The 260,393-nt window shown below is 44.1% G+C and overlaps 3 protein-coding genes and 1 long non-coding RNA gene across 7 annotated transcripts; 2 read left to right on the top strand and 2 right to left on the bottom strand.

Annotated features, from left to right (window-relative positions):
* Positions 1-16,950: 16,950 nt before the first annotated feature.
* Positions 16,951-55,927, bottom strand: KLHL18 (Kelch like family member 18). The gene is made up of 10 exons (XM_084589775.1): positions 55,778-55,927; positions 55,302-55,434; positions 55,089-55,219; positions 54,882-55,022; positions 54,577-54,775; positions 52,795-53,092; positions 45,258-45,480; positions 32,408-32,512; positions 23,347-23,458; positions 16,951-17,708 (listed from the first exon to the last, which is right to left on the bottom strand). Exons 2-10 carry the CDS (start codon positions 55,410-55,412, stop codon positions 17,328-17,330), a joined length of 1,701 nt encoding a protein of 566 aa, XP_084445901.1. The 5' UTR covers positions 55,413-55,434; positions 55,778-55,927; the 3' UTR covers positions 16,951-17,327.
* Positions 55,928-56,190: 263 nt separating this feature from the next.
* Positions 56,191-166,530, top strand: SPoCk (secretory pathway calcium atpase). Of its 4 annotated transcripts, none has more exons than XM_084589771.1 (24): positions 56,191-56,457; positions 63,378-63,629; positions 64,593-64,682; positions 71,482-71,517; positions 72,770-72,831; positions 73,798-73,906; positions 74,740-74,892; positions 77,398-77,466; positions 97,638-97,780; positions 98,728-98,852; positions 104,948-105,045; positions 105,197-105,292; positions 111,428-111,517; positions 113,080-113,184; positions 121,980-122,133; positions 122,268-122,438; positions 135,264-135,412; positions 142,138-142,304; positions 145,793-145,861; positions 145,978-146,094; positions 152,507-152,654; positions 155,786-155,881; positions 161,171-161,312; positions 161,594-166,530. In XM_084589771.1, exons 1-24 carry the CDS (start codon positions 56,374-56,376, stop codon positions 161,716-161,718), a joined length of 2,850 nt encoding a protein of 949 aa, XP_084445897.1. In that variant the 5' UTR covers positions 56,191-56,373; the 3' UTR covers positions 161,719-166,530. The 4 variants fall into 4 exon arrangements, with proteins under 4 accessions (XP_084445897.1, XP_084445899.1, XP_084445898.1 ...); XM_084589772.1 differs by lacking the exon at positions 56,191-56,457 and adding an exon at positions 56,471-56,852; XM_084589774.1 differs by lacking the exon at positions 56,191-56,457 and adding an exon at positions 56,904-57,218.
* Positions 166,531-198,430: 31,900 nt separating this feature from the next.
* Positions 198,431-233,062, bottom strand: LOC146205083 (small nuclear ribonucleoprotein-associated protein B-like). Its single transcript, XM_084589769.1, has 5 exons — positions 232,909-233,062; positions 232,503-232,769; positions 229,733-229,838; positions 221,854-222,156; positions 198,431-198,577 (listed from the first exon to the last, which is right to left on the bottom strand). The coding sequence occupies exons 1-5, from the start codon at positions 232,909-232,911 to the stop codon at positions 198,540-198,542; spliced, it is 717 nt and encodes a 238-aa protein (XP_084445895.1). The 5' UTR covers positions 232,912-233,062; the 3' UTR covers positions 198,431-198,539.
* A 12,165-nt stretch (positions 233,063-245,227) lies between these two features.
* On the top strand, positions 245,228-251,709 carry LOC146205082 (uncharacterized). Its single transcript, XR_014703114.1, has 3 exons — positions 245,228-245,362; positions 246,787-246,912; positions 251,481-251,709. It is a non-coding gene; the product is annotated as an uncharacterized LOC146205082 (long non-coding RNA).
* Positions 251,710-260,393: the final 8,684 nt, after the last annotated feature.

The following is a 260,393-nucleotide window of genomic DNA, read 5'->3' as shown; positions in this document are numbered from 1 at the left end:
CTGCGGATGGGGAGCCGTTCGTGTGCAAAGCGATACATGAACGTTGCTCTGCTTGCATCCAAAACGTTTGCCAGTATCAGATTCCAGCTTGGACGCATATTAGACAGATCTGTTTGGATATACCTAGGGGGGAGCTTCGGCATCAAAAGCTTGGCTAGATCCTTTAACGGCACTGCCAGAATATCTATGTCGGCCTGGAGGCCTCTGAGTCGCTCCAAGCAGTTAGCTGCTTGTGCATATAAAAGGGCGAAGGAGAGCCAGAACGGGGAGCACATTGGGAAAACGTGCTTTGCGAAAAAAGACGAAGGCGGGTGCTCAGGAAGAACGAGCTCAAGCTTCGAGTCAGGGACATGTCTGAATTCAGGGCTGTCTGGGTCCATCTGACGTGTAGCACTGCGGTTACTATGCCCAGGTCGTGGAGGCCAAGGCCTCCCTTGTCCCGAGGCTGTTTCACCACAGGCCTCCCGATTTGATCTATCATTCCGTTCCACAGGAAACGGAAGAGGATTCTCTCAAGCTGCAGCTGGGGTACGTGCCGGCAGAGGTGTTATGCAGGCAACATACGTCAGGAACGAGAACAGAATTGACCGAACGACAGTAGCCCGCGCCGTGAGAGGGCACGCCAACGTCCCATATTCTCTCTCTCTCTCTCTTCTCAAGCTTCTCTTTAGCAATAGGCCAGTTGGTCTCTGATAACCCGTCGGAACGGAAGTGGAATCCTAGTATACGAATTTCATCCCTCACAGGAAGGCCATGAGAGGGGTTTGGACTGGACGGTGCTTGCCTGATATACAGGGTGGCACTCTTGGATTTATTCAGCCTAGCCCCACTAGCCCTGCAGTACCCTTCTATGACGCTCAGGACGGAGCACACAGATGCTTCGTTCGGAACGACGATAGTCAGGTCGTCTGCATAGGCAAACATGGGGACAGGCGGAGAGCCTGGCGGTAACGGGAACCTGCCTATCTGGGAGTCTTTTGCTAGTCTTTGGAGGAGAGGTTCGATTGCAAGCACATATAAAGCAGGTGATAGGGGACATCCCTGTCGAACTCCACGGCCTACATCGAAAGCCTGCGAAACCATACCTTAAATTGTTACCGCAGAGGTGGGCCTTGAGTACAAGACTCTCACCACCCTCTGAAAATCAGAGTGGAGGCCAGCCTCCTCTAACACTCTGAACAAGTAGGCGGAGGTTTAATACCTCAAGGGAGAGTGCATTGGCTGTTTGCAGCAGGAGCTCGCCATTGAAATCCTGGCAGCTGTCTAGCGGCTGGTTGTGTCCATTGAAGTCCCCTGTCACCAGCACTTCCTTGGAGCCCGCCCAGCGTCTCACCTCGGTCGCGACACATTGTATGACACTGGCATTGCCTTCGTGGTAGCTGCCTGTCACTGTCAGATAGACGACGCCCACAACAAGTGGCACACCCATGAGGACTCCGCTGATCCATAGATGCTCACTACACTCACAGGGTATTTCTTTCCATGATGTGCCTTGCCGACATAGGAAGCCGATTCCGCCACCTTTGCGGCCTTCTCCGCTGCGGTTGCGCCCTATCCAGTGCCAGTGAGGATGGATTGGTGGTGTCTCTAGATCGCGTAGGTGCGTCTCAGCAACCGCGAACAATGATGCATTCTCTGCATCTAGGTTCCTGTATAGCTCCTCCCGCTTGCGCTGCTGTCTCGCGCCGTGCATATTCAGGAACCCTACATTCACCTCAGTTTTCTTCCGACCATGTTGGCTGCGGCGGTGGAACCGAGGGTGCATTCCTTCGTACTGGCCTTTAGGGCGTTGTCCGGCCCGGATGTGTCGGTTATGGCTGGCTTTCTGTGGTGCTGCAACCGTGGCACCTCATGCGCTGCCTGCCCATCCTCCTTTGTCCGCACTGGGGCCACTGGTGAGCCAGGTGCTGTCGCGGGACATGAATGGCCCTTGACACGGGGCCACTTCTGCTGGTGCCGTCGGTGAGTCCGGCGTGTCCAGGGTTTCTCTTCACAGCCGGCAGGTGCCTCATCCCGGGATGCGAGTGATTGGCCTCCACTTTCATCACTGTTCACTCCCCGTCCTCGCAGACCGATGGTGCTGAGGGGGCTGTGCTGAATGTCGGCCTTCTTCACCACTCGGGTTGGGCAGTCATGACCAATCAGTATGTTGGCCGGGCCTTGGCCAATGCCTTCTGCCCAGACTACGGTCGCCATCTTGGAAGTAGTTCAGATTCTGCCACCAGGCTACGCCACTAATCCATGACTGAGGAACTGAGTACCCAGCCACCCAGCCCTCTCGACTTGCGCTGCCTGAATGCTTTTCTTGTGTTGCTGCGCGGACTGTCAAAGGTTTTTGCGGCTCCACAGCAGTGTCCAGGCAGAGAAGGGGAGGGATTTTGTCTCCGTCCTGCGCAGCATGGGCTGCCCCATTGAACTCCCCTCTTCACCCCACCGCACCACTACTTCGAACAATACGCGCCCCGACAATGGGACAAGAGCCTTCCCTGTCTTGCCTATACTTCGTCCCACAAGATGTTTGCAGCACAGCGAAAGGCAGAGGCACCCCAGCCGGTCCAACCAGGATCACGCGTACAATACTCAATTGTGCTCCTAAGCGCCTCTCGCCCCCCCCCCCCCCTCCCCCTCAAATGGGCGGGGGTGACAGTAGGAGCACAATTCTGTATTATAGTGCGCACAGGCGAGAGGCACTTAGGAGCACAATTGAAAGGGCTCCTCTGCCTTTCGCAGTGCTGCAGATATCTCGCGGCGAGGAGGAAAATAGCCTCGAACCGGAACGCGCTGCGCGGCTCCTCCTGTCTGGTATGTGGGGACGCGGGGGATAGCAGCGGGGGCGGCAGGGCATTCTACACGTTGCAGTCTTTTGCACACAGAGTGTCTTGAATAGCCGCAAAGTATCTAAGCCGATTAGCTGATGTGAGCGATGTGCTTTCTTTCCCTGTTCTTTCTTCTTTTGCCCCTTTCTGTCCTTCATTTCCCTAATCGTTTCATTTCCGCCGGCCGCAGTTTAGCTGCTAAGAGCTGCGGCAGTTAACGCAATATTTTTTTTTACTCAGTTGTTTGCATTAACAAAAAAATAACAACCAAAGGAGATGATTAACAGACGATAAAAGATTAACAGCGGTGGCATGCGCGTGTGTTGCTCTACGTTGTTCCACTTGCAACTCACTCAATTGGGCGAAGACGAGCAGCTTCTGAATTTCAAGCCCCAACCGAAAATGTTTCGCTTTGGCAGCCTTTCGTGCGAGTTCCGAACACTGTGTTTGTTGAGTAGGGACCGGAAAAACTGAATACCCGTGCAACAACGGCAGACTTTGGGCAACAAGCGGATGATATTCTTTGCGGCGAATATTTACGAGATGCCGTAAGAGGAACTATTTCGATTCAGTCACCTGAGGTTATTGCATGTATGAAAGAACCTGTCGCACTTGAAGACAACGAAATACTAATAAATTGGTTGTCAACTTATTTAGTGAAACAGCGTTAAAATAACTTTTTTGAAAACACGCATCTCGTAAGATTTTGCTGCCGATAATAAATGGGAATATGATCATAGGAATAGCAGCGATTGCTTGCAGTAAGCAAACCTTGCGACGAAAAATGGACTATATAATTGTTGACAAATGCAACTTTCGATGAGGTCATTATGGGACATAATTTAAGGTCCCTATTCCATCTCATTTGCCCATTTTATATTGCATTTTAATGTCAGCATTGCGGCAGCGTCAGACAAACGCAACTAACGCCCAGTCAGAGAAATTGCAGGATAGCAGCTTCCGCTGTTAAGACATCGCCACTCCCAGCACGTACCGGCAAACAGGTGGTTGAGTCATGTAGGCAATGCTGAAATCCGGTTGCCTGGTAGTAGACGCTTGAACACCCTGCCTGATTGTCACCCAAAAAAAGTAGCCAGGGTAGAGTAAATGGATCCGAAATGGATAATGGATACTTAAGAATAGAACCCCAGTGGAGGTGGGGGAACTTCCGCAGTAGCCGCTCAAGCAGTAAAGAGAATATGAATGATCGGTTGACCCAACAAATCTAGCGCGATTAGCATTGTTCCTAAACGTGACATGAAACGGCTACATTCGCTTTTTTCTTTCCTCAAATTGTTACGGTGAGCCGTCTCTAGAAATCATTTAAGAATAAAAAGTAGATCAAAAGCTGCCATCACTGCCAGTGGTGCGCCGCCGCCTCTCTGTGCCACATAAAAGTTACACACTAATTGTAATCAGGATAGTAGCCTTCAGCCGACCTGATTAGGAGCATAATGTTATGTCATTTCTAACCGAATGGCTCCGCTGCTACTGAAAACTTTTTTTTCTTTCAGCTAGGTACTTTCAGAAAGCAAAAATTTTCACGCGAAAACTCAAAAATGCCGATTTCCGCTACTTGTCGCCTGTTCCGCGGATGGGACCCCACATACCAGCATGGCGGCTGTTCACAACTCGGCCGCTAGATGGCGCCACATACACAAAATGGCAGCGCCCATGATAAAACGGTCTATAGTTTCCGCTGTAGAGCCACGAACCCGATTGCTCCTACCCGCCGAGCGTGAGGGGGTTGGACTGGACTGCAGTAGGCTAGCTTGACTGAATACAAAACAGGGTGTCAACATGATTGCACAGTGCAATCTTAGTACGAGTGAAAAGGAAAAGCGAATGGCATTATTTCTGCAGACTTCGTCAATGAACCTTAGTTGAATTCGGCGCCTGTCTTGTGTTCTTTTGATCCTCGTCTTTTGGGCTGTGCAATCGAGTGATCATTAGCGAGCTTTAGAATACGGCGACCCTATCTGTAAGTGGGACAGAGTAATAGCGGTGTGTGCGCACTATAATAGAGAATTGTGTTCCTACTGTCACCCCCGCTATTACCCTGCCCCCTAAGCGGTAGGGGTACCATATTATAAACCTCCCTATTGTTGATGCCATAGATATAGTAGGGATCGAAACACTCCTTGACTGGAGTGGAAGCTGTCAGCTCTTGCGGTCAACAGAAATTTGCTTCATCAAACGTGATTACAAATATGATAATGTAGCTATAATTATCTGAACTTCAGTCAACAGTCGCCCTTGTTTATTTTTTGTTCGTGCTTGTCCAATCTTGGAAACTAGAGCTGGTAAGTTACAATGTGCAAATAAGTGAATGATTGCCGTTTTTTTTTCCTTTTGAGATGAATCGATATTTCGAGATAGATGTGAAATCCACCAAGAGGCTATGTATCGCTCAGGAGGCCGGCATGTATTCATGTTCTCTTCGGCACTGAGGAGGCGCATTCACGCTAAACTATGTGGGAAATGGGGGAAGGGGAGAGGGGGTTGTAAAGGAAGGTTGCCAGAAAAAGGATCCTAACGGGGACAGTTTTGTAGGCGCTTATGGCGGCCACTTCCCCACTCCCAATTGGATGCCTCACAGTCTTCAATTTATTTATTCGCTCGCGTGTACGTTCGCGCGCGCGCGTGTGTGTGTGTGTGTGTGTGTGTGTGTGTGTGTGTGTGTGTGTGTGTGTGTGTGTGTGTGTGTGTGTGTGTGTGTGTGTGTGTGTGTGTGTGTGTGTGTGTGTGTGTGTGTGTGTGTGCGTGCGTGCGTGCGTGCGTGCGCGCAATTAAAGGAACACAGTATTTTCAGGCAATCAGAATAAAATTTTAACAATCAATCTCCTAGAAACATTTTTCTCCTGCAGAATTTCACTCGACACTGAAACCTGATGTGAAAAGTAGCATGCTATGGAAGACGCTGACCTGTCCTGCTGCAGCTTCCCGTGATGATGCATGCGCTTTCTGAACCAATATATTGGGTGGACTACTGTTCATTACTAGCTTCGAGCCAGACTTTATTGTACTCATTTCACAGGGCACACGTATGCAACAAGTATACACTTTAGTGTTGAGCTCGCCTTTCGGCTTCATGTGTTGGTAGTAAATAATTTCGTGATGTGGCACTTGTACATTCACACATTTGCAACATAATAATCAGAGCCCAATTTTTACTCCATGCAAGAGCGCCCATGCTTACCAAATGTTTTCCTGCAAATGCGAAACTATTAGACGCATCGATCAGATCGCGTTCTGTCAGATTTGGCATGTGCTATAATTTGTGAATTTTTCCATATCAATGCAGTACAGTGGTTTTGATTCATGTGGTCAAACGGAAGCACGTTCTTTGTATGCTTCGAAATTCTCACACGCTTCTATGTCACTTTTGCTAACATGATCCGACACCTTTCACAGCACAGGAAGTCGAGTTGCTTCAAAACAAGGTTCAAATATAAAGTCAACAAATTGGGCGTTGAGACGGCGGGTGAGTGGACGCCTGGGTGACACGGTACCTACCTTACTCGAGATAAGGGCCCCATTCTTTTGGAAACGCTCTGCCTGCCGACGGGCTTTTAGAGCGTTAGCTCTGTTGCTCATTTGCGCGAGTGGCGCGTTTTTATAAGAATCGTAAAGAGTGTCATCACCATAGCAACATCGCCGTCTTCGTTGTGCCCGGGCAAACTAGACCGAACGCTCCACGCCCCGGCCGCAGCGGCAAAGCGCGGTAGCGTGCGATGCTAGGCAGGTATAGCATTATAGCAAAAATGAACGCCGAACTAGACTCCCTGCCGAATGCATCAACGGTTTACTGTAGACGCCGTAATGCTTCGGACAATCCGCGGTATATCCCCCTTCAAGAAGCGGAATTAGCTAGGAGAGGACGGGACATCATGCATGTATAAAAAAATAAAATAAGCGCAAATAAAAGCATCAAACGGGAAACCAATTCAGTGTTTTCTCTCATAATATATATATATATATATATATATATATATATATATATATATATATATATATATATATATATATATATATATATATATATATATATATATATATATATATATATAGGGCCACTGATCAAGTCAAAGTATTTGAAGAAGATATAAACGAATGCTTTTTGTCTGGTTTCTCCATTGTGAACAACGAAGCTGTAGGGCTTCGAAAAGTTAGTACGTTTTCATGAAACTTTGACTGGTCAGTGACCCTGTATATTTTTTTATGCCACCACCTGATCAGACTGCATTTCGTCGAACTCTTGATTACAGTGGTTTCTCTCATTTGAGCTAAAGCTCGACATCGGTTCAGCAGCGTTGAGCCTCATCGTTTTTTTTTTTTTTTTAATTTTTAGTGAAGGGAATGACGGAAATGCAGTGGCAAAACCCGATTCAACATCACATTTTTGTATTGGAGACGCTTCACATGGCTGTTTCCTACTTGCCCATTCACCGAAAAAATCCCCGGCAGCTACTGCGGCACGTTACCTTTACTATCATCACCGGAACACAACATTCGGAAAAACAAAAAAAAAACATTACTGAAACGCTGATTATTTTCGGCCGCCCACTATATCATTTTTTCTCTTTCTCCTTTTCATTGGAGCCTGCACCAGTAGGAAGGTTGAAGAGGCATGCTTGTGCATGTTCAGGTTTTCAAGTTGTACTTGGCATACTGTCGAAACATTTTATCTGTACCAGTAAAGTGGCAGAGGGTACAAGTATTCGTGCAATTTCTCCCAGGTAGACGCTCTTTGAAATTATATTAATTTATGCAGTGTTATATAGTTCCGTGCCCTACTATTCATTTTATCGTAGACAGAGGAAGATATTTTTTCTTCTTGCCACTGAAAAAAAAAAAAGAGCCTAAATTCCACACCCACACAATATATGCTAACACCCCGAACATCTGAAGATAGATTTGTGGTGGAGCTAAGACGAGGAATAACCAGCTCCGACAGTGTTCGGGTTCGAACTGTTTTTTTTTTTTCGCTGCTTGCACTGACACTTTTAGTGCCAAATTCTTCTTTGTCCAGCGCCGTGCCGTTGTTTGTGACAAAAGCGCGGCGCGCTACAAGCAACTACGACCCTGCCAACCATTTTTTTTCCTCCCTCGGCTGCGGCGGCAAAGTCAAATTTATTCACACTTTTGTAACATTTTTTTTCCTGTCCTGCCTAAGATATGGAAAATAAACAAATAGCAATGCAGTTGGGCTGATACCAGTAAATAAACTACACTTTAGCAGCCGATGCATTGTTTATCATGCGTGCAGAGCGAAGCAGAATTTTAGTATTTCTTTTACCGTTTCTATCTTTGTTTTGAACTCATAAAATCTTCATATCATGCAATAAATTTGTGCGGCACGTAACCTCTTATCCTTATTTGATAATTTCCATAGCATCAAGTTTTATTTTTCCTTTGAGGGTTTGGATGATACCGACCCTCTAACGCGCAAGATTTCATTGCCTCACTTTCAATGTAAGACTGACTCGATAATTAGAATGCAGAGATTTCGCGTTGTCTGGATTTATCTCTAGCTGCTAGGTTGAAATTATGACAGCACTGTTCTTTGAATTGCTCATTCCGCTTAGTCGTTTCTGGGGAAGGAAAGAGGTCTCCTTTGGTCGTCGGTTTCCCCATGTTAGCGGTTATTCGCTTCTCATGCGAGGCAGCCCCATGAGCAGAAAGATGCCTGCTTTTGCCAAACACAAGCATATATCATGTGTGTTACTAAAAAAGCTAGAAACGATAACGAAAGCCACTACTTGTACTGGACAAGAAGCACATTTCGTTCGCCGGGGTACAGTGTTGATTGTAGCCGGGGCGCACCTCAGCTGCACGCGCGAGATCTTTAGCTGGCAACGTTTCGGCACACAAACAGTGTGACACACTTAATTCGAGGCGATAAATAAATCTCAAAGCAAGCTAGTGTACATTTGTGAAGGGACCATTTCCAGGTAGCGCTACTGCGCATGCGCGAAGCACCTGCACCTCAGTTCGACCCGACCACTTGACCCGACTCGCCAGTGTTTACCTCTCTCGCCCGATGGAAAGGAAAGGGCAGAGTGAAAACGTTGTAGAAGCACGATACCCTCTCGTAAATACCCCTCGATTCAGAGTGTTTGTGGCGCCATCCTCGTAATTTTTCTGAACTGCGACATTTTACTGCACATGAAATGTCATAGATAGCGCTACCTACTAAATTTATCATACGTGGCTCTGCTATTCCACTATTATTTGCTCTTTGTACACTTTGTAGTTGATAATTGTTACCGGTTTAATAAAGGAACGAAAACCCGAACCTTTAAGTTATATTCGCCAGAAACAAACAAGCCATGGAGCATTTCAATCATGCTTAAAATATTTCATGAAGCGCTCGCGCGCTTCAAGTGAACCATGAAAAAGTTAGCTGAAATCATCCTGACAGTGCACGTTCCTCGGGAGTCGTAGAACAAAACCGATGCTTATCCTCTGACAGCGAGGTGTAATGTGAAGTTTTTCCACGCGAAATTTCAGCACACATAAAAGCTTATTACTTGAACAGTTTAGCATTTACTTTTAGCCATTTTACAAAAAACGCTAAGTTTGATCACAAATGACTTTTACACTAAATGAAGCAGACAGATGATATTTTCAGGAAAAAGCGAACTATGTACGACCTCCAACTGCGAAAAAAATCTCCGCAGCAGAATGCATATCTTGAAAGTTATTGTTTGTATAATTACCGATTTTATACACTTTTCACAGGCGTGTGGCTCATAACTATGCGATACACAGTAATAAAAATGCTTAACTTTGTTCATTAACATCTAATCTCAAAACATCTCGAACGTTTTTTTTTTCTAGGTGGAAAAGATATTGCACAATTTTGCTTTTCCCGAGACAAGTAGAGCTGAAAAGCTGTTTCTTACCTTTGTGTTTTCCTTTACAGCTTAAACATCGTTGCAGCTATTTATAAATAAAATGCACCATTACAAAGGAGAGGAAATAAACTTTACAAATATATTAAAGTCATATTTATAAACTAAACGAGTGAGGCGCAGTAGGCGTATGAATATCACCAACAATGTCGTCTCTTCACCGCTGGAGTGGGACCGCCACCTTAAAGGGCAACTCCGGTGGTTTTTCATAATTTTGTGTTTTTAGTTGAATTACATTCCTCGGCATGTCCTGACTACAACACACAAAGCAGTTTTCGAAATTCCGATTAGAAGTATTTTTAAAAAAGAAAAACAGCAAACCGAAACCAAAACTGCTTTCGCGGCCAGAAACGACGTCCTAGGTGACGAAATGGTGACGTCACACTCAGTATTAGAAAAGCACTCGTATGTGCGTTGGATGGTGAAAATAAAGTATGAAAATCATGACACACTGCATAAAATGTCTTAGGTACTTCAATATAAGGCTCACAATTTCATAATCACTCGTGAAGTGAGACTCACTGTTGCCAGCAGAAATACTTTCAACTTAAGCCATGAAAACAGCATATTTTAAAGCCGTGTTGCGCGTGACCAGATCGTACGGCGCCCAAATTTTATAGAATGCGTCCAGACGGAGAGGAGAACCTATAGTAAAATTTTTACTAGAATATTAGAATGTCAAAAAATCTCCGGAGTTGCCCTTTAAAGGCCCACTGTCCACCCTCCGGTCGAAAATATTTTCTTCCCCGGTGACTGTGAGACTTCGCCCCTAGAACGCAAGGCCGCAAAATGTTTTTGAAAAGAGTAACTAATAACGCAGTTACAGCCACCGCAATCACCTGATTCTGTCATGCCTCTCTCCTTCCGTTCCCTCGCAAAGGTTTTTCACTCTCCTGCTCGAGGTCGTCTAGCCTCCGCAATAAAAATTCCCCTTCCCCCTCCGCGTTTGGCGGGAGGTGGGGCCTTTGCGAGGGAACGGAAGGAGAGAGGCATGACAGAATCGGGTGATTGCGGTGGCTGTAACTGCGTTATTAGTTAAATAGTTTTCAAAAACATTTTGCGGCCTTGCGTTCTAGGGGTGAAGTCTCACAGTCACCGGGGAAGAAAATATTTTCGACCGGAGGGTGGACAGTGCCTTTAAGTATGCTAGGTCGTCCTGTCGTAAGTGCGACCAATGATCCTTCTGTTGCCTTGAGCGTTTCCACCAGCCTTGGCTCGTATTGCTTTCGGGCATGGCTGGTGGAAACGCTCAAGGCAACAGAAGGATCATTGGTCGCACTTAGGACAGGACGACCTAGCATACTTAATCGAGGTCTCTGTGCAGAAAGATATAGTGTTAGCTATACTGCGTTTCATACATCAGGTGCAACGCAGCGAAAGCTACGCAAGTAGTCCGCAAGAAAAAAAAACAGGAGGCGTATCACTACGCGCTCGTTCTGTAGGCGAGTGGTTCCTGCCGAAACGGGCTCTATTCCGAGCATACACTTTTGCAATAACATGCTTCGCATGCTTAGACATCTTCAAAGAGCGGATCTTATAGAAAAAAATGCGCACCAAAGAGCCATTTTCTCAAAAAGAGATGCGCAGCGCGGAGGGCACAGCCAGCGCCATCTGGTGGCACAGCTGGCAAGGTTGCGGGGCAGCAAAACGCGGCACGAACAAAAACGACATAAAAAACATGCAAATTAGCCGAATCCGACCTTTTCTCCCTAAAAAAAGGTGATTTTTATGAAGTTGATGGCAAATGTAAAATGTATTAAGCTTGCAGACAAAGCAACTATTATTTTCTCTCGTCAAGAGCGGGCACTATTTTTTATCGCGGATGCGGAGAGCGCAAACAAGAGCTGTAGCGTTGGTAGTGTTGCACTTGATGTATGAAACGGAGTATAGTCCCTTTGCATTGGCACAGCCAGCGCCATCTAGTGGCACAGCTGGCAAGGTTGCGGGGCAGCGAAAACGCAACACGAACAAAAACGACATAAAAACATACAAGTTCACCGAATCCGATCCTTTCTCCCTAAATAAGGTGCTCTTTATGAAGTTGACGGCAAATGTGAGGTCTATTAAGCTTGCAGACAAAATAACTATTATTTGCTCTCGTCAAGAGCAGGCACTATTTTTCATCGCGGATGCGGAGAGCGCGAATAGTTGTAGCTTTGGCAGTGTTGCACTTGATGTATGAAACGGAGTATAAGTACCTGCAAAGGTCGGGTTGACAGAAAAAAAAGGGCCACATAATGGGCTTTTGCCGCACAAGGCGGACTTATTGCTGTCCGATGGCGGAACTGATCGATCACTGCCACATCAGAGCAACTATTTGCATGAGACCTATGGCCCCTTTCCCAAACATTTCACCCCAAAGAGCCGAGCACCAGGCCGAGGGAAAGCTTGTACCCATTGAAAAGCCGATGGGTACCCGGCGGCACCAGGGATCAAACCCGGTACCTCCCGAACATCCACGAGGCGGATGCTCTACCACAAGGCCACGCTTCGATCAAAAAAAAAAAAGAAAAAAAAAGGGCCACATAATGGGCTTTTGCCGCACAAGGCGGACTTATTGCTGTCCGACGGCGGAATTGATCACTGCCACATCAGAGCAACTATTTGAGACCTATGACCCCTTTCCCAAACATTTCACCCCAAAGAGCCAAGCACCAGGCCGTGGGAAAGCTTGTACCCATTGAAAAGCCGGTGGGTACCCGGCGGCACCAGGGATCGAACTCCCGTCTTAAAGTAGCAATAATCGTTTGCATAGTTGTGCCATATGTAACCATATTATATATTGGTATTGTTCCCCTTATTACGCTACAGTCAGAGTTACGGTACGCTTGTAGATTTTTGTTGCGCACAACATAGTTATGCCAATTAAATACAGGCAGTAATAATTGTGATGACCTGTATTGTATATTTTAACGAGGGTCGGGAAGTCGCATATGTTTCACGTAGCCACTGATCGTGAAAGAAATTAAAATAAAACTATACCTACTGCAGCCAACTGATTTACTTAAAAATTGGTTTCTTAAAATTAAATATCTCTTAAGAGGAGAATGGCGAAAGCCTACCCTTTCTATTCTATAATTTGCCTCCCATTGTTAGCCTCTTGTCGGCATTCGTTGCAGTGCTACATATAAATGGTTTACAGGAAAGAAAAGGCGCAGTATCTATCACACTTTCTCAGGCAAGTATGAATTTGGACAGTACACTATCGCTCCTGTCGCGTGGTGTTCCTTGGTGCACGTTGAAGTGTGGGATTGCCGATGGCAGGAACGCTAGACAAGATGGGACTTCTTTTATCGGCATTTGTTGCAGTGCTACATAATGATTATATTTGGCTTACAGGAAAAGAAAGGCGCAGTATCTGTCATCTTTATCTAATGGTATCTTCGGCTAACGGCACTCGTGGAGCACTGTTGTAGTTCCTGACAAACACCGCCAAAATCGCAACATTTCGCACCATGCGCCCGCGTCTCTTGTTAGCACTAGCTCTACACACCATTTGAAGGAACGTAGAATGGCCTCCGAGACAGATAATTAAGAGTCTCGGAGGCTATTTGGGTGTGAACAGAAAACTCCGATTGCCGTCAGCCGAAGCTACCATTAGTGTGCGTTTGGATGGTACACCATCGCTCCTGTTGCGTGGCTTTCCTTGGCGCGCGTTAAAGTGTGGCATTGCAGATGGTAGGGACGCATCCCACCTCGGCCAATCAGAACGCCGCAAAAGCGGTACACACTTTGTTCATGACAACATGAGCCATTAAAAGCTTTTGCCTTAAAATAGTAGGAAGCAAGGACCCATTCGATTTTATGCACCTTGATTGATGTCCAGGCGGAAAAAAGCAAGAGAAAGCTTATAAGACGCTTGCTCAAGCGCATTTTTTTTTTTTTTGGCATGGAAGCGCCTTTAACACCGCCTTCAATCTGCAAATTTTTATTTCTTGTTAATGTTGTGTTTTGGGGAAAGGAAGGTGCATCTGTCTCAGTTCTCGGTGGAAGCCTACACTGAAAATCAGCAGCATATGCAGTCGTAGGTACGTATATATGTCCTCAGGATTATAATTCATATCTCAGACTAGCCTTCAACTTGTCTAGCAAATGGAAGTGGGAAGCAAAATGGTACCTGAACACTGCCCACCCCCAACCCCCCCCCTCCAAAAAAAGATTGCAGCACAGTTTTCGTATGTTAAATTATCGAATCTATGTAACTCAGTTTGCGAGGCTATTTTTCTATTCTTTGCTTCCCGCTGATTTTCGCGTTAAAACCACGGCAACGCCGATGCCGAATTTTCTGTGACACGAGGCCTTTATGTATACCACCGGCGGGCCGGCGCATCTGCTCCAGGAGTCGACGCCACCACCACGTCGCGGCAACTGCCTATAAAGCCTCACCCAGGGGACGCCGCTTTTGCCACTACAAAACCTTCTAGAACACTGTAACTAGGTGCAGTTAATACAATGCTTTATTCAGTATTCACTATGGATGGCCCAGGCATGCATGCATAGCAGAAAGCAACACCTATACTAAGAACGCCTGCCGACCGTGACCTTAGGTCTCAGACTCTATTCTAAAACTACCACGTCTTTGTGTCGCATGTGCACAATCCAAGGGGATGACCTCGAAATATGGCACTGGCTGAAGCTATCACAGAACTGTGTGCTGTCACAAATGCCCCTGCATGTGCTGCGAGACGCACTACACCCTCGCTGTGGCACGTGCCAGCTGGACAGCTCTTTTGCCACATCCTCCGGAGGGATGGGGATTGTTCATGGTGGCTGACTGAATGCTCCCTGTGGCCAACATTTAGACATTCTTACCATTCCAAACAGAGTACTGGATGTACAGTCTTTGCCAAAAGTTTGAAGCCACATTGTGTGGCTTGTAATGCATTCTCAGTGTCCTAAATCTCCTGAAGGTAAGATGTTTTGTCCTAATGTTTCCAATGGGAATGACTTCTATAAATGCGAAAGAAGCGCACTACATGGCTTAGAAGCAGACACCCTGGGCTCTAAACATTTACCAAAGACTGCATATACTTGTTTTTTAGCAGACAACTGCGCATATGCACTGGCCACACGTATACTGGTGCGCACGAGCAGTAGGTATCTAGTAAACCAGTATGAGCGCTCGGTGCTTAGAAAAAGGTGGGCATCTGCAATAATAAATTGTTCCGGCAGAACTGTTACTATTGTGCGTGTGCAATTCGCCATTACGTTTTAATGCCTGTGATCATACGTATACGAGCTCACATTGACAGGTGCTGCCGCGCGCCGCAATGCTGTGACTTGATCTTGCCAGTCACATTAGACTAGATTTTCCGAACTGGTCTAGATGTGTAGCCTTATATAACACAAAATATAGAACCCATTGTTACAAGCGTGTGCTTGCTGTGCTCATTCCATTTCATTGTGTTTTCCCCTACTGGTCTAATTATTATTTAATTAGCAATAACAGACATGCCACACCCAAAAATGATGAGGCATGCCAAGCCTCTAATTAGTGATGTCATCTGAAGGCGAGGCGTGAGAAGATCCAGTGCACAGGACTGTGGGCCTTATAAAATAATGCACCACCTTTGCCATCTTGGTGCTTTCGACAGGTCTTGCTTCCTTTGACTGAGAGTTGTTGACACAGCTGTTCACAGAGTTCGCTAATTTGTTTCTTTGGAGCTACAATGGCATGGATCAGCCTCTTCGTCAAAACTGAAGCTGCAAGGCACTTTTTTTGTGGCTTAAAGTGTACTTTTTCTTTTGAGGCTTTTGCCACTTTCAAGCACATTTAAACAGACCCCATTTTTTCCCCAAAATTTGCATTCCACAGGCAAACACTTTGCAATTAATTTCTTTGCAAAGTGCGATGCTCTTTAGTGCTGAGCAAAGGAGATGTTTGGGCTAGTCGAAAGTTCGTAATGAAAAACAGTGCCAGTGCACACCAAGACACAAGAGGGAAGCACCACAAGTGCTGACTGCAAATGAGAGAGCATTACTGAGTCGACAAAGTGTAGGGAACAACATGCAGAGTGTGCGAAACACACTTCCAAGAAGGGGACAATGTTTATTTGTATAGACATGAATCAATGTTTCATACATTCTGCATGTTGCTCCCAACACTTTACGCAGGGTATTACTCTCTCTCAGTTTGGAAAAAGCAGCAGACTGGACGATTAAGAGAAGTGTTTCTTTTCCATGCTACGCCTCTACCTGCTAGTACATCCCGGCACAAAACGGATTCACACGCCTAACCCTAACACATTCTAAAGATAAATGACAGACACCACCTACTCTCCGAGAGCAATTATGTTCAAAATTTGGCGCTCGAGAACTAACATACCACCACAAGGCAACTTGTGCACTATCCTCATGAATGCACAAACACTCACAGAGAACAAAGGACAGGATAACTGGACAACAAGAAGGTGCCAAATAGTATATGTGTGCAGCTATTGCAGCATCAGTTGTGTTGCTGTATCGCTGCGCGGACAGCTTGGTGCATACTTCGACCACAGAGGCATCACAATGCCTAGGCACAAAGCGCACCATGACTGTGGATGGCAGCTGATGGAATGAAATCAGAAGCAGCTTCATTGTGTAACCTCTCAAAGGCAAAATTTGAGGGATTCTACTGCCTGTGTGAATACCGCTTTACATGCAACACCACTGCATGTGGAGGCACTACACTGTTACTGATTCTGAATCACACTGTGAAGAAATTTTTGGAGTAGTTCTGCACTTCCGACGCGCATACTACTAACACATTCGGTGGAAATGTTAAAGGCGTTGCCGCATGGTTCCCATTTTAAAAGGAAGCAGAAAACGATTGCCCAGTTTTTCACCAAACAAGGGTTCTGTGCTGCGAATGATTTTTAGCAGTTTTTTTAGGGCTATTCAATAATGCAATGTTCCGGGAACTCAGATTTTTTTTTCCCCACTCCTTTGAAGTCTGAATTAACAAGATGGTAACGTAACACAGCTCATCAACTCCACTCATAGGCTACATAATGCTTGAATGCAGGCTTGAAGTCATGTGAAAATTCAGATTTCCTGTTTATAAAACCATGGAATGTGAGAAACTAGCACTGTGCCTGAAAACAGACATGCCGAAATAGTGAGCAAAAAAGATCCACAGGTATTTTTGAGAAATGGCAACTACAGCATGTTTTCTTATCTAATACAAATAAAATTTATTCAACAATGTAAAAATAAGAAAAAAGACTGCATTTCAGAAAAAAAAAAAAAAAAGCTGGACAATGCACACAGTAAATTATGTTAGAAGGATTTTACAGACAACAGCACAGGCCTTACAGGGCTTGGGGGCTCAGTAAATGGCAAGTAGGTTGCATGCTGTTCCTTTTCATTTGGCACAGTGCCTCCACCATTTTACAACCATTAAGACAATTTTGCCATTGACATCAATGGTGAGCCAAAAAATTTCAGATCTTCGAATAAGTGTTTGCATCAAGGCATGGTCAAGCTGCTCAAAGAAAGAAACAACTATGATCACATAGAGCTTTTATCTGTTTAAAGTGCTCCACCACATTAGCACCTTTTTTTGAACCACCGCAGCCTGGCTAACAGGTTATGCCAGCAGTCAGTTGCCACCTTATAAAGGTGGCAGAACTCCCACTCCAACACCACCCTCATGGGCACACATCGAAGCTATGGGTGTCCATTGGTTGGCCTCAGGGTCATAGACTTCAACTGTGCTCAGGTTGGACACACCATCATAACCACCAACAGCAAAAAGCCGGCCACAGTTGGCAACAAGTGAAACTCGACTTCGGGTAACATTCATTGGTGCTACAAACTGCCACTGCTGAGTCACTGGATCAAAAGCTTCTGTAGTCTGCAGGAATGTTGCCCCATCATAGCCTCCGCAAACATAAATCTTCCCTTGTAGCACTGCAACTCCAAGGCGGCACCGATGCGTCAGCATTGAGGGCATGGGACTCCACTGGCCAGTCTGCACATCGTAACGTTCCACCTGGGCAGGCACACGATTAATTAATCATTCAAGCTTCAAAAAATAAAAAGAAACATGAGCCAAGGCCACTCCACATTAAAGAGCAGCCTCAAGTTTTGTGCCACCTCCATGCACTTTCACGGTATCTTCCAATCCTTTGTGTCAAATTTCAAAACTAGGTGGCGCTTTCTTTGAATGCAAATGAAATTTGTACTTGCCTGTTTTGTGCCCCCAACTAAGGCACTATTCGCGTTGCAGTTACCAAAAGGAATCATTTTGAGCATGTTTTTTGTCAATCCACATATAATGAGCGGAGCTGTCACTTCCAGTTGACAATTTCAGCCAATCAATGCACGCATCATAAGTTCTGTGGCAGTATTAATGATGTTACAACTTTAACTTGGTGTTGTGTTGGGTTTTATGGTGCAAAAGCAACTAAGGCCATCATATGCCAATCACAAGGTGTATTGTGTTTATTTTGTGAATAATGACTAAAAGACATTACAGCTTGTTTAGGAGCACTGCATACTTCAAGAAGCTGAAAACACAGGAGATATTGACAAGTATATCCTTCCGTAAGAGCATAGGCATGCGCAGGATTCTGCATTAGGGGGAGCGAAGTTTCACTGTAACGCTCCCCTCCCTTTAAGGCCCCTACAGCCAAAACACAGCGCGAAAATGAGGAATGGTTATAAAAAATTTATATTGATGCAATGGAATAGCAGCACACACAAAATATTCTGCGCTTAAGAAACAAATCAAGTGGCGCCATGAATGCAGAATTGAAAATTACTCAACGACGTCGACGCGCTTCTCGCAACACAACAAAAGGTGGCTTGAAACGCAGTAGCATGAGTCCTCGGCTGCCAGTACAGTAAAAAAAGAAAAGAAAACATGGCCATAATCCTCTACTTTTCAAACAATGGCACAGCCTCAAAGAGTGCCTGTGGGGGAAACTTGGTGTCTCCCCCTCTGCGCACGCCTATGCCTAGGAGCAAGGTGGTATGGAATGGGATTTGTTTGCTGTAGAACTGTGTACAGTATTTTTTCTTAGTTTCTCAATTTTTGTACATGAGAATAAGACGTAGTTTATAGTGATCTCATCTTCTTTCCTAAGAATGAAGTTGTGCGTCAGATGGGTATGTCCGATACGAAGGCGACATAAGGTTACTTTAAGGAAGCAGTCCTGATGGCTACATCATTTCCATTCCTCCCAAATTACTGGTTTTAAAATGGGCAGTTCATTATTCACTTTTTCATCACCATAATTTATTTTCACCTCAAATACCCCTGGGCAGGGCATTACATAAGGGGGAGCAAAAAACACAAACAGTAGGAACATTTGATATATGACAGAGAAGTCAAACGCAGATGTTGGAAAGACATTGCATAATGCAACAGTGAATAATTATAGATACACTGTGGCCATCACACTATATCAGGAGCAAAACGAGAACACTGTATTGCATATAAGGGCTTGACAACTTGCGAAAATGTTACAACCGCAATGTCAAAAGTGATGGGCACTATACACTGTAAGTCGAACTAAGGGCGAAGATAACATAGGAGCAGTTTTTTTAATTTAATCAAATCGCATTCAGATGCAATTTCCTCAGGCAGGCCATTCAACAGTTTAATGGCGGATGACAACGAGGATTTATGAAAAGCATTTGTGGAGCCATGTCAATGCTGTAGGCTTAGACTGTTCTAAAGAAAGCGCGATGTTCTATAGGAAGGGAGTACTAGAAGCGTGCAGTCAAGTGAGGAAATTGTAGTACAACTTGTGAAAAAGGCAGAGTTGGGCAATTGTACGATGAAAATACAGCGGCGGTATGTCAAGCAATAATTTAATGCCAGTAACATGGGTCCTCTGGTCATAAAATGATGTAATAGATCGGGCTGCATGACTTTAAACTTTCATTACTTTCACGGATGCTCTCATTCCGCTTGCATTTTCCCCATGAATTCCATGTCATTGTCTTTGCTACAGTCTGTAATCATGGAAATTGAATGACGTCGTCAAGTGGCATAGACATGATGAAAGCATGACTGGCAGAGGTATATTTTTTAACTGAAGGGTTACAGTGATTACAGTTTAAGGTGATCCACTTCTGCGGGGCACCAATGCACATGCAGTGTCTGCCTTGAGCGAGTTGCAAGCTTCACGGCGGCGCGCATGCCTGCAGCGTCGGCAGCAACCAGCGCGCGCACTGACGGCCGCACCCACTTAATTGGATTGCACAAGCGAGTGCACATGCACATGGGCAGCGCGTGCAAGCTGATCAATAGGAAGTTCGTGCTATGATAATAATGACTAACTTCCTATTATCGACACAAATGAAACATCGAGGGCGGCGAAGTTCGTGATTTGTAAAGCTGATTTTTTGCAAGTTGACTAATTTTTCGGACTGTTTGGTCGTTCGGACCATTGCCTGGGTCTGACCAAGTCCGAAAAAACAGTCGCTGACCGCATTACAATGCTATTTTTCCAGTAACTTGAAATTAAGTGATGTTGTGGTGATGGATTTTTGAAATTGATCTGTAAAATCGAACCGGAAATCAGTTTGGTGACTAAGTATTTTAGGCGATATACTGTCGGGGCCTGGACTGCTACAGACCTTAAGGCTGTCATATTAGTTTCGCTACGCCTTTAGATCTCATTGAGACCGGCTGCACATCAGGGAAATTGAAACAGATTGGAAAGGAATGTCGGAAGTGGGTTCATGAGTGTATACAGACGCAAATTATGAGTTCATGACTTCAACGCACTGGTTATATTGTACATGAGTGCCATCAGGATTGGTCAATATCATGTGTGGTAAAGATTGTTTTGAGGTTAATAAGGTCCAAACTTTTTGCAGTAAGAATAGCTACAAGGTTCTAGTGAAAAAACTTTCGCTTGGAGCGTTTGTGGGAAGGCACACAATCATGCATACAACATCACCGGCCCTCTGGCATGCCGCCTCGGCCTTTCCCCTCCTGGTTACGCCACAGCAGTGGCAGAGGAGAAGCGCGAGCCCTCTTGCTTAGGATTATGTGGGCAGCCTCCCTTCCCCCTTCCCTCTCATCTACGACAGACACCTCTGCAGCCGAGAGATGACGCCGTGACGCCAGAGCGCGCAGATGCTGCTACGAGGTGGTAGAAGAATATTGGGAGTTCGCAATAAACAGCTTGGCCCGCTAGCTGTGCCTCAGTACATCGTTCTTCCCTGCTACGGCTGTGGTCTGAGCAGGTGGCGTGGCTCTCCGCTCTGAGAGCAGAGGTGCAGCCTCGTAGAGAACCCTACATGCTTCAACAGGCCCATGTATTTACGCAGTACTTTGAAGTAGAAAGACCAATTCTGGAGAGTATTTGCTTATTTAGCTTCCCAAAAATTACGCCTTTTTTCTTCCGGTTAGTTTTCTCAATGAACTAAAGAACCAAGGCTTGCTGGCATCCTTTCGAATGCACACGAGGGGGACATACCTACCGATGAGAGACAGCAATTTGTGTTTGAATAAGGACCAATTTTGTTCAACTGTTCTATAACTAACTAGGGGACTAAAATGCTGAAAAAAGATGTCTAGTTCAGCATTTATCTTGTTAAGATTAGTTTTGCTGTAGTCTCTGATGTACTTGGTTTGAGACTGATGACTCTGTAACGTAATGGAAAGGTAGAATAAGAGAACATTAAGGCCACTTAGGCCTTTTATGCTTTACCCAGATTTAATTGACTCGGGATTAGAGACGAGGACCTAATCCAGAATGTTAGAACCACGGGTTGTCACAGTGACCATCTGAACTGAATGTCAAGACAAGGTCGAGGAAGTTTTTTGATAGGGTGGATTTGGCAATGAAATTTTCCCAGTCAAAACCGGGGAGATTCAAGTCGCCACATGATAAGTAATTCGCATGAAGGAAGCGGTAATGCAAGATTGATATGACCGAGTGAAGTTCATCAGTAAAAGAATTATCGCAGTCAGGTGCACGGTAGCAAAAAAAAAAAGATAAGCATATTAGTGTGTTTGCCGAAGTGAAATATGGAGGCAAAGAATTTTGTGATGGCAGGTAATCGCTATGTGCTGAAACATGAATTTGAGTTTCATAAATACTAAGATGCCTCCTCCTCTCCATCCTATGCAGTCATGGCTATGAATGGCATAATTGACAATATTGCTGAGAAGTTCGTGGTCTTCAATATCTAGGCTCAGCCATGATTGTTGTTATCGCAGTTAGTCGTTATCTTCAAGAAACATTTCCAGCGCTTCCCTTTTGCACATGTAACTGCAGATGATTGAGAGCATAACAGACATTACATTAGCAGTTGGTGCTTTGGACGAGCCATGGTTGGGTAGAGGTGGATGGGAAACCAAAAGAACATGTGCGCACTTTGGTGGCTATGACAGTGTTCAACGACTGAATCGGACTCAGCTTTGTAAATGAACTGTTTATTATCCAAGTGGAGCTTATCATATCGGATCTTAAACTTGAATTCATACTGAGGTGTGTGTAAGTAAAGCTTTCTCCTGCCTAGACGCACTCGTGCAGAGAAGCCTTCTTGAATAGAAAAAGGTGTGTCTTTCAGTTTGGTGCAGCTGCAAGGATTTTGGATTTACCTTTGAATTGTAGAAATTTTAATATAACAGGCCGATTCTTGGATGTCTAAAAGCAGCGCAACCTGTGTGCTCTTCCAATGTTGTTGCCATTTCAGTCTCGGTTTTCTTTGTATGAAGTTGATGGCATCCATTTGAAGTACCTTTATCAGTTTTAGCATTTTGGGCAGCTGCAGTACATGCATGAACTCTCTCATTGCTGCTGATCCCTACGTAGCTTGGTGTCCGGCAGAACTTGATTTCATTGTTAGTAAGTTATATTGAATTTTATGACGTCAAAAGCGACCATGGCTACGATGTGCAATAAACTAGGTTAGAATGTGATGTTACGAGCGGAACTGTCGGACACCTACTGTTGAAATTCCACTTTACAGAAATTTCATGGGTTCGTTTGTGGCTTTTAACCCTTGAGGTTGCTCTTCGGTGGCGTGACAAATAGCGCAAGAACACCTGCAGCTCATACACGTTTTACTATATTCTCTCTTGACAAAGTTTAGACTTTGGGATTATAGTTAGAACTTTAGGATTATACGATGGCTTTGCGCAGTCCCCTGAAAGTTGTATAATCGAGGTTCTACAGCATTTCTTTATTACACTTTTGGATTTTTATTCGATGGACATCACTGACATTTTGATCACCGAGTCTTTCCAGCATTTCGTTTTTTGTGAGAAGAAAGTCTTGTTCCGAAATAATGCCTCTGACTGTGTTCAGTGATCGGAGGGCACTGATGGTGACTGAAATGTTTCCAAATTCCAAAAGTCACCATGTCTGGAAGCTTTGAATACTGAGCATTGTGCAAAATGCTTATCTGCCTAGACTCAGTATGCATTAGAGAAGTAAGAATTCCTATATATGCAATTAATCAAATGCCATCTGTTGTGCATTTTCTCATGCCATGCAGCATGGGAAGTCTTGCTGCGATGCCTACACTACATGGGCAGTAACTCCTTTTATCAGGAGACTGCCTTTTAGGGCTCTGTGTTAAGATGGAAACTTTAAAGGCATAAAAATGATTAAAACAAAGCATGCAGTAGTAGAAGGTTTTAAGCAAGGTCAAACACTCACTGATCCAAATATTGAAAGCCCATCATGGCCACCTAGTGCATAAATGTGTCCATCAAAAGCAACAACTCCAGCTGCACTGCGATGCTTGGACATACTTGTTACCATGGTCCACCTGTCAAACATCAATAATCATAATTACACATCAGACACTTTCATAAAAATAAAATCCACAAAGAACATTTTGATAACAAATACTCACTATACGACAAAAAATAAGCCAGCCATAAACTTATGCCATGAAAAATGCAAACTTATTAGCTTCAAAGTTAGCTGATGCCAGTAACAGTGGCAGAAATTAACTGTCAAAAACCTAACACCTACAGGAACAAATAAACTTTCAGAAAAACTGCTTTCCACTACCCTGCACAAGTACAGTCTTTGTCAAAAGTGTAGAGCCCAGGGGGTATGCTTCTGAGTCACTTCGTTCGGCTTGTAATGCATCGCCAGTGTTCCAAATTTTTTGGTAGTAAGAAGATTTTTTGTCCTACCCTCTACAATGGGAAAGACCTCCACTAGTGCTAAATCAGCGCCACTACACTGCTGAGAAGCGGACCCCCCGGGCTCTACACTCTACAATAGCCTCGACTTCAAAGCTGAAACATCTAGCAACAGCACTTCAGTTGTATGGCAACTCGATCAATTGCGGTTTGCCCAAACCAGTTCGGTAATAAATGTGCTGCTACGAAGGAACGCACGGCACCGGGTTCCTCGTCCTCACTATCGGAGGACTCCAGAAATTCCTTAAAAAAGACTTTGATGATGTTATCATCCATGACCTCACGAGGCACGAAAATAGATGCACCGTGAGAACTTATAGCTTGCGGCGCACGAGAATTGGCGAGCAGACGACAAGGCTCGATTGAAAAATGCCACACCAATGATATGTGGCGCAGCTGACACGCTGCACCTGAACCATAAAACTGGAACTGCACCTTGCCAGCACCTGACTGGCACCAACGGAACTTTTTCCGAATTTGTGCCGAGAACCAGTTCTGAATCAAACGAATCTAATACACTTGCAGACACTTGCATCGAGGACTTTCAAGTCCTCAATGGGAATGTCTCTGCTTTTGAATGTTTTCCACAGTCTCCTAATGCTTTCTTTTCAGCGCCCTCTTCAATCAGGGAACAAAAAAAAAAATTGCACGAAGCCAAGTTGGGGTTGTAAGGAAGATGGCAAACCACAGGGGTGTTGATCTGGGCCAGGAAGTCAGTAACAATGAAGGACATGTGGCTGGGGGCATTGTCATGGTGGAGCTTGACCGTGTTTTTGGTGTCAGCACGATTGGTGTTTCAAAGCACCTTTAGGTAAAAGGCTGAGTTAATGGTTTCTCCCTGCGGTACAAACTCAAAATGGACGATTCCTCGGGTGTCAAAGAAGACAATGAGAATCGTTTTGATGCGAGGCTTACTCATGTGCACCTTCTTGGGGAGGGGGGATGATTTTGTGTGTTTGTGTGCCACTCGCTGCTGCTCTGCCTTTTTGATTCTGGGTTGTACTCGAACATTCAGGATTGGTCTCAGGTTACGACAGAGTTCAGAAGGTCCGGCTCATTTTCAATCAAATTCAACAATCAACAATTCTTGAGAGCGCAATACTTGAAGTTCTTTCTGATTATCCATCAAAACTTTCGGCACAAGCTTCATGCAGACCTTAATCATATTTGCAGATCCTTGGTCACTATCCTATGTACCGCAAATGTGGACATGTGTAGGGTGTCAGCAGTTTGCTGGATGCTCAATCGATAGTCAGAACACAAAACTTTGCGCACACGATCCATGTTTTCTTCGGTTCTGGCCGTTGTTGGCTGTCCAGAACAAGGTTCGTCGGAGACCTACTCCTGGCCCTCGTTGAACACCTTAAGCCAGCTCCCAACTGTGACCTTGAAATGCATCCTTAAAGGCTTCGCACCTGGAATGTTTCGGTTGCATTCTTTCCGACCTTCACGTAAAACTTGATAGTGTATCGCTGTTCAAGCGAACGCTCCATCGCGCCTTGTTATCCGCTTACACTGCTCGGAGTAAACTGGCAACTAGCCGTGTTGGCAGAGCAGAACCCTCGTCACATTTCCAGACCGCATTTATTGCGCTGCCATGAATAGTCGCGTCATAACAAAATTATGTGCATTACTGTCATAACGGGCCCTGTATATCAATAAAACACACCACATTTGTGCCGCAAATTTCTGGTGCTGTCTAGCAGTGCCACACTTCTTCAATAGCACAAGTACATGACTGCTTCTCATCGAAGCCTGTAGTATCTTTACCACAAATAAAAGAAAGCAGAACTACCCGTGAGGAAAATGGGAGACCACTTGCTGTGCCATCGGATCAAGTTTACCCAGCACAAGAAATCTGGAGATGGTTAGTTATGAAATATTGAGGCAATGCACTAAAAAACTTGCATTTAATTTGTTGGTCGTTACATAATGAAAGTGCTTTATTAGAAAGGATGGCTTGTTGGCCTCAAAGTTCAGGTCAGGGAATGCACAAAACCCATCACCGAACAGAGCACGTCGCCACTGGTCAGCAAATTTAGAGCACTCCCAAAGACAGGGCACAATAGCTACTGTGGTTGCTGTATTGTAGCTAGGCAGGGCAACTGGTTTATATGGGAGGTACTGTAAAAATCTGCATATAATAAGAGTTTTTTTTTCGAATTTTATTATGTAAGATTTCCACCTCGTATTTATGTGGATACAAACACATTTTCACCTACATTCGCAGCTCCAACCTCATTATTAATCAGCGTCAGGCTTCCAGCAGTGGCATTGGCTGACTGTTTCGACAGTTTCGGTTTTACCATGCTGACTGCGCGATCGTCGTGACCACGGTGCCCGCGACGCACACACGACCAGGAAGAGGTCGATCACCCCCTCGCACGGTGTAGGTATAGCGAAAGGATCACTCAACACGTTGCATGGGTTTCTCACGGCCTCTCTAGCAATGTGGCCACGCCTGAGCTTGAAGCGGCCTACTCGCTTTAGAACAACTGGAGGACCACGTAGCTTCCGCGATTGCCTGGGCGAATGTGAGCAGCTGTTCTCCTCACGGTGCGTGAAATTTTCCGTTTAAGCATATCGCACGATGCGAGAAGGGGAGTGAGCAGCACCAGCACATGAAGATTCATTGCAATATTCGAGGCTTGTGGCAGGACAGCGTCAGACGTGAAAGCACGGAGTGCATACACCTTGCGGGGCAACCACAAAATGTTGTGCAAATAAATATTTTGGTGATCTTTCCTCGCTCGCATCATACGCGGACGACTTTCTTTCCGTTTTCGTATTACATGCGGGCTTTTTTACGGTAATCGCACAACAGTTCTTCTTCTTTTTTTTTTTTTTTTTTTTGCGTAGTAGTAGTAGCAATTCAATGTAGGCATGTCACCACACAAGTACATATCAATGAATCCTGTTTCATGCACAAATCCAAGTTAGGTTGATACCACCTTTTCTTTGACATCAGACATTCAGACTCTCATTTTGTTGCCTTCTTTGCATGATGAAAGTGCGCACGCAGTTTCAGAACAAAGCTTACTTAACAATCCAAACATGTAACAGACAGCCTCCGGGATGCCTTGAGCATCGCATGACTTGTATTTGTGAAAATGGGCTGTGGCGGTCATACCTGGATTTCTGTTTTAGCTTTTTCTATCCTATAAGAGCTTTATTTTCAGTACAAGTGGTGTTTTCATGATCAGGAGCAATTAGTCTATTGGTACAAGCCAATTTCATTTTTCTCTTCAGTTTCCTTTCAAGATGAACTTCAAGGGACCAAAAAGTATGATCACCTTATTACAAGTTAACCCTAAAAAAAGTGCCCTTGAATAGATATCTGAACATGCTAGATGAACATATTACGTGAAAACTGTTTAAAACAGCCTTACAGAGAGAGGATAATTGCAACAAAGCACTATAGTCAGCGTCTGATTTTTCCTAGGGACACTGAAAATGTTCGAAAAATCAAATTTTACAAGAAAAGATCACTTTACATAAACGTATAATTGCCACTATGGTGGAGGAAGGGGTCAGTAACCCAGTCTAATGCCTGGCAGTCCCACCATCAGCACCTTGTGGGCGAAAGCGCATGCTGGCTCAGACGAAGTCGAGACGTGAAAGCAAACTTCCCACTGCGAGCTGAGCCTCCGCGTTTTGAGGAGGATGCTTCACCGCATATGAAGCATCCGTGAAACTTGGCGGGGCCATATGTGCAGCTATTGCTTCGCACTGAGTTAAGGGCCCCATTTTTCTAGCTTAAAATTTGCTTTATATGATCACATTTTCAACCCCCCTTAAACCTGAATTAATCCTGGATTAATGAAGTTCCACAATACATGTTATATGAAGGCTTAGCTATTGGCAGTGGTGTCACGGTGAATGCAAATAAATTCCGAAAAATCAGCAACCAGTCACGATGCATCTGAAATTTCGGGAACTCATATACATTAGTTGTATGGAGCATGTTGTGGTGCTGCGAAAATGCGAAAAAGTCTGAATAATCAAGCATGTTAAAAAAACCAGGTGTCTAAATTTCGGCCGTCGACTGTATGCACAAAACGAGCTAAAGGCTGAGAGCATGAAACCTCAAATTATTCTACTTGAAGATGGCATCTGTCTAGTTTTCTTCTTTCATTTCATTTGTTTCATTCTAATCCACAGTGGCTGCTATTTGTAGGCATTTTTTTGTGGTCGATCCTGCTCCGCCGCTTCGAAAGCACTTGGTAGGGTAGCCATACATCTTTCTCTTATCACACACCTCCTCAGCGAAACTGTTACCCATTCTAAAACAGGAGAGCATGCGCCTGGCCATAAAGTGTCTTGCGACATTGTGTGGACATGGTGTCGCGAGAGGCAACGCGCCGGCATGTGACGTACGCATGCTACCGTGATCTGACCATGTCAGGTCTCCACCAGTGCAGGCACAATGTTGCCTCGCTACTTCTGCACTGCAAATAGAGCTTCTCCACTCCCCCCCCCCCCTTTTTTTGTAGAGGCAATTATATATATATATATATATATAATATACAGGGTGTTTTATCTAAGATTATACCTATATTTTAAAAATAAGAAAATTAAGTTTTAGTGTCGATTATTCTTTTAGCTGTTGTATTAAGAGTAGAGAAAAATCAGGAGCCTTAAAGGGTACTAATTAGCTTAATAATTAACTAAGATTACCTAATTAACTTTTTATTTATACCAGCTAGGAGCTGCTTTCAAATTGCAACAGTGAGCTACCGGTGCGAGAATGCCAACTAGTATTTTAAATGACAAGAAATGTGCATTTCTTAAGGACTGCACAGCTGGCAATTCTGGCCACTTTCGAAGCATGAAAACGAAACCTAGCAGTCGAGGCGCGCACTTATGCACGCCCATGGGTGACGCAGCCGTGACGTCACCGAGAGAAACCAGCCGCCTGGAGGCGGCCGCTGCCGCCCGCGAAAAACGCGCCTGGAGCTGCGTCATGGTCTGGTAGGATCTTGAGATACCACCAACGCATTGCGGGCGAAGCTTGTCATGGTGCGGGCGTAGTGCTGATGGCATGGGCAAATCAGCCCTCCCTCTTGACTACAAGCTTTGCCTTCCAGAGGGTGAAATAAAAATAAAAGCAGTACATGCACAGATATCGCACCACTTGATGTTTCGAATTTTCTTTTTTTACTCGGTAACGAGTTGCACTTTTGACCTTTCAATTCTGCTCTTTCGCGCATGTTTTTGGATGCGTCTTCTGTTGTCGCCACAACATCAATTGCAGAATGGCTTCGGCAGTGCAGTGCAACTTTTCGACCGCTGAAAAGGTAGACATTGTTATTGCCTGCATCACTGCAAATGAAAACAGCAAGTTGGCAGCACAGAAGTACAAGGCCAAGCATCCAGATTCTTGTGTGCCTGCGCAACCAGCTTTCAAGACCATCTTCAACCGATTCCGTACGACTGGATCTGTGCAGCCTCAAAGAAGGAAGCGGAAAGCACCAGCAGCCAAATCACATGAGACGGCTGTGATGTCGTACATCGCTGCGAAGCCAGAAGCCAGCGTGCGAGAAATTGCCCAAGCGACCGGTGCCAGTATTTCCACTGTTTGGCAGCTGCTGTCAGCGCACAAATACCATCCTTATCATATGTGTCTGCATCAGGAATTGATGGCGAATGACTACCAAAAAAGGCTGGACTTTTGCAACTGGTGTCTAACCCAATGTGATCAGAACCCTCACTTCTTTCAGAATATCTTGTGGACTGACAAGGCCCAATTCAGCCGGAACGGGGTGATCAATGTGCATAATGCCCACTACTGGTCCCAGACGAACCCACATTGGGTGTGCCGACATCACCATCAGGTTCGGTGGTCGGCAAATGTATGGTGCGGTATTTTCCGAGGTCGCATTGTTGGGCCTTATTTTATTGATGGGAATCTTACTGGCAAGGGTTATGTTGCTGAGATTTTAAATAACTGTGTCTCTACTTTTGTTTGCGAGTTGCCACTAAATGCTCTTAGGTCAATGTGGTTTCAGCATGATGGAGCACCTCCACATTCGGCGACACAGGCTGTGCAGTTTCTGAACAGCTCTTTCCCCGAACAGTGGATTAGGCACGGCGGACCAATTGCGTGGCCACCGCGTTCACCAGACTTGACCCCACTCAATTTTTTTTTGTGGGGTTACTTAAAGAGCAGGGTGTATGAAACCGAACCGGCGAGCCTTGACGACCTAAAACAAAGGATCAAAACGTCACTAGAAAATGTTCCTCAAGCAATGATCATGCGAGCGGTGAATTCCGTGAAAGATCGCTTGATGACATGTATTGCAGTGCAAGGAAGTCAGTTGGAACACATACTCTGAGGAATGATATGCACTGTTTCTGAGTGACTGTTTCTGTGTGGTCGGCCTTGAGATACATAACTTAGCAATAAACGTTCTTTCAAAACCTCTCTGCGTTTACTGTTCCGATACTTATATTCATTTGTCATCTAAACTGAGTGGCATATTAAGAGGAAATTTGTGCGCAGTGATCAAAAGGCTCCACTCTAACTCTTGTCAAATACAAACAGCAACTAATTTCACCGCGAAGAAAAAATAACCACAGTATCCTAGAACTCGAAGGAAAAGTCTTGTTCTTGAATGTGTTTCCAGAAAGAATTGAGATCCTGTCCGAAATATTGGGCACTAGAGCTGGAACAAACTTCTCAGTGAGCTACAAACAGCAGTTCATGCAACGCAAACCAAAAGGAAGTAAAGACTCTATGCCAACAAGTAAAATACCCCGACGGCAGCCTTCGATTAAGCACAGTCAGACAGCCGATGAATCGCGGCTGTGACAGGATGACGCAGCGCCAGACGAGTATTTCACGAGCAGCAGCAGCCGCCTTCAGACGGCTTGATTCGCCTGGCGAAGTCACGACTGCATCACTCGTGGGCACGTACAATTCCGCGCTTCGTCTGCTAGGTTTCGTTTTCGTGCGTCAAAAGTGGCCAGAATTGCCAGTGCTGCAGTCCTTAAGAAATGCACGTTTCTTGTCGTTTGGCATTCTCACACCGGTAGCTCACTATTGCAATTTGAAAGTAGCTTCTAGCTGGTATAAAGAAAAAGTTAATTAGTTATTCTTAGTTAATTATTAAGCTAATTAGTACGCTTTAGTGCTCCAGATTTTTCTCTACTCTTAATACAACAGCTAAAAAAAGAATCGACAATAAATCTTAATTTTCCTATTTTTAAAAAATAGGTAAAATCTTAAATGAAACACCCTGCATATATATTTTTTCCCTAGACAATGCCACGTAGACGCCCCGCGAGTGCTGGCGCAGAGTCGCCATGGTTCACTGCCGCTGCGAAAGTTAATATCAAGGAAACTGCACAACACAGTGTTCAGTTTTTTTTTTTGTTTTTTTTTTTACATCAAGTCCTACGCGGAACCAAGCAACCAAATGGTCTCACACTGTTGTCACATATTTGTTGCGGGCCTTTTCCCCAAATATTTCTCCCCAGATGCGCTGAGAACCAAGCCGGGAGAAACCATGTACCCAGTAACCATTGGAAAACTCTTGGCACCCGGCTACACTGGAGATTAAATACCCCCCTCCCCCGAATACAAGGCAGATGTTCAACCACAAGTCCACCACTACAAGCGAAACAAGTGAAACAGTTAGTCATGGAATTAGTTTTTTTTTTTTTACACTAAATTCTATAGAAAACCAAATGACCTAACAATGTTCCCCTTATCCAAGAATTCATATTAACGGGAGTCTACTTGTATGGTTTTACATGTCTCTTTTAAGCAAGAGACATGTATATCTTCTCTGTAATATCATGAAGCAAGCATTCCACATTTTTGTGTACAAATGATGATATGGTGTGCGCTTCATTACTGTCCCTCTCATGTGTTTAAAGGCAATACCAACCTTTGATTTATGCATCAATGCATGCTGTACTTCCTTCCTGAACCACACATCGATGTCAGTAGACTCACTGAAATAAGATTCCAATATAGTAGCACTTTGACGACATGTTACATATGTTGTCAATCTTGGTATGGCATGTCCTAATGTTCTCAGTCTAAACGCATTGTGTACAAGTCACAGGAATTTGGATGTTCTGGTTTGGTTTCGTTTATGAGGTTTAATGCCTGCAAAGCGACTCAGGTTATGAGGGACGACATAATGGAAGGGCCCAGATGATTTTGACCACCTGGGATTCTTCAACCAGCCCTGACCCTGGATGTTCTGAACACACCCCTACAAGGACAAGGTGCTGCACTCTCCACTCGTGCAGTAGGTACAGTGAGCGTCGAGTAGCAGAGTACAGCTGGAATGCTGCCGAGGCCATGATTGCCAGTCGCACAATATGTACTGTGAGCAATGAATGGTGGCAAGGGGCCAAAAATAACCTGTCAGCCCTCAACAGGTTTGCTTAATTCATTTTGTCGTTTTTTTGAGAACACGAATTCAGGTGATATTAATATTTCTTGCGACCCCATGAGATTCGTATCATTAAAATTCTACTGTATATCACTCCACTACCTGTGGCCTTGATCACTGAAAGCTTCCAATTAAAAAACAATAAAAATTACATACTCATTTTTTTCAGGATTGTAGCACTCCACTGTGTTCAATGAGGATACACCATCGTAACCACCACAGACGTAAAGCTTGTCATGGAGCACAGCTGCACCAACAGCACTGCATCAGAAGAAAAATGATAATTTATACATTTGCATAATGAAGTGCAAACAGAATAATTTTCTGCCCATTACTTGACATTAGCAAAGCTACCTCCATGTATTCATTACAAAACTTTTGCTGCAGTAGTAACGAATTTGTTTGGAAAGCATCGTGAAGATCATTGTAACAGGTTCTTTCACGTGAAACGTTAAATAGAGAGACCTTTGGTCTATGAAGCTGTTAAAGGAGTATAGACACACAATTTTTGTGTTCGAGTTTCACCCTTTATATTACTAGAGTCCTTACATGCTCTTTCTGGTCACAAAACTCCGGCCAAGTTTTCATATAGGGTCAGCACTGGCCACTAGAGGCGCAGCTGCGCACTGACGGGCATGGAGCTGCCATCGGTGCTACTGGCCGCAGTCATAATTTGAGCTGTATTTGTGTCTAAACGTTCAAAATTTTTCGCAATTGCCGTATTGGGTGACGTTAGGACATGCTTTCTAATTGCAGGAGAGACAAGGAAAATGCCAATGATATACAAATGACTCACCACAGCAGACGTTAGGCATGAAACTAACTGCAGAGCATAAAACCCGCTGAAAACAAAATTTATACTGTAGTAGAGCACACTTGGAGCTCATCAGATGAAGCACAATGCTGCTTACTTGTCTCCTACCTACAATCTATTTTCTCCGACCTATAGCGCGCGAGCGAAAATGCAACCATAATATGTACTCAACACCTGGTGCATTTTCGCTACGCTAAAGGCACAGTAACAGATTTTTATTAGTCGATATTGTTTGGCAGACCATCAGTAAATGCATTTTCTGTGCTTTCTTTGTCCGTGTCGCCCTGCAGTGATGGTTCGCGGTGTGCCGATGTCAGTGTACTGCATCATCGGTGGCAATGTGTCGAGATCGGAACAGTCAGGTGGCGGTCGTCTGGCACGCCGGCATGGTGCCCTACTGACCGCGCCAATCAATAGCCGCCGCAGCCGCATTCTCTTGAGCCCACACTGGGCTGCATGCAGCATGTGACTGCTACGGCTCCCGAGGCGTTGATTTTAATATCTGCTTCAAGCCTTTTTCTTCCGCTTGTTTTGTGAATATCTCATCAATTCACGAAACTAATGCTTCAGGATAATGACATACTGTTCAGCACTTCCCGAGTGCATGTGGCATTTTCCCAGAAATACGTCCATGGCGACAACTGTACCTAGGAGATGTGGTAGTTTACTGGCTGGAACTGCACTGTGTTGCTATCTGCATTCACTAAAACTTCTAATTCACTCACAATCGTCGAAATCCCATTCCTGAATACTACGGACATTATTTGTCTACTCGTGGAGGAAGGGGACCAGCGCAGGCCATTTGTGTCTGAAAACATTAAATGTTTTTCACAAACACGTTTGTATTTCAAGGCGGAAGTGAAGCCACCTGTTTCTTGCCTCGCTAATGCCCGCTTCGTTTTTCTCGGTAACTCAGTGTCACTAGGGCATTGAACCAGCGAGACTTTTCTCTCTCATGCCTCTCTACGGTGCCGGCACGGCATGCCAACACGTAAAAAGTACTCGACAGGGTCCCAAGGACACAAATTAGATTATCTGAAAGTGCAGTAAATATCGAATTGGTCGTCAAATGAGCAGCTAATGGACTTTCTTCACAGTCGCGACTGCGTCTAACTCCTTGAACGATGCCTTTCTGTGAACAGTGAAGCCCCGACACAGCAGCCATGAGCAGTATATGAAGCTCTCCCATAGCGTAACGGAGAAGTTTCGTGACCAGCAAGCATTAATGAACTACGAGATTACTGTACACGGACCACGACGTGATATTCACCTACGACCGCTGAAGAATATGTAATTGAATTTCTTTTCTAGCTTGTTTTGGTTTCGATTTCCTCAGCCAAGCAATGGCTATGACATCCAAATCAAGTCTAGGTCCCTTAAGGGATGAAAAAAAACGCCTATATAATCATTATTCTGTCGTTTGAATTCACTACAACACTAAAGCCAGGCTGCCTCAAGGACAAGCATCACAACAAGTGAAGAGTCGGCGATTATATTGCTCTTTGATCATACTGTGCGTGACCTAGACTTGATTGTGATGTCACAGCCATCTCTGGGCTGCTGAAACCGAAACTAAAACTGGTGAGAAAAGAAAATTTAATTATAAATTACTTCGCAGTTGTAGACAAAAACCATGCGGTGATCCATATACAGGATTCTCTTGCGCATCATTACTAAGAAACATACGATCAAAGACTGCTTGCTTGCAAATTGGGTGAAAAGCCTACCTCTCTCAGTTTTAAATAAATACCTTATGGGGTGACATACTGCTTGCCGAGAGTGATGCTTACAAGCTCAAATGTAGCATGCCACGTTATGTAACAAATAATGAATTACTAATGCATTTTTCAAATAGCTGTGATATGGCTAAGGGTAAGACTTTTCAGCTTGAAATTGACAACTGATAAAAGTGAGCTAAATTCAGTTTATGAAATTAGATTTTAACTGACATACGACTGCAGTCCCAGCATGCAAAGCAGAGGCAGGTGGCTTTCAAGTTACACTCAGTCGAAGCCGCTCAACTGTTCCAATTCAAATTTTTCCCTACCGTGGGCAAAATGACCGTTTTCTGTAGGTTTCAGTAGATTTTGTTTTCTGTAAATTTTATGCAATAACGAAAAGAAACCTAAATAGATTCATTATGTAGATATACAACTTTGAATGTGAAGTTTTGAGTTGTAATACACAATTTTATTTCCCGAAAACAAGATTTTAGAAAAAAATTGAACAAAACTTGAAGAAATACACTTGTAAATGAAACGACAAAAATTTTAAAATTTTTTCGAGATACACAGAATGCAGAACATTCTATTGGCCACTCCCTGTAAAAAAATGAAAGTGCAGTATTGAATAGCGTTCTTGATACATAACGAGCAATTGATGAGGGCTGCTGCAGAGCGCCATGCTGAAAAGGATGCCCGGTTCCCTTCTTTGGCAGAACGCCACTCTCTGTTGTGCGGGAGGCAAGATATCGCGCCCAAATGATGCTGACACCCTGGGAATGAGATAAATGACACTAACAGCACAAACAAAACATCCAGAGCAGTCCCCGACGCATGCAAAACAGGCCAACAAAGTGCTGGTTTCCATCGTAGGGGTCAGAACTGAATTCTGACGATAAGGTAGCATCTTTAGAGTCACTGCTGCTTGAGTCATCAATACAATCGGTCGTAGACAGTGCGGAATCATCAGATTTGTAATGTTTTGAAGCGCGCGTCGTCGACGCGGATGCTGCCATTCTCGTATGCAACTTCAACACTGCCGTGTGTTCGAAGCGCATTCAAAAATAGCCACCTCACAGGAAGAATGTAAACAGCAATAAAATCGAAGCTTCAGTTATACAACTACACGCTAGATGGTGTTGCATGTCCGTGAGCGACGTGGAAAGATTCAAAATTTGCGCGCGAAGTCATCGTTAGCGGGCCTGAAAGCAGCTGCCGGGGGTCCAGGGTGGTTTCCATCGTCATTGTGGTTGGAACTGAAATCTGACAATGATTGGCAGCATCTTCAGAGTCGCTGCTGCTTGGGTCATCAATACAATCGGTTGTAGACAGTGCGGAGTCGTCAGATCTGCAAAGTTTTGAAGTGCGCGCTGTCAACGAGGATACTGCCATTGTCGCATGCAACTCCGATGCTGCCGTGTGTTCAGAGCGCGTTCAAAAATAGCCACCTCGCGGGAAGAACGTAAACAGCAACAAAATCAAAGCTTCAGTTATCTGACTACCTGCTAGATGGCGTAGCGTGTCCGTGAGCGATGCGGAAGGGTTCAAAATGGATGGCTCAATGGCCGTGGTAGGGAAAAAGTTAAGGCACGGCTCCACTTGCTAGCTTACACACCCCTAATGACAGGAAAGCACCACCTCCTCACCATGTGCTCCTAAGCTAGAGGGGGCGGTGTGGACATTGGCTGGGATGTGGCATGCACAGTAGTGTACCACTTTTTCATGACACTGATGGGTGGTGGGCATATCTGCAGTACACCCAGTATACCTGCAGCGGGCAACCGGCTGTGCCATGCTTGCCTCAACTACTTCGCAAATCACAGCAGAACACCATGCGAATGAAGTTATGACGTACCAAAACATGATGCTGAAGCTATGCAAGACGTCTAGAAGGAATGAATGAAACCAGTGAACAGAATCTACAAACTAAGAATATTTTCCCTTATTTTTTTCAGTTAAACTGTACAGCTGGCGTGGCTTATGTTTGTGTTCAATTGAGCCAACGAAATATAGTATAATAACTAGTACCAATTAGAGAAATGCATTGCCGCAAAGTAGAAAAATTTGGCATTTGTGTGTGTTGGCAGTTCAATTTGGCCCGATATTATATGCAACACAAGACAAATTTACGATATAATAATAAAAATAACACTTAGGCCCTTGAGGTTTTTTTTGTTGTTGTTGCTCTGTTGGAAAAAATTTAAACTATTTCTTTTAAATAATGTAATTTGCACAGCGTGCACCTCTTGCTGGAGTTATCTTCACCGACAAAAAAAGCATTAATTTAAGGAGTTACACTGCACAATGTAAGAGGCCATATATTAACCCTTTGAGGGTTTCTGCTGTAAATGTAGGCTGGCAAGGTCTTTGCTATACTGGTATGGTTTATATAGTCCGTTTGAAATTTTGCACCCTAATGACCATACATGCTCACTGGGAGATGCTGCACCTTCTGGCTTACAAGAAGCCTTTTGAAATCTACTGAGCTGCCTTGCTAAGATAAACAGATGTGATTCCTACCTGCAGCCTGTTGTGTCCTATCTGGTCTGTAGCAAAGCTGTTTGGATGATCCCAATGAAGGTGTTAAACTTGATTTCTATCTTTATGGGGGGCTTCAGTGTGCAGGATAAACAAAACTGATTCCTAGCTGCAGCTTGTTACAGTAACCCTCTTGCATGGTTTAGCCCCCCACCACTCCTTCCCCTGGACCCCATGATCCCAAAAGAGGCTGCGAAACTTGATTTTTAATCTTTATGACACTCCCTATGCAGGGGCCACAGAAGTTGATTTCCATCTTTATTGGGGCTGCTGTTAGCTTATCATCAAGCTTCAGGACTGGAGTTTCCTGAGTTTGGAGTGTGGAGCAACTTTGACTCCAAAATACAGTTCCTAATATTTTTCTACTTTTCCTTGGCTTTACTCTTTTTGAACTGTCAAAATTCACGTTAAAGTAATTCGACCATCTGTGAAAGTTTAAAAAAAAAATTCGACCTGAAAGGGTTAAGAAAAATCTGCAGCCAGTCATGCCTGTGAACTTCGCAGGCCCAGCCTGGGCCTGTTCTAGAAATACCAGGCCGGCCTCAGGCAGGTAGGTGACGGAAGAGGCCAGCCACTGGCCTGGGGCAATAATTCCAACCCTGTGGAGTGCTCCAATTGCCATCAGCATCATTCAAAAGCAAAAACACACTACACAAAATTTGAACACCCTAAACAGCATACTGCACTTACTACTTACCATGTATATTTTGATTCTGGGACCAGTTATATTAGCAACTCCTACACAGCACTGCTGGGCTAATTTTATTTTAGTCCTGATTCTCTCCTTTTTAAGTGAACCATAACCATTGTTTGCAAAAAGGAGGTACAAATTTTGTGTCATATTGTTTTCCGCAACTCGAAAGACAAGAACGGGCAGTAATAGAACTTTGCCTCCTGTAACCAATGGAGAGACCTGTGCACGCTTATGGCCTTGGGATCTCCAGGCATACAATCAAGCCCGGATAATCGAATCCACATATTCTGTATTATTGGATTTTCAGAACACATTGAATATCCCTTGAAAATCTTTTGTAAAAGTATAAAAGAAATTGTGTTGTATACTGAACTGCTGTTGGTTGTTCAATATATCAGCTATGCTTCATGAACTTGGAAAAGTGCTGCTTATCCTAAAGCAGCTCTTCAATCACAGTTCTTGCATAGAGCGTTGTCAGGCGCCTGTCTCTAGACACTGGCTAGCAGCGCTAATGCTGTTAAATTATGTGAACGTGGGATACGTTTGAGAGTTGCCTTCAGTCTCTTGTACTCATTTTTATGCACTACATTGCAATTATAAGTGAAACCAATCTAACTAACCAAACTAACCAAAGCAGAGATTCCGCAAGCTGCTTTTGTGAGGTTCTGTGAGCTCCCGCTAGCACCCCCCCCCCCCCCCCCCCCCCCCCTTTCTTGCTAAGCACAATGCCTAGTTTGATGAAACCCATAATTCACTTCTCTTGTCCTGACTCCTTCCTCAGTTTTCTGCTTTCGGCGTGGGCACTGTGCGCAACATAGACCTTGGCATCGTGGCAAGATGCTGGATGGTGTGGGCTAGTTTCTATTTTGACAGGAGTGGTAGCCAGAAAACTTGGCAGTGTGTCAAGTTGCTCTGCCATTATATGCATATCTGGAAGACCGACAAAAAGATGCTAAGGAGGCACAGCACACAAGGCAACGCATGTTGGGGTTTGTGAAGTGTGTGCATCTCACCAAGTGCTTTTCTGAGCATTCTGATCATGGTGTCGAGGCAAAGTTCTGCTGCTGGCAAGCCCATTTGTCCCAAAAAAACCAGTACCTGCCAAAGTGAAAAAATGTGCCATAGCCGCGCTACTGCCAGAGCAAAGAGTGACAGACAAATCTCAGCAGCCCAGCCAGTTGAGCCATAGGCACTAAAGGAGTGTGTGAATGAGATGGAACTTTGGCCTTGTGACTGTAGTTTTCTGTGTTCTTGTTTTGTATTTAGATGTCCGAGAATAAGCGAGAAGTGGGCATTTGATAAAAATTTGTTTGCCAACAGCAAGAAAACAAAAATGCTTACAGTAAGTGCAAATAAATGACAGAAAATATAAGGATTAGGGGTGGAAGGGGGTTACATGGCGCATATTGATGGCTCTTTTCTGAGGCAAAAAAATTTGAGAACTCCTGAACTAATGCAAAGTGGTGGCTCTCGCGTGGTGTGCTTTCTTGCCGAAGGCATGGTAGAAACTAACCATAACTTAATTTTTGATGTGCGAGTAGTTGTAACAGAATTAAATATTTTGTGGCAGAAGTGGCCAGTTCCAAAGCACTGTCCTCATCGGCTGTTGTGTGAGGGAGGTTAGACGTAACTATGCTAAGAAGCCCCTCACTAGTGTGGGCAATTTCTAGCTTCGTTACAGCTTCAAGGTTACAATGAAGGTTATCATACTTCATTTTTTTTTAATATTTATCAAGCTATTTTGCAATCCCCTTCGGGTTCGATGCATCGAAGTTCGACTATAACAGGACATTAATTTGGACCATGCTGCCATCACTGAATGTGACTGCTGTGTCCGAAATGGTGACTTGGAGATTTACATTCTAATAAAGGCATTTTCTGATGCTTGGTTTCAAATAGCATCTTAAAATGACCATTTTTTATTTAGAACATACTGCAGTAAATACAGACTAAGCAAGAGGGCAATAATTAAAAGTATTTTGGGTTTAAGATCTAGCTCAGCTATATGCTGGAAAGTAAATGAGGGTAGCGCTAGTGAGCACTCTCGAGGATAGGTTATACGCGACATAAATACCAATGAAAGTAGAAGATTCAGCAGCCATTACCATAGTTCAGTTGGCAAAAGCACTGAACGCGAAATTCGGAGGTTGTGGTTTTAGATCCCATCAGCTGCATGTGCTTGATTTGCATCTATATTCTCTAACCAGTTATCCCTATGATACATTATTTCACATTAATCAATGTTAATAAAAAACAATAATTTTCTATGGTTTCCTTGGTGTTATTGGTTGTTGGCTCGCTTCATATGCATCTACCTCATAATAAGCCCCTCATTTCCATACAATAAAATGAAGAGTTGAGCTAATTGGTGCAACATTTTTCAAAACACACAGCGCAACAAATAAAAGACAAGCGAGTAGACGGGAACAACGCTGATTATCAACTGCTTGATTTATTGATGGAACACGTATATGTATAATAATGCTCATACAATCAAGTGCACATGTTTGCAGATAAAAACAACAATTCACTTCAATCAGTTTCGTCAAGATATGAGATTTCGCGGGGATGAATAATAACCGATGCGGTGCTTACACACGTGTCAAAATCCTTGTGAATCAGAAAGGTGTCTTTTCATTCTCTTGTTAATGTTTCTCTGTGTGTACAATACTGTGGTTTCTTTGAACAGGGAAGTGCAAGGAGAGTGCAAAGGGGACTTTTGGCTACACTCTTTGTGGTGTAGTGCCAGGTTCGATGACGGGGCTTTGTCTAGGGAGTTTTCATATTCTTGTAGCCTTATATTGAGACACCTTCCCGACTGACCGATGTAATTTTTGCCGCATGTAAAAGGTACTCTGCATACACTGCTCCCTCTGTACACGGAAGAAAAGCTACACCATGTTTTACCTGGCATCCCCCAACGGCTTGCACGTCGTTTCTTTTCATTTATTTTTCGGTCTACCTTTGCGCAAATGATGCCAAGTTTTATGGGCACAGAAAACATAACCTGTACTCCATACCTATGTCCAACTTGCCATAGGCGGTGCAAAATTCCATGAATATACGGTACGACGGCAATATTTTTCTTTTTATGGGGTGTCTCAGGATCCTGTCGTATTCTAGATGCCTTTACTTTTTTCGGGATCTTGTTGCACACAAGCAAGATTACTTCATCGAGGAAGCCTGCTGACCTCAATCTGTCTACCTGATCTTTGAAGCTATTCATGATGGCATGGTCGCAGGACTTGAGAATTGCTTACCCTATGCATGATTGAGTAACGGCTTCTTCGATTTTGGTGCAAACGCCCAGCAGACGTGATTTTGCCCTAAATTCAACCTTAAATCAAGAAAGGGAAGAGTATCACAAGACAGGTTTTCGAGTGTGAAGTTCAGGCCATTACTGCAGTTTTGAAAAACTTTTAAAATGTCTTCGACGCACTCTGAAAGGTCATGCATTTCTACAAAAAGAAGGTAATCGTCCATGATTACCTCACGTATTTGGCAAAATTCGGTGTAAAAGTTTTTGCAGAAGGGTCTAGGCATGCTGACAATAAAGGATGCTTTTCGTTTGTCAGATTTCACCGTTCTTGTTGATTATCTATTGTGTTATAACCCAGGCGCCTGTAAAGCCTGCAGTATAGACGTTCAAGACCTCTGTTTTTCACTTCCACATGAGCATCTCATGGTTTGTGTTAAAAAATGTATATAGATGACAATGATGAGCAAAATTTCATTCGCAATGTAGGCATATCTGTGGCATCTTTTCTGGAACTGTTGTCATTATATACCTGCAATCCACTTTTTTTCAGTTTGAGGGCCAACTGTATTTACAAAACAGGCATGAGCATTGGGTCGAGTGTGGCACCCCAATTTTAAGTGAAATTTATCTAAGTTATGTTGACAAAGCCATCATTAATAATGTTGTCCCTTTGTAAAAAAAAAACGTGTTGAGATACGTGGACGATTACCTTCATTTTGTAGAAATGCATGCCTTTCAAAGAGCATCTAAGACCTTTTAAATGTTTTTCAAGACTGCGGTAATGGCCTGAACTTCACATTCGAAACTCCGTCTTGTGATACTCTTCCCTTTTTTGATTAAAGGTTGAATTTAGGGCAAAATCACATCTGCTGGGCCATTTGCAACCAAATTGAAGAAGCCTTTACTCAATTTTCAATCTGGCCATTTCAAATTAGTCAAGTGTGGTATAGCAATGTCATGCATAGGGTGAGCAATTCTCATGTCCTGCGACCACGCCATCATGAATAGCTTCAAAGATCAGGTAGACAGATTGAGGCCAGCTGGCTTCCCCGATGACATAATCTTGCTTGTGTGCAACAAGGTCCCGAAAAAAGTAAAGGCATCTAGAATACGACAGGATCCTGAGACATCCCGTAAAAAGAAAAATATTGCTGTCATACCGTATGTTTAAACAACACCGAGTGTTCGTTTGAAGGAGTACAGACACCAATTTTTGAAGCGTCAGAAGGAATACGGCTGCTTTCCTGGTTATATAGAGATGCTCCCAAAGTAATCCCAACCTCTCATTTTGCCACGAACAAATTTTAATTTGATTTTAAACACTAGCCAGGCAAAGACTCCGTTTTTCAAAACCCATCGACAGTGATATCTCTTGACTAAAACGTGTACATAGGTAAGCAGCATGATGACATCAAACAACTGTGACGTGGAGTCAGCAGAGCAAAGACCAGTGACAATACAGGACACCTCACCGTGTCTGCCCTGTCTGTATCGACTGGGCACCCCAGGGAAAGTTCTGTGTTTCTGCTCTCTTGACTCGAATGCTTTTCACACTGTCTTCGTTGCTGTATATTACAATTACTTCACTTGGCGTCGATTTCGCAGTCGGCGTGTTTTTCAAGGGCAATGCTTGGGTATGTACTTTGTGCGCGCGCACGGACACACAGCTCGGACTCCGAAAAGGGGAAGCACAATTTATTTACTAGTTTCACTGACATTGCACTTGTGCAACTTGAACCTAGTGTAAATTAAGGCTGCCTGCTGTACTCGGGTACCAAGAGGATTCCTGCACAAGGGCGCAGCTTTCGGCAACGGCGCTACCCGCTGGCGCGATGGAGACGTGAACTGTGCTACTGCTCCCCGCCTGCCCTAGACGTCACTGGGCCTAGCTGGTTTCACATCGAAGCAGCAGCGGACGGCACTTCGGAATGGGTTAACACTGTAATAAACGTTGGACTTTCGGGCCGCTTTAATGGGAAGCCTATCGCATAAAAGATGCATTCTTGATTCGCAAGACGTTTTCAGCAGCGGAGCTAGCACACGCCAGGCGAGTCACACCGGACAGCAGCAGCAAAGTGAATGTGGGAAAAAAAGCTTGTTTGTATCGCTGTAATCACTCTACCAGTACCTCAGTATTGGTCAAACAATCCTCCCAATTTATTCGTTATTCATGGTCCTTTGTACGGAGTTGTTATGCACATGAATAAACAGTGATCCGCGAGAGATTACCGATAGCGGCGGCCACGGCCACGGCTCTGCATGCCCAGATCGCATTGACAGCGCCAGATGGTGCCACAGGCTTGGACGGCGCCACTCAGGCCTGCCACGTCGGAACCAATCAGCGTGTGAGCATGGGCAGCATGGGAGTCACGCTAGTCACGGTGGCTGACGTCTGATAGGGCCAATGCTTTTTTTTTTCATGCTAAACCTTTTTTTTTCTTCGAACTCCAGCTTGGAGCTCACAGCGCCGGCAAACTGGGCTGAGAGAGAAGCATCTTCATAGTAATCAGTAGCTTTGTTCAGCATGTCTAACCAGCGGATATTTCCTGCACGCAAACCGCCAAGCTTTCGTGGCTGCTGTTGGTTACTTCTTTTCAACTTGAGATGCTGGCGAGCGGGTTTAAATCAAAGTGCTCAACAATGTCAATAACATCCGCGCCTTCGGGCGAAAAATAAATGTCGTAGAACTAATTATGCTACGCTGAAACATTGCTCAACGATGACATTTTCTTGCACGTGCAATCGCAAGCAGACGAAAAACGCTACCTGCATGCGTCATTAGATTGTGTGTGTACGTGTCGCCAGTCTTGCCATCAGGAGGCACTCGTGCGACGCGCGCTCGCATCTTTGACGTCATCGCGCGCTCCATGCTCTGAGAGCTCGAAACCGAAACTGGTCATGATAAATGCCCTGATAATTAATCAATTGAAGCGTGTTGGGGCTTTTTCGGTCGCAGGCGCTCTGTTTTGGACCATGGTGGATAGATAGTTTAAAGCGAAAATCCCAAAACAGAAAATGTACGTGTCTATACTCCTTTAAGTGGCTTTACCACTAGGCTTAGCAGCATCCGGAAGAAGCCTCCTTTACGGAGGCCTTGGAGCCTTGAGGGAAAGCCGGCAGCGCGTATTAAAAAAAAAAAAAAAAGTTGTCTACAAAAGAGGCGGCGTGGTCCGTTCAGAAAGTAAAGGAGAGTAAAAGTGCAGCAAGAACTAGGGAAGGGGATGAAACGGGTGAACATTCACTGCAGAAGCATGAGGCAGCGGAGGCAAAAAGTGGAGGTGCAGTGAGTGTGGTCTTACAGCCCTTGACTGCCACACACATTTACCATTTATTGCCTTTTAAAAGACAGAAACAGCAAAAAGTAACAACATGTTCATGCAAGGCTTTGGTTTTCACATGAAATCAAACTTGGTTGCATTCATAGCCACGTTATCCTCATGCTTAAGAGGTAGTTTCACAAGATGTAAAAAATTTTTATAACAAAATAATTGCACAGAGATGATAAAAGTGAGATGGAAGGTATTTCAGAGTATTTTTTTTTTTATTAAGGCACAAGAGGTGTTCAGTAAGTGCCTATTTAACTACCAGACAGCATCTTCAGGACCATATCATTACCAACTGATATACTAAAGATCCTGATATAGTAAATATTTTTGCTGGTCCCAGTGACTTTACTATAAAGGGGCTATGTACAAGGCTAAATGCCCCCACTTCACAAGTGTCCCAAGTTTTGTTTCACTGTCCAAATGAGCATACTTAGCTATCAAAACAACATATAAAACACCAGTTGGAACACTTACAATTCCACAAATATTGCGAAAAGCTGTATAACCATTGCAAGCATTCTAAGTGTCGAAATTTTTTTTTTTTTTTTTCCTGCTCAGGCTCAAAGCGTTATTTATTATACCAGGGTGTAAATGTACCCCAATTTCAGATGCAATAACCATTCCCTGCACATACAGGTGATATATTGTACTTACCTTCGCTTGCAATTCATTGATGCCACTCTGCTCCAAATGCGGCTTTCAGGGCTGAACACTTCAACTGTCCGCAGGCGCTCTATGCCATTGTAGCCACCAATGGCATAAAGATTTCCTCTCAGTACAGCAACACCTACTCGACTCCTTGTCATTGACATCGCCTCAGCAACCTGCCAATGTCCAAGCTTGGGATCATAAACCTCCACCGTACTCTGAGAATCCCCTGAAATAAGTACAAAATCATCGGTAAATTGTATGCCAAATTTAAAAGCTATTGCATTTCTACCATTTTATCCCACGATAGAGGTCAATAAAAATAAAGCAGAGCATGTCACTACACTACAAACCAATCACCAACCATTGTGCTCGCACTTCGTGATACATACACAGTCAAACAAGAAAAAAAACTGGTCAAAATTTAAGCTCAGCCTAAGGGTATGATGCTTTCCATCTGTGGCTCCCCTTGCAAATTGTTGTTTACATACATGCATTCTGTTACTCAAGTCCAGCCTCTAATATATCACACATACTCATAAATATAGTAAGTTACCACATTATGTGCAAGACCACTCATCGGATATAAAGCCGTACTTTTACCATGCCACTGAATGTGCCTGTATGGCCTTAAAGGGACAGAACACTGGAATTTAGGTCTCAATTTTTTTTCAGCGCAATGGAAAGATTGATTTCTAAAATGTTCGATTCCATATCGGTTTTGGCAGAAACGCTGTAGAAAATATTTACCGAGAATTTTTCGATCAGTGCATGCGCCCGTTTTTATGTAGTCCGATGCTAGAAACCATGAGCAGCGACCGCGTTGACGACTGGTGGTCAACAAAAAAGACTTCCGAAAACAAATATAAATTTCCCTCGCCAAGCATTAATTCGACATTTTTTGCTGAGAATGACGTCCTTTTCAGTTTCAGACTCAAGGCTGCCAGGGCACAATAACGCACGCCTCATCGACGAAAGTTTTACTGGGTACTATATCATCGCTTCATTCACAAAATTTCGAACACTGTGGCGCCACCTAGTGGCAAAACCTCAAAGCATACCTCTCGCGGCGCAAAAGTCAACGTTACTAGAACAAACTCAGTTTCACAGCTCCCCATACCGCCCAGCGGAGGACAGTGTCCCAAGTGGCGGTCGCGAGAACTAGCAGCGCTGCAGTCAACTCTTGCGCCTTGCCGGCCGCGTCGTCTGCTACACGCGGCGCGAAAGCATGGAGCGGCTAGCACACACGCACTCCCGTATATAGCAATGTAAAAAAAAATATTCCTTTGTCATCTAAAACAAAGTCAGATGTGAAGAGTTATTTAATGAGTTCACTAAAAGAGGAATCAGTGAGAATAGGCGTGTGCACTGCGAAAGGAGACGACTGAACAAGCGCATTAAAAAAACTTATATTACGACTAATCAAGTCGCACCCTTGAGAGATTCCCCTCCCCCTTTAGGCACACACAGAAAATAAAAACGACATAATTTTACTGCTTGTAGGGGAAGTTAATGTAATTTCAAACTAGCTATAGCACAAGTTTGCAGTTTTAAAACACTGCATTCAAGGTATCTACGTCACCGGAAAGGGCATTAGAAATGAATTGTATGAACCTAATTGTTATTTATTAGCACAAGAAAAAATGAGAAAAATGCAATATTGTCCAAATGCCACCTATGCTAAATGCTAATGAAATGCAGCAAACAACCAGAACTTGACTTCATCAACATAGAAAAACATTGCAAGGTTACACACAATTAAGAGGAGCTTTTGGGAAATACTTGAGTAGGCAGCATAATCCTTTGTGTGCGTGTGTCTAGTGGGAAATGAGCATTAACGTTCCGAAATTCCTCTGACCATCCTTTTTTTTAGCATGTGATTTTGTATTGCTTCAACGGCAAAAACCATATTTGCAGCCAATTCACTTCAATGCATGCATTAAGGAGCTCCTATGCTTGGTTGGTAGCACATCTTGAGCTCATTCAGAAGCTGATAAGCTTTTGTGCTTGCCCACCTCACAAAAATGCAGTTACGAAGCCGTTCGACATATATCTCAGTCCAGGCAAGAGCTTGACGTACCAGCCATTGCAAGTCTGGAAGGCCTAGCTTGTAGATGCCGATCTAGATCATCTTCTGAGCTTTTTAGATGCTTATCTTTTAACGAGAAACAGACTGAAAAACCGTGAAGAAGCGATAAGCTATACTACCGTCCCTCCTAACTCTCTAATTACCCCAACAGCGGCCGAGAGTCATCCCTTCAATCAAATAATTAAAGGCTTAATTTATTCATTATCTTTTTCTTGTCAGCTGCCGCAGCTCGCTGCGTCTTCTTCGCCGCATGCTCAGTTATTTTGAAGATGTTTTAATTTTTGTGATCATCCGGTTTGTCAAATTGCTCAGCAGTTATAATATGTCTCCTCTCTTCACATTAGCTCCGAGTTGGAAGCCCCGTGCTCAATTTTGCTTCATTGACATGCTTCAGAAGAGAATCAGCGCTCAATTCACATGATATGAGAACTTTATGCACAACATATCATTGCCGTGACAATTAACCGCTCAATGACAAAGGTCTGCTCAACAAGCAAAATCTCTCGCCTTAATGGCTCGTCTATTTCTTCGTCGCAAAAATACTCAAATTTCCTTCGAATTGCTGGTACTCCGACGAACTCAAAATGATCCAAATCAAAATCCGTTTGTGCAGCTCAGCTGTCCGATTTGCGCCACATACCCTGATAGGCTCTTAGAATCTTGCATGTTCTCTACTGGCATTGCTGTCGAAACACACGGGGCAGCGCGATTATTAGGGTGCTCTATCTTCGGTATATATAATGCCATTTGCGTTCGAAATATGCGCCAGCAAGAAAATAAAGAGCCTTGCTACACGAACTATCACGAGAGTACTTGAATATAGTTCCTTTTCTAAATGCAGATCAGAAATTGTTCACTTCGAAGTAAGTTATATCTCTTATGTGCAGAGGTTGTGCCCACATTTTAATCTCGAGGAAGTCTATTAGTGACACGAACAAATGACGGACTTCCAATTTGTTTCAATAGGCTTCGTTGCCCACGATGCAAAGCATGCAGACCAGCATGAAGAGGCCTTATGTTAATGGACGCAATGGAGAAAGCGAAGAATTATGACAAGAACTCCTAGAAGAAAAATAGGTGTGTATTTGTGAAAATCAGCTATATTTTTCTGAGATGTAGTCATGTGGGGTACTGCACCGAAAGTACTAGGGTTTCTCCGCTTGATAGCGCCTCAGTTGTTTCGATGTGATTTTCAATGGCAAATTAAAATTGTAAAGCCTCTTTTTTTTGATATTGTAGTGCTCGATCTGTACTATATGAGGCAAGGTCTTTTCATCTCCACCATAATCTGATGACATATTTTGGCCAGTGTTCTGTCCCTTTAAGGTAGAATGTCTGACACGAGATCAAAGGGTGCAGAGCTTGATTCCTCACCCTCCCATTTCACAGAAGCATCCCGAGTTGGCAACTTCTGCCAACTTGGTCATGACATGTGGTCTCATCATGTTACACAACCCGCAAAAAAAAATCAGTGCCCGACCGTGCCACCTTCCAACTATCGCCTGCCAGAGGAATGCTCGTGATTTTTCGTTCACAGCTCCATTGCCAGCTTTTCTGCAAAATGGGGCCTTTAACGCTACTGCATTAGTGCATCAAACTCGAAAAGGATCACAAAATATTATTGATGTGTTTCACTTAAAATTTCTGCAATTTTAAATATAGAATGTTTTGGAAGTTTTTCAGCAACGAGTTCATTTTGCTCAGTGGCGAAGACAAGGCAGCTGGCACAAAGAATTACTTGTTCGTGGCCTTGCTGTTACTGGGCTAGCAAAGCTATGCACCCATGTCTGCTGACGATGGTGTAAACTTGAGCTGAGCCTGGTGCATCAAAATGTATCAAAATGGTGTGGGCATGCCCTTGGGAAAAAAGAATGTTATCACTGAGAAGCTCTGCCAGTGGAGGACTTAGATTGGAAAAATGTTCATGAAAGAGGGAAGTCCTTCACAGCCACTACTACCACGTCCAGTCGTGCTTCGAAAGTGTTGACCAGGTGGCAAATAAAATAGGTGAGCTGGCAGAAATCTAATTCACACTTCATGGATATGAGCTGAGGCTCTGCTCTACATTAAGAGCAATTAAAGCAGAAAGTCATTTGAGGTGTACAGAAAATGTAGAACAGGAAGCCACAGTGTCATTGACGTAGCACAGACAAGCAGTTCATTATCAAGTCCTGAAAGAGAGAGACCACGAATCAGTAATGGTCGGAGCATTACAAAGGCTAAGCTGCATGATTTAAAACGAATAGACTACAAGATGTAACAAATGCAGTCTTTTCGCAGTCTATGTCATCCATAACAATTTATCAAAAAGACATTAAATGAAGAAATTAACATGGCAGATGTTCTGTGACATGAATGATATTCTGGGATAACAACATAAAACTTAATAGAAGAAATAAATTAGCAAGAAAGAGAACACTGGCATGCATACTAATGTTCATTCTCCTTGAGATTTGTACATAAAAAATTCTAAAGCAAACCTATTTTTATCTGCAAGTGTTAATGTTTGAAACAACAACCCTTAGTGACAAGAACATGGTCACAACCCTAATGAACCCGCCTTCACATCTTCAGGCAGTCACTGCACCCTACCTCAATGCTGCACCCAGTGTGGTCCACATCCTCTCTCCACTATTCTAGTGATGCCACACGAGAGCCATGGCACGACTTTACACAGGAAGGCTTCACTACATGACAGCAATATGGCACAGAAATTGAGCACAAGAGATTGAAGGCCACCCTCCAAAACACCTTGCATCACCTCATCATGTGAATTCCCAGCATTAGAACTGCCAACAGGTGCCCAAGAAAGGTACACCACTGACCCATCTCCGCACGTGAAAAATTGGTTTGGTTTATAGGGTTTAATGCCCCAAAGCGACTCAAGCTATAAGAGATGGCGTAGTGGAGGTCTCCTGAAATTTCGACCACCTGGGGTTCTTTAACGTGCACTGACATAGCACAGCATCACCGTGCTTTTCGCCTTCATCGAAAAGCGGCCAGTGCAGCCGAGATTTGATCCCGCATCCTTGGGCACAGCAGTCCAGCGCCCTTACCGACCACCATGGCGGGCCATGTGAAAAGTGATCGAAGAAGAGTGCCATCAGAAAAAGTACACCTGCAAGGACACAGTGTGCTGCTCAATACAGGAAATGGCTGACCAAACCGAAGTCCAATATACTGCAGAACTTTCCTATACTTCTGCATAATTTTTAAGGGGGCAACACGTGTGTGTGCTCTACTCAAATTCAATATATCCAGGTCCAACTGTATTCCAACTGTATAAATTAAATAAATAGTTTTCACACTACTTAATCATGCACACCAGCTTCAATATATATTTCCCAAAAAGCAAGAGTCGCCTTGCCAGCTAAATTTTGTGCAGATCAATATGATGGGGCTTCTAAGTACTCATGCTTAACTCTTTCAAGTCCATCCCCTAGGCCATAGTGCAAAAATGCGGTACAGTTTTGTACAAGCAGTAACATCTACCGCCATCTGACATAAGTTTCAGTTTTGGCCTGGCTTGCTTTTTCTCTCAGCAGGCAGCGATGCATTAGAGATTTTGAATCAAAGCACGGTGGCAGTTGAGCTAGTGCAATGGCAAGAGATGCATGTCGAGGCACAAAGAGAAACTGCTTAGCGGCTTCGGCTTGGAATTTTTTTAGTGTACCGGTAGCGAAGAGAGGACTTTGGAAGCTCCGGCTTCAGCTTGGAGAGTGGTACAGGTTCACAAAGACCTGAACTGTTTACTACTGGCCAAAGGTGAGCAAATTTTCAGTTTCCACTCGCTCTGGAGGAGATGCGCATGATAGCTAGATGTCCGCACTATTTTATTTCTATTCGATAGGGTTTCTACAAACTGCAGTAAAGATAGCCTATCGTCAGTGCAAAAGCTTGTAGAGTTTTTGCTAAGACAGGAACCTGCTGTGCACCCGGGCAAAGGTGTGGCTGTGGCACCCAGAAATTGATTAGCGAAATTTATGACCGCCCTTGACTTTTTTCTTGTGGCAAATGATACAAGATATTGGTGAAAACATAAATAAATATGCCTAAACAAAGGTATTAGCTTCTCAATCTTGATGATGCCAAGCAAGCTCACACTCTTCCACCGCCCCTGCAGAAAACCCGCCCTACTAGCTGCAAAAGATTTTGAAATGAAAACTCCGCAAACTGTGCTAGGAATGGAAAAAAAATCTAGGTTAAAACTACTGTTTCTTGTAAGTGCAAAGTAAATTTGTCTCAATACTTCCCGAAACTGTTTCCATGAGTGGCATAAACACCAGGTGCAGAAAAAAAATAGTAAACAAGCCTGCCAAATATTTTTTTGCCTCAAAAAGAGGAAATGACCACATTTTGCTCAGTAATTTCTTATTATGGTTTTTGAGTGCCACAGTCAAGCGGTTGCAACTTTGTTTTTGCTTGATTTGAGACTTTTTTTTACTACTTAAATTCAGATGTAGAATTTTTTTTTTTTTTTCTGTGAAAGCCCATTTATTTAGCCACATTTCAATATGTGCTGTAAAAAAAAAGGTAGTGCATATATTTTCGAACACCTACCAGAATTGTGCTTGTTTACGACCCCACAACAGTTTTAACATAAAAAAAAAAGCCTGTAGAGGCAATCCAAGATAGGAAAAAAGGCAACTTATAGCACATTTTGTATATTCTGGAATTATATTTATCGCAGTTTTTTACTCACATTAAGTGTTTGCAAAGTTCTAAATATTCTTTTAGAAAATTTTTAGATTCAAGATTAAAAAAAAGATGTTTGTACACTGTTAAAGGGCCCCTGAAATGCTATTTGGAGTAAAATTCTAATGCAAGCAATTCATACAGGTGGTCTTTGCGAGTATTCGATTCAGATGTGAAAGCTTTCCGTGGAGCCGATAATTTTCAAACAATTTTTAATAAGAGGTTCTGGCGACTGCTCGCCGCCGATTTGGGCAACACATCGCCGCGTGCAAGCCGCGCCTGTTCATTGCACGATCCCAAGTTAGGCGAGCGGGACGGGGCGTGATCGGGCGCCGTTGCGACTTTTTCTTTTTTTGCTCTGCCCCGGCGTCGATAGAGTTGAGGGGAGAGAGGAGAGCATTATTTTTGATTGCCCATATCTTCGGCGTTAATGAAGCTAGCTTAAAAATGTTTGCTTTGCAGAGAGGATTGATTGGATACCTAATTCTAGTGTGCATATTTTAATTCTAGTTAATAGCTTTTCATGGGCCCTTTAAGGCATTTAAATTTTTGTTTGTAAAAGCCTATTTATTAAACTGCATTTTGGTATATGATATATTAAGACAGTGTGAAAACTTCATTTATTTAAAATTATTTCTTATGCCCATCAGAGCTGGCCATTTTTTCCGCAGTCCCAAAAGGGTTAAAAAATCGGATCTATCAGGGAGATAGATGCTTTGTCTCCTGTATATTTTTGCTGCACTTTCAGGAGTGCCTGACCTGCTTTGGTGAGACCGCCGACAGCGTATATGTGGCCTGCCACATCAGGGCAGCAGCGTGGCCGGGTGCGGAATCCCTGAAGCAGTGGCCGGCGCTCTGGCATGAGCAGGTAGTCACGTGCCTCATCTAGGAGGTCACGACAGCGATGGCAGCCACGCACCAGGGGCTCTGCAGCAACTCGATCAGTCAGAAACTGAGGGCTCAGTAATGGAAGCCGCACATGCGCAAGAATATCTGGCAGCAGGGGACCCCGGCCTTCACGATCATGAAGCACCCATGACATCACTGCTTCAAACACCTGAAACAGGGCACAAAGAGTCTGCATGTTTTCATGGCTCCATGCACTCGGTGCAGTGGACAAGCTGCACTACAGAATCAGCAACGCAACTAACTGCTGCGCTACGACTGGTTGCAAACATAGGCAGCCAGTCATAGCAAGACCTGCTGCCTAAACCATACCTGCAGTCGGTACTTGACAGGCTTCAGTAACAAGAAACCTAAACTCCACATAGAAGTTCACTAAGGTTGAAAAGAAAATACTGCCACAAACATTGCATGATGGATGAAATTCACATTTTCTCTGATAGTTCCATGTGACGACTGCCCTAAGCACAGTGTAAACAAGTACTGTTAATGCATGCACCCAAATGGTTGCAGATTCAATGAGATGACTCCATAGACAATTTCTTCCTCGGCACAGATACATCAACACCTCTGGACAATGCTGAAAAGCCACATCAGGTGGTAATTATGGTTGCCTTTTGAGATTCACAAACAAACAAGGTGGAAGACACGCAATGTAGTTGCATGATGAAATCAATTCAAATAAGTGGGGGCACGTTACAAGATGCAAAGAAATAAGACAGCTCTGACTATCAATCGCACCTCAATTGGAGAGGCCACCGAAAATACAGTTATGGCCAATGACACGATTGACAAAAGCACAGCAAGACACAGCAAAATGAAAGCCCAAAATACATCTCTACAGAAGAATTCTGCACACACTCTGCCTCATTTTCTGCACAGACACAAAAATTCATCATGCAAGACGACGGCAGGCATCACAATGCTGCATCAAGGAAGCACTTGTAGCCGTCAAACTGAAAAATGCAAAGCACTTAGGGCTGTACTTATAACAAGAAAATTAAATGTGTTTAATTTTTTTTTGTTTCTAGACTCACTTGTTTACCCGTTTATTTTTTTCCTCTTCATAATGTGGTGTCCCATCTGCATGCTGTACCATACTCTCCCGCCAAAATATTTTTTTCCGATTAAGTAGTTCTCAGGTAACTGGGCATTAATTGGGTTGTTGCCACGTCATGCGACAGAGAACCACCCGAGGTCGGGAACTGAATGGCCTTGACGATAAGAACATCACCTGGCATGCATTGGCCTCAACATTTTCAACACAGACGGTAGACCTACCCATTGAAAATGCAGTGGATCTACCAAGTTTCTTTGAACCATAACAGTGAAGTTCAAAATACACGAGCTGTGCGCTACCTTAATAAGCAAAGCAGTGAAAACTTTATGCAACTACATGACCAGCCGCTATGTCGAAAAGCACCACTGCATGGCAGCCTGTGTGATAGCTTCATGTAACAAGAGCAAGGAAGAACAAGGAAAGTCAGCAAGTGCATCTTGATGTGTACTTTTCATTTTTCACTCAATTCATTGGCTCACATGGCTTTATTACGTTTCACATTGATGCGTCACAACCGCCTAACACTTTGCTTAGAGCAAAGCCTTTCGGTCCCCTCTAAACAAATTCATTAATTGTACCTGCTCTTCTGACACAACGTAGAGTTGGTTCCACCCAATGATTTCAACAGCATCTTCCAGGGGTAAGGCAAGAAACTCAAATGATTGACAAACGTCCAGGAAATGCATTTGGATAAATTTGTTGGTGGCCTCCACCAAGGCAGGGCAACCAAGGGTGTCCGCAAATGAACGTATGCCCAAGACATTGTTAGGATGCAGCCTGCACAAGGACAGAGAAGGAACAAAACGAGGTTACTAACAGGGTTGCAAGAACGCCGCATATACGTGTCCGCGGCTAAAACTACGACCCCGTCGCTGATGTTTACCTTTTAACCAGAAACTCGGAACAGGCCTCCCTGACCTTCATCAGCTGCAGAAATGACGAACCTACAAGCAATGACTGCACGTTTGCCGCTGTGATGTTTACTTTGCCGCTGTACGCGAAATTGATGAGAGCTTCCAGCGCCCTGAAATACATGACTTGCGTTAGAGAAATATAAACTCTGACACAAGGAAGCAATAAGTAGACTTACGAGGCCTCAATGCCGTGAATGGTGATCTCCGTTTGTTTGCTCTCCACCATATCATGTGTGAACATAGCGTAAAAGTAAGGAATTGTAGACGCGAGAACAATCCGATGTGCTGTGAAGATTTCGCCGTCAACCTGAGCGCATCAAAAAAAGATTATCCTTAAAACATATAGGTACAAATCATAAAACTCAACAATTAATATAAAGGCACTTTACCTTCAGAGTTATGTCGCACAGCTTCCCTTGCCTTCGAATTTCTTCAATGAGCCCAAAGCTTGAAGCTGGTAAGTCACTTTGAGAGAACATGTAACATTCATCCGCCGCCATATTCGCGAATTAAGTCGCGCATCTGCGGGCGTAGAAAGTTTGAGAAGTCTTGTACATAGCTGCGAATGATCTGCGACCAACGTAACTCCGTAGACAGCTGCCAGCAATCATTTTGTGTTTCACCGTGTCATGTGTCATTCTGCTGCACCAACTATATGCGTAAGTCGAACTACATATTGGCCTTGCATGCATGTAAAACAGCTCTCAAATGGTGAATCGAGCGGCAGGCCGCGAAACCAGCAAAGGAACAGGTCCGACGTTCGATTGGTTTGATCATGCAATTCGAGACATGCAATCTTTTCCGGCAACAGTTCTGAATTCAGACCATCCAAACCGAAAGATTGGCGCCATGCAGAAATACGCACACTTTTGCAATCCGCTGCTGCCGCAAACTAGAAAAAAAAAATAATAATAACGAAAAGGTGGAATAAAAACACCGGTAAGAAGACAGTGCGTTCTAGAAAATAACTGCAAGCATTTCTCAGTGCCTGTTATGAAAGTAAGAAAAAAAAAAAAAAAAAACAGAGAGCGAGAGAGAGATGAGAGAGACTTTGCAGTCTGGTCTTTCTACCACGGTACAGGGGTACAGACACTTGTGACCGTGTTTTGCTGTCTGGCGCGTGAAAATGTGCGTCAGTCTGAACGAAATGTGCACTTTTTTTTTTTTTTTTTTTTCGGGAGGGTAACCTAGCGACCAAACGCGCGCGACAGCAAATCGCTCTGCGTAGTTCTGCTTTCTGTTTGCGGCTTTTATACCACAAGTCGAAGCCGTGGTCAGAGCCCTGTGTCAATGCACAGCAGTGCCATCTCGGCGCTACTGGGTTTGAACGCTATGCCGAAACCGTGTGCAGTGCGTCTCGGCCTCTCGGTGAAGCGCATTGGCTCCTGTCAACACTTTCGATTCACGCACACCGTATATTTGTAGCAAAAAAAAAAATAATAAAACCGCTGCAAATCCAGTATGAAGACAACGTACGAAAAGCTGCCTACCGAAGTTCATCACCAGGGATCGCCAACGAGGCAAAACACTCAGAACAGCCACTCGGTGAGCTGATAAAATGCCGTTTTATTATACTTGCACTTCTTTCCGTTTCCTCTGTTTCTTTTTATGTTTGTGTTTCGTAGCCCTGTCGTGCTTGTCCGGCTGTGCTACGTCATGTCCTCTGCAGAATGCCTAATTGGTTGCTACCTCGCTGCACGGTGGCACGGTGGCTGAATAAAAACGGCCGGTGTGTTCTGTCGTCTCTGCTGCGCGGTGTCTCGACGGCACTACTTCCAGTAGAAAGAACGCACTCTCAGGCGTTTATGCAGTACGGTGCCCTTAAATAGTGGCGAATGATGAGAGATGAAACATTTTCGGCGTGTCCTCAGTTGGACACTATAGTGGCATCTGCGAACTGAAAGCTACTTGGTGTGAACCGTGCAGCCAGCCCGGCACAGGTAAAAGAAGACCACTTCAGTGCTCGTGCGCGCACGTGCCAGCGATGTATGCACTTGTTAGCCGGTGCTGTGAGCTGCGAGCTCTTTGCTTTGCTTTTTTCTCTGCCGAAGACAACGCTGCATAGAAAGAAGACTATGAAATGCGCAGGCACTATTGATCCCTAGATATATCCATACATAGTTCTCGAACATCTTGCCTGAAATTCAGCTGTTAACTTTTTAAGTGGTCCGAATTTCTTTTCTTCCTATCTGGATGTTAGCATGAGCGAATCATTGGCAGAGATTTCTTTTCGCAAGCGAAAAATCGTGCCGCGCGGGCGTGCTGCTAGCCTTCGTTTGCTCCAAGGAACCACATTGATCCGCAAGGTAAGCTGGTGTAAATATAGACACCGGCTTGCGGCAACGAGCTTGATAGAGGAAAGCGTAGTCGATGAGCCAGTTAGTGACAAAAGCGCTATCGATTCAGTCTGGGAGGCGTGCAGCGATCGTTCGGTTTTACTCGCGTACGTTCGCGGCCTCATTCCCACACTGCCATGTTCTGGCAGTCACCGTTCTTGACTATCTTGACCCACTCACTGGCTTGCATCATCCGTTCACCGGCAGTGACTCGAAGTGTGTAGTCGTTTACCTCAAGCTGGCATGCCCATGCAGAAAAGCAGCAACGAAGTCATTTTCAAACTTGGGTGTTTCCCTGTGTAATAGTCAGTCAGTTATCTTTATAGTTACTCAATTATCTTTGGGTGTTTCCCTGTGTAATAGTTGCTCAGTTACCTTTCATTAACTGTGCAACCTTGAGCAGCTTTATTTTTGTCTAAACATTATGGGCTGCATAGGGCTTAACACTTGCCTGTGATTGTGGTTGGAAACTAATGGAAGAGGGTTTTGCTGCTTTTCTGGTTCATTCTTTAGCTTGACTGCTACAGATTTGAGAACTTGTAATAGCTTATACATTTGGCCATTGTGACAATACCACACTGCTTGTTGCATGTGTCGTCTTGTCACATACTGTTGGCACGACAGTGTAAATAGTTTGCATCTCATGTGAAAGCTGTCATAATAGTGAACGATGCATATCTCTTTGGCAGTGCAGGCCAATGCAGGTTTTTATAAGCAGATTATAGAAATGCACATATTCTCACAGTGCTTCTAGTTCTTCACCATGGTGGCTACTGTGACATTGATGCAACCTTTGTATACTGTTTAATTTTACCAAGTTTACAAGGAAACCTGTGACATGAATTTGCTGTGGCCATATGCTGCATATGTAACCATAGCTTTTAGTAAGAAGGGCATTTCATTGCAGTTGCCTTGAATATATTAGGAGCTGCAGAGGAACACATTGGAATAGTAGCTTCATGTGCAGTTGTATAGGCAACCTGACCTGAAGTTTGCTATGTCGATTGCAGTGCCGTAGCACACAGCCTAGTGAGAGGAACAAGCAGGTGTTGCGGCACCCACAGTGCTTTCCCTCACCACCTGTCTACGCTTGTAGGCATGAGCTAACATGCTCTATTGGAGCTACACATGGTGTGCTTCGGGTACTGGGGCCATGTCAGTAAATGAGGGGCAGGAATGTTAACCAAATGGGCGTTAGTAGTGTTATAGTCTCGCATATTTAATGACTCAAGTGGTTGACAGTGCCAGTTCTTAGGCACACAATATGGCAATTTCTCTGCCATCTGTAGACTACAGGTTGCCTATATTCTTGTTATTTTTTGAAATGAGGGCAAGCTGTACTCAATACAAGCCATAGTTTGTAGGCCTGTTTGGGATCACAATGCACTTGAACATGTGGCAATAGTTATGAATGTGCTTGAATTAAAAAAAAAAGAAATGGCTGTTCATGTGCCAGGGTAGAAATGTGTATTTGTTTTAGGCTACTTTTTTTTTTGTGCCAGGGTTTTTCCCCAGTTTTTATAAAAAAGCAAGTGAAGTGCCCAGCCATACGGGGGTGGCTTTTGGTGTTTTTGTGGTAATGATTGGTTTCACTGCTTTGAAAAATCAAGTAGCCACCTCTTCATTTTTGGAAAGGTTGTAGCTTGGAATTTCGCTAAAGTATGTGCCTAAGCAATCCTCTGTTTAACATTTTTTTTTTTTGTAACATTGAGCCTAAAATAACCTGGTCTTTATGCAAGCATTACCAGGCACTTGCATTGTGCCAGCTTACATACTTAAAAAGATCACAGTATTAGGTGGTTAATTTCTGGGCACTAGTGGCATTTCAGTGAACCTAAAACATAGAAACGGCAGTGTTGAACATGAAGAAAATTTAAACTTGAGTTCACCTTTCTAAGGAAATAATTTGTTTTTGCAATCAGCATGTGTTATAATTTGTGTAGCATTTCAAAGACACTTTCTGTCATGCAAATTAGAAGCTGTGTTCATGATAGCAGCTCTGCCATACATTTCTCTCATTATCATTGTGCCTGCAGAGTGAAACTGCTCATTAATTTTGAGTTGTGTTGAGCTCATTCGTGAAATACCTGCCTCTGTTGCCCAGTTGTTACGGCGCCCTGATAATAAACACAAGGTTGCATTTTCAACCCCATCCATGGCCGCTGCATTTTGATGAAGGCAAAATGTAAAAATGGTCAATAAACAACCATAAGGGCTGTAAATCTAATCTGAAGTCTGCCACTTTTTCTGCCTCGTGGTCCACATTTGGCACATGAGAAACAGTTACATGCGTTGAACATGTAATCACATATGGAAATGTGCTGCTCATTCTGCTCATTAACATGTTTTTGTGAATTGCTGTGATGACTTCATCTCAGTTGTTACATTCCAGTTGTTCTTTAATGCAATATTTTATTTTCATCGTTTTACAAACGTCTATTGCTCTGTTAAAATTATTTTTCGTATAATGTGCTTTTTAATATTTTATTTGTAATAGTGTAAGAATTTTGGTGTGGTACAGAATTTTTATAACTGCACTTTTTTGTGCATTTTGATGCATTAGTGTCAAAGCCCCCATTTTGCAGAAAACCTGGCGTTGCTGGTGTTGTGAGTGAAAACATTGGCTGTGGTTTAGCTCTGGTTAAACCTGGTAAAGTAGCGAGAGCTAGATACCCATGGCTATGCTTAGGTTTCACTTGAAAGTGAGACACACGGTTTACGTAACGGCTTGAACTTTATTGTTAAAACCAATGAAGACTCTCCGGTGGTCAGTATAGTGAGACTTCGTTTCTCTTTTGTCCATAGCATGATTTAAATCAGCAGAGTTTTGCTGAATAATTAAGTCTAAACTGCTTCCCATTGTGTGGTGGTAGTCAATTGTAGTTTGCTCAACTACAGTTGAAATTGTTCTTGGGTGGCTTGAAGAAACGTCGGGTCGTCGATCGGGTTGGGTCGGGTGCCACAGGGAGAACATTTGACCACTAAAGTGCGATGAGGCGAAAGCGTCTGTTGCGCGGTGGTCTTAAGCCCTCCGCTACGGCACTCTTGTTTTCTATTTTCACTCCCACCTTCCTCCTTTTCCTTACGACTTGGTTAAGGTGTCCGCAGAGAATTGTGACTGATACTGCACCTTTTCTTTACTGTAAACCAGTTTGAAATGCTGCTGATACCTGCTGCACTGAATCTGCTTCTATATGCTGTGTGGTGTGACGCCTGAATCGAACGCCCGGCTGGGTGAACTTCGCCTGGTGACGTCATCACTAGTCGGGACATCATGACCGGATGTGACGTCATTATGATGCCACTTCTGGTTATTAGACATGACCGGATGTGACGTCATGATGTCACAGCCTATGACATGGCTATGTGATGATGCCATAGCCAATCATTGTCATTACTTATGACTATTTAATCATGACTAATTAGTTGTAGTTAGTAACTAGTTAGTCATTAGTTAGTAATGCGGCGCCGCCAGCTGTGCTGTTATCATCCCCACGCTAGAGAAGGAGAATTAAGATGTACTGCTCACGATCCCGGGCGTGGCACAGTTGGTAAAGTGCTTAATTAAGATGTACTGCTCACGATCCCGGGCGTGGCACAGTTGGTGAAGTGCTTGGCTGGGGATCCGAGGGATGGAAGTTCGATTCCTGCTGGAGTCTGGCCCTGCATTGCCGCCAGCTGTGGTGGTTGCTAGGCAACGGCTCAAGGTCAGTGCGACCACGGCCATGGTGCGACCACGATGAAAGTGCAATCACGGCGAAGTGGCTGGCGTAGTGTAGCTGGTTGGTTTGGTTTACGCAGTTTAACTTCCCAAAGCGACTGTGCAAGATAAGAAAGGCACAATAAGGGTTTGATGATTAAGCAAGTAGCAAGGTGCATACACTGGTGCAGACAAAAGTAAACGGAGCACGCTGTTGCCTTCTGAGAGCTTTCACGCGTTGCCGCAATGAAACTTGCAGCTGTGGTATGTGTTGAGATACCAATAGGACAGATTTATTCCAGGCAAACACTACACGAGCATTAGACATGTGTCAGCTGCAGCGAGCGTCGCGGGAGCACGCAGCAGCACAGTCAAGCTAGCCAGCCTAGGCGCTGCACGTGGCTAGCTACTGCCTACATCATCTCCCCTGACAGAAAAGCAATCTTGGGAGGAATGATGCAACGGCCATATATGGTGGGCTGGGGGGAGGCGTCATTGCAGGTTTGTTTGTGAATTTCTCAGAGACTTGTCTGTGTCACCATACAGAGATGTCTCTTATACGATGTCTTCGTTGTCTCCCTTTTCTTCCTCCTGGCATTTGTTCTGGTAGTGTGCCTCGGTCTCCAGGTGTTTTAGCTTGCACTCGAGGTTCTTGAAGAGGACAATGCTGCAATACTTGCAGGACATGTCCAGGCCTTCTCTCGATGGCGGCCGCGGAGGGGTGACAACTGACGCTGTGGCCCTCGTTGATGCTTCGCTAACATCTGTTTAGCTAAGGGTTTTCACCTTCTTGCGGTGCCTGGCACTTTGAAGGTGGTGGTCCATGTAGGGCACGGGGCCAGTGAATTGCATGCAGCATTCATTCCAGGAAAGCCATTTCAAAGACATATTTGTGATTGCACTGATGAATGTTAGCATCTGCAAGTCTTTGATGGTGTGCTTGCTGAGTAAGGGAGTGTGGACATCTTTCAGCACATAGACATGTTGGAACTTTCACGTCCACGGTAGGCGAGCTGAAGACGAGCTAGGCCTTTAGCTGCAAGATGTCTCCCATCAGGACCGTAGAGCTGTCGAGGAGCACATGACAACGAAGGCTGATGTCGGAGCTTGCTAAAAGTCGTAGTTGGTAGGACAGAGTCGGCGGCGCCTGTGTCGATCTTGAATTTGACAGGTTGACCTTGCATGAGGATCGTTGTCTCCCATGTCGACTTATCGAAGGATGAGACAGTTCCGAGAAATGCACCTTCGCTGTTAGGTCCTGATGCTTCAGTAGTGTCCACCCGGCGTGACATGCAGACAGACGCGTAGTGGCCCTTCTCGTGGCAGCCCTTGCATACCTTTGACTGCGCTGGGCATAGCGAACGCGGGTGTTGGCCTTTTGTACACCAGTGACACAAAGTCGAAACTTCGTATGTGGCGGATGTGGCCTTGATTCAAAGTGCTCTTGACCGTCGTTGACATGAGTAGCACATGTGGGATGCCTGACGTGCTGTCTGCCTAAAGCAATTTTGTTGACAGTCAGCGTTTTGGGGTGAAGCTCCGCTTGTTGCTGATGTACGCTTTCGACCTGCCTCAAGTTGTAGTCCCGCTGACAATTTCTGATCTTAAATGTAGAATCTGACAGCCTTCCTGGTTAGCTCAGTTGGTAGAGCAACTGCCCGAGTAGCCCCAGGTTCGAACCTCGGAGCAAGACAGACTTTAACTCCGAAGTTTCTGAGAAAGCTGTATAGCTTTCCTTTGTCGCAGTATGGCTGCACTTAGCTGAATATCAGCGATTTATTGCATCCTTATTAATGCTTAGTTTTGTTAGCAAGTGACTCAAACTTCTTTTCACCAGTGTAAAACTTCTGCCATGAACATGGGTTGTTTGTTCTCTTAGCTGAACGAAACAGCTTTTTTTTTTTTCTTAAACATTTCACCGTGATGTTGCACCATGCTAATTACTGGTTTGTTGGTTTGGGGGGGTGTAACATCCCAAAAGTGACTCAAGCATGAGCATTTGGCTAATCTAGCAGCTATGAAAAAATTTTTTCAGAACTTTTTCTTAACATAGGGCATGGATTCTTTGAAGATGTTTCTTTTGGTTTACTGGCTTGCATTGTATACACTAAAAGAAAATTGTTAAACAATTTTGGATTTTCATAATTAAAGCATTCCACTGTTGTATTTTCAGTGCCCATTGAGAGATATTGTAAATTTAGTGTAACTTCTGAAAATGACACATGGGCAATGAGGGATGCTTTAGTAGTGGGCTGTGAATGAATTAGACCGCCTGGAATTCTTTAATGGGCGCATTCATCGCATAGCGCACGGGCATTATTCGTGGCTTTGTGCTGATGCCAACTACTACTGCTATGCTAAGGGCTGATAATAAACAAGGTTGTGCCCAGAGCCATATGTGACTCTAAAAATTGTGCTGCCACATGTAGGAGGCTGGTGGAGGCAGTGCCTCCGACTCTGACAACGACTCGGAGGCATTGTCATTGGCCCAGGGGGCGGCTGAGGGCATGCGTACTGAGGAGGCCTGCCAGCTGCCCTTCGAAGTGGTGGCTGAGCGGCTGGGCACAGACTTGCGTCGGGGCCTGTCCTGGAATGAAGCCCACCGCCGCCTCCTCACTGTTGGGGCCAATGAGTTTGAGGTGCGCCAGGAAGAGCCACTGTGTAAGAAGTACCTCGACCAGGTGAGTGCACTTTCTTGGTGGCTTGGATGGTTGCTGAGTTCAGAGGTAGCAACTTTGGTGGCTGCCATGTCGAGCTTATCTAATGTTGCAGGACATGAGTGTGCTTTGAAAAAACAGCCTACAAGCAGTGGCAATTGATGACTTTGCCATTGATTAGAGTAGCGTACGTACAGTGGATGTTGGGTTTTATTTGGTTTATGGTGTTCACCGTCCTAAATCGAGGGACTCTGTAATGGAAGGTTCTGGATTATTGCAACCACCTGGAGTTCTTTAACATGCAGTTATGGTGTACAGTTGTGGGCTTTTTTTTTCTACCTCCTTGTTATCACAAGAAGGGTGTTTGTTAGTGTTAGTGTTAGTCCACCTTTGGGGTTCATCAAAGCAGATTTTGCATTGGTGAAATGTTTGTATCTAACAACCTTAGGTTGAAGGGTAATCTGCCAGTCTGAACCCCCTAAATATTTCGGTCTGTGTAGTCTCTACGTAGACTATCATTGGAGAGGTTGGTGGGGTTGCAGTGTGGCGTGCAAATTTATTCTTTTTTAATTTTGTATGTGGATCTCATGGCTCTCTCATGTAGGTAGCTTTTTGTGCTAGTTACTGAATTCCTTAGTAATCAGTTTATTTTATACAAGTTTATTTTGAGCAACTTACACAAGCAGCGTATTAGATTTTTCTTTATATTTAACAATACTTATTTGTTGGACATACTTTATGCATCCTGTCCTTAGACGTGAGTTCATACTAGATGGCCTCGTGGGAATTTCCAAATTGAACCAATTTGCATGCACTAAATAAATTTGTTAAATTCGCCTAAGGTGTTGGAGGAATCTGCTATATAACTACTTCATCTATTACTATATAGCTCTAGTATACTATAGCTGTTTGTATAGGTTAATATGTTTGTATATATTTTTCGTCATGGTGCTGGTGATGAGTGTAGCTTTCTTTTTCTCTCTGCAGTTCAAGAACCCACTCATTGTTCTCCTTTTGGCATCTGCTGTTGTCAGTGTCTGCATGCAACAATTTGATGATGCATTCAGCATTACTGCTGTAAGTGAAATTCCTCTATGGTATGGTCATTTGGGAATTAACAACCAAAATTTTCTGTTTAATAGCTGGCTTTTTAATTTATAATGATAATATTTGTGCATGAGCTGCTTTGGTCTGTTTTGATGATCATTTAGACATTGTTAGTAACAATGCCAGCAGGATAGTGCAATCTAAGCGAGATTTGATGTGAGAGGTGACTTTTTTAGCAAGGAAAAGTAATCTGGAGTTTCTTTGCATGCTGGGTATTGGAACATTTCTGTAGATTCCTAGCAAATTTATTGTCATGCCATCATATTCTTTTCAAAATAGTGTCTTTGGTAGGGTGATGTAGGGGCAAACTCTGTGCTAGAAATACAAAAGCAAATAACCTTTCAGAAAGGCTGCGTATCAGCACGTCAGTGCTTCAGAAAGATTTTGAGAACGGTCGCTAAGGAGCGTTTGCAGTGTCAGATACATTGACATTATTATTTTTTTCCCCTCATCACAGATACGAGAACTATGTGACCTGTGCTCTTTGCTTGACTTACAGTGTCTCTTAGAGGAAAGCCATAGCAGCTGCTGCATATTAAGCACACAACTGTTGTCCTTTTATTTCTTTCTAGTCTCAAAAACTGTGTGTACAGCTGGCGCACATGTCTTGCTGTCATCACAATAGGGGTGTCTTTTTCTTTTGTTACTTATACTGGTAACATCAGTTGTTTTTTTGTTTCAACATATTAATTTTTTATAGGGGTGACTCTTGCTGTCAAGAAGTTAAGCAGTTGATGGAAAACTCGCTCTTGCAGAGACAATGCATCATGGACATTTATTGCAGTCTTAATATTTGTACTATTTTTATGGTTTCCTTACTTTGTAGTTTTGTGACTCTCTTTGTAGTTGAAGGCAGATGGTATTACTCAGCATTTCAGCACTTGAAATATTAAGTTGAATATAATTTTGTTCTTCCGTGCGTATGCTGCATGCTTTGTAATAGCTTGGGCTTGCCTCTCATGCTTCACGTGCACATACACATGTTCACGTACATGTGCATGTCTGCACTAATGTGTGCAGTGCATTCACAATGTGAGCCTTCTTCAAAAATTAAGAATTGCACAAAGAAGAAGCCTATGACAGATATGTTTTGGCTTGAAGTAACAAGCAATGCTTCAGGTTATTGCTTAGCTGGAACTCGTCAGCCGTTTCCAGCACCATGTGTATCTGTCTTCTGGCTGAAGGCAGCACAGATTAATCTTGCAGATGTCACAGCTAGCTTTTGGCCTTTTGAAAGCTGAAATCGCTTTTTGGCCTGTTTTGTAATTTCCTTCACTTCAGTTAGCTGGTGAACTGAACGAAACTGACATGACTAATTATACTTCATATCATTTACTTCAGCTTTGTATGACACCACGGAAGCTCTTGTGTGAGCAGTGAAAGTGAAATAATACCTGATACGTATTTCATTATGTGCAGCTCCAACCAGCTTGTTAATGCATATCTGTTTATTGCATTTGTCTAGCACATTATAAAACACGTTAAATGCTCACAATTCAAGTGTTAACCAAAGTAATTGTGTAAGTCAAATTTGGATTTAGGCCTACTCTTTTATTGTCAAAAATCCCATGTACTTCAGCACCTTTTTTTGTCTAATGAGAAGGCTTCAACTTTCATCTTTTTAATCTCTAACTTTTCACTTTTGTTATGAGAGTTCAGCTTTTTAATGCTTTATGTGTATATTTGCGGGGTTAATTTGTAGGCTGTGTGCCAGGGACCTCAGACTCAATTTGCTATGTGGCTCGCATTGACTTATCTTGTCTACCACAGGTTATTATGTGGAAAGGAGAGGGGTAGGGGAGGAAATAGGAAAAATCTGTGGAGCCCTCATGTCATGCACTATTTAAATCTAGTTACCTGAGTCATAGCAGGAGTCAAATAGGGACCTTTAGCTAGGGACAGTGCTGTAGTAAGAGTCTATTGCCCCTTGATTTCCATGCAAGGTAATGCGTAATGACTTATTGGCTAATATAAAGCATGCATAGCAGTGAACAGGTGCATTTGAAATGTAAAAGGAACTGAGGTGCTACTGGCATGAAACTTTCGAAACAAAATCTTAGAGCCAGTGGGTAGCACGTTTGAAATTTCTGGTGCATAAATGAAAATGCAAATGGGGCACTTCAGCTGCGGCCCTTCCTGCGGGGAAGACGTGACCATCCTTTATGAGGTGGGAATTATTGCTGTTCCCACATCACATGCACTGTCATTTCTTATACCTGAGGTTCTTTATGATTTGAAAGTCAATGTTTTTTTAATGCATTTGAAGTCAAAATTAGTGTGCACTTTCTGCTGATATGCTGTTTATTTACGCCTATAATTTTTTGTTTTTTTATGGATGCACACATATACAGAGGCGGACAAAATTATTATTGAGAACACTTTAGTGTTTTGAAGTATTAGGTGCATTTTTCAAAGAAAATGTGTATCATTTTTCGATTGATATGAGAGTGCGGTAGCAGTATGTGCTAGCATGTGTATAAATTGTAATCTTTGCTGGGTAAAGCATGAGAAGCACCTGATCAATGAAGCATGCTCTATATTATTATAGCTGGCACAGTATGTGCTTGTTGGTGCATGCATTCTGAATTTGGTCAAAATGGCAGTTTGAAGGGCTCTTTTCATTGCGCTGGAGTGACAGCTTTGGAACCCATTTTCTTGATTAGGCTTTGAAAAACTGCAATGCACGCTTGCACTGTGCAGTAAAACATCATCATCTTCATGTTCCAGCTGCAACACAGTCTCTCACTGTGCAGTGCACATTGTCGTCTTCATGAACTTCAATCTACGTAAAAGGTTAAAAAAAAAAAAGGAAAAAAGCCAAAGAAGTAAACACAAAAACTGAAATGAAAAAAAAAGACAAAAATAATACTTATTAAAAAAAGTTAAGAAAACTGATCAGGAGTCAAACAAGTAAAAGTGAACTTGTGCACATGGAAAAGCAATGAAACACAGAATGAGCTCATAAGGGAACTAGGCCTGAAACTCTCAATGCTTCCACATTTTTGCACGTAACAAAACATAACAAATGTTTAGCTCCTTCAGCCGACAGGTGTACAAACTAAACAACCTTAGCATTGCAAAATTCGAATTGACACTTTTTTTTTTATGAAAGCTTGCTTTTCCTGGTTGTGTTGCATGCAGATGTTGTGATAGCAGTTTTGATTTTTTTATTTTGGTGGTTTGTGTGTGTGCTTTTGACCTCGCGTCCTGGCAGCAAGCATGAAAGGTCTGGTTATGTACTGCACTCACCTTCCTTTTCACCTGCATTGCCCTGATTATGGGTGCTGCAGCTGCCTTGGCTTGTGCATATGTGCCATGGCTGTGGTTTTAGCTTTAGGGCATGTGAGGGGACCACTCCTCCCAAAATACACATGTGAGGTGCTTTGGAGTGAAGATGCATCATTTTAACAGTATTTTTGTGCATGTGAACTGCATGGTAGCAGCCACATTTGCTAGTCCACTTACTCCAAAGGGGCCAAAAATATCTATTCATAGTTATTTTTTTGGGCAACTGAATTTGTGACCATAATCAGTCATTTTTATTCATAATACTTTGAGTTTTTGCTACTTCGGGAGACATTAGTTCAGTGCATCTGCAACTGAGCATTCATCGACCTTTCATTTGGTTGATGATTTATTCACAAGGAGAGAAGATAAAAAAGAAATGCAATTAATAGTTACTAGGACTGGCAAAAATTTTACTAGATTAGGGTCTTTACTATGTCAGTTGTTGGCGATGACATGGTCCTGACGATGCTGTTTGGTAATTAAATGGCTACTTACTAAACACACCTTGTTGCTTTATGAAAAAAAATTCTGAGACACCTTCCATATCTTCTTTATCCTCTCTTCATGCATTTTTTTCAGTTATAAGATTTTTGTTTACATCTTGTGGAAGTACCTCTTAAGCATGAGGGCAACGTGGCTACGAATAGAACAGAGTTGGATTTGATGTGAAAACCAACACCTTGCATGAACGCAGTGTAATCTTTCGCTGTTTCTGTCTTTTAAAAGGCAATAGATGAGAAATGCACATGGCAGTCAAGAGCTGCAAAACTGCACGTGCCACGCCTCCAGTGTTCTTGCAACCACTGCCTCGTGCTTTGTGTTGCACAGTTCTGCGAATGTTTAGCATTTCTTCCCTTTCCTATTTCTCGCTGCACTACTAGGTAGCACCCTTGCGGTGATGTCATTTTGTGGGAAGTTGTCATCGCGGCCAGACAACTTTGCTATATATAACCGACTTTTACCAAAAATTTCTTTACTATAAGGGGCGAAAAATGTAAAGTATTCTACGGAAGGCGAACTGGGACTTCAGTTTTACTTTAATATATCTGAGTTTTCTATGCGGGGTTCTGCTGTATTCTGGTTCAACCGGATTAGTTTGTGAATTATGATGTCAGGAATCCTCGTATTCCAGCACATAGCATTTTCCATGGAATAGATGTAATGATGTTTATGGACTACTTTCATAGTATTTCATTAGCTTCTTTCTCCCTTTTTAAGAAAGAATTGAATTTACACCTCAAGTAATTTTTTGACATCAGATTCTGTTTAAAATGCCTAGACCCTGTCCATAAATATTGGTCTACGTTTATCATTTTGTACTTATAGAATGTCTTCAATAGCCAGCCTTTATGTGGGCCTGCCTTAGAAAATGAAAGAACTGCACTATCATGTACATACACCCTTAAAATCTGTGCTGAGCCAAAACATCTCTGGTATTCCATTGTTGCGAAATGTCCATCCAGAATACTCCTCAACCCTTGGCCATTGCTTTTGCACTTCAAAGAAAAATGTCATGACTTGGACATAATGAGTCAGATGCCAAGTATTGCCTGAGGACAGGAATCACTCCTGCCATTGTATTTTCACCTTGCACTAGCACAATTTCAGAAAACACACACACCACATGAGCACACATTTAAAGAATACCTGGCTGTAATGGGAAAATATAAAAATAACACTGCATTCTATACAGATGGCTCCAAAACTGAAGACTATTTTGGAAGTGCGATGGTACAGAGAAAACAATACGACTGCCTCAGTGGGCATCAGCTTTTGCTGCTGATTGTTACACTGTTTGTGTTGCTGTGGAGAAAATAATGGATGAAAGCATCCAAAATAGCATGATTTATATTTAATTATTTACAAAATACTGCAGTCACTAAGGAGGATGGGCTTGAAATCACGAAAAAAGCAGCACTTCAAAAATCGACACAATATAGGGCTATACTTGTTTAGACCTCATTGGCAATGGCTTAGTTTTAGGGGTTATTGGTGCTACATTGGTAGTGAACTGGGATGGTGGTGCCGAGTTTGTTCGGTTGATGCCGGCGTTACGATGAGCGCGTTAAAAGTATGAGGAGGGATCGAGACCAGGTTTGTTGTGCAATAAAAGAGAAATAAATCCAAACCTAAGCTTTATTCTTCAATGTTCAAATTGTTCAGTTTTATTAATTTGCATTAAATTGCTTGGGAAAATTATTTAAGCATCCTCACTGTATTAAACTCTTGAAATACTGTTGAACCACTTGTTGGAAGCTTAATAAACTTCACTTCACTTCACTTTATTACCTTAAAGACCCCACATTGGGGGTAATACATAAGGGGTGGGAGTACAAACATTGATTGAATATGATTGCCTACATGATATTTATGAAGTGCATATTTAAACTGTTTACAAAACTTGATGGGCAGGTGATGGCATCAACGTCGTGGGGAAGGCCATTCCAGTCTTTTGCAGTGCAAAGAAAGAATGATGAAGAAAAAGTGACGGTGCGGGCGCGCTGGCATGAAACTACTAGTGGATGGCCGGTGCGATGAGATATGCGAGCTGGCGGTGTGATGTAGGGTGGTTGGCCGAGGGAGCTGTAAAAAAACTTATGGAACAGATTAAGAGAAGCAATGCGACGACGATGAGTAAGAGTTGATAAACCTGATTGCCGTTTAAGTGACGATACACTGATGTCATACACAACATAGTAAGGGCCACAACACAAAAATTTACTATAAAATTCTGCTGGATCTCTAGTCATGTTAGGATTAAGGACAATGAGAGAGGAGATGCATGCACTGCATAGACAAGAACCATGGAAATAAAATATGAACATGTCACACAGGGATTGCAGAACAATAGAGTACAGCAAACTAAGAGCTAAGTGGAAGGCTGCTTGGGAAAATGAAACTGCAAATTTTAATTCTGTAAAGCCCATGTTAAAAGAATGGAAATCATGTCTATATTGAGAGCACTTGTTCGAAATGAGGTGCAGAGAGCAAGCTATTGGGCCAGTTGGTGCATTTGAAATTGTAACGAAATGGGAGTGCCAGCAAATACAAAAAGCGCATGTCTTTGTATTTGCTGGTACTCTCATTTTGTTTGTTTCTTCGAAGCAATTTCATATTGTCTACTTATAGAACACACACATCTTGTGCACAATTTCCTACTAAAAAAGAAAGGCAAACTTGTGTGTGAAATATGTGGTGATGAGCTCATAGTAAATTCGCATGCACAAAACTTGGAAGTATACTGTGAAAAACATTTTACAATCAGTACATACCATTTCATCCACTTTCAGGCGAACATGCACTTGTTGATTTTTCATGTTTTTACATTTCTCAAGAAAGCCAATTTTTTTAAAGTCCAACTATAGGCATCAAAGCGTCTAACCTTGTGTTTGGCGCATGATAGCCATAGTTGCTTATGTGTCATAAAACCTCATATAATTGACTTTCTTTTTTTTTCTCACTCTAATTTTTCTTCTCACAGGCTATAATCATTGTGGTGACAGTTGCCTTTGTCCAGGTTAGTACTTTGCCTTATAAATTATTTTTGGTGCTTAACTTGGTTTTCTGTTTCATTGATTTATAGCCATGGTTATAGCATTTATGAAAAGCTGCAGGCCTCTTCGCATGAATTAGCATGTTTGATGCTGCTTACAAGTATTGATTGTAGATCGTAATGCTCTTGAATCTTCACCAAAACTGGCTTCACTTCAGATCTGTATTCCCATCGAACCTATCAGCTGATTTGGCAGAAATCATACAACTGCAGGCAGGAAGCATACTTCGTGCAGTATGATTTCTGTGAGAATCGTACTGCCTGCTGACTTTGTTGGTATCATCTAGTATTAGGTAATGTTGTACTGGCAATCATGATGTCAGTAAATAAAAAAAATTCATACACAACCCAGTGTAAAAGAGGCATCCAAAAACAAGACTGAATAGTTTAGACTGGCACTTACTTTTCAGTTTCATGTGACATGGTCATGACAGTGAGTGGTTCAACTGAAAGAGCTGTAGGAGCAAGTGTCTTCCATCTAATTCCAGGGCATTCATAACACTGAACTCTTGCTGGCTTCGAAAACAAAAGTTCGAAACCTCTTTTTGTAACAAAAATGTCTCTAGCTGTTTGACAAGTGGGAACTGCTTTTGTATGCTATTGTATCTTCCAAATCATTGTGCTTGCATTTTTAATGAACAGGTGACAAAAGTCATAAAATGTGTGAGCAGTTAAAGGTAGCATCTGTTGTCAATTGTGACTGCAAATTCAATTGCGGTTGTTCTTTTTTTACTTTTTATTCTTGTCGTGCTTATGAAAGAGAAGTCATGGTATAGGTTTTATGTCGCATGAAAGGTTTAGTAATCAGTTTAATTTACTGTGGTATCATGTCCTTGTTTTTTTTTGTTTTTTTTTTTTCATATGGGCTAGCTTAGTTATGTTTCAGGAATGGCAAAACATACATGTTATGGTTGGTGACACATAACAATCTATGTGGCCCTTAACAGTGTAAAGTAAGGTTAAATAATCTGAGTTCACTTCTTCTCTGTAATTATTTTCTGAGGTGTCCCCCTGGAAAATATTCAGTATAGGCATGAAATAGTGAGAGATGCTTTGTATGTGTACATACTTGTAGTATCTGTGTAGACTGCAGCACTTAAAACAATTTTAGACAGTAGGAGTCGCTGAGAGTTCATTTCTTTTAGGAAACAAATGAAGGAAGTGGTTAGAAATAACTGCATCTTCCATGTTTTTTTTTTTTTTACTCCCAATGCAGGAATATCGTTCAGAAAAGTCACTTGAAGAGTTGAATAAATTAGTGCCCCCATCCTGCCACTGGTGAGTAGAATTTATGCTTTGTGTCATGTAATGTGATGCCAATTTTCGCTCGAGTCCGGCCATGGTCGTGTTTAGTTGGGATGCTCGGTGTATTGCAAAATGAAGTAAAACCAGCATCTGTTGTCAGTTGGCAGCAGGCACTGGCGAGCAGTGGCGATGTTTACCTACCCTTCAAGTAATTCTTTCAGTATTTCTTCAGTATCAGGACGGATTAATTTCAACACTTCCACATAGGAGCAGTTTGCACACAAAAATGCATTGTAGACAATTTGAACACACTGCAGGGGCATGGCAGGACCAGAAGACAGCGTGAATCACTTTTAATAGTGCTATAATCGATAACCTGCAAAAGGCAGAAGAGTAGGTTTTTAGGCCATATGCCTATTCTTGTTCCTCTGTGTCCACTGAAGACTGTTCCCTTTGGGGCTGCTTTAAATGTGAGTCTGATGAGATCACATGGTGGCTAGGTGGCATTTCAGGCTTGATGTCTGGAGGAAATGGACGGTCGAAAGGACAAGGCACTAAAGATGACGATGCTGCCAGAAGGCACATGTCAATTTCTGATTCATTTACAAGAGTCATTGTTGTGGCAGAACTGGTTAAAAAACATGGGCAAGGCAGAGGAGTAGCTTGTTAGACCACATGCTTGAAACAAAAACGGCACAAATGGGGTAAGGACATGTTTCAAACAAGACTACGAACCAACTAGCCCAAACCAAAGTACTTCTAGACTACATGCCTATGCTGGTTTCGTCATGCTGACATTTCACTGTGTCAGTAAATGTTGTGCGTTCTTAATATATAGTAGTACTTTGAACAAAAGGAAAAAGTACTGTAAAACATTTTCGCATAGCAGTATCAAATATGTAGATAGGGTGGTCAGTCTTTTTTTTTTTTTCCAAGGTACTTGCAGTTCTTCTGCCATCTTCCTTTGCGCATACTTTTTTTTTTGTCTTTTTTCCCCAGTTTAAGAGGTGGCCAAGCAGAAACATTTCTTGCAAAGAATCTCGTACCTGGGGATATTGTCATTCTGAATGTTGGAGATCGTGTGCCAGCTGACATCAGATTATTCAGTGTAAGTATTATAAATAGATCATTCACTAGGCTTTCCCACGCTACATACTGCCTAATAGTGTGTTTAATTTCACAACTATTTAGCTTCTTCTACAGCAAGTAATCATATGTATGTACTGTAAACTGCTGCAGAGTCAGAGTCCTGATCAGCATTTTGCAGTATTGTAGCAGAACTTTGGTGAATAGCTGACACAGATTTGGAAGTTCTGCCAGATTGTGCTATGAGCTGCAATAAATTAGCCAGATGTTATGATGCTTGGGTATTTGCTTCATGCACTTATTGAGAGGCCCTGCCAAGGTGGCGCAGTGGTTACGGCACTCAACTACTGTTCCCAAGGGTGCGGGATCAAATCCCGACCTCAGCGGCCGCTTTTCGGAAAGATGGAGGCGAAAAGCAAGGCGCCCATCTGCTGTACGATGTCAGTGCACGTTAAAGAACCCCAGGTGGTCGAAATTTCCGGAGTCCTCCACTATGGCATCTCTCATAGCCTAAGTCGCTTTGGGACATTAAACCCCACAGACCAGACCAGACTTATTGAGAGGATTTTGATGTGTTCCGATGAAAATTGGGAAGTTTTTCTATGCTTTTTGTAACTATAAAAAAAAAATGTACTCCACAGTAACCTCATTGATTGGAGTGCTTGTGTACCCGGTCTCTTTTATCAAGGCAGTGTCTTTGGGATCATGCATGCTTCCAAATGATTGCTCAGAAATTTTGCGATCATTGATTGACAGCATGCTATGCTGAGCTTTTGATGTATGTCTGAGCTTTTGTGACATTTGCAACAGTGCCAAACAACCTGGTGAAGTGTTTTGCTTTAACATACCATGCAGGCTGTCGACCTTATGATTGATGAGAGCAGTTTCACTGGTGAAACTGAGCCAGCAGCTAAGATGACTGCACCACTGGAGAAAGCAGGCAATGGCATTGCCTCCAAGCGCAACCTTGCCTTTATGGGCACCCTTGTTCGCTATGGTAATGGCAGGGTCAGTATGAGTTTCAACCTTCGGTTGCGTTCATTTCATGCAAGTTTTGAGCCATTTCGCTCAAGCTCACCAATTTATATATTGAAGAAATATGAGCATTTGTGTACGCGGTTGAGGGATGTAATCTTATAATGGTAGAACAACCATCTTTTGGCAAGAGCTAAGTCATTTAATACTGTTGTGCTTTTCAGTATGTCCAAAATTTCTCACGTTTTGCTACAGTATGTTTGGCATTGATTAAAATTTTTACTGTTTTATACTTATCATCATGTTTATATATGTGAGAATCTGCATGTTTATTGGTCAGTCCATTTACAATTCAGCCTGGTAACTCTGGGGCTTTTTCAGCATTCACATATTCAATGAAACCTTTACTTTTACGCCCTAATCCACCCTACTGAAATGGGGAACTGTGTGGAAATTCCTTCCTGTGCAAATAGATTTTAAAATATTCCAGTGCTGTTCCCTCAGATCAGATGATTACTGTGGGAAACTCTGCATTTGCCACGTCACAAACATAATACCCACGTTTTTTCCCACTCCGCATGTGAACAGCAAAGTTGGAGGCTTGTACAGTGAAATCTCATTGATATGATCCTACTTGATACATTTGTCGGCATATGATTTTTTTCGTTCCCAGCTGATGCTCTATGGATGCAATGCGTTTTTGTATGATTAATATGATCATATTTTTATTGTGTGGGCTTGAACAATATGATCACAAAAATATATGAAAAATCCTGCGCTGTTTCGAATTTTCCTCCAAGAGGCAGCAAGTAAAAGTGCTAGCGGAAGGATGAGGGGGATAGTAGCCGAAGTAGCGGTGTTACAATAACACTGCGGCCTATGTTTCAGTACTATTTGCTTCCGCAGTGACCCCTCCCCTTTTTTCTCCCACTTTTGTTGTTGAGGATTTACATTTTTGTATTTCAAATTTTTATGCCAGTCCCTTGCCATCAGTCTACAGCAGGGGTTCTCAAACGTTTTTGCTTGGAGGAACCCCAAAAGCCTTCAATAAGTTGCAGGACCCCCCCCCCCCCCCCCCCCCCCTGCCTTCACTTACGAGCAATGTTGTCGAGTGCATTTTTGCAAAGAGAGAGTTGCAAAGGTTAAATGTTTATTGCACAGATTAATACAAATACTAATGTGATGGGTGGTACTGCTTCCCTTTTAAGAGCAAGTCAAAGCGTGGCTCAGTAGCACTCAGAGCCAGTCTCATATCAGCTGCCGGGTCAAGACGGCTCCTGTGCTTGTTCTTCAGATAGGCGAGGGCTGAAAATGCCTGTTCACATGCATATGTAGTTGCAAAGGGAAGCGAAATGTCCGCTGCCCTTTCAAAGAGGCATGGAAACAGTGAAGCAGTCCCCATCCAAAATGTCACCAAGCCTTCACCATTAAATTTCTCTTTGAGAGCAGTGCTTGCCCTGAGCTCTGAGGATTCTCGCGGAACACAAGAAGACAGCCCGCGGAACCCACTTTGAGAACCCCTGGTTTACAGTGCTCACTTGCCTTGGCAGCCTGCCAAGATGCTGTGCTGTGATTTTCATAAAGTTAGCAGAGTGCTAAGTTTTAGATGCTCTTCGTGGCTTTGTCGTGGTTTCGGAGCTAAGTAATTAAAGTCTGACTCGCTTCTGCGAATTTCACAAAAGCTTGCTTCTCAGCATTGAGAAACAAATAGTCCAGCTTAAAATGACAGGTTATTCAAAGCACAGCAATACTAGAAGTAAGTTCTGTGCAAAAGGTTTCATTCGTGATCTTTTGAGGCCTGTTTTGGATAATACGATTTTCGCATATATATGTTATAATTTTCAATTCTCGTGAGAGTTATACCCCATACACATTACCCCATCTTAGGCTGTTTTGCATTTTATGAACTGCATCATCATTTCTGGTTGCTATTTCAGCCAATGAATGCACGTGCAAGTGTTTTCATAATAATGCATGTAGAACCATCATTTCTGGTCATGAGCAGAGTTTTGCCTTCAATTTGCTGGTTTTAAAGCAAGAGCGTAAAAGCGAAGTGTATTTTTCTGCTAGTTGAATTATATATATATATATGTCTGCAGGCAGTCTTGTCACTTGGCGTTGTGACATCACATAATAAGCCCTACAATCAATGCCCTGTTATCTCACATACAATACAATAAAATACAATACTATACAATACAATACAATAATAAATTTATTTCTAGGTTCAATTGGAGGGTTTCCCGGATAAAAGTTGCGAAGGCAGCTTTTATCCGGGAAACCCTCCAACTACCGCCTGCATTCATGCATGCATGCTCATGGTTTTTTACTCAGAATCGCAGCATCATATTTTCTGCAGAATACTATTGCAGTAAAATTAAAAGGACGGGCATAGTATATTGGCAGAATAATGCAAGGAGAAAATTTACTAGTGAAAGTTCTTCCTGTTTATTGCTTGCAAGTGTTTTTATCACCTTGGGTTAGAATGAAACTTCTAAGTGTGCTGTGTAATAATTGAATTTCAACTTCCTTCAATAGGGTATTGTGATAAACACTGGAGAAAAATCGGAGTTTGGAGACATCTTCAAAATGATGCAGGCTGAAGAGGTGAGATGGAACTTTATTTAGCTGACTGCAAAATTCTTCTGTTTTTCTTCAGGTAACAAGTGCATAACCCCGCCTACATTTTTTTCCTCTCCCTTCTTCTGTACCATGTTTTCCAGCTAACTTAAGCCAAGAGCTAAGCAATTAATAGAAAAGGTAGGCAAGGGAAATCACTTCCATATAGCTGCCATCGGTCTTACGCACTGCTGGCATTTTCTTTGTTTTTCATTTAATTTCTTAATTTTATTAATAGCTAAATATTGACTTTAGACAATAAATAGGATTTGCAAAGTTAGAGACCTTCAGAAACCATCACTCTCCAAAGGTGCTCGACTATTGTGCCGAAGCTCCCAGGTTCGAACCCGACCGCTGGCGGCTGCATTTCGATAAAGGTGAAACGGAGAGGTTTCTGTGTGCTGTGCTATGTCAGTGCACATTAAAAATCTCCAGGGGGTCAAAATTGCTTCGTAGCCCTCTACTATGGCTCCTATTTCTCGCTTTCCACTTTCACTCCTCCTCCCTCCCTTCCCTTATGGCACATTTCAGGTGTCCACAGAACAAGTGGGATACATACTGCACCTTTCCTTTACTGTGAACCAATTCTGCATTCTGAATTCTGTATTCTATTTTTGTATCTAAATCTGTCGGCATTGCACTCTTTACTATGTACAGTCGAACCCGGATATATCGAACTCGAAGGGGATCGCGAAATAGTTCGATATATCGATAATTCGATATACAGAAATCGGCTTGTGACGGCACTTACGATGCGAAAAAACGATACCATATTTGTCGCGTAATCAACCCACTCGCATAATGAACCCACCCTCCACTTTTGCAACCGAGAATTTGAAAAAAAAAAAAAAAAATGCGTTAAGGCTAGTTCGCTCACATGCAAGCGACGAGCGGCAGCGACAGAGCGAAAATTTTCAAACTTGTTGGAACTGCGTCCCTCTCGCCGCTCGAGCCACCGCGGCAGCTCAAAACAAGGTTTCTGTGTCGCCGCGGCAGAAATCGCGAGCGTTTTCGCTTGCATGTCGATGGCGCGCGTCAGTCTGTTTCGGTCGTCTCATCCACAGCTTTGCCAAGATGCTGCGCAGCGATAACGTCAGGGCGCGTTTATCTTTTTATAGCTCATCTGGTGGCGGGGAGCGAACTTGGCAGAGTGCCCGTGATGGCTTGATTGCACAAGCCTGGTTCGATTTATCACGCCGCGCTGGGGACGGGCGTCATGATCGCAGCAGCTGACCGCGTGCTTCCGTTGATTCATACATGCAAAAATAAATGGCTCCCGCAAAAAAAAAAAAAAGCCTGCCGTTTCTTAACTTCCGCAGCCGCCATATCTTACGCTACGCTGCGCGTACAGCCAGCCAACGATAAAAAAAAAATGACTCTCTCTCTCAAAAAAAAAAAAAAAAGGAGAGAGCTGGCGCAGGCGCCATAGCCAGGTCCGGCGCCGTGCTGCCGCACGTAGAGGGTTCGCAACACACGCTGCACACGCTGCAGAAAGCGTCCGACGTCTGTCTGAAAACGGGCTTGGCGCATGCGTTGCGCGTGCTGAAGGAGAGAGCTCGGCAAAAGAAGGGGCACACCCTTGCACATGGCTTGCAAACGTCATGTGTTGGCGCGCGGGAAACGATAACTGCAGATGCGCGCGTCTTTGGGGAATGGGTGCGGCGCTGCCCAGACCAGCTGTCGCCGAACTGTCCCCTCTCATTCCTTCCGCGCGTGGCTTGAAAACGGCACGCGGGGAACGGCCAAGGGTGATGCGATCGTCTTAGGGGAAGGCAAACGACCGAAGAAATTGAGTTCGATATATGACGCGGCTTTCCTATACTTTTACATGGGATTTTCAAGGGGATATTTTGTGAGTTCGATATAACCAAAATTCAATATATCCGGGTTCGATATAACCGGGTTCGACTGTATTTCGTTATTTATTTTCAGTGTTGTTTCATAAATTTTCTTACAATATTATTCTTTATGTTGCCTATCGAAATCTATTACCATGGGAGGTCCCACCTGCGGTCTTGTACCATAGCACCTCTCGCTGTATATTCTTGTACGTTGGGTTTTTATTCGAAAATAAACTTTCAACTTCAACTTCAGTGAATATTATTATGTGCGGTAAAGAAAGTCTCTTGCATATTTTTTTTTTCCTGAGTTCCAAAGAAATCCCGCTAAACTCAAAGAAAATATGTTACTTGCGTATTCGTGGGCCATGATCAACCTGATTTGAGCAAACAAAATCAGCTGCATCCGTGACTCGATGGCCCCGTTGCAGTGGCAGGTCTGTGTGATGCCGATGGTTGCAGTGAACTTGCCACACTTGCTGCAACTTGCACCGTTTCACGCGCCAACTGGCTGACGCGGGCAAAGAAACCGTCGCAGGCATATCGGCCTGGCGCTGCAACAGGGCTGTAGAGCCACGGCAGCAGCTGATTTCGTTTGCTCAAGCCACAATTGAGGGCAGCACAACAGTGGCACATTAGTTCACTAACCGTGATCTTTTTTTGTATTTCATGGGCTTTCTTTTGAGATCAGAAAAAAGATGCATGGTAGGTTTTTCTTATTTTGAATAATGAAATGGGAGTTTCTGAAGGTACTCTCAGACTTTGCAAACCTCATTTATTGTCTAAAGTCAGCATTTAGTAATTTAAGAAAATTAACTAATTAAATAATTGCAAAAAATTGCCTGCGGTGCGCATGATGGCTTTCAGCTGTGTGCAACTGGTTTCCCTCACCTGCCTGAAGTACAGTCGAACCCGGATATATCGAACTCGAAGGGGATCGCAAAAAAGTTCGATATATCGATAATTCGATATACAGAAATTAGCTTGTGACGGCACTTACGATGCGAAAAAAACAATGCCGTATTTGCCGCGTAATCAACCCACTCGCATAATGAACCCTCTCTCCACTTTTGCGCCCGAGAATTTGAAAAAAAAAAAATATGCTTTAAGGCCAGCTCGCTCACATGCAAGCGATTGAGCAATCTCAGCGACGAGCGGCAGCGACAGAGCGAAAAATTTCCAACTTGTTGGAACTGCGTCCCGCTCGCCGCTCGAGCCATCGCCGGCAGCTCAAAACAAGGTTTCTGTGTCGCTGCGGCAGAAAATCGCGAGCGTTTTCGCTTGCATGCCGATTCGGTCATCGCATCCACAGCTCATTTCTTGGCAGCGTGCCAAGATGTTGCGCAGCGATAACGTCAGGGCGCGTTTATCTTTTTATAGCTCCTCCGGTGGTGGGGAGTGAACTTGGCAGAGTGCCCGTGATGGCTTGATTACACAAGTCCGGTTCAATTTATCACGCTGCGCTTGGGGCGGGCGTCATGATAGCAGCTGACGGCGGGCTTCCCTTAATTCAAACATGCTAAGATAAACGGCTCCCGCCAAGAAAAAAAAAAAAGCCTGCCGCTTCTTAACGTCAACAGCCGCCATATCTTACGCTACGTCGCGCGTACAGCACAACGATAAGAAAGAATGACTCTCGCAAAAAAGAAAAAAAAACAGCTGCCGCTTCTTAACGTCTGCAGGCGCCATAGCCACGTCAGCCGCCGCGCGCAGAGGGTTCGCAACATACGCTGGAGAAAGCGTCCCACGTCTGTCTGAAAACGGGCTGAGCCGGCTTGGCACATGCGTAGCGCGTGCTGAAGGAGAGAGCTGGGCAAAAGAATGGGCACACCCACGCACATGGCTTGCAAACGTCATGTGTTGGCGCGCGGGACACTATAACTGCAGATGCGCGCGCCTTTGGCGAATGGGCGCGGCGTTGTCCAAAACTGTGCCTTCTCATTCCTTCCGCGCGTGGCTTGAAAACGTCACGCGGCAAACGGCCAAGAGTGATGCGATCGTCTTTGGAGAAAGCGCACTTTCCAGTGCGGAGTTCGATATATCGAACGACCGGCGAAATTGAGTTCGATATATGATGCGGCTTTCCTATACTTTTACATGGGATTTTCAAGGGGATATTCCGTGAGTTCAATATAACCAAAATTCGATATATCCGGGTTCGATATAACCAGGTTCGACTGTATTTAATGATTTGGGTTTTGGCTAAAGTTAGCTGCGATGTATGGTATATTTTGAGTTGCTTTTTCTTCATGCGCTTTGGAAGTACACTTCGGATGTACAGTGAAACCCGGATATATCGCACTCGAAGGGGATCGCGAAATAGTTCAATATATCGATACACAGAAATTCGATATACAGAAATCGGCTTGGGACAGCACTTACGATGCCAAAAAACGATACTGTATTTGTCGCGTAATCAACTCACTCGCATAGTGAACCCACCCTCCACTTTTGCACTCGAGAATTTGGAAACAAAAGCGTTAAGGCCAGCTCGCTAACATGCAAGCGATTACGATCTCAGCAATGTGCGGCAGTGACGGGGCAAAAAATTTCCAACTTGTTGGAACTGCGTCCCTCTGCTGTACGAGCCACTGCGGCAGCTCAAAACAAGGTTTCTGTGTCGCCGCGGCAGAAATCGCCAGCGTTATCATGTGCATGTCGTACTTCGTTTCGGTCGTCTCATCCACACCTCATTTCTTGGCAGCGTGCCAAGATGCTGCGCAACGATAACGTCACGGCGTATTTATCTTTTGATAGCTCCTGCTGCGGCGGGGAGCGAACTTGGCAGACTGCCCGTGATGGCTTGATTGCACAAGCCTGGTTCGATTTATCACCCCGCGCTTGGGGCAGGCGTAGTCTACTGCCACAAAATCATTGGAAAGCGTGGTAAAGCAGCCGCAAATGTTGTTTGAAGCGAAGAATGCTAAAAGCCGGTGTCATGATCGCAGCTGACCGCATGCTTTCGTTGATTCATAAATGCAAGGATAAACAACTCCCGCAAAAAAAAAAAAGAAATAATAATAATAATAAAAAAAATTACCGCTTCATAACACATCTTACGCTACGCCGCGCATACAGAACAACGATAAGAGCAAACGACTCTCGCAAAAAAAAAAAAAGAGAGAGATCTGCTGCTTAACTTCCGCATGCGCCATAGCCACATCAGCCGCCGCGGGCAGAGGGTTCGCAACACACGCTGGAGAAAGCATCACGGGCTGAGCTGGCTTAGCGCATGCGTAGCGCGTGCTGCTGCGAACGAAGGCCGGGAAAGAGGATGGAGAGAGATAGTTAGGCAAAAGAATGGGCACACCTTTGCGCTTCGCACTATCAAGCTTTTCCCCTCTCGTTCCCACCGGTTCTCTCTGGTTCATTCACGCACATGGCTTGCAAACGTCACGTGCTGGCGCGCGGGAAACGATAATCGCTGATGCGCGCGGAATGGGCGCGATGCTGCCCTAGCCGAACTGTCCCCTCTCATTCCTTCCGCGCCTGGCTTGAAAACGTTACGCGGCAAACGGCCGATGGTGATGCGATCGTCTTTGTGGAAGGCACACTTTCTAGTGCGTGGTGCGGAGTTCGATATATCGAACGACCGGTGAAATCGAGCTCGATATATGACGCGGCTTTCCTATACTTTTACATGGGATTTTCAAGGGGATATTCCAAGAGTTCGATATAACCAAAATTCGATATATCCGGGTTCGATATATCCGGGTTCAACTGTATTATTATTGTCCCACTTTTTAATTGAAGGCCTTTGATTCAGTACTTTGTTGACCTATAAGGCCAAATGAATGCTGCTGCATGGAGAACCGTAGTGGCTATTAGGTTGATATCCAGTCAGATTAACTGGGGATTGCAGAGCTACATTAAAAAGCCATAGGCCAGGGTCAGGACATTTTAAACAATCAAGCCGGCGCTCCGATCAGGTATCGCAGATTGTCTCTGCAGAATACTACAGCGATGAGTGCACCGGAAAGCAGCAGAAATACATATAGAAGCTCTCTCATGCTCCCTTTTGAAAAGCCAGCCTCCTCGTTCTCTATGCTGGCCTGTTGAGCCCTGGGAGGATGTACCAGACAGGATGGCGTCCATTGGTCTGTCACTCTGACTGACTGGCGAAGCGCTTTTGCATTGTCTGCTTGGCTCACATGCTTTTTTGCCGCACCTTTGGTTTTTCTCATGTGCATGCAACTATACAAAAAAGAAGGATTTTGTTGTTCCTTTTCCTAGCCCATGTACGCTTCAGAGTGTTCTGTGTGCTCTGCTGCTCCTACATTCGCTTAATCATGAACACAGTAAAGACTTAATACAGTAAAGACTTAATACAGTAAAGACTTAAACACGCAGATGTACAAATACAGAGACACGTGTGCACTGCTTGCTTTTCTAAAAAATACCGGAGAGAGCCCCTTGTCCGTGCAGCTGCCTGTTGAGCTCGGGCAGTGTGATCAGCCACCGAAAGCTTTTTCTTTCTGGACTTTCGAACAAAAGGTCACTTGGGAGTCTCCCTCACCCTGCCGCTGCATGTCAGAAGTACCTGGGTAGTAACAGCCAAGAAAAAAAGAAAAACCCTATCAAAGCAGGGCTATAACATCAGCATCTGATGTACTCCGCAAGACTGCATACCTCCCGCTAAAATCAGAGGAGGAGGGCGAATTTTGCTTGCCTCCAAAGGCTTTTGAGCAGTAGAAAAATGCACTCTTGAACACATTTTCGTATTTGTGTGGTGAAGAATAGCAAAAACTGTAACTGGTAAAAGCAACTGACATTGCAGAAACCAAATTACAACATTGTTACACATGACAGACACAGGATGCTGTTGCATGAAATTTTGTTGCAGGAGTCATTTAATAAGTCCAGGATCTGCTTGCATGTGAGTGCAGGAGTGCGACTAATGAGTCTGCATTCAAAGTTAGTTTTTAGAGTCAGTTAAATAAGTTCTTTATGTAGTGAACCTCCATGTTGCGAATTTCTCAATATTATGAAGTTTTTCAGTTCCCAACGCTGCCCCAATTGAAGTTCTTGTATTTGAAAACTCCCTGTAAGGAACATGTTGCAACGGTTGGCCTTGATATAATGAACTTGTGGCGTGGGTTATATCCTAGCTAGTGCTGAATTACTGGAAATTTGGCAAAACCCCACAAGTTTCATGACGATAAAACAAGAACTGACATAGGAACATCATCTATGAGCATAACAAGCGACCACAGTTAATACATCATGCCATGTTTCAGCATCGACGGCGTATCTACATGGAAAATGCAGCAGTCTCCACTGCTTTTGCTTTTGGAGCATGGCAGTGATAGCACTGCAGTAGTTTGTGCTGAAAATTGGCGAAAAATAAGAGGACAATAAAAAAAAGGATCGGGACAAGCAGTATGCGCCCATTGTCGCCATGTGGTTGCTCGCGAGCTCTCTCATCTGTAGTGGGAACAGCAGAGAGTGCCGGCGACTTGATGCAAAAGAGTTAGTTTACTGGGGCAAGGGTGGTGAACAAGTGGGAATATGCGTGAAGACGCAGGCTTCCCCTCAACTGGCAGCAGTGCGACCACGTGCGCTTTCCGCCACCTCCCTTTCTCCGTGCATCCCATAGACTCCTCGTGTGAACCGCAACAGAGGTGGCGGCTGATGCTTCAGTCACTCCTTGCCCTGAGTGCGATTGCAAAGCATTTGACCATTTCTATAACTTCAAATAATTCTGATTTACTTTAAACACTTCAAGGGGATTTTCCTTACATTCAAATTTTAATCTGGTTTCTATTCTGCATTGTCCTTGTGAGTTTTCACACAAAAAATGCATGTAACGAAAACCTGGATATAATGAAAAATCGCAGACATTTTATAATTTCGTTTTAGCCAGGTTTAACTGTCACTATGCAATGGTAGAAACTGAATTTTTCAGCGTCTGCAATATGACTGGTACTCACTCATTTTATTCCAGCTCTTCAAGCAGACTGGCTTAAGTGTTGCAATCAATTGTAACTATATATTTGAGTTTTTTTTGTGGCTGTGTGCACACCAAAGCCACAGGGATTGTCACAGTTGTTGAGTGCCCTTTTTAAAAAAATCTCGGGAATCGAAGTGGTGCTCCATCCTCTTCCCCCTGCTCCAAAACACAAAATTGCACTAAAAATGCCCCAGAAGGAGCTGCCTCAACGTTTTGCAGCCAAATTTGCTGAAACACTGGTTATTGCCACTCAGTGGACCATTGTATTGGCTACATAAAATGCAGTCTGATCCAATTGGGTTAAGTGACTATGAGAAGCATAGCAGGCCAGTAGCGAGTGGTGAATTGAGCATCCGTGCTATCGATAGTCACAATAGTGTGACATAGTTGAAATGGTGGCAGTGCCTCAATGGCAAAGGTATAATCCATCTTGCTCTGGTCCTAATACAGATACAATTTTCATAAGCTAGAAGCGCATAGAGGATGATAAATATTTGTTCTGAAGCAAATTTAATGGGCCGCAAGATATTGGAGGGAATCAATTGTGATAAAATGTTTTGTGCACATAACATAGCACCTCCACCCTACCTTCTGAATCACCAGTGGTGTGAGCAGCAGGCGAAGCACATACCACAAGCTACCGTGAGCTGCTGGGTACCATATTTACTCGAACCTAACGCGAGGGGCGACTTTCCATACTGCCGAGTGGGAAAAAAATAAAACCGCTAATATAACGCGAGATAAGCGCTTGAAAAAGTATTTTTAATAGACATTATCTCCATCAAAAACGCTCATTTGTCGTCGTCGGAGGAGGCAGAGTTCTCGGAAACCCGGTCATCCGTTTCACTCTCGTCCTTCCAGGGTGTGCATTTTTCTGTTAACCCGACCTTTCCAGGTCATTAGTTTGTTCGAAACTTTAAGCCCTCGAAGGAGCACAGCAGGGTTAGTAGAGCCTCTTCCAAACGCACACCCCTGGAAGCCTTTGCGGCCAGGCCTACCCTTAAAAATCACCTTTCGTGGCATCTGCCACCCACATAAGGTAGATTAGTAATGTCTAGCCATCGAGCTGCCGCAGAATTTTTGATTCCTTCTGTTATCACAATAGCCTTTCTGAGGCGAGCGTCGTACCGTGCACAGCGTGTTGCCATCATGCGAAATGCGATAACAAGACAAGTAACCATGCTAATCCACTGCGAAAGATGCATCAAGCGTGTGATCAAGGGGACAACGTGATTCTGAGCCAGTGAAAAAAAGTGCAACGTTTTCACTTTGGATGGATTGGAATTTGGCTGATTTGGCTTCCCTGGTGCCCATGTTGCCAACATAACATCATAAAACTGCGGAAACTGAAACCGAGTTATAGTGTTCTAGAATTGAGAAGTGTGCCGTCTGCCGCCGGCGAGCTGGTCGTTTCAGCGATGACAGGAGAGAGGGCACTGTGTGTAAGAAAAGCGCATGAGCACTAAGCAGACAACTGGGTGAACTGCCTCCGTCACCGCTAGTTCTTTGGACCCTGAAGGCGCACAACAATAAATTGTCGCTTTAGCTCCCACATGCTTGTCTAAATGTATTAAACTGATTCTGTGCATGAATAAAGGAACTAGCTCCCATAATAGCGGCCGTCATTGGGAAATTTATGTATGAGCGGCGAGACATACACATCCAAGGTCTCTCTTCTCCCACAGAAATGGCTTGGGGAGAATCAGGTGTTGAAAAAAACTGTGCCATCATAATTTCAATCTGCCAGGAATCCAAGAACTTACCATGACTTTGCGGGATTGTGTTTAAAATTGCTTTTCTGGTGTCGGGTCAGATACAGATTGCCGATGAACTGACAAGCAACATTAAGAAATTTCCTGAACGTATTCGGTACTTTATTTCTCAAACGTTAACGAATGTCTAACGTATATTTATGATCACATAGATTTTTATTATCGGATGCGCCGGTGTATGCGAGCTAGACTGTGGTCCCCCATCGACGCTCGCGTGGACTGAAAAACCAATGGAGGGTGTTTTAGGCTAGGCCAGCATACTTTAATGGTTTGCGCCACATGTAAATAGAGATATGTGAAGATTGCTTGAAGACAGAAATTATGTCAGGGGCTGTTGAATACTTATTTGAATGCGGGTGGATACATATGAACAGTCAGTTGTATAAAAAAACACGAAACAGATTAGCGAGAGCTCATACAAATGCACGAAACCACACTACGGACGACTTCAAAAACCAGTAGGGTAAACAATTGACTTAAGTGAATATAAATAAATAGCTCAAGAATATGGTATCAACATGATATGCTACAGAATTATATGAAAATGTCACTGAACTACAAGCACGTGAATGAATTAAGGTGCTAAATTTTAAAGCACACAAGACGCGGACAAAGTCTATAAATACAACCATTAAACACGATTATTTGGACCTCCTTACCTTTAGGTGCTTTATTTGCTCTGCTTTAGAGGTCTGCTTTTGGTTTAGTGACTTCACATAAAAATGTAATCACATCTGGACGTAGAACTTCACTATGCGAAGCGTCATTTCGCTATCATGGTTAGGACATCCAGGCTCGGGAACCTCTGCGCTTTGAAAAAACATTGCAGAATCACGGATGCTGCTTGCATTAATCAGAATTCTTGAACAAAAAAAAAAAAAAAAGAAAAGATGACTCTTCCAGCGTGCTTACGAGCTTTGCAAGCTCCACAGACTGATAAAAGATCTCCGTGGTCCAAGTTTGAGATGAATTCATTTTCTTATTTTTGTGCGCACATGATTTGCTCGAAATGAAATACGCAGAACAAGTACTGTATTTTGATTTGTGCATGAACTTTCAAGCCACATAAGGTCTATTCACATTTGCGACTAGATGAGGTCGCGGGCTACCAATCGCGCGACCAGAGGAGAGGAGCTCGCAACTACCGATGTTCACACTTGCGACTGTCGCCTTCTCGTTCTGTTCTGGTTCCGAACGAGTTGGGAGTTGGAGAGCTGCTGGGCGATGACAGCGAACGTCGGTAGCAGCTGCTTGCCAGACACTTGAGCTTTTTCAGGCGAGCCCGTGCGCATGCCGCGCTCTCGTGTTTCCAGGAGAACGCTGACGACGAATGGACGGTGTCAATCACCATGGTGGCAATATAAAATGTTGTGTCTACGTGAAAAACCCATTTCTCAAAAGTTTATGGTACTTACCAGATAGTCCAAATATCTTTCCAATCTCCTCCTAGACCATATCCTTCTCCCTTCCTTTGAATTCCGGGTGCCGTTTGTTGAAGAGGTAGGGGTATTCTTTAATTGCATTGAGAAGGTGCTCGATCGAGTACTCCGGAACCTCGCTGATTGGTGAAATGGTTTGCGACTGGTAGTCGCGCGACTGGAAATTCGAGCAGTGCCCGATCGGCCTGTGGCAGTCGCTTTTTGACCGATGTAACGATTTGCCACTGTTGCTTTTCGACCAAAACAGTCGCGCGACTGCTGTTAGTCGCAAGTGTGAACGGGCCTGTATACTGCAATATAAGTTGCGACCTAGAACTGTGCCTATAGTGATGTACTTATGATCATCTGGAGGAAGGGCATTCAATGTAGCTTCGACATCCTCGAACCTTTGCTTGTGAACCAGCGGTAAAGCTCATTTGTCAGAAAGGGCGCGCAGTGAGCAAAAAAAAAAAAAAGACGAAAAAGGGAGAGTTCAGTAGAGGAGGGCACAGGAGCCAAAGGAGACGAACTGGAAGTGTGACTGCACTATCTGCAGACACGTGGTATCCTGCTTGACCAACCATCAACAGCATATCATAGTACGACAGAGAAGCAGTGCGATGCAACGAAATTAACGCAGGACACGAGCTGCAGAAGCAGACGCCCCGAGCCTTTCCGAGTACTCCTGCGATTGACAGCACCACCTACGGTTTTCATCGCTGCGGCAACCACCTCGCTCCCATTGCCGCACGCTGAAGACAGCGCACTTCTCAATTTTAGAACGCTATAACCGAGTGGTGGCGGATTCAATATGGCTGCACCTCGGCAGTGCTTTAGCTGACCGAATCCCAGTATTCAATTATAATGTGAGGGTAGACTTTGAGAGCCAAAAATTATGAAAAAAAACACTTGTTATATTAGAGTAAATACAGCAACTTGTCTGGCTGCAAAGAACTACTGTTGTTCTGCTCCTGCTGTGGAAACAAGCAGGTTCTTCACTATCGAGTCCCTTTGTCAATAACGAAGCCTGCGTCAGACAAAGGCATACGTGAAGCATTATGGGGATGTCGAAGCTGGTGCTGTATTCTAACCAAAAGGTGCTAATGGGAAAAGGCCATTGGGATGCTAGGGCGGAGATCTAGCTGAATGAAAGTGACAATTCGTCTGGTCACCTCTTAATTGCCTGAGCTGGGAGGAAGGAAAATAGGAGAACACTGCAGGAACCAAGTGAAAGCTGTGCAGAGCCAACGGTGGGATGCCCGAATCCCACAAAGTGGATGCAAACATATAAAGGAAGAGATTTTTCTGGTAATTTTTCATGATTTTAAAGCCATGTCCCCCTTAAAGGGCACCAGGTAAAGCTGGTAACATTAATCTAAACTACATGCTTTTTTTTAATACCGCTGTCAAAAATCCTGAATATGTGACATTAAGAAAGAAAGATGATTTGGTTTGGTTTGTGGGGCTTAACGTCCCAAAGCGACTCGGGCTATGAGAGACGCCGTAGTGGAGGACTCCGGAAATTTCGAGTATGTATTTAGGTGAGCTCAAACCACTTAGGTTGATCGTTTTTCAAACATCTTGAGGCAATGTGCATTTTGTGTAGCAGTTGAAATACAGTAGACTCCATTAAGACATACTCTAAAGGCAAATACTTGGACAAAGTGAACATTGTGAGACCGTTGTGATGGTTTTCCCCAAGACTTGGTGTAAAAAAAAAAAAAAAGTTTTATGTGTGCTTTGGTCATGACAAACTTTTGCTGCGACGGCGAACCGTGGCAATCCTGTGTAGCAGCGCGCACATCGTGTCCGTTGGGCAGAAAAGAAGAAATATGTGTGTGTGTTCAGATAACGATAATGGAGCACCATGACCATTTCTGTTTGCAGTGAAATTTTTATATTTGGTGAGCAAATGCCTCGACACAAAAGAACAAACCTTAGTTTTTCAAGATACGGCATAATTTTCTCGGAAAAAAATCATATACCACTAGAGGTTGAAAACGGCGTTTTTGCCATTTCAAGAAGTTGAAAGTTTGGAGACTTGCTGCTTCCATACTAAAATCTTGTCTTACTTTTTACTCACTAAATCTATGCAACTTTTACTTTTACAAAAATTAATAGAAACTTGTTTTGTTGTTGCAGTTGATTTAGTAAAAAATTTTAAACTTTGCTTTAGGAGCGACACGCTGCAAAAAAAAGTTCATTTTCAACCTTGCATACTGGCATGATGGCTTAGGTTGTTTGCTCCAAAACTTTTTCTATACGTATGTATAGTATGTACCAGTATGTACGTCGGTTGCAGCGTCTTCATCGAAATGGGCGAGTATTGGGGGTCTGTGTAGGCGGCTTCTAAGCTCCTGGAAGGCTTGTTCTTGATCGTCTCCCCACAGGAAGGGTATGTCTTCTCTGGTTAGTGCTGTCAGTGGTTCAGCTATCTTAGAAAAATCTTGGATGAAGCATCGGTATTATGAACAAAGACCTAGAAATCGTCGAAGTGCCTTTTTGTCGGTGGGGCATGGAAAATTTGACACTGCGGTAGTCTTCTCGGGATCAGGGAGAACGTCCTGTGCACTGACATGGCCAAGAAAGCGTAGTTCCTTGAAAGCAAAGTGGCATTTCTCAGGCTTGATCGTTAGTTGCGCGCCTTTGAGTGCTTGAAGCACGATGCGCAACCGGTCCAAGTGTTGCTTGAAAGTAGGCGAGAAAATAACATCATCACCTAAGTACACCGAGCACGACTGCCACTTCAGACCTGATAAAACCGTGTCCATCATACGTTGGAACGTGGCTGGTGCGGAGTAAATACCAAACGAAAGCACCTTAAACTCGTATAGGCCGTCGGGCGTCACAAATGCAGTCTTCTCTCGGTCTCTCTGATCCACCTCGATTTGCCAGTATCCACTTTTGAGGTTTAATGAGGAGAAGTACCTGGCGTCGCGTAGTCGGTCGAGGGCATCATCAATCCTGGGCAGCGGATAGACGTCCTTTTTGGTCACATTATTTAACTTTCGGTAATCGACACAGAATCTCAAGGTGCCATCTTTCTTTTTGACAAGGACCACTGGCGATGCCCATGGGCTCGTCGAAGCCTGGATCACGTCGTCCGCAAGCATTTCATCCACTTGCGTTTTAATGGCGTCACGTTCCTTATGAGAAACCCGGTACGGGCGCTGGCATACCGGTAACGTGGTCTCATCGGTGATGATGCGGTGCTTGGCGACAGGAGTACGACCGACCTTAGAGCCTGTGGCGAAGCAGTCTGCGAAATCGTTCAGAAGAGCAGAGAGAAGATTGCTCTGATCGGGCCTCAAGTCGGGGCTAATTTTAACGGTTTGCAGAGCATGACAAGATGCGGCCTCTTTTTTAGGGTTCGCTCTGGCGGTGCATAAATAAAGCAAGGCAGTATAATCGTGAAGGACGGCAACAGCCGTGTCCTTGGCGAGATGCTGCATCTCCTTAGCAAAATTTGTCAGGAGGACAGTAGCACAACTGTTCTGGAGTTGTACGAGTCCTCGAGCAACGGCTAATTCCTTCTCGAGTAGTAGCGGAAGGTGCCCATCCGTGATGTCCTCGTAATCGTGGAACAAGTCATGGTTTACAAGAACCAGCACACTAGAACGTGCTGGAACTCTCACGTCATCGTCGACTATACGCAAAACGTTCATACCCGGATCTCCGTTTTCAATGCGCGCCGCGGCTCGTTTTATCGAAAATGAAACTCGCTTCTTTCAGGTCAGTGACAGCGCCGTTGGTCTTGCAGGAAGTCTAGATCAAAGATCAAGTCTTTCGAACACTCGGGAAGCACGATAAATTCTCCGACATACACAAAACCACGGATGCCGACCCGCGCTGTGCACTTGCCTGCAGGTTCAATCAAGTGACTTCCCGCCGTGCGAATTTTCGGGCCAGTCTAATGTGTCAAAACTTTCTTCAATTCTTGGGCGAGACCACGGCTCATTACTGAATAATCGGCACCAGTGTCAAGTAACGCGGTGACATCCACTCCGTCAATCATTACATACAAATCGCAGGTAGTATGCCGGATGCTGTCGCTACCTGACACAAGCGAAATCTCGTCGGGTCGGCCTGACGATGACGGAGGATCTCCACATTACCCGACATCAGCGACCCTGCCTCCGAAGGCCGCTGGTATTAGTTTTCCCGGCTAGGGCTGGGAGAGCGGCGTCGGGAAGAGTCGGGACTTGTTGAACGGTAGCTTGTCGGGGACGTAGACCGATGCTCTTGGTAACCGGACGTGACGGGATACTGTCGCGCTGCAAGGTCGCTTGCAATCTCAGTAGGCCGTTCGGCATTCCAAGGGTAGAGGTCCTCCGAGGCGAAACCCTGCATGTTGACGCGGCGGTACGGGCACGCCCGGTAAAGGTGACTGGCTTCACCGCAATGATAGCACAGGGGCCGACGGTCCCGGGGCTGCCATACTTGACTTTTACGGGGTCGCTGGTAGATTGGCGGAGGGGAGTAGCGAGGCTCCATGCGGCTCCATGCGAGGACCCTGCGGCTCCATTGCTGGAGCTGTGACGTTGATACTATGGTCTGGCGGGGGAGCCTTACTTAGGATGGACACGTGTGGGTCTCGCGTCGAATGTCTGGTGGGGAACACGCTGCTGGGCAACGTCAGCAACTTGCTCCGCTGCCATACGCACCTCGTCCCGGACGACTTCAGCCAGTGAAGGAAAAGATGTTGTGTTGCAAGGCATCCGGGGCGCTTGCAGTTCCTCCTGCATGACAGAATGGATGAGATTGCGTAATGCGTCCATGTCACTGCCGACATGCGCAGGGGGTGCGTTAGACCCAATGATGCTCACGTCACTGTTGTACTGACGGGCTCGGTGTTGCAGCGTTGTCTCCATGGTCTCTGCCTCGCTGAAAAACTCCGCCACAGTGCGCGGTGGACTACGCACCAGTCCCGCAAAAAGTTCTTGTTTAACGCCCCGCATCAGGTGACGCAGCTTCTTATCTTCTGGCATTTGTGGGTCTGCACGCTTGAAAAGGCATGTCATGTCCTCAAAGAACATACGCACGCTCTCGTTCTGGCGCTGACTACGCGAGTGTAGCGCAGCTTCTGCTCGCTCCCGGCGGTCGGCACTAGGAAAAGTGGCTTTCAAATCACGACAGAAGGCTGCCCAGGATGGGAAGGAAGCCTCATGGTTTTCAAACGATGTCCGTGCAGACTCTTCAAGAGTGAAGTACACGTTGTGGAGCTTACGCTCATCAGTCCACCCGTTGTAACGAGCGACTCACTCGTAGGTCTCAAGCCAGTCCTCGGCGTCCTCGAACACGTCTCCATGAAAAGAGGGGGGTGTTCGCGGCTGATGACACAGGATGTGGGTGGGAAGCCTGCTCTCAGATGTCATTGCAGCAAGTTCTACAGCCATCTGAGGGTGCGTTGTCCTGGTAGCGGCCGGAAGGGGTCCGAATTCAGGGGGCTCTCCACGTAGGCGGCGGCCGAGGCGTTGATGTATGGGGGTAAGCTTCGTAGTGACAGGTTGATTATGCAGGACTGGATCGATACCCAGCACCTCCACCAGTTTTGTAACGTAACATTACTTAGAAGGCGCTCTGGCACTCTAGCACCGAAGAACACCAGCAACCAGTCAGGTCAGCACGAAAGCAGAGCACCGTTTCGCTTCGTCGTCTTTTCTGAATCGCCCGTTCAAATCTTCGTCGTCTATGAATGGCATGTGTCAATATTATACAGGTTACATTCTTAATTTCAAACAAAATTTAGAGCTCTAGATTGTTAGGTGTGTTCTCCACACAGCATAAAAATTGTCAGAAATTTGAAAACAGCAAAAAAAAAAGGGGCAAATTCGATTCCAGTTTAAAAAAAAAAAAATACCATCCTAGATTTTTATTAAAATCCCTCTTAAGAATCCTCAGTACCTTACGGACTAAAAAAGTATTGCATTATATTCTTTAAAGTTATAAAAGTAAATATAAAACCTAGCGCTTTTCCTGAAAATTGTCACATTCAGCCCTACATTCTGGCATGACACAATAAAGTGTTGCCACTGAAGCTTCTTGTATATATTATCCAGGCCTTGTTCGTTATTTCTGGAAAAGAATTTAAGCTCTAGAGTTGTACCTTCTTTTTCCGTACTATATTTAAATCTGCCAAAATTCAAGAATATCAAAAATTGGGCAACTTTGATTCGAATTTAAAGATCTACCCTGACTTCAATATTTATCGAAATCAAACAGAAACAATTCTAAGTACATTATTAATATCAGATGCTAAAGAGTATTGCATTCTGTATACTAAAAATATAAAAATAAATAAATAACTGAATGCAATTTTTTATTCTATGGAAGTGATTAGGGCTTCCCCTTAATGAGTAGGCATCAACTTTAGAAATACTATCTTATGCAGTATCCAAAGCTATCGCAAGGCCTATAAAGCCACTTTCTGCATGTTTACAGGGTTGGTAATAGCTTAATATGGAATAAATTTGCTATTTTTGGCAATTTCATGGAAGACGCAAGTGACAGTTAAAAATTTTTTATATCCTGTATATTTTTTTTTATCGAGAGGTGCAATGGTGCATTTAATGGTAATGAAAAAATCAACAATACCCTAATTTTGAAGGCCATTTTTTGAATGTGTAAAAGAGTACAATCATGAGCAAAGTGCTTTACAGCATCATAGTTTTGGTGGAATTTTATATTTATTTATGGGAGCAGCGTGAATGAGCTGAGATCACAAGTATTCTTGTTGATAGAGCTATCTAGCTCTTAGAAAACACGAGCAACAAGGAGTGAACCCACCCTCCACCTAAACTGCAGGTCACGCTTTGCAGGTTAGGTGAACGGTGGGTTCACTCCGTGCTGGCTCGCCTATTTTTTTTTTTTTTCTGATATATAAATAGCTCTGTCAACAAGAATACTCATCATATCTACTCATTCGTGCTGCTTCCATAAATCAATGTTTATTTCTAGCAAAACTGTCATGCTGCCAAGCTTTTTCTTTATGATTGTACTTAGGGGCATATTACAAGAATCGTCTTTAAAATGTAGTATTGCTCATTTTTGTCATACCTAAGAAATGAAGTGGTGTTATTAAGAACTTTATTGAATAGCACGGTACACCGCGATAAAAGAGATTACGGGATAGAGAAAAAGTTGAAATATTGCTTGCATTTTTCTGTGAAATTGCAAAAAGCAAATTTATTCCATTTTAAGCTTGTATCAGCACTGTCAACAAGTAGAAAACAAGTAGAAGTAAAAAGCACTGAGATGGCTTTGGATATTGCATGAGATAAAATGTAACTAAATTCAGTAAATACTAAGTCAAAAGTTTGACGCCGACTCCTTAAGGGAAAGCCCTGATCACTATAGAATAAAAAATTGCATTCAGATTTATACCTATTTTTATATTTTTTATATTAGTTTACATAAGGCAATATTTTTCAGTACCTGATATTTATAAAGTACTTAGGATTGTCTTTAGTTGAAGAGGGAATAGATTTTTCAACTCTAATCAAGTCTGCTCATTTTTTGATATTCTTGAATTTTAGCCGAATTAAAAATAATATGGAGAAAGAACGGACAACTCCAGAGCTTACAGATTTTCCAGAAATAAAGAGTGAGGCTTGGATAATATATACAAAAAGTTTCAGTGGCACCACTTTCTGGTGTCGTGCCAGAATGTAGGGCTGAATATAGACAATTTTCAGGACAAGAGCTAGGTTCTATATTTATTTTTATAACTTTTATACAATATAATGCAACACTTTTTTAGTCCGTAATATTTCTTAGGTACTGAGGATTTTTGAGTGGGATTTTAATAAAAATCGCAGATTACCTTTTTTTTTTTTTTTTTTAACTGGAATCTAAGCTGCCCCTTTTTTGCTGTTTCCAAATTTCGGTCGATTTTTATGCTGTGTGGGCGACACACCTAACAATTTAGAGCTCCAAATTTTGTTTGAAATTAAGAACCTAAACAGCATAATAAGTAAAAAAATGTTTGGTGCAAACAACTTAAGTCATCATGCCAGTATGTAAGCTTGAAAATGAACTTTTTTGTAGCGCGTTACTCCTGAAGCAAAGTTTACGATTTTTTTTCTAATAATTTTCATAAAAGTAAAAGTTGCACAGATTTAGCGAATAAAAAGTAATAGATGACAAGATATTGGTGCGGAAGCGGCAAGTCTCCAAACTTGCAATGTTTTGAGATGGCAAAAACGGCATTTTCTACCTCAAATGGTATACAATTATTATTTTTTTTTTTTTCAGAAAACAACATTGTATCTTGCAAAACTAAGGTTTGCTCCTTTGTATCGAGACATTTGCCCATCAAATATAACAATTTTGTTGCAAAAAGGGACCTCGATTACCATTCTTATCTGAACGCACCTATATATAGAAAATGCTTAACAAGAAAGTGCACTCCCACAAGATGGCTTCCACACATCTTCAAGAGTAACTACGGACAAGCTATCTTGCGGGAGCGTGCATTCTTGGGATGATGCCTTGGCAGAAAAGGCAGGGTACTGTTAATGTTTGACGTAGTCAAGTCTCAGCATCACATGTGTGCCGCAAGCTGCACATTGCTGCCCACAGGCTAAAATAAAAGGCACGTATGCACAAAGTACTTTGGAACTGAAACACTCCATGGCTGCATTCTCAACAGATGTGGTGTTTAATAAGTTTTATCGTAGCATAGAGGCACTTTCCATATGCCAGTTGCTTTGCATCTCTCTCACACCTTGCGCCATCTACAGCTAGATGCAAAGCCACTCGGGTGTATGCGGAGCGGGCGGTGTGGTGTTGGAAGGAGTCAAATCCCTTCTAGCGGTATGCATGCTGGTGCTAATGCGTCGCCTCTACCCCACATCCTCTGCAGGCCGTGGCACGCTGGCTTATCAAGTGCACGTTTTTTTAGAGGCCGTTTAGCCTTGACCCCCTCCGAGAAACACTGGTTTATAAGTAACACATTTTTAGATACCGCTAGCTTGCTTATGTATCTTTTTTAGGGTCACTGGTAAGACGAGCAAGTTTCAAGCTGCTCCTAAAGGGAGTCTACTGTAATGCAGATTTTTCATTTTTTATTTATTTACTTATTTTTTACTTGAATAAAATATGTTATGTTCTTATCTAATGCAGATGTTCTACCAGGAAGTTTAACTGATTTGTGGTCATGCACTTTGTTTTCCATCTACAGGCGCCAAAAACACCGCTGCAAAGGAGCATGGACAGCTTGGGGAAGCAGCTGTCACTGTATTCATTTGGCATCATTGGCCTTATAATGCTCCTTGGCTGGATACAGGGGAGGCCCCTGCTTGAAATGTTCAACATTGGTGTCAGGTTTGTGCCTACAAATACACTGTTCCTACTTTTGTGTGGTTTGCTTTCTCCAGTCTTGAGGTTAATATCTGTGCGCATGAAAAGTGCTGAGCACTAGTGGTGTTTATGCTAGCCTTTTTGGTTGCAGTTTATTCTAGGTATGTACACACCACAGAGGGTCACTAACATTTGTATAAAATGTTTGGTTGCTGTTTTGTGCCTTCTGTTTTTTGAACATAGATGCCCATTTTTATTATAGCTTCACTGATGAATGGTTTTATAACCTAAATAGGGTTGGGCTTTAGCACTTAACACCGAGCTAGCAACATTTGGGAGAGACTTGAAGCTGACTTCTCAGCATGGAACAGAGAAAGCTGCAAAACCCTGCAATTAAATTTAGGTTTATTTGCTCAAAACTGATATGATTGCACATAGTACGTGGTTGTCCTGGTCATTGGTCCAAAGCTTTGGAAATACCAAAGAAGGCTATACATTAGGTGGCTGATAGAAAAGTAGGTGGTTAGGATTGTTAGGAAAAGGATGTATGCAAGCATCATAGTAGCTGATTCATGACAGCCCTGTGGAGCATCTCCAAATTACTAAGGTGAACTTGCGAGTTATGTTTGAGATTCTGCAAGCGGACCGACTTGCGGAGTCAAGGCGGCTATCTGTGCTCGCCCATGTGTCTCTACTATGAAGTCAAAAGGAGCGAGAATTCAGGGTCATGAATTTTGCTCTTGTTCAGATAGCAACCTTCCATGAGAAAGTTGTAATAATAGCCTTCAGTGATTCCAAACAGGCTCTGAGGGCTCAGGAAGATGCCCTCATTTGCATAATTAAAGGTGAAGCGGCCTATTCAATGGCTGGCTCAATGCTGTGCTATAATATATGCATGCACACAAGGCGGATTGTTGATGCTCATAGAGTGTGGTTTAGTAATCTTCACCGGTCTCTCCTTTTATTTTAAGCTTGGCTGTGGCAGCTATCCCTGAAGGCCTGCCTATAGTTGTCACAGTCACCCTTGCCCTTGGAGTGATGCGCATGGCCAAGCGCAAAGCCATCATAAAGAAACTGCCCACTGTGGAAACTCTAGGTGAATGGTCATTCTTTCATGCTATGTTAAATTTGTCAGATCTCTCTCAAGATATTCCTGAGGTTCTATAGTGTGTTTGTGCTCCCAAACACTGTTTCTTGAGGCCCCGCAGGGGGCACCTGTTAAAGCAGGTGTTTGTGTGTTTTGTGCGACACCACGGACCCCGAGCACCCACGCTTAGCCGTGCGTGGCATCGTCGTGTCTGGGGAAAAGGGGATCCTGGTGGTTGAGCCGATGCCGAGTGTTTGGACCTTTAAGGCCCCTCGGCGGAGGCAACACACCACTTTGGCCCACGCTTCCCATAGACGGCACCTCCGGGCTGACCCACCCGGGGGAAATCGGCAGTCGCCTTTTCCTGTTCTCCCCTCCATCTTTCACTTTCCTATTTTCTTTCTTAGAACTGTCCTGTCCTCTCTTACCTTCTTCATTTCTTCCTACTTCCAGGCGGCGAGGGTTAACCTTGTGTGGCTAGCTACCCTGAGTTACGCCATATTGGGTTATAGTTACGGTGTACAGCTGGCGTGGGCAGGAATTGACAATTTCTGTCCCGTCCCCTCGTTGGGCTCCATGGTGGGTGGCTGGCACTGCAGCCGAACAATACAATTTTTTATGGCATCTAAACTCCTTAACCCCGATCGTCCTCCTTCTAAAAGGGGGCGCACCGAGACCACCATGTTCTTCTCAAAGAACATAAACAACTTTCCTCGTTTCCACGTGGTCCACAGTGACCACGAGGAAATCACTGCACGACTTGTGTCCCCATTTGTTGTGTCCCGAACGTTGACTGAGGCCATTGGCCAGGGCTATAAGATGAAGAAACTTGGAAACAGTGACCTGTTACTAGAATTAATGTACAATCATCAGTATCAGAAGCTAAGTGCAGTCGAATCATTTGGAGAAATACCGGTACAGATTAGCCCGCACCGATCACTAAACACTGCCCGAGGAGTCATCTCTGATGATGACCTTAGGTACGTGAGTGAACAAGAACTTCTTGAAGGCCTGAAGGAACAAAATGTCACAGATGTTTACCGGATAAAGATCAGACGAGATAACAAAGAGATAGAAACAAAGCACATTGTACTCACCTTTGCTGCAAGCACTCTCCCAGAATCTGTCGAAGTAGGCTACACAAAGATAAAACTGAGGCCCTACATCCCTAACCCACGCCGTTGCTTCAAATGTCAGAAATATGGCCATGGCTCTCAGAGTTGCCGTGGCCAACTCACATGTGCAAAGTGTGCCTCGCACGAACACCCTACAGACAACTGCGAAGAACAGCTGCTTCTCTGCTCAAACTGTGAAGGTAACCACCCAGCTTATTCACGCTCATGCCCATACTGGAAAAAAGAAAAAGAAATAATTACACTGAAAGTCACCGAAAACATATCTTACGGAGAGGCACGAAAGCGGCTTTCTCTTCCTCAAAAGCCACACTACTCCGTTGTGACGCAGCAGGGCGCGGCATCACAGCGGTCGTCGGCACCTGCCCAGGAAGCACACAGTTCTTCCAGGGCAGCGCCACCTGCGCCCTCGGTGGAGTCAGCTAGCGCTACTCCACCACCACCCGCAAAGCTGGCTGCACGGACCCCCAGGTCAGCCGGCCCAAAGGCCTCGACCCATGAGTCGAGGCCTAAAACTGACAATCCTGTGCTTTCTGCACAGTCGTCCACCGCATCTGAAGATGCGATGGACACAACTTCTTCACCCCAGCTGCCTAGGCGGCAAAGCTCACTGGAGCGAAAAAGAAAGGGAAAAGTCCCAATAACAGGTCCCAAGGACCTACAAACCTAAATTTAAACTTGTCCCTTAAATAACTTTTAATTATGGCGCTCCTCATTTATTGGAACTGCCGAGGACTCTTTAAAAATTTAGATGATATATATGAAATTCTTGCGGACTATCAACCAAACATACTTTGTCTGCAAGAAACCCATTTAAAACCAGCAGACTCAAATTTCCTTAAGCAATATAATGTATTCAGGAACGACAGGCAAGGCAGCTCTCACTCCTCTGGTGGCGTTGCCATTGTAACACAAAAATCAATCCCCTCTCGAAACATCTCACTCAACACAGACTTAGAGGCAGTGACAATCAGAAGCTTAGTTTATGGCAAAATAACAACCGTATGTTCCCTGTATATTGCTCCAACTTATAAGCTAAGTAGCGAAAGTTTTGAAAAATTGATTGATCAACTTCCGGAACCTTGGTTGCTGGTCGGAGACTTTAATGCTCACCACCCATTATGGGGATGTACAAGAACGGACTCCCGAGGCGTTCTAATCGAAAAATTCTTATTGTCCTCGGGATCATGCTTACTAAACACGAAACAGCCAACTTACTACAATATAGCTTATAACTCTTACACATCCATAGATCTAGCCATTGGCTCCTCGATGTTCCTGGCAGCTACAGAGTGGACTGTCATTAACAATCTATACGGAAGTGACCATTTTCCGATCTTAATAAAATATACTGGGAACGGAAATGAAAATGTGTCGAATCCCAGAAAATTCAAAGAATATGCAGCCAACTGGAAGATGTTCAGGGAACACTCATCATTGGCCAGTTCATCAGTTACTGACTTAGGCGTTGATGAAACTCAACGCTTAATCACGCTGCACATCATAGAGGCAGCAGAGAAATACATTCCACAGACGTCAAGTAAGCCACGAAATAAACGAAGACCCTGGTGGAATGGAGAATGTAAGACTGCTCGTGAAACTCAAAACAGGGCATGGTCGAAACTACGCCGATACCCCACAGCCGAAAACCTAATAGCCTTTAAGCGTGCAAAGGCAAATGGCAGGCGTATTCGACGCATCTCCAAGCGAGAAAGCTGGTCATCATTCCTTTCTTCAGTGAACTCCTATTCTGACGCACACAAAGTTCACAACAGGATAAGAGCACTTAAAGGATATAGCACAGTCCCAACGCCCCTTGTTAGCACCAGTGGTGACTCTCTTGAACATCAAGCAGACACACTAGGGCAACACTTTGAATACATATTCAGCTCAGCACACTATACAGATTCCTTTTTGCGGCACAAGGCAAGAGAGGAGAGGAAGCACATACATGATAAAAGGCCATCCTCAGGAGGATACAATAGCCCATTCACCATGCAGGAGCTGAAGATTGCACTAGACAAATGTGGTAACACAGCACCAGGTCCTGACAGGATCACATATGGAATGCTCAGGCATCTGCATGTGAACACTGTTGAAACCCTACTCTACCTGTATAATAAAGTATGGGCCACAGGACGCTTTCCTAAAACATGGAAGGAAGCGATCATCATCCCAATATTAAAACCCGGAAAAGAACCCACACTTGCTGCTAGTTATCGGCCTATCGCACTAACCAGCTGTCTATGCAAGCTTTTTGAGAAAATGGTAAATCATTGCCTTGTCCATTTCCTTGAATACAATGGTCTTCTTTATCAAAACCAAGCTGGTTTTAGAGCTGGGCGATCAACAGCTGATCAGCTCATTGCCTTTGAGTCTTATGCAAGGGATGCTTTTGTACATAAACAACATTGTTTATCTGTCTTTTTCGATCTTGAAAAAGCATATGATACCACTTGGCGCTATGGTATCATCCGCGACCTCTTCTCTCTTGGCATCACAGGAAACATGTTGAGCACAATTCGAAGTTACTTGTCTGAACGGACCTTCAAAGTTCGTGTTGGCAATGCATATTCAAAGCAGTACATTCAAGAAAATGGTGTCCCTCAAGGTGGTGTTCTCAGTTGCACACTTTTTGTAGTCAAAATGAACTCTTTAAAAAGCGTGCTGCCAAAAACTATTTCTTGTTCTGTATATGTTGATGACGTCCAGATAAGCTTCAAATCTTGCAACTTGGCCATCTGTGAACGACAAATTCAGCTAGGTGTAAACAAATTGTCCAGGTGGGCTGATGACAATGGGTTTAAATTTAACTCTGGAAAGAGTGTTTGTGTACTTTTCTCTAAGCAGCGTGGCATCAGGCCTGACCCCAACATTACACTGAATGGCCAGAGCCTTGCCTTTAAAAAAGAACATAAATTTCTTGGCGTAGTTGTTGACGAAAAACTTTCCTTCATTCCCCACATAAAACAGTTGCGACTGAAGTGTCTCAAAGCGATGAATTTGCTAAAAATTCTCTCTCACCGGTCATGGGGCACAGACCGCGACTGCCTTCTGAACCTTCTGAATAGTGTAGTTCTATCACGCATTGACTATTGCTCGATGGTTTATGGGTCAGCATCATCCTCTGCGCTAAAATTGCTCGATCCCGTGCACCACCTCGGCCTTCGCCTCGCTACGGGCGCTTTCCGAACTAGCCCAATTGCTAGCCTCTGTGTCGAGGCAAACTGATGGTCACTGCAACGAAGGAGACAATGTACTTCTCTAACTTATGCTATGAAGGTACTATGCCAACTGGACCATCCATGTCGTCGGCTCCTGCTTGACAAAACTGGCACAGCACTTTTCTCAAAAAAACCATCTCTAACACCACCATATCCAATCAGAGTTGCCACGCACATTGAATATCTGAATGTTTCGGTTACCAGTCTTCATACAACTTCCATAAAAGACCTAATTGCTCCTTGGGAAATGCACGGTGTTAATTGCGACCTGTCGTTTCTTGAAGTGGGCAAACATGCATCCCCTATTGCCATACAGCAGCACTTCATGTCACTTCAGGAGAAGTACACTTGTGATGAATATTACACTGATGCTTCGAAGTCTGCTCAAGTCTCCTGTGCAGCACATGGACCACAGTTTTCACAGTCAAAAACCCTGAACAGACATACTAGTATATTTACCGCTGAACGCCATGGTATCCTTTTAGCTGTGAGACACATTATAGAAAAAATACAGACGTCGATCATCTACACAGACTCCCTCAGTGTTTTAAAGTCCCTATCCTTTTGGAAATGGCAAAATAAGAACCCAGTACTGAACTGTCTTTATAACACCCTTATGTTTGCCCATGAACAAGAAATTAAAATTACACTGTGTTGGGTGCCAGGCCACCGCTGTATACCTGGTAATGAGGCAGCTGATAGGCTAGCTGCTTCAGCTGCCCTTCGAAATGACACAGACATTGATAAGATAACTTATCATGACCTCAAACCACACATAAAAAACATGATTCGACAACAATGGCAAGAGGAATGGGACGCAGCATCAGAAAATAAACTACACACAATAAAGGCAAAAATAGGCAGGTACACCACAGAAAAACCAGACAGATTTAAAGAAGTAGCCCTGTGCAGGCTGAGAATTGGCCACACATACATAACCCATACATATCTTTTAACCAACTCTCCTGCACCACACTGCTCGAGATGTGGTGATCGACTCACTGTCATTCATGTTTTAATCATATGTGCACAACTGGAACCAGAAAGAAGACGTCATTTTCCCTCCTTGTTCACTCATCAAATACCTGCACACCCATAGATTTTTATTGGTGACAACCCAATGTTTCCTTTAAAACAGGTGCTTAAATTTTTATCACAAGTAGGCTTTTTACATGAAATTTCTTATCGACGTGGGTCTCAGCCCACTCCTCCTTGAGAGGACGGATGAGATCCTTTAAAACATCTACTTATACATTGCACATCCATTATATATCGCAAATGAATTTTAGGACGGGGTTAGCGCCCGTCCTGTGTGTCTCGCTGTGTCCTTGTCTTTTTAGCGCTATGCACCAATCGTACCAAACAGTGTTGTAAATCGTAACTAGAAAAGAGTCAGCTCGATCTGGCTTGTGTTAGCAGCTTGGAAAGGGCGAGGAGCATGGTCGTCGCCACCTTTTGGAATTCTGCCAGTGAGACGGCTGTACAATTCTAGAACACTATAACGACTGTAAATATTGTAATCGCAGGCGTCGCTATCATTACCGTTTCACGATAAAGTTCACGTATGAACATTACATAAAACGAAAAAAACAAATGCACATAAGATGCATCATTGTATAGAATGCACTATTGAAATTTTTGGTTAAAAAATGCGTCTTATACACCGGAAAATATGATAAGTAGTGTCTGCATGAAGTGACATGGAATGAACTTGGTAACAGTGTGCTGTTGGTTTCCTTTTTGCCAGGTTGCGTCAATGTAGTATGCTCTGACAAGACAGGAACTCTTACAAAGAATGAGATGACAGTCTGCAGCATCATGACTTCTGAGCTTTACCATGCTGAGGTAATGTGCGCACATCCTCTGTATACCTCTTAGTGAGTAGATGCCAATTTTTACGCATGTTTTAGTGTGGCGGCATTAGTAGTCTCTTTATTTTATTATTTTTTTCTTTTATTTATGAGCTGTGATGATATTAAGTTTTTCTTTATAACAGGTGACTGGTGTCGGCTACAACGCTGATGGTCATGTTATTGTCACGGAGCCTGGAGAAAGAGAAGTCCAGATGGAATCAATGAGGCTGCTACTTGAGGTTATGCTTCCTCTGTTTTCTATGCTTGTTTCCCTCTTATGGAAAATGAGGAGGTGTTGTTTCCTTTTTGGTGACCTCGAAGGCACTTGCTGAATCGGTTCAATGCCTGTGGTGCTTGGTTGCTGTGCACAGGGCTGCATGTCTGGATCAAGGTTATAGCTGCTGCATGTAACTGTAGGCAGTAATCTAAAAAGACTGTGGTGCATGCTGAAGAGTCGGTATGAGTTGGAACTATATTATGGGCATAGAGGGGTGTCGGGATGACTTCAAGCTTGGTCTTGTATTTACAAGGGTGCAACAGCTGTGCCAGTTGCACCATTTTGATACAGCTGCATATTTCTGCACCAAGCGGCACCATAAGTCTGAAATTTGTTAAATTTGCCCCAGGTTGTGTCAAAATGCCCTGGCTAGCTGCAATAGTTTGCTATACTCAGGAACTACTTTCTGCAATATGGTCAATCACAACCTTCACTGGCCTTTTAGTCTTATTTTGAGATGTCGTCACACCGTTATAACTCCTGCTCACATTTTTCTCTTGCCTCCACGTGCTTTCTCTGCTCTTTATGTACTACTCTGAACCGTTGTGATTTGAGGATGCTTCACCACACTGGTCACAGTCTCTGCGGTGAAGCATCCCCATAAAGCATAGGAGCCGTTTTTAATGAGGCACCCCTGTTCTGTGCTGCACTACGAAAGGGGCCTGGTGGTACTTGTGATTTTGGAGCAATACTTCAACAATGTGTTTTAAGCGCTGCATGCTTTTAATGGATGTATCTCTAGTTTTCTTATGCGGCTCTTGGAAGTTTTCGGTATTTTATTCGGCCATTCATGTACAGCAAGGTTGTATGTATGTATGCTGTATCGTCGATAGACTGAGTTTCGTGCTGTCAAATAGTGTAGGAGGGGCATTAGTTATGGCATTTGTGTTTCTGCTGATATAACTTGAGGTGGGTGCATGTGAAATTTATTTCGTGTGTCATCAGGTCGGGAAACATACAGCAGCCTTAGATTTTCAATTCCATAACGCTGGTGTGGAGCCCAAGACTGCCAAAATTAACATTTACGGATGCTGGAATGTTGAAATGCTACAAAGTCTGCTCTGTGCATGAAATATATAACCTAATATCCTGAGTCATTGCCCACCTCCCCTTAACCAAAATATAGAGTCAAAACCGCAGACTCATTGCCAGCCCCTAAGCGTAAATCACGGGCCGAAGACGCACTCGCTCGTCAGTTTTCTTTGTATACGCCTTGCTTGCTTATCTGCTTTCGGCATTTGCCCTTTTGCCTTTTGGTCGCTGCTTTTATTGTCTTTTTCTGTGTTTGCTTTTAAATCAACATTTTGTTTTGTTTGTGTACTGTGCTCGCTTTTGGGCACAGGCTGATTGCAGTTATGGCTTCGAGCTCTTCTGGAGCTGCCCTCACATGACACAAGCTGTGGATTTCACAGACAGTAAAACATTGTTTTATGAGTCTTGCGAACGACTTAACATCCCGTGATTAAGATTGTCAAACTGCGCTAGATGCAAAAAAAAATAAAAGAAATGCATATTCTCTAATTTTTTTCCTTTTTATTCAGTCCTTGAAGGTTGAAAAATTAACCTCCTCGGTTTTGGCCCACATTCTTTTTTAATGTGGTAGCATGCATTGCAGTACAAAATGCATATTTACAAAAATAGGTACATTCCAGATTCCTAAAGGAAGTATATTAAGCGCCGGTGATAGGTTGCCCTTGCTTGATTTCAATGGATCACATTCATACAGTTCGGTATTCACATCTCTTCATCTTTTGTGCTGAAAGTAAGGTTTCCTCTTTGTTTAACAGCTCCAAAATTTAAATTCACACTGCAACATGCATTTATTATTTTTTTTTTTATCTTGTGAGCTGCTCCAAATATAGATTTTAGTGCTCCAAAACTAAGATTTTGCTGCTCCAAAAATGCTACAAATCCTATTTCAGCGGTTGCACCCCTGTATTTATTTATGCTCTGTTTAAACATGCAATCAGTTTTATATTCCTTATACAGTAGATTCCCTTTAATATGAACTTGAAGGAGTCGGCAAGTTTGCAAGTTCGTTTGTCTTATCAGGAGTTCGTTTTAACAGAAGTATCCTTAAAAATGATGTGTGAGACCCCACCAGGGTGGCGCAGTGGTTACGGCGCTCGCCTAGTGTTCCTAAGGATGCAGGATTGAATCCCGACCTCTGCGGCAGCTTTTCGATGGAGGCGAAAAGCACGGTGCCTGTGTGCTGTGCGATGTCAGTGCACGCTCAAGAACCCCAGGTGGTTGAAATTTCCGGAGTACTCCACTACAGCATCTCTCATAGCCTGAGTATGAGTAGCTTTGGGACGTTAAACCCCACAAAAACAAAACAAATGATGTGTAAGCAGGCTAGGGATGTCCAGGCATATGTTACTTGAAAACAGTCTATAAATAGTCTTCCAGAGAGAGAGACAGATTGCAAATAGAGCGTTATATAAACTGTGCATGAAGTGAGCTGAATATTGAGGCAATGAAACCAGCTCATTTTGTCCTACTTGAGAATAGCATTGGGCTCGATCCATTTTTTTGTTTTGTTCTTTTTTTTTTTCATTGTCTCATCTTTCTCACTGTATGGCACAATGGCTGCTATTTTCATGATTTTTTTTTTACCCGATGTTTCCATACTTCACAGACAATGCACCTAGTGCTGATACGTAGCTGTCTTTTTACTGTAACATGGTGTGTTTGACACTGTGTCAGTTGAAAATGTGGCTCCAGAGTTTTCAAGCCTCAAGTCAATGAGAAGGCAAACTTTAAACATATGTGCCAGCACCTGGTACAACACACACACGCGATCGCAAAATCTGTCCATGTCAGATGTCTGCCAGCAAAGGTGTGATAGGGGCCTGCCCTTTCTATACTGCTAGAGAGCTTTCCGCCAAGAAATCACAGTCCCACAAGGCAGGTTCCCGTGGTTCTCCGGGGTGGTTCATGGAAGCCATCTTGTAGGGGCCCGTTTTCTTGCTCAGAAGTTTGTTGCATAATTGGGTTGTTGTTTTTTTTTGGTAGTGCCCACGCATACTCTCTATGAGTATCATTCTGCAGGGTTGCCATGGTTTGCGATCGCTGTGTAAGTTCATCTTAACCTAAGTGCAGTCGTGAGCAAAAGTAGTGCACAAAAGTAGTGCGCAACACGTAGCCGGTGTTGGTACTCAGGGCAACTGCATTATAACGCCATCTAACTACAGCGACAGTGTCACATGCATGTTGATAAAAGGGGGCACTGCCACAATTGTCTCCCAGATATCTATTGCTAGAAGACGTAATGCAGTTTTCCTAAGCTCTGCCACCAGCTGCATGTTATACAGTCGAACCCGGATATATCGAACTCGAAGGGGATCGCGAAATAGCTCGATATATCGATAATTTGATATACAAAAATCGGCTGGTGACGGCACTTACGATGCCAAAAAACGATACCGTATTTGTCGCGTAATCAACCCACTCGCATAATGAACCCACCCTCCACTTTTGCACAGAGAATTTGAAAAAAAAAAAAAAAGCGTGAAGGCCAGCTCGCTCACATGCAAGCGATTGAGTGATCTCAGCGACGAGCGGCAGGGACAGAGCGAAAAATTTCAAACTTGTTGGAACTGCGTCCCTCTGCCGTAGGAGCCACTGTGGCAGCTCAAAACAAGGTTTCTGTGTCGCTGCGGCAGAAATCACCAGCGTTACCGCTTGCATGTCGATGGCGCGCGTCACTCCGTTTCGGTGGTCTCATCCACAGCTCATTTCTTGGCAGCGTGCCAAGATGCTGCGCAGCGATAACGTACGTCGGGGCGCGTTATCTTTTGATAGCTCCTGCGGTGGCGGAGAGCGAACTGTGATGGCTTGATTGCACGTACAAGCCTGGTTCGATTTATCACGCCGCGCTTGGGGCGGGCGTCATGATCGCAGCAGCTGACCGCGTGCTTTTGTTGATTCATACATGCAAGGATAAACGTCTCCCGCAAAAAAAAAAAGGAAAGAAAAAAAAAAACTGCCGCTTTTTAACGTCCAAACAGCACAACGATAAGAAAGGATGACTCGCAAAAAAAAAAAAAAAAGAGAGAGAGAGAGCTGCCGCTTTTTAACGTCCGCAGGCACCATAACCACCTCAGCCGCCGCGCGCAGAGGGTTCGCAACACACGCTGGAGAAAGCGTCGACGCCTGTTTTTAAACGGGCTGAGCTGGCTTGGCGCATGCGTAGCGCGTGCTGAAAGAGAGAGATAGCTTGGCTGGGCACACCCACGCACATGGCTTGCAAACGTGATATGTTGGCGCGCGGAAAACGATAACTGCAGATGCGCGCGCCTTTGGAGAATTGGCGCTGCGCTGCCCAGACCAGCCGTCACCGAACTGTCCCCTCTCATTCCTTCCGCACGTGGCTTGAAAACGGCACGCGGCAAACGGCCAAGGGTGATGCGATCGTCTTTGGGCAAGGCACACTTTCCAGTGTGTGGTGCGGAGTTCGATATATCGAACGACAAGTGAAATTGAGTTCGATATATGATGCGGCTTTCCTATACTCTTACATGGGATTTTCAAGGGGATATTCCGCGAGTTCGATATAACCAAAATTCAATATATATGGGTTCGATATAACCGGGTTCGACTGTGTACCACTTTTGCTCATGATTGTACTTGGAAAACAGTTTATCTTAAGCGAATTTTTTTTTTTTCTTTTTTGGGAAAGCAACCAGTGAACTCACATTGCTCATCTTATCCATAAATTCATCTTAATAAAGTTTAAAGCTTATCTTAGCAGGAGTGTACTATATTATATTACTTTGCACTCTTAAAAGGCGTATTTGTTAATGCATATAAAGCCTAAATTGAAATGGGCAGGTTCATAAAGCTGTACTCATGAGGAGTAACCAACCACATTAAACAATTTGCACATAGTCAGTTTCAATTCTGTTAACCATGCTCATGAACAGATTTCACTCGAGCAGGAACTTCTGTTTGAATATATTGTTTAGATTACACTACCGAAATGATTGACTAGCTGCAAAGCCAACTATTTCAGCCCTACTGTGCTGAGTGTCCGACCAAGCATCTGGCAAACTGCGCTATAATGCAACCTTGAAGAATGCTAGCAGTAGAGCTTGCGTCCTAAAGTTTTCAAAACTGTCAGCATCACGGTAATGCTGTCTAATGAACGCGTGTGTTATAATAGTCTGCATTTGAAATGAAACCTAGTGATGATTTTTACCAGTTTCGTCAAATGCTTTAATTTCCTCCGCTACTTTTTTCGCTGTGCACCACAGTGGGATCTGTCGGTCATGTGCATAGTTTTTGCAAATGATACATAGCACGTGGCATAATGCATCTAGTATTTGTAAGTAAGGGTAATGGCAGTGCTTAACAAAGCAATCTTCAAAACAAAACACAAAAATGAATGTAGTAGTATTGTTATTTCGTTCCTAGAGAGTTTTAGTGGTGTGTAGTATGCATTCATAAGCAATAGCATTAATGTTTAGGACAATGGCATCACGCTTTTCTTTTTTCCCACACTATGTATGGATTAATAGCTCATCTAACGTTTGAGATCACATTGATTTCCTAAAGACCTGTGATGCTATATGACATGAATAATGGTACAGAAGATCAAAGGCCACCCTCAAGCACATCTCTGTTCACCTCGTCGCGTGGTTTTGAAGGCCTCACATCTCACCCACCTCGCACACGAAGTGATCGAAGAGTGCCGATAGGAGAGCCATCACTTCCAGAGGCACGGCGCGCCGTCTGATATATCAAATAATCTGATGAACTTTTTGGATATACACAAACACAAGGGCCTTATTTTTTCATGGCACTCATTCTGACTGCTTGGTATAACTGCTCTATAGGTGTACTGCTTTTCCTTCAGCAGGAAAAGTTCTGTATCTTAACATAGGTCTGCAGTAATCTGTTGACTACTTTAGTTTGTGTTATACTTTTGAGTCTTGGCTTCCACAGAACAGAAAAAGCCTCATGGAACAGTAGGCAGGAAGATGTGTGGAAACATTTGACACCTTTAATGTTTGTGCTATTTGGGAGCTAGCGTTAATTTATATTTTGCTCTTCTGGGGATTGATAGTTATTGTGACTTTGTTTGCTTTCATTGCAGTGTGGCTCAATTTGTAATAATGCTGACATCCTGGGAAGTGAGCTACGAGGGCAGCCAACAGAAGGGGCCTTGCTGGCTGCTGCCCATAAGGTATGAAAAAACTGAAAGGCGCTTGTCTGTTTTTTTTTTACACATCTTTAGTTTTCTGATAATGTACAGTTTTGTTTATCTTAAATTTTTCTAGTAACGGCCATTTTGGGCATGTGCCTCCTCCTAAAGTGCAGCATGGGCCTCAGTCTAAGGCCTAAGGCCGGCCCGAGCCCGGCCCAGACCCGTGGATTCAAGCATGAGCCTGGCCTGGGCTCACGCCAGGACCGTTCTCATAATGCATGAGGTTAATTGCTCATTCTGAGCAAGTAGACTCCTATTATACAAGTGAAGAACTGGCAGGCAAAGGAGCTCGAATCGCAGAAGCACTGGAAGAAATTAGGATTTTTTTTTTTTTTTTTTTTTCCCTCAAAAGTTGGAATAATGAGGCGTGTTTGCAGGGTTGGCTTTTTGAACAGTAATCTCCTAGATGTGCAAAGATAACATAGAGGAACTTGGAAGTTCTTAAGGCGAAACGAAAAAAGGTAGCATCACGCGTAATAAACTTCTTCACATTCCCTCAAGATTTTTAATCAGTCACATTTAACAGCCTGCAGTGTATAAATTTAAGTGTCCTCACAGCCATAGAATGTCATTTTTTTAATGGACATGATTTCACAGGTTGAATCCATAGCCAAACTCATTGTCTTTCAATAGAGGTGACAAGCAAAAGGGCTAGCATACGTCTCAGTGCAACTCGGGCTATGAGGGATATTGTAGTGGATGATGCTGGAAATTTTCGGTCACAAAGGTACGGGCGGTACTTAATAGTCGATCGCCTTAACCACTGAGTGGGAAGTAAATAAATATATGAATAAACAGTAACTTTTTTTTTCATCCTTATTTTTTTTTTTTCAGCTTTATTTCATCTGTGTTGCTGCTATAAAGCCTCGAGTGTTCTTCACTGTACCATATTAAAACAGCGCGTAAAGACGGAGATGGAATGAGCACATGTTGCATTCGTGTTGTTGTGCTTGTTCAGTCTGTCTTTTTGCGCTGTTTTAATACGGATAGCAAGAACCAACTTGCCCAGCTTTCTATTCTTCACTGTACATTAGTGAATCAAAAGCTGTACATTGCCCTTCCATGTAGGGTCCCAAGGCCGACCTGGGCCTGCAACTTTAAGGCCGAGCATGGCCTGGAACCGCTGCTTCGGGCCCAGCTATAACCAGCTTACTTTTCTACTAGGGCTTTCGGTCTGGTTTAAGCCTGTGCAGTGCTCCACTTCCTACTTTTTATAGAGTTATGCATTAAAAACAGGATTACATAATCCTTAACTGCAGCATTATGCTATTGAAATGCACCTATATATTTGTGATGCAAAAGCTTCTGCCAGAACTGAATACTATGGTTATTAGAAACTCTAGCACCATGGCTTAGTGGTTACAGTGCTTGACTGCTGAACCTAAGGATGGAGGATCAAATCCCAGCCGCGTTTGCCGCATATTGATGGAGGTGAAAAGCAAGGCGCCCTTGTTTTGTGTGATGTCGGTGCATGTTAAAGATTATTTGAATCTCTTTGCAGATGGTGCTTTGTACAATTATTTTTTTTCCTCTCTCTACAGATGGGAATTTATGACGTGCGTAACCATTATGTGCGGCTGCAAGAGATTCCCTTCAGTTCTGAACACAAGATGATGGCAGTTAAGGTTATTCCCAAGTTTGGTGGGGTAAGGTGGCCTTTGTTCTTATGCTATTGGTTGCCATTTAGGCTTAGTTGCCTGCAAATTTAGGCAAGCCTGAAACACTGGGTGTTCAGTGGCTCTTGAAAGGTCGTGAAAACAACTTTGATTGCTTGCAGTACAGTCAAACCTGGATATAACGAACATGCATATAACGAATTATTGAATATATCGAACTCTTCCCAAATAATTTTGTCAAACACAAGTATTTTTAACTTTCCATAGCGAACGCGGTTCGGCATAAAATGGATATTACGAACTTCGCGATGCCAAGCACTACCTCACTTTAATAGAAGGAGGCAGGCTTCGTTGCACTACATGTGTATTGTGCGGCGCAGCAAACGTTCAGGACTACCTCGCAGGCGCTGACAGCGCCGCAGTTGCCACGACGGCATTGGGAGTTGACAGCCAAAGAAATCCATGGCCTTTGAGATCACCCCCGTGCGCCTGTTTGTGCGCGCGGAGGTGATCTCGGAGGCCATAAGAAATCGTTCGCATCTCATAATCGCTGACAGCGCCGCTTCAGCAGCAGCGGCAGCGGCGCGATCGAATGTTGCTTTTGCCTTTTTGGTTTTTGCGTCTTTTGCATTTTTTGGTTGTAGTGTTAGCACCGGCATCGCAGCGTGGCCAGTGTGGCTGTCATAGCGTTCGGCGGAGGCTGTGTCGGTCGTCGTGTCGAGTATGGTGCGCGGGTGTGCGTAGTGCTGTGATGGTGGTGAACATGAAAAAAAGAGCATCACTGGCGTTAAAGACCAAGCTCAAGATAAAATCAGGGCCTTCAAGGCAGTTTACAAGAGGAGACTGATTGACACTCTTCTCGTGAAGCTTCTTATGAAGCAGGACTTAAAGATCGACTTGTTGGGAGCATTAAAGCGATATGGGACAGCGTGAAAGGCGAAACGATTGCCAACTGCTTTCGGCATGCAGGTTTTGTTCCAGCAGAGGCCCGATGAAGCAGAAGCAGAGCTCCGCGAGCTCGATGAGGCCTGGAACGATGCTTCGCGTTTTGTTGGTGACATGCCCGCAACAATGACTGTAGAGGACTTTATAGGCGACGACGACATTGCGGCGACCACGGCTGTACTGATGGACGCCGAAATCGATATGAAAGTTTCTGAACATCCCGCAGACGAAGCTCACGCTGACCCTGGAGACGATGAGAACATTCCGACTTCACAAGGGAGCGCTTGCTGCATTGGATTTACTGCGCCGCCACTGCAGTGCTATTGAGAGCAGTGGGTTCGCCCTTGTTGAGTGTTTGCAAACTGTGTAACAGGGCGTGATACGGAACGCGATCAACACAAAAAAGCAAGCCGCGATAATGCAGTTCTGTGCGCGTAAATAAATGGACGTGACCCAAGTAGGCACCCTCCGAGTTACTGTGATTGAATTTTACTGCTCTTGCATGTATTTTCTACGAAATTTTATATTACGAATTATGGATAGAGCGAACTATTTTACGATTTTTTAACTGTTCATTATAACAAGGTTTCACTGTACTTCCTTCTAGTCGGGAAAATTGACCACTAAGGTTTCTGTCAGACAGGCCTAGAGAACCAGTGACATTGACATAGAATCAGCCAGGTGGGGCCACAGCATGTTTTGAATTTTCAAAGCCGTCACAGTCCAGCTCCACCATGTGCGGCGGGTGACAGAGTGGGGTACAGAGTAGGGGTAACTATTGTGTGGTCACCTGGGTGATTGCCATTAGGCTGTGTCACACTAGGAGGCGTAAAGAGTGATCTGTGTCTATCATCTGGTAATTCGCCCTCTCCCACTGCTGGGTGCAGCCAAATGTTGCCTCCTCCTGTGCTTTGATTGTAGCATAAGATATCGCTTTGAAAACCCTAAATTTGGCTGCAGTTGCTCTGTTGTACACTTCATGCATCATAGGAGCCTTATGCTGTGTATTCTTGATTAACTGTGCCTTATTTTCAGTAAAATAGGCTTGCAGTATATGGTGTTTGCTGATATAATTTATTGCTCAGGCAGTATTGTAGTGGCAAATCTACTTACTGCTTGCCAAGTACTGGAGCAATGAGTTGCTTAGATCTGTCTTTTAGTTCATCATCAATTTTTACAGATTTTAAATTGGATAATCAGGACAACCTACAGGGGAGTGATCATTTCCCTGTCACAATCAGCTTAACACCTTCACCAGCCATCACACTTAACAAACCATGATGGTGGAAGCTTCACCTAGCTAACTGGCCATTACTTCAATCAAAAGCTAACCTTGAAAACATTTATTCAGATCACCTCACCGTAGATGAGCTGAACGAAAAGATTACAACTTGCATCATAGCTGCGGCATACTTAGCTATCCCACAGTCCTCAGGAGCTGTGCAAAAAAATCACAAGATCTGGTATTCGCGAGAATGTAAAGAAGCAAAAAGAAAAAACAAAGCATGGGGAATTTTTCGCAGGCACCCCACGGATGAAAATCTCAAAATCTCACAAATTTTAAGCAGGCAAGAGCCAAAGCACGATATGTCCGCCGCAATGTCGAAACGTCTTCCTGGCAAAAATATATGTCTTCCATATTCAATCACATCTAAAAAAATGTGGGAGCAAGTTTGTAAACTTGACGGAACCTTCTCTCCTTTCACAATTCCATTTCTTACCGATCCCAGCAAGCAGACGAGCATAGAAGAACAGGCAGACATTTTAGGCGAACACTTTTCTTCAGTATCAAGTTCATTACACTACACAAAATGCTTCTTAAAACACAAAACTTCAGCTGAAAAACAAAGACTTCCAACAAGTGGGAGTGGAAATGAACCTTATAACTCTTTGCTCACAGTACAAGAAATAAATGCCGTTTTAGCTGCTGGTAAAAAGACGGTGCCTGGCCCGGACGAAATACACTATGAAATGCTAGCACATCTGTCCACACCCGCGATAGGAGCCCTTGTGAATTTTTTCAATAAGATATGGGTATCTGGAAAGATCCCAGAGGCATGGAAGAAAGCATTTATTGTGTCTTTCTTGAAGCCAGGAAAGCCACCCACTGCCCCCAGTAGTTATAGACCTATAGCCCTTACAAGTTGCCTTGCAAAATCATTTGAAAATGTTTTAACACGTTCACTGCGTCGTGGCCCACCGGTGGGTCACGCAACGAAGTTCAGCCGTGCTGGCGCAAACAACTAGACGTTTCTTGCAGTGCGGCGACGATATGTTTCCATAAATGCATGAAAATGAGTTTCCACTATCATATCACAGATGGCGGTAGAGATATAAAGAGCGCCTGTATTTATTGAGATTGGCGCTTTGCAATGCGTCTGATGATAAAGCGATAACCACTAGAATTAGAGCGATGTCGTATTCGAGCCCTCCTGTGCTAATCAGCCTCCCGACTAGCAACGATGCTCTCAGCTTGTTTTCTCTTTTTTTGACTGATGACATTTGGGACTTGATGGTTCATGAGACAAACAGGTATGGGAAGCATTACATAGACTCGAACGTCCTACAAGAGAAATCACGCATAAAGAAATGGACTGAGACAAACGTGCAAGAAATGAAAGTGTTTGTTGGTGCACTCATCTGCATGGGTCTAGTAAGGCTTCCTAATCTGCAGCACTATTGGGCAAGAAGTGATCTGTACGGCGTAAACTTCATTCGCCGGAACCTGTCCCGCGATCGGTTTCTGCTCCTACTAATGTTCTGGCATTTCGCGGATAACGAGGAACCGAGCGCACAGCAGGATCGTCTCTATCGTATTCGACCCTTAATGGATAAGATGAATCGCAATTTCTGCTCAGTGTTGGAGCCAGGCAAAGAGATTGTCATTGTCGAAACGATGATTCCGTGGCGTGGGCGCCTCGCCTTCAGGCAATACATCCCAGGTAAAGCCCACAAGTATGGAGTCAAGCTATACAAGGCCTGCACGAAGGAAGGCTATACATTGAAAGTGCAAATATATGCCGGAAAATTTGACGCCATAGCGGGCATGGGGCATGCCGAAGAAGTAGTAGTAAATTTGATGGCTGGCTTCACCGGCTGTGGTCGCACACTTTTCGTAGACAACTTCTACGCGAGCATGCCGCTTGCGTCACGCCTGTTGAAGGATGATACATTTTTATGTGGCACTCTCCGGTCGAACCGAAAGGGGCTTCCGAAAGAAGTTACAGAAGCTAGAGTAAAAAAAGGGGAAGTCGTTGGTCTTGAATCCCACAACGGCGTAAAGGTGCTGAAGTGGTTGGATAAACGACCCGTTCTCATGATGACAACGGTTGCTGAGCATGACGCCAGCCTTGTTGATACCGGAAAAAAACGAGAAAGGGTGAGCCGATCATGAAACTGCGCACAGTCCTAGACTACAACGCGGCGAAAAAGGGCGTCGACTACAGTGACCAAATGACGTCCTACTACTCCTGCCTACGGAAAGGGCTCAAGTGGTATAGGAAAGCTGCGGTGGAGCTTATCGTTGGAACTGCAGTTGTGAACGCATGGGTTGTCCGTTCAATGGTGGACGGTAAAACATCGCCAATCATCGAATTCCGCGAGGACTTGGCACGTGCACTTTTCGCCACAGCTGAGATTGAGACCGAAAGGACACGCGGAACAAAGCGCGCCCATACGCTAAAACAGGCCGATGGACCTGCACGGTCTGTCCGAAGGAGATGTACTGGATGCTACGCATCGCTGAGAGCTCGCAGAAGCCCAGAGCAGGCAAGGGTAATGGCGAAGAAAGTTGTTACATTCTGCGCAAATTGCGAGGGAAGGCGATTTATGTGTTTGCCATGTTTCAATCTTCTGCACGAGTAGAACTCCTGAACATAGACTGCGTTTTAGACATCGTGAGCTGGTGGCACGTAAGACGTTTAGATGCAAAGGCTGTGACTTGAACTGTTTTTTTTTTTCTTCGGAAAATTATTCCGGAAATATTTCAATAAAATGTCGAGTTTGAGGTCTAATTCTTGTGTCTTGGTGCTTAGTGAATGCTGAAACGCAGGGTCACGTGGCATTGCCCACAAAGAGGAGTTGATCGGTGCGTAGTAAACGTAGTAGGCAACGGCTTCAAAACGCAAACTCTTTATTGTGGAAACTCGTGCATGCCCAGTAAAAGAAAGAAGAATCGAGGGCGCGAGAGCAACGACCGCCTCTGGCACTTGTTCGGACCAGAACGACCGAAACTCTTGGCCGCGATCTAATTATATAAAGCAGAAATTTTGTCGACAGAAAGGGCGCCGTTTTTCAAAGACATCCTTGAGAACTTGCTTCAGTCACGTTCATTGGGGATGAAGCGAGCAGAGCCGCGGTAATAAATGACTCGATAAATTCTCCAGGTGCCATATGCTACAAGGATCATGATCCATTTGGTTCTTTACATCAGGTCATTTTTGTTCGATGACGTAGCCGTGCTATTCAAACGTTCGTGGGAAGCGACCTGACTATTGGCTCATTGGCGACCGGACCTCGCTATTGGACGCACCTTGCAGCCAATATTGAACCACAGCGCGCAACGAATGGCGAAGGCTATCGTCAATGCAGGTATCTGCTGCTTTTCATTTCTGTGATTGGTCGATCGTCTGTCAGGCTTAATTGCGTCACGCGAAACAGACTGGAAAAGGGGCAATAGATTCTTCTAAAATGGCAATAGACTTCCTTTCGAATCCTACATGTCGTGTGCACCTATGCTCAACTTTTTCAAGGAACTTTATGCAGGAGTACGGGGTGCCACAAGGCTGTATATTAAGTACAACTCTCTTTGTGGTAAAAATGAATTCATTAAACAAAATAATCCCGAAACCTGTAATGTATTCACTATATGTCGACGACCTACAGATAGCATACACATCCTCCAATGTATCAACATGTGAAAGACAAGTGCAGCTAACTATAAACAAGCTGGCTACATGGGCAGATCAAAATGGATTTCAGTTTTCACCACAAAAAACAGTAGCAGTTCTATTCTCTCTGCGACGAGGGTTACAAACCAACCCTAACCTGCGCCTAAATGAAACAATACTGCCAATAAAAAACGAGCACAAATTTTTTGGTGTAACTTTTGACAAGAAATTCACTTTTCTACCACATATCAACAACCTCAAAAAGAAAGCTTCCCGATCCCTGAACATACTGAAAGTGCTATCACACAAACGCTGGGGCACTGACAGAACATGTCTTATGCGTGTCTAACACTCAGTAGTACGCTCTTCCCTGGACTATGGATGTGTTGTGTATGGGTCAGCAAGACCCTCTTACTTAAAACGTCTAGATCCTGTGCAAAACCTTGGCCTGCGGCTTACAACTGGCGCATACAGAACATCCCCCGTAAATAGCCTCCATGTAGAAACAAATGAACCACCCCTTGCAGACAGAAGAACAATGCTTACGTGTGCTTGCATGCTAAAAATAAGGTCCATCCCAAAACACCTTTGCCACTCTGTAGTCACAAAGTGCCCATCTAGAACACTTTTTAACAATAAACCGTTAACGATAAGACCCCTAATTCTCCGTTATGAACAGATATGCCAGGAACTAAACATATATGATACACTTCCAAACGTTGTGCATAGTCTCGAACAAATTGCCCCTTGGTACAGCTTCCCTTCTGTATGCGACCTCTCGCTAACGCAGTTTCGTAAAAAGCAGACACCACCTGATCATATAATACAAGAGTTTCTAGCCTTGAAGGAAAAGTACAAAAACCACACTGTATTTTATACAGACAGTTCTAAAACAACTTTTTACGTTGGTAGTGGTGTAGTGGTGTAGTGGAAGAAAAACTTGAAAAAACAGTTAGGCTACCTCTGTGTGCAACAGTTTTTACTGCCGAATGTTATGCCATCTCCTTAGCTGCGGAAAAGATAGTAAAGTGCAACATCGTAAAAAGCATAATCTACATGGACTCGCTTAGTGTGATCACAGCACTAAACGCCAGAAATGCAACACAACCCTTATTAGGAAATATAATACATTGCATAAAAACAGTTGAAACACGAGGACACAAAATTAAATTCTGCTGGGTGCCAAGTCACGTAGGTATAAATGGAAATGAAAGAGCTGATGCGTGTGCTGCAGCCGCCCAGAATGCAAAAATAGAACAAGTAAATGTACCTCATAGAGATGTCATAAAATATATACAAAGAAAATTAAAAGAGAAATGGCAGGATTCATGGGGCAAAGAAATCAACAATAAGCTACACGTACTGAAGCCCGTGGTAGAGAAATGGAAAACATGTAGCCACCAAGAGCGTTTCATTGAAGTGGTTCTATGTCGTCTTCGTAGCGGTCACACACACATTACACATATATTTTTACTAACGAAACACGATCAGCCTACTTGTGAAGAATGTGGAGACGTGCTCACAATCAACCATATCCTAATCAGTTGTACAAGACTTGAAGATCTACGACAGAAGCACTTCCCACAACTTTACTATGAACATATACCATTCCTCCCAAGCTTACTTTTAGGCGAAAGGTCACTCATTGACATTTCCTGCATATTTTCGTTCCTAAAAGAAACAAAGTATTTAAATAAGTTATAGAACCAGTAATAACTTCTTAAAGCCCTTAACAAAGTTCAGATTTTAAACCTTGCTTTTGGCGCGTGATGGCCTTAGTTGCCTATGTACCATAAAACACAACACAACATGCAGTATTGTAGCTTGATTTTCTATATTTTATTGTTCATAATTAGTACCACATCATCTCGCATAGTGAACACTTTAAAGGGACACTAAAGAGAAAAATGAAGCTGGATTGTATCAACAGATACAGTCCAACTTCAATTTAGAGAGTTTGCTAGCCCCAAAAAGGCCCTTTACACAACAGGCATCTGTAGTCAGGTACACCATAGGACAAAGGTGCCACCTGCGCCCGTTGGACTAGAGCTCTTCAAGATTCTAGTTGGATAGGGCCTTCACCCGTGCTTTTGGTGGGGGAAGGGAGAGAGAGGGATATATCTGACATGCCCACATCATATGGAAGTTATCGCAGACTTTCCCGCAGTGTGGATACCGCCTGTCAAATTGAGGATCAAGTGTCTGGCAGTTAGAGGACATGATGAGGTACAGGCCTGCGATCTCCTCAGTATTCGTTAGTCAGCCTTGCTCAGCCCTGTTTGCGGGAGCCAGGAGCAAGCGTTGACATTAGCAGCAGACGTTAAGAATATTGTGGTTGAATATTGTGCAGAAGTGGTTGCTTAATATTCTCTTGAGCCAGAAGAGCTGGGGTGAGACTTGCGGTGGGTAAGCGCTCAGGCGGCCATGTCAGCGGCCTCATTACCTTTCGGACCCTGGTGGCCAGGATCCCAGGTGATGTGTTTGAGGCTGAGTCGGCATCAGCGACTGCTTGTATTAGGAGATGGTAGGCCAAGGGTGATACCTCAATTGCGAGAACTCATACAGGTGTAACGCAGATTTGTAATGACTACCCTAGAGTTGGGATCTGCAGTGGAAAGAACAATGGCTGCCTTCTCTGCGTGCGCGGAATGGAGAGCCTGTTATTAGGAGCCCGTCATCGGGGTTCACTAGTGAACTATGGCAGCTGTATAAAATCTCTGGGACGACAGTCTTGCTATATCTGTGAAGCAAACCCTCTTGATTTTCACCGTGTTGTTGCTTCAGCGGTGGAGTGCGCGCCTGTCTTCTGCCTTCATAGAATTCGGTGTTCATATTCCTCGAAAGTGGAGGTACCCAAAGTCTGTGTTTCCACAGCTCAGGGATCGGGAGCTGCTTCTTCTGCATGCACTCCTGTTGAATTCATTTAAAGGGTAGACTGTAGGTAGACTTCTGCTATTATTTTTGAGTGACTGCTTACATGTTGTATTGCAGGAGCAAGAGCAGTACTTTGTGAAGGGGGCACTGGAAAAAATTCTGGCCCATTGCACCCACTACAGCGGCCATGGGATGCCATTGCCTATTACAACTGAACGCACTGCTCAGTACATCAAGGAGGCTCAGTTCATGGGCCGGAAGGGACTTAGAGGCAAGTGTAGTGTTTTAACAAGTTTAGTAAACTGTTCGTGGTAGTGGGGCAATCAGTCTAAGCTGCTTTTGTTGCGAGACTGGCTTGAGGTCATTGTGAACATCCGTATGTACTCTCCCGGTTTGCTCTTGCAGTTCTTTCATTGGCAAGTGGCACAAACTTGAACCAACTGAAGTTTCTTGGTCTGGTGGGCATCCTGGATCCCCCCAGACCTGGAGTGCGTGACTCTATCGAGACTCTTCACAGCAGTGGTGTCAATGTCAAGATGCTGACTGGAGACTCCGAGGAAACGGCATGTACTGTAGGTGTGTGATAATCTATATTAGCAAAAAATTACATTTCTACTTTTTAAGACAAACATCAGTAGGTTTAAAAAAATTTCCTCAGGCTCATATTTACTACTTTCTGGCATTTCACGAGCAACAACATCATTGGCAGTCACTATTTCTGCCATTTAAAGCACACATATATCTGTTCTTCCAATAACGTCTGCAGAATCATGGCTACATTATGCCATGTGCTACACCCAGTCATGCAGCCAAGTTTTGGTTTCAGTGTTTGAAATTCATTTTACTCTATATTTTGAAAAGTTTGCTGCAACAAAAGGACTGAATTTTAAATATTATGATATCAGCTGAAAATCTTCAGAAAACCCATAGAGTTTCTGTTAATGATTGTGCACCTTCCTGTCTTGGTTTTGTTTCCATGCTATAATCATTAGTGACTTTCCTCCCCTTCCATACCATCTTTTCTTTCTTAGTTTCAATTTCATGACCTCTTTTCATATTAGACTGCAAGTTCTCATAGGCAGAGTGCAAATTTGTCAAATAAGACAGTGCTTCGACAAGTGCTTTCCCCAAAAACCAACTTAAACGAAAAATGGAAAAGAAATTGTGGAATGAAAAGGCAGTGCTAAAAGCGCTATCACATCTACTTTTAAAGTGAAGTATGAACATCGTCCTAATTCAAACAGTTAGACCGTATTACATTAAAACCTCATTAATACATTTTTTAAGAAATGCCGGAAATAAATGTGTTATCCGGAAGGACATATGATCAGAACTGCCCAATCTTAAAAAAATAACTGCTGGATGAGGTACAAAGGCATTTAGAATTGAGACTTTCACTGCATAAAAGTGTAGATTAGCATTTATAGACATCAAATATGGACAGCTTCTTTTTTTTTTAATCTTTGTGGAATTCAGTCCGTATTTTTGTTGACCTAAGCACGGAAGAGATTCAGTAACAAATCTGGTTCGTAGAAGGAATGACAAGCCGGGATCGCTTCCTTGGTTCTCTTACACCAGGGATGTGTGGAGAAGCCATCGCATGGCTTACAGTCGCCACGCTTTTGCTCATGCGGCTCCCCCAGACCCTACCCGCTCGTATGCAAGCAAATAGTTTAGTTATCAAATGGTTCTTCCCTATTCCCATCAGGCACCACAAAAGAAGCCACTGCTTATCTCCTCATGAAGCCATGTTTTCGCAGGAACTGTTGGCTCATTGGCTTTCTTTGATGCTCCATCCCTTTGCATCTAGACCACTGCAGGAAAGCAACTGTGGTAGGGGAGCGCCGCTGATTAGTTTTTCACGTTGCGAGCGCTCGTTAGCACTTGTCCGGCTGATCGCAAAGCGTGTTATATGACCACAATATGTCAAAATTCCTCGAGCGTAGTAACCGGGAAATCGTGTTACCAGGGAACATACTAACCGGAAGATAAATAGCGAAACTCTATAAGAGATGTTTTAATTTTGAATGTATGAAATGGGAACTCGTATGAACTGGGAACGTATCAACTAGGTTCTATCATACAGCCTTGCTATACCATGCTTGACAGAGCTTTTACTCTTGTTACTAGGTTCAAGTCATGCTTAAACCCCCCATCATTTTTTTTCTCTCATTTTTTCTCAGAGTGTTGCTTCTCTTGCTGCCCTTACAAAGCAGCAAGAGTGGTGACAGCTGAAAAGAGAAATACATAAGTAGGCATTGAGAGGTGTGCTGATGCTTGTGTCACAACACTGAGGAGCTAGGTAATCAATTGAGAGAAGCTATCAACTGAAATGTTTGTTTGTACTATTGAATTAGTCAAGCCTGCTTTTGCACGGCTGACCTTCATGTCATCTTTTTCATCTGATAGGCGGCAGGTCATGTCAAAATGGCTAAGTTCTAGTTCTGGTGGGCTTATCTCTGAGTTGGTATTTGTTTTTGCCTTGGCTTTTATGGCTCGAAAATGTTACAAACAGTATGTGAATCGAGATAAGCCAGTCACTATTCTGAGAAAACATTTGAAAGTGTTGTGGGACCAAGCTTACAGCACCTTATAGTGAACATTGCACCAAGTGGTCAGAGTTAACTTTCATTTACTATGCTGATGTGTAATGGAATCGTGCAATTTGGGACCAAGGCTAGGAGTGCACATTTTTACACTATTTATGGTGGTGGGGGCATGGGCTACATGCTGTTTGGGCTTTACCCCAAACTCACCTATGTCATTTTTTTTTTTTTTTTCACACCACTGTCGATCAAATGAGACAGGCTGTAGTACACCTTTCAAAACTTCCAAACTTCCAAGTGAGGTTGACCATCTAGAAGCAGCTGCCAATACTGTTATTTTTCCCGGCCATCTAGATAAGCTATTATTTATTCGTTATTATTTGAGAAGTACTGCCAGTCCTTACAGATGGCATCAGATAAGAGTGGGGCATACATAGTAAATAAGCAAAAGACATGGCAAAAATAAAAAAAGCATAGCAAGATGTGCATCATTCAAGGAAACAGATATTGTCAGCCCATTTGGACAGACTGTAAAAAATGATTTCCATGTGCATGCACTGTTCCTTCAGCAGGGATAAGAAAAATAAAACTTGCTATGTTGCCTAAGGCAAGGATTGGATGGGATGAGAGTTGCCAAGACACTAAAGGAATTTTATTCAATCACATGCGTACACGAGGAAACTTCACATGACCATCGGTGTCAGAGCATTGGCTTACGTGTAAACACAACACTGAGGGGTGCACTCCCAAAACATCACATGACAGTGCAGCGTGCACATCACACTCTTTCTGTGTTGTGTACGTGTGCTTTACAGAATGGAAGTGAGGCAGCCTGGCACTTGACACACAAAAAATAGCAAACTCGACGTTTATTAGATGAGTAGGTCTACATGCTGGTCAGACATGATACCAAAGAGGACGAGGTTAGGTATTACAGCTGCTTTTATAGTGCTGAGTAGGTGGTGCAGTAGGCAACCGCAGTTGCCCAATGGTTATACAACCGAACCTCAGTGTAACGAACATGGATATAGCGAATTGTCGGATTAAACAAAGTAATATCGTAGTTTGATTGGTGTATGCTTTATTTCTATGGGAGTTCTCTTTGTATAACAAAACAAAGAATTCAAAATTTGATGCTTGATTGGTTATAACAAAGCAGTTTTTTGCATTCAAATGGCAAAAAAAGTGTATAAAGGAGCCGAAAAAACTTCAAGAAGCATGCTTTTCAATCGTTTGAATTTGCCCTCCGCAGAAATATGTTTAACCGCCCACGCATTCGCATGCCATGCCATCTAGGGGCGGCAACGACAATGGGCACCAACGGCCACCAGGCGTGTAACTGGCACTTGATCAAACCATTGCTTCGTCGCGCACATGCGCTGCACTCCCGTGAGTCTATTGACTCTATTATGATAAATGGCAGCGTAGAAGCGCAAAGCAGTTTCGCTTACGACGAAAATTAAGACACTTAGGATGGGGCACGTTCCGCATAATTCGTTGTTGTACCCAGTGTGTAGACAATCTTCAACACGAGCAAAAATTGAAGTGCCTGCTGAAGACATCTACTCCAGAGGCGTTGGGAAGAATGATTGGAAGTCTGTTAGCCTTCTCACCACGTCAGCTGGCACTTCCCAATGTTACGTTTTAAGACTACATTACTCCTAGCGTCAACTTGGTTGTGGCGCCGTGGCACCTGAACTGACCGACCAAGAAATCATAGATCAGCTGATTCCCTCAGTTGATTTAAGTGATGAAGTGACAGAGAACTAGAAAGAGAAGAGTGAGCTCTAAACAGTGCAGAGGTCGCCAATATGGCCAGTATAGTGTTATTTTTAAATAAGTCTGTGTGTGGAGGCAGCACCCCTGCTTGAGTTTTCATTTTTGCTCTCTGACAGAACGATAGACAGGATTTTATGTTTATAACAAGCTTTTAATGAAAAAATTGTGCGTTTTCATACCTTTGTGTTGTTCATGTTAGTGCACATTTTGTTTCGTTTTATGAGAAGACTTGTTTGCAAGAATTTGCGCATGTACAGTCGTACCTCGTTAATATGGACACTTTGGTTCCCAGCAAAACTGCCCATAAAGTGAGCCATCCATAATAACCAAGTCATGAAGAAAAACGAGAATTCTTTTTGTAATTAATGTCTACTTCTGCCTATAGAAGAGTGTACTGAATTCAAAATTTGACAGAAAGCTGAGTGCTCGTTATCATTATCAATCGTGGTCCTCAAAAAATTGCTGAAAAAAGCGTGCAAAAATGAAGGACTGTTGAAGAGGGACCATTCAAGCCAGAAGTATCAGATATAAATGTCAGCATGGAAAAGAAATGCTGCATCATATTGTCAGGATATTAAAATGTGTATGTCTAAACTGCATGCCAGGTCATTCAGAAACCCGCTCCCCCTCCATTCAGCCATTTATTTCCCACTTTGAGGTATTGGGAATATACTTATGCGCCTTTTATATACAGATTTCCCGCTTTGTTCATGCGTTCAGCTCTATTCTTTTGCGCTTAACCCTGCCATGCCTAAAGCCGGACTGAAGTTGAGTTCGATGCTTTTTTTGCCATTTACTCTTTCTTTAAGGTTATGCTGTAAGCAAGGCAGTCAAGTTACTAGGTGCGGCAGGCAGTTGTGCAGAAGGCCATTGAGCAGCCCCTTCCTGGCTTCGCTGGTATGGGTTCCAATGGACCAAACGCTACAAGCTGAAGAACGATGGCTAGCCTACTGTGAAAAGCTCAGGCCTTCTCAAGGCCGCGTTGCAAACTCAAAGCGAAGCCAAATGCGGACTGCTAGGGTTTGGAAAGTGGCTCAAAATGTGGCAGTTCGGCAGCGCGGCAGTGGCGAAAACCATGGGTCCCAAAGGGAAACGCGTCCAAGACGAGACGCGTGGTCCCAGTTACGTGCTTGTCGCCTTTCTGTTGTCGCTCTAGCTTGTGAGTGTGTGTATAACTCCTACCGACAAGTGTACACGGCTTCACGGAATAGACATGGCATTGTGGTTCTTTCTGTCCTTTTTTGTCGGTCTCTGTGCTGACGTTCAGCAGAGTTTATTGCAAGCAGCTTTTCCTTATGCAGCCTCTCGTCGTAGTGCTTCTGCTCCACGCAGAAGTCTCCCAGTTTCCTCCTTTCAATGCCTTTCTCACATAGCTGACCCTCAGTTGCTCTGCGTTTCCCCGCCGCTGTTGCACATTTCCCCATTCAAGAAAGACTATACGCCTGCTTGGCTCTTCCCAACTACACAGGACCCGTTCAGGTATCCGGCCATATTGGGTGTTGCGCAAGTTCACTGGTGGCGCGCCCTTTTTTAACTTGCATTCGAATATTTCTGCTTTTTCCAAAGCGTTCATATTAACACGACAAAAATACATGGGCTCTTATTGGGTTCGTGCATTCCTACCCTATCCATTGTCCCTACAGTGAGTTTCCATATTAACGAGGCATAAATACAATAAAAAAGTTTGGTCCCCAGGAGAACTGTCCATAATTCAGGTTGTTCATAATAACTATGGTCGTATTAATGATACATTACTGTACTTTTGAAAACGAATATAAGACATAACAAATTTTCGTGCTCGTATTACTCGCTATAACATGGTTCGACTGTGTAGGAATAAGCTAGATACAGCCGAACATGACGCCTTTTCTTTCTTTTTGTGGTGAGAACAACAGTCTCTGCACTTACTCGAAAGGGTACCTCTTCGTAGGCAAGTGCGTTCGTTGCAGATAGCATCACAGTTCTGGGAACGTGGTTGGTTGGGTTACCCTTTTTTTTAACACTGACTTTGATGACTGAATAAAGCGTTCTGTTAGACCATTCATACTGGGGTACTACGGAACTCAGGTCAGATGTCTTATTCCGAGCGAGATGCTTAAGGTATGCCTAAAGTCGCTGCTAGTGAACTGAGGGCCTTTGTCTGTGACAAGTGTTTCAGGCACACTGAAATGAGCAAACATTTCTCTCAAACACTGAATTATTTTCACTGACTTAGTTTAGTTCATTGCAAAGACTTAATTCTGGCTACTTCAAATGAGCATCAACTGCTACCAAAAACATTTTGTTGTGCATCGGCCTTGCGAAATCCAAGTGAAGTCTCCTTCAAGGCACTGTTGTCCACGACCACGGGGGCTGCAGTGCCGCACTAGGAGTCGAATGTTGCTCCTGACAAGCTTGACACCTTTTGAAACATTTGTCAAGATCAGCATCGATCGTTGCCCACCACATATGACACCTCAAAATTTCTTTACTGGGGTGCTCTTCATGGATCTCTTCTACTATGAGAGTCTGCTGCCACTTAGGAATGATGACACACATGCCATACAGCTAACAGCCTTGGTGAATTCTTAGTTCCGTCTTTCTGTTGAAATAGGGTTTCCATAGTGCATCTGGCACAGATGAGGACCTACCGTTTCTGGTCCTTTCTACAACTTCGCTTCGGGTTGTATCCTGACATGTTGCATGTGCAATATCGGCATTTGTTATGGGCAGCAGTTCTAGTATTTTCTGACTGTTCTTGTTGCTTCTCAGTTGGCAGTCTTGAAAGACAGTCTCCCTCTCCTTTGCACCAGACTTTCTGAATAGCAGCGCAGCATCTAGTGATAAGCGGACAATGCAACTACCCAGGGCTGTAGGCGAGCTGCTGTGATTGATGGAATCTCTTTCTTAGGTCCGAATATTGTTTGCAGTGGCTTGTGGTCTGTTACAAGCGTAAAGCTTCACCCATAAATGTACTGGTGAAACTTTTTTACTCCAAATATAATATCAAAACCTTGTTTTTCAAGTTGGCTAAAGTTCTTCTGAGCCTCTGACAATGTTAGGGAAGCATGTGTCACAGGCTGTTCAGTTCCATCTAGAAAAACGTGAGAAAGAACAGTACCTACCCCGGTAGAGCTGCAACGGCTTTTCCTGGTGGTAGTGCACCAGGATCAGCAAAGTTGTCATGATAGACTTTCCTTGCTTCAGCAGCTCATACAAGGGGCATGCAAGTGTAGACAGTCTTTGCATAAACTTTCCATGTTAGTTGACCATATCCAAGAAGGACTGCAGCTGCTACTCGTTTTTTGGCTCTGGTGCCTCCATCAGTGCAAAAGATTTTTCTGGTGAAGTTGGGATGCTCTCAGCAGATATAACCAAGATAACGAAGCGTTTCTTTGGAGAACAAACATTTTTCACTTCATACTCGCACACCACGCCCCAGCAGACACTTCAGAACAGCCTCAAGGTTTTCGAAGTGTTCGTCCTTTGTCTTACCAGTGATAAGAATATCATCCAGGCAATGGCTCGCTTCTCTTAAGCTCTTGAGCATTGTATCCGTAATGCGGTGAAAAATGCCGGGTGCCGAAGACACTTCAAAAGCCAAATGGTTGATGGTGTATTGACTATTGACTACTGGTACCACCGGTGTTGCTGTTCCATTCGTAGTCGCAAGCATTATGGCATGTTGCTCGAGCTTTGGCAGTTCTGCTTCGACGGTTGAATGGCAAAAGAAACACTTCTTTGAGCGCGTGCCTTTTCATAGGAATAGTTACGCACGGTCACCGGAAATGGCTCCAAGTTCATCCTTAAAAAGGGCTTTATATTAATGCAACTGCGCCTTCAAACAGGCTTGGTTATTGCCTTGAGGGCAGTATTCAATTGACAATTTGTTTGTCACAAAGATGCTGCCCCAGTTTAGATGAATGGTTCGAAGCTAGTCACGAGTGAACAGTGGGTTCCCACGTTCTTCTACGACGTACTGTGGCAGCATCTTTACTTGATCATCATGTCTGACCTCGATGTCAACCACTCCTTTTGGCATGATGAGAGCTTCTGAATTTGTAGATAGTTTTAACAAAGTTGGCATAAGCTTGCTGCTGTGTCCATATAAAATGGATCAGGAGAGCAAGCTGCCGGGCTAGTTGGTGGTTCATAATGTGAAAGAGTCTGCACAAAAATACCGACGAAAGACAAAAAGAAAAAGAAAAGAAGTGACTGTCTTATGTGTCCTTTTTTTTTGTCTTTTGTCGGTATTTTTGCACTTCTTCGCATTATTAAAGAGATATTGAAGTGATTTTTGAAAATTTAGAGAAAACGCTGAAAATTTGCTTGAGGTTCTAGCTCACAACACAAAGGGACATAACACAAACGCTTGTGTCCCTTCTTTGTTGTGCGCTATACAACCTCAAGCTGATTACCTAATAGCATGAACCCTGACCCTTATATGCTCAAAATAAATTTTCGGTATGCTGATTATATTGAACAATGATTTTATTTCATATTGAACAAAGGTTTTATTTTATGCGCTCGGAGAGCACACACCAAGGTGCACACACCAAGGTGCCCCCGCTGCCCTGGAAGACGTAAAGCGAAGAGCGTGACGTCAACTCCGTTGTCCGACCACCAGCCTTTCGCAGTCATTTAAAGCGCGATCTCGCACAGCTGGTTGTTATTCAACCTAATTCTCGTCATGGCTTGGGTTCATCCACCAGTGATGATAAACACATCTGTCGAAGAAAACTTTCACCCACCAAAACAAATCAGTGCTTATGGCTATGAGCTATCTGCGTCAAGCAACGATGGGAAATTCGAGGCAGCGAGTATGAGCGCCGGTCAGGCAGTCGGGGCCAGCAGTATGGTAGAATTTCTCGTGAAGTCGCGCATGAAATGGAATGGAAGATCACATTTAAAGAGAGACACATGAAATAGGCATCGCTATAGCTGTCCGATGCCACTTTTATATAACCTTCAAGTACAGACTGACAGCGCAGCAACAGCGTACTGGCTCTGTCCCGTCTTTGCAATATCGTTTGTGTAGCGTGTTGTTAATGGAACATACGTCAAAATGGGTTCGGCCTCAGCTGCATCACGAAGGTAGGTAAGTTGCAGGGCTCACAGCACTGGATGTTGCGAGCTTACCACAGCAAGCCTTTGAGCGCTACGGGCAACGCCACCCTGGCTGTGTGCTACTTCGTAGTCGTCATTAGGCCTGTTTTGTTTTTCATCGAAGTCACAGCAGACGGCGCTTTGGAATTGGCTCTCACAATAGTGGTGTATGCAGGCTGGAGGCATGCTTTGCAGTGTATTCGCCGCAAGAGCGACCTAGAGGTGGCGCCACCGTCACTCCGGTAGTGTGGATCGGCAGCCGACGGCGCTCACAGAAACGCACGCTGCGTAGGTCTGCTTCCGAGTTTATAGCGGGTTTGATGGCGATGAAAACGTGTCTTCTGCAGTATTTCTGCTATATTGCAGAAAAAAATCCAAGGATTTCGCTAATACAGCAGAAGAAGAGCGGATTTTAGGAAAAAACAAAGCACGCAACCACCAGTCTTCTAGATTTACTTTGCATGTTTCTTGCACTGTACCGCGCTCACGCGCCTAATGCTTGGGCCTGCCTAATGACAGCTTTTTCTTATCGACTTTCAAACAGTTTGCACGTGTCTCCTGCGAGTGAGACCGGCGAATTTAGTGTCAAGCTCACGCAGATACAAGGTTCGTGCTCTGACCTGCAGTAATTTAGATTGAATCGAGAAAGCCTGGTTCATTATATCGTACTTGACTCGAGGATTAAGCAGGTTAAATGTAGCATTGGCAGCGCACTGCATGGCGAGTTGCTTTAGACTGATTGCACATCAACTCTGGCCCAGACAACCACGCACAAGTATTCCCCAAATATGAGATCGCGCCGACACTATACAGGAAACCTCACTGCACAGGAAAGCTGATTGTTCACGTGTACAGCGCTGAGGGGATTGAATTTGCAGAGATGCTTTTTGCGGCCACTGTCATAGAATGTGATAGCGTATTAATGCATGCGCAACTAACTGTAAATGATTTCCTGAAACCGAGGAAAGTATAAGGGATTTCTGATGTGTGTGATATTAATATATAATGGTAAATTAGTAGTGTAATTATTTTGTTTTGCAAATATGTGAATAAATTTCACCCTGTGAGAGAACTTTTACACACAATTGACAGAATTTACAATAATCAGCGATTAATTTTTAGTAACGTTGTGCAAGCTACGAATTACTCTCTGCGAAGACATCGTTATAAACCGCGCATGGGCACTGTCATGTTCTGGGAAGCATTTTACAGGCTGAAAATTTCTTTATCACTAATTATTTAGCAGTGACTAAATCTTATGCGAAGTAAAATATTAGGGTTGCTTCAAAAACAGATGCCGGATATAAAACTATTCCGAAAGAAATGGAGGTCATTCTTATCATGCGACTATAAAAATGTATTTATTCCCGAACTAAACACTGATATTTAAGCCCGCATGAAGCTGTTTTACTCCCCCTGTCAGAAATGACGAGTTTTGTCGGAAGACAGCACTTGGACGAAAAGGGATTATAATGATTATAATAGGCTACCAGTAAAGTACATTGATCTAGTTGTATTATGTAATATTTAGGGTAACAATTAGGTGCAGGGAATAGTTTCCTAAACATTCGAGCATTTCTCTAAAGCAAAATGTGCTCACTAAAACTTTTACGGATGCACAGAAGCCTTCAACAACAAAAGAAAAGATGCATATTGGCCCGGGTTTAATGCATGAAAGCGGCATCAGCTATGACGGATGATTGTAGAGGCTGGTTTTGGTGTGGTTTTTTTTTTTTTTTCATTATTAACACCACAGTTACCACGTGGGATTGTATATTGTGCAGTCAAATCCCACAGCAGAGGCACGCCTTTCGAAACGGTTGTAATTGAATCCCCCGTTCTCGAAATCAGCAGTCGAGCGTCCTTACCATTGAGACACCGCGACAGAGGTTTAAAAGCAAAAAAAAAAAAAGATATATACTCACACAACTCTATCGTACACACAGACGGCATAGTAGGCATAGAGTGGTCTGTTCAAACTGCATTCTGCTCAGTCTGCGGTGGCATATGTTTTAGTAGCTGCGGTATTCCAAACAGAAACGGGAATATGTGATTTCTGAGCGTTTGCATTAACTTTTATTGACGGCAACAACCTGTTTTGCTTTGACATGGCGGTAACGACAGAACCACTTCGTTTGAGACATTGCATGTCAAAGGATCTCAAGCGCCGAAGACCGCGATGGATGATGTCCTTATCCAAGCATGACATGCTCGATACGGACAAGTATATTTTTTTTATATGAAGCGTGGAGTTATAGACTGTTCATATTTATTTTGCAAGAGGCATATAGGTAAGCAAAAGCTCACAGGAACTGCGAAACAAACAAACACTCCTGTACACGCCGCATGTGCACGCGTAAATCACTGCGGGCTGGCACGCGACGCGAAAACGCATCCACACTGAGTAGGGTTCGCCGCTGAGCCGCAAGGTGGCGACTCTGCTCGATCTCGAGGCCAATAGGTGCAAAAGTCCTTTAGCTTGTAGAATAGTATGCAGCATCACCTACAGAGTGCATACAAATTGCTGCCTAGTTAATTCGAGACTTTTAAATAGTGATGTTTCACTTGCCAGATTTCCATATATCAAAAACTCGTCGTGGAGAGGTTTAATGTTAAGGGGTGATAAATAGCGGCTTAGTTGTTTATGGTGGGACGTCAAAACTTTCTACAGTCATTCGTTATTTTGAAATATCGTAATAAAAAAATTGCAGTTATAAGGCAATGGTCAAACTTATGCATGAAAATGATATACCTTGGCAGTAGACACCTGTGCAGACAAGCAAAATCTCAAATGAAATTATTGCACTAGCGTCAAAGCTGCGTTATTTGAAGAAATCAGTTTTCTTCTGCCGCGTGCAACACACACAACCGATTAAAAGCTCTCTATGCCTTCCACTTTGCACAACACTTCATCGGGTACGTCATTGCACCGAAGGATGAAAGTGCGGACTTTTGTTCATGCGCTATATAACAGAGTTCGGTAGGACCCAATCTTCAGTGTGCAGTAAAGTTTTAAAATTTTGTCTCGGTCTTTCAACATGATTGCGACGGTCAATGGTGCAATGCCAAGCTGTCTGCAGAGGCCGATTTGTGTTTTCCGTGTGTCGATTTCTTGCAGTATAGCCACGTTTTTCTGCAGTGAAAACTGCTTTAGCTTCTTGACGCCATCGCTGGCTGCATTTATCATCGGATCTCGCGAAATTCACAACATGATCATTCACAACAAAAATTTCTGCCCGCACATGCGAATGGCACGGCCAACTGACCGACGAGCGACACACAGCACAGAGAGAAAATGGCAGGCAGCTAGGCCTGCTGGCTATTACACATTAAACCACACCTTTGTGGTGGGGCTAGGAGTTGGCACTAGATATGGTGATGATGGTAGCTATGGCCCACAGCATACAGACGGAAGTGGCGGTTTCTGTTTCACGCGAGAGTTGTGGCACTGTTAATTCGAGTAATTTTATTAATGTTAACTTTGGTTGTTTGTAATACTGACGTTTCTTGATTATAGAAGAGTTATGAAATTAGAGAAGTTAAGCATATTATTCTGAAATATGCACTGTATTGAAATTTGTAATTCTGAAATATTTTTAGATTGAAGATATTGGAAACCAGTTAGGAGTAAAAAAATTTATTAATTTGAAAAAAATTGTTAATGCAATGTTTGTAGTAACGAGATTCGACTGTATGACACCACTACTTGGAGGCGTACAAGATTGCTTTAATGAGTGTTTACATTGTCCGTGTCCTTGTATTGCTGCTACAAAAGGATATTCTGCTCCAAAGCTGCTTCTAAAGACTTATTCTTATGCTCCAGGAACTGCTCTAAGACTTGTTTTAGCCCTCCCACCCCTGCATATACTGATAGTTGTCCTTTTGTTGTAGAGATTACTACACATTTTTTGAGCAGAACAATGTATTTTCTTTTTTTTTTTTTAATTTCAATGTTTGTGATGAGTGTCGTGTCGTTATGACCCTTATGCAGCGGCTCGTCTTGGTCTCCATGCTGTGGGCAATGTTGTGCTGTCTGGTGATCAACTGGATGCAATGACTGACAGTGAACTTCAGAGAATTATTGGTTCTGTGTCAGTTTTCTACAGGACAGGACCAGGTCATAAACTTCGCATTGTTAAGGTATGTTGCCCTGCTGTCAACATTTATGGACCGTTTTATCATGCGCGCTGCGCTGCTATTTTGTGTAGGTGACGCCATCTAGCGGCTGAGTTGTAAACAATCGCCATGCTGGTGTGTGCGGTTGCATCCACGGAATAGGAAACAAGTTGCACACATCAGTATTTTGGAGGTTTCGTATTCAAATTTTGGTGTTCTGAAAATACCTGATTGACGGAAAAAAGCTTTTTCAGCAGTGGTTAAGCCATTCAGTCAGAAATGACTGGAACTTCTGCACCTGATCGGGTCGGCCGAGGACTACAAGCCCTATTACAACCTTCGTGTAACTTTTCGGTACAGCATTCAAGCATGGGATATTTGCCGATCAGATTTCAGCATTGGCTGGCTGTGTGACTCAGCCACTGGTTTGACTGTATGTGCGAGGAGTGACGATGACTCTCATTGACGGCAGGACCTGCTATCCCAGAATATCTGTTACAGGCCGCTAGCTGCGTTCATCTGATGCTGCCGTCATGCTGATGTCCAGTCAGATGAAACAAAAAATGGACAATTGATCCTTATGGAATGATATCCCATAATGTCTCAGAATGACCTCAGCGAAAGTTGTCTTATAAACAGTTATTTTATAACCCTTTTATTATTGCAAATTTCGCTTATTTTAAGGAATGGCTGATGGACCAAATAAGCATTTGTTATCGGCAGCAAAAGCTTGCATGTTTTCAGAAAAACAAAAAAATATTCCAATACACTATAGTGCAGCAAAAGACGAGGACACAAGAGACGAGAGACGAACACCACGAGCGCTAACTTCCAACAAATGTTATTCTCCTGAAGCATCATATTTACACGCCAGAAAAACAGGAATCACATGTGCCAACAGTATCAATTCCTTAGAAAGACGAGCTCTTTATCTGAGAGGAGAATGCAATTCTCGAATGCAAGTCAAAAACCTGTAAGCCTTTCTTTGATAAAAGTGTGGTAATAGGAAAAAGCAGAGAAAGGGTAACGCGCGAAATCATTGAAGCTGAAAAGATAAATAGTTCAGGATGCGCGTGTGTAAGCACACCTTCCATTCTCCTCTCAGATAAAGAGCTTGTCTTTCTAAGGAATTGATACTGTTGGCACATGTGATTCCTGTTTTTCTGGCGTGTAAATATGATGCTTCAGGAGAATAAAATTTGTTGGAAGTTAACGCTCGTGGTGTTCGTCTCTCGTCTCATGTGTCCTCGTCTTTTGCTGCGCTATAGTGTATTGGAATCATGTACCAACAAGCCCAAAAAACCACACTACTGAAAAAAATATTCTAGTGCTGTTTCGCTAAAGAATAAGTTGACAACCAATTTATCAGGCATAGTTGTCTTCAAGTGACACATGCATGTTCATAAGTATCAGGTTATTGCACTGAAATAATTCTTATTGGCCAGACGGCATCTCATAAATTTTTGTTGCAAATAATGTCATCTGCTTGTAGCCCAACGACTGCTTGTTGCATGGGTATTCAGTTCTTCATGTCCCTTCTCTGTCAACAAAGTGTTCAGAACTTGCACGAAAGGCTGCCAAGGTGAAACACTTTCGATTGGAGCTTGAAATTCAGAGACCGCTTGATTTCGCCTGATTGAAACAGTTGCAACTGGAAAAGCTTACAGCGACAAGCATCCATGCACCGCTGTTAATATTTTTATCTTCTATTAATCGTCTCTCCTCAGTTGCTATTAAAAAAAGTAAAGAGGAAGGTTTTGATAGCCGCAAAACTTGCTGGCACCAGAGCTGCGGCCAGTGGAAATGAAGTGAACGGGGAGGAGATAGAGAAGAGAAGGGAAGGGAAGAAGAGGGGAGAGAGGGAAGGGGAGTAGTGTATGTAAACAAGCGTAAAAAATATACAAAACTGTAAAGATGGAGCTGCCTGCTATTGTTGTATCAGATTAGATGCCTTTGGGCTATTCAAGACGCTTTCTGTGCAAAAGACTGCGTAGTGCGTGTGTTTTCTGCATAGCATGCCCTGGCATCCCTGTTGCTACCACACTTCTCCACATACCAGAGACGAGGAGTGGCACCACGCACTCAGTTCAAGACTATTTTCCTCTTCGCCGCGAAAACGGTCTATATGGCTGGCCTCAAGGTAGTGTGACAGCTCAGGGTGCACTGATGTTCATGGGTATCTCGCTAGCAGTGTGCTACATAAGCTTAGCACTTCTTTCCTGAATCCACAGCTCCTGTGCAAAAGGGTTCGAGATGATCTTTTAGGTGCTTACAAAGTGCATACATTATTTAGAGTAAAGGGTATTGAACATTCGTTGCTGCATGCGAATCCTCAAAAGGGAGTGAGTAATTGATAAATAATCTTGCATTTCTTATTTTCATAGCTTGTAGAGGCACCTCCTGACAGTTTATTCAATGAATCCTGCTTTGTCATATGATAATTCACTTTCTTATTAAAATAAGGACAAAGTGTCAGATTTGTCTGTGGCCATGTGCAGGCTGCTCTTCTAGCAAGTGGGATTCATCAAAGCGAAGTGAGGACTGCTTACTTTAAGATTTTCACTCACTGTACATAGTGCTAAACCTAATGTGTGTGATGCATAACTGTGTTGGTGTGCTTTATTTTGTACTTCACAAAGTTTTAGTGATAAAATTGAATTGTTGAAAAAAATTAGTTGGTGATATTAAGCTGAATGTCACCAATTACATCCGCCATGGAAATGTAATATTAGAACAAGCAAGGAATTCAAGTGCATATGTGGTGTTTCGACAAATGCTTGAAAATTTCTATCTCAGCTGTGGCAGATGTATTTGCTGTAAAAATTATTTTAGTTACACAGCCTAAACTAAAACTTACTAATAATTTTTAATTAACTCAATTTGGTGATTAGTGCCAATAGGGTGTTAAAAGCCGGAGAGCTGGGGCAGATGGTGAAAACATTTTAATAGAGGTGTGCAAATATTGAAATATAATAATACAAATATGGGAAAAAATTGCCTTCAAATATCAAATATTTGATCAGTGAAGAAAGAATGGAAAATTTAAATATAAAAAAACACTGTTCATCTTCTTTATTTCAGGATTCACGTGGTATATTTGCAAATAAAATATGAGTATAATGTCACAGAAGTGTATACCCTACTGAAGAATCCAATATAAATGTTATTAAGGATTGTACACATCAATTTTTTGTACAGGAAAGGACCTCAATAAAACCGGTGGGAGCTGTCATTATCACTGCTGAATGCAGCAAGCTCTCGTTAATTCGGCCTTCAAGGAACCAAAAAATATGTCCAATTTAACTTAAAACGGATTATCAAATGGGCCTGAAAAAAAAACTGCGGAAAATCGTTTGCATCACAGTAATTTTATCTGATGAACACTTTTACAGTGGATGTCTACATTTCAGATGAAACCAAATTAAGAATGTTTTTATGCCCTCTTCACAAATGGGTTGGTCCCTCTTTACGAAATGACCCCATCGCATTTTGAGGATTCTTCAAGCATTGCATTGAAGCACGCATTGTGGGGAAACTGCAGTGAAATAGAGGATCTTCGAATATTTGAAATTTCGGATATCAGTTTTTTGAACGCGAATGTGAATTGAATAATGAGCATATTCGATTTGTATTTCGAATATTTGCACACTCTTACTGTTTAGTGTTCAAGAAGAGAGTTTGGGAGTCTGAAGACCCCGCTACATGGTCGGTATCCTTAGTACGGGACACTGTACGACAATGCCATCTCGCACCCGCTTTACTAGAGCTCTTTGGGCCTCCATGTGGAGCATTTGAGGATGGCAGTCTCCCGTGCCTCTCAGCTAGGGGAAGGTGGTAATTCTGAGCACATGCCCACACCACGTGATATATCAATAAAATTTTGGTTGGGGCTAGTTGGTTCATGATCTTTCTAAGGTAACTGATGAGTGCAAACACTAGACGATCCACAGAGAAGAGACAAGGACAGGACAGGAGCTTCACTAACTGCTTTTATTCCTTTTGGCAACAGCGCATGCATAGACTTAGGCCACCCTTCTGCAATTAAACCAGAAAAAGACATGTTATCCAGCCCATGTAACCATGTCGCAAGAACAAGAACTTTTACTAGAAATGGAAATGTGTCGCTAATACAGTCTTCAGCTTTTTCCTTGATATGGTAGGCTTCAAGCGCCAACTGCATGTGTTCATATTTGTTGACGTCTTATCAAATAGCGGTGCACATTTACAAGCAGGAATGTGTGACACGAGATGAACACCATTTTCATCTTTGTTCATAACGTTTAGCGCATTCTTCCTGTGTTGCTCGTTAACACAGTGGCCTGTCTGCCCGACTTAATTCTTCCCACAGGAAAGTGGGATAGCATACTCCGCTCCGATGGTGCGTGGGACATAGGTAGTCCCATGCCTGATTTGCAGCCACGTCTTCCATCACCGCACGTGCAAGAGCACAGCTTAGATAGCTAGTTCAGGGCAGAAAACACTAGAGGGATAGAACACCTGTTTGCTACTTCCTTGAGATGAAGTGAAACCTTATGAAGATAAGGCACCACAACTGGCCTGAATGTTTCACGTTTGGCTGCCAACCTTTGACTTGGCGTTCTGGTTTTTCACTTTTGAATCTGCGCTTCGCCAACAGCTGTCAGGAGAGAGAAAGGGAAACCTGCTGCAAAAAACCGGCGCACCTGATTGTCAAAACTTGCGTGCATTTTATGCAAACGTGACTTGTGCACACACAACTATACTATAAGAACGACTTCTCGCCCGCTACACTGTCAAGATCAAGACAAGCCGGGCCAAGCCGACTTATTTCCTAGTTGCCATCAAGTACCATTCTCTTGCATTCTTGATGCAAAAGTACCATTTGCAACTTCATATGGTGGATGCGGAATGCGTTCTCCACTTCTTGCATGTACTGTTCCTGACGTCCGAGCCCCCGACCATGCATGGCGAGAAGTGATTCTGAGTGCAAAGAGGATGTCTCAGAAGCGCTGCCACCAAAAATTGGCGAACATTTTGGTAGTGCGTTGAATATGAAATCTTTGAAGGATTTGAGTACAGAGAAAGTGTTTTCTTATTACTATTTTATTTTTAAATAATTTGCCGCCGTGTAAGACTTGTTCTCACAAACATGGAGCATTTCACAATGGCCACGTGTTTATATATAGTCAAGTGCCATTGCCCCAACTTGGTATATTCTGGTGGGTCTTATACAAGGGTGCGTCTTATATACCAATGTTTTTGTTAAAAGCCTCAAAAGTCTTGCACACTGCAAAGTACGATAGGTTGCAAGAAATTTCCTAATGTATTGATGCACCCCACCACGGTGGTGCAATGGTTAGGGTGCTCGACTGCTGAATCCAAGGATGTGGGATCGAATCCTGGCCACGGTGGCCGCTTTTCGATGGAGATGAAAAGCAAGGCTCCTGTGTACTATGCAGTGTCAATGCACGTTGAAGAGCCCAAGGTCGTCGAAATTCCCGAGCCTGCCATCGTGGCATCTCTTGCAGCCTGAGTAACTTTGGGATGTTAAACCCTACAAACTAAACCAAACCTAATCTATTGATGCAAGCATTTTAGACTCCTTAGTTCAGAAGTATTGGTATTTAGACTAATGCTCTATTAATAAATGTTTGATCGTTGGTTGGGATTGCCATTAAGTTTAATTGCAGGAAAATCACAATAATGCAAATGCACTGGGACCGCAAAGTTACTTAAATTGACCAAAAATAGTAAGGGTACCCTGCAGAAAGATGTGGACACATGCTACCTCAGATGCTCAGTTATTCTGTCACAGGTATGGAGCAAGAGTTGCGCTGCAGGAAATGCACCGATACTTTAGGGTTTGAAGGTACTAGCCAGTTCTGCTAGACTTCCATGATTCTGCTGTTTTTTTTTTCTCACTTCTTTGAGGTCTCCAATTTTATTGCATTCAGTTTCATTGCACTATGCGTTTCACCATAATGCTTGACTGCGTAGACTACGCAGGGAAGCATTTTCAGAACACAATGGCCCTGTTTTGTGAAGGGGGCTTTCCCAGCACATATGTGCAAAAGGAAGCACTTGACAGAGCTTAAAAAATGTTCTTTTTTCAGTTTAATCTCAAATGCAGACAACCATCATGCAGATCTTCATCAAGTAAAGTTACTGAAATGCAAACGTTTTTCAGCAGTTTTTTTTTTTTTTTTTTTTTTTCCCTAGGCTTCAACAGTTTGAGCTTTCGGTTAATTCGGACATGTTTTCTGGTCTTTTCAAAGGTGAAATAAACGATAGTTTACTGTATTAAGCAGTGATATGATGACTCAACTTGGTGTCATGCAGGTCCTTCCAGTACAGCAAACTGGTATGCAGGATTCGATATAAAATTTTTTCTGAACTTTTCAGTATGGCATACACTTTGTGCAGTTCTAGTTTAACTTCATTTGTTAATACCATGTGAATTCTGAAATGAACATGATGAATAGTGTTTGCCATTTCTAATTTTTCCTTTTTTTTTGTTTCCCCCCACTGATTAGGTATTCTATATTTGAATGCATTTTTTTCTCATATTTGTATTTGATTTGTGTTTATAAAATTTTGTACTTGCACACCCTTAGTGGCATTGTTTCTTACTATACCTTATTCCAGGAGTGAGTAGTTGATAGTCTGCTATTGCATTCAGCGAGATTGCAGCTCTAAAGCTATGATTGTCATCTGTCTGTGCCCTTTGATTATACATGTACTTGCTCTGTGGTTTTTCTTGATTGCTGTAGGCTCTTCAGCGAAACCACTACATTGTGGGCATGACAGGTGATGGTGTGAATGATGGAGTTGCTTTGAAGAAAGCTGACATTGGCATTGCTATGGGCAAAATTGGCACAGACGTCTGCAAGGAGGCAGCTGACATGATTCTTGTTGATGACGACTTCTTCACTATCATGTAAGTAGCATGCAAGAAAGCATACATTCTTTGTTTAGTGTTAGCCTCTAGTTGTCCGTACTAAACATTTACAGTAATATTGAAGTTTATTTATGCCTCATAATTTGTCATACAGTTATTTTTAAACACTGCTTGGCCCACTTTTTGAAATTTAATTTTGTGTGGATTTCGGGCTACACTAGCCAGCACATGACATCACCTCCCCAAGCCCAAGGGCATGGGAAGTGGGGTTTGAAGTATATACACAAACCCTCCCCCTTTTTTATAATGCTGCCTGCTAAGGGGCTAATTGCACCAGAAAAGTAAGGATGGCTTGGCACAAAAAACTTTGGTCTGGAGACACATTGCTGAAGTGGTGAGGCTACTGTAACAATGGCGAGGCTGCTATTGCCTCTTGTTTAATGCAGGGTTGGGACAGCTGTTGCAGTTGTGCCATTTTGATACAAATACAATTTTCTGTGCCATAGTGCACCAAAAGCATTTAATTGACCGAAATTGTGCCACCTTGCGCCAAATAGACCAGGAAAATGCAATATCGACTTTTTTTACTCTCCATGTCACGGTTTTCATGGGTGTCAAAACGACCAACATTAATGGTTTGCGACAGGGATTGCTATATTATTCACACCACACTTTTTGTATGTGTTAATCAGTACGATTATTCGGAAATTACGGGTTTTTTTGTGCATGTGAACTCGCGGCCAGTCATCGCGAAATTCAAACGGCATTCGCTGGTTGCAGCATTTCACAACGGTCACATCTTTCATAAAATCAACATGTGTAGTAATGCTGGTTAGGCCAGAAAGTGATACTCTGACAGCATCGAGAGCTGGTGCGTCGGCACCACAAAATGAGGTGTGAACGGGGGCCATTTGCTGGATTATTTCGATCACTATACAATGAAAGACACAGCATCTGCAGAACATGTCTTGGGAACATTGCAGAATCAGCAAAGCACGTACGCATGTGCTCCTGTGGTCCCTTCGTGGGTACCGCTTTAATCCCACACAGGTTTTGTAAAATCTTGTCATTTCGACTTCTGGTAATTTGGACTAAGAGTGGGACTTAGTCGCACGTAAGTCTGGTGTTGAATGCTCATTATTACGGACATGGATGTGCTCTCACTGATAAATTCGAACAGGGTGGTGGAGAAAGAGGGGAGGGGTAGGAATTGCACAGCTAGCAATCACAGATATGGTCCTCTCAAATCTGCATTTCATGGAACAGTTCTACACAAGCCCTCGTGCATGTTATGGCAGGTACGACGACGATTGGAGTCCTCCACTTTCAAAGTACAGTTCAGTGGCATAGTTTCAGTTTCCTTAACCTCCTACAAACCTGTGTTGTGGTGAGGCGCATATATCGGCCGGTTGCGCTACTTTGAACGTTGCTTGGCACGTCGCTAGTCTCTTATTTTTATTTAGGGATGATGTCAAGTGTTCTAACGCTTATGCACATTTCCCTCACTTGCATCCATGTGCTTCTTCTACTACACTGAAACGGCACACTGGTCACGCGCCGTTCTGAGTTGTGGAGTATCCTAAAAACACGACGGGGCCATTTGTAAGCAGGCACCACTTCTACTGCGTTGCAGTGCAAAGAAAGCAGTGGGGGACTTCACGATTTTATGAAGATTTGACCACATGCTTCAAGTTGCTTCAAAATGCTGATATTGCTACTAGAAAATGATTATATTTCTGCTCCCCAGCTGCTTCAAAACACACATTTTCTGCTTCATAGCTGCTCCGAAATGCACATTTTGCTGCTTAAGAGCTGCTTCAAAATCTCTTTTCTTCATTCCACCCCAGTTAAAGCTATGCCCTCATTAATGGCTCCCAGGATCATCACTTCCCCTTGACACCCACTGCATATACTCTGTGTAGATGTCTCTTGTGGACCTGTAGCCTATATTGTTCAGGGTTGGTTATCGTTCTAGCCCAGTTGAACGAAGTCGTCGGGAATGAGAGATGACTTCGCTATATCTGTAATTTCGTTATATGTCATATATCTGGGCTTTGTAACCAACTGATAATCCAAACCAATAAGTCGCCAACCGAAAATTTTGATCTGTGCTTGTTTATTCGGACATATTTGCAGCACTGGCACTTGCTCTATAGAAGTAACGTACATGATCATTTTTAAGGTAGCGCAAAAAACGAGGACCAAGGAGTAAAAGGACACAACACGAGCGCTTTTTCGCAACTAAACTTTTTCATTCAACTCGCCCAACTTTCAACCTTACAAACGTACATGAAGCACCTGAAAGGGACTCGAAAATGTGATCAAGTAAAGAAAAGTTTTACCTAGAAAGGGGCCTAATATGCAGGGCTAATATTCTCCGTATGTTCATTCGCAGTGCGACGTAATAGGAGTGGTGCCGCTTCACAGACGGCCTCGTCGCGTATTGAGAATGCTTCACCGCATGGATTGCGAGCACTAAAGGTGGAGCATCCTCAAAACACGGTGGTTCAGCGAACTCGCGGCGCCAGGTTTTGCTTCCACGTCTGTTCTTCGTCTGAGCCCACGCATTCGCTCTCCACATGTCGACAGCAATACAACCATCGAACGCTGGACGCCACTCATTGTCTTTGTAAACACTGTGCGGCAAGACACAAGCATCAGAATGGGCACAAAACTGCTGACCTCCTTCCTCCACAATGTGTCAATTGGAAGTTCATGTAAAGTGATCTTTTTATATAAAGCTGTATTTTTTGGACGTTCTTGCAATCCTCAGCGAGTCCCGAAAATTCAGTGGTCCACTATGAGCAAATTGATTTATCGTCGCTGGAAGAAGTGGTCCAGTGTTCCCTGAGCATGTTTCATGAGCGTGGGCTTCAGGATTGCTGCCTCCATGTCGTCCAGATGCGAAGTCAAGTTTAGCTTCAAATTCCCGAGGAACATCTGTAGAGCATCAGCCACTGCGTCAGCAGCTTGCGAGACTCAACATAGCCAAGTTGAGGATCAACAGGAACGGAGAGCCAAGCTATGTAGTGAAGCAACCTTTTGCTTCGCGGGAGGGCAGACGACGCCGCACATGCAACCGTCAGCCGGGTTTTGCCCTTACTTTTGCACAGAAATTTGCCTGAAAGGTATAAAAACGTTCCAATTGGTAGATTGTTTTGGGGTCTTCGTTATTACTGCCATTTCGCTATAAGTGGCTTTGCTATAACAGGGCTAGTCTGTAATTGTTGATGAGCAGAGTCTCTGCATGTGTAATTACTGTCTTTAAATTTCCAAATGGGCATGCTTCTAATGTGTCTTTTTTTTTTTTCTCTTATGTCTCCAAGCAGTGCAGTGAGTAATTTTTTTTCCTTAAAGCAAATTAAAAAATGAATTTGCTGATTGTTCAGTGCTCTTTCATGCTGTGTTTATGCATGATATAAATTGTAGAGCCCAAGGTTTAGTTTTAAGGTCTATTGGCTCTTGGAGATAAAACCTGAAACCTTTAATTCTTGACAGGTACAATACAATTTTTCATGTTTTTACAGGGCTGCCATTGAAGAAGGCAAAGGGATATTTTACAACATCAGGAATTTCGTTACATTCCAGCTGAGCACGTATGTTTTAATTTGTTATAGAGTTTGCATTTCTAATAAAACTGCCATTAATGGCTCTTCTGAATTTCAGGTTTTTATTCTTTCAACTGCTTTTGATTTTTCCTCTCTGTAAACAGGAGTATTGCAGCACTATCTTTGATTGCGTTGTCTACACTGATGAAGATCCCCAATCCTCTCAATGCAATGCAGATCCTCTGGATAAACATCATTATGGATGGCCCACCTGCACAAAGGTTGTATTCACTTAGCACTATTTTCAGTTCCAGTTTAATGGTGTAAAACCTAATAAATACTATTTCTCACATGTCCAAAATGGTTGCCAGACAGTTAATTTACTTTGTAAATATTTTTTGTTTCTAAATTATGATTTCGGCATTTAAAAAGTGCTCCGAATTTTTGGGTAAACCCTTGTTTCAGGACTTTTCTTGTAGCAGTACATGTTACCTTGTTCGTCATTGAAGCGAGTTATTGCTTAGCAGTGAGTATAGTCTCTAGCTACTTGGTAATTTCTCATGGTTATTATCTATTTCAGGAGATCTTGGCAGAGTTCGCACTTGCTCAGCAGCGGTTAGCACGTCTGACTGCAGTTTTAATGAAGAAAAAAAGGGGGGGGGTTACTGTCTTTGGTAAGCTGTCATATAGAATGATAGCTTTGTCCTACTTTTCTTTTTTCTCATTGAAGATTAGAGTTTTATGTAGCTAATGGCTGGATAATAAGAGCAACATTGTACTTTTCAACATCATTTAACTTTTTTTATTAATAATTTTTGATGAAGCAAGGAGAGAGAGAGAGAAACATTTATTGATTGACCCTGGCCAAAGGGTTGTCGCCTCATGCAGATGAGTTGGGGCCTATATTGCCCGACACGTGGATATTATGGGCAAACGGCTGTGGCCATGAGTAATTGGCGGGAGTTCAGCAGGTAGAGCGGCCCAGCTTTCCTAGGAAGAGGTTATGCGAGTTGGTAGGGTTGAATGTAAGTAAGGTAAACCTGATTTTTTCTCGGATTTCTGGCAAAACTCTGCCCACTGAACTGTTCTGCCCCGTAGCGATCAAGGTTTGAGCATTTTTTAATTACGCTAACAAGCTGTACCAAAAGTAAATCGAAATTTGTGCTTCTAATAGCCTATACAAAGCCTCCTCCTATAGTTACAAATACATAGCAAAGCTTCTACAAAGTGCTTGTTTTTGTTATAAAATGTGGAGCTCATCGATGACACTTGCTAAATGCTCTTGTGAAAAAAGTAGAGCAGAAGCTAATCAAGTGGTACTTCATGAAAAAAAAATAAGGAAGAAAGAAAGACTTGAAGGCAGTCTTTATGAGAAATATACTACTTGAACCATTTTTAAATGTGCGGAAAGTGCTTCAAAGCAGAAAACTTCCAATGCCAAGCTTCAATCTCCTCGCACACCTCAAGCTACAGCACACTAAAGTGACCAGGCAAGAGATGTTTTGTTGATGTTACCAAAGAGCAGAGCCTCACTTGTAAGAACTTGTGAAGAGTTATGCGGGCTAATCTCCACTAAATATCACTGCACTTAGATATGAAGCGTCTTGGATAAAGACGAAGACTAATTGACGTTATAGAAATTGGGAGCCATACTGGATCCATTCCAAAAGCGGCTGCAGAGTCAGTCGTTTGATGACTATCGACCTCTCTTGATTTCTGTGACAAATGACAGGCTCTCTTTGCGAGGAGTATAACAGTACTTGCTGAAGCGAACCCTGTTATACAGGTATTGAAGCCATGGACTATCTGCACGGCACAACTGTTCACTATCCCAGGCTAGCAATTGCCACGTTGACATTGTTGCACCAAGCTAATAGTAGCTCTGATGCTGAATGTTCTCTCAGCTGAGATACCTCCAAAGACCAGACAGGTGTCGTATAGAAGCAGAAATGCTACACATGCTGATGATTATGTATGGTAACAGGGAAGTGTACTTAGTCTATCAGCTGGTGTGAATAAGATATTTAATGTTGTAAAAATGATCCAGGCCCTTCACTGTCAAGTAATTATTTATTACCACAAAAACATAGAATTTTGGTATATTTTCTTGAGAACTTCAATTTTTCCCCGATTATTTGCTTAAAACATAGCAGTTATTGTTGCCCTTTGATTTACAAAATGCATAGATTATTACAGCTTGTAAATTTGACCCGAAATAAACTTGAATTTAGAAATGTTTCCCCAAAAAAACCAGATTTCTCTCCTATTGTCAAATTGAAAAATAGGGCCCAATTTTTACCCCTCGCATTCGAAAAAAAGTATAAAACACAAGAATGAACAAAACCCTAACTGTGAGTAATGTGACCGTGTGGCATGTGGGCAGGTCCAGAGTAAACAGCCACTTTCGACATGCTGAACGCTTGCACCCCTTCTTCCCCTGTGGCCATTTGGGGACTCCTATGCACCGTTTGTCTGGCCATTGGGCGCTGCGCATGCCTCTCGGCCACTTCCTGCTGACCGCCGGCCATCGGGGCAACTGCGGCGATGCGCTCAGAATGATGAAGAAATTGCCAGAAATGCCTCTATACACGTCTGCGATTTCATGCAGTTCAGTCAACTTTTTAAGTATTGGCTGCAGACCCCAAGTGTGATATGCAAAGGTGCAGAGAAGCTCCCCAATAAGTTGTTTTCTGTACGGTGTATCTCACATGGTTCTTTCTACCATGTTCCAAAGAAGGCTCGACATTGCTCTTGCACACTGCTATTGTGCTGCTCTTAATTGTGCTATGGATGAGCAAAGTTGGCTGCAGCGTGGCAGACCATGGGGAAGTGAAAGGCTATTCTGCCTGTAGTAGCAGGTGTTTGGGCCTCCGCTTCTTGTCGCATGAGGTTGCAGATGTGTGTTGCTTGCCAAGAGTTGCAGAAGTGAGGAAGCATGCAACACTGCAGAAAGAAAAGAAGAAAAAAAAACTGCTTTTTGATTTCACTCCAGGGAAAGAACGCATGTGGCCTGTCAGGTGGCTTTCATTTTTTTTCTTTCTTAGTCCTCCTTTGAAATGCGGGAAAAAAATAACATGTGAGATGTGTCATATAGAAAGTAGTTATTTAGAGGTTGCTGAAGGTGCTTCACAAGTTTGCTTGGAGTCTGCAGCCAACACTTAAAAAGTTGAGTAATTGAACAATTTTTCCATTCATGTCTGAAGTGCCTATCATTTTTAAAAGCTTGGTTAAAGTTATGTGGGGCAACCTGTATATATGTATACCAGGTGTTTTTTAACTGCTTACAGATCATTATTTTAAACCTTTGAGAGCGACGGCTGTGCAGTCTGTGCAGGTGGATTTGACGCATAATTCTGATCTCTCAACGGCAGGGTCCTGGAACTTCTTCCTCACTAGTTGTATATGTCTGCAAGTTAAACGATGTTTCCGATGCTGAAGTGTGTCTAAACGCAACCTAAATGTAACACGCACCCACTGAAGGTGGTAAATAGTTGCCAAACTAATTAAGAATTTAAATAGTTAAATTTGATGTTGCCTTTGATGTTAAACAGCATTTGATGTTGCCTCGCAGTTGGTACATTGCTGATTTTACTTTTACAGCTACTTATATGCAAAAACATTACACAACGCAACCTAAAAGGGAACACACCTCATTCAAATATGTTTGCAATTTAATATCTTGTTGTCGATTGTTAAAAAGAGTACAGAAAAAAATGCTAAGTAGGTTCGAGCCACAGTTTTGGCGTTCGAAAACGAAGCGTTAAACCATTGCGCCACAGAAGCGATAGAAAATGAATGCTTTAATTGCGCTTCTTCGTTTTAAGAATATTCCTGCTATTTGTCGCAAGTGAAGCTGCTTAGAGGACCGTACCATTGAGAAAACGGAATTACGCGAATTTAACGGCAAGGCAGACATTACGTACATGATAGAGCTCAGTGACTGAATGATTGATTAACTGAACGTAACTAATCAACTTTTGTACTTTTGAGATTAAGAGACGACAGACGTTATGCTAAGGGAACAGGGTAAGCAAAAAAAGATCTAAAAAAAAAAATTCAATTTTTAGTTTTTTTCTAAATATGAAAGTACATTTTTTTCTGCATCAATTGATGTACCACACTTCATTCTGTGCGATTTATATCAACCTGAAAAGGCTATCTGAAAGCAAAGCGGTCAGCGTCACACCCCCTTTACAAGCGGTGTTTTTTCTGCGCTTTTATTAAATACTAAAACACGAAATGTTTGTGCATAAAGGCAGTCTTCCTCCACCTGTCTTGGAGGCCCTAAAGACTATCTATCGGCAGCTTGCACAGCCAGAGCCTCTATTGAAGTGCCTGCACGGATGAACCCAGAACCCAAACGAGTCCTTCAACAACGTCGTATGGGAGCGTGCTCCAAAAAATGACTTTGTGGGCCTACAAACATTGAAGATTGCTACATTAGATGCTGTTCTGACCTTCAATGATGGTGCCATCACAAAAACTAAGGTTCTTGAGGCATGCGAACTAAGTCCGGGCAGCAACACTGTCCGCTGGCTGAAGCAAGTCAATCGGCATTGAGTTTATTTCGCTAGTTGAGCTATGCAGCAAGTGACAAATCGAGCACGAGAAGCTAAACGGCAGGAAAAGAAGCGCCTAGCTGACCTAGATGATGACTATGCAGCTGGTGCCTACTGAATAAATTGGTCGAAATGAGTTGGCTAAGTCGAAATCTTGGGATTAAAGGTTTTGTTTACTTTAAACTCAGTTTTCTCAAAACGAGATTTTTTGTTACGTCGGTACCATTATTTTCAAAATGCAATAGGTACCAAGCTGATTTTTTCTGTGTGTACAGTACATATGTGGCAATTTACTGTACCAAAATTATCAGCGTGCGAATAACATTATTTATTTTTAAATAAAAATATGTACAAAATTTGGGCAAATTAATGTGTAGAAATTAAAAAATTACTAATAATTTCATTTCTCATATACTAAAATAATTTTGATACAGCGGCTAGAAGATGAAATTCTGAACAACATGAAGTAAATATCTTGCCGGTGCATTTTTCATCTCGGATAGTTGGCTTCCCGCAGTTCATGTTTTTAAAATGACATTACTTGCATTTAAAATACAGCAGATATGGAAGCCGTTTGTCTATTTTATGCCATATAAGCAGTTACATGGTTTCTGCGACATTACTATGCCTAGCAACTCCATTTCAAAAATGTTAATTGCAAGAAGCCAAATTTACGACCTAAAAAAATGCATATTTTCGACGTTAAGTATTTTGAAAAATATTACCAATAAAGAAAATTTATAAACAGGACTCATCCCCTATGTGAAAGTTCATAATATAATGTTGGCCCTTGAAATCAAAAGTGAAAACGTTCACTAGTTAATTTTAGTTAATCGTTTTATCACAGAGGTCTGTGAGGCTTCACCCCCAGAACGCAAGGGCCGAAAAAATGCTTTTGTAAAGAGTAGCTAATAGCGCAGTTACAGCCACCGCAGTCACCCGATTCTGTCGTGTTTCTCTCCTCCCGTTCCCTAGCAAAGGTTTTTCACTCTCCTGCTTAGTCGCCTAGCCTCCGCTAGCCAAATTCCCCTTCCTCCTCCGCGTTTGGTGGGAGGTGGAGCATGGCACTCTGCGTGAGCAAAAACGAAACGGGCAAGGGAGTGTGCGCCACTGCATTCATTGCATTCAGTCCGGCCGTGGCAAGGGAAAAGCGCGCAGTGAGCGGCGCACACGATTAGTCATGTACGCCCATCCTTCACCCGTCAGTCAGCGAGACAGACCAAATGGATGTCGTCGCTACTTTGACGTAAGCCTAGCGGCTCGTAGAGAACAGGGAAGCTGGTTTCCCGAAGGGGAGAATAAGAGAGCTTTGATTTCTATTTTTGCTGCTTTACGACACGCATATCACTGTAGCATTTTGCACAGACTATCTCCGGTACCTGATCGAAGCATTCGGCTCCTTTGCTTAAAAAGTTATACCCTGGACAGTGGCCCTTTAATAACAACTAACCAACTGCTGTTACTAAAAAAGGTAACAGTTATATTTTATTTTGCATTTATTGAAAGATTTGTTTTTTAAGCAAAACCAAAAGCAATGACAGTCGTGCCACAAAAGTTTGGCACCAAACACCAGAACTATTTCAACAGTCTTCGAGTTTTGCCTTGTAGCAGCGGCACAACTCCTTCGAGTTTAATCGCGATTGAAAATCTCAAAGGCTATCGACTCAATCACCTTTGAAAATGACCATGTGACAGGGGTATTAGCTTCACGAAATGTTTGGATAGACTAAGTGTGGTATTTTTGTGTTGTTGAAAATTCTGAATGAGCACTAGAAGAGTTTCCTGTGGAGATGTTATGAAAGTGGCATTTCCATGGACAACTTAAAAATTGATTTGCACATTTGTTAGTGAGGTTATTGCTGCCACAGATATTGGCATATAGCTTAGTGCCCACTGGCATTGCCTGTTTTATTAATGGAAATACCAATGTGCAGACTTTCTTTACTGCATTATCAAAGAAAAGGGTTGTTTTAAAACTATGCACTTGTAATTGCAGTTTACAGTATGCACTTGTAATTGCAGTTTACAGTTGTAATTTCTTGTGGTAAGCAATAAGTTCAGTTGCTAAAGAGACGTAAAAATTTGTTTTGTTCGAGAATGAAGACATTATGTTGATGCTTTTTCTTTCTCTTAGCCTGGGTGTTGAGCCTGTGGACCATGATGTGTTGAAGCAGCCTCCACGTAACACGAAGCAGCCCATGATCACAAAAGACCTAATATTCAACGTGGTTATGTCCTCACTGATCATCATTCTGGGGACTTTGTTTATTTTTAAGAAAGAGGTGATTTTTCTGTGCATTTTACGTTTTTATCTGCTGCATATGCATACAACATTAATACAAATTGTGGCCGCGGTGGCCACTTTTTGGTGGTCGAACCCCGGGTGGTCGAAATTTCCAGAGCCTGCCCCTACGGCATTTTTTTTTAGTTGCTTTGGGACGTAAAACCCAGTAAACCAGACCATTAATACAAATCCAGTTGAGCAGAATTCCTGGATGTTACAAATATTTTAAAAGCCTTTTATTGCTTTTCAGTGCATCCTCAGTGTTTACGTAATAAGATGGTTAAGATAAAATTTTGCAGCTGCTGCAAACTGTGTTGCAGCATAGCTCAGAATCACTGTGTGATGCTCTGAAAGAAAAAAAAAAAAAAGGCAAGAGCATAGTGGCAAAATTGAGGCTTATGTCCAAGGTGAACAGCAGGTCATTAGCATGGCATAGATGTTAGAGTTTGGTGTTGTGCATGCATAATCTTCAACAGAAAAAAAGGCACAGGAGGATGTACTTGTCTGTGAGATTAGGATGAAACAGTCATTAGATTGAATATTTAATAGAAAAAATTAAAATAGTATTGCCTAGCTTGCAGCACCTAAGGCACAGCAGGCTTTTGGCCTGAAACGGTTTTAATATGAATAACACTGAATTATCTGCTGATGTGACAGAAGAAGGGCGTAGTGCAGACTTCTCAAGTAGTCGGTCAGTGGCACTGCATTCACACCACCACCCATGTGTTGCTTGTGGCAGATGGAAAGGCATGCAGATGTGCAGTGTGTCTGCTGTTGGTATTGACGGCAGCCTTTGCTGGCCACCGGTGCAGTGCACGTTAGGAGGCAGATGGCAAAAAAACTAATGAAAACCATCTCACTGCACGTACTAAAGAGTGGGGAGAGAAAAAGAGAATGAAACAAACTTATTTCCTAGCTGTGTTTCATGATGTCTGCTATGCCACTTATGCCATTCCTTTTGGTTGTGAGTAGCAGTGAGAAGCACAGTTCTTTGTGCAAGACACTTTGATAAGATATTGGAGCACATCTGGCTTGACCACACATACTTTTTGGTAATGCTTCTAATAACATAAGCTCTCATGGTCCCTTGAAGTTTGTCTTAAAAGGACAGAGGTGCCAAATTTTCTTTTACTGCATTTATGCTTTCAATTATGCATAAGACATTAGTAAACATGTATCACCATTTGAAATCTGCTGATGCTTTCGAATTTACAACTGCATTTTTTTCGTCACATTTCTTCTGTTTGTTTGCCGAACAAAGGTTTCAATGTCAGGTATATGTGACACATACAAAAGCTGCAATACATTGACTTCTTTGTAGTTTTAATTCAAGCAAACTTTTATGCTAAGGTGCTGCAGAAGCCAGAATGGGAGCCACTGGTGAAAGAGTTAGTATGCCCCAGTTTTTGTGGGCCTCACAGTGCTCTTGCCTTAGCTTATGACATCGGAGCCTTTGTTTGTCAAGCTGAAACCCAAACTGAAATTGCGTGGCAGAAGTGCAGTTAAAAACATTTTACTGAGTGTAGGTGAACTTCATGCGGCGATGCATGTTTATTGATATCTTGCGCAGAATTCTAAAGCATAAATGCAGAAAGAAAAATGTGATGTTTTTTGCCTTTAAGGAGTGTACCTCTTTTTTTTTTTTTTTTACTTGCAAGAATTGTTAGGCTTTGTTCACACAGCCATTTTTTATTCTTTCATGTCATTATCATGGAGGAAGCTGAGTAGCAGTAACATAACAGCATTGCTAAACTCAAACAGCCATAGGTGGTGGCCGCACCTGTTGCTTCCATGTTCAGGCTAGCTTGTCATCGATTATGCCTGTTCGAGAATTTATATGTGCAGGCTGAACTGTGGTACAGAGGGAAACTACAGTGAAATCTCATTGATATGATTCCGCTTAATAGGTTTTTCCTAATAATACAACTCTTTCTTTGTTCCTGGCCAACGCCCTGTAGAGGCAATGCATTTTCATGTGGCTATTACAATTATATTTTCACATGAGTCTAGCTAATAAGATTGCAAAAATATGAAAAAAGTTTGTGTGGTTTTGAATTTTTCTTTAAGAGGCAGCAAGACTAGGATAATAACGGCAGCAGCAACGGTAATCTTCATAGTCCTTGTTTTAGTATTGTTTGCTCGTGTAAGAGAATTTTTTCCTTTTTCAAATTTAGCAGTGGGTTTCTCATTTCATGCCCTCGCTGTTGCAGCACCGACCTTGGCTTCACATGTTTCTCTTCTGATGAGCTCTCCTGCAGCATTGACGCTCTTGGCGAAATTGGCAGAGCGCTAAAGTTTAGGTGCACTTCATGGCTATGCTGCCATTTCGAAGCTACGCGATGAAACTGTGACTCGTTTCTAGGAGTTTCAGAAAACCTTGTTTCTGAACATTGAGAAGCAAAAAAGTCCAGTACCAGATGGCTAGTGAAAAGCACAGTAATAAAAGTCAGTTCTGGACCAGGTGTGTTTCTTTTGCAATCTTTTGGGGCCTGTTTTCGATAATACAATTTTCAGATATATTTTTATCTTCGTTTCCCATGAGAATCCTATCAACAAGATTCCACTGTATTCTGAATTGCGCTAAATTTGAAGAAACCTTTCAGTTGTGTGAATTGTTAGCGAACAGTACTCCAAGGCTCTTGTCACCATGTCAGTATAGAGAGACAAAGCTGGAGTAAGCATTGTTAGTGACCAGTTTTCATTGAATGACTTGCAGAGAAGCAGAAGAAAAATATGGCTGTGTGAACGGAGACTTAAATCTAAACCTCTTTTAATGAGCGGTCTTAGCGAGAATCTCGAACATACACACATACACAGATTTGCAGCCATATTCATATTCATGCCTGATGCTTGTTTTCCTGCGCCCGCCAAGGTGGCTCAGCAGCTAGGGAATTCTGTTATTGATGAAGGACTCTAAAGTTAGTCACTTTAGTGCGTATAAATTGAGATTGGTTAAAGTGCTGAAATGCTTGTTCATGCAGTTGTGTTTAGGGGACCCAAATTAATGTAGAGCTAACTGCTGTGTCATGCCTTATACTATAGCCTATGGGGTTGTTATGGTATTTTTAATGAATCTATGTAGTATTATAGTTATTGTTCGTAATGAGTGCTTCACTGCTCTTTCTTTAGATGAGTGACCAAATTGTGACACCAAGGGATACTACTATGACATTTACGTGCTTTGTCTTTTTTGACATGTTCAATGCTTTGAGCTGCAGGTCACAGGTAAGTTTTTTCTGGGACGGCATTTCCTAAAGCAGTATCTACTGTGTATTGACCTTGAGTAATAATAGGACCTTACTGTAATCATTCAAAATATTTCAGCGTGATATAGTTTTATTCAGTTCAGTGGATTGATATGTGGAAATGTATGATTTCCGTTGTGCTTTCCAACTCCCAATTGCTGGCTTGCCTTCTTGAAAGCTTTTCATAAAAGAGTGCAGCAACACCTTTTAACAAAGTGAAGGGGTGCACTTGATGAATGGTTGTTTTATAGGAAGGCATCAATGAACTGAAAAAAGGAACTAGAATTCTTCTTTCACCACCTTCGAGGCTCTGCTCTCCTCTGATAATTCTTATTGAAGTTGCAATCTTTGTCAAACTTTTACGTTGTACTTCATTTGCTTTCTTGTGTGCTCATTTTTTTTTTTTTTTAATCGCTCACTGAAAGTGTGAGTTGCTGTGAGAAGTACGGTCAGTCACTGAAGAGCCAAATTTTCAAAGATGCTAATATGGCAGGAAAATTTGCTACTGGCAAGCCAGGGATGGTTTTGCATATGAGTGGCTTTTTGTATCTGGTCGCATGGCTTGCACCAGCTTCTACTGTGCTGCATGCTTTTCATAAGCTATTACATATTGCATTTGTTTTCTTTTTTCACCATTCCACTTGCCAATGCCATTTATAGGTTGACCCTAGCAAATCTATCAAAATGAGGGTCACTGCAGGGTGGGGAACTGTGAATTTTGATTTAAACAAATATTGAGCAGTGAGGCTTTATCTGATCCAAGTATGCTGTGCATGCACAGCTCCTCCCAGTATCAGCGACAAGCTGGTCCTCATCATTTTGCAAGATGACTGCCACTTCATGTCACTGGCTGCCATGACAGGCTGAAAATGAAAAGCAAATGCAGGTCAAATGGTGCTGAGAGAGAATTTCAATATGCGTAACTAGTCGAAAAACCAGGATTTAAGTGCCAGTCATCTGTTTGGACCTTTTTTTGGAAAAGTTGCACACGTGAAAGAGGAGCAAGGAATTGTTGGGAAAATGTGGCAGCAAAGTTTTCAGAAAGTGGTCACTTGACTGCAGTTAATTTGAAAAGCCAGAGGAAAGTGACTGCCACACCTGTTAGTCTTAGAGGAGGCAAGGCTAAGAACGGCTAAAAGTAATCAGTCTCCATTGCAACAGTGCCAGTAAGATGGTCTTACCTTGCTGGAGGAAGCTCTAGGGAAATTTGTCGCACACCTCTTCTACAGTCCATATCTTCCAATAGTTGCATAGAATAGGAATTTTAGCTTTCTGATAATGGCACTTCACTGCTTCCTTAGCACACAATGTTGCCAGTATGTTCTATTCGGATAGGCCATTGCCTGGAATGCCGTGAAGAGTTATTCAAAAAGTTTCACAAAGTGGTATAAAAATATCTGCTACTAGTGATGAGTGTCTCAAATTCTTAGTTGTGTTCGTGGCTGTTCGCAGCACTCAACTGCAGAAGTGCCACAAAAAGGCTGCTGAAAGTCGCATTTGCCCTTGGGCAAATCAGTTTTATGCATTCACTGCTGCATGTACTATCATGCTTCCTATGAGTTGCGGCAGGCCCAAAGTGACCCAATTGTGAGTTCAGCTCTATAAGAAAGGACATGCGATACACTGGTCATTCAACTTGTAAAAATATATCTTTATTCACTCTTTCCATTGCTGTAGATATTCTGAGCACCGTCGTGGTAGCTAGGCATCTAAAACTGAGCTCCTACCGCATTGCGTGTGCTGCAGCTCATATTGAATGCAAAAATACATACAGGCATATTTGGCTGAGATTTTGACGTTAGGCCTGTTCAGTACCTAATGCTTGCTCTTGATCTAGTGATCATAAATAAAAAGACTAGCGCAAATAACACAGACACAGACATAGGAAAAGACAGGCGCTAGTCTTTTTATTTATGATGACACACCAACTAGCCCAGATTTCTGCTTTGACTGATCTAGTGATTTTTGTTCTAAATGTGTCCCAAGTCACATTTTCTCTAACCCTGAAAGGTGCATACATCCAGTTCACAAAGGGACCTACTGTAAAATTCCGAGCAAGGATTCTCCCCTCTCACACGTCAGAACTAGTGGAAAAGTGGAGGGCGGCACTATCCTCAGGGTTCATGCGAGTCCTTAAAAACCTTGAAAACCCTTGAATTTGGATGCAGTGTTTTCAAGGGCCTTGAGAGTCCTGGAAATTTCGTGGGGCCCTTGAAAACCCTCGGATTTTGGTGTGGTGGGGTAGATGGTCATGAAAAAACGCTAGTGTCCTTTAAATTTTCTGTTTTCACAAGTCATCTTGTTGCAGATGACTTTACCGGGAGACCACCATGAGGCAACGCGTGTGTTGCATGGGTGTGGGTTAGTGTGGGCGTGATTCGAAGCAGACGAAGTCCCATGTCTTTGCTCGGCGCCACGCATGACTACCATAGCCCGGTAACCTACTCCAAGAGCAAGGTTTAGGTGTGAAGTGAAAGGAGACAGTGCGAATGTAGTTCAGGTGTGGCACCCGGTGCGCCATAAGCGTGGGGAGCCTACACAGTAGCGACGCAAGTGGTTCACCGGCACACAGCAACCACGTGTAGATTGATCGCTCTGCAAGAGCAGCCTAGGCTTTACCTAAAGCGATTCCATAAAATTTTCTTCCCACTGTAAAAAAAAAAGCAAAATGATACAGGCTTCAGCGTTGCCAACAGCTGTGCTGCCACACAGGAAAGTTTCCTCCATGCGTGCAGCAGAGGTCGAGCACTGCTTGGCCGTAGATGGGGGCTGGACACCTTGCTCTCTAGTCTGTGCATGCTTTTTCACAATTCTTCGGCACGTAAGGGAGACTTTGTTCTTGTTACTGGACAGACGCTATTCCCCCGCATATTTGTTGCCCACCGATGGATCGAGAATGTTGCAGTCACGTTGCAGTTACAGTTGTGGTATGCTGGGCTGTGTCGTTGGTCAGGCATCAATAAGTATGTGGAGGTAGCAGTGAAGAAAGAAGTGAATCTTCCAAAACGCACGCCATTTCAAAACATATTAACATGCTGTCGAGAGCCACTTGTGCCAACAAAGCTCAACTTTGCATTAAATTTAGCCATGGTCTTGCAGCATTTTCTTCTGTTATACCAAACAGACAAGTCATTGGTATTCTTTTTGGCGGAAGACCTTATCTGTGCAGTTAGCTCTTGCTGAAATTCGTCAAGGCCTCAGTTTTGTGTTCATCTACAGGGATAATAAGCATTTTGAAGATGGCTGTAGAGCATTCAAGAAACCACACTTCACTCGAGAAGGTTGACATTGGCCACAGAGCGATAAAGGTTCTGAAAAGCTGCAAGTTGAGCTCGACAGAGGTGTTCACATTTAAGATTGAATGCAAGCAGTTCCTCTTGGCAGTAACGAAAAAAATGCTAGACAAAAGTTTTGGAAGCATTGATTACTACAAAGAGGCTAACAGAAATGCCAAGGGACACTGCACTTTCAGAATATATACAGATATTCTGCAGGATCACAAGCACAAGCTAATACTTTTCAACAGAACTTCACATGCTGTGAACAATTTTTATTACAATTGAACATAACCGTGCTACAGGGAGCTCTGGAGAGTTCATAAACTATTGTTTATTCTCAGTCATGGGCAGACAAGCGGAGCCAGGGTTCAGTGTGAACCGGCAAGTTGTTGTGGAAAATCTGAAAGGTGTTTCTTACATATTGTGAGCCCTCCACGGATCTTCTTTCATTTGTACATACCATGATCTTCTTCCTCTTGTACATACCATCATCATTGTCCAGCGGTGCCGGCTCCGGCACGCGCTTGGGTTTTCTCCATCAGATTAAACTCTGGCATGGCATACGTTGCCTTGCCTTCACGACCTTGCCGTCTGGACCTGGCCTTCTTTCACAATATCCCAACTGATTGTGTGTGATGCTGTGGAAAGAGCAGGTGACGTAACTAGCATGAACATCTCGGAAGAGTTGAGAATGTCCGTGGCTTCTTCAAGACAGCATTACCGTGCTTTTCTGGAAGCTAGAAAGAAGCAGAAAGACGAAAATGCAAAGCAGCAGAATAAAAAGCGATGTCTCAGAGAAGCCGTCGAAGATTTGAGGAAAAAAAGATTGGAAGCGGCTCTTGCAGAGTTGAATGCTTCTGCGAACACCAATGCCGAGAAGGCAGAAGCTACCAATTAAATAATATGGATTGTCAAGTCAAACAGTTTGAGGAAGACTGCTAAAGAAAAGGCAAAGGAGATTGTGAACGTCAGTGCTGAACTTGAAAAAAAAAAAAAAAGCCGAGCTTTCATGAAATGTTGAACTAATGTAGAGGAAATCAGCTTCCTCGGTCTTGTGAAAAGTCTCTTGTGCAATAAATGTTAGATACTTGAGATGTAAGAAACATTTCTTTAAAGAAATTATTTGTTTTTAAGTCCTTGAAAAAAATAGTCTTGGGTCCTTGAAAGTCCTTGAAAATCCTTGAATTTTGTGGCTGAAAATCGGCATGAACCCTGTATCCTGGAATGGCACCAGAATTCGAGGTGGTAGCAACAAAATTTTCTCGGCAAAAAAAAAAAAAAAAAAGAGTACAGTGCGTATGGATGTAAACTTTTATTTATCTGTGATTGGGCTGATCGTGCCTGTTTAGAAGTGTGCGTCGAGATGTTGGCATGCCACCACCAAGTGTTTTTGCTATGCTACCACCGCCTGTGCAAACTGATTCACTGATTGACCTGGCTCTGCCGACATTTTCTCTCTGCACTTCATTTGAAAGTGTCAGCGATTGTTTTATTTCACCTTAGCGCCAGCTTCTGCCTATGCAGCAGCCATCTATACTTTAGGCTGCGCTCTTGAGATGTCTCTCTCCCCTTGGCCATTGGCTTTTCTGGAACAGTGCGCAAATGTGATATTAGCAGTGACGTTAGGGGGTGGCATGCTCACAATTTTGTGGTAGTACATTTGTCGCTTGTGAACTATAAGGAAGGTTGGCAGGAGTTTGGTGACATCAGACCCCATGATCAGAATAAAGCATATTTGTTGCTTTTTATTGATTAGGTTGATTAGGAGATGCTCATACAAATGGTCTAGAAGCTCTAAAGAAAGGCACTTTTGTTACCTGGATACAGTGTAAAACAAATGCTTTAGTATTGTCTTCATGCTGCTCATTGATAGAAATTGGCTGTAAGTATGACAGAGGAAATGGAAACTGGCATGTATGAGCGGTCATAATTTTATTCCTAGCCTTTGTGGACTTCGTGCCTCACCTCTTTTGCTCTTTTCTTTTTCACAGACAAAGTCTGCATTCACCATAGGGCTCTTCAGCAACCGCATGTTCCTTCTCGCCGTGGCCTTTTCAGTGATTGGACAAATGCTGGTTATCTACTTCCCACCACTGCAGAGGGTCTTTCAGACAGAGGCGCTGACAGCACTAGGTGTGTGTTTATTTTGATGTGGTGACTAGAGAGACTGCTTTATTTAAATTCACCAAAGCAAGATGCACAGAGGATTGCATAACCGTATTGTTTGCTGGAGTCCTCCTACATTTTTGATTTAGCCTTGAATGTTTAGTAAGGAAGTATAAGCTAATACACAATGGCATACAAATATGGTAATATGGCAAGTGGGAGGATCAAAAACTTGCATATGTTGATCTATGATTGCTATATAAAATAATTAAACTTTTTTTTTTTTTTTTCATGTGATTTCTTTGCAGATATTTGCCTCCTTGTTGGAGTGTCATCAACTGTTTTTATCGTCTCGGAGCTGAAGAAGTTTTTTGAAAGAAGCATATCTAGAAGGGTGCGGAAAAAGCAGTTTTTTGGCTCAGATTTTGTTTAAAGCATTGGCCTTTGACTGCTCTTTGTATAAGCTGACATTAGTCAGTGCAGTCCATGGAACCTTATTACATTTCTTTTTAAGAATTTTCAGTCAGCTGGCAATTTTTATTTTTGAAGTGGCACTGTGATCTTTTACCATGTCTGTCATTGCAGTGTAAATGTGTTACTGCATGAAACAAGGCATTGAGTTGAGACGTGCAGAAGTTGCCGAATGATAAGTGCTCATCTGTCATGACCCATGTAAATAGTTCCTGTAAATAACCACGAGTGGGCAACAAAAGTGAAACTGCAGCACAAGCCAGTGCTCTAAACCAAGGCCATGTTGGCATCTCTACTCGAGGAGTGGCCGCAATGGCAGTCGCATGCACCAGTGGTAATGCAGTCAAAGGCTTATTTTACTTGTCCCATTGCAGTGCTGCAACTGCTTTGCTGTGTGGTACCACTTACATTGTTCTGACACTATCATTTGTTAACTCCAATGTTTTGGAGAGAAAGTTCCTGCCTGGAACACTTTTCTGCATCTGCATCTGAGTTCTGCATCTGACAACACATGTTGTGAGGCCCTACCCCATTTATTATAAAAGCCAGCTACAAAAAATGTTACATTGTTATGCCAAATGTTTTATTGATTAAAAATTTACTAACGTACAATACAACTTCATTAATTCGGACTTCAGGGGACCAGGAAAAATGTCAGAATTATTGAATGTCCATAAAAATTTCCAAAACATTTGAATCACAGTGATTTTATCAAATGAAATCTATGTGACAGCAAATATATTTCATGATTTCGTCCACTGCTCTACTTTGTGTACACTGTTGAGAAATCATAAGTGCCTCTGCAGCTGTTTTCTCAGTGTGAAGCGGTTACAGCGGTGGTAACTCTACAGCCTTGTCACACAAATGTGATGGTTTAGTGTACTCGAGAAAAGCAGAGGAAGCATTGAGTGCAAGAGAGAGAAATATGTGTTGGAACGGTGTGATGTCATCCCAAAGTGATGCTCAAAGCAGTGTCCACAAATGTGTGACTGGCCTACGCACTTCTAATAAATAGCAGTGGCAGGGTGGCGTTAAGCGAAACGACACAGTGGAGGACATCTGATCGTTGTCTTGCCTACCATACTGCACATGCCTGAGGTGTGTGGGCACCATCTGTGTTTTATGCATTTCAGTTTAGGGGAGGTTTGTTTAGCATGTTGTTGGATTTAAGATTCTTACCTCGACGTGACCCCCCATATGAATTGACCAGTGCGAGTGCACCTATGTTAGAATCAGCGAGCATCTAACACCTTAGACTTACATGGACGTCAGTTGAGACAATGCTTTTAGTTCGAATTATCCGAATTTTTGAATTAAGGGTATCAGAGTAATGAGATTTTGCTATGTTCAGCACCTGGCGGTGCTGAACATAGCAGTATAAAAATAAAGCTACTTTGAACAACTTCTTATTTATACTGCATAACAGAGGTTAACTGATAGAGCTAAGCTGGTGTCTTAGTTCAGAAAGAAAAAGCTGCTTAAAAAGTAAGCACACAGCAAAAATAGTTGTTTGCACTGCATGATAAAGGCTATGATAATATCCAAGCAGTTCTTTTTAACTAGAGAAGTAGAAAAACATTTTAGATAGGTAATGCCAAAGTGATTGAGAAAAACGGGGAATAAACACTGAGCAGGTAACTAGTAATGCCAAAGTGATGCAAGATTGATACGTCATCATATGAAAAGAACTGTTCTGATAAAAGCTTTGCTCAAAGGAGGTGTCAGACTGCCGAGTTGTGAAATTCAAGGTACATTAAGTTGATTAGCAGAATTGAAGCGGTTTCAGTAGGTATGGCAAAAAGTGGCGAGTCTTTTAATTTCAAGACCTCTGGTGCCAGTTTCGTTTTTTTAGTATTTTATTTCAGCTCACTTCAGCACATTGGGCTTTATTTCATTGCTTTTTCTGCATGACTCTTTTAGCAGTGTTCCTTTCTTTCAAGGTGCACCAGCTTGCCCTACTATCAGTCCTACTCTGGTTAGTTTCTAGCACTTATAGCTCATTTATAAATTAATTTCATTGAGGGCGATATCACTGATCCCACATGCCTGATAATTCTTGATGAGCACTACCACTGCATAAGCATATAGGCTTTGGTTTGGTCTGCTGTTATGGCCTCGGGATGATGCATTGTGAAGCAGAGAAAACCAGCTGTGTATAAAAATGCAAGTGGTCTGCGAACATTCAGTTGCAGTGCTTGTCTCAGTGTAAAGCAAAGCCTAAAAGCAGTACCACTAGTTCTAGGAACACCTGTTGTGGTCACCTTCGGTAAATGCAGTACACTGAGCAAGGAAACGAAGCTAGCATTTGGTCAAACAGCAGTGTGGCTTGCTCGGTGAAGACTAGCTGATGGTTGTGCCAGCAGTGTGGGCAAGAACCTCATCAGACTCATTTTATTTTCCTTTTTAAAGGGGTGTAGACAGCAATTTTTCTTTACTGACTCTCTGCTTTAGAATTACGCTTCAGACATCAGTAAGCATGTATCATCACAATGAATTTGTCGAAGCTCAGTAAATAATAATTAGTGTAAGAGTTTTCTTGAAATAAAACTGCAAAGCAGCCAATGTTTTGAAGCTTTTGTATGCGTGAGATAATCTTGTGCTAAATTGAGACCTCTGAACTTTCATTCGGCAACCTGAAACCAAACTGAAACTGTCTGGCAGAAAAATTTCAGTTATAAATTTTATATTGAGCAGGCGAATCCAACACGGCAATACATGTTAAAGTTCTAAAATTGAAATGCAGTAAGAAAAATTTGATGCCACTACCTCTATAATAGAGGAAAATCCCAAGTGTCCCCTATTTCATAGTAATTTACTTATATGGATGTTTCAGTGATGTACTGTTTGCAAAGACATCTTTCTAAACATCTGGATCATGTACACGTGCTTTGCTTTTTTGGCAGAGTGAACCACTTGTAGTGCCTTGCAAAGAGTAGTGGTAGAGGACAGGTTAGATTGCCTCTATTATTCAATTTCAATTTATTTCTTCTGAAATATATAGCATGGTATAAAAACTCGCTATGCACTTTGCTATTGCTTGGAGCATTACAACCATAATTGTTTTTTTAATGGGAGATTTATTTTATGACATATTGCAGTTTCATGCATGGTAATTATAACTGGAAGTATTGATGCATTTTTCGTACTAGGTTTTCAAGATTACAGTGAGCTCTCACTTTCAGTCTACAGTGAACTCTCGTTAATTCAGCCTTCAAGGACAAGGAAAAAATGTTTGAATAACTGAAAGTTTTAATGATCAAACGGGCCTGATTGAACTGCCAAAAGACATCTGCATCAATTAATTTATCTTAAGAACACCTGTATGATGGTTGTCTGCATCTGAGATGAAACCCAAGTGAGAACGACAGTTCTTTCCTGTTTCGTCAAATGCATTACTTTATGCACGCTGTCGGGAACTTTGAGGAGTGCTTGAAAGTCGTAAAGGCCTCCGCTACCCTTTTCACAGTGCGACGCAGTAGCAGTGGTGCCTCTTCACGAAACAGCCTTGTCGTGTTCTCACGATGCTTCATTGCACAATCCACGTAGTGAAGCATCGTGGCGAAGCATGATGCCTGTGCTGCATGCAGTTTCAGCATATTGTAAGTGTGGATGCATGCAAGGGATATTTGCGTAGGCATTAGAACAGCATGACGCCATTCTAAAATAAAAATAAAACAAAACATGACTGTCCAAGCAGCATCCAAAACAGCGCCAACTGCCGATGCACTTGCCCAATCGCAGCCGCGGGATGGTGCGAAGTTATTTATGGAAGGCGAAACCGAAACTATGTGACTGAGCTATATTTCACAAATGGGGAATTTCTGATTTTTGTCATGCCTGACATTGCAGGCATGAAGTTTCATGCATTTGAGGTTCTGAAATGTCTATATTTGCATCATACCTTGACGCGATTGCCTGTCTGAATTGACTGGAGCGAGGCTCGACCATGTCCAAATTAATGAGTGTCCGATGCCATGGACTTACATGGGTATTCCAAGTTAATGGAAGTCACGTTAAAGAGATTTTATTGTAAATTCATATTATAATAATATACCCAACCACAAGTTACAGGATGAGTATAAGTATTGTTTTGCTTGCTAAACTTATGATAGCTAGGAGTAATGGAAGCTATTGTCTGCATCCACTGACAAATACTCTGAGATGCTGACAATCACCTCAAGAAATCTTTTTCACTGCCTCTTAGCTCCAAGATACCTTTGGGAGCTAAGAGCCAGCATAATCTTTCCTTCTCTGCGCAGTATTGGATGTTGTTTCACCGTGCTCATATTTGTATACTATCTGAAAAATCTGTGCGAATTGTTTATTTTCTTGCTTTTCTTTTCGTTTGTCATTAGTGCATGTTTACAAGTGTTTGCAAACGCACTTATTCACGTGGCATCAACATGTGGTCACCACCTGCAAAACATTGCAGTGCATTTTGGTGGTTAAACTTTACCATATTTCATCTTTAAAAAGATAAAACATACTAATGGCAGACCTATTTATCATGCTCATGGCCACTAGTTAAAGGCTGTCTCACAGAAAACACTAGATTTAAGCATTATTCTTGTAATTTTTGCCAGGAGCCACATCCTCTTATTTGATGCTACAAATAGTTACTGTGGGCAGCAGTAGAAATGACACTATGATGGGGAAATGACTGTTTTACCTTATTTTGAACAAATATGATGTGAGGGAGAAGTTTGAGACCTCAAGAGAATTTTACATATGATTATAATACATTCTCAATTCCTTCAAGCCAACTATATTGTAACCCGCACTCCCCAGGAAAAAAAAACCAAAACAAAAAGCACGATAGCAAACTAAAATAAAGAAGCACCATATAGGTCAGCATTGTTTAAGAGGCAGCATTTCAGCTGCATTTACCACAGTAATCTAAAAGCTCTCGTTCTGTGGGCTGCTTTTGTCAGTTCCACGAGACCCCACATTTCACCTCCCCCCCCCCCCCCCCTTTTTTTTTTCACTTGCAAATTGCGTGTACCAGGCATTGTGATTGGCTCGGCAAAACACATTTGAAGTGTTAGTTCATCAATTTTTCGCTGTCATCGTTGGCACTGCCCACAGCACTGGCCTTGGTAGCGTGCTGAGATGCTGCCTTCATAGCCGCTGGCTATTTAAAATTTTGGCAGGAGCTCCGGCCCACCCTGGCAGACTTGCTTGTTTTGTCATTATAAATATTGTAAAAGAGATACTTAACCTGTGAACAAGCAGCAAGAAGAAGAAAACTGAGACGTCACTGAAGACGACGAAGTTGTGAAGATGACAGAGCGGATGAAGCTCGAGCTCTGGCTTAAGAACACTGGTCTTCATAGCAGCAACGATAAGATAAATATATTGCTGTGCAAACTACCTAAACCGCTTCATGACACTTGGTGGAGGTGTCTCCTTTTCCCAACCTGAGCTCCGATGTCGCACCTTGCCTGGCTCTACCATCATGACAGACGCCACGACCCAGCTTGGCCCGCTTGTTCCCAGCACTATCATCTGTTTGGGACCAGTGCGGCAGCGCGACCCACTATCTTCAGCGCCACGAACGACACCGACGTAGAGGATTAGCTGACTTCATACGAGCATGTGAGTGCCTGCAATAAATGGGATGACCACGTTAAGCTCCCTCATCATCTTCTATTTAAGTGATGTCGCCAGCTTGTGGTTTCGAAACCACGAAGCTGATATTTCTACCTGAGCAGCACCCAAACGTCTCGCGGAGGTTTTTGGCCGCCTCATTGTTTGGAAACTTCGGGCTGAACAACGGCTCCGTTCTCGCGCCCAGCAGAAAGCCTGAAAATTTCACAAGCTACATTGAGGATGCTGTTGACCCCTGTAAACGCCTTAATTCATCTATAGCTGAAGAAGACAAGATCAAGCATGTCCTCAAGGGGATTGAAGATGACACATTTCAGATGCTGGTCACCAAAAACCCGCAAACCGTTTGACGTCATCTCTTTATGTCAGACTTATGACGAGCTCTGCAAACAGCGTCTCATGACGTGCCATACCGTTTCCTCGGATGAAGCACTGTTGACACTGGATCTTCCCGGTGCTCCTCAGGATCAGCTAACTCTTCTCCAGCAAGTACACTAGTTTATGTGGGTAGAGGTGGCCCGACAGTTACCCTTGGTTACCTGCCGGCCCTACCCGTCATCTCAGTCGCCTCTACAGCATGTCATCCAGGAGCAGGTTGCTAAGTTCCTGCCAACTACCAACCCACCCCCTATGGTCGCCGCTTCGCTGCCGTACGCCGAAATTCCAAGCCGGCCACCGCATTCCCCACGATGCCAACGTGCGCACCCCTGAACCACATCTTCAAGTGGCGGCAGCCCGTGCCTCCAGGGCCACCAACACGGTCTACTCGGCCTCGCACCGGTCCCCGCAATCAGAATCCCTGGTGCACACTGGATAACCGCCCGACATGCTATGTCTGCGGTATAGCTGGCCACATGGCACGCTGGTGTCGTGCACGTGGATCCCGTCCACCTTCGCATCACTCGCCGACATGTTCCGATTCATATACCCACTGGTCACCGGCTCCCCGCAGCTGGTCCAGCTCTCCTATGGCCTGCCGATCACCACCCCTTCAGACGGAAAACTAGGCACCGCAGTTCCGGAGGCAAAAACTGTGCCCTCAAAAACTGTGCCCTCAGTAAAAATGTTGCTGTTGATGCACTTGCCGACACTGTTGCTGCGGTGTCCGTGATTAGTTGTAACCTGTGCCTCAAACTTGGGAAAGTAACAACGCCGATCTCCAATATTTCATTGCGAAACGCGAGAGCCGAACGGATTCGACCACTTGCTGCATGCACCGCATGACTCATCATACAAGGCTTCTGCTACATTATTGAATTCGTCGTTCTCGCTCACTCTTCTCATGAAATAACCCTCAGATGGGATTTTTTTGTCTCAGCATCATGCCATTTGTGGCACTCGTAGAAACAACCCCTGCTCCCGGTGCGCCCATTTTCACTGCCGATGACATCGATGTCCCTGCTTCCTCTTCTATTGTGCTTGTGACGTGTGACGCCATCACTGACGCTACTGTAATGTATAAACCGTCTGTCCGTTGTGCTCATTGCAAATATATGCTGCTCTGTGCATACCGTGCTCACAGTTTCTGGTGGTAATAGCGCTCTGTACGTCGTCAACCCATTGCCTTTCCAACGACTTTACTTCAAGGAGAATCGCTTGGCACTGTTGATATCACTGACCTCGCTGACGCCTCTAGTGTTATTGCAGACCCTATAGTGCATCGCATTACTGCCCTCACTCTTCCTACTGGAGTCGACTCGACCACATCTGACATTTTCAACCGTTCTGTCGACGCATCTCTGCCACCTACCCAGCGCGCCCAGCTCATCGTCTTGCTGCAACGATTAATTGCCTCCTTCAACTCTCGGCAAACATAGAATGTACAACAGCGGTTCGCCACCACATCGACACCGGCCTCCACGCAACACTGTGCCATCGCCCCTACTGAGTCTTAGCCGCTGAACGCCGCGTCATCGATGACCAAATGAGTGACATCCTCGAGCACGGAGTGATCCAGCCCTCTCACAGCTCGTGGGCTTCCCCTGTCATGCTCATAAAGAAAAAAGACGGCTCCATTCGGTTCTATGTCGACTATGGCCGGCTCAACAAAATTACTAGGAAGGACATGCATCTCCTCCCTCGCATCGATGATGCCCTTGACTGTTTGCAGGGAGTTGAATACTTTTTTTTGCTGCACCTTCGCTCTGGCTATTGGTAGGTCCCAATGGCTGAAGCCGACCGCCAGAAAACCGCATTCATAATGCCTGGCGGCCTATATGCCTTTTGGTTTGTGCAACGCTTCAACTACATTTGAGCGCATGATGGACAACATCCTCTGCTGGCTAAAATGGCAGATATGTCTCTGCAACCTAGATGCTGTTGTCATCATCTCGAAGGACTTTCCATCTCATCTTCGCCTCGAGAATGTTCTTCGATGTTTGAGCGACGCAGGCTTGTAACTAAATTTAAAGAAGTGTCGATTTGGTGCTTGAAAGCTGATCATACTAGGCCTCGTCATGTCCAAAGATGGAGTCCTGCTGGGCTCTGCCAAAATTTCTGCAGTGGCGGCATTTCCCAGGGCCACCTCACTGAAAGAACTGCGCAGCTTTATAGGACTTTGCACTTATTTCCGCCGCTCCGTCAGAATTTTGCTGAAATTATTGCCTCCTTGACCTAGCTTCTTGCTCAGAGCCCCGACATGTCTGCCTGGTCACCTGCGTGTAATGAAGCTTTCACTACGCTCCGCTGACTTCTGACGTCCCTGCCGATACTGCATCATTTCGACCCCTGCGTTTCTACCGAGTTCCACACGCATGCCAGCGGCATCGGTATCTGTGCTGTTCTCGCTAAGCGCAAACCTGGTTTCCCTGAGCTCGTCGTTGCTTACGCAAGTCATGCCCTGACCAAAGCAGAGACCAACTATGCAGTAACAGAGAAAGAATGTCTGGCAATTGTTTGAGCCATCACTAAATTTCGCCCTTGCTTATATGGACGGCCATTCGATGTCATCACCAATCACCATGCTCTGTGCTGGCTATCGTCCCTCAAAGATCCTTCCTGACTGCCTCGCTGGCTGGGCTCTCCGGTTACAAGGCTATAATATCCGTGTCCGTTATCGCTCTGGTCGTAAGCAATCACACTCAGTCACTGTCCTTACTCCTTCCTCTCTTGAAACCATGGATATGGCATGTGAGCAGTGCGAGGATCTCTGGATTGTTTCAGTCATGAACGTTCTGGCCGATCAATCAACGTGCCTCCCTTCTCGAGCTCTCCGACGTCAAGCCCATCACTTTGCTATCCGTAACAACCTTCTTTACCACCGATAGTGCCTCCCTGATGGCCGAAAATGGCTGCCGATAATTCCCTGACATCTTCGCTCCATCATTTGCGCTAGCTATCACGACGATCCACAGTGCACCCATGCTGGATTCCTGAAAACATTTACTCGCCTGCGTCATCGATACTACTGGCAGGGCATTTATCGTTTTATTCGCCAGTGCGTCCGCTCTTGCATCAGCTGTCAGCGTCGCAAGAACCCACTACGCCCTCCAGCTCCCCTGCAGCCTCTGCAGCCTCTATTTCGGCCATTCGCACATGTTGGAATTAACCTTTACGGGCCTCTTCCCTGCTTTTCTGCCGGCAATAGGCGGATCATTATGGCCATCAACCACCTCATCAGATATGCTGAAACTGCTGCTTTGTTTGCTGCCACTGCCCGTTACGTCACTGGTTTCATCCTTAAGAACCTCATCCTGCATCACGGTGCGTCACAGGAATTGCTTAGTAACCATGGTCGCATATTTTTGTCTGATGTCGTAAAAGCCCTTCTTCAGGAGCGCAATGTTATTCATTGTACGACGTCTTCCTACCATCCCCAGACAAATGAAATGGTCTAGCAATTTAATCCGACCCTCGGAGACGTGATGGCCATGCCTATAATTATAACCTATGCCTATAATTCTGCTACGCAAGTGGCTACCGGTTTCTTCCCTTATTTCCTTCTGTACAGCCGGGAACCTTCTTGCACAATGGACACAATTCTACCCTACCGTCCCGACTTCTCCGAATTGACACCCATTTCTCAAGCCACTGCCTATGCCGAAGAGTGCCGTCAGATCGCACATCAAATCACAACTCGAAACCAGTACCACCAGAAAAACAACCGCGCCGGTTCCACATGTCTGCTGCCTGCTTATCGTCCCTACTCGTTGGTGTGGCTACGGGAGCCCTCTTCTGCCTCATGCCAGTTGCCCAAGCATCCGTGTCGATACCAGGGAACCTATCATGTGCTTCAACAAACTTCCCCTGTTAATTACCTATCGAGCCCCTCACACCTTCAAGAGATCACCGCCGAGGACATGAAATTGTTCACATTGACCGCCTCAAACCTTACTATGACCCTCCAATTGTGTCTTCCGTTTCTTCTTTTCACAAGGGGTTTTGTAAGAAAGATACTTAACCTGTGAACAAGCAGCAAAAAGAGGAAAATGGAGACATCGCTGAAGATGACAAAGTTGTGAAGGTGACAAAGTGGACGAAACTCGAGCTCTGGCTTAAGAACGCTGACCTTCATAGCAACAATGATAAGATAAATATATTGCCGTGCAAACTACCTAAACCGCCTCATTACAGTATGTCTAGAATGGCAGTGAAAAGGTGTAAAGGGAGCATAGAGCACAAGGCAGAGTGGGCTGGTAGAGGTATATGCATTCGTGCGCATGGAAGAGACTGAATATGTGTGCCAAACCATTGGGTTAACCAAGACAGAAAACTGTACATATCTTGCTGGGCGTTTTTCCGGGTGTTTCGATTGTGTTGGTGGTGCCAGGACAAAGTTTGGCCACCAGCGAACCTATCTGCACCGTAAGTTGAATGTCTGCCGAAGTAGAATAATATGCCTGCACTTCGCTGCTGCTGGAGCAGGGAGTGTCAGATAGTCAATGAAAACATGGTGAGTCATCACGCGATTCTGTGCACAGCCCAACCAATCAAACCAGTTGGCCGAGTGCATGAATAGGATAGAGAATTGGTCTTGTAAATGCAGTTGTCCACATTTTTCTTTTGAACTTAGAAGTGTGAGTGAGATTGAGGTGGGCATTTAATAAAAAGTCTCTTGCCAACAGCAACAAAAGTAACAAATGGTTTAAAAAGTTAAACAAAAAAAAGCAGGAGGGTTGCACGCATGAACAACATCGTTTGATTGTGATGCTCGTGACAACCGTTACAAGGGGTGGGGCTCCTTGGCACACATTGATGGCTGTTGGTGGGGTCCCTTAATGTAATAAAAGTCGTTCATATAGCCACACAGCAGCAGCCGTCACCATTGATCTGCCATTACTGCTTGGTGTTTTGGCTGCCCAGTCTTACACTGTTTGCCTTTCCATATTCAAACATTTTCAACACTTTCTCTTTCGCTGTGAATTGCAGCACCTTCTTTCTATAGCCACTTTCTCCTTTGCAGTAAGGCAATAATTATTGGCATCCACCCAAGTTTATCTATATGGCACCAAAAGAAATCAAGGCAGCTTCCACAAAAACTTTGTAGTGTACGAAAATTCGTCTTGATCTGGGATTCGAACCAGGAACTGTCGACTCAGTGGGGCGGTCGTTGTGTCAACTGAACTAATAGGCACAGCATGCGGTTGGTAGGGTGAGGGCAAGGTGGTCAACTAAGAGTAGGAAAGGTGTTGGTCCAATGTTTGGGGGCTCCCACAAGGTGGAGTAGATTGGTAAAACTGGAGTAATTACTCATAATCAGCCACCCAAGTACAGCGTAAGCTTACAAAGTAAAGCTGTTAAACCTACACAGCAATTTCATAGTTGAAAATTATGGCAAAGTGCAGTTTCCTTTTTTCATTGTCTTACTATACAAAGTTTAAAACAAAGTTATTTGATTACCTCTGCACAGTAGCTGCATTTTCAGATGTTAATCCAGCTCTCTTCTTGCAGCCCTAATTACAACTTAAACTGATAGTGTCTTGAAATAGCTTACACCATTTTATAAAAGAAGTGTTATAGTTATGATATTTTACTAGTCGCTAAACACAACCTTGTAGTGTAAGTGAGATGGGTGGGATGATTTAAGCACATCTTTAACATACCATTCTAGTGCATGCTTTTGTTGCTGTGCCTAAACCATCGATAGGAAAAATTATAAAAATAAAATGATTGCCTTTAGTTTCAAAATTTTTCATGTATGCTGTTGAATGTTGAATATTGCAATTTGACACGTTCTGTCAGTCTCTCCTCTTAATGCACAAGCAGTAATCCGGAGGTTCAGAGCGTAGCAAAATTGCCTAATTCTAGAGTGCGCGCATGCTGTACTTTCACACTAAAAAAAAAATAAAAAAGAAAGAAAAAACACATCATCAGAGCAGTGCAGATTTCAACCGGTCAGGTTCATATTCAAGGTGCTCAGGTTCAGTTGCCAAGCATCATTACTAGTGAGCCACTGCTGTTACCATTGAGGCTGCTTTCACTCCTTATAACCGGGTTCAAGTCAGGCTAAACCTCTGCCATATTTTAGTACACATATAATGTGTTACCGGGACAGTAACAAGAGTAGTACTGGACTTCCTTCCTGGAGGAAAGAGATGTACTATGTTACCACGGGGTGGTAGCAGGATCGGCGCTGGACTTCCTTTCTGGAGGAAAGAGGTGTAGCTGTAGGTGTGGACTTTCAAATTATTTTCAGTTTCGTTTTAACTATAGCAGTGTAAATATGAATCTTGTTTGGATGAAATACCTGCATGAAATCTAAAAGGGGTCAAGTTGCTTGTCTTTTCTTTAAGCAAAACGTTTTGATTTATTTAGCAATAAATGCCATATATTTATGTCTTCAGTTTGCTTAAGAGCTGTACTGTACACACAGAAAGTGAGAGCTTGCTGTTACTATACAGAACAGTATAGTATTATTAGGAGAGGAACCAGGCTGGGTATTTTATTCATTTTAATTTTCTCCGGAGGCCTGAATGTCTTAATCATTCGTTTGGTAGTATACCAGTAACACATGCTTGCGTTATTGCTGTCATGCCGTCCATATGCAAATGACCGCTGAATTTCTTCATTGTTTCTGGCGTAACTGAAATAGTAATTACTAATAGGTTGTTACGATATCACACTTTCATTATTTTGTCATTTCATATGCGTGCATTTTTCACAGTTATTCAAGATGTGTCTTGCTATGAATGCAAACTTGCCTGCATTCAGCTCATTTGAGGTTTAAAGAATCGAATCATTATATCAAGCTTTGAGGTTGCAGAAATGCAACTACTTTTGTTCGTGCACACACAAAAGCTTTGAAAGCAAGCATCCTGGAAATTCTTCTTTCAGCATTGCTTTTGCAACTTCTTTTCTATAACTGCTGATAATTTGATCATCAAACGTGTTATAGAACTGTTTGTTAACAACCTGACATTTTGAGTGGGATTTGTGAAATCTATTTATTTATGGGAGTCAAGGAATCTCAAGTTTGAGCAAGTTCTTTCGTCTGGAGACCTTCAGTATAGAATGCAACCCTGTGTCATAGTAATTTCCATTCTGCTATTCACATTGTTAAATGTGTTTCTCTGGGAACTCACTGCCTTAGTTAGAGGCAGTAAGAACCTGCAAGAGCGTACCACAAGGAAATGGCATAATAACATTATCCTTTTCCGATTATAGTAGTTATGAGTTGTGCTTATTCAAGAGTAGACAGTGCTTTCTTTTATTGTGCAAACATACTGGCTATGCAATTTTTTAGTATCAAGACCACCTTTAACATGATTGCAAGGCTTCAGCAGGTTTGCTTTCACATAATTTAGGCATGAGAAATTTTTGTAATGAGTAAGATAAAGCACTCGGAGTTCCATTTCTATGTGAACTCTTTGATGCACACTGTATTACTCCAGTTTTTGGAAGAAGAGTAATGCTTAAAGAATAGTGTCCCAGTGCATTTCGCATTTCATACATGGCATGTTGCACGTTATGAACAAAACCGCATTGTGAGGATGTTACATGCGTGACAACTGCAAAGATAATGTGGTCGTCCTGTTATGCTTGTTATGATTAGTGGCATTGAAGAGCATTTAGAGATGATTCTGTGCAAGTGTTTTGATTGTGTTTACATTTACACAACACGGCTTGACATGGCGTGACGCAGGACATTCGTAACGCAAGTTTTGTGCCATCAAAGGAAATGTGATAACATCCCTGTGAAACCGTATGAATGATTTGGTTAGTTTTTCTTTGCAAATTTGTTTCAAATCAGTTTTATGAATGCCACTTTGAGAGAGCGAATTCTGAGTGTGCTAGAAAGAGTTGGCAATTGATTTCCACTGCTGCGTGCTGAACAACATTTTATATAACGACAAAAGCTTGGCTTCAACTTTGATGACTGGGCTTTTACGTTTGCAGCATTGTGGTTGATGTAGTAATCAAGCTAACCTTGTGCTTGCTGGCCTGTTTATTGTGCCGCTGATTGCGGACATGCTTGACTGCGTGTAAAATTTAGGGGGAGGGGGGGGGGGGGACATTTTTTGCCACAGGTTGGCAACTGTGCAGCAGTGTGTGTTGTGGCTTTTTCATGCATGGAATCTTGCATATACCATTGCTTCACCTACGTACATTTTTTACATTGCCATTAAAATAATTTGTGCATAACACATTTGTCCAAATGTTGATTGTGTTTTGTACATGACTATTACAGGAAAGCTGTCACATTGACTAAGGGTCTTCACTTGAAGCATTTTAATGTGCCTTTTCGAGCTTCAAATCCCCACCGAGGTTAGTCAGAACTTGATTGAAATGGATAGAAATGAGTTTAGTGAATATTGTGGGTGCTAATTAGTGTTGTGGTACACATTTTATTTTGTTTCATGCATCCTGAATGAACAACGGTAACGTGTCTCATCTTTCAGACCAGCACCAGGCACATGTAGTGGTGTACGCTGCTTGCACATCGCACTGCATGCGAGGATATAATATGCATCTCAATACTTTTAACACGTGCAACTGCACTTTGTGCTTCTTGTGCTATAGGAGAGCATAACATTAAAAAGCAGTTCAGTGCCTGTGTGCAGGATAGCGTGAAGGCTAAGCACAGTGGGGCTGTTGGGGCCTTGTGTGGAATAGTCCATACATTTGTATTGCCTGATGCCGCGAGTTGAGCATGTTTACACTCAAACCTGAATATAACAAATGCTGGTATGTCGAATTACTGACTACATCAAGCTGTTTCCAAATCTAATAGACTCATTTTTACTTTATATACCTAAATCTATTGAACATGAAGCGTACCTTCTGTACCAAGATCTTCAGTGCCATGCGCTGCTGTCTCCACCGTGGCTGGTTCCAGTGGCACTCTGCATGCTTCACTGCACTACGTAAAGGACCTGTGATGATGCAGCAAGCCCTGCGCCTCTCGTACCCACTGACAGTGCCACAGATGTAATGTTGGGATGTTTAGAGCCTTGCAGTGTTCTGTGGTGGTAAAGTCCAGATGCTGTAGCCTCTAGTATGGCCTTTTTTTAAAGAAACCACTGTCATGTAGAAATGCACTCTGTTGGTCGCACACAGTCATGTGCGAGGATGCCAGCCTTTCTGAAATATGGTATCCATGGTCTCCGGAATGGAAAATTAGTTTTTTTGAGGAAAGGCGCAATATCTGTTTCAGTGGAGACTTAAGCCAAACCGTGTGGGAAGAAAGAAAGGTGGGGGCAAAAGCAGAAAGAGGTGCCGTAATAAAGGGCTATGGAATAATTCTAGCCACACGGGGATATTTAACATGTACCAAAATCACACAGCACACAGACGCCTTTTGCATTTCCATCGAAATGTGGCCACCACTTTATGTTCAAACTTCGGTATTCCAGTCAGTAGCCGATCCTCTTAACCACTGAGCGAATGCCCGGTTGCCTCCAGAATCGCATTTCACTGGCAGAATGGTGCCATAATTCACAGATCACACATTCGCCTGCTTTTTAGTATGCATTCCTCAATTTGTGGTGTATATTCAGGACAAAGTGAAAATTCCATTTCTTTTCTACGACTCATCATGGCGACGCCCACGCGACATCTGATTTGAATTCGCTGGCTTCCCTGATTTTCCTTGCCTAGTTATTTGGTAGGCCCTGAAGGTCAACAAGCTATGGCAGGTAGATTTATACTACATCTCAAGTTCTAGCTCAACAGCCCCCTCCTCTTTGATGTCCATTTTCCCCAGAAATGCCATGGACACAACAGCTGCGGACCTTTGGACAGTATGAGGAGCCCACCTCCATCATTGTCCCCCTGGCCTGTTCTTAGAGCTATAGCTCTGTGCTGTTTCAGCATATGCCTACTCATGTTCACCACCATCCTCGTGCAGCTGCCTCATTGTGCCCTTTGCGATGCCTAAAGGTTGCATGGTGCCTGCTGCTTAACTGGTGACAGTCATACAACCCCGGCCTGGCGTCCCTTATTTGTGCTTGATGCACCAAACATTTGCGAACAACCAAGTAGCCAGATGCCATGGTGCGTGCGTGGTACGATTTCACCGCAGCTGCATCCACATGTCAATGGCTGAATACTGTTGCCTTGGTCACTCAGAGTCTCCGTTGTTGTGTCTGATTTGTTCTCTTCTACCATTTTTGGATGATCTTTCTTACCCCAGGACCCTTGAAGGTGTATATTTCCAGGCGAGTGCATTCTATCCACCCCCTCCCTGATCCAGCCACTTGGCATGTCTGCAGGCACTAGTGACACTGGTACACCATCACACCCTCAAAAACAAGATGCAAGGCTTCCATGCTACTGCAGCTGCTTTGCCCCACAGCTCGATCCTCTCGCTCACAGGGACATGTTTAGATTCCAGATTTAATTTATATGGTGCGATACAACTCTCATCATACATTTATTGCTGAGACCGTCAAGGCTGAAGAGGGGCATACCGATCGCTGATCTTTTGATCACAAACATGCTGTCTTGTAAGCTATACTTGTAGAGGTCCTCCTACAGACTCGTGCTGCTTGGGAGCATCTTTTCCCCACTGTCAAAACTCGGCACTGCATACAGGCTGCAGAACACCTCACTTGACTATGCCCTCTTTATAGCGTGCTATCCTCAGCTGTGGTGATTTTTATGCTCGCATTGACTGTGGAGCTCCAACGAACCTATTCTTTGTGGCGCACAGGCAATAAATTACTTTACTGTCTCCTCCACTCTCCTCTCCCAGGTTTGCTGCAGCCCTCATGCACCCCTCATGATAGCATCCTACACTTGGCCTTCTGAGACGAAAATTCTGTTCTGTGATGTACTCCAGTTTCAGTGGTAACATGCGTGCCTTGCAGTCTCTACCTTGAAAGGTCCACGTCACCCGAAACACCCGATACTTCCTTGAAACTGACCCGCTCCCACTTTGCTCAGCTGGTTCATCTCGCACCTTGTGGCAGGACAAAAGGAGGGGAAAACTCTAACTTTGAGCTCTGGTGTGACTTTTCCATCACCATTTAGAATAAATTCTGTAGGACCCAAGATGTACAGCTGGTAGCAAAGGCAGAACAATCCTCAGGCTTTAATCCACGGTAAAGAATTACGCCATACTCTGGCACCAAAGAAAGCATTGCATAACACAAAACACAACTAAACAGCTAGGTTCATCTACACTGGCGAAAAGCACTGCCCTCAGTGCAGAACACCAAGCCACCACACTTCGAGTGACACGCTGCCGCGCCGGGTGCAGGTGCAACGTCCCGTTTGTCTCAGCCTACCATCTTTATATCGCCGCACCCTTCTCCAGATAAGTGATTGTTCCAGCGCTGAAAGCAAGAACCTTTTTGACTGTCCTGAGCACTTTCGGAATAGCACTGGTCATACCGACGACAGTCTCGGGCCGAAGCCCACAAGCCGTACCCACTTGGCCCGGCACTCAATGGAAAAAGGCGCAGTGGATCTCACAAGATATCAAGGCTGTCTCCCAAACACATGCATTCATTCATTTGTTCATTCATTTAATGAAATTGTCAGCCTTTGTAGGCTATGTAGCCTTTGTATGCACTTTCAAAAGGAGCTACGTTTCACAACTATGACATCCATCACAAAACCACTAGAAAATGCACTGGACATAAAGGAACAAAAATCAAACAGTAAATCATAAAATGCACATGCAGAGGCAGAACTATAATATTGGTGTATTATGGTCCAGGTATGATTTCACGCTTTGTAGAAAGGCATCGAGGGAACCATTTTTTACAGTGAAATCAGACAGCATGTTCTCTACTTTATTAGTTCAAGGAAAAAAGCTGTACTTAAAACTACCATTATTAGAAAGTGGCTCAGGAATATACATGCGATAACAATGCCTTGATGTCTCACTAGCGCATATTGCAAAATAGTGTGATGTATTAATATTTACAGTGACCATGAATTAGGTAAAAGGAAGAGAAACTTCAGCCTTTCTACCTTTGTTCAGTATTCTAACTTTCAAGATTTGTTGGTTTGTATAATTCGGTCGGTGAATTGGTTTCGTGATATTTATTTTATATGAAATAGGACGCGAGCTTCTGAACTTTTCAATTTTTGTTTTATTAGGTGGAGTGTATGGATCCCAAAAGTTTTCTCATATTCAATTTCAGGTTTTACCAAAGCATTATAAATATTTTACATAGAGTGTTGCACTACTATAGCACTACAAATTTTACGGCTTAGTCCCTGAATTGCCTTGTGTGCTTTGAAAAGGCTGCACGACTAAGCTTTCTTGAGCAGAGGTGGCTAACCTTACCTGGTTAGTTTGAAACCTTATGAGGCTGCCCACTTCTGTTCAATGCTGTATCAGGGTTCCTGATACTGTGTAGCTATATATGTAGCTCTTAAGTCCCTTTCATCATTAAAGGCTACAGTTGCACTACAGATTGTCACTCTATTGCTGCAGCACCTAAGGTGAAATGATGATATGACTGGTTTGATTTATCCCAGTAAAATAAATTGGAAACAGTTGGAAATTTCAAACTGCAACCATTAGCATTTTCCAATGGTGTTTTTGGACACACAACCTATTGCAGCAAGTGGCTGAGACCCATTGTGCACAATAGGTCCAATGGGACATGCCAATTACATTCAATGGGTCAGACCCACTGCATGTGATGGATTCAGTGGTACATACCAATGGGATCCACTGGCATGCTTGCCAACCCTCCCAATTTGCCAGGGAGACTCCCGATTTTTTTTTTTCTTTCCGACTGTACAACCACTCGCCTATATCTCCTGATAAGTTGCTTCTGCCCGTACTAGAATAGTTTTTGCAAAACCAGCACTGAAGAATCTGTACCTGCATCGTAATTGCTAGCATCACCATCAACCACAGCACTAGGTGCACCATCGCAGCCGATCATAGCGGAAATTGCTGTGGCTTGTTGCATTTCATGTTTGCAATTGCGTGTACATTTACGGTTAGCTGGGTCGTCCGTGTGCAGTGCACAGTGCAAAGTTGGTATTCTCGTGTGTATAAAGCCATGGCACTATATCTGAATTTTCATGCTTCATGGCATTGCGAGAAAAGTTGAACAGTTTGTTGGCACGTGTGCCTGTGACATCGGCATGTTTTATGGCGACAGAGGTGATTTGAAGCCGAAAATAGGACTGAATTCCGCTGTGCACATCACATCATCAGCCAGACCATACCCACTGCAGGGCAAAGGCCTTTCCCATATTGCTCCAATTACACAGTCATGTGCTAGCTGCATCCACTTGACCCCTGCGAACTTCTGAACCTCATCCACTGACCTGACTTTTTGATGCCCCTGCTACGCTTTACTTTCCTTGAAATCCCACCGCAGGGGGCACCTGTTAAAGCAGGTGTTTGTGTGTACTGTGCGACACCACGGACCCTGAGCACCCACGCTTAGCCGTGCGTGGCATCGCTGTGTCTGGGGAAAAGGGGATCCTGGTGGTTGAGCCGATGCCGAGTGCTTGGACCTTTAAGGCCCCTCGGCGGAGGCAACACACCATTTTGGCCCAAGCTTTTCATAGACGGCACCTCCGGCCCGACCCAACCGGGGGAAATCAGCAGTCGCCTTTTCCTGTCCTCCCCTACATCTTTCACTTTCCTATTTTCTGTCCTACAACTGTCCTGTCTTCTCCCATTTTCGTACATTTTTCCTTTTTCCAGGCGGCGAGGGTTAACCTTGTGTGGCTGACCACCCTGTGTTAAGCCATATTTAGTACACAGCTGGCGTTGACAGGACTTAGTTTAAATTCCTGTCGCGTCCCCTTGTTGGACTCCATGGTGGGTGGCTGACACCATGGCCGAACATTAAACAAACTTTATGGCTTCCTCCTCCTCATCAACTGACCGCCCTCCCACTAAAAGAGGGCGTACCGAGATGACTGCTATGTTTTTTCCTAAAAAGGCAATCACCTTCCCACGATTTCATGTAATCCACTCTGAAAACACAAAGAAAAGCACAAGACAAATCTCACCTTTTGTAGTGGCAAAGACCCTAAGAGAAGTTCTAGGACAAGGCTACAAGATAAAAAAACTGGCAAATGGTGACCTCCTCCTCGAGGTACTCTACAACCATCAGTACGAGAAACTGCCAGACATCACATCCTTTGCAGAGATCCCCGTGACAATCGGTCCACACCGATCATTGAATACCGTTCGCGGAGCAATATCCGACTATGACTTGAAATACCTCACTGAAGAACTGTTAGATGGAATGAAGGAGCAGAACGTGACAAATGACTATAGGAAAAAAATCAGGAGAGACGACAAGGAGAGCCAAACCAAACATATTGTACTTACCTTTGCCTCAAGCACCCTCCCAGAATCCGTCAAGTTAAGCTATACAAAACTCAAAGTCAGGCCCTACATTCCCAACCCACGCCGTTGCTTTAAGTGCCAGAAATACGGCCATGGCTCTCAGAGTTCCCGTGGCCAACTCACGTGCGCAAAGTGTGCTTCCCACGAACACCCTACAGACACCTGTGAAGTTCAACCACTTCTCTGTGCAAACTGTGAAGGAAACCATCCTGCTTATTCGCGCTCATGTCTGTTCTGGAAAAAGGAGAAAGAGATAGTCACACTGAAAGTCACCGAAAATGTAACTTACGGAGAAGCACGAAAGCGGCTTTCATTACCACAAAAGCCGCATTACTCCGTTGTGACGCAGCAGGGCGCGGCATCACAGCGGTCATTGGTGCCTGCCCTGGAAATAGCGATTTCAGGGCAGTGCCATCTGCGCCCCTGGGGGAGATAGCTAGCGCTACTTCACCACCACCCACAAAGCTGGCTGCGTGGACCGTCAGGTCAGCCGGCTCAAAGGCCTCAACCCATGTGGGGAGGTCAAAAACTAATCCGTCTGTGCCTTCTGCACAGTCGTCCACCACATCGGACGATGTGATGGACACGACTCCATCACTCCCACTGCCAAAGCAGCAAAACTCCCTTGAGCGAAACAGAAGGGATAAAACAGGTGCGAAAAACCAAACAACCTAAGTTTTATACTTTTTTCCAGCAGCTCATAAACATGGCATTCCTGATCCAATGGAATTGGCGAGGAATTTTAAATACATTACTCTCACATAAAAGATATTTTAAATTTGCTTTCCCCTGCAGTCCTACGCTTGCAAGAGACAAACCTAGGACCTCAAAAAAAGAACATTAAAAAAAAAAGTTTCGACGCGACCGAGAGCAAGCGGGTAGGCTCTCTGGGGGTGTCGCAATTATAGTGCAGAGCAATGTTGCAACCTGAGAAATCCAGCTGAGAACCAAGCTTGAAGCTGTGGCAGTCAGTGTTCTCCATTTTAAAACAATCACTGTATGTCCCGTATACCTTCAGCTCCATTTAACCATAACCCTTCATGACTTAGACCACCTTTTAGAACAGCGAAGCCAACCTCTAAGATGTTTTCTTAGATGACCTCAGCATAGATGAGCTCAATGAAAAATTTACCACTCGCATTATTTCTGCAGCGCACTCTGCTAAAATCTGGTATACATAAGAGTGTAAACAAGCAAAAGGAAACAAAATAAAGCCTGGGGAGTATTCCGGAGATATCTGATGCACGAAAATCTCATAGTTTAAAAAAGCAAGAGCAGAGGCACGGTACACTCACCGCAACGCTGAAAAAGCATCATGGCAGAACTATGCGTCCTCGATAAACAGCTTCACAACGTCCAAGAACATATGGAAGCAGGTTCATAAGCTGGATGGAAAACACTCCCCCTATACGATACCACTCCTGACAACCCCCGGTACACAAAAGACCATAAAAGAACAAGCAGATATACTGGGAAAGCACTTTGCCACAGTATCAAGTTCTGCGCACTATACACACTCCTTTTTAGCTTACAAATCAACAGCTGAAAAACAAAATCTTCCAATTATGAGTATTGCAAAGTAACATTTTTACTCTTTGATTATATTTGAAGAAATTAAGAGAGTACTGTTGGTGGACAAACACACGGCGCCAGGGCCAGATGAAATTCACTATAAAATGGGGGGGGGGGGGGGGGGGGGGGGGGTTGTCCTATTTATCTGAATCATCAGTAAAAGAACTATTGAAATTCTTGAATAAAATATGGATATCAGGAATAATCCCAAAGGCGTGTAAGAAAGCCATTCACTCTTGAAACCTGGAAAGTCACCAAATTCCCCATCCAATACACTATAGCGCAGCAAAAGACGAGGACACAAGAGCGAGAGACGAACCCCACGAGCGCTAACTTCCAACAAATTTTATTCTCCTGAAGCATCATATATAAACGCCAGAAAAACATGAATCACATGTGCAAACAGTGTCAATTCCTTAGAAAGACAAGCTCTTTATCTGAGAGGAGAATGGAAGATGTGCTTACACACGCGCATCCCCATCCAGTTGTAGACCAATAGCCCTGACGAGCTGTCTCGCAAAGTCATTTGAAAGTATTCTAAATATAAGACTTATGTTTGTCCTTGAATCCCTAAAACTGCTTGACATTCACCAGTGTGGTTTTAAGAAAACATGTTTCACTACTGATCACCTTGTCCGCCTCGAAAATACAGTTCGAGAAGCCTTTATACGTAGGCAACACTGTCTTGCAGTCTTTTTTGACCTCGAAAAAGCCTACGACACCACATGGAGGTTTGGGATCCTGCGCGACAGGGGAGAGCTTGGGATTCGTGGCAGGATGCTAAAATGTCTTGCTGACTTTTTATATAACCGGTCATTTCAAGTATGCCTTGGTTCTACATTGTCTAAAAGCTTTACTCAAGAAAACTGTGTGCTTCAGGGGTGCATCTTAAGTACTATTTTTTTCCTAGTAAAAATAAACTCTATAGCAAAAATAATCACAAAGTCCATCATTTGTTCTGTCTACGTCGATGACCTGCAAATATTGTGCACATCTTCTAGTGTATCAACATGCGAGAGACAAATCCAGTTAACAGTAAATAAACTAGCAACATGGGCTGACAGAAATGGTTTCAGGTTCTCCACACAGAAGTCAGTAGCTGTTCTGTTTTCACCCAGACGAGGTTTGCACATAGATCCCACAGTTCATCTCAATGACATTGCTTTGCCAATGAAACACTAATTTCTGGGCATTACATTCGACAGAAAGCTGACTTTCCTTCCACATATAAATGTGCTAAAAAAGAAAGCCTCTAGATGTCTGAATATACTGAAAGTGCTGTCCCATAAACACTGGGGATCAGACAGAACATGCCTTTTACAGATTTATCGTTTTGTCATGCGCTCACGCCTAAATTATGGTAGCATAGTGTATGGGTCTGCAAGATCTTCATACCTGAAACGACTGGACCCAGTCACAACTTAGGATTGCACTTGTCCACAGGTGCCTACAGGACATCACCTGTACAAGGCCTTTATGTAGAAACAAACAAACCGCCACTTTCAGACAGAAGAACCATGCTCACATTTTCTTACATTCTGAAAATTTGTTCACTGCCAAAACACCTTTGTTACACAATAGCTACAAAATGCCCATCCAAGACACTGTTCAATAACAAGCCCCGAGCAGTCGGACCACTTCTGCTTCATTTCGAAGAGATGTGCCGAGATCTGAATTTACTAAATACACTACCTGATGTTGTGCATTGTCCCTACCCTCTGCCACCTTGGTACAATTTCCCAAATGTATTCGACTTCACACTTACAAAATTCAACAAAAACCAAACATCACATGAACACTTACTACAGGAGTTCTTAGCGCTCAACGAAAAATACAGAAATTATAAAACTTTCTATACTGATGGTTCTAAAACTGCATTTTATGTAGGCAGTGCCGTAGTTGAAGGTAAACGAGAAAAAGGAGTGTTACGCTGTTTCCTTAGCACTTGAAACAATCATACGCAAGAATGCGAAGAATAGTATAAATTTACACAGATTCCCTGAGTGTAGTCACCGCCCTTCACCCTAGAAATGCAGCTAAACCATTAATAGGCAATATCGTGCACAACATAGCAAATGCCACTGCACAAGGACTGAACATAAAAAAAAAACTGTTGGGTACCAAGTCACATAAAAATCAAAGGGAATGAGAGAGCAGATGCATGTGTGGCTAAAGCTCGAGAGAAGCATGTAAAGAAAGTATGTTTACCATTTAAAGATTGCATGAAGTTAGCACATTGCAAACAGAAAGATAAGCGGCAGTCCGCTTGGAATAACGCAGTAAATAACAAACTTCATTTGATAAAGCCTGTGTTGGGAGAATGGAAATCAAGTGCTCACCAGGAACGTTTTAAGCAAGTGGTTGTGTGTCGCCTTCGTATAGGCCACACATCTCACACAATTTCCTACTCGTAAAACAAGGTCGTATACAATGACGACCTCACTGTAAATCATGTCTTAACACTAAGAAAAAAACATTTCACAAAGTTCTACAACGAACACTTTCCTTTTCACCCAGCATTGGTTTTAGGTGAAAATGCCCTTGCCAACTTATCCTGCATTATTAGTTTTTTAAAAGAAGCTGACATCATAGACACAGTATAACCCAAAACAAATTACAATCCACAGATACACCAAGCTGGTTTTTTAACCTCGAGCTTGGCGCATGATGGCCTCAGTTCCTTATGCACCAATAAACCCAACACAACACAACACTTACCTTGAAATCCTTACCCTTTCCTACCATCAGTTATCCTCTCTTCAGACTATATAGCCTGCCCATGCCTATTTCGTCTTCCCGATTTCCACCAGAATGTCATTAACTCGAGCTATTCCTCTGACCCACTCTGCACGCTTCCTATCTCTTAACGTTCCACCCATCTCTTAATGTTACACTTACTGTTTTCCGTTACACCTAACGTTGGCAAGATTACCACTACGATGTTACCCTTATTTGAATTTTGGTATTTATGCTGACAATATTACACTATGTATCGGCCAGGGCTGTGATGCCAAAATTGAATAAACACTCCAGGAGAAAGGTTTAGAATTATGTATAAACTGCAACTCGAGAGGGACCCTTGAGCACACCATCTGGAACTGCCCCTTTTCTCCTGGGAGGGCCCTACATCTGACGTCAGAAATGCAGAAAAGCTCGGACCCTGGGCTCCAGTTAGCTGTCCTGGGACGCCGCCGGCCAACAACGTTCTGCTGGCCTGCGTCTGAGACAGCCCCCCCCTCCCCCATCATCGGTCCAAGGCAACGGACTGCCAGAGCTTCTTGTCCATTTGTTTCAATAAAGAGTTCTCTCTCGCCATATTGTTTACCAGTACATTCCTGCGCATCGCTGTTTTTGACCGAGCAGCGCACCTCTCTGGAGGAAAAAAAAAACAAAACTCATATGTGACATAGAACGTACGTCTCAAGTGTCACGTGATTGCGTGCCCGAAACCTGCAAAAATACCCTCCCGGGCCTAGCGGTCAAGTTGATTGCAGTGCACCCAAGCGGCTGGCGCCGAACTTCCGCTGTCGGTTTAAGGTGCACGGTTTGAATGCTGGCATATCCTGCGCACTGCCACCTGGCGAAAACTTTCGGTTCTGATTCTAGGCGCGTGCAGTTTTAATGCTAGTACGTTGCTTTTCTATTTTCAGCATTGCGAAATGAAAATTAGATTCCCATTGCTCTTGACTGGCTATCAGCACAGCTGCATGACAGCCTTTGCCAAACAGAATTCCAGAAAATAGTCTAGGTGCTTCGTGAAATGAATATTTATTTTGCTTCATATAAACACAAAACTGACACAATCCCATCATATTTTGTTCATCGTAAGCAAACTGGGATACAGACAAAACTTAGGGTAACGTCGGCCAATGTGTACATTACAGAATGACAAAAAATACCACGCAAGGCAAGAAACAAAAATGAGCGGACGTTAGATTTAGTCTGACGACAAATGATAAACAACAAAACAGGCGTTATACATTACAATGTTCACAATTATACTAGCAGCTCCTTCAGCAAGAGTACCCTGTACTTAATTTTAAACATACTTTAAAGTTTAAAGAAACAAACTGCAAGCCATCTAGGTAATGTTCCACAGGAAAACATTGCTTTGAGCTTAAATGCACACTCCCTTCTCACACCACCGAGTGCTGCTGGTTACAACTTATACAGCAAAATTCCAGCAGAAGCTGGCATCTTTCATTCACTACATTACCTTGTTCCAAAAATTTAAAGTTTCTCTATGCAATTATGCTAGAAGCTGAAATAAACTGAATAAGATCCAGGTTTATGTTGAAGCATGCCTGGCATTCACGACTAAAATGTAACACTCATTAAAGTGTTCGTAGTCACATTGTACAATAGTTTTGATATAAAAATGGTTCCCTGCTTATGCACATCCATAGCCTGGGTCGCTTTGGGACTCTCCCAAACAGGTGTCACCATTAGGACGGCCATCATTGGCTTTTGGAACACATCAATGCACTTTGCACACTGCTGTGGCGCAGCTTGCGTAACAATTCCTATTGGATTTAAACACCACTGCTTTGGTGCTGGTATCACCTGCTTTGTCGAAGCAATCTACGGAGTAGAGTTAGTGGCCCCGTGGTTTATTGGGGGAAAAATAGACACTTTCTATATATGGTGCACATCATGGCTATAGGCTGCCGTTTTACTCTGAGGTGCGTCATGAGTTCATGTGATTTACGAGCTTTTCAGTGCCAAATTAAAATTATAAATCCTCACTTCTTGGATATTGCAGTGCTCAATCTATACTATAGGAGGAAAGTAAAGATCTTTCCATTTCCACCATAACCTTATTACATATTTTGACCAGTATCCTGTCCCGTTAAGGATTCGACAATTTAGCCAGGAGAATTCTACTGGATATGTATAATTGTGCAACACTTGGTATGCTTTCTCAATACAGTTGCGGACAGAATATGGAACACTTCAGACAATGGTCAAAATGTTACCTAGCGAAAATTGTCCGATGCATAAGCGAGCAATATTTACTTTTCCTCTCACACATAAGGTAGCAAGGACTTTTATTTTCGTTACACAATACTAGAAAAAAGTTTGAAGGGGGTCCACATTCTGCCACGACTGTACACTACCTCCATTTACTTCAGGGTACAAAGAAGACAGACTACGAAGATGTATTGGAGGTCAGGCAAACATTTTAATAAAACAATTTCACTCGCACATTGATATGCACAAAATACAAAAAAAAGTATTCACAACAAACCGTTAACTGGAACCACAAGCTGCAGTTCACATGCATACTATGTTCTTCAGGATCCAATTCAGTTCCTCTGCACCAGCCTTTCTAGCACAGTTTCCTACATATCATCTTCATCAGTGTGCAATGATCCAGACACTATTTCCCCACAGAAAACTGCAAAATACAGTTTTGTTGAAGACCATGCTTCAAGAAATCTGAGGTGGGGACTTTCTGGCTGCAAGCGTGCAGCAAATTTAACCAGTATTGAATGCAACAGAAACCATCGTTTAGAGATCTTTTAATGGATCTATAAATGATACAAACTTGATGCAATGCTGTAAGGGTTTGGATTATGGGGTTTAACGTCCCAAAGTGACTCGGGCCATGAGAAGAGGCACGGCAGTAGAGGGCTCCGGAAATTTTGACCACCTGGTGTTCTTTAATGTGCACTGACATCGCTGAGCACATAAGTACCTTGCTTTTTGCCTTCATAGAAGACCAGACGCCACAGCAGGGATTCGATCCCACACTACTGGGCACAGCAGTCAAGCCACCTAAAGATTGCTCCACTGCAAATGGCAATAAAGTAACCTTAAAGGGTGCACAGCATCAGTACAAGAAGTGTATACAAAATTAGTGATCAATTCAAACACCCGCAATAAGCAGCGATTTTATTAACTATGCCAGCACTGGCATCGCGAGCAAAAACTGCCACAAAGAGAACCGCGCAGCTTCGCCGCAGCCCCTGTAGCCCTGCCGGCCAACGCCTGCTCTGCACTGAACAGCCAACGTAGCATTCCTGCTGCATGTTGTGCCCTCTCCGAGAAGCTGGCCCGCTCTCCAGCACTAGCAGTCACACTGACCAATCTTCTAGAGCAATAAATTATCGGAAAGCCCTTTGTCCTACAGGGCGTAGTTAGGCTTATGATTGTCAAGTGCAGAAATGTTTTGAATGCATTAGTGAACCCCCATTTAGATGCAACAGTGTGCAGGAAAGTGAGCCTGAAACCTTTGCTGTGCGAAACCTCTTCATCATACTATCACTTTCCATGTCACTCATTTTCCCCTTTTACAATTGCAGAGCTCGTGCAGTGACAGATGCGAAGAAGCCTCCACGATTTCTCATGAATACCGGTGCTTTGTAAACCCTCTAGTCTCTTTTCATTCACTCATTTTGCAATACAGGGGTCAAGGGTTTTAGGTATGGTTACAGATAGTGTAATTTGCATTTAGCGTGACCAGCATGGCACCTTTCCTCCGCGCCAGCACTGCTCCACCACACGCAAAACAAGCTGAGCGGACCTCCAGGTCAGCCGGCTCCAAGGCCTTGACCCATGAGGCAGGTCTAAAACAGATAAGCCTGTGCCTTCTGTACAGTTGTCCACTGCATCCGAGGATGCGATCGACACTTCACCCTCGCTGCCTAGGCAGCAAAGCTTCCTTGAGAGAAGAAAAAGGGAGAAAATCCCCATAACAGGTCCGAAGGACCTAGAATCTTAGGCTTTTAACCCTTATCCCCAACAATATTTTAAATATGGCCTTTTTAATTCATTGGAAGTGTCGAGGACTTTTAAATAATTACTTTGATGTAACAGATATCTTATTCATTTTCTCCTGCAGCATTGTGTCTCCAAAAGACAAACTTGGGACCACAACAAAAAAATCATTTAAAAAATATCAAGTTTTTCGTTGTAATCGCAAGCAATCAGACAGGCTTTCTGGTGGTACTGCCATCATAATTCAGAGCGGAGTAGCCACTCAAGAGATTAGCCTTAAAACTAAATATGAAGCAGTTGCCATCACCATCGTTGATTTTAAGACAATCACAGTATGCTCTATTTATATCGAACCACACTTAACAGTCACACTCCATGACATAGAAACACTTCTAACGCAACTACCAGAGCCATACCTTTTAGTCAGAAATTTTAATGCCTACTCCTCCTTTTGGGGAAGTGAACACACAGACACTAGAGGCAGGATTTTAAAAAATTTTATTCTGTAATAATGTCTGCCTATTAAACACAGGGAAGCACACATAATGCTCCCCGAGCAGTAGAAAAATGAGTTGTCTGGATTTGTCTTTTTGTTCACCTGCTGTTTTTACAGACTTTGAATGGGACGTCCTTGACAATCTACTTGGAAGCGATCATTTACCCATTATAATTAATCTAACATCTTCACCATCCATCACGTTAACCAAACCACGACGATGGACGCTTCGTTTAGCCGACTGGCAACTATTCCGCACTGAAGCAAACCTCAGAAAAGTCTTTTCAGATCATCTCGGCATGAATGGGTTAAATGAAAAGTTTACTGCTTGCATTATTGCTGCCGCACACTTGGCTATTCCTCAGTCGTCGGAAGTGGTACAGCGAAAAAGCAAAGTTTGGTATAAACGAGAATGCAAACAAGCAAAACAGGAACAGAATAAGGCATGGGGAGTATTTCGAAGATATTTAACACATGAAAATCTTGTCAATTCCAAAAAAGCGAGAGCGAAGGCATGGCACACTCGCTGATGTGCCGAGAAAATCGAACATCCCATTTTCCTGGTGCCGTTTCAATGTGTTCCTATGAAACAAACACTGCAAGCTCGTGATGAACTTAGGATATATAGTTTCGTCACTTTGGAGTTGGAACAGGCATAAGTTTTTTTACTGCTTCAGACAAACCTCCCTATTCTTAATTACATACGTCGATTAAGTACAGTTTAGAACGACGGCTAGCCGACTACGAAGAGCTCAGACCTTGTCAAGGCCATATCGCTGGCTCAAAGCGAAGCAGACACGCGGACCGCTTGGGGTGCAAAATGTGGCAGTTTGGCAGCGCAATAGGGACGAAAACCAGGAGCATGAGAGGGAAGCACGCCCAGGACAGGACGCCCGGTCCCTGTTGCGTGCTCGTCGCCTTTCTTTTGTCGCTAACTCTGACCGACAAGCGTTAACAGCTTCATGGAACACACATTGTGTTTTGGGAAAGAAAACCTTCAGTTCCCGCCGCCACTTTAGGCACTTGTCTTTCTTTCTGTCATTTCTTTCTTACGCATTGACCGGCCTCTCTGTTCACGTTCAGCAGAATTTATTGCAACCACGTTGCTGTTTTCCCTACTGCGGCCTCTCATTGCGGCACTTCCGCTGCACCCAGAAATCTCCCGGTTCCCTACTTTTGGGGTCTTTCTTACTTAGCTGTGCACTCCCCCCCCCCCCTCCAAAACACGCCCGCTTTGGTTCTTTCCAACCCCACAGGACTCGTTCAGGCATTCGGCCGTATCGGCTGTCGCGTAAGTTCGCAAGCGACGCGCCCTTCTTTAACTTGCGTTTGGTCTCATCTGCTTTTTTCAAGCACTACCCATACTACCGAGGCAAACAAACATGGGCCCAAGTGGGCAGTGTGCATTCTTCCCCTGTCCATTGTCCAGACAGAGTTTCCATATTAATGAGGCATAAATACATTGAAAAAGTTTCATCCCCAGAAAAACTGTCCATAATTCGGGTCATCCATATTAACGGAGCACGACTGTATACAGGAACAAGCAGACATATTAGGAAAACATTTTGCTGCAGTTTCAAGTTCCGCACACTATACACATTCTTTTTTAAAGTACAAATCAATAGCTGAAAGACAAAAACTCCCAATGTCTGGTAGTGCAATTGAAACCTTTAATGCTGACATTACACTAGAATTAAAAAGAGTGCTGTTGTCAGACAAAAACACTGCTCCAGGGCCTGATAAGTCCATTATGAAATGTTAGCTCATTTATCTGAAATCTCAGTAGAAGCACTATTGAAACTAATAAAATCTGGATATCCGGGAAATTCCAGAGGCCTGGAAGAAAGCTATTATAGTGCCACTGTTGAAGCCTGGGAAGTTTCCAAACTCCTCGGGCAGTTATAGGCCAATAGCTCTGACGAGCTGTCTAGCGAAGTGCTTTGAAAGCATTCTATATACAAGACTGATGTTTGTTCTCAAATCTCGAGAACTGCTGAACATTCACCAGTGCGGTTTCAAGAAAACATGTTCCACCACTGATCACCTTGTTCGCCTCAAAAATACAGTTCGAGAAGCGTTTATACATAAGCAACGCTGCCTTGCCATCTTTTTTGACCTCGAAAAAGCCTACGAGACCAAGAGGTTTGGGATCCTACGGGATTTGGGAGAGCTTGGAATTCGCGGCAGGATGCTAAAATGTCTAGCTGACTTTCTACATAACAGACCTTTTCAAGTACGTCTTGGTTCCATCCTTTCTAAAAACTTCACACAAGAAACTGGTGTGCCCAAATGGTGCATTTTAAGTACGTCTATTTTCACTGTAAAAATGAACTTTATAGCAAGGGTAATCCCGAAGTCCATTACATACTCTATGTTGACTTGAAAATTGCACGCACATCAGCCAGCGTGGCAACATGTGAAAGGCAGATACAGCTAACAGTAAATAAACTGGAAGCAATACAAATGGTTTCAGATTTTCCACACAAAAAGTCAGTAGCCATCCTTTTCTCTCTCAGAACTGCACACTGACCCCACCATCTGCCTTAATGAAATTACACTACCAGTAAAACACGAACACAAATTCCTCGGTTTAACTTTTGACAGAAAACTCTCTTTCCTCCCCCATATAAATGCCTTAAAAAAGAAAGCATCTAAAGCTCTCAATATATTAAAAATCCTCTCACGTAAACATTGGGGGTCTGAACCGGATGTGCCTCTTGCATATCTACAGCTCTGTAGTGCGCTCTTGCCTAGATTATGGTAGCATAGTGTATGGTTCAGCAAGACCCTCATATCTGAAACAATTGAACCCTGTACATAATTTAGGTTTGCGTCTCTCAACCGAAGCCTAAAGGGCATCACCTATAAACAGTCTTTATGTGGAAACCAATGAGCCATCTCTTGAGGACAGAAGAACCATAGTTACAAAGTGCTCATCCAGAACCCTGTTTAACAACCTCGAGCAATCAGACTATTAATTCTTCGTTTTGAACAGATATACCAAGAATTAGACATATTTGATTCTCTTCCAAATACTGCCGGAAAGCCCAGTCCACTGCCCCGCTGGTACCATTTCCCCGCTATAAACGACTTTACATTGACACCTTTCCGTAAGACACAAACACCACATGAGCACATAGTACAAGAGTTCCTGGCACTAAACGACAAATAGAGAGATTACACAGTGTTCTATACGGATGGGCCTAAAACAGCATCTTACATTGGAAGTGCTGTGGTACAAGAAAAATGGGAAAATATAGTACAATTGCCGGAGTTCTCATCAATTTCCACAGCTGAATGTCACGCTATTTCTTTGGCAGTAGAAAAACATTAAAGACAGGCTTTGACAATAGCATCATTTATACTAATTCTCTCAGCGTTATCACAGCATTGAATCATAGGAATGCTACAGAACCTCTAATTGGAGACATCATTCATAATATTGTTACAGCTGTTATACAGAAAGACTACTGTGGCTGCTGAGCAAGGGCAGCGAGGCAGCTGAACCAGCTAACAAAGGCACCAGGAATGACCCACACTTCAATGTTGTCTACTTCATCCAATTGCACTCCTTCCTCTACCTCTAATGCACGTGTCACTGCCCCCTCCTCTGCAACATCGCCTCGATGCGGTGTTACCGTCAGACAGAAGAGCTGGGAGAAAAAGCATTGAAGAGTTACACCACGAGTCTGGCATCACGGAATTGATGCATGCAGCCTGAATGTCAGTGGGGGTTCACTCACAGTATGGCTTCATTCGCACCAGATGCACGTCACTGCGCTTGCTGCTGTGCGATGAATGAGCTGGCGAGGCTGGTGCAACTTCATACTTAACAAGGTAAAGGCCGAAGTAGCGGCGCAGTAACTTTTCGGACAGCCCGCGGCACGAACGGGCGTCCAGATCTACACATAGTCGCCCGGGTTGTAGGTAACGTTGCGGCGTCCAAGATTGTGGCGGTCAGCATCGATCTGCTGCTGACGGTGAATACGGTGTTTGACCAGTTGCCGCACTTCTTCCACGTGCTGAACATAAGTGACGACGTCGACGTTAAGTTCAGTCTCACTGTCAGAGGGGTCCACGGGTAGCATAGCATCCAGGGGGGTGGTGACCTGGTGACTGAAGACTAATTCAAACGAAGTGAACCGCGTCGTTTCTTGTTGCGCGGTATTATACACGAGTGTTGCGTATGGAAGAATTTGGTCATGTTTTGTGCTCGACATTAACATACATGGAAAGCATGTCAGTCAAGGTCTTGTTGAGGCGTTCCACCAAGCCATTTATCTGTGGGTGGTAAGCTGTTGTACGTCTCTGGCTGGTGTGCAGGAGCTTCAGTACAGCCTGAGTGAAGCGGACCGTAAATGCAGCTCCACAGTCCGTAACGATAGATGCAGGAGCGCCTCATGTAGGTCGATCACAGCACCGTTTGCTTGTAGAAAGTAGAGGCCCAGGATCAAATCTCTCAAACACTCGCGCAAGACGAATTCACTGACGTAGATGAAACCGCGGATGCCGATTCGGGCTGTGCACCTTCCGGCCGGGCTAATGAGGTGACCTCCAGCCGTACGAATGCTAGGGCCCAACCATGGCGTCAAAACTTTGCTCAAGTCCTAGCGATAGCGTCAGTGCCATCAATTGTCACACACAAATCAGAGGTAGCGCGTCGAATACTGTCGCTACCCTGCCCCTGTGAGAAAGCAGCGTTTCGGCGTATCAGCGGCGAAGGATCTTCAATTTTCCCCACAGCAGAGGCCTTGCCTTTGGAGACCGCTGAAATTAGTTTTCCTGACGTGGACTGGGAGAACGCCGCTCAGGATAGCTGGCATCTCGACAAGGACTTCGGGAACGGTAACGCCGAGGAGACAACAATCTAGAGTCATAGTGGCCGTATGCCCCAGGCCTCTGACGGGCCGACAGGTGAGCTTCGATTACGAATGGACGTTCACCGTTCAGTGGGCAAGGGTCGTCGGGCGCAAAACCACGTAGACCCACTCGGCGCTATGGGCAGGCCCTGTAAAGATGACCCGCCTCACCACAGTGGTAGCAGAGGGGCCGCCGGTCTGGTGCACGCCACACTCACATTTCCGTAGCCGCTGATAGGCTGGCCAAGCAGGTACATGGGCAAAACCAGACTGCTTGCTGCTGCACTGCTCGAGTCGTGGTATTGACGGTACTGAGGTCGTAGCCAGGTGCTGGAGACTGGCAAAAGGACAGATGCATAGGTAGGTCTGATCTCAGTCTGGCTAGGACCCTCAGGGAGTTGTTGCTGCGCTGATAGGCGCACCTCGTCCCGTACAACTTCCGACAGCGATGTAATAGAAGGCGCGCTGGAAGGTAACTGGAAGGCTTGTAGTTCCTCCCTGACGATCGACCTGATTAGGTCACAAAAGCGGCCACATCGCTCCCTAGCGACATCAAATAAACAGCGGGGCCAGGCGTGCTGTCATGCTGATTGTATTGCCGGGCTCGTTGCAAGAGCATTGTTTCATGGTAGTCGCCTCAGCGTATGCGGTATGCGCACAAGACGGACAAAAAGCTCCTGCTTGACCCCACGCATGAGGTGGCGAAGCTTCATCTCTTCCGCCATGAAGGGGTCGGCACGCTTGAGGCGCGTCATGTCCTCCACATACATGCGGACGTGCCTTCATTAGTTCGCTGGTTGCGGGAGTGCAGCGCAGCTTTCGCTTTCTCCCGGCAGTCTGCGTCGGGGAATGTAGATAAAAGATTTTGGCGAAATGTCTCCCAGGTGGACAGATTGCTCTCGTGGTTACCATGTCCTAGCGGAGGCTTCAAGCGCAAAAAACATGTTATGGAGCTTATGGTCGTCGCTCCACCCGTTGTAGCAGGCGACCCGCACAAAGGTATCCAGCAAGTCCTCCGCATATTCATACACATCGCCGTGAAAAGATGGCGGTGTTCGCGGCGTGTGGTTGAGGACGGGCGCCGGGGACCTACTATCTGTGGCCATTTCCAGTGAGACCGTCTGTCGAGGATGCGTCGTCCTCGTCGGGGTGGCAAGAGGTTCGAATTCAGGTGACTGGCCGCGGAGGCGGTGGCTAGGACGCTGATGAACCGGTGTGAGCTCAGTGTTCTTATCTCGTAGGCATACGCAAGTCGGGAAGCATATGCCCAGCACGACTCCACCAGATGTGTAACAGTTGTTACACAGAAAGACTACTGTGGCCGCTGAGCGAAGGCACCGAGACAGCTAAACCAGCGAATGAGGGCACCAGGAACGGCCCACACTTCAATGGTGTCTACTTCGTCCGATTGCGCTCCTTCTTCCTCTACCTCTAATGCCCGTGTCAAAATAATAGCCACAGATACACAGGGGCACATAACTAAATTCTGTTGGGTACCAAGCTACGTTGGAATCAGCGGCAATGAAAGAGCTGATGCATGTGCTGCAGCAGCCCGTCATACTAAAATACAGCCAGTCAACATATCACATAAAGATGTTCTAAGACTTGCAAAGAGAAAACAGAGTAAAATGGTAGACCTCATGGAATAACGAAATAAATAATAAATTACACCTTGTCTAACCGATCATTGAAGAATGGAAATCGTGCAATCACCAAAAACACTTCATCGAAGTCATTTTATGTCGTTTTCGCATCGGACACACTCATCTGACACATAGCTTCATTCTAAAGAAAGAAGACAGACCTCTGTGTGAAGGATGCGGAGGCGAACTAACAATAAACCACGTCCTACTTTCACGAACTGAACTAGAGAAGTTAAGGAAAAAATATTTTGCACATTTTTACACAGAACAGAACCCTCTCCATCCCAGCCTGCTGTAGGGAGAAGATGCACTGGTCGAAGTTGACAATGTTCTCCATTTCCTAAAAGATGCAAACCTCCTGAACAAACTTTAAGAAAAACACACACACACACAGTCCTTATCCACAAAATAAAAACAAATCTTGTTCCTGGCGCATAATAGCCAGAGTTGCTTATGTGCCAAAAAAAACCAATACAGTCAACCAATCAATCAATTAAAACAGGAAGTCTAACTCCATCACGTAAAAAAACTTGCTAACAGTAACAGCTGCCATGCAGCAGAAAGCATACAACATTTCAACGTTATGACAGACAAAAGTTGAGTTACTTTTGCAGCCAATAAGCTTGTGAAGCACATTTAGCAGCACTGTCACTGGGTATTGCTGACACAAGGCTGTCAACCTTCATCACGCTGAAGCTATAAAACTGCTTTATTACAGACAAGATCCACAGCAGAATGAAGGACACAAAAAGCAAGAGCGATGTGCCAACCCTTTACAAGAAGAATGAGCGGTGTATGCTGTCACTTTCTGCTCACCCTCATAGTCTCGGCCGCAAACTCCATCAGCATTAGCAATCGATTTAAAATTTTAGCAACACTCATGAAAGCTACATAAATCTGTTTTGATGCAGTTTTGTGCAAGGATTAAATTGCTGCCAAAATCCAGACAGCAAAAAAGCTTACCACTGTAGGATAGAAAGGCCATGCTTGAACAACACAGTGCTACCTACAAGAATGTGATGTGTGGAATACACATTTACGCAGATTAAGAACAACTCAAGTGATAGATGTGCAGCCTTTTTATTTGTCTGACAAGATGGGAGGGGAAATGAGTTTTTTTTATGAATATATACAGTTAACTTTTAGAATGGGACCTGTGAATACCTGCCCTCATTGCCTTGGTGGTGGCCTCATACCAGGAGGGGGGCCTGCAAAATGTATAAAGAGAGTATATTACTTGACAGTTGGCATAATTAACTTAAAGCAAGGTACTTTTTTTCTGAAACCATTAGAACATGATTTCAGGCTTTAATGCACCTGCTATGGAGTAGGAGGAGATGAAACAATTGAAGGACTATAGACATCGAATTTTTATGTTCACATTGATTGTAATGTTGCCTAGGTCATTACTGTTCACGCATCCCCACATCACATTCGCCTACGAGTGCTGAATAATTTATAATCAAATTTCTTTTCTCACCTGTTTCGCTTTTGGTTTCAACAGCAGAGCGATGGCTGTGACGTCACAGTCTAGGTCACGCGAGGGATGAAAATACAGCGATATAATCATTGCTGTGTCATTTGAATTCACTTGAATGTTGCCAGTCTGCCACAAGAACAGGAATCATTACAAGTGAAGAATGAGCTATTATATCGCTGTTTTTTCATGCCACTCGTGAAGACATGAGTGTGATGTCACAGCCATCCATCGGATATCGAAACCGAAACTGGTGAGAAAAGAAAATTCAATTATAAATTATTTAGCGGTCGTAAGCGAAAACTGCTTGGTTTAGTTTGGTTTTGGGGTTTAACGTCCCAAAGCGACTCAGGCTATGAAAGACGCTGTGGTAAAGGACTCCGGAAATTTCGACCACCTGGGGTTCTTTAACGTGCACTGACATCGCACAGCACACGGGCGCCTAGCTTTTCGCCTCCATCGAAAAGCGGCCGCCGAGGCCGGGATTAGATCCCGCGTCCTTGGGCACAGTAGTCGAGCGGCCTAACCACTGTGCCACCCCGGCGGGGCACGAAAACTGCGTGCGGATCGATATACAGGAATGACTTATGCATCATTAACAAGAAGAATTATGCCACCAAAATTTGGTGTCTATTTATTTATTTATTCAGGTACCTACAGTGCCCTAACAGGGACATTAGTGTAAGGGGGAAACAGTGCAATGTCGTACAGGTAGTATATTTCAGTAGAAGAAGACATAACATATGCCATTTTTAAAACTAAGACACTGAAAACCTATCTCACCAAAAGCGGATATACAGAAACCGGTAATAGAGAACAGTACATAAATAAGTGGATACATAGAACATCTACTTAAACAAAAACTCAGCAAGAGCATCGTCAAACGAAGAGGGCAACACGGTGACAACCTCCCTTGGCAAACCATTCCAATCTGACTGTTCTAGGATAAAACTAAAATTTGTATATATTGATTCGGCATTGGTATTCTTGAACCTTTAAGATGTGATCAACTCAAGCAGACCTGCAAGTTGGATACAGTATATATGTTTCTTTCCTTAAACCTGTTTCACCTGTTAAGATTCTGTTGCGAGGTCCCAAGCGGAGCATCCATATTTCAAGATAGCGCGCACGTTTGAAAAGTAAAGTTAACTTGGCGGGGGCTTGCTTGAAATTACGTTTCAGAAAGTTAAGGGCATGGCCAGCTTTAGCTGCTATATAGTTTATATGGTCATTCCAAGAAAACTCATTTCTAAATAGAACACTTAAGTACTTGTATGTTGACACTACAGACAGATTTTCTTCATTTAGAGAGGTCACATGCAGGATATGGCGTTAAAGTGGACACATTTGCATTTGGAAAAATTCAGTATATTCCACCTTTCGCATCAGAGTTGTATAGTGTCAAGGGCACTTTGTAATTGGGCACGACCATTTAAATAAATGTCACAGTACAGACAACAATCGTATGACTTGAGACATGTTCACCTATATCGTTGATAAATATATATATATATATATATATATATATATATATATATATATATAAAAAAAGAAGTGGCCCCAAGACAGATCCTTGGGGGACACCTGACAGGACATTTTTATGTAATGACCTCCTCCCGTTTAGCACAACGCATTGTTTTCGGTTACGAAGGTATGCCTCAATCCATCGTAAAAGCACAGCAGGAATATTCAGTGCAGACAGTTTTATTAATAACAAATTATGTGCTACAGAATCGAAAGCCTTCTGGAAATCTAAGGAAAATACAATCAACCCGTTTGCCATTATCAATCGAGGTAGCTATATCATGAGAAAACTCAATTGGGTGTCGCAAGAAAGTCCCTTTCTAATACCGTGCTGTGCTGGGCAGAAAAAATTGTTTTCTTTGAGGTGGGTCATCAGGTTAGAGTAAATAATGTGCTCTAGTGTCTTGCATGAAACACTGGTGAGGGATATAGGTCGGTAGTTCCTTGTTTTTGTTTTGTCGCCGCTTTTGTAAACGGGAACTACATTAGCAGTTTTCCGGTCATCTGGTAAAGCAACTGGTTCGAATGATTTCTGAAAAACAATCTTCAAGAATGGGGCAATTGACGCAGCACAGTTTTTCATAATATAATTTGAAATATGATCTGGATCGGGGGCAGAGCTTATCACTTTTTGTAGTCATTTTATTATTCCCTGCTCTGAAAGGGCTATCTCACTCATTTGTGTAAAATCCCTCACAGTTTGTAGGCCACAAGCCTGAGGTTTGAACTGTAAGAATACAGGTTCAAAATAACTATTAAACTCTTCAGCTTTACCTGTCAAGTCTTCTTCATAATTATTGGCATCTATAATATAGTCCTTTAATATCACATTTTGCTGTTTGCTCTAACAAGGGACACGAATTACAGACCAAAAAAAAAAAATGAAATTTTGAGAACAACATATTTTCAGAACGTTTCTACCTTAAAGCACCTGCCCCAGGATAACAATGCTGAATTCAATAAAATCGACTTTCAAAACACCACGGGAGTCACGAAATGGCCCAGAAAGGGTCAATTTTGCTCAAACTTCATGCGCACGCCACGGATGAACCAGGCAGTCAATCGCTACCCTCTTCAGCGGCCTTTTTGAAGCCTGTTTCTTTGTGCTCACTTTGCAGCATCTAAAAATCGTATCACTTAAGCAGAAGAACCACTCTAGCAGGTTTTCCCAAAGCCATTTTCAGCCAACCGATTGGCCCGAGCCAGCAAAACTCTACATATATTAAAGCTTCAGTGGCTGCGTGCTGCCACCTATAAGAAACGGCCACCACGTTGCCACCTGACAAAAACCAGCATGGCATTTTTTTACGCAGCCAGCCACAGCTACTTTGGTTTGGCTCAAATTGGTCTTGAACGACTACTTGGTCAATGATGATGGTGCTACAGTAAAATCCACTAATAACAATACTAAATATAATGATATGTTGCTATCACGATGAAATCCTTGGGATTTCCCATTGCCCCTATCTAAAAATAAACCATATATACCAATCGACTATCGAATACAACAGCAAAATGTCTGAATACAACAACAAAAACAAATTCACCTTCCATCCCCACCTTCCCCCTTAAATTGTGCAGTAACATGGTATCACCATATTAACCCTTTCGCTGTCATGAACGTACCGGTATGTTTTCATGCTTTCCCTTCACAGTTTCACCAACGTACCGGTACATTCTCTATCGTGCATTCAAAACTTCGCGCCTGAGAGCAAAGCTGGCGCACTTGGATAGGCTGTGCCATCTGTAATATCTTTCTGCAAGTTCCTATTTTCGCCCCGCATTCCGTTGGTGCATATATACTGAAGAGTATGGAGCAACCGTGCCCACCGCCGCCACCTTCTTTGCTGAGGGGCGCGGTCGCTCCACGCTCGTGCGTTTCGTGGTGCGTGCATGCATTTATGGGTTCAAGGGTTGTTTTGCCATCTGCCGCAGGTTTGCAGGTTTTTATTTTTATCCTGTTGGCGTGTCTGCTATGATGCGTCCCATTCAGGGGCTCGCGCTGTTGCCTCTCCAATAGGTCGACGCATGACTCGATCGCTGCTTTCGCTCTCTCTTGCCGCGCCCTTGCTTGCGGCTAGCAGCAGCAAAGGAGGTTGTTTTAGCCTCTTTCCACCCCCCTCCGTCATCTTGATTTCACAACGCGCCATTTCTCTCCGTTGTGCGGGCCGCCCTCCAAGCGGTTACTTTCAGATGGCCGTCCGCGCGAGACCTTCGACTGCAGACTGGAGCGATGGCTCTTTTCATTATAAATACGAGCCAAGCTCGGAATTGGACTCTCAAGAAGTTTTTTCGTATATTATTCTCATTTATAATCAGGCTAGTGATGATGATGATGTTAATTAACAATACCTGCAGAACACTGAAATGCGCATATTCCAATGACTATATTATTTGTATAGCAATCATAATCAAAAATAAATTGCTATGGTCATTCCCCGAAACCAAGCCGATACTGGGGGGTGCATCACGGCCAGAAATGCCCGACAGCGATCAGGTTAATAAACTTGCACAATGTTTAAGAGGAGAGGTGGGGATGTAAGCTGAAATTCCTTAGTTTTTGGAGTAGACCAATAAACTTGGCACACTTATTAAAAAGTGCATTGAATAAATAAACACAAGGTTTCACTAAAGTAGCTCAAGTAGTTTTCACATCAGAAATTTTTGTATGCATCACTGTTACACCAAACTTGCACAAAAACTGGCATGACAAAAAACACAAGGTAGGAGCCAGCAGTTGCTTTTAAAGTTCAGCCATAAGGACAGTTCATGCAGTGACATTCTCCGAATCTTTTTATCAGCCAGATTTTTTTTTTTTTAGATAACATTACATTCATGCTTGCATAACGCACTAATTTTCACCATGTCGAAATAGCTAAAAGGTAAAAAATTGAGACCATACCTTAAATATATGGGAATGTCACTGCATAAAGAATTTACCAATGAATATAATGCAACAAACCTCATGAAAATCCATCAAGCCATTGCTGTGCTACGCTTTCTGCAAGCAGGACAGTCAAGTCAAAAAGTACTTTTGAGAAAACTGACATGCACAGACAATTTTTGTCCATCAAAATGCCTTGGTGTTGAAATATAGAACCTTGTTGATACGTTCCCGGCTCATATGCTTTTCATTTTCATATGTTCAAAAATCACGGCCAGTAAAACATCTCCCATAGATTTGCACTAATTTTCTCCCCGTATTGTCACCTGGTAACACGATTTCCCGGTTACTATGTTCGAAATTTCGACAAACTGTGGTCGTATACAGTCGTGCCTCGTTAATATGGACACTTTGGTTTCCGACCAAAACTGTCCATAAAGCGAGCCATCCATATTAACAAGTCATGAATAAAAAAAAAAAAAGAATTGCAATTAACGACTGCTTTTGTACATAACGGTGTGCACTGTACTCAAAATTTCAGAGAACACCGGCAATTTTGAGTCCATTATCCTTGTCATTGTCTTCGAAAAATCGTAGTGCAGTCTGAAGCGTCTCGCTTACCATGACACCCATGATGTTGGGCTTTGTGCTGGTCGAACTTTCGAGCACGAACTTCTCACTGGCCGATAAATCAGCGTCTGATTCTCTACTCACCGCCACTTCCAAAATGGCCTCTTCACTGAGCAAAGTAGCCGCTAAGTAGCTGCTTGAGAGTCTCCTGAGGCGAAGAAACAGGTGAGCTGTCGATACTAGTCCCTCGCGGCTTGGATTGACTGAGATGGCTTTTGTCGCTTGTATTCACAGATTTCTTCACACCTACGTTCAGCTGTGTTCTTTTGCATTTAACTCCCGCCATGCCAAAAGCCAGACTCAAGTTGAGGGTTACAGGCTCCTGATGCTTTGCACTTTTTTGCCTAGTTAACCTCCCTGTCTTTCCGTTCTTCTGATTCTCTTTTTTTGCCTTGTACTGTTTCTGTAAGGAAGCAAGGGAGTCAAGTTGGCAAGCTGCTATGCAGAGGGCTATCGAACATCCCATCTTCTTGGCGCAGTTTTTATGTGTTCTTATAAAACAAACACTGCAAGCTGAAGCACAGTTTAGAACGACGGCTAGCCGACTACGAAGAGCTCATACCTTGTCAAGGCCGCATCGTTGACTCAAAGCGAAGCCGACATGCGGACCGCCCAGTGTGCAAAGTTTGGCAGTTCCGCAGCTCAACAGGGACGAAAACCAAGAGCATGAGAGGGAAGCGTGTCCAGGACGGGACGCCCGGTCCCGGTTGCTTGTTCGTACGTCGCCTTACTTTTGTGGCTCTACTTTGTGTGTTAACTCTCACCGAAAAGCGTTAACGGCTTCAGGGAACACACATTGCGCTTTGGGAAAGAAAACTTCAGTTCCCACCGCCACTGTAGGCACTTGTCTTTCTTCCTGTCATTTCTTTCTTACGCTTTTACCGCCTCTCTGTTCACTTTCAGCAGAATTTATTGCAACCACATGTTGCTGTTTTCCCGACTGCGGCGGCACTTCCGCTGCACCCATGTCTCCTGGTTCCCCCCTTTCAGGGTCTTTCTTACGCTGACCCTCGGTTTGCTGTGTACGTTCCTCTCCGCTCTTGCCCTTATTATTACTCTATCTGCAATAGGTGTCGAGATATTAAGGCCACAAAACTGCAAGTGGTCAACAATGCATGTTTTGAGAAAAGAGCAAAAAAGAAACTGGATTATTTAACAGACATTCACTAGTGCAATGCACACATTTACAATTTAAAATGGCTAGAAATCTCCAGGAATGTAGTCTCTTTGCTTTCCAACGTCCAAGTGTCGCCTCTTTCATTTTGATTTGCAGTTGCAGCACATTCAGTTGTCACTTTCTCGGCTGCGCGAGTCACATGCAGACAGCGACATTTTTTTTTTTTTTTTTAACCGTACAGTCTGTGTCAAAAGTGTAAAGCCCAGGGGATCTGCTTCTGAGCCACGTAGTGGCGCTAATTTAGAACTAGTGAGTTCCTTTCCATCGGAGAGGGTAGGACAAAAAACCTTCTTACCACCAAGAAACTGGGAACATTGGAAATGCATTACAGGCCGCACGCCATGGCCCAGAAGCAGATTCCCTGGGCTTTACACTTTTGACAAAGACTGCACGTCGTTTTGCTACGTCTTCGCATCAAGACTGCAGTGAGGAACGTTTATTGCAGAAAAAAAAATGTAATTTGGAGCTGTTTGCTGCCTCCCAGTGCTCTGCACTGCACTGGATACAAGTGCATTCACTAAGGACTATGAACGAGGTCCAATCGGCGCAAACGCGCGACGAGCTCTAAGAAGACGTGTCCCGCAGTTTACGCATTGGAGAATGAGTTTGACGGCGATTTCTTATCCCCATTCACTTTTTTAAATGCCAATATCACCGCCGTATGTTTTACGCTTCGCCAATCTCGGCAAACTGTTTAGATCTGATGATCGTGAACTTCGCCTTGCCAAGCGGACTGCCCGCCGCGCTGCCAGTCATCGTCACGAAAACAATCAGTCTACGCTTCGTTGCTGGAGTTGCTTTTTCTGTTTTGAGCTTATCTTTCTGCTTTAGTTGCTTTTTCTGTTTTGAGCTTATCTTTCTGCTCATCTGCAGCCTGCGATATCACTGTCGCAGCGGGTGCGACCGCTGGCAGTAGCAGTCTCCCATGCTGGGGAACACGCTAGGCCTACTTCAGGATTGTACACACGGTCGTTCGGCGCATGACTTTCGTCGGCCTGAGCGCGCACAGCCAGGGCAGGGCATCACTTGAGATGATTAATCAACTGTTTTTTTTTCACTTTTTTCACAAATTCTGGCCGTGAACGCACCTCGCGGTTCAGAACTAAGCGCGGCCGACGTCACGTCTCCGCCATCTCCCCGCGGCTCGGGCGCGCCGAGCAGACGCCGTCAGCCAACTCCACCAATGCGGTGACGCCTTATCGTCACGTGCACCCCGAAAGCCAGTGGGATTGCAAATGCCACGTTTTCTTTTTTGCTATTTTTTATGCGACCAATGGGCGAATGTAAACAGCAGAGGCGGCAATTTGAAGACGAAAGGCGGCTCTTACGAATGAGACCAAGATGGCAATGGTGCCGCGCACAAAATGGTTGTTCCGGGGGTCGTTTTTGGCCCAAATTTGGGCGACATCGATTATATAAATTGGCACTGTGACTAAAATACCGACCCTAGAGATGAAAAACTTAGCAGATAGGTAGATGACGAGCTACTGATTTCGCAAATCACATTTTCTAAAAAGTAATTTTTTTGCGATTTTTTGGTCCGAAAGACCCGTGTCCCCCCTTAAGTCATATTATGGCTGTTTATATCGGTAATAAAGTAAATGTTCAGTGCTCTTTACAATGATTCGCTTTTTTCGGGGATGACTATATTTTGTTCCCCGACTTGTATTTAAAAAACAGTGTGCTCTGTGCATGTGGATTGTAATGCAAAAAGAACATTATGCAAGTCTGTCAAAACCTTACAACCTAGAGGTCTACATTTCTAATCTGCATACCGGCACTCATTTAGCATTAGTGAAAGACCTTCCCATAAAATAATCAAGTCATTTCATTTTTTCAAAGACAACTGAACGAGATATCAGATGTATATTTTTTATGTTTAAAATTTCCTGCCACATTAACAATTAACTATATTAAAAAGGAGACCTCCCTTTGATGTTGACAACCTTCAATTCTGCATCACAATAGCACTCCTTAAGGGGGGACACGACTCTTTCTGGCCGAAAATCAATCTAAAGACCGGATTTTTTATTTCATTTTTGCGGTCCTGAGATGTTTCCACAACTATCTGCAAATTTCGGTTGAATAATACCACCTATTTCGCATGTTACAGCGTTCCAAAGTTGCAAATCTGAAGCTTGAACTTTTTAAATTGAGGTCAAATCGTGTCGAGTTTTGATCGGCCACAGATAGAGAAATACGTGCTCCACCGGTATTTTGGTCTTGTTCGAAAGATCATGATTCAGGCTATTCCCATGTCACGATTGGAGTCTGTGAGCAAACACCCAAAGCGGGAAAGAAAGGGACAAAATTGCGCGAAACACATGCTGCTGTTGGGCTCCGAAAGCATTTGACACAAATGACTTTTGGTTGGCTGCCGGCGTCGACTGCTTGTGGCCTGGCGCCATTTTGAAAAGGTCACATAGCTCGGCCTAGCTAGCTGGTTTAGCAACATTTCACCATCACGAACACGGCGTAAAATTAAGGCTCGAGCGTCATACTGGCCTAAAAAGCGAAGAAAGGTAGACATAAGAGGCATGCCAATGACAGGGCAATGGGGCATCCTGTTATCCGCAATCAGTGACGAAGCACCGACAATCCGTGATGGGCCGATAAGGGCGTAGCCAGTGGTGCTCGGCATGAGATAGAACAGTGAACGATTTCCTCGAGGCAATTCTGGCCACATACAAGCATCATAATCATGATGATGCAGATGAAAGAGTGATACCTAAGCAGTTTTCATGGGTGCGACAGATCAAGCACACGGAAAAGTTAGTGGCGCGACGGTTGCGAAACGGCGCCACGCGCGGCATGCAGAATCGCAAACCTTGTCGAAATAAATTTCCTTCTGTAATTATCTCGATGGGAAACAGTGCATTCACAAAAAAAATCAGTCATAACTCATTTTATCGGATCGTTGTTAGCCTTGATAATACAAAGGTATGTCAATTTTTTTTTTTTTCCTACATTTTTCAAAATTTTGGACACACTATTTTGGAGGAGCGAGATCTCAACTTCTATAGCAACTGTCACCATAAATATATATATTTTTTTTTTGCCAGAAAGATAAACTCACAAGTTCTGCAATAACACTGCTTTTTAACCACTGTTTGTTTGCCAAAATTATTAAAATAAATCATTTGTCCCGGTAACTGAAATGAGTTTTTTCTTTGGCAAGTTTCACAAGCACCAGAACTGTCTTCCAAATCATCCTAGAATGCTCATTTATGCTTTACAGGGGTGGAAACAGGCTCAAGCGTTCTAGAGTAGCTCAGGGAGCAGTAAGACATTTTGAAGCAGTAAAATGAGTTTTAGAGCATTCGAATTACATTTTGGAGTATGTTTCTAAGGTCAAATGCTTTCAATAACAGCAAATTTCTATTCCCGTAATGCAAAAATATCCAACCGATTCCTTTTTATTTAGTAACATGTAGCAGCAAATGGAATAATCCGGGCACGACTATTCTTCACGCACTCGGAAGACACATTCCCGGTAAAAGAGCAGCGCGGCAATGCATCGCTTCCAGTCATGCGCATGCGTGCAGCGCGCTGCCAACATCTCCTCGTCATGTTTTGCTGCAATAAAATCCTTCAAAGAGGGCTCGCTAAACTTTGTGTTTGCCGTACTTGCCTCATTCGATCAGAAGAAGTCGGTTGTTCGCATCGTCTGTGTCGGCTGCTAATCAAAGCAGACCGCATGCAGATTCGGCGAATGAACATAGGCAGGCAGAGTTGTTTTGCAGAAGGTTTAAAGAACTTGATAAGCCTATTTATCTCTAATAACAGATCAAGTTTAGCTTGGCCAAAACTGTGCTGTATTTAAAGAGTTTTGTTGCAAAAAGTTATTTCGAGCCCGCAAGGCAACGAGGTGGCGCCACCGGTGTCATCCCTGTGGCTTGTGGCAGTGGTTTCTTTTGCTTCATTACAGTCACAGACGATGCAAACATCTGACTTTTTCTGATCGATTGAGGCAAGTACATCAAACAAGTTTTGTATAAAAGATCCTGACTATCAAACGGCATTTCTATGCAGAATAGCAGCTACAAAAACTCAGCGGTTTAGTTGGTATAAACGATGGACGGCACGCACGTAATTGCACAAAGAGCGAGTTCGTCTGCTTCAACCGCGGCTCTTAACCCAGCCGCTTGTAACGTAGTTGCGTTCTTCGAGTGGTCAGTAGGCTTGCGATTGGTTTCTTGTGACAAAGCTCGTTCATAGGACAAGGAATTCATGAATGTCGCACATATTTACGCGTGTGCACAGGCCAACGCTTACCGTGCAGTGGCGCATATCGGCTGCACACGGGTCGGTATCAAAGTTTTGTTTCGTACAGGTCTCTGTCCGCATCGCGCACACTTCGCCGATAAATCGAACTGTCACTCATGATACCGATTGAGTTTTCATAACAACGGTGCTGGCATGAGGCAGAGCGACAGAGCAAACGGACACGCACGAACAGTTAAGCTAACCACCACCCCGTACTAGTACTACAGTGCCTAGAATATACAGGCTAGTGTGACGAGCGCCCGCGCTTCCCTATGGGCGAGGATGGCGCTGTTTGCAGTGAAAGCCAATCGTTAGCGGCAGAGGGCGCTGCTTGTCGGGAGGGTACCACCTGAGCAGACGACGCAATTTTCTCGCTTCAGAATACGGCAATCTGTTGGTGTTGTGCGTGCGTGTTAAACCTGCTTCTGCGCGTCTTTTGCTTTCACGAAGGTGCAGCAGTTTATTTACGGTGTAGGTGTTTGCTCATGCGAGTCGTTCCGCACTTCTACCTGCTCGGCGACGATTGCATCGGGTTTTTTTTCGCGTTTTGTGCGCGCGTTCTGTGCTCGCCTGTATCCCTTCTTTTTTAACTGAGTCGCAAGTGGTGAAGCGCGGTTCCCGATTGTTTTTTCCCCAGTGCCTGTCACTAAACTGCAGAGGCCAAAGAGAAAGCGGTGGTGCACAGAGAAGACTTGCTTTTTTGGCAAACGGGGCTACTGCTAGAACAAGGAGCGTACATATTACTGCGCTATCTGATGCTACGTAAGTACGCATTCTGTATAATGGGAACGAAGCATCGATAGAAATGACGGAAGGTAAACGGCAACTGCTTTTGTTGGCGAGGAATATTTTTAGAGCGTACAGTTATATTCACAAGGATGGAAACTTGGGCGAGTCGGTAACGGTGCTCCATGACAGTGTGTAGCACAAAGAGTGTACACAATCAGGCGCTACAGACAGCACCTGCGTTGTGTACCTTTTCTGTGTCCCTCGATTGTCCTTTTGCGCTACACGTATGTCATATGGATGCAGTTATATATTAGGCCGCTGCAGCGGTGGCATAGCAGTAGAACATCCGCCTCGCATGCAAGAGGATCGGGGTTCAAATCCCGGTGCTGCGCAATTCTCCACCGGATTAAAAAAGAAAAAAAAAATCCGCGTGTCGATGGAATTGCATAAACAGGTTTGGGGTGCGACCTGATGCCGGTGAACACCTCCGGCAACGCACTCCCTCACCAGAACAGGAGTTGGCCACCCTGGTGCAGTAATTGGCCGCAACCTCTCATATGATAAGCTCCACAAAACCCCGGCCCTCAGTCACCAGCGGCTGCGGAACAACTGACCACGGCGGCGGTCAGACCTGTGACGCGGCAGGGGGTGCTAAGAAAGCCTGGCTCCGCTGGACAGGCTGCCATTGGAAACAGACCCTGGCAACGTTTAATGCTAGAACCCTAGCTAGTAAAGCTAGTTTAGCAGTGCTCTTACAGGAACTAGAAGGTATGAAATGGGATGTCATAGGGCTTAGTGAGGTTAGGAGGCCGAAAGAGGCATATACTGTACTGAAGGATGGGCATGTACTGTGTTATCGAGGTTTACCGGAGAGGCGAGAACTAGGAGTAGGTTTCCTTGTCAATAAGTATATAGCGGGTAATATCGATGAATTCTATAGTATTAATGAGAGGGTGGCAGGCATCGTAATTAGGCTTAATAAGCAGTATAAACTGAAGGTTGTACAGGCCTATGCACCTACATGTAGTTATGATGACCAGGCAGTTGAAAGCTTCTACGAAGATGTAGAATCGGCAATGCAAAAAGTAAAGAAGCAGTATACTGTACTAATGGGCGACTTCAATGCCAAGGTAGGGAAAAAGCAGGCAGGAGAAAAGGCAGTAGGTGACTATGGCATTGGTTCTAGGAATAGCAGAGGGGAGTTACTAGTTGAGTTTGCAGAGCACAATAACTTACGAATCATGAATACCTTCTTCAGCAAACGGAAGAACCGGAAATGGACATGGAAAAGTCAGAACAGGGAGACTAAAAATGAAATGGATTTCATAATGTGTTCAACCCCCGCCATTATGCAAGATGTAGAAGTAATCGGGAAAGTGCGATGCAGTGACCACAGGATGGTGAGGTCCCGAATTAGCCTAAATCTGAAGAAGGAACGCAACAGATTAGTAAGAAAGAAACCCATCAACGAATTAGCGGTGAGGGGGAGGGCAGAAGAGTTCAGGATCTCGCTACAGAATAGGTATTCAGCTCTAACCGAGGATGGCGACATTACCCTAGAAGCAAGGAACAATAATTTCAGACATATCATTACTGAGTGCGCGGTAGAAGTAGGCGGTAGGACAGTTAGAGAGGATACCAGTAAGCTGTCTAAGGAGACGAAAGATTTGATTAAGAAACGCCAGAGAATGAAAGCTTCCAATCCAACAGACCGGATCGAATTGGCCGAGATACCAAAGCTAATCAATAAGCGCAAGGTGGCCGATATAAGGAAGTATAACATGGGAAAAATTGAGCATGCTGTAAAGAACGGGGGAAGCCTTAAAGCGGTAAAGAAGAAATTGGGCATAGGCAAAAACCAGATGTATGCGATAAGGGACAAGGCGGGCAACGTCATCACGAATATGGATAAGACAGTCAAAGTAGCAGAGGAGTTTCTATACAAATCTCTACAGTAGCCAAAGTAGTCAGGACCGTAATGAGATTGGTGGTAGGGAAAAACATTCAGACATTCCACCAGTGACGAAGGACGAGGTCAAGAAAGCATTAGAAACTATGAAAAGGGGGAAATCAGCTGGAGAGGATCAGATAACTACGAATTTGCTGAAGGACGGGGGGGGATATCGTGTTAGAAAAACTGGCCACCTTGTATACGCAGTGCCTGGTGTCATCGACGGTACCGGAACCATGGAAGAATGCAAACATTATCCTCATTCATAAGAAAGGGGACTCTAAGGACCTTAAAAATTACAGACCAATCAGCTTACTGTCTGTTACGTATAAGGTATTTACTAAGGTAATCGCTAATAGAATAAGGACAACGTTAGACTTCAATCAAGCAAAGGATCAAGCAGGGTTTCGGAAACGGTACTCTACTATCGATCATATCCATACCATCAATCAGGTGACAGAAAAATGCTCGGAATATAACCAGCCCTTATACATAGCATTCATTGATTACGAAAAAGCATTTGACTCGGTTGAAACCTCGGCGGTGACGCAGGCATTGCGAAATCAGGGGGTAGACGAGCCGTACGTGAAAGTGCTGGAAGATATATACAGTGGCTGCACAGCAACCATAGTTCTGCATAAAGAAAGTAACAAAATTCCCATAAAGAAAGGTGTTAGGCAAGGAGGCACAATCTCCCCAGTACTATTCACAGCTTGCTTAGAGAAAGTATTCAGACTTGGAATGGGAGCAGTTAGGGATAAGGATAGATGGAGAATACCTCAGTAATCTGCGATTTGCTGATGACATTGCCTTGCTAAGCAACTTGGGAGATGAACTACAAATAATGATTGATGACCTAGACAGGAAAAGTAGAAAGGTAGGCTTGAAAATCAATATGCAGAAGACTAAGGTAATGTTCAACAGCCTCGAGAAGGAACAGCAGTTTATGTTGGGTAGCGAAGCACTGGAAGTATTAGGCGAATATGTCTACTTAGGACAGGTAGTAACCGCAGATCCGGACCATGAAAAGGAAATAACAAGAAGAATAAGATTGGCATGGAGCGCATTTGGCAAGCACTCGCAGATTATGACTAGCAGCTTACCGGTATCGCTCAAGAGGAAAGTATACAACAGTTGCATCTTGCCTGTACTCACCTATGGGGCTGAAACGTGGAGTCTAACCAAGAGAGTTCTACTTAAGTTGAGGACAACCCAGAGGGCTATGGAACGAAAAAATGGTAGGGGTAACATTAAGAGATAGAAAGCGTGCAGAGTGGGTCAGAGAAATAACTCAAGTTACCGACATTCTAGTAGGAATTAAGAAGAAGAAATGGACATGGGCAGGACATGTAGTGCGAAGAGAGGATAACCGATGGTCGCTTAGGGTAACAAACTGGATTCTAAGGGAAGGAAAGCGTAGCAGGGGGCGGCAGAAAGTTAGGTGGGCGGATGAGATTAAGAAGTTCGCAGGGGTCAAGTGGATGCAGCTAGCACAGAACCGGGTTAAGTGGAGAAATATGGGAGAGGCCTTCGCCCTGCAGTGGGTATAGTCAGGCTGATGATGATGACACTTCATAAAGGAACAATGAGATTTACTAAAAGATTTTCACTACTTTGACCAGACAGATTTGAACGTGCAATCTACCACCCTGGTTTACTCAAGCACCACCAGTATTCTGACATCAATGAACAGTACATTCCTGCTTTCTATCTTGTGTATATGCTGATAAATACCTGGGCACTGGTCAGTAGTGCCCTTAAGGAGGATAGACACCACTTCACATTCTTCCTTCGCATTCTATACTTCACGGCCTTCTGCTCGTGCTTATGTTTTTGCTTGAGCAACATTAGAGTTTTAACACATTGGTGATGGGCCCTGTGTGGATTTCCAATACTCTTTAGAGCATTCCTAGTGTTTAGCACCTTTGTGGCGTCATCACCATAATGATTCAAGAATGTTTTGTCTGTGATGTACATGTAGGCTTGCCATGCTTATTACTAGCAAAGAAGCTAGATGGCAAAAATCATGCTTGTTTTCACAACACAACCAATAAAGCAACTCGCGCAGTTCCAAGCTGCCAGACAAGTTTCCTAACGACGCGATATAGTCTACATGACTGGTTCGCCCCTTGCTCTTTTCTCTCACCACCGGTGATTCAAAAGGTTGGGAGAAGGTGCTATGTTAAGTGCATAGAACATTTTTGTTGCAATAAATTCCCTCTAATCACTTGTGGCTTGTTTTAAATTTATGTGCAAAAAACAATTACAATCTATGCTTTTCAAGGCTATGATAATTTGATATGTATGTGGCCCAATGCCAGGTGCATTATAACTCTGCCACCAGTATGCTGCCATCGTTTCGACTATGGCGGCACCTATAGCATGCACACGCATCTTACAACAAGCCACCGCTCTGCTGTGCTTAGTCACTTAATTGAATGCATCAAATCAAGTTTTCTGCGAGAAATACCATTAACTGCCTACTGTGCCGCGAAACCGTGCCCCACTAAATTTGATGGTAAAACGTCGAGGCAGCCAGTTTGGAGCAGTTTTGGAGCAATATTGCATTCTGGAGCAAGATGGAGCAGAATGGAGCAAATGGAGCAGCACTTCCACCCCTGGCTTTAAGGCAGTCCTTCGTGATTCTAGATCATTTTAAAAATCAAAATCTTCTCAAGGTGTTATGTTTACTGACCATGTTATCTGCATTAGATAAAAAAGTTTACAGTTTTGAAATGAGCATGAGAAAACGCACAAGTGAGGCAAAGAAGGGTGTCCCCCTGACACCCCCTCATGGGGGGACGCCCCTTATGAAGGGACGCGACCTTTGAAAACCAAACAATCGTGAAACAGTTCATTTTTCGAAGATTATACAGTCGAACCTCAATATAACGAAGTCCTGCTTGCAGCCGAAAATTTAATTAAATCGAGAATTTCGTTACGTCGAGGTTGCTATGTTTTAGCTGCCCAAATGAAGTAACAGTTTTGTGGAACACTGCTGCGAACTTGTAAATATGAATGCAGGAAATACGCAAGAAATTATAGCAATAATAACGGTAACAAGAACGCCGGATGTTATTTTGTATATCAGGAGCACATAATGAGTGATAGCAAACAGACCCGAACACATGATTTTTCTCCGCGTCCGTGAAGAGTCTGCAGTGCCTAGTACTCAAAGCCACCGCCAGATGCCACCACTGGTATAAATGTTTGCAAACTGAGACAACAGCCAATAGAGTTAATACAAGTCTCTAGATCAGCTGATCCAGGGACTAACAAAGAGGCTCTCATATTACAGTGAACTAGATTAATTGTGTGTACGCATCACCCCCGCCAGAGCGGCTACCTTGGGTGCGGCTATCTTTTGTGCAGGCTTCATGTACGCATACTATTTTACTTGCATAAGAACCCACCTCCCGCGTTTGCCACTGAGAACTTAAAAAAAAAGATATGGTAGTACCGTATTTACTCGCATAATGCTCGCACTTTTTTTCGCGGAAAATTGATGCTAAGTTGGGGGGTGGGATAATTATGTAGGGAAAATTTCTGAGAAAATGTTTTGGAGTGCTAAAAGCAAATTTAAATATATGTGAATAGGGATTTTTAGGCCAGCTATTGTAAATATAACCAAAACATTACTTGCAAGCAGAACTTACCCTTGTAATAAAAGTACAGGGTCGCTAAAAGCACAAATCGCTAAAGCACTTTATTTGCCACACGCAGCCTCATCATCACTCTCCACGTTTCGTGGTATAATGCTCACAGCAGACCATACAGTCCTACTCTTGATCAGAGACTTGACCCGAGTCCGTGTCGACACTGCAATCGCTGTCTCCAGTAGCGTACTACGCAGAATTTGTTGACGCAGAAGTGCCTGCTGGCAGCGCGGTTGCTATGCTGTAGCGCGTACTTGAAAGCTTTCAGCTTAAAAGCAGCTGTATAACTTTCGTACCGCCCCATCGCTATACAGCACCAATAACACGATAGGCGGTGAAACAAAGCAAGTAGCACGGACGAAACAAAGGAACAATAACAACTGGACGCGGAGACACCTAGCAAAATGGCGACGACTACGAGCATCATGGAGGAGATAGTATTCTAGCCACTGTAATGAATGTAAAAAAAAAAAAAAAGACGAGCATAGCCTATGCTGATGATGATGATCTACACGAGCACACTTCGCCGCCTGATAGCGTGTGCACACGAGGCCAGCTAGGTTCAGTAGTAATCCAAAGACGGCGCTTGTTACTACTGGCAGACGACTCTCGCGGTGATAATATTGGTGGTGCGATGATTACCGTATTTACTCGAATCTAACGCGCACCTTTTTTCCGATATATCGTGTCCAAAAATTGGGTGCGCGTTAGAATCGAGTACGACCCTAAATCTCCGACATCATATCGCTATCGGCATTTCAAAATGGCTGCCTGGTATGCACTTCGAGCCTACTAGCTGGTCTAGCTGTCTATGCCTAGCTGCAGTAGCGTCCTTCGTGTGCTTTGGTACATGTGCTTTGGTTAGCCTACCCGTTTTCTGCGATTGACCGACCAGTATGGACGTGCCGAAGATTCGTCGAGTTCATCATGATGCCGCATTTAAAAGGAAAGTCATCGTGTGTGCAGAGACGGACGGAAATCGGGCCGCATCACGCGCATTCGGAGTTCCGGAGACATGCGTGCGGGACTGGCGCAAGCAGAAGGAAAAGATTTTCGGCAACAAGGCTACACGAAAAGGTTTCAGTGGACCGAAGCAGGGCCGGTTCACCGAAATAGAAGAGCGGCTCGCAGAATATGTTCTAGAGCAGCGAGCGGCGCAGCGGCCAGTGACGACGAACCTGCTCAAAGTCCGGGCGATGCAGCTAGCCCTACAAACAGGGCTAACGCGGAGCGACTTTAAAGCGAGCAGGTGCTGGCTGTCTAATTTTATGGAGAGAAAAGGCTTTTCTCTTCGAAGGCGGACAGGGATATGCCAGAAGTTACCTGAAGAGTACGAAGAAAAGCTGCACAGTTTTCAGCGGTTCGTTCTAAGTTTGCGCCGCAAGTACGGCTACCACCTCGGCCAGATTGGAAATGCCGATCAGACACCGCTGTACTTTGACATGCCTGCCACCACAACCGTTGAAAAGAAGGGGGCGAAGCAAGTGCGCGTGTTGTCTTCCGGCCACGAAAAAACACGCGTCACCGCAATGCTTTGTTGCACCGCGGATGGACACAAGCTGCCCCCGTATCTCATATTCAGGCGCAAGACGCTCCCGAAAGGAATCGTGTTTCCGAGTGGCGTGATTTTGCGCGCCAATGAAAAAGGTTGGATGACAACGGACTTGGTCGCCGACTGGATCGATAACGTCTGGCGCAAGAGACCCGGCGGCAGTTTGGGCCTGCGTGCGATGCTTGTGCTCGACGCTTTCAAGTGCCATCTCGACCAACGCATCAAGGACAAGCTCGCTGCGTGCAACACCGACCTTGTCGTGATACCAGGTGGCATGACATCGCAGCTCCAGCCGCTCGATGTTTGCTTGAACAAGCCAGTGAAAGATAGGATTCGGGCGCTCTACACCGAATGGCTTGTGAGTGGCTGCCATGAATTCACTCCCAGCAACAGAATGAAGCGTGCCTCGCTGCAAGAGTTCACTGGATGGGCGAAAGATGCGTGGTGCACGATACCGTCTGCCATGGTCATCAAGGCCTTTAAAAAATGTGGCATATCGAATGCCATGGACGGCACCGAGGATGAGATGCTTTGGTCCGTCAGCAGTGACAAGGAGTTGTCTGACAGCGACGACGAGTGAACCTTGTGCCGGCATAGTGACAATCTTGGCAAGATAAGCCGTTTCCTTTTGTGTGTGTGTTTTTTAGTGCACCGAGATTAAATCTTTGCTTTTCCAAACGAGACGAAGGTGTATTGCTGTATGAAAGCATTAGGTGCGCGGTACTCTTTTTCGCGGAGAACGGGTGCGCGTTACAATCGGAGCTTTTTTTTTTTTCGGGGGTGGGGGTCACGAAAAACGGGTGCGCGTTACAATCGAGGGCGCGTTACAATCGAGTAAATACGGTATGAGATGGGAGAAAAAACATTTTTGACGGCCAGTGCTGGGGGTGCAAGCATTACGCGAGTGCGAGCATTATGCGAGTAAATACGGTAGTTAGCACGTCCCTCCGTTTCCCCGCCGTCGCAGTCCAGTGTGTCGCTTTTTTATTTAATTATCTATTTTGACATGATGATTTCAAATATATAATTGTTTTTTTTTTTTCTTTTTTTGTAGAGTACATAGTTTTCGAAATTTTGCCTCATTAATGTTCTTCATATGGAGGTGAGCTAATAACTATACACACTAGGGCATGCTGAAAATGAGCCTGCCTAAATGATCTAGAAATATCACAGAGTGCAACTAACTAAGAATCGAGGTGCTAGATTAATTTGAACTTGTGTTAGAGTACATCAAACTTTTCTGTGGAAAAGCTCGAGCTGACACACATTATAAATAATTAGTTTTGTAAATGTTGCCTCATCATAATTGCATATATTTGAGTCTTATTGCACTTTTCAAGAAAGTACCTTTTCAGCAAAGAAAAAATGAAAGCAATAGCGCAAATAGTTCCAAGAGATACCGCTCCTCCAAAATTGCAGCACCCTCAAAAATGCTCTTTTGAGAAAACAAGGAAAAACACGTCAGACAAGGTCTGACAAATCAATATGATCAGAAATGGTTGGAAAGTAAATTAAAGCAAAAATTAATGTTCTATACTCATTTGAGCCAAACTTACACCATAAAAAAAAAAACCTCAAAGTAAAGGTTCATTTTGGTGCCAAGACAATCTTTTCAGTCAATTTTCCTGCATGATTATTACATTTACCTTGGTGTCAAAAGATAAATGAAGTTAGCTTTCTAGCAAAAAAAATTAACTGTAGCAAGAGCAGGACCAGAAATATTGATCTGGTGACTGTGTCCAAAATTCAATTGTGAGAAATCGCCGAAAACGTTTTAGGCACATTTTCAAATTACCAAGGCTAACAGCAACTCGATAAAATGAGTGAATGCACCATTTCCCATTAAGATAATTGCCCCTACAACTCAGAAGCAAATTTATTTTGACAAAGTTTGAGATTCCGCATGCGGCGTGTGACGCTGTTTCACGATCGCAGCTGCGCCACTAACTTTCCTGAGTGCTCGATCTGTCGCGACCATGTAAACTGCTTAGGTATCACTTTTTCATCTGCATCATCATAATTAGGATGCAGCAGGAATCGCCTGTCCTGCAGAGCACCACTGGCTACGCCTTTACTAGCCCATCCCAGAGCATTGGCAATTGCTGATAACAGGATTGCTGATAACAGGATTGCTGCATCACCCAGCACCTCTTATCTTTTTCTTCTGTTTTTAGGCCAGTATCAAGCTCAAACCTAAATTTTTCCTGTTCTACGCTGTGGTCGCGGCAACGGAATGTTGATAAACTAGCTAGGCCTAACTGCGCGACCTTTTCAAAATAGCGCCAAGCAGCAAGCAGTCGACGCCTGCAGCCGGCCAAAAGTGGTCATTTGGGTCACATGCTTTTGGAGCCCAACAGCAGCGAGTGTTTCACGCAAATTGGTCACTTTGTTTTCCGCTTCGGTCAAGGATGCTGATCGTGACGTAGGGTGGGAATAGCCTGAATCATGCTCTTTCGAACGAGACCAAAATGATGCTGGTAGAGTGCGTATTTCTCGAACTGTGGCCGATCAAAACTCAGCACGATTTGACCTCAATGGGCCGAACGGTCAAATTCGCAACTTTGGAACGCTGTAACGTGAAAAATAAGCGGTATTTTTCAACCAAAATGTGCAGATAGTTGCGAAAACGTCCCGGGACCGCGAAAACATAAAATTAAAAAATCAGATTTTTAGGCGGATTTTCGGCCGCAAACAGCACTGTCCCTCCTTAAAGCTTTGTTGTTCCGATTGGCCAGTGATATCATGGCATAACGCGTCCTAAAACTTCCGCACCGCGGGTTTTGTATGCACACGACGAAAGGTGCGGCAGTACGCCTGTCATCATCATTTTGTTTCGCTCGCAGATCCCATACTGCTGGCAAAATTAGTGCATAAAAGAGCAGATGTAAATTTTAAAATGCAGTGTGTCAGGGCTGAAGTTTTAATTCTCATCCAATCGTCAAGGTGGCTGCTAATAGTTGCATGTGATGCGCAAGAAATTCGTTAAATTGAAAATGCAGCATAAAATTACTTTATTAAATCACAAAAAAAAATAAATGGTTTTCAATGGGGCAGAGAATGGGAAATAAGAAGAATTTGTTACATCGCATATTTCGTTACGCTGAGGTTCGTTATATCGTGGTTCGACTGTATATTCTGGTAGTATGTCATATAAACTACCCTTTCTGTTAATTATCAATGCTCAACTTATCGTAGAAATACCGGAAATTAATTACATAACAGGCGGCAGCAGCCGCGAAGCAGCGAGTAAGCATCAAAAATACTCATACTTTGCACGCGCGCCATTCCTTTCTCGCCGAACTGAGCGCTGCCATCTTGGTCTTTTGTTTGTGAATTCTTGCGCTTTCTTTTGCCACCCCAATGGCAGCGACGGCGACGCGGTCGAGGCATGGCTTTCTTCCGATTGGGAACCCTGTGGCGGCTTTCAAGTTTCCCACGCCCAAATTCAAGGCTGCAATTGGGCAAAGCGCGCGCTCAACGAGAACGTGGGGGATCGAGAGACTGCTATTGGCTGCTGCACCCACTGAAGCGATGATCTCCGTCGGCTAACCCCGCGCATTGTCTGCTCCAGCTCATTGCTCTCGTTGTTGGCTGTCTTTGTACTTTGTGCATTCTGTTTGCCTTTCGCCATTTTTGCCATCTTCATATTTACGATTTCTCATCGTGCCCTCTAAACAGTTTCGTGTAACGTGTAAAACGTTGCGTGGTCACTCACGATACCTCAAGATGCGACACGCGTTCAGTGCACTGGAAGTGAAGGCCGTCCACATGGCGAACCACGCAGCACCGACTGCATCAACGCCTGCAGCGTCCTCGCATCTGTTACAGTGTGCCTGCTTATCCACAATAACAGTGCACTTGACAACACAAACGAGGACACAACTTGTTAGTGTTATCAAGTGCGCTGTTATTATGAATGTAACTCGCCCAACATATTGTTTTGTGCATGCTTAGGATAGCCATATCTCTGGAACTGCTGATCAAATTTTTATGAGGTTTCTTTTATTCCATACCTCAATAAATTTCTGAGGGCAAGACAATTTCATTTTTTCAGGAAGACATTGTAGCTGGAATTAATGACATACAATTAAAATTTGGTTAATGCAGGCCTGATTAATAACACTGATTTTGGGACTGTGCTTAAATTTTTTAGCGAGGAAATTTGCAAAAAGAGAATTGTCTTACCCTGGGGTAACTATCCAGGAATGACCATAATGAATTTCACAGTGCCAGCACGTTTTACAAATTCTCCATGCCTGTCCTAAAGGACCTATGTAAACCACCTTGATATGCTCCTCTAACTTGAGAACCAGTGAGCCAAGCTCCACGAAACTTTGTAGCTCTTCAAATGTTTGTACTATAAGCCTACCCTGAAAATTTCATTCAAATATCTCAAGAAACAAAAAAGTTGGTACTCAAAGCCTTCAAAAGGCTGATTAGTAAAATGTATTGAACTCTGTAATGCTCTACTATGGACATGTCCGATTCGCTTTACAATTTACAAGCAACGACAGCACCAAGATATCGCAGGTTTTGAATAAATCTGTAACACACTCTGGACACACTCATTTAGCTTAGAGGATCATGTGAATCTTCTGAGAGAAAACAATTCAGAGAAATCGGTGAAGGAAGACTCACCTGGCCGCATCATGCCAGGTGGAGGGGGCCCACGCATGCCAGGCGGAGGGGGTCCCATGGGTGGCCGGCCTCCCATCGGTATCCCACCTGGTGGCGGTGGGGGCATGCCCCGACCCATCATGCCTGGGGGTCCACCCATCATGCCAGGGGGCCCTCGCATACCCATGGCACCAGGCGGCCGCACCTGTGGCGGTGCCGACACACCCACAGCGCCAGGTGGCAAGGGCGCACCACCGCGACCTGCTTGTGGGGCCATCACCTGGGCTGATGGTCCACCAACACCCCGCACGGGACCCTGAAGACCTGCACGCAACAAAATACTTCACTTTATGCACTCGTCCATGCAGGCAGGGAGATCCGCAAAGTGATTTTCAGGGCCCATGAAACTTCTGCCCACAAATAAAAAAGAAAGGGCATGTAATGCTCTGGCCTGGCTAGACACAGATTTACAGGGTTAAAAGCATGGAGGCTCAAAGCAGGCTTGAGTTTTTCAAAGTGAAAGAAATGTGAGAGAAGTGCAGAAACGAACAGCGCACGTGCAAGTGAGGGAGAAACAGCGCTTGTGGCTTTTGTTGATGACAGCATTGGTGAAACTTGACCACTGGCTGCTCTGCTGAACGGCGCCGCAATGCAAGGTGTCTCGGGCGTCCGACAACAGGGTTTGTACAAATTCAAAACAGGCAAATTCAAGGATATTCAAGGAATTTCAAGGCCCAGTTGGAGTATTTTCAAGGACTCAACACAATGCTACATGCAGCAGTTTTCAATATCAAGTATCAAGAAACATTTCAAGGAACAGCTTGTATTGCACTAAGCCAACATAATAAAGCCAGTACTGCACTAAGCCAAAATAATTAAAAAATGTTCAGTCTTGAAAAATACCCTGCAATGCATTGCACCAATGTCGAAGAGCAATTCATTCTGCAAAACTGCTAATGGCAGCTTCAGGAGAGCTCCTGCCGCTTTTCCTGAATCTTCTCGTTGAGGCTACACAGTTCCTCAGTCTTGCTTTGTGCAGCCTTCTTCAGGCTATTGGATCTGACAATTTACTTCAGATCATTAGCTGCCTCTGCCTTTTCAGCATACGTATCTGCTGAAGCCGGTGCAACAGCAAGCGGTGCAAGCCGGTGAAACCGGTGTGCAAGTTCAGGGGAAAAGTCTCCTGACCGGTAACTGCTGAGAAGTCTTCCCTCCTTGCAAAAGAACCATAGTAAAGCGCGCTCAGACTGGAGAGCAGACAGTCAACTCCCCACTTACTTGCTGTAACACCTGCCCTGTAGGCGTTGTGCATGGTGTGGAGGCCGCAAGTTCCAATGTCCAGACATTGAACTTGGTATGCTTGATGCAAGTGCTCTTGGAAATTGTTGAGTAGCTTAAGGTCAATATTGGGACCATCCATTGAAATCTGAAGAATTTTCTCAAGAGGGAAAGGCTCGAGCGCACTCAGCAGCTTTCCTTGGATGTCCTCGGATGTCGAGTGCCCCATAAACACCGAGGTATAGTTGGCGTCTTGTAAGACGAATTCCAGAACCGGATGTGAACCTCCATTTGTTTCCGCTGGAGACAGTCGTTTGTGGACTCGTCGAAGAGTACCACGTAGTAATCCCAATCTTTTATCTCCCGCTGCAAAGCAGATAAAAAGAAGGGCCTCAAACCATGGCACGTCCTGTAGGCACATTTTTTTGTCTCCACAAGAAAATGCTTTGGCCACGTCACTGTCCGGGAACATACGCTGGAATAGCTGGCCTGCTTTCGATGATGACCGACAGGAGAAATGCGATGTGACAACCTTCAAAGTCCACAGAATCTCTGCGTTCGTCACCAACTCTTGTGCCTTGCAAGCATCATCTAGCTTTCCCGATTGCGAAGGAGGTGGGACGGCTGACTTTTGGCTCGTACTTAGAACTAAATACAGTCGAACCCGGATATAATGAACTCGAAGGGGATCGCGAAATAGTTCGATATATCGATAATTCGATATACAGAAATCGGCTTGAGACTGTACTTACGATGCGAAAAAACGATACCGTATTTGTCGCGTAATCAACCCGCTCGCATAATGAACCCACCCTCCACTTTTGCACCCGGGAACTTGAAAAAAAAAAAAAAAGCGTTAAGGCCACCTCGCTCACATGCAAGCGACTGAGCGATCTAAGCGACAAGTGGCAGCTACAGAGCGAAAATTTTCAAACTTGTTGGAGATGCATCCCTCTCGCCGCTCGAGCGACCGCGGCAGCTCAAAACAAGGTTTCTGTGTCGCCGCGGCGACAGAAATAGCGAAATCGGGAGCATTTTCGCTTGCATGGCGATGGCGCGCGTCAGACCGTTTCGGTCGTCTCATCCACAGCTCATTGGCAGCGTGCCAAGATGCTGCGCAGCGATAACGTCGGGGCGCGTTTATCTTTTGATAGCTCCTGCGGTGGCGGGGAGCGAACTTGGCAGAGTGCCCGTGATGGCTTGATTGCGCAAGCCTGGTTCGATTTATCGCGCCGCGCTTGGGGCAGGCGTCATGATCGCAGCAGCTGACCGTGTGCTTTCGCTGATTCATACATACAAGGATAAACGATAAAAAAAATAATAATAAATAAACATCCCCGCAAAAAAAAAAAAAAAAATATATACCCTGCCGCTTCTTAACGTCCGCAGCCGCCATATCTTACGCTACGCCGATGGTACAGCACAACGATAAGAAAGGATGACTCTCGCAAAAAAGAAAAAAAAAAACTGCCGCTTCTTAACATCCGCAGGCGCCATAGCCACGTCCGCCGCCGCATGCAGAGGGTTCGCAACACACGTTGGAGAAAGCGTCCGTCCGACGTCTGTCTGAAAATGGGCTGAGCTGGCTTGGCGCATGCGTTGCACGTGCTGAAGGAGAGAGATAGCTCAGCAAAAGAATGGGCACACCCACGCACATGGCTTGCAAACGTCATGTGTTGGAGCGCGGGAAACGACAACTGCAGATGCGCGCGCCTTTGGGGAATGGGCGCGGCGCCGCTGCCCAGACCAGCCGTCGCCGAACTGTCCCCTCTCATTCCTTCCGCACGTGGCTTGAAAACATCACGCGGCAAACGGCCAAGGGTAATGCGATCGTCTTTGGGGAAGGCACACTTTCCAGTGCGTGGCGCTGAGTTCGATATATCGAACGACCGGTGAAATTGAGTTCGATATATGACGCGGCTTTCCTATACTTTTACATGGGATTTTCAAGGGGATATTTCGTGAGTTCGATATAACCAAAATTCGATATATCCGGGTTCGATATAACCGGGTTCTACTATACTTTCGCACCGAGCTGTTGGCTGCAATCTTCATCACACCAGCATGCTTAGCACTCTTCATATGGCTCTTTAACGCAGACTTGCCCATGCTGGTTATATTGAAGGTCTTACTGCAAGGCCTGCATCTTGCGCGGTGCTCACTCGTCGTATCTGGTGCAATCTAGTCTTTGTAAGCGTTGTTGCGAAGCCACGTGCCTTGAAATTTGCTGTTGTTTGTGGGGTTTAACGTCCCAAAGCAGCTCAGGCTATGACAGACGCCGTTGTGGAGGACTCCAGAAATTTCGACCACCTGGGGTTCTTTAACGTGCACTGACATCGCACAGCACACGGGCGCCTTGCTTTTCGCCTCTATCAAAAAGCTGCCGCCGAGGCCGGGATTCGAACCCACGTCCTTGGGAACAGTAGTCGAGCGTCGTAACCACTGCGCCACCCCGGCGGGGTTTGAAATTTGCATTTCCAAGGCATTAGCTTAGGCAGTCGAATGCTTCAGCCGCAACGAGTCGGGTACAGAACCGACGTAAAAATACAATGCCATCAACCAGCATAACAAAGCGCCACAATCAGATTGGATTGAATCTGCTCAAGCTGGCTTCAGAGCGAGTGGCTCCAATGTGGCTAACAGTCACACAACGTTGGCTATATTAGCACAAACTGATTTTTTACGCCTGAAATACAGATACGAAACACATTATTAAAATACAAATATTTAAACTGTGTTTTCTTCTGATTAATAAACATTTGTATGCAGTACGCTAGGAATTCAGGGATTTTCAAGAAGCAGCAAAAATGCCAGGATATTCAAGGGCCTTGAAAACGAAATTCTGAAATTCAAGGGTTTTCAAGGTTTTCAAGGAGCTGTGCGCACCCGGACAAGCAAGCGGCGTGGTGTTAGGAGGAGTCGAATCCCTTCTATGGCATGCATACTGGCGTCAACGCGTCGCTTCTTCCAGACGTCCTCTGCACGCCATGAAATGCTGGTTTATGACATGTACGTTTTTTAGAGGCCAGTTTAGACTTGACTCAATCCTAATTCCATAACCCGCTCCTGCAACAGCAGTCCGCAAAATATAGCCCTCCGTCAAAAGGGGCAACCATTTTTCTAACAGCATCCTCGATCGCCCGCACCAGTGCGCACCGGGGCGCCCCGGTGCGCACCATCTATCCTCGATCAACCGCACTGGTGCAGACCCACTGTCCTCAATCACCGGAAGCGCCCCTTGGTGGGGCAGTTTTTCGCTGCCCCGTCACGTACCCAGAAAATCGGTGGTTCGCAGGGGTGCAATCCCGGCAAGCACAGCGGGACGTGCGCTGCAGAGAAGCTGCTTCGCCCTGCTCGATGTGCTCGCGTCTGCACGCTGATTGACGCAATGGAGAAAAATAGTATGGATGGTTGCGGCAAATCGATAAACTGCTGTCTGGATTATCTGGTTATGAAGACGATATAACAATCGACCTCACACAGCGTAAACACGGTGAATGCCCGAAAGTCGACCAGTTTTTTCATCGGGCTGATCATCTGGCGCCTCAACGATAACGAGCGGCTGCTTACGATTCCCTGCTAAAATCTCAACAATGCTACAATGTAATCGGTATGGCAATATGAGAAGTCGTGCTTTTAAAAAAGCTCAGCAGGGCCCTTACCCACAAAAGACGGCTGAAGAACATGTCCTTTCATTTCTTGCTTTGGAATAATCACGATTGTGTGCGTAATGACTGGATTTAACTCACTTATGGTATGCGGGAAACAAAAGTAGCGAAACAGCCATCGCCGTAATATTTGGCATAGCAGAAAATACACTCTATATCATTCGACCGTGTATCCGCTCCCATGTTATCATTCAATTCTCTTCAGACATTGCCGAATGATGCCTCGTACCGTTGATATTGTTGCATGTATTTTGCAACAATTTTGCTGCGCTTGCATGTATTTTGTACGAAATTTTATAGTATTACGAACTATGGATATAGCGAACTATTTTCTATTTTTTAACTGTTCATTATAACGAGATTTCACTGTAGTACTCTAATGGTCTAGCATCCGTAAATGTTAATTTTGGCAGTCTTGCGCTCACTACAGCATTAAGGAATTCGAAATCTAAGGCTGTTGCACATTTTCAGACCTGCTGACACCTGAAATTATTTCCACACGTACCACTTCGTCATATTAGCACAAACACAGAAGCCATAACTGATGCACCTCCAACACTATCTGACAACAGGAAAGTGAGTCTATCGACAAGAAGGCATAAAAACAACCTTGCTGTACATGAATAGCCCAACAAAATAATGAAAACTTTCAAGAGCCGCATAAAAGCTAGAGATACATAAGCATGCGGCGCTTAAAACACAGTGTAGAAGTATTGGTCCAAAATCGCATATACCACCATGACCCTTTTCTCAGTGCGATGCTGTAAGTGGTGCCTCGTTGCAAATGCCCCCTTTGCGTTATGGGGTTCTTCACTGCACAGACCGTGACCCGTACAGTGAAGCATCCTCAAACCGCAACGCTTCAACGTAAGAGTGGAGGAACCACGTGGACGCAAAAGAGAAAAACATGAGTAGGTGTTAGAACAGCATGGTGCCATCTCAAAACTAAAAGGCCAGTGACGTACGCTACAGTGTCTGAAAAAAATCGTGACTGGCCATATCATGGTTGCCCCGCCGGGGTGGTGCAGTGGTAAAACGCCCGACTACTGTGCGGAATACCCTGGTTCGATCCCGACCGCGGTGGCTGCATTTCGATGGAGGCGAAACGAAAAGGCTTCCATGTGCCGTGCAATGTCAGCGCACGTTAAAGATCCCTAGGAGGTCGAAATTACTCCGTAGCCCTCCACTACGGCTCCTCTTTCTCTCCTTCCACTTTCTCTCCCACCTTCCTCCCCTATGGCACAGTTCAGGTGTCCACAGGAACAAGTGTGATAGATATGTGCCTTTCCCTTCTTGTGAACCAATTATTATTATTATATCATGGCCGCAAAAGGTGTCCCAGAGTATGGCGAACTTTTGCGGCTACTCGGGGCATTTTGGCACAGCGTGATGCAAATTTAACGAATTTCACACTCACGGCGCAGAAATATGCAGCTGTATCAAAATGGCGCAATTGGTGCAGTTGTTCCAGCCCTGTACTTTAACACCACCTTTTCATTCTGGTATTTTTTTTAATTTTTCTGAGGTAAAGCAAGGCAAAATATTTGTTTCTCTTTTTAATGGACACCCACATAGGTCGTCACACCACCTTTTAGTTCTGCAATTTCTTGCTTTATTTAAACTGTTTTTTAGGGGGAAAGTAAGGCACAGTATCCATCTCAATTCAAGGTCGAATTTTCAGAGCCAGTTGACTGAGGTCTGGCATGAGAGAGCTTGCACACTAAAAGCAGGCACAGATCACTTGGACCTGCCACAGCAGCCACCATGATGGTGACATGACACACAGCCATGGAGGAAGAAAAAAACTAGGAGGAAGTGCCGCGGGCATGGAGTGAAGCCTAGTCATAAAAAATATAAATGGAAAGCATCATGGGAAATTAGCCATCACATGACACGGCAAGCGGCAGGCGGTAGCTGGTTTCGGTTGCATTTTCGCTCTCTCTGGTAGCTCTGGAGGAATGCCTTCGCTACGCGATGCCCGAGCTAGAAACCTGAGGTGCGTGCTGTGCGCAGAAAATGGATGGAACTTTGGACCTTAGATGGGCTGGTGCCCTAGGAGCTGCCACCGCTACAATGCAAACGGGTATTTCGCGAGGTGTGGCAAATGGGTCCCCTCAACTATGCCACATGAAATGCGCTGATCCGCTTCGTCCGTCGTCCTTCGTGTTCTTGTGCTTCGCGCTTCGTCCTTGTTCTTTGCCTTTGTGAGCCGAGTCCCGCAAGCATGGAATCACATCAACTAGCCCAACAACAAAGCTGCCATATGAAATGCTGCATGCCGGGATGCTCGAACTACACGGATATACCGCCCGGGGCTTTCGCTCCAATGTTGAGTATCCTGTTATGCGCATTCCTCGAGAAACGAAATGTTTGCTTGTCAGGATATATGCATGTATTGTTCGAGACTAAAATCGTCTGCTTCAATTAGGAAATGCAGACATCAAATACATGTACTGCTGCAGCCAGTTCCCGAGACATGCAATGTTATTTCGAATCCGTAGTCCTCCTGACGAACCCGTGGATAAAAAGGCTACCTGCAGTTCTCACCAGCGTGCATATAAACACGGAGTACAATGCAACATTTGTAAATAAAGTAACTCGTGTTACGATGAGACGCACAACTTTCGGTAGTCCACTCCGGTAGGCTTTCCAATGGAGCACCCAGAGTCACTACACAATACCATGTACACTGCTGCTTTAGAGTCTGGCAATTATGTTGGCCAATTTCCCAAGAATCATTGCGTGGAGGAGAGAGATGGCAGCTTCTGCAGCACAGGCCAGAACAGGCTTTGATAAGCACCTTCTCACAGTGCTCCTGGTTTGCCAACATTGTGGCTACTATGATACTGATGTAAGGCTGGTATTACTCTCAACCGTCATGCAGTGTACAGCAAATTACACAGCTGGGAACTACCCATTATTTTTCAAGCCCTTTGGCTCCTTCTAAACAATACCTGCAGGTGCAGCGCCGACAGGTGCAGCTGGAATGCCTCTGCCAGCAGCACGACCAATGCCGGGCCCGGGGGCAGCCCCAGGGATAGGCACTCGGGGCAGGCCCTCCTGCACACAAAAGCACATGCTACAATCAATAGCAATGCTACAAAGCATGCACCCTGCTTACAAGCATTCATCAGGGCAACCCAGGAGAAATGCCTCGGGCACACCAGCTGCAGCAAACAAATACAGCTGCCGGGTGCTGGTGCTATGGTCAGCATGAGCTGGCCATACGTATTCACCAAGGTAGAGAACACCTCCACCAATACAAGCTCGTAATCATACAGAAGTAAATGAAATGCAGTATGCAATATTTTCCCACGCTTCCGCAAAGAAATTACCAATTATATCTGCATGTTGACTGAGGATGCTTGTGCGCTTTCTCACGACCGATGTTTCTTATATGGAAGGCATGACAGCACACAGAAAAAGAAACCATGCTTCATTTAAGCGTTAACCACATGAAGCGAACTGCCATGCAATAGCGTTGCATGATGAGCTGAGGGCCACCAAAGCACTGCCACTCGTCGTGTCGCTCATGTACAGAGTTTGTAGAAAACTTCACCCAGAAGCAGCTCGCAGAAGGCTTTGAATCTGGGTAACATTCATCTGGCATTCTTGCGCGCTAATTATATTTTCCTAGTGTGGTTAGAGCGAACAGCCTATTTGAACGAAGACATAGCAGTGCAAAGAAAGGCACAGTCATAGGAAGTCCATGTACATTTTTTTTGTGCTCCCGTGTCTTGAGAATATGCACCAACATGCCCAGTTGCAAGTACAGGTGCGGACAAGTAAATGAAGTGCCCAGCAGAACAGCTGCGGGTCAGCACCACCTAGCCAAGCAGGGGAAAAGAATAAAATCGCCATGCACAGGTGCACCCCTCACGCAGAGCAACCCTTGCTACACACCACTTGCCTTGCGTTTTGCCAGCGTCAATGTAAAGCTAATGATACCATGATTGGATGGTCACGCTCTTCGTAGCAAGCAGGCATTTCAAAATGCATGGACTGCCTGGGTAAGGTAGACCCCGCTGGGGCGGCACTACCGTTAAGCCGCTTTGTAAGAGAGCTGTAGGCATGTTTCTGCTCGAAATGACTCGCAAGTTTTGAGCTTTTGTTGCCTCTAGGACCCATTTGCATCTCACTAGCAACCAGAAGTACTCGAAATACTCGACTTGCCACTGCAGTAGTGTTGTGCACCTCGCAGCTCAGCGACTCAAAACCAACACAACCTTAGTCGCCGTACACGAGGACTCATACTTCAACAAGCGTGCCATCATTCTGCTGCGTCGTGAATATTCTCTGCCGTGGTGCTGTGCACCTCGCAGCTCAGTGATTAGTAAACTTTGAGCCTGGACCACGACAACCTTAGGAGCGGGGCTAATCAGGTTTGAGCATGGGTCAACTCAGTTCTGGATTTTGGCAATTTTGGGGGTGGGCCAAGTCCATGTTGGAAGTGGGCAATAACATTGTATATAAAGCCTAACCCAGTATTAGGTATGGGCCAAACTAATTTCTCCTGAGCACAACTCAGATCATGAATGGCAATTGCTAGAGTCCCTAAAGAAAGGTCGATGCTGCAACATATGCCAGTTTTTTTTTTCCATTTTTGTTAGTGAAGTACTATTTCCGCACAAAAAAAAGAGCACCAAGAGTGGCAGTTTCCTCTCATTTTAAGTTCTGCAACTAAAGAAGGCTTCAGTACAGATGCAGTGTGTTGCAGAAGAGACAGACAGGATGCACCCATCATAGCTGCTCTGTCAGAGCTTTGCTGAAGCAACGAGAAAGTAAGTAGTAACAATATTAAACAAACCCGAAACTGCAAGGGCACGTCCAGTATTTCAAACACATTCAGTTGCTAGCGAGAGAACCAAGTTCCAGAGGAAACTAAAGTCCAAAACAGGCGGGCCATCTACAGCGGAAGAGAGTGCACTGCTGTTTCAGGTGAAGCAACTTAAAGGTAGCAGCACACTCATGGTCTTACTGTATCCAAGCAGCAGCCCACGCGTTCCGAAATACCCGCTCGTTACAACAGGTGTAACCATCCGATCCCATCACACATTAGCACTAGTTGACGCCAGCCGAATGCAAGGCAAGAGGAGCAATGGGAGGGTATCTCCACCCACATGTACATGCGTGTACAAATTTTATGGTTTCAGCCGGCTCAGCTAGGTGGTGCTGACCCTCATTTTCATTCTAGTGCTGGGCGCTCCGTTTACTTCTGCCCCCACCTCTACTTCTAGACCTGCAGATGCTTCATCTGAGCCATGCATATAAGCGCATTTATTGTATCAGTGAAAGTTTGAAAGGATAATAAAAGTACAAGAAAGCTATTGTCACTAGATATTACCGAAAGAGCTGAAGAAAGCCACCTTTCACAAAGTCTGCATAGCACTGTAGTTTGGCAGCACTGTACTGTCCCCCTTTGAAACGCGATGCAGGCGGCGGTAACAGAGCAACACTGAAAACGCGCCGCTCTGTCACCGAGCTCCGTCGCTTCGTGCGGGTACACCAGCGACAACGGTTACCGCTTTACCGACGTTCGCACCAGTAAGCGAACCACAGACAAGCATTTAACACGGCTGTGCTTGCTTAAGTGGCCATACATATTTGAACCATGCAGCTTCGGTCATCTCACAAGGAATTCAAAACTGGTTGTCTGTCAATGTCTGGGAAAAGAGCAGAAACCGTACAAAGCGCACAGAATTTAAAAATCGCAAGGAAGATAACCTCAGGGGGCGGAGGTCCCTCGACGGTCAAAGATACAATGTTCTCGCCACGAAGCAACACAAGGCCCAGAACGCGTTTCTCTTCACGGTCTCCATGCTTGGCTTGATTCTTTCCTTTAACTTTACGGAACTCCTCACAGTCACCCAGGATCAGGTTCATATGCTTGTCGAATGCCTTGAATGTGCCAATAAAAATGCGGCTATCCTGAAGAATAACACGCATCCTGTAGTTGATGTGCTGTAGCATCTTGTTGTTCTTGCTGATCGTCTACAAAAGGAAAAAGAAAAGACTTGTTAAAGATACAGCAGACGCCAATGGCCCACTCCGGCACCAATTAATAACGAGACTAACGAAATAAAGTAGAAAGCACGTTCTGTAAGTTTACACAACGACAACTATTACTTACCATGGTGACAACTTTATGCAGTGCGTCGGATTACAAGGATAAAAAAACTGTTACAACAGCCCCACTACTAGCCGCGTAACGCAAGCGAAACGCTTTGTTTGTACGCCGCCCATGCCCCGCCGGGTGCGGCTAAAAATTCGGATGGATGGATGGATGGATGGATGGATGGATGATAGTGGCTCTGCCCTTTGTATCGGCACGGCCGGTCTCGAGGGAGAGCGCGTTTCTCTCTTCTCTTACGGCCTCTCCAATGGGGTCTGTTTCCACCGCCCGCCGCGCCTCGGTAGGGTCGCCACCGCCCCACTGCTGCTCCTCCGCTACAGCCGTTCACGCGCAAGGGAAACGCGCGCTCGCTCTTCGCTCCGCCCGCATCGGTTGCAACCGGTAGGTCCTGATATTTCACCCCTTATGGCTTATAGGAAGAAGACGTAATCAGCGTCTGATTTATCATGTATGAGCAATAAAATAGTCAATAATGCGCGTGCACGCGAGAGCGCGCGCGCCTTCGTCAGTGCTGTCGCGCACGGTCGAATGAAGTTTCGGGTGCACTTACATCAACACTTTTTGCCCCTAAATTTTTCACAAAACTATATGTACCATTTTATGCAGTGTGCCTTTGAAAGCTGTAAGCAGGTATAGCGCGACCTGACGCTAGTCTGCATGGCAAACTGTTCGGTGGATATTCAAAGTATTCTGTCAACCGCTGCCGTTTTCGTTTAGAGCAAAACAGGCACTGACGAAAATTCATAGCACGTCTCAGATTCAGAGTAAGGAACAAAAATTTACGCATACAGTTAAAATTTCAGTTGTCTAGTGGAGTGAGCTGTTCTAGCTTCGCTTAAAATAAATCAGTAGGTTGAAAGACAGCAGATGTATACGTAGTCTCGCGACTGACGCACACGTAGACAGTCGTAGTCAGTTTAATACCAGTAATAAAAAAAACATTTAATCGAGGAAATATGGGCATAAACAGATATGCATAATTGAAAAGAGCAGCAAGCAATAAAAAAAAATATCCTTCAAAGTTAACACATTGCACTCATTCATCAAAACGGTGCATGCGGCTAGAAAATTAAAGACTCCAAATCTTTTTGGACGGTTTGTGCACATAAGGAGCTGGCCTTTCGTTCCTGACTGTCACCTTCTTAGCATAATTGACAAGAAGGAGTCTGAGAAATTTCTCACATATTAAAGAAGCGGACCTTGGCTATTGTCAATGCCTTCCGGGCAACTCAGCAAAGGTGAGTTCTCAAGTGCTGGCTGGATTAAGATTTGAAGGACTTCAAGGACATTTGTGTGTGGTAGGTGCACGACAGCTTTTTCAAAAAAAGACACAACCTTGTCCAAGAGGGCTACAAACTCTGGTTTTGGATAATGCAGTCCGCTAGAATCTTGTCCTCGCAGAATAGTGTACATGGGGCTGCTTCTTTCGCTGGTTCCAAGAAGGATAGCACAAGCGTCACACCCGAAGTCACTGATTAACTTCACAATGTATCCAGCGACGTAAGCTAAACCAGAATACGTGACAGTGGGTAATGGGATGTCAGGAGATACCATCACTTCTTTCAGTTCCTCGGTTACTGATTGCGGTAGAGCTGAAATGATTTCGTCGGTGTCGACACTAGGTGCCTAGGCGCGCAATACGGCACGACATACAACTCCTATAGTCACCTCTGAATAAATAGCACAGAGAAAAGCTTTTATATCCATTATTCAGGAGTGTCCCTTGAGTAACAGTGGCGAATGTGTAATAAGCAACGCATTCTACCAAAATAATGGGGCAGCGATTGCTCTCTAAGGCAGGCATTACTGCACAGATAGTTATAAGGAACTATTAGTTCAAAAACATACTAGAAAAAGAAAGAAAATGTTGCTAGGAATTAGTGCTTGAAATAGATTTCCTGTTTTTTTTAATGAAATAATCATGATATCATGCAAACATTTCATCAAACCAACGTTTATCTGCAAAATTAAAATAATGTTTATAATACAACATAAAACATTTGCTGGTCTATAAATTATAGCAAAATTGATAACAAAACTTAAAATCGTTTACTCTGACGTTATACTACTAACACTTTATGTCATGTAAGCATTGTGCAACTTACATTACATTTTTATAAAATTATTTTCATCTTCGGTGTTACCTCGATGGTTTCTCATCTAGCGCTGAAAGACGGTTTTGCCATTGTTGCTGTTATGTTTGCCTTGAAGAAGCTTCGATGTGATCACTGCTCATTCACTTTTTTTATTCATCTTCTTGTACAGGCTTGGGCAAAAATTCAGATTAAAATGAACAAAAGTAGATACAATGCCGCAATACATGTCATATGCTTGTCGAGCGTTTGCTGAGCGACAGTGGTTTTTAATATAAAGACTCCATTCACGTGTGTAGCACGCTGACAGGATGCCGCTGCAGCATCTACCTTCTGTAATCTTTCATTTATGGGCTGCACTCACCACAAAACCCGCGGGCGACAGCGCGAAACCAGGCAAAAGCTACCCGCCGCCACTGAAGCAGATGCGGAGCGAACAGTGAGCAGGTCGCGCCCCTTGCGGCGGCGGAGAGCGTGACTCAAGGAGAAAAGTTCCCATTGTTCACGCGGCGATTGAGAAGGCCGTAAGAAAGAGCGCGCGCTCTCTCCCCCGAGACCGGCCGTGGTATCGGCACGGCCGGTCTCGAGGGAGAGCGCGTTTCTCTCTGCGCGCGCTCTCTCCCCCGAGACCGGCCGTGGTATCGGGCGGCAGCTTGCGCCGCCTAGCCAAAAAATTAAAAGAAATATATTTATCTCTTCCCCATTTTTAGCTTCTAATTCGCCCGTATCTGCCCCCCTCCCTTTTTTTCCTCTCTTTATTCTCTTGACTTTTTCCACCAATCCTCTAACCTCTCTTTTGTTATCAGAACGCGTTCCTCATCTATTCGTCCATCTTCCCCAGCAAATCCCAGCGCTCTCCATGGCTCTCTCCAGATCTGACGCTTTTTCCGCGGGAAGGGCAGGACGAAGTTTTTGGCACCTTAGAACAACATGTTCCGTTGTTTCCTCCTCAGTTCCGCACGCCGCGCATAATATATCTACTTCCTGAAATTTTTTCCTGTACGTTTTTGTTCTGAGGGCCCCTGTCCTAGCCTCAAACAGCAATGAGCTCCCTCGTGAGTTGTCGAATAAACTTTCTTTCTTTATATCCTGTTTTCGAGTTCTATACATACCCAATGCTGATTTTCCTTGCATTCTTTCCTCCCACATTTTCCTTTCTGCCTCCTTTACCTGCTTTTCAATGCTGCTGTTTTGCTGCGGTGTATCTCCAAATTCTAGGTACTTAAATCTGAGCTTTCGGGTTCTGTTAGTCCATTTTGTATTCAGGCTTTTCATGAAGAGGTGCTTGTACATTTTTCGTGCCCACCTTGATTCCTCCATTTCGGTTAGTCTCTGATCATATTTTAGTTTGCTAATTGCCTCTCTAACCTCAAATGATGCCCAGCCCATATCTCCCTGGACTCCTTCATTAGGTGTGTTGCCATGTGCTCCCAATGCCAATCTACCTACCTTTCTCTGTCTGATTTCAAGGCCTGACTGTACTTCTGATTTCATGCACAGGACTGCATTTCCAAAAGTGAGTCCTGGTACCATAACACCCTTCCATACCCCTCTAACAACCTCATACCTGTTATAATTCCAGAGGGCCCTGTGTTTCATAATATCCGAACTCCTTTTCCCTTTGTCTATCGTAATTCTTTCATGCTTTTCTAGGTAATTTTTTCCTTCGTTGATCCATATGCCCAGGTATTTATAGCTCTCCACATGTTCAACCTTGGTGCCTTGTATTTCCAGCACGTCCCCCCTTTCATCGTTAAATACCATTATTCCTGATTTTTCGCTGCTAAATTGCAGTCCCAGCTTTTCGCCCTCTTCTCCACAGATCTTAAGCAGCTCCTGCAACCCATCCCTCTTATCTGCCAGCAGTACAATGTCATCCGCGTACATCAATCCTGGTAGAACTTGTGTTACTTTCTGTCCTCCCTGCATATAGCTTGCATCGAATCCCATATTACTTTCCTCCAGGCGCCTTTCCATTTGGCTCGTGTATATCATGAAAAGCAGCGGTGACAGTGGGCACCCTTGCCTTGCCTTGCCTTGCTTTTTATTTTTGCTGGTTTTGTTGTTTCCGTCTCCCATACTATCACTGCCTCATTATCTGCATACACTTCTTGTATGAACTGAACCAGGTTTTTATTCAGGCCATATTCCTTCAACTGGTCCCACAGTTTTTTCTGATCTACACTGTCGTATGCCCCTTTAATATCTAAAAACGCTATCCATAATGGTCTCTGACTTGCAGCTGCTGTTTCTATACACTGGGTAACCACAAATAAATTATCCTCTAGTCTTCTGTCCTTGCGGAAACCATTTTGTAGTTCTCCGAGGATATTCCCTCCTTCTGCCCATTCCTCCATCATTACTTTTACTAACTGCATTGCTACCCTGTATATAACTGATGTAACTGTGATTGGCCGATAGGACTTTATGTTATCTCTGCTTCTCTTGCCTTTGTATATTAGTCTCATCCTGCTTAATTTCCAATCTTTTGGTACTTGACCGCCCTTTATTGTTTGTTCAATCAACTGTCGCAATTTTACTTTTTGTCCTAATCTGGTAATCAATCCCATGGGTATGCTATCTGGTCCTGTCGCTGTTCCCAAGGGGACCTTCCGTTCTATTCTTTCCCATTGTCTTGCTGTCATCTCCTTGTATTCTTGCTCCTCGTCCCTGTGGTCCTCATTATTCTCCATTTCTTCTGCGGCATTCACTTCCAGACTGGCAAAGGCTGTTTCTATTGTGCGCCTAACATATTCCTGTGCTTCCTCTCCCTCCACTCTTTTTCCTTCCTGTGTGGTCAGTGAGTGTTGGACCCCTTCCGTCTTTTTTGTTTGTAGCCTTATGTGGTTCCAAAACCTCTTTGCAGCATTTTTATCTTTTTTACTTATGTCCATCATCCACTGGACCCCAGCTTTTCCTATTTTGATTTGGATTAAGGTTGACGCCTCCCTTTTTCTCTCAAGGTACTCCTCCCATTTGGATTCTACTTCCCTTGGTGTGGCTCCCCTCTTCTTTGCTAATCTGTGCTCTCTGGATGCCTCTTGACACCTCGTTATGGCTGCTTTAACTTCAGCATCCCACCAGCTTTTTGGTTTATATTTTCTCTTTCCTCTTCTAATCTTGCCCTTTTTTAGCTCTCTTTTAAATACTTCTACTAGGTCATTGTATGTCCATTCTCTATTTGGTTGTTGGTTCACTATGTCCTCAATGCGCTTTGACCCTTTTTCCAACTGCATATCATTGAGTTTCTGGTTGCTTTCACATACCTGCATTTTTGTTGCGGCCGCTGTCCCGCCAAATTGGAGTTCAATTCTTTAGTGATCGCTTCCTAAGCTCTTCGCCCCTTCTTCATCAATTTCCATAACTACTAACCTGTCATACAGCTTGTGGGACATCAGACAATAGTCGATTGTGGAATGAGAGTTATTTCTTTCCCATGTTATTTTTCCCTCACACTTTATCTCTGAATTAACTATTGTGAGATCCTGGGTTTCACAAAATGTTCCTAATATTTTGCCTGTCGTATCGGTAGCTCCATCAAAAAATTCCATATGGGCATTCATATCCCCTAAGATTATCACTTCCTTATTCTGGCCAAATTCCTCTATGTCTTTAGCTAAACATCTGAAATGTTCTGAATTTTCCTCATTCGAGTCATTTTCTGTTTTTAGGTAAACAAACCCTAGTACTGTATCTAGGTTTCCCACTCTACCCTGGAGCCATATATGTTCTCTGCAGCTTTCTGTTATCCTTTTCCAATCTTGGCCTTTGATTAGCGCCCCCAGGCCACCTCCTTTTCGGTCCTTCCCTTTTCTATTGCACCCCAGCCATGAGTATCCTTCAATGTATGGAGGTTCTTCACTGTCTCTAAGGTGGGTTTCTGCTACACCATATACTACAAAATTTCCAGTTTGCAGCTGCTCCTGAATTTCATCCCATTTAATTCTACTTCTACCCCCTTGCATATTAATGAAGGCCAAATTTACGGGTTGTTTCTTTTTCCTCCTCCGTGCCTTCGTCCTGCCCTGCCTCCCTCCATCTTTGTCTCCTACTTCTCGGTATGCAGGGGCAATCTGCTCGCCTGTAAAAAAGCTAGCGCCCTTCGCCCCATCCGCAGCCCAAGCTGCCATCCCGCTGGTGTGGTGTAATGGATGCCATCAGGCGTGAGGGGGAGGTAGTTCCTATCCCCATGTATCACCCTGTTCACATCCATGACATCGCACCTGAGGGCCTTCCCTACCTCCCAGATCATCTCATTAGCCCTCAGTACTTGGTGTGCTACATACGGGCCCTGTCCCTTGACTGCCGGCACTGTGCACAGCACTATGTGCACATTCTCAGCTGTAGCCCGTAGCTTCGCCACCCCAGTTCTTATCTGCCTGCCTAGGTTTTGTCCCCTGTTCTTCAGCACGTCGTTTACTCCGGCATGGATGACTACCAGATTGTCTCCTCTATTTTCCCACAGCATATCCCTTGTCCTCTCCACTACCTGCCCAAAACACTCGCCCGGCCTGCTTTCCACTTGTACTTTCTCAGTAAACTTCACTGTCTTTAAGACTGCCTTTTTAATTCTCGTGACATTAGAGCTCCCTACCACCCATACCCTCTTGCTGCCGGCTCCTGTCTCTTCCCTGTCAGTGGTATCCAGTCCCTGCTGTCTCGACCCCTGTGTCCCCTCTTCCCTCCGGTTACCACCGGGGCTCGTGTCCCCCATAATCGCTACATTCTCCCTGCGCGCCCCCTGTGACGCGTCCGCCCCCCCGTCGTCCAGGGTGGCATTACTGCCTGCATTCTTGTGGAGTGCTTTCCGTCCCTCTGCCTGTCTCTTTGTCCACTCTTCCACCTGATCTTCCAATCTGCTTGCCTTATCGCGTACCTCTCTCAACTCGCGCTGTAGGTTCTCCACCCTGACGCCCCACTCCTTCTCGACTCTTGTCTCAAACTCCGCCCTTCTCTTCCTTTCCTCCTGAAGCTCCTTCCTCATCCGTTCTACCTCCTTGGTCAGCTCACCCTCTACTTTCTCCACCGCCGTGCATATTTTGCATTTCAAGCTGGCCTCCTCAGCTTCCATCATGCTCTCAAACCCTGTCTCGTCCAGGAAGCACCAGCGCTCACACGTTCCGCACTGGACGAGATCCCCAGGATCCCCACCCTTTGCTTTCCTGGCCGGCCGCCCCATAGCCTCAACTCTGCGACAGAATTCGCGTTGCTCAGAAAATTTTTCCGGACTAGGCCTAAATACTTTTTCCTAGCGTTGTTCTATGTTATTTAAGCGATTTAAGTCCTATATGTTTTCACTTCCCTGTCTCTGATCTTAAGCTAAATTATAATCTAAATTTGCCGCCACTATACGATTACATATAAAAACTGGTAAAAGAAAAGTACTCAGCTTCGGCTTCGGTCGTCCTTCGGCATGGCTGCTGTCGCTGAGGGGGAGGGGGCGATGATCGCGGGATGAATAACGCCAGTGTTGCCTGGATTTTTGCTCGACAGCCGCGCTGAATCCCTAGTATTCCCTAGGTATATTCTAGTTGGGGCTCTATATAGGCTCTATGGTTGGGGGCACGGAGGGCATGACGGCGGGCCAAGGAGGATATTACCCAGAAATGTGGCGCAACAAACACAATCACATGAGAAAAAACACAACACAGACGCACATTTCTGCGCCACATTTCTGGGTACTATGCAGCACCAACTTGCCCCTCAAGCTGTTATTTTCAGAGAGAATATTTTTGCAGATACTGGGCGCGCAATCACGTGACACAAAAGTGACGTAGAGTCTACGTCACTCCTACGCGCACTGTGAGTGATTTCTATTTTTATTTTTTTTATTTTTTTTTTCTGGCTGCTAGCTGTTTTTCATGTACAATGCGCGGGATGTGAGGCGTTTGGCCATCGGTGCGCGTAAGAACGCGGCTTCGAGCTGGAGGACGGGGAGCGTCTAGCCGTCCTGCAAGCACGTGCACACAGCAGCAGGTTTTCTTTATTTTATTTCCCCCTAGAAGTGCTAAAAGGAGAAGCGAGCAGCCATGTACACAGCGCGCGCGGTTTCAACCAGTGAGGGCTTGGAGCTGCCAAAACACAGAGCAATATATGCACTCTTGCTTCCTTTCGTTTACTTTTCAGTTTAGCCCCGCCGGGGTGGTGCAGTGGTAAGACGCCCGACCACTGTGTCGGAGTTCCCAGGTTCGAACCCGACCACGGCGGCTGCGTTTCGATGGAGGCGAAACGAAGTGGCGTCCGTGTGCTGTGCGATGTCAGCGCACGTCAAAGATCCCCAGGTGGTCGAAATTACTCCGTAGCCCTCCACTATACGGCTCCCCTTTCTCTCTTTCCATTTTCACTCCCACCTTCCTCCCTTTCCTTACGGCGCGGTACAGGTGTCCATGCACAGAGCAAGTGTGACAGATACTGCGCCTTTCCCTTCCTGTGAACCAACCAACCAGCTTTTCAGTTTAGGTAGCGCGTGGGAAGCGCTAAAGATTTGACTGATTCCGTGGGCCGCTTTTTCATCTTAGATTACGCCTCTGAAACAATATAGTGACGGTCAGTATGCTCTTCACGTTTTCATTACAATGAGGAAATTTGCAAACACACGATCCCTAGCATGCAGCCCACTACGAAGAAGCGGACTCATAACTCCGAGTCCCAGCTGCGTAGCCCCGAATGCGGCCACGTACACTGGAAGAAAAAGAACGAAAGCAAAAGATTGCGAACGATCACATCCCCCCGCAATGTGCCTTAATTTTGACTGAGCAGCGCGCCTCTCAAAGAAAAAAAAAAATAAGAACCAACTTTGCGAGATGTGATAACTTTAGTTCTTCCACCAGGTAAGGAGCTATGCCACCATTCCCCGCCTCCGGCACGCAGGCCTAGGGACGGCCGGAGCCGGGACCTCCGCGATCAGAAGCATGGCAAAGAGGTCTTGATTCTTCGCGGCTTCTTCCGCCAGGCGGATGGCTAATTGTTGCTGTGGAGCAGGGACCTCGCTCCGCAGCAGGGCTTCCCAGGCTTCTCTACCATTTATATTTGCTTTAGCCCCTGGGGAGCAACAGCACATTCCCAGATTATATGGTCCAGGGTCCCTCTCTCCCGACAGTGCTTGCATTTAGTTTTTTCTATCGTCCATCTGGACATAATATGTCCATCGACGCTTCGATTTTATGGACAGCAAGTCGGTTGCATACGTGGACGCGGCAAATGTGGCAAAACAGGGACGGCGGTCGCCTCGGTTGTCGACGGCCGAGGTGCGCCGCCGGTATCGGCCGCCACCATTTCCTTCCTCCATGTCTAGCCACTACAGTGTTCTACTAGCCACCATAGCCGCAACCCGGAAATGGCTTGTGTCGGAACGCAAGCCAATCCCAGTAAAAAAAAATAAATAGGTCCAATTGGGAGTTTCCCAACTGAAATGAATTGGTCAAAAACCATTGTGTTTTCGCCACATTGGACCTGACCATTTTGATATGAATTGGTGCTTCCAATTAATTGGTCACCCATGGAGACCAAATGGTTCACCAATTGAACACAAATGGCATATACCCATTGAGCCCGAATGGTATGAACTCACATAGCTGAAAAAAAAAAAAAAAAAAAGAATGGAGATGCAATTTTAATGTTCGAGAAGTTACAGGGGAGTCAACTTTTATACAAGTGGAATGAAATTACAAGTTTTTACAGAAATCATATAGAGACAAGCATGCATCACACACACGTACGGAACTAACAGATTCACTGTATACATATATATCCACAGGACACTTTGCAGACTTATATACTCCATTCGTTGAACAGTGCTGCTAGGACAAGTGAGATATCTCTGTTATTCAGAGTTAGCTTATTTAATTATGTCTGCACTTACAGTGGACGCGATAAAATCAATTAATAAGATTAAGCGGCATATACTTTTTTATAAGAACTTGAATTTTTCACTCTTGTTTCTTTGGACCAATTGAAACCAATGGCAAGCCCCGTTGGAAGCCCAATTGGTTTCGTGACTCCCGGCCGATGAGAGTGAAGAAACAAATCGGGCGTCCCAATTGGGAGTGAAGGCATCCCAATTGGGATTGAAGAAACCTATTGGTCTTCCCAATTAGCCCAATGGATTTATTCAATGCCAACTGGGATGCCCCGTTGGTCTCCTCACTTCCAATTGAGAAGATCAATTGGTTTCTTCACTCCCAATTGGGATCGAGTTACGAAACCAACTGCATGCATGGGCGTCCCAATTGGGATTGAAGAAACCCATTGGGCTTCCCAATTGGGAGTGAAGAAACCAATTGGGTTGGACAGGATCCATGGGACAAATCCATTTGGGATTGGCAGAACCAATTCAATCTGTCCGGTCATCTGATTGGACCCATTTTTTTTTTTACTGGGATTTCATAATCAGCGATAGCAAAACGGCCATTTGGAATTTTGGAAATGGTATACGTCGGGTCTCGCCGGAAGCGGCAAGGATTCTGGCCAGTAGACGACTAAATAAGAAAAGTAGCCTAATTTTGACCCCTGCACACGCGTCCGTTCCTGGCAACAAAGCGGCCCACGAGTTAGCCCGAGCTCTCTACTTCGGGTAACTGAGCCGCCCTACTGCCGGAACATGGACGAGCGTCTGCAAAATTAGAGATTCTTGAAAATTACAGGTTAAGCAGCTGGGGACTGATGCCACTACGGGAGTCTAAACAGTAGGGAGGCAGTCGCATATGGCGGCGCATGCAAGCTGGGAACTTTGTAAATCCCGTCTGGGCATATTAATTATGTCCAGATTAACGATAAAAAAAATCCATCAGATACGTGTGCATGACGTAGCTAGGGGAAAAAAGAAAGGAAGCAAGCGTGCATACTGCTTTGCCGAGGGCAGCTCCAATTGCCGTCACCCGTTATATATATATTGTAAAAGAAGGCTAGGTCGAGACGGCGAGGTCGTGACGGCAAGGACAGCGAAGCCTTGTCTAGCGTTTTAATCCGATCACGAACCCAGGCGCGCGCCGGACCCGGCGCCGCGGGATGATGATGATGGTATGTACAAATGAAAGAAGGTCCACAGTAGGCTCACACAATCTGCCCGGGGGTCGGAAGCGGCCAGCCTGGCCGCTCCTAACTATACCGCTGCGCACAAACGGTTTCAAGCGAGAAACATGAACAATTTCAGTCCCGCGGTGGCGTCGATCGGCTTGGGGATCAACAGGCGTGACTTTGTAGTTAACTGGAGAAGTTTGGCTGATGATCTCGTAGGGACCAAGGTAGCGGTGGTGGAATTTGTCACTAAGGCCAGGGGTGCGCAGTGGTGCATAAAGCAGTACTTCGTCACCGGGACGATAAGAGACCACGCGATGCGTAGAATCGTATAGCGACTCTTGCGGTCTTCCTGGCACGCTGCTGTGTTGAGGCGGGCAAGATGACGGCATCTGGCCACACGAGATAAGAACTGGGTATGCACTGATGTGGAGTAGTCGGGCGTAGAGAAGAAGGAAGCGTCGAGAATTGTAGTGGGAGGACGGCCATAAACGAGGAAAAATGGAGAATAACCGGTGGTCCGCTGTACTGCTGTATTATAGGCGAAAGTGACGAATGGTAGAATAGTGTCCCAATTTCGATGATCCGGTGTGAAATCATCATGGAGATCATATCCGATAAGGTGCGGTGAAATCGCTCAGTCAGCCCGTTAGTCTGGGGATGGTAGCTTGAGGTTGTCTTATGAAGGGTCCCAGACGGCCACTGACGTCCGACGGACAACCGACCTCGGCCGCAACTCGGCTGCCGATTTCGGACGTCCGCCGGAATTCCGGCGTACGTACGAAAGCGGATGGTCGAATCCGTTCGCCCAGCGGACAGCCGCCGTACGTCCGCCACTGGATTTCCTTTTACACAGCTATGATATAGTTTGTAGTCGTCGTGCTCGTCTGAACTGCGTATAAATCAGTAATGCCGTCAAGTCTGCATTATATGATGCCAGAGCGAATCGACGCGAGAGAAAGCGTTTCCATTAAACATTTTTTTTTATTTTCCGCATGTTTCATCGTTGAATTTTTCAATCCAAATTTTTTGATTAAAAGATAAATGACCATTAAACATTTTTCTATCATGATGCTTCGGTGAAATTTTAATCAGTGGCTGAATAGACGCAGCAAGCAGCAAGCTCAAAAAGAACGAAACCGAACCTATTCTCAAAAAAATCTGAAATGAGCCAATCCAATCCACCTGACAAGTTGAAGTTTAGTCACGGAAGATGGCTTCACGTTTCCGTGTTCTGCATTTTCTGCGCAGTTACAAATACCTACGGCTGTAATGCACTGCTAGCATTGTTTTTGCTGTGGCTTGGTGCGGCAGGCACACTTTGTTCACCCGCCGATTCCAAAGTAAGTATTTCACCGAACTTTTGTTTCTTTAGTGGAACTTTTCGATGCACCGATGGTGCTGAGCTTTTGGGTAAGGAAACAGCTCTGTACAGCAGCCGAACGGTCGAGTGTTTTAGGCAAGACTGACAGGATGGCTCCGCGCCGACTAACTAAAGTGCAGCCTCAAGTCTGAGGGCCATCTTTCTCGGCATTACTGGACGCTGCGCCAGTAAGCCGCGCAACTTCTCTGTCTCTGATAAAGGAGTGCCTGCCCGAGCTTTAAAGGAGTTAATTTGTTAACCATGCGCAACGTGCTGAGTTGTAAAAACTATACGAGAAAACTTTTGCACTCCTCGAGCCTATCGTGCGACATGCCTACACTTCTGAAAACGTCGCGAGTTCTCTCTCTCTCTCTCTTTTTTTTTTTTTTTTTTTTTTTTTTTTTTTTTATGGACAGCCGCTGATCTTTCTCTCTTGAGCTTTACGGCAACTACAGTTTCTAGAAGGAACGGCTGTAGCTACTAAATAACTAAAGGTTTAGTACTCTCCTTCAGCTTTGACAAACCAGCACATTTGCGCATGTTGGTTATGCATGTGGGACCGAACCGCGCAGAACAACCGGACAAGGAGATGAGAGAAAAAAAAAAGTCAGCACTTGTCTTTTTCTTGACCCGTTCTGCGCTGTTCTGGCACGAATTTGACATACCGCCACCGCGATACAGTTGGGCTGTGAGCTCTGGTGCCTGCAATGCCTTCTTTTATGCAAAACAGGCATAATGGGAGGCCATGCAAGCCGCGGGCTCAAAAAAAAAAAAAAAAAAAAAAGAAAAGAAAAGAAAAAAAAAGAAAAAAAAAAACGAGTTGAGCAAAAGTGAGATGAAAACAAAATTGCTGTTGCTTTGTCCTTACAGATATTCAAAGGCTCCTCAGAACTTCACTGCATTATTGACAGCGAGATAATGTCAAAGCTACACTAGAGCCATGCAGCACCTTATAGTGCATGATACTGAGCTTATGTCTCGCACTGAAAGCTCTTACCATGTTCTTAGATTATCATATTAAAGTAGCTTTAAACCCATGCTTGTTAACACAGTGATAGCCATAAATTGAATCTAGGGCATCATGCTCACATACAAGGCTTCTGATAACCGCTGGTCACATGATGTGGGCTATAGCAGAAACCTGTACCTGGTCATCTTACAAGCATTTGTGCAATTGATGCTTTTAATGTGTTGTAAAAGCTTTTGTGTTCTGTTTCTGTATGGGAATGCTTTCCTTATTGAAGGCTAACATTTGGCTTGCTACAGCAAAGCCTGTACCTAGTCATCCTAAAAACACCACCGCAGTTGGTGCTTTTAGTGTGTTGTAAAAGTATTCGTGTTCTGCTTCTGTATACAATGCTTTTCTCGTTGAAGACTAACATGAGGCTTCCAAAAATTTTTCAGATGCCATTTGCTGTAGCCGATTTCGTAGGCCAACAGGAAGCAGCACTTTGAGTATGGAAAACTGTCATCCACGGGGGAAAAACAGCAACATCCCTTTGCATTCTCATTTCTTTGGTATGGCTAAAAGTGAGTATTGTATCATTATCTATATTATTAATATTGAATCATGATTCTCACTGTTGAAGTTGTTTGAGCATGATGATTTTAAACACACAGGACATCCCTTCGACATTAAGGTTTTAGCTTGTTTACATGTAGGATGTAGAACTGGTTTCAACAAACTTTATGCAGCAAATTCTTTTTACATTGTCCACCATGTTACTTTTTGTCATTGTCCATTGAAGTAAATAACGAGTATTTTACGTTTACACAGTCCACTCTTAGCTTGAATGGGAATGTGTGGCATGCAGTTTGCAAAATAGCAATGCATCCGTCACAGCCATGCATCAAGGCTAAGTGGCTTGTGCATAGAGGGACCAGCCGCTCCAGCTTCACGTCATCTGCCTCTTTGCTCCGATGTGCAGACGTGCATTGAGGCAAAGTGGTTTATGTGTAGAGAAACCAGGAGCTTCTTTGTCACATCTGGCTGTTTGTTACGGTGTGCAGATGTGCATCGAGGCAAAATGGCTGATGTGTAGAGGGACCAGGAGCTGCTGCTTAACGTCCTTCGCCTCTTTACTACAGTGCACAGCCGTGCATTGATGCAAAGTGGCTTGTGCATGGAGGGCCCAGGAGCTGCAGCTTCACGTCTGCCTCTTTGCTCAGGTACGCAGGTGCGTATTGAGGCAAAATGGCTTATGCATAAAGGGACCAGGAGCTGCTGTGTGGCGTAGTCTGTATATTTGCTATGGTGCGTATCGAAGTACAGTGAGGGGGCTCATGTGTAAAGGTACCATGAGCTGCTGCGTCATGTCGTCTGCCTCATTACTATGGTGCGCAGGCATGCATCAAGGCAAAGTGGATTATGCGTAGAAGGACCAGGAGCTGTTGCTTCACATCTGCTATGATGCGCAGCTGCGTATTGTGGGTGGTGGTGGAAAACATATCCATCAGATACAAATACAGGAGGTTACTGAGGGGGCCTGTCCTGACAAAAACAAGGGGTCCCTAGTTTGGGACCCCAGTGGTGGTAGAGGGACTAGAGGCTGGTACTTCACGCTGTCTGCCTCTTCGCTACGGTGTGCGGCTGCGATCGATGCAGTGGCATCTCAAAAAGTGCATGCCACGCACTCGCATGTTCAGCCTGAGTGGATGACTGTGTACCTGCTATAGCTTTGTTATTCATAGAATAAACCTAGGCCAAGTTGGATAAATTATAGCTCACCTCATATGTGGTCAGCAAAGAAAAGCCACTCCAGAAAATCTGATGCATTTACTGTCATAGGATTCTTATTCACATACATGCTACTGACAAGTCAGATTCTTCACCCTCAGAAATGCCAGAAAAACAACCAAGGGTGCGTCTGTAATAGTCTAGCTTGCTCTTTCTCTGCAGACTTGAGTCAGATGTGTGTTCCATTGCTGTGGGTGGGACAGGTGTGAATCTTTGATTTTAAGCTTGCAACAAGTATGTTATTGTAGTTTAAAGGCAAAACGGTACTAATAATCGTAGCCCCCCGTAGCCTTTATCCCCTTTTAATAGTGTTGCTAGACACTGAATTATTAGTTTACTCTGCACTGTTTCTGTCTAGTTAATATGCGGAGATGTACATATATTTATATGACTTGGAGTTGTCGACTTTGCACTTATAAACATTGAAGCATTATCTGATGTGTTGCTTTCATTTCTTTAATGATTTCTGTAAGGGATCAGTGGGTATGCTAGGCACCGTTATTAGTCTGCTCTTTTTGGGTCACCTGTTCAATGCCCAGCTGCGGCCGTCTCCCACTTGCCCTCGGACAGGAGGCGGAGAGACGAGCACAGACAGGCAGCTACAGCAGCTACAGTGCTTAACGGAAACGTAGGCAGAGAGGGAAAGAAGTCCCCTCTTCCGAGGACTTTGCTGTCGTACTCGAAGACGCGGGGACAGGCAGTTTGTTCTCGTTGCTGTGTCATATAGGGGGCTCATTTTTATTTAAGGAGCTTTACGAACAGTATACAACTAAGGGGTCCTTAGTACTAAGCGTACTAAGGAGTCCTTAGTACTCTGACTGGACCCATCACCCGGAGGCCGCACAGCTTTGAAACGAGCACCTCTTTTGGAAGAACTGCTTATCGTTCAAAAAAAAAACACTCAGGTTGAAGGGTGTAAGGCCCTCTTCCTTGTTGGGGAGCCCATAAAAGTGACAATTATTCAGTGCAGGCACGCTGAGTGGGGTCTCGTTGAGGATTCCAACCCTGGATGTCAACAATGGTGGGAGATGGCGGCGTTGAAAAAGGGCAAGTGTGTAACAGTGACGGTATGATGCGGAGCGGGAGGATGTGGGTTGGCTCTTCTGATGTGGTCCGCAATGGTGCCGACTCGGACGCCAATAATTGCAATAATTGCCCTGTAAAAGGAGCTGCCAAGGGTGCAAGCTTTGGGCAATAGTTGTGCACGTGGGACACCGTTTTGATGGGTTCTAATTTTTTTTTCTTTTTTTTTTTCCTAGGGGAGAGGGTTTGGCATGTGACCTAGAGAGCCAATCATTTCGAGGTCCATTCTCTAAATTCCGTTTGTTGTGAAACGAATTTGTTGTCCCTGTTGCATTGCTTGTATTAGGGACAGGATCAAGAACTTATGAAAGTGGAAAGACATGCCAAAATGTTTGTTAGCCAGTCATGTGTGAGTTCGTTGTCATTGGGGATGAGAAATGTGGGCGGAGTCCCGAAGTTAATGAAACGGCCCCGCGGCCTGGAGAACTCGTTCTGAGCTAGATTTTGATCTCTTTCCTCTTCGGCATAGATCATGGTCGTTGTTTCACCTGTTGTAAATACGTACATTCATGTATAAAATTTTCAGTTCATCTTCCTCTCCGTGTGTAAGTTGTTGTGGCCAGATGCAGTAAATTCACTATTTTCATTTCTATATAACATGCCTTTCTGAAGATGGTGAGCTCTTTTGTCCAATCCTGTAAGAAAGCAGCAAAGCGCTCCCAAATCTTCCACAAAACTGTGTGATATCTTTACTGCTAACTGCAGCTTGGTGTCACTCAAAACATGTAGTGAGGTAGATTTCTCCCTCCCCCCCTCTTTTTGTTCGTTCAAATGAGGACCAGCGGACACTAACGCTTGCTTTTGTAATGCCCTAGGCTTGCTTAAGGCAATACTCCAATGTCAATACCATTTTTATAGCTATGGCTGTCCAACAGCACTAATGTCTTTTATACACTTCTTTTACTAATCTCTTACCCAAGTGGTGGCTTATACTGCGGGGGCGAAAGTCTCTGGACAGTATGTCTGGAGATTTTGGACTAGAATCGCGATGTAAACGAATTGTGACCTTATTTCTCTTGCACACATGAAAGAACTAACGTTCAACTTTCACATCGACAAGTATGGTCCGAGTTTCCTGGTCGATGTGAAAGTTATGTGCTTTGATTGCAGTTTGTGTAATCCACACACTTTTGTCCCCGATATTACATAGGGGCAAATTAGGCGCCTTTACAGGGGCAGTTTCTTTAGCGCCCACTACCTTCCCCATAAAAAAAGCTACAGTGTTTCTTGTGAACAGCTGGCTGCATTTATAAAGACCATTATTTTTTTGTAATCTGTTGTGCGTAGTTGAGAAATCCATGACATGCATGCACAGCTGGTTGCCAGAATTATGCAACCATATTTCAGTAACTAACATCCATGCTGCATGCTGCCGGTAATACATCAGGAGCTTGTGGTTGTCAGCTTTTTGTGTTTTGTGTAACTATAAGCCTTGCTATTGTAATGTCACATATAGAGCTGTGAGTAAACAACTTTACTTTTAACTCTTGTAGAAGCTTGAACACTGCGCAATCACTGCGGCAGGCTATGCTTCCACATTGGGCTTTAGCCACATGTCAAATGTCTACCTTTATTCTGCTGCATCAGCTTGCATGTTATCAGATAAGTTACTTCGTCGCAGCTGCTCTAAGGAGACGCTTTCTAGACGCTTGTAGCCTAGATGTTGATGTCGATATACCCCTGACACGCCCAGGGAATATCTTCGGTAGAGGGTACATGGAAACCAGCGAAATGTGCAGTTTACAGAAAAAAAGGTAACAATTTTAAATGATGTTATTATTGATCACTTATTTTCAGAGCAGGAACAATGACTTTAGAAATCTGCCTGTTAAACCGCTCAAAATGCAGGTTTCTGCCGCCAATGCGTACCTGTGTAACTCTGCAATGCTCTGGCTGTGCTTTATGTTCATATAGAGCATCCTTTATGCTTAGTTTCTCTGCATGTGAACTCCATGTCTTGGGTATTGCTGAGGGTGCATAGCAGCAAACATAACATGCCATGTTTGGTCAGAGTGGCATGTTCAAAGAGACGACAAAAAACATTAAAATACTGAATGCCAGGTTCTGGCCAAACTACGTTTGTATCTTTTGTTATTCTGCATAGGTTTTGCTGCAGTTATATGACCTTTCGATATAGTATGTGACAGTTCTGAATGGAGATGCATGCGTACAGTGCCATCTGGAAAAAGCAATTGAGAGAAACTGGCAGTTGCCCTTGGAGATGTGTAATCAAAGTTCAGCACAGATAACTTGAATTTCATTTTCCCTTCTATTGCAGGAGGAGCCCAACCTGCTCTTTCCATCTGAGGCCTGAAAGACCAGCAACAGCTGATCGAGCAAATGCACAGGATAGTAACTGCTCCTGGAATCCCGGCCTGCGGAGGCCGCCCACAGAGAACTCGATCATCTCTTCGCTAATTCCGAAATATTAGGTTTCAATAAATACCTGTTCCTCCACAAGGGAAGAGCTGTCACGGCCAAGGATAATTAAAAAAAATTATTCAAGTAGATTCTTAATACTCCAGTTAACCTGCATTTTACCATGCCATTCGTTAACATCGATATTTTTTTAGTGTAGACTATTTATGCATGCAGTTTTTGCAATAAAGCAAAAAAAAATGCTTTTTTTACAACCTCGCATGCTGGTATGCCTATGCACTTCGCATGTTCTCAGGAATAGTGCATTTGTGTAAAGCTCAGCTAGCATATGTGCCTCTTTGATGGAAGTTTTAATTGCACACTGCTGTTCAGTGCTTTGTGTGTGAAAGTAAAGCAGACAACAGGAAACTTGAACCTGTTGCGTATTCTATTGTCTGCGTTACTCTCACGACAAAGGCATTGAGCACTAGTATGTGACTGAAATTTCCATGGCACATGCTTGCTGAGCTTTACACGAATGTTATTGGCAAGTTTTTACACCAATAGCGGGCCCTGCAAGCATGTTCCGGGAAACGTCCGAATGTCCGCCTCCGGCTACCCGTCGGACGTCCGTGGGACGCGATCCGGATCCACGAACGATAGTCCGACGGACGTCCGCTGTACGTATATCGAACATAACCGGACTTCCGTCGGATGTCCGAAGGTCCGAAAACGGACGTCCGTCGGTCGACCGTCGGACGTCTATGGCCGTCTGGGGTGGATGACGCGTAAAGAACTTCGGCAACGACTGTCGATAAGAAGACCGTCCCGCGGTCACTTAGGAGCACCCGAGGAGCGCCATGACGCAGTACAATTGATCGCAAAAAGAAATTTGCTACTTCTTGAGCGGAACCGGTCGGTACAGGTGCTGTCTCAGCGTAGCGTGTAAGGTGGTCGACAGCTGTTATAGGTAATCCAATGGTTACCCCCATCGGAGAGAGGTAGGGGACCATATAAGTCGATGCCGACTACGTCGAATGGCGTGGCGGGACAGGGAACAGGTTGTAGTAGGCCAGCGGGCGAAGACGTCGGCCGTTTGCGACGTTGGCACAGAGGGCAGGATGCGACGTATTTGGCAACGCTGGAAGATAGGCCAAGCCAAAAGAATCGTTTTTTCACGCGGTCGTAGGTTTTGTCAACACCAAGGTGACCTGCAGTAGCGTCATCGTGGAGAGCTGCCAGTATACGTGGGCAGTGGCGTAGCCAGAAATTTTGTTCAGGGGGGAGGGGGGGGGGGGGGGGGGGGCTCACGTTGCAGCGCGTCCTCCTTCATATAGAATTTGTCGATGGATCAAATATGATTAATTCCAGCCAATAGCCAATAGCCATTGTGTATTAGGTGCTGTGAAACTCGCTGTGAAAATGCACGCGTGAGCAAGATTGGACGCAGCAGCAGCTACCTTCGTGCTGCAACTCGAACGGCCATAGCCAGAAAGCATTCAAAGGGCTGCCAGACAGAATTCACTCGGTCAGAGAAAACGAACGCGCACCGAAATGCGCCGCGTGATGGTGGGGGCAACACAAGAAAAACGCATGCGCTCTGGCTGACCTTGTCAGCCCCCGGGTAGCGAGAACAAGTCTCAATGTGTCGTCTTGCATAGAAGTCAAAGTAGAAAAAATAACTAAGAACGTAGTTACCTTTAGTAGTGCCTTGACATGGACGCTTTGGCGCAGGTGAAAAAAACGTTGAAATTCTTTTCTTTGACATGACGACAGTGACCACGGTGCTTCACCTCACTAGACCTCGCTGCGTGCTGGGGGCTCCCTTGGTTCGCCTGAGATGTCTCTCGCCTGGCCGATGTTCCCGGGTCCTGGCTCGGAAGCCGAGAAGAAGGAGAAGGAGCAGGAGCAGCCAGGGAGTAGAAGAAGAAACGTTTTATACAACTTTTTAAATGATCTGACGAAAAAGGAGTTTCGGTGGAGACAATCCGCCGTTTAAATATGGTAGGTTATCCCCAATTCCCTAGCTGGGGAAACAAAGTTTAATCTACAGTCCAACCAGCGGGGCACAAGCATGGACTTGAGATGCCGCCCCTGCCGAGGGTGGTGCTTGTGCCTCCTCTCACATCTTTCAGTGGCGAGGACTAGCTTCTCCGATGTCGATGACAATTTTGTGCATGCTGGCGGTGGAAACCCTTCACTAAGGTAAAGTAGCCGGAGAAGTCGTCCGTTGGCTGAGGTCATTTCCCTGGCGTTACTTCTCAGAAGTTCACCCGCCTGCTCACGGCCGGTCTCGAGGGAGAGCGCGTTTCTCTCTTCTCTTACGGCCTCTCCAATGGGGTCTGTTTCCACCGCCCGCCGCGCCTCGGTAGGGTCGCCACCGCCCCACTGCTGCTCCTCCGCTACAGCCGTTCACGCGCAAGGGAAACGCGCGCTCGCTCTTCGCTCCGCCCGCATCGGTTGCAACCGGTAGGTCCTGATATTTCACCCCTTATGGCTTATAGGAAGAAGACGTAATCAGCGTCTGATTTATCATGTATGAGCAATAAAATAGTCAATAATGCGCGTGCACGCGAGAGCGCGCGCGCCTTCGTCAGTGCTGTCGCGCACGGTCGAATGAAGTTTCGGGTGCACTTACATCAACACTTTTTGCCCCTAAATTTTTCACAAAACTATATGTACCATTTTATGCAGTGTGCCTTTGAAAGCTGTAAGCAGGTATAGCGCGACCTGACGCTAGTCTGCATGGCAAACTGTTCGGTGGATATTCAAAGTATTCTGTCAACCGCTGCCGTTTTCGTTTAGAGCAAAACAGGCACTGACGAAAATTCATAGCACGTCTCAGATTCAGAGTAAGGAACAAAAATTTACGCATACAGTTAAAATTTCAGTTGTCTAGTGGAGTGAGCTGTTCTAGCTTCGCTTAAAATAAATCAGTAGGTTGAAAGACAGCAGATGTATACGTAGTCTCGCGACTGACGCACACGTAGACAGTCGTAGTCAGTTTAATACCAGTAATAAAAAAAAACATTTAATCGAGGAAATATGGGCATAAACAGATATGCATAATTGAAAAGAGCAGCAAGCAATAAAAAAAATATCCTTCAAAGTTAACACATTGCACTCATTCATCAAAACGGTGCATGCGGCTAGAAAATTAAAGACTCCAAATCTTTTTGGACGGTTTGTGCACATAAGGAGCTGGCCTTTCGTTCCTGACTGTCACCTTCTTAGCATAATTGACAAGAAGGAGTCTGAGAAATTTCTCACATATTAAAGAAGCGGACCTTGGCTATTGTCAATGCCTTCCGGGCAACTCAGCAAAGGTGAGTTCTCAAGTGCTGGCTGGATTAAGATTTGAAGGACTTCAAGGACATTTGTGTGTGGTAGGTGCACGACAGCTTTTTCAAAAAAAGACACAACCTTGTCCAAGAGGGCTACAAACTCTGGTTTTGGATAATGCAGTCCGCTAGAATCTTGTCCTCGCAGAATAGTGTACATGGGGCTGCTTCTTTCGCTGGTTCCAAGAAGGATAGCACAAGCGTCACACCCGAAGTCACTGATTAACTTCACAATGTATCCAGCGACGTAAGCTAAACCAGAATACGTGACAGTGGGTAATGGGATGTCAGGAGATACCATCACTTCTTTCAGTTCCTCGGTTACTGATTGCGGTAGAGCTGAAATGATTTCGTCGGTGTCGACACTAGGTGCCTAGGCGCGCAATACGGCACGACATACAACTCCTATAGTCACCTCTGAATAAATAGCACAGAGAAAAGCTTTTATATCCATTATTCAGGAGTGTCCCTTGAGTAACAGTGGCGAATGTGTAATAAGCAACGCATTCTACCAAAATAATGGGGCAGCGATTGCTCTCTAAGGCAGGCATTACTGCACAGATAGTTATAAGGAACTATTAGTTCAAAAACATACTAGAAAAAGAAAGAAAATGTTGCTAGGAATTAGTGCTTGAAATAGATTTCCTGTTTTTTTTTATGAAATAATCATGATATCATGCAAACATTTCATCAAACCAACGTTTATCTGCAAAATTAAAATAATGTTTATAATACAACATAAAACATTTGCTGGTCTATAAATTATAGCAAAATTGATAACAAAACTTAAAATCGTTTACTCTGACGTTATACTACTAACACTTTATGTCATGTAAGCATTGTGCAACTTACATTACATTTTTATAAAATTATTTTCATCTTCGGTGTTACCTCGATGGTTTCTCATCTAGCGCTGAAAGACGGTTTTGCCATTGTTGCTGTTATGTTTGCCTTGAAGAAGCTTCGATGTGATCACTGCTCATTCACTTTTTTTATTCATCTTCTTGTACAGGCTTGGGCAAAAATTCAGATTAAAATGAACAAAAGTAGATACAATGCCGCAATACATGTCATATGCTTGTCGAGCGTTTGCTGAGCGACAGTGGTTTTTAATATAAAGACTCCATTCACGTGTGTAGCACGCTGACAGGATGCCGCTGCAGCATCTACCTTCTGTAATCTTTCATTTATGGGCTGCACTCACCACAAAACCCGCGGGCGACAGCGCGAAACCAGGCAAAAGCTACCCGCCGCCACTGAAGCAGATGCGGAGCGAACAGTGAGCAGGTCGCGCCCCTTGCGGCGGCGGAGAGCGTGACTCAAGGAGAAAAGTTCCCATTGTTCACGCGGCGATTGAGAAGGCCGTAAGAAAGAGCGCGCGCTCTCTCCCCCGAGACCGGCCGTGGCCTGCTTCGAGAAGTCGGCGAGCAGGGTCAATGCTGATCGGCGACGCGCGATCCGAACCTTTAAACAAAAGATCAGGTTCCCGTGGTCGTCGCCGCGGGTGCCAATAGGATTAAGGTCTGAAAGAGCAGCTCCTCTCCATCTCCATCGCGAAAGGAGAGGGGGGGGGGGGGGGGGTGGCTTGGGCGCCGCAGCAGGAGACAAAGGATCACTCCGCCGCCGTCGGCGCCGCTTCGGTGCCTTTGGTCACGGTCGCTCACCGGCGCCCGCAAGGTCAGTTTCTGTTTTAAGGGGGATTGAGGTCTGAAAGGGCAGCTCGTCTCCGTCTCCATTCCGAAAAAGGGGGTGGCGGGGAGGGGGCTTGGGCGCCTCATCAGGAAACAAACGGTCACTCCGCCGCCATCGGCGCCGCTTCGATGCCATTTTGGTCGCGGTCGCTCACCGGCGTCCGCAAGATGCGTAGGGCGGCGTAGAGCGGTGTAGGAAAAAAAAACGAGGTGCAATAAAAAGACCAAAACGCTCCTGGGCCAATGTTCAGCTCCTTGTCTTCGGCGCGTAGGAAGAAGCGTGAAAACGAAAAAAAAAAACAACCACAAACAAAAAGCGCAACCACGGAGAGAGCATAGTGTACGGGGAGAAGGGCGAGGGAGTACCACTAAGAGCTGCTACAGCACGGTGAGGATTCGCAGAAGGCACGAGAAAAAAGAAAGCCCCAAAAGAGAGACACAGCGATTTTGAGGAAGCGGGGAGTCGAAGGAAACCTGTCTTGTTTCGTCGTCCACCCCCACCTCCGCGGCCGGCGCGAGTTGACGTGACGAGCCCGCTCGCTATCTAAACGCCCTTGAAACTTAGTGCTCGGAAATGGTTCCTGGCTTTACGTGACTCCGTCTGCATGGGCGTTGCTACGAAATGTAGCCCCCAAGTTCGTAATGTTCGTGCCGAAATGTATTTTCGAACGAACCGGAAAAAGATATTGTAGACAAAACCCAGAATGCTTTCGAGCGCCGGTGGTTGTTTTGGTCGGCGGTGCATGACAGCACGAAAATATTTCGGGGGGGGGGGGGGGGGGGGGGGGCTGAAGCTTCATAAGCCCCCCCCCCCCCCCCCCCCTGGCTATGGGCAGCAGAAAAACAGAATTTTCCTCCCCCGGGGGAATGAGTGAGCGCAGATTCTGTGCGTTCGCAGTCTTTTGCTTTTGTTCTTTTTCTTCCGGTGGTCTGAGAGGTTAGAGCTGGTATTCGAAGCAACGCAGGGACGAATTCGAGTCGCGAGTCTGCTTCTTCGCAGCGAGCTGCAGGGATTGTGAGTTTGCTTCCAGAGTTCTGACCTTATGCGTATACTGCGCATGAGTTATTTGCACACAAGCCCGCCCACAAACATAGTTTTGTAGTGGCAAAAAGCAAATAACTACATGAGAGCATCTTGCGCGTAAACGTTGATGTTTGGAATTAAGCTGTGACATCAGGAGGCGATGGCTGTGAAAATATACAAGATGTTGCTTAGCTTATGGACAAACAATTTTACGTCACTACGTCACATAATTGAGGCGCAGCTTTTAAGGTGTTAAAGCGGCCGATTGAGCCAAGTACACGCGCACAGCAAATCTTCAGCACTCCCTCCGCTGCCGCTCAGGCCAAACCAGCCCATACCTCACAGCTAGGGGGGAAAAAAAAAGAAAGGAAGCCAGCGTGCATAGCCGAGGGCAGCTCCAAGCAATCACTCGTTTGAAACCACGCTGTCTACGTTGGCTAGCCTGCCCGCCCCTCCTTTCAACCTTTCCCCACTAATAGGGAGAAAATACAGAAGAAAGCGTGCGTGCTGTTGAGTGCGGAAGGGCCAGATGCTCTCCCTCCTCCCGCTCGAAGCCGCGCTCCGATGGCCAAGCGCTTTTCTCAATACCCCAGTAGAATAAAAATAATAATAATAATAAAAAAAAAAACGTCGACAGGATATAGTGCCTAGAATATACTGGCTAGTGTGACGAGCGCCCGCGCTTCCCTATGGGCGAGGATGGCGCTGTTTGCAATGAAAGCCAATCGTTAGCGGCAGAGGGCGCTGCTTGTCGGGAGGGTGCCACCTGAGCAGACGACGCAGTTTTCTCTCTTCAGAATACGGCAATCTGTTGGTGTTGTGCGGGCGTGTTAAACCTGCTTCTGCGCGTCTTTTGCTTTCACGAAGGTGCAGTAGTTTATTTACGGTGTAGGTGTTTGCTCATGCGAGTCGTTCCGCACTTCTACCTGCTCGGCGACGATTGCATCGTTTTTTTTCTCGTTTTGTGCGCGCGTTCTGTGCTCGCCTGTATCCCTTCTTTTTTAACTGAGTCGCAAGTGGTGAAGCGCTGTTCCCGATTGTTGTTTCCCCAGTGCCTCTCACTAGACTGCAGAGAAAAATGCCAAAGAGAAAGCAGTGGTGCACAGAGAAGACTTGCTTTTTTGGCAAACGGGGCTACCGCTAGAACAAGGAGCGTACGGCGGTGGTACTGAGGAGGGGCGTGGTTCTCTTTGCAGCTATTTTGACACACTACGCAAATAGTGCGATATTTAATAAAGGGGCTACTTATTACAAGTGCTTAAACTCATCCCTGCCATTCCATTACGTTAATCTGGAGACGCCGTGCTCGCTTGAGCAGTCCTACGGAGCAGCGCGCGATGTTTGAATCGCTATTTCAAACTCTTTCAACATTTCTTCCTGCGGACAGCCATAAACTGTCCAGATGAGTTTGTACTTAATGTTTTCAACGAAGCGTGGTGTTCTGCATTCGTTCTTCCAGTAAGGGAATAAAGGCTACTGCCGAGGAGCGCTTAACACGCGGAGAAAAACGGTATACATGCGAACCAAAGCTTGTGCTTCGTAAGGTCTCTTAGGAACAGCGTATTTTTTACGAACCTTACTTACGAATATCTGCTTACATTTTGCTCCTTGTGCTTATTAATATATAACAACGTTTATCTTAAATCGCCCGTAATTTGTAATATATCTCTTTAATAGGTGTTCTTTATGTGCCCTAATCACCGCTTACAGAAATTACAAATACAGTCAGTGTGCGAGCAAAACACATTTATTTATTACCGTTCTAATATAAAACACTGCGGTATTTAGCGGCAAAAAGAAAAAAAGGAAAATATACGCGACTCAAGCATTTATTCTCTGTTCGTGATTAACAAATACATATATCGCGGACATTTGTTTCCGTGCCGCTCACCAAAGGGTGAACGAGCTGTTTAGATTTAAAAATTGTCAAGTACAGCTAGGACGATACTTATAAAATATGAAAAATTAAACCTGTCACATACGTACACGAGGGAATACGTTCATAGTGGGCACTTGAGAGCGGACGCTTTACAGGCATCAAATGGTACGGAGCAAAAAAAAAAAAAAAAAATACTTATAATTGCACGTCGTATTGGCAGATATGATGCAGTTTTTGGCTCGTACCGCAAGAAAACGAAAAATGCGAAAACGGTGACGGGCACCAAATGCACATGCAATTAATATAAGGCCGAATTCAGATGAGGACACTAATGCTCGTTTATTCTTCGAGTGTGTGGTATGGGGGGAGGGGGGGGGGGGAATGTGAGTAATCGACTGGATACACTCGCCAACTACTGCTTGCCGGACTATAATCGAGCTACTTGCCGCGGGTACTCTTCGCAGAACTAATCATGCTGTAATTGTTAACAAGGTTGATATTACACGTGGAATACTTCCAAAGGAATTCAATTATTTTCCCTTTGAGAACTCTTGTCGTGGTTCGCTTACTTCGCAAAGAGCGAAGCCACAAAAACACATGAAATTTCATTATTTCAAGTGTGAGCTTTCTGGTGCTCTAAGTAGGCAAAATTTTTGAACCTCCACATTTTAAATGAAGGTTGCAAAATCTGAACTGCAAAGGCGTCCAAAAGGATCGTACACACGAGCCAAATTTTTGGGTAAATTGCGACTATAGCTTATGGCGCAGTTTTTGTTCATGGCGAAAAACCGTACCGACCTCACAACCTCTCTTTCGCTGAAGAATTATGTAGCGGAAGCGAATTAGGCGTACACTGTCCTCTATTTTCCATTGTTCTTTTTTTTTTTTTTTCAAAGCT

This window comes from Amblyomma maculatum, chromosome 1 (genome assembly GCF_055883805.1).
Source record: "Amblyomma maculatum isolate TAMU_Amacu chromosome 1, ASM5588380v1, whole genome shotgun sequence".
Lineage (NCBI taxonomy): Eukaryota > Metazoa > Arthropoda > Arachnida > Ixodida > Ixodidae > Amblyomma > Amblyomma maculatum.
The sequence above is the reverse complement of the archived record's forward strand: the minus strand, read 5'-3'. Positions and strand labels throughout refer to the sequence as shown.

Excerpts from the sequence above, each read along its gene's own strand:
- LOC146205083 (XM_084589769.1), bottom strand. Across the intron at positions 229,839-232,502 it reads AGGGACCTCCGCCCCCTGAG|GAGGGCCTGCCCCGAGTGCC; the intron begins GTTATCTTCCTT and ends TTTTGTGTGCAG. Across the intron at positions 222,157-229,732 it reads TGTCGGCGCTGCACCTGCAG|GTCTTCAGGGTCCCGTGCGG; the intron begins GTATTGTTTAGA and ends TGTTGCGTGCAG.
- SPoCk (XM_084589774.1), top strand. The coding sequence starts at position 57,114 with ATGAGCGAATCATTGGCAGAGATTTCTTTTCGCAAGCGAAAAATCGTG. Across the intron at positions 73,907-74,739 it reads CTGACATCAGATTATTCAGT|GCTGTCGACCTTATGATTGA; the intron begins GTAAGTATTATA and ends CATACCATGCAG. Across the intron at positions 142,305-145,792 it reads GACGACTTCTTCACTATCAT|GGCTGCCATTGAAGAAGGCA; the intron begins GTAAGTAGCATG and ends ATGTTTTTACAG.
- KLHL18 (XM_084589775.1), bottom strand. The coding sequence starts at position 55,412 with ATGGCGGCGGATGAATGTTACATGTTCTCTCAAAGTGACTTACCAGCT. Across the intron at positions 32,513-45,257 it reads TCAATGAATTGCAAGCGAAG|TGCTGTTGGTGCAGCTGTGC; the intron begins GTAAGTACAATA and ends CTTCTGATGCAG. Across the intron at positions 23,459-32,407 it reads TACAATCCTGAAAAAAATGA|GTGGACCATGGTAACAAGTA; the intron begins GTATGTAATTTT and ends GATGTTTGACAG.